General features: G+C 47.2%; 2 protein-coding genes across 2 annotated transcripts; one reads left to right on the top strand and one right to left on the bottom strand.

Annotated features, from left to right (window-relative positions):
- Window positions 1–35,078: 35,078 nt before the first annotated feature.
- HLTF (helicase like transcription factor) lies at window positions 35,079–168,779 on the bottom strand. Its single transcript, XM_040428034.1, has 24 exons — window positions 168,688–168,779; window positions 155,443–155,653; window positions 154,559–154,725; window positions 151,774–151,907; window positions 148,451–148,530; window positions 134,054–134,128; window positions 131,341–131,532; window positions 130,256–130,345; window positions 129,266–129,320; window positions 127,652–127,703; window positions 127,100–127,170; window positions 111,368–111,463; window positions 106,521–106,615; window positions 105,308–105,451; window positions 93,181–93,313; window positions 88,188–88,323; window positions 66,533–66,712; window positions 59,535–59,659; window positions 55,277–55,455; window positions 54,605–54,724; window positions 53,575–53,687; window positions 45,717–45,897; window positions 43,026–43,106; window positions 35,079–35,857 (listed from the first exon to the last, which is right to left on the bottom strand). Exons 1-24 carry the CDS (start codon window positions 168,705–168,707, stop codon window positions 35,705–35,707), a joined length of 2,883 nt encoding a protein of 960 aa, XP_040283968.1. The 5' UTR covers window positions 168,708–168,779; the 3' UTR covers window positions 35,079–35,704.
- Window positions 168,780–187,681: 18,902 nt separating this feature from the next.
- HPS3 (HPS3 biogenesis of lysosomal organelles complex 2 subunit 1) lies at window positions 187,682–267,908 on the top strand. Its single transcript, XM_040428033.1, has 18 exons — window positions 187,682–187,779; window positions 187,860–188,196; window positions 192,108–192,578; window positions 195,564–195,744; window positions 198,217–198,302; window positions 206,544–206,742; window positions 207,918–207,999; window positions 221,391–221,545; window positions 225,624–225,732; window positions 246,325–246,503; window positions 255,186–255,360; window positions 256,854–257,084; window positions 257,569–257,754; window positions 259,973–260,164; window positions 260,264–260,368; window positions 261,759–261,965; window positions 264,161–264,251; window positions 267,415–267,908. Exons 2-18 carry the CDS (start codon window positions 187,980–187,982, stop codon window positions 267,540–267,542), a joined length of 2,994 nt encoding a protein of 997 aa, XP_040283967.1. The 5' UTR covers window positions 187,682–187,779; window positions 187,860–187,979; the 3' UTR covers window positions 267,543–267,908.
- The last annotated feature ends 2,422 nt before the right edge of the window (window positions 267,909–270,330 follow it).

Below are 270,330 nucleotides of genomic sequence, written 5' to 3'. Positions count from 1 at the left end.
CATCTCCCATTGATTTTCAATGGAGTTCATGACTGATCTGTCTTGGCTATGTTACAGATAATATAAACAGATCCGTTTATGATGGATGCATGCAGTTGTGTTCCTTGGAGTAAGCACTGCATGCAGGCATCCCCAGGCTCGCAATGTTCCCGGGTAAGGGGAAATGAAGCGGGATCCTGACCTGTGATGTCACCAGGTGAGATTCTTCTTGGGTAAGAGAATCTCGCATTAATGCGGAGGCTTCCGTGGATAAGGGTGCAACTGCAGAATCCTCCAAATGCAATGAAGCCACCTGAACAAGCTTGTGCTCACAGCCTGCAGTCATGCTTGCCCCGTGGATACTGATGCCACAAGAAAGCCATAGATTCAGAGACTCCAGCCAAGTAGTATTTAGTGCAATTTTGTTTATTTTGCAAACAAAATGGTGGTTGCTACGGCGAAGTGACGTTTCGGCACAGCCGTGCCTTCATCAGACTAGTGCCGCTTGAGGAAGAGGAGATCGCAGTTGTGGACGCAGTGGAAGATAGACATGCGGAAGTGCTGCTGGAGAGAAGAAGCGCCATGGCGCTTCTCTCCAGCGGCACTTTCGCATGTCTCTTTCACTGCGTCCACAACTGCGATCTCTTCAAGCGGCACTAGTCTGAAGGCACGATGTGCCGAAATGTCACTTCGCCGTAGCAACCACCATTTTGTTTGCAAAATAAACAAAATTGCACTAAATACTACTTGGCTGGAGTCTCTGAATCTATTGTTTTATGGGGTGGGAACCCTACTCCAGCAGAATATCCACTGTGTGCTACAAGGGCTCTGCTTGTAACCACAAGAAAGCCTGGAGATCCTGCTGCCTTGGGCCGGTAAGCCTCCTCCCCTGGGGAATTTATTTCTTCTATCCTTTGTCTTTTAGTCTGCACAGCTCCTTGGGTATTATTGGTGGCAGTGAAATTCCACCCTGGTGAAGGTGGTGGCCTTTTTAAATATTCATGGCCCTATTTTTATTTCTTTTTTTTTTTTTATATCTTTGAGCACAGAGCATGGCACCTAAACCAGCCAGTGGAGATTTAGGACGCATAAAGTGCATTATCTGCAGGAAGTCCTTTTCCTCTAAATCTAAAAAAGCTTTGTCGGAAGTTCACCGAAAAAGTGGTTACAGAGGAGACTCCTTGATTCCATGAGAGCTATGATTAAGGAGGAAGTTAATGCAGCATTAGACTTAAGAACTGCACCACAATCCCCATGTCTCAGATCCCATACTTCTGAGGTAGCATTTGATCTGGATGAGGGGGGAATTATCTGATCTCTGCTTCCTCAGATGACTGCTTGTCTAGACCTTTGTTTCTCCTGGAAGAAACAGACTGTCTTCTAAAGACCAATAGAGCCACCATGGATATTGAAGATGTAAAGGAAGCCCACTCCATTCAGGATCAGATGTTCCAGGGTCTGGGAGAAAGAAGGGTCTCCCCCCCCCCCCCCCCCCTTCCATAATAACATCTCTGATATCCAAAGAGTGGAGAAATCCTGAAAGGAGGACTGCTGTAACAAACTCCTTTAAAAGAAAATATCCTTTTGCAGAGTCATCTGTGGGACAAAATGGCTGCATTAAAAAAAACCTCTCCCGTTTTTAGATATGGGGCTCTTATGAGATCCCATGGACAAGAAATTGGAGAGTTTATAAAAAAAAAGCCTGGGAGACAAATACAGCTATGCTGTGCCCTAGTATTGCTTCTACCTGTACAGCCAGAACACTGGCTTAATCAGAGGACCACTTGGCTGCGGGTACCCTGAGGGAAGAAATCTTAGCCTCCTTGCCTTTTTTATATATATATATAGCCGACGCGGTAAGGCTACTTTCACACTAGCGTTCGGGTGTCCGCTCGTGAGCTCCGTTTGAAGGGGCTCACGAGCGGCCCCGAACGCATCTGTCTGGCCCTAATGCATTCTCAGTGGAGGCGGATCCACTGAGAATGCATCCGCCTGCCTCCGCTCCGCTCAGTGAGCGGACACCTGAACGCTGCTTGCAGCGTTCGGGTGTCCGCCTGGCCGTGCGGATCCGTCCAGACTTATAATGGAAGTCTATGGGGACGGATCCGCTTGAAGATGACACCATATGGCTCAATCTTCAAGCGGATCCGTTCCCCATTGACTTTCAATGTAAAGTCTGAACGGATCCGCTCAGGCTACTTTCAGACTTAGAAAATTTTCTAAGTAATAATGCAGACGGATCCGTTCTGAACGGATGCAAACGTCTGCATTATCGGAGCGGATCCGTCTGATGAAACATCAGACGGATCTGCTCCGAACGCTAGTGTGAAAGTAGCCTAAAATTTTCCACCAAGTCACCCGCTCTGTCTAATGTGGCTTGTAGCGTGATCTGGCTTCGGTCATGGTCAGGTGAATCTAGTTCGAAAAGCAGTCTGTGCTCCATCCCCTGTGCAGGAGATGGCTTGTTTTGGCTCAGGGTTAGATTATATCCTAGAAAAGGCCTCTGATAAGAAAAAAGGATTTGCATCAGAGGCGATCCTTTCAGAACCAGAAAAGAACAAGACTGGATCAAGAGAAAGAAAGATCAAGGAAGTGGCAGCCTTCTAGGGGCAGAGGAAGAGGATTCTTATTTAATCCTGAGAGCTCCTCCTGTCCCACCCAATGACTCCAGAGGTCAGGTAGGAGGCAGGGTAACAGGCTTCACCTGAGCATGGGAACAAATAGGAGCCTCCCTGTGGGTATGAACTACCCTAAAAGGAGGTTTAAGACTGGAGTTTTTATCCCCTCCTCCAGATCTATTTATAATAAACAAAAAACTGTCTCAAAAACAAAGACATTCATGTTTTAGAATCAGAAATCTCTTCCCTGGTAGAAAGAGTTCTCCTTCCAGTCCCAGAAGATCAGTGTGGCAAAGGTTTCTATTCTCTGATATTTCTGGTACAAAAGCCAAACTGTTCCTTCTGTTTTAATAATACATTTTAAAATTCTTGAACAAATCAATTGTCTACAAGAAGTTCACAATGGAGATTATAAAATCAACCATCAACTAGCTCCCTCAAAATTGTTACATGGCAACGATGGATCTCCAGGAGGCTTACTATCATGTTCTGATATTTCTGATGAAGTGAATATATTTGAGGATCGCTGTTTTCATAGAACATCTAAGCCATTTACAGTTCAGAGCTCTTCCATTCGGTCTCTCCTCAGCCCCAAGGATATTTTCAAAGATTATGTCGGAGGTTACAAAATATTTACATCTGAAAGATTCTAATTATACCTTATCTGGACTACTTCCTGACCGCATCGCCCTCAGAAAAGATCCTGTGATACCACCTCTCTGGTTCAGAAGTTCTTTACCATCCTGGGGTAGATCATAAACTTCAAGAAGTCAGACCTGTCCCCAAAGAAAGATCTTCCTGGGACTACTCTTAGACTCTTGTCTACTAATGTCCTTTTTACCTATAGAGAAGAGAAACAATCTACTTCAAAAAGTCTTTCTTCTGCAACCATCAGAAATATCATGACTGTTTTAGGCCTTCTGACGGCTGCAATCCTGTCGGTCAGATGGGCTCAGTCACACAAGGGTTCTTCAGGCCTTCCTCTTATCCTCCTGGGACGGAACAAAGTCCGCTCTAGAAAAGTGTATTTACATTCCCAATGCCATAAATAAGTCCCTGATGTGGTGGAGAATGGGGAAGAACTTGCAGACGGGGTTCATTGGCGACAGGGGAGACAAATGATGACCACAGACGCCAGCAGCTCAGGATGGGGGGTGGGGGTCATGCCGTGGGAAAGATACACCAGCGGTCAATTACCTGAAAAGGCAGGGAGGGACAAGAAGCCGCTCTCTGGGGTCAGTGTATTGTGACATTTTTCTTTGGGCAGAAAAAAAAATCTTATCTTTAACTGCTGTACATGTCAAAGTTAAAAACAATATAGTAGCCGACTTCCTCAGCTGCAGAACTTTGAAGGAAGCAGAATGGTCCCTAAATTCTCAAATATTCCAGATCTGCGAAAAAAGGGAATACCAGACTTAGATCTATTTGCCATAAGGGACAACAGACAGACCAGGAGATTTTGCTACCTCTCCTGTCAGGAACAGCCTTTATGGGTAGATGCTCTATCCCAGCCATGGCCGAAGATGCTACTTCATGCGTTCCCTCCCTTCAGTTTGATTCCAAGAACACTGAAGGTAGAGGAGGAAGGGGCTCAAGTAGTTTTCATTGCTCCATTTTGGCCAAGAAGGTCTTGGTTCCCCCTGCTGCTCCGACTGTCTGCGGGAATATTCTGGACCTTGCCTTTGATACCGGATCTTCTCCATCAAGGTCCGATATTTCATCCAAAGATAAGCCAGCTCAACATGGCGGCTGAACACCTCTCCTTGAAGAAAGGGATGTCGGATGATGTCATTGCCACTTTAATGTTGAGCAGCAAGCCTATAACATCCAAAATCTAATTAAGAACCTGGAATGCTTTTTTTTTTATCCTTCTCAAATGGCCTTTATCCAGACATCCCTCAGATTCTTGGTTTCTTGCAGGATTGGATAAAGGTCTTAGGCCCGCTACACTCAAAGTGCTTTTCTAGTGTTAAAGATGTGTGAATTTTATTCTATATTCAGTATCTCTAGGACTGTAATGAGTTAAACTTTTTCTTCTCCAAGTGCCTCCCTCCCACCCCTCTCTTTGTCTCAAGCAGGAGAGGAAGGGGGGGCAAAGTGCTGCGGGCAGTGTCTGATTTCTCATCTTTCTACAGGTGTCCCATAGAGTGGCTTATGCACTCCACCACAATCATATGGCTTGATGATATGTATATATTATTCACTGCCTATAGAGAAGCACCTCTTTGAAGTGTCACATATGACGTATGCAGTATTATTGTTAGAATAGAAGCCATTACAAAATGGCGATGGTAACCAGATGTTTACATTAGTTCACATTCCAAAGTAGGGCCCAGTGCGCAGATGCAGGTGTATTATCTTCTCTCTCTTATCTCTTCTTCCTTTTTGACCAATGAAACAATGTTTTAGCCTCAGAGAGGACTGCCCTCTTCTGAAGATGTATATACGCCATACCCCATGTAATAAAAGTTAGAGATTGCATTGACCATCTATGTGTCAGCGTCTAGTCTCTCAGCCACGCGTGGATATTAACCCCTGGGGGGGGGGGGGGGGGGGGGTACATTGATTTGAAACACCAGAATGTATCTTAAATGCCCTAATTTAGGGCGTCTTTATCAAAATGGCGACCACGAAGGGACTCTGAGCGAATGTAGCATCAAACAGCTGACAAGACGGGCCCCTGAGCTTGACTAACGGCAGAGGGGAGAGGATTGCAACCTCAAAGAAAGGTGAGAAAACTTTTTATCTCATCTGCCTTTCTGCTATTTACTTTGTCATGCTCAGATAGCTCAGTCTGCTGTGGGGTGGTACTGATGTAAGTATAGTAGTCGGCTGTAATGCTGAAAGCTTAGAGTCTATTAAACCAATAGTCTGAAATTATTGTGATAAAGTTCATTATTTTCTGTAATGTACTGATAAACATTAGACTTTCATATATTTTAGATTCATTACACACAACTGAAGTAGTTCAAGCCTTTTCTTGTTTTAATATTGATGATTTTGGCATACAGCTCATGAAAACCCAAAATTCCTATCTCAAAAAATTAGCATATCATGAAAAGGTTCTCTAAACGAGCTATTAACCTAATCATCTGAATCAACTAATTAACTCTAAACACCTGCAAAAGATTCCTGAGGCTTTTAAAAACTTCCAGCCTGGTTCATTACTCAAAACCGCAATCATGGGTAAGACTGCCGACCTGACTGCTGTCCAGAAGGCCATCATTGACACCCTCAAGCAAGAGGGTAAGACACAAAGAAATTTCTGAACGAATAGGCTGTTCCCAGAGTGCTGTATCAAGGCACCTCAGTGGGAAGTCTGTGGGAAGGAAAAAGTGTGGCAGAAAACTTTGCACAACGAGAAGAGGCGACCGGACCCTGAGGAAGATTGTGAAGAAGGACCGATTCCAGACCTTGGGGGACCTGCGGAAGCAGTGGACTGAGTCTGGAGTAGAAACATCCAGAGCCACCGTGTACAGGCGTGTGTAGGAAATGGGCTACAGGTGCCGCATTCTCCAGGTCAAGCCACTTTTCAACCAGAAACAGCGGCAGAAGCGTCTGACCCGGGCTACAGAGAAGCAGCACTGGACTGTTGCTCAGTGGTCCAAAGTACTTTTTTCGGATGAAAGCAAATTTTGCATGTCATTCGGAAATCAAGGTGCCAGAGTCTGGAGGAAGACTGGGGAGAGGGAAATGCCTGAAGTCCAGTGTCAAGTACCCACAGTCAGTGATGGTCTGGGGTGCCATGTCAGCTGCTGGTGTTGGTCCACTGTGTTTTATCAAGGGCAGGGTCAATGCAGCTAGCTATCAGGAGATTTTGGAGCACTTCATGCTTCCATCTGCTGAAAAGCTTTATGGAGATGAAGATTTCATTTTTCAGCACGACCTGGCACCTGCTCACAGTGCCAAAACCACTGGTAAATGGTTTACTGACCATGGTATTACTGTGCTCAATTGGCCTGCCAACTCTCCTGACCTGAACCCCATAGAGAATCTGTGGGATATTGGGAAGAGAAAGTTGAGAGACGCAAGACCCAACACTCTGGATGAGCTTAAGGCCGCTATCGAAGCATCCTGGGCCTCCATAACACCTCAGCAGTGCCGCAGGCTGATTGCCTCCATGCCACGCCGCATTGAAACAGTCATTTCTGCAAAAGGATTCCCGACCAAGTATTGAGTGCATAACTGAAATTAATTATTTGAAGGTTGACTTTTTTTGTATTAAAAACACTTTTCTTTTATTGGTCGGATGAAATATGCAAATTTTTTGAGATAGGAATTTTGGGTTTTCATGAGCTGTATGCCAAAATCATCAATATTAAAACAAGAAAAGGCTTGAACTACTTCAGTTGTGTGTAATGAATCAAAAATATATGAAAGTCTAATGTTTATCAGTACATTACAGAAAATAATGAACTTTTTCACAATATGCTAATTTTATTTAGCAGAACCTGTATATGTTTTGTGTGTGTCTGTGATTTATGTGAGGAGTGAGTTGAGCACAGACGGTAAAACCACAGACAAAGTGAGGGGACAGTAATCTCCTGGTTTGGAAGGGGGCGCTGTAGCGCCGAGGTGTGGGACAAAGTAAACTCCGGCTGACCTGGCAGGGAGACGCGTGGAGCCGTATGACCTTTAGATCCTTGAGCTAAGGGAAGACTGCGGTGATATTCTCCACCTGACCTGACCCCAGGAAGATCCCTGGAGCAGGGGAGGATGTGCGGGGAGTCCCAGCTGATAGTCAGACGTGATAGTCAGATTTGAGCAAACCAGTGGGGAGGGTGAATCCTTTGTCTGTGGAAGAAAGGGCTAAAGGTGCTGATCACTCCTCTGTTTTGTGTGTGTCAGTTTGAAATACTGTTGTTAAGATCGGTCAGTCCCAGTATTATGAAGGAGAAAATACAGCCCCTAGCTAGTAATGAGGAAAGAGGGAGATTATAGGATGTGATATGGAGAATTGAAAGTTAAAATGTAACAAAGAATGTTAGAGAAAGTGTGGCCCCGGACAGAAGGTCACCCGGCTGGCAACAACGATGAAAATCTGTAAGAAACTGTGAAGTTAGAGCTTACAGACTGAGGGCATCAGAACTCCGGTGATGTTGAAAGGGGAGTTTTAACGAGTGAGAAAACAGAGCAGTGTCAGGATGATAATTGATGGCATTAGCAAGAAAGAAAGTGCCCCAGTGTCTGCAATCAGAAAGGCGCTTGTGTTAAATGTTCAGAAATGAACTGGTTAAATAGGGAAGATCCAAAAAAAAGATGGTCAGGAACTGTGAAATAGAGAAATTCATTCCCCCCCCCACCTTCACACAGAAACATTCCTGAGATAAGAGGAGCAGGGAAAGGGGGCAGGGAATCATGCAGAGTAAGTGATGTTATATGTGTAATATTATTATAGAAGACAAAGAATTGTTCAATAATCTTCTTTCTTCTTTCCCAAGCAGTGTACTGTGGGAATCCAGCTTTTAACAAAATGACTGTATGATTATAACATGTATATTGTCTTACAGCGACAGACCATCAGCAATTCTGGGTGTGGTGTGGCTATCTGTTTCCAGGAAAGCTGTGTTTGTCTGTGCTACAAGTTTTCTGGGATGAAAACAGTGTGGCTAGGTTGGAAGACATAAATGATTCAGTGGAATGTGAATGGGTGTGGCTTTGTGACTGATGGATGTTTTTTTAGCAGAGCTGTGAATGCAATTCATATTTTATGTGTAAGGGCGTGGTTATGAGCTGTTAATGAAAATGGGTACATGAAAATGTATATGAATGCGTATGGAGTACGGTATTTGTTTTTTAACCACCTCAGCCCCCAGTGCTTAAACACCCTGAAAGACCAGGCCACTTTTTACACTTCTGACCTACACTACTTTCACCGTTTATTGCTCGGTCATGCAACTTACCACCCAAATGAATTTTACCTCCTTTTCTTCTCACTAATAGAGCTTTCATTTGGTGGTATTTCATTGCTGCTGACATTTTTACTTTTTTTGTTATTAATCGAAATTTAACGATTTTTTTGCAAAAAAATGACATTTTTCACTTTCAGTTGTAAAATTTTGCAAAAAAACCGACATCCATATATAAATTTTGCTCTAAATTTATAGTTCTACATGTCTTTGATAAAAAAAAAAATGTTTGCGTAAAAAAAAAAAATGGTTTGGGTAAAAGTTATAGCGTTTACAAACTATGGTACAAAAATGTGAATTTCCGCTTTTTGAAGCAGCTCTGACTTTCTGAGCACCTGTCATGTTTCCTGAGGTTCTACAATGGCCAGACAGTACAAACACCCCACAAATGACCCCATTTCTGAAAGTAGACACCCTAAGGTATTCACTGATGGGCATAGTGAGTTCATAGAACTTTTTATTTTTTGTCACAAGTTAGCGGAAAATGATGATTTTTTTTTTTCTTACAAAGTCTCATATTCCACTAACTTGTGACAAAAAATAAAAAATTCTATGAACTCACTATGCCCATCAGCGAATACCTTGGGGTCTCTTCTTTCCAAAATGGGGTCACTTGTGGGGTAGTTATACTGCCCTGGCATTCTAGGGGCCCAAATGTGTGGTAAGGAGTTTGAAATCAAATTCTGTAAAAAATGACCTGTGAAATCCGAAAGGTGCTCTTTGGAATATGGGCCCCTTTGCCCACCTAGGCTGCAAAAAAGTGTCACACATCTGGTATCTCCGTACTCAGGAGAAGGTGGGGAATGTGTTTTGGGGTGTCATTTTATATATACCCATGCTGGGTGAGAGAAATATCTTGGCAAAAGACAACTTTTCCCATTTTTTTATACAAAGTTGTCATTTGACCAATATATTTATCTCACCCAGCATGGGTATATGTAAAAAGACACCCCAAAACACATTCCCCAACTTCTCCTGAGTACGAAGATACCAGATGTGTGACACTTTTTTGCAGCCTAGGTGGGCAAAGGGGCCCATATTCCAAAGAGCACCTTTCGGATTTCACAGGTCATTTTTTACAGAATTTGATTTCAAACTCCTTACCACACATTTGGGCCCCTAGAATGCCAGGGCAGTATAACTACCCCACAAGTGACCCCATTTTGGAAAGAAGAGACCCCAAGGTATTCGCTGATGGGCATAGTGAGTTCATGGAAGTTTTTATTTTTTGTCACAAGTTTGTGGAATATGAGACTTTGTATGAAAAAAAAAAAAAAAAAAAAATCATCATTTTCCACTAACTTGTGACAAAAAATAAAAAATTCTAGGAACTCGCCATGCCCCTCACGGAATACCTTGGGGTGTCTTCTTTCCAAAATGGGGTCACTTGTGGGGTAGTTATACTGCCCTGGTATTCTAGGGGCCCAAATGTGTGGTAAGGAGTTTGAAATCAAATTCAGTAAAAAATGACCAGTGAAATCCGAAAGGTGCTCTTTGGAATATGGGCCCCTTTGCCCACCTAGGCTGCAAAAAAGTGTCACACATCTGGTATCCCCGTACTCAGGAGAAGTTGAGGAATGTGTTTTGGGGTGTCTTTTTACATATACCCATGCTGGGTGAGATAAATATCTTGGTCAAATGACAACTTTGTATAAAAAAATGGGAAAAGTTGTCTTTTGCCAAGATATTTCTCTCACCCAGCATGGGTATATATAAAATGACACCCCAAAACACATTCCCCACCTTCTCCTGAGTACGGAGATACCAGATGTGTGACACTTTTTTGCAGCCTAGGTGGGCAAAGGGGCCCATATTCCAAAGAGCACCTTTCGGATTTCACAGGTCATTTTTTACAGAATTTGATTTCAAACTCCTTACCACACATTTGGGCCCCTAGAATGCCAGGGCAGTATAACCACCCCACAAGTGACCCCATTTTGGAAAGAAGACACCCCAAGGTATTCCGTGAGGGGCATGGCGAGTTCCTAGAATTTTTTATTTTTTGTCACAAGTTAGTGGAAAATGATGATTTTTTTTATTTTATTTTTTTTCATACAAAGTCTCATATTCCACAAACTTGTGACAAAAAATAAAAACTTCCATGAACTCACTATGCCCATCAGCGAATACCTTGGGGTCTCTTCTTTCCAAAATGGGGTCACTTGTGGGGTAGTTATACTGCCCTGGCATTCTAGGGGCCCAAATGTGTGGTAAGTAGGTAAATGACCTGTGAAATCCGAAAGGTGCTCTTTGGAATGTGGGCCCCTTTGCCCACCTAGGCTGCAAAAAAGTGTCACACATCTGGTATCTCCGTACTCAGGAGAAGGTGGGGAATGTGTTTTGGGGTGTCATTTTACATATACCCATGCTGGGTGAGAGAAATATCTTGGCAAAAGACAACTTTTCCCATTTTTTTTATACAAAGTTGGCATTTGACCAAGATATTTATCTCACCCAGCATGGGTATATGTAAAATGACACCCCAAAACATATTCCCCAACTTCTGCTGAATACGGAGATACCACATGTGTGACACTTTTTTGCAGCCTAGGTGGGCAAAGGTGCCCAAATTCCTTTTAGGAGGGCATTTTTAGACATTTGGATACCAGACTTCTTCTCACGCTTTGGGGCCCCTAAAATGCCAGGGCAGTATAAATACCCCACATGTGACCCCATTTTGGAAAGAAGACACCCCAAGGTATTCAATGAGGGGCATGGCGAGTTCATTGAAAAAAAAAAATTTTGGCACAAGTTAGCGGAAATTGATTTTTTGGATTTTGTTCTCACAAAGTCTCCCTTTCCGCTAACTTGGGACAAAAATTTCAATCTTTCATGGACTCAATATGCCCCTCAGCGAATACCTTGGGGTGTCTTCTTTCCAAAATGGTGTCATTTGTGGGGTGTTTGTACTGCCCTGGCATTTGAGGGTCTCTGCAATCATTACATGTATGCCCAGCATTAGGAGTTTCTGCTATTCTCCTTATATTGAGCATACGGGTAATGAGATTTTTCTTTTTCCGTTCAGCCTCTGGGCTGAAAGAAAAAAATGAACGGCACAGATTTCTTCATTAGCATCGATCAATGTGAATGAAAAAATCTCTGCCAAAAAAAGAAAAAGGAGGGGAAAGGCGTCTGCCAGGACATAGGAGCTCCGCCCAACATCCATACCCACTTCAGCTCGTATGCCCTGGCAAACCCGATTTCTCCATTCACATCAATCGATGTGGATGAATAAATCATTGCCGGGATTTTTTTTTTTTTATATATACAAAGTGTTTGCCAAAGTATATGAACACCGCCACCTCCTCAGCTCATATGCCTCGGCAAACATATCTTTTACTGCAGAGGAGAAATCTCGTCTTGCAGCGCCGCATACACCGACTTGCGTGTAATCTGACAGCAGCGCAATGCTTCTGTCCGAATGCACATCAGTGCTGCAGCTGGTCGATCGGTTGGTCCACCTGGAAGGTAAAAAAAACAAAACAAAAAAGAAAAAACCAGGCCGCAAAGCAATAACTTTATTAACTTTAGAACAGAACATATTAACTTTTTTAAACTTTTTTAACTTTTTTACTTACCGGTAATTTTTTTTTTGTTTAGTTTTTTTTACCTTTATAGAACAAACCTCTCCTTCCCCATGGGACAATGTGCAAAGCGCAAATCGCCCAAAGATGTGGCGAAGTACGTTATGCACTTTATCCCAGGTGAAAGGAGAGGTTTGCAGCAGCTGAGAGTAAAAGGGCCCTAATAGCCCTGTGTGCCTGTCCTGTGAGATGCAATCCCTATGCTAGGTGTACCTGTGTGTGGTACTTCCAGAAACACTCTCCATAGCATAGGGCAGGGTGGTCCGGACAGTCAGGACAGAAATAGCGGGTGTCACGCCTTATTCCACTCCTGCTACAGACACGACATCTTTTTCGGGGTGACGGTTGGGTTGAGGTACCAGGAACAACACTGGGGAAATGTCGCTCGTGTAGACGGCTAACTACACTGGGGGATGGGGCCACGGAACCTCCTGGGTAAAGGAGGTTCTCGATGATCTCTTCCTGGAATTTGAGGAAAGATCGTGTTCTCCCAGCCTTACTGTAGAGAACAAAACTATTGTAGAGCGCCAATTGAATTAAATATACAGACACCTTCTTATACCAGCGTCTGGTTCTGCGGGAAACTAAATACGGAGACAACATCTGGTCATTGAAGTCCACCCCTCCCATGAGCGCATTATAGTCGTGGACACAGAGGGGCTTTTCAATGACACGGGTTGCTCGCTCAATTTGGATTGTCGTGTCTGCGTGAATGGAGGAGAGCATGTAAACGTCACGCTTGTCTCTCCATTTCACCGCGAGCAGTTCTTCGTTACACAAGGCAGCCCTCTCCCCCCTTGCAAGACGGGTGGTTACAAGCCGTTGGGGGAAGCCCACGCGACTAGTTCGCGCGGTGCCACAGGCGCAAATCCGTTCTAGAAACAAATGCCTAAAGAGGGCCACACTTGTGTAAAAATTGTCCACATAAAGATGGTACCCCTTGCCGAATAAGGGTGACACCAAGTCCCAGACTGTCTTCCCACTGCTCCCCAGGTAGTCAGGGCAACCGACCGGCTCCAGGGTCTGATCTTTTCCCTCATAGATCCGAAATTTGTGGGTATAGCCTGTGGCCCTTTCACAGAGCTTATACAATTTGACCCCATACCGGGCACGCTTGCTTGGGATGTACTGTTTGAAGCCAAGGCGCCCGGTAAAATGTATTAGGGACTCGTCTACGCAGATGTTTTGCTCGGGGGTATACAAATCTGCAAATTTCTGGTTGAAATGGTCTATGAGGGGCCGAATTTTGTGGAGCCGGTCAAAAGCTGGGTGGCCTCTGGGACGGGAGGTGGTGTTGTCGCTAAAATGCAGGAAACGGAGGATGGCCTCAAATCGTGCCCTGGACATAGCAGCAGAGAACATGGGCATGTGATGAATCGGGTGCGTTGACCAATATGACCGCAATTCATGCTTTTTTGTCAGGCCCATGTTGAGGAGAAGGCCCAAAAAAATTTTAATTTCGGAAACTTGGACTGGTTTCCACCGGAAAGGCTGGGCATAAAAGCTTCCCGGGTTGGCGGATATAAATTGTGTGGCATACTGGTTGGTCTCTGCCACGACTAAGTCCAAGAGCTCCGCAGTCAAGAACAGCTCAAAAAATCCCAGGGCCGAACCGATTTGAGCCGTCTCAACCCGAACTCCAGACTGGGCGGTGAAAGGGGGAACTACAGGTGCGGCTGAAGTTGGTGACTGCCAATCAGGGTTTGCCAGCACCTCAGGGATTCTAGGGGCTCTACGGGCCTGTCTGTGCGGTGGCTGCGACGGGGTAACTACTGCACGTGCCACCGTACCAGCTTCAACTGCCCTTCTGGTGCTCGCCACGTCACCATGTTGTACGGCAGTGCTGGTACTAGGTCCAGGGAGGGCTGCGCTGCTGGTGTATGCCTCACCACGTGATCCGGCAGCGACAGCCCCACTCTGCTTCTCTTGAAGCGGATCCTGCATAACCTGTGGTCTAGCGACACGGGGCCGGGTACGCCTGGTGCTGCCAGGGACCTCCACCTCCTCGTCCGAACTTTGGGTCAGAGAGCCACTGCTTTCCACAGGTTCATATTCTGACCCGCTAGATTCATCAGATGAGGGTTCCCACTCCTCATCCGACTGGGTCAGAATCCTGTAGGCCTCTTCAGAAGAATACCCCCTGTTTGACATTTTGGACTACTAAATTTAGGGGTATTCCCTGAGACTACCCAAGAAAAAAAGCAAACCTGTCTTACAAAGGGGAGGCTAGCGAAGTACCAGAGGCCGCTGCGGTTGATAAAAAATATCAAAACTGATTTTTTTATCGCCGCAGTGCGTGTAAAATGAATGTGCAGTGATCAAAAAAAATATATTTTTTGTCACTGCGGTGGGGCGGGCGTGGGTGAACGCACGTGTGGGCGACCGATCAGGCCTGATCGGGCAAACACTGCGTTTTGGGTGGAGGGCGAACTAAAGTGACACTAATACTATTATAGATCTGACCGTGATCAGTTTTGATCACTTACAGATACTATAAAAGTACAAATGCTGATTAGCGATACACTATTCAGCGAATAAAAGTGACTGCGGTGCGGTGGGGTGGGCGCTAACTGACGCTAACTACCTAACCAAGGGGCCTAAACTATCCCTAAAACCTAACAGCCAATACTAGTGAAAAAAAAAAAGTGACAGTTTACACTGATCACTTTTTTTCCCTTTCACTGGTGATTGACAGGGGCGATCAAAGGGGTGATCAAAGGGTTAATTGGGGTGCAGGGGGGTGATCAGGGGCTACAGTGAAGTGTTTGGTGTACTCACAGTGATGTCTGCTTCTCTGCTGGATCCAACCGACGAAAAGGACCAGCAGAGGAGCAGAGAAGCCATATAACAGATCATATTTACTAATCTGATCTGTTATATGGCTTGTGATTGGATTTTTTAAAAATCGCCAGCCTGCCAGCGACGAACTTGTTCTTTAACTTTTGCCGGCCCGCGATGCGCATGCGCGGGCCGGCTTGGAGCGAAATCTCGCGTCTCGCGAGATGACGCGTATATGCGTGACTGTGCGCAGCGCTGCCACCTCCGGAACGCGAATCTGCGTACAGCGGTCCGGAAGTGGTTAAATAATATGCGCATTGAGGATTTTATTTTATTTTTCTTGGAAGTTTTTTTGGTTTTTATTGGTGCCAACAGCATTGATCAAGCTGTACATTTTTTTTTATATCGAAGTCAATGAAAATGTTTTTTATGGGCCCTTTGTGTGTTCATGTCTGTATTGTCAGATCTGTTTGTTTCAATGTTTGAAGTTACGTGTTACATGTTAAGTGTTGTGCTTCACATCAGAGCTCTGTTCTCATGGACAGCTGGCATACTACTGACAGACAAAAGGAGGACCACAGCGTCCGACTGAAGGGGGTGGACTTAGATGACTCAGAGCGGAGGGAGGAGGATAGGGGTGGACGTTACAGACAACGACAGCCCTTGTGCCCATCCCCTAGTTATAAGACACTCCCATGGAAGATGAGAAGTCCTGTTTTGTTTTCCAGTCTACTAATTCCGCGATAGGAAAAGTTAGATACTTCTGTAAGCCAAAATGCAGAGTAACATCAAGCAGCATTGGGTGGTTCAGTGGTGCCAACCATAGGTAGGTAGTGTTCCTTTGGCATCGCTTCAGCCCTGATGTCAAACGCCTCATTGAAGTGAGGAAAAAGTAAGTCTGCCACCCTATGATGGGCCTGCAGAGTCTGTGGGACCCAGATCCCAGAAGAGAGAGTGTTGTGCTGTGTGTGGTATTCCTCGTCCACACCACACGAGAGGATTGTATTCTATGTTGACCATGCCCGGATCACTGTCCGTCCCCACAGACACCCATGTTTTTTTTTGTCATAAGGAGAACACAAAGACAGGTGGGGGGGGGGGGGCGAGTTAGATCAAGATTAGGAAACAGGAAATCCAGTATCGGCTCTACTTTTAAACATTTTTAGCAGATTCAGTCTGGCCCAATGATATCCCTCACTCTGGGTGATAAAGAAGTAGTCCCGTTTTTTATTGATACTGGGGCAGCCAAGACAGTTGTGCACAGCAAACATGGCCTACCCTGATTTACTCCCCAAGGACACCAGTCTTTGGGTAGAAGTGGATGGGAAAGTAGTACGCTCCCTTCTCAACAGAAACCATCCATATTAGATTTGCCCCTAACCAAGATGCGCTTGCCCGTTTCCTGGTCAGTGGTAACGCCCCTTGTTGCCTCCTGGGTGCAGATTTGCTTGCAAAAGAACATGCTGGTATCTCACATCAGGAGGACGGCACTGTGAAGCTTACAGGTGCCCTCAACGACCAGTAACTTTGTTTGTTGGCCATTAGTGACAAAATTCCCTGGTCCATGTTTGTATCAGTACTCCCAGAAGCTGAGAAAAGCAAAACCACTCACCATTGGATGGTACATGACATGAAGCCACAGTTGAATGAAGCCACAGTTTTTAACACCCACATTGTGCCCAATACACACACCTTGTTGGCTCAGGTTCCCATTACCCCTACTCACTCCACTGTGATTGATTTGTCCTTTAGTCCCTACCGCCTCACAGATGAGGTGGTAGATGCTTTTTATGCCTAGAACTGGCAATTTTGTGTTCCCCCACAATGTACTATCAAATTATTACATTTAGATTGTATTGTTATGAAGTGAGTGGCCATGACTCAGCTGTCCTCACCCAACTGCATGGCCAGCAATAACGCCCCGTAGCATATGATTCAGTCAGACTTGATCCCGTGGCCAGAGGTGCCCCTTTCTGCATCAGAGCTGTAGTAGTTGTACTAGCTATGCTTGATGAAAGCTCTGAGATAGTTCTGAACCACAAAGTGATGGTGATATTACATCTATCCTCATGAACGTACAATCCAAATGATTGTTTTGTTGCCCGTTATTTGAGAATGTAGTGTTACATTTTGTTGCCTGACAATGTTGCTCTCCAAAGGTGTAATGCTTTGGACCCAGACACCCTGTTGCCTCTGGACCAAGGGGGGAGGGAAGAGTTAGGGCACCGCACTTTAAACTTTTCTTCCAGATTCAAAGGAAGAGGCTCCTGACTGTTTGCAGATGATGTCACAAGAGGTAGTGGGATTTGGTAAATCAGCCATTAGGTAATCTAGATCATGTGCTCTTTGTGGATGGATCAAGGTATGGCCAGGATGGCAGGTACTACACAGGTTGGGCAGTGGTGATTAAACGTGAACTACCACACATGTCTGCTCAAGAAGTGGAGCTAAAAGACTCTGAAGATGGCTTGCAGATATGCAGATGGAAAAACAGCCAACATTAACACTGATTCCAGGTGTGCTTTTGGGATAGCCCATGACTATGGGCCCATATGGAAAGCCAGAGACTCCTTGATCGCTTCAGGTAAACCCATTGAAAATGGGGAAGCAGTGAGGTCTCTGATGGAAGCCCTCCTGTCACTAACATGAGAGGTGATGATAGCAACGAAAGGCCACTGTAAACAGATGCAGAGGAGGCAAAGGGGAAAGCCACGGCAGATCAGGTGGCAAAAATGGCTGCCAAATTACCTAAGACAGGGGTCTGCTTAAGTGGCCACAGTTCAGGTCCCTGAAATAACTCCTCCTGTCTCCCGAAAGTTCTTAAGACCTTACAGAACCAGATGGGGAAGGAGGAAAGGGACTGGTGGATGGAAAAGGGGGGACTACAAATAAGAAGGGAAAACTTTACCTTCCCAGGTCCCTCTACTTCACGATGGCACAGGCAACCCATGGAGTGACGCACCAGACAAAAACTGCTGGCACAGGCAACCCATGGAGTGACGCACCAGACAAAAACTGCTATGTGTGATTTAGTACGTAGCATATGGTACGCCCCAGGGTTCAGCACTGTAACAGTCAGACATACTCAAGGATAAATGGTTTGTGCCCAGAACAACGTGGGCAAGGTGGTTAAGGTACCCAAGAAACACGTCTTGCTTTTTGTATCTGTTTCAACGTTTATAGACTACCTTCATCTACACAAGGTGGGCATGTATGAGTATGTATTGATATGTGACTTGTTTTCAGGATGGCCAAAACCGTACCCAAAGAAGATTATGGCCGAAGTTGTGTGCAGGTATGGGGTACCTTAGATCATTGAAAGTGACACAGGTGTTCACTTCACAGGTGAAGTGAGGCAGGAGATGATGAAGGTTTTGGGTGTAGGACAGGCCTTACATGCTTCGTACCATCCACAAAGCAGCAGTAGAGTAGGGAAAAGGAACTGAACGGGACACTAAGTTAAAGATTCAAAAAGCCTTAGAGTGCCTGCTGGTAGCCCTCTTTTAGTAAGGTATACGCCTAACTGTGAGACAGGCCTTTGTCCCTATAAGGTCCTTTTTGGGTCAGGCCCTAGGATAGGATTTTATTTTCCACAGCAGCTCCAGATGCAACATGGTTGTCTGACAGATTATGTGATCAGTTTGTACAAGCATTTGACTAAAGTACATTTTCGAGTTTTTGCTTCACTTCCAGGTTTTGATAAAGTACCAGGAACCCACCCACTTGTGTCTGGAGATTGGGTGGTAGGAAAAGACACGTTATAAAAGTCCTAAAACCCTGGTTTGATGGTCCATTCCGAGTGTTGACCACATGCACAGTGAAGCTCAAAGAAAAGGAAAATTGGATTGATTTCAAGGAAGTGATGAGACTGGTTTTCCCTTGTGCGATTGTTGATCATGACTCAAAAGAATATGGAAAAATTGTATTAAAACTTTGATCCAGAAAATCAGGAGCACTGATGACCTCCAGTCCCACCATATAATGTCAACGCCAGTTAGGGAAAGATCATCTGACTTCCCCGTGCTCAAATCCAGTGTCACGGGAGGCTGTTCGCTAGGTATGGCTTGTCGTGGAAGCTGGTGAAGAGGAGGCGGAGCATTGGGACAGATGTTTAGGTTTAGGGAGAGAATGAAATTCAAGGGGGGACTGTTAAAGATGTGTGAATTTTATTCTATATTCAGTATCTCTAGGACTGTAATGAGTTAAACTTTTTCTTCTCCAAGTGCCTCCCTCCCACCCCTCTCTTTGTCTCAAGCAGGAGAGGAAGGGGGGCAAAGTGCTGCGGGCAGTGTCTGATTTCTCATCTTTCTACAGGTGTCCCATAGAGTGTGGTGGAGTGCATAAGCCAATCATATGGCTTGATGATATGTATATATTATTCACTGCCTATAGAGAAGCACCTCTTTGAAGTGTCACATATGACGTATGCAGTATTATTGTTAGAATAGAAGCCATTACAAAATGGCGATGGTAACCAGATGTTTACATTAGTTCACATTCCAAAGTAGGGCCCAGTGCGCAGATGCAGGTGTATTATCTCCTCTCTCTTATCTCTTCTTCCTTTTTGATCAATTAAACAATGTTTTAGCCTCAGAGAGGACTGCCCTCTTCTGAAGATGTATATACGCCATACCCCATGTAATAAAAGTTAGAGATTGAATTGACCATCTATGTGTCAGCGTCTAGTCTCTCAGCCACGCGTGGATAGTAACCCCTGGGGGGGTACATTGATTTGGAACACCAGAATGTATCTAAATGCCGTAATTTAGGGCGTCTTTATCACTAGATAGAAAGTTGTCAGACTCTCCTCTTATTAAACTTTTTTTTAAAGGGGCTATGAGAAGGTTGCCTACTATCTGTTCAGTCATTCCATCCTGGGACCTAAACTTGGTCCTCAGCCTTGATGGACCCTCCATTTGAACCTGTGGATCGTATTCCTTTGAAACTACTTGCCTACAAAACTGTTTTTCTAGTAGCAAGAAGGATTGGAGAAATCCAGGCTTTTTCCTGCAAGCCTCCATATCTTACGGTCCTGGACGATCATATAATTCTCAGCATTGTCCTTCCTTCCTAAGGTTGTCTCCAGGTTTCATTGTGAACAGGAAGTATAATTGCCTTCCTTTTGTCCATTTCAAACTACTGAAAGAGATACAAAATTCCACAACCTGGATGTTAGAAGAAGCGTGTTATCTTATCTGGATGCCACAAATAGTTATACAATCAGATCAGCTCTTCTTCCAATACCAAGATCCTAGCAAGGGAAAGGTGGCCAGCAAGTCATCCATAGCAAGATGATCAGGGATGTTATTTCCTTAGCCTATGTCCAGAAGGATCTCCATCCCCCTGCCGAAAAAAGCTCACTCAACTAGGGCTGTGTCATCCTCCTGGGCAGAGTCTGCTTCAGTTTCTCTAGACCAGTTCTGCAGAACAGCTACGTGGGCAAGCCCTATGACTGACTGACTGACTGACTGACTTATTTCAATTATTGCAAACTAAATAGTCTTAAAAACCAGGACTTGTCTTTTGGTCATAGAATCCTTTCTGCTGTTGTGCCTCCCTACCGTTGTGGAGGCTCTGGGGAAAAGGGTTAATTACTGTTACCGGTGATTGGTTTTTCCAATAGCTTCCAATGGCACTGGGTTTTTACCTTTCATTTTTTGTCAAATGATGTAATTTGATGTTGAATTTTTTGTACATTTTTTGTTCTTGCATCACTTCCGTGTCCTCTCATTGACTGAATAGGTAAGGGGAGGAGGCCTTCTTAAATCATGTGCTCCTGAGTGGTTTCCTGTCCTGGGGGCAGGTACACCCTCCTGTTGTGGAGGCTATTGGAAAAACCAATTACCGGTAACAGTAATTAACCCTTTTTCCCTTCTATAGTGTGTAAGCACAGGTACCAATCCTGGATTAAAGGGCAGCTGTAACCATGGAAATGAAGTGTATAATGTGATGGAAAAATGAGTCTAGCCACCAAAGGAAGCAATATGGTCAATCTCAGTACATTCATCATTCTCTTGCGTACTATTATAATTTCTTCTTTTTTTTTTGGTTGATCAGGCCCAGGAGGAGCACTTGTTCATGAAGTTGGAGGGTTTTAGATCACTGTGGTGGCAGTGATGTCTAATGTGGAACCTGAAAGTGGAGGAGGGTTGGGTGGCAGGAGCCGAAGTACAATTTACAAGATGGAGTAGCCAGCAGCCAAGGGAAGGAGATTGTGGAAGGAAGCACTACAGATTGTGGGCAGTTATCATTTCCTAAATAAGTTGCACTCTAAGCCATGCATAAGGAAGGAAAGGGTTCTCGGCATGCTGACTACCAAGAACAAGCATTTGATATAGCACTGTACTCAAAGTAGGGTAAGGCTACTTTCACACCTGCGTTTAGGTGCAGATCCGCACCTATAATGCAAAAACTTGTATCCGTTCAGAACGGATCTGTTTGCATTACCATAAACAATTTATTTTTATTTTTTTGTTCATGATAATGCAAACTGATCCGTTTTGACTTACATTGAAAGTCAATTGGAGGCGGATCCGTTTTCAATTGCACCATATTGTGTCAGTAAAAACTGATCCGTCCCCATTGACTTACATTGTAAGTCAGGACGGATCCGTTTGGCTCAGTTTCGACAGACTGACATCAAAACGCTGCAAGCAGCGTTTTGGTGTCCGCCTCCAGAGCGGAATGGAGGCTGAACTGAGGCAAACTGATGCATTCTGAATGGATCCTTATCCATTCAGAATGCATTGGGGCAGAACTGATCCGTTTTGGGCCGCTTGTGAGAGCCTTGAAACAGATCTCACAGGCAGACCCAGAAACGGCAGTGTGAAAGTAGAGATTACCCCACCAGCTTGCGGGGGGGGGGGGGAAATATTTTTAAATCAAGGCCCTAAAGCAAGGCATGCGGCAGTTGTAGGATGAAACTGACACCATCTTGTACTATGTTACTTTGCCAGTCATGTTTGGTTAAGGTAGTGGTAAATACTTCCTTATTTCAAAATATTCAGAGCATGGTTGATTAGATCGGAAGGGACATTTGTCTATAGAAGAATGTAAAGTCTATGTGATGGTCCACTACAGAAAATCCTGCCTGTGTCCTAGGAACGGAATCTGTTGACTCTGATTTGAAGGATGGGCAGATTGGCATTCAGATTCTTTTGATATAAGTCGGAAGTCCCTGTTTTAGGTGGGAGATGCTGACCTTCTCATAAAGGTAGTTGGATCTAATATAACATTTTAGGATGTTTTGGTATCTAGGTCTGTTCAGAAGCAGATGTTTGATAGTCTTAGACTCTGTAGAACTAGAGGCTTTCCTGTTCAGGATAATATCCTTGTCTTGATTAAGAGTGAATGGAGCAAGCTGGATAAGATTTATAATGTTATTTTTTTTTATTTCAAGAGGGGTAAAAAGAAAATATTCATTTTGAAGAGGATATTATGTGGCAGACAATTCCCAAGATGGATGCCTTTTGAGGATTTAGGTGCCCTGAGGGATCTAATAGTTGATGTCCACGTAAGGAAGAACTGTGATGCTTCTGCATCAGCCTTTAAAGGGGTTTTCCCACCCACCAAAAATATTCTGCAGTTTTCAAACCAGGATCTGGAGAATTTTGTAATTGTACAGTATGTCATTAAATATTAGTTCAATAAATGTAGATTTAGGCCTCTTTCACACGAGTGAGTTTTCTGCCCGGGTGCAATGAGTGACGTGCGCTCTCCCGCACTAAATCCTGACCCATTCATTTCAATGGATCTATGTACATGAGTGGTGTGTGTTTTTTTTTTTTTTCCTTCAGTTCTGCGTTGCGTGAAAAATGCAGCATGTTCTATATTCTGAGTTTTTCACGGGGCTTCAGTGAGAAACACATTGCACCCGGAAGCAAGTTCGAATGCAATGCATTTTTCACTTATGGTTGCAAAGAGATTTTGTTTGTAAACCTTCAGTTGTTTTTTTTTATCACTCGTGTGAAAAACGCATTGCACCCGCGTGGAAAAAAACTGAACGCAAAAACAGACTAAACTTGCTTGCAAAATGGTGAGTTTCCTTGAACGCACCCTGAGCCAATCCGTATCGTCTGTGTGAAAGAGGCTTTATAGCCCTTTTTTTTTTCTTTCTTTCTTGTCCTCACTGAGATGCTCAATTTCATCCTTCAACTGCCTCTTGAGTCGTGATTGTGAGCATAGACATGCCCCCTAAGCTGCAGCAGAAAAGACACTCCCCTTGAGGTGTCAGCTTGATTATAAATCTAGCAGAGCAATAAATGTTGAGATCTCTAGATCCATGTGAGATACAGGGCTGGTTCTAGCTTTGTTAGAAAGAGATTGTCATGTACAGAATGATGTCTGGATTTCATTTTTTACATTTTAAAGGGTGTCTGTCAGCAGATTTTTACCTATGAAACTGGCTGACCTGTTGCATGTGCACGTGGCAGCTGAAGGCATTTTTGTTGGTCCCATGTTTATGTGCCTGCCTTGCTGATACATTTTGATATATGCAAATGAGCCTCTAGGAGCAATGGGGGCGTTGCTATTACACCTAGAGGCTCCACAGTGAAAACGTTATCACACCTGGCCCTGTCAGTCTAGAGGGTGTGGCAGTTGCCAACTGTGGTTAAACTACAACTCCTGATATGCACACTTGCTTGGCTGTTCTCAAAACTCCATAAAACTGAATGGAGCATGCTGGGAGGTGGGGTTTCACCACAGCTGGAGGTTGGTCATTACTGCTCTAGGTGTAACCAACACCCCTGTTTCTCCTAGAGGCTCATTTGCATATATTTAAATATAATTTTCTCAGCAATGTGGGCACATGGGACCAACACAGATGCCAAGTGCACATGCCACAGGTCAGCCAGTTTCATAGGTACAAATCTTCTGACAGATGCCCTTTAAGCCACACATCACCATGACTCAGATTATGGATAGGTCCCACATTCTAAATAGAATCCCTTGAGATCAACTTCTTAAAACTATCCCTATCGTGTCTAAAGCTATGGACTTTATTTTGCATGCTTCTGCTGATGCTTTAAGACTTTCTGCTAGGGTGACCACCCTGTACAACTTGGTTGGAGGTTGGTTTTACCGTAAGTTCCCGAGTCAGAAGTATTATAAAGCAGGGTGTCCTTAGAGGAAACTATAGTAGAAGATAGACCACGGCACTCAGTTGCTGGTGGATCAAATATACTTTTTTTTTTTTTATTAGTTGATCATTATGGCATTCGTCCAGAAGGGGAATACAAATTTACTGGTCAACACTAGACCTTGGTCACCGCCTTAGTATACACATGGAGAGGCATCTCTGGATGGCCAGAGATACACCACGGCACTCAGTTGCTGGTGTATCTTCTTCTATATGAACGTCAAATTACCACGGAGTACCAACCGCACAAAAAGGTGTGCCGTTCAACTTCTTCTTGCACTTAGAGGAAACTGACCTTTCCCTATGACCTCCTGCATTCTGGCTGTAAAGTGGGCCCTAGAGGCTCACATTCTGGCCTTGTAGGAAAGGTCTCCTTCTTATTCCATGGACAAGAGATTTTGTCTGTCAGATTTAGTCTGCTAATGCCTCAGGTAATGGGTACGCATCCGTTCTGCAATTTTGTGTAACGTGTGTGGACCCCTTTATTTTCAATGGGGCCGCAAAAGATGCAGACAGCACACAGTGTGGTGTCTGCATCCGCACAGCACACCGTGTGCTGTCCGCATCGCATCCGCACTTCTGTTCTGTAGCCCTGCAAAAAAAAAATAGAATATGTCCTATTCTTGTCCACGCACAAGAAAAGGCATTTCTATTATAGTGCCGGACATGTGCGGTCCACAAAATGCGGAACGCACATGGCTGGTGTCTGTTTTGTGGATCTGCAATATGTGGACTACAGGATTAGGGAACCACAAATGTCTGACTTAGTAAATTGGGATCACGCTCCTAAGATGGGGTCATTTTTAGGGTTTTTCTTCTGTCTGGGCATTGTAGAACCTCAGGAAACATGACAGGTGCTCAGAAAGTCAGAGCTGCTTCAAAAAGCGGAAAATCACATTTTTATACCATAGTTTGTAAACGCTATAACTTTTGCCCAAAACATTTTTTTTTTTTTACCCAAACATTTTTTTTTTATCAAAGACATGTAGAACAACAAATTTTTAGAAAAATTTATATAGAAATGTAGTTTTTTTAAAAAAATGTTACAACTGAAAGTGAAAAATGAAATTTTTTTGAAAAAATTTCGGTAAATTACAAAAAAAAGTAAAAATGTCAGCAGCAATGAAATACCACCAAATGAAAGCTCTATTAGTGAGAAGAAAAGGAGGTAAAATTCATTTGGGTGGTAAGTTGCATGACCGAGCAATAAATGGTGAAAGTAGTGTAGTGCAGAAGTGTAAAAAAGGGCCTGGTCACTAGGGGGGTATAAACCTGTGGTCCTTAAGTGGTTAAAGCAGGCATGCTCAACCTGCGGCCCTCCAGCTGTTGCAAAACTACAACTCCCATCCTTCCCTGACAGCCTACAGCTATCATTCTACAGAAGGGCATCGTGGGAGTTTTAGTTTTACAACAACTGGAGGGCCGCATGTTGAGCATGCCTGTCTTAACCCTTTTAAGCCTGGAGTTTTTATTTTATTTGTGTTTTCGTTTTGCGCTCCCTGCCTTCCCAGAGCCATAACTTTATTTGTCTGTTCACATGGCCATATGAGGGCTTTTTTTTTTGCGGGACAAGTTGTACAACGCCACCATTTAATATTGCATATGACGTAGTGGGAAGCAGGAAAAAAAAAAAAGTCAAATGGGGTGAAGTTGCAAAAAAAAAATAAAAAAAAAAGTAATTCCAACACAGTTTTACTGTTAGTTTTATTCTACAGGTCAGTACGAATCCAGCAATATCTTATATGTATAGTTTTTCTTGCATTTTGGTAGTGAAGAAAAAAAAATTAAAAAGTGGGGGGAAAAAAAAATCTGTTTTATTTTTTTGTCGCCATATTTTGACCCCTATAATTTCATTGATACTATTCTGGGTTGATCACTTTTTTTATTTAATATTTTGTAGAAAATGAAGAGACCAAAAACGTTGAATCGGCAATTTGGACGCTTTTTTCCGTTTTGCTGTTTGCCGTATGGGGAATATATATTTATACTATGGGTGTTTTTACACATTGCGACACCCATGATGTGTTATTTTTTTAGTTCTTTTATTTTTATTTTGGGGGGTGATTTGAATTTTAACGTTTTTTTAAAAAAAATTACGCTTTTTTATAGTTCCCATACGAAACTATAACAATCAATCATCTGATTGCGATTATCATAGATTCCAATGCACTTGCATTGGAATCTATGATGATTTTACTAGTTTCCTATGGAGCCCTATTACAGGCAAGGGCTTTATAGGAAATACGGTACTATGCAGCAGCCTCCTGTCATTCATAAAGACAGGGGCTGCTGCATACACGCTCCGGCTCCTCCGATCGTCCCACGAGGGAGCCGGGGCACCACCGTAAGTGCGCTATTCGGTTTCAGCGCGTTCAGATGCCGTGGTCTGGATTGACCATTGCATCTGCGGGGTTAAATGTCTGCGATCGGCATACTGCCGGTTGCGGACATAAGCCGCAGGTGTCTGCTAAAAGAAGCAGGCGGCCACCCGCGGCTATGGCGCCAGCAACGGGCGCCATCTTTAAACACCCGTCAAGCGCCGTAAATGTACGGCGCTGGGCATGAAGGGGTTAAAGCAATTATTAATGCACAAACCAGGTTGTTTAGGGTAGGTTTCATTATGGTAAATTGTATCCCTTCTTATTTTTCTTCTGTGACACATTGTGCACCTTTTGTGTCACCGTCTCTTTTTATTTATTTAACTCCTATATGGGAACGCTAAAATAAAAAAAAAAAAAAAAAGACTTTATTCACATTTGTTGAATTAAAAGCTTGGGAGAAATTGAATATATAATAGCACTTACTAATCAGTGGTGGTAGTGCTACATACGGGTGCTAGAGCGAGATAAGCCCACATAAAGCCGATTAGCAAAAGCGCATAAAGTTGCAAAAGTGCGCTGATCGCCACCACTGATAAAAATGAAACACACTCTGGGGTATAACTCACACCCCTATGTGTTCAAAATCGCCTGTTTTAACCCTATTAAACTGACTATGTACTCAAAACACAGCAGTGTGACACGTACACCACAAAGGCACCACTCTTGCTGTCTCCATACGTGTGGGGGGGTAGCGCGATGCTGCTCTGATCTATACTTAAAAGGGAGTCTGTCACCACTATATGACCATATGCAGCACTTACATGGCGCTGTAGCACACCTATACAGGATTCTAATGGTACCTTTGTTACTTTCTTTAGACGTCCAGAAGCAGGAAAAACGTTTATTTCATATGCAAATGAGCCCTCACAAGTGCCCAGTCTGTAGGTGCCCAGGCTGCTCTTCCTTTTTAAGTTACTCCTCCCCCAGCCTCTTCCTTTGCCTGCCCTCCTATTCCCTAGGTCTGGTCGAGATCCCGCGCCTGCACACCGCTTCGCCGGCTAGGTGAATTGATGCTGTACCCAAAATGGTAATTGCAGTGTGCATGCCCCGGCCTGGTGAAGCAGTGCGCGGGATCTCGGCCGGACTTAGGGATGACACAAGGGAATAGGAGGGCGGGCAAAGGAAGAGGCTGGGGGAGGAGTAACGGTTAAAAAGGCAGAGCAGCCTGGGCACCTACACATGGACAAGCTCTGAACCCGGACAACCCCTTTTAATGAAAGTACTCCGTGCTTCTTTTGTAGGGCTCCTGATGATTGAAACAATACACGCGTTGAGCCAGTACATAGTGAATCAATAGCAGTAGTAGTAACTAAATGTAATGAGTATCTAGCGGCAGGGATAGAGTGTTTAACCCTTCACTGACGCTCAGTGTGCTCCAGCTTAGCCCCAGCTATACAGGGAGTGCAGAATTATTAGGCAAGTTGTATTTTTGAGGATTAATTTTATTATTGAACAACAACCATGTTCTCAATGAACCCAAAAAACTCATTAATATCAAAGCTGAATATTTTTGGAAGTAGTTTTTAGTTTGTTTTTAGTTTTAGCTATTTTAGGGGGATATCTGTGTGTGCAGGTGACTATTACTGTACATAATTATTAGGCAACTTAACAAAAAACAAATATATACCCATTTCAATTATTTATTTTTACCAGTGAAACCAATATAACATCTCAACATTCACAAATATACATTTCTGACATTCAAAAACAAAACAAATCAGTGACCAATATAGCCACCTTTCTTTGCAAGGACACTCAAAAGCCTGCCATCCATGGATTCTGTCAGTGTTTTGATCTGTTCACCATCAACATTGCGTGCAGCAGCAACCACAGCCTCCCAGACACTGTTCAGAGAGGTGTACTGTTTTCCCTCCTTGTAAATCTCACATTTGATGATGGAGCACAGGTTCTCAATGGGGTTCAGATCAGGTGAACAAGGAGGCCATGTCATTAGATTTTCTTCTTTTATACCCTTTCTTGCCAGCCACGCTGTGGAGTACTTGGACGCGTGTGATGGAGCATTGTCCTGCATGAAAATCATGTTTTTCTTGAAGGATGCAGACTTCTTCCTGTACCGCTGCTTGAAGAAGGTGTCTTCCAGAAACTGGCAGTAGGACTGGGAGTTGAGCTTGACTCCATCCTCAACCCGAAAAGGCCCCACAAGCTCATCTTTGATGATACCAGCCCAAACCAGTACTCCACCTCCACCTTGCTGGCGTCTGAGTCGGACTGGAGCTCTCTGCCCTTTACCAATCCAGCCACGGGCCCATCCATCTGGCCCATCAAGACTCACTCTCATTTCATCAGTCCATAAAACCTTAGAAAAATCAGTCTTGAGATATTTCTTGGCTCAGTCTTGACGTTTCAGCTTGTGTGTCTTGTTCAGTGGTGGTCGTCTTTCAGCCTTTCTTACCTTGGCCATGTCTCTGAGTATTGCACACCTTGTGCTTTTGGGCACTCCAGTGATATGGCCAAACTGGTGGCAAGTGGCATCTTGGCAGCTGCACGCTTGACTTTTCTCAGTTCATGGGCAGTTATTTTGCGCCTTGGTTTTTCCACACGCTTCTTGCGACCCTGTTGACTATTTTGAATAAAACGCTTGATTGTTCGATAATCACGCTTCAGAAGCTTTGCAATTTTAAGAGTGCTGCATCCCTCTGCAAGATATCTCACTATTTTTGACTTTTCTGAGCCTGTCAAGTCCTTCTTTTGACCCATTTTGCCAAAGGAAAGGAAGTTGCCTAATAATTATGCACACCTAATATAGGGTGTTGATGTCTTTAGACCACACCCCTTCTCATTACAGAGATGCACATCACCTAATATGCATAATTGGTAGTAGGCTTTCGAGCCTATACGGCTTGGAGTAAGACAACATGCATAAAGAGGATGATGTGGTCAAAATACTCATTTGCCTAATAATTCTGCACTCCCTGTATTATCACACAGCAAGAGTGGTGCCTTTACAAAACAGGCTATTTTGAACACATAGGGGTGTGAGTTATACCCCAGAGTGTGTATCAGTGGTGGCAATCAGTGCACTTTTGCTACTTTATTCGCTTTTGCTAAATCGGCTTTATGTGGGCTTATCTCGCTCTAGCACCTGTATGTAGCACTACCACCACTGATTAGTAAGTGCTATTATATATTCAATTTCTCCCAAGTTTTTAATTCAATAAGTGAATAAAGTCTTTTTTGTTTTCAATTTTAGCGTCCCATATTTAAGAATTAAATACGTAATTAAGGCGCCATTCACACATCCGCAATTCCATTCCGCATTTTGCGGAACAGAATTGCGGCCCCATACATTTCTATGGGGCCGCACGACGTGCGGCCCCGATCGGAATTGCGTACCCGCACTTCCGGGTCCGCAATTCCGATCCTGAAAAAAATAGAACATGTCCTATTCTTGTCCGCAATAGCGGACAAGAATAGGCATATTCTCTTAGTGCCGGCAATGTGCCGTCCGCAAAATGCGGAACGCACATTGCCGCTGTCCGTGTTTTGCGAATCCACAAAACACACACGGATGTGTGAATGGACCCTTAAGGTGACACAAACTTTGCTTGGACTACAATAGCCCTCTGTGACCCTTCTCTTTTTACCTGTGGAGGGGACTTTACTCGGAAAGTGTTGCCTTCTCTGGGCTGTATATCACAGTAACATGGTTTGTAAGGCTGAAAAAAAAAAAAAAAGACATCCATCCAGTTCAGCCTGTTATCCTGCAAAATAGATCCAGGGGTTGTTTAAACAGGGATTTCAGTATTTATCATTTCTCCTGCCACATTTCCTGTGGAAGCAAGGTTTCTGAATAAAGAAATGATCCAAATACAAATGAAAGCCTTTGTTCAGAATTGGGTATTCTAGCACCCAATTTTTGTGGCAGTACCCATGTGGGGCCTTCTAAATTTATGAGCATAACCAAATAGAGGGTGGCAGAGTTTGCACATTTTCACACCATACCTTGTACCCTGTTGCTCGGCAGGTACTGGCGGAAATGCAGCCTCCCTTTAAAGTCCATGAAAGACTCATCCACTGAAATAAATTTAGAAAGGGTATATAGCTGGGCAGATTTTTGATTAAAATTATCAATAAAGGGGCATACGCGCTATCAAAGTTGGGGTGTTCTTGAGGTGGGCATCACAAATTATTGCTGTAATGTAAAAATGTTGGCCTCAAATTGTGCCGTGGTTAAAGGGGTTCTCCGGGCTAAACCTGTTTTTTAGCTAAAAAAATTAATAACCTGTGGAGGAAAGATTATTGATCAAATACTTACCTTCCACAGTGCAGCTATTCTTGAGATCTGCTCCCAGTCACGTGGACCCTCCAGATGGGTTTTCGGTGCTTCCGGGCGAAGTCCGTCTTCTAATCTTCCTGCCTTGAGCAGGAGACTGATCGTCACTAATGACGTCACCGCCTCCTGCAAGTTGAAGTGCCGGCCACCTGTCTTCTTCCTCTAATTACAGTGTGCATGCGCCGGTCTCTCTGCTCCGGCTCCGTACAAATTTACACTGCGCTGGTATCTCGAGTGAGGGAAGTGTCAGAAGCTGCTTCCTACAGTTTCATTTCATTTATGGATTGCAAAGGGGGCACATGAGGGGCAGTGTGGATGGCAAAGGGGCACTGTGAATAACAAAGGGGGCACTGGATGGCACATAGGGGGCACCGTGGATGACACACAAGGGGCACTGTGAATGGCAAAGGGGCACTGTAGATGGCACACGAAGGGCACTGGATGGCACATGAGGATGGCAATGGTGGCACTGGATAGCACAATGGAGGCATTTGATGGCAAAAAGGGAGCACTGTGGTTGTCACTGTTATGGGAGCTCTTTGGAAGTCATTTATGGGAGCGCTGTGGATGTCACTGTTATGGGAGCTCTTTGGAAGTCATTTATGGGAGCGCTGTGGATGTCACTGTTATGGGTGCTCAGTATAAGTGATAGGGCTCATGTACAGAACCATATGCGTTTTGCAAGTCGTGGATCCACTAAATATGGTTACTGTCCGTGTGCAATTTTAATTTTTTTTTTGCAGTCCCACTGAGTTCTATGGGCTTTAGATCTGCATTATAAGGACCAGAATAGGACATGTTCTATCTTTTGCAGAACTGACATACGGATGTGGAAAGCACATGGACGTCATCAGTGTGTTTTCTATATCCATAAGTCAGTTCCAGTAAAGCTAGAACATGTCCTATTCTGGTCCTCAAATTCATAGAGCTCGATGGGACTGCAGGCAGGATCATAGAAGATGGGATTAGATACAGACTTCAGCTGGAAGCATCGCACACAATAGGCTGTATATCAGGCACACATACATGTTAGGATTAGATACAGATGTGTTTGGACGTGCTTGCCGATTCCAGCTGTTTATCACACTCTGGAGATGGTGAGGGAAGGGCCCGCAGACAGTCAGTGATGAGTTTAGCTACACCGCTTAGCAGGCTGTATCCCACAGGATAGGATTAGATACAAAACCCAATATATGCCCCAACCAGGGAATCTTATGCTACTCAAAGAGTAAACCAGCATAAGCCTACGGCAAAACACCATGATACAAACGACTACCAGACCGCTTAAAATTAATGTCATTTTATTACATAACAAATATTACGCAAACATGATTAAAAAGAGCATAGGTGCAGGGAAAAAGCGACATCATCTGGAGGATAAACACAGCGGATACTACGTCCATAAATCAGACCATCTATATATATATGATTGAAGATAAAGTGCAAAAAACATGTTCATTCACAATCAAAAGGACATTGAACGGTTACCCATGCTGTGCCTCCTCCAGGATGGCATCAACCCCGACGCGCGTTTCAGCGAACCTTCGTCTGGGGGTGTTTATCCTCCAGATGATGTCGCTTTTTCCCTGCACCTATGCTCTTTTTAATCATGTTTGCGTAATATTTGTAATTATGTAATAAAATGACATTAATTTATAAGCGGTCTGGCAGTTATTTGTAGGATTAGATACAGATGTGATTGGATACGCTTGCTGCTTCCAGCTGTTTATTACACTCTGGAGATGGTGAGGCAGAGCCTGCAGATGGTCAGTGATCGGATTAGATACACAGCTCAGCAGGCTGTATCACACAGGATAGGATTAGATACACGAGGGCAGAGCCTGTGGACAGTCAGTGATGGGATTTAGACACTGGGTGAGAAGTAGATTCATGTCTGGGTGTAGAAAGATGGACACAGGAGTTGTAGTGGGTGTGGCTGCTGAAGGCAGAGTCGGGGGCGTGGCCAGCCTGTGACTCATCACTGTGCAGTGCAGCCAGGCTTGTGTATCAATAAAGTTATGTATTCAACAAAACAAGGGGAGAAATGAAACCGATCTGCCAGGAGAATGTGATGTCTTCCAGGGAGAAAGGAAAGCTCAGACATGAAAAACAGGTATTGGGGGCACATAAAAAGAATTTGGATTTTGGGATCGGACAATCTCTTTAAGGCCTCATGCACACGACTGTTGTGTGTTTTGCTGTCCGCAAAACATAGATGGCGTCAGTGTGCGTTTCCAATTTGCTGAACGGCGCGGACAGCCATTAATATAACTGCCTATTCTTGTCTGCAAAACAGACAAGAAAAGGACAAGTTATATATTTTTTTGCGGACAACGGAACGGTGCAACGGATGCGGAAAGCACACGGAGTGCTGTCCGCATATTTTGAGGCCCCATTTAAGTGAATAGGTCCGCATTCAAGCCGCAAATACTGCGGCTCGGATGCGGACCAAAACATTGGTCGTGTGCATGAGGCCTAAGGCCATGGGGAACACTGGAGTGTGATATAGGATGTTGTTCCTCCATTAGTCCTGAAGTCTTGGCTTCTTGACTACTCACATATATAATACAGTTCCCCAAAAATTGGCCATTTCCGATCTATCTACAAGGGTCTACCTAAAAGGATTTGGAATTAATCAAAATAAACTGAAAAAAAAAAATAATTATAATGATAATCAGCTTAAAAAAAAATATCAAAATAGTCTGGAGAGGTCAAGTTATATTCTCGAAAGAATTTAGGGAATTGGGGAAGATAAGTCTCAGGTGTTATACATGTGGGATCATTAGGGAAGCTGTGGGGTCAGTCCTGGGATGCCTCCTTGGGGTTTGCTTAAATAGAGCGGTTAGTGGACGACAAGGAGGACATGAAGAATGGTGGGTTATCCTCATTAGTGGACTCTGTATTAGCCACATTAATATCAAAGGCCTCTTCTGTTGTATATATTCTTTTGGACATTTTTGAGTAATGTCAAGTGCTAAAAATTGTGGTGTTGAAATTGAAATCAGATGATGTACAAAAAAAAAAAGAAAGAAGATGCACCAGCTAGGAAATATGATATATGCTAACTAGCCTACTACTATAGATTACTTTTAGGGATGTGCAAATAGACTTCGGCGTCGATTTGCACAAAACTTCGTTGTAATACTGTACGGAGCGGGAGCTCCATACAGTATTAGAATGTAATGGCTCCGATGAGCCAAAGTTATTACTTTGTGAAGTCTTGCGAGACTTCGTGAAATAACTTTGTGAATTATTATTACTGTAAAAAACCTTGGTACCGAACTCGGGTTTGGTTCCAAGGTACCACTAGAAATCGAACCAGAGTTCGGAAAGGACTACTGTAAAAAGCCTTGGTACCAAAGTTATTACACCAAGTCTCACGAGACTTCGCAAAGTAATAACTTCGGCTCATCTGAGCCAATACATTCTAATACTGTACGGAGCTCCTGCTCTGTACTGTATTACAATAAAATTTTATGCAAATCGATGAAGCATCCAAAGTCAATGTACTTATCCCTAATTACTTTATCTATACTTTTAACGTTTTTTTGTTGTTATTTTTTTTGTTTTGTAGAAGAAAAAAAAAAAAAGGAGGTAAAGGGATCACAAGAGATCCCAGAGGCCTAATCAGTCCACACTCCAAGGTTGATCAGGATAATTAGCCCTCACACAGGCTGAATGGGAGCTGCAGAGGGGCTGCACGGGAGAAAATGAGGGCTCGGCTTTGATGGAGAGTTTAGAGTGATGGAGGGGGGTTTGTCAGCTCACACAGACAAGGTGGGGGATGGTTGATATGGATATGGGCTACCACCTCCGGTTGTCTGGAAGTGGGGGAGGATGGAAGAGATTAGAGGACGATCGAGGGACAGATTTTCAATATTTTTTTTTTTTAACCACACTGGCACTTTTTCTGAGCTCATGCTCTAATCGCCTCGCACAGAAATGAGGTGGTTACACCATGGGCACTGAAGAAAATCTGCCTTTTTTTTGTTACATTGCTGCTATTGGTCATTCAGCATGGATCGCTGTGACTGGTCTGCTGTTAATGACATCACCAGTTTGTCATTGTTAATTGTGACAGACTGAAGTCATGATGTAAACGTATGGTGCACTAATCTTTTGCTTGCTGTCGTACATTTACAGCATGGAGCAGGAAGTGGTTTTATGCTGTCCTAGTTGTGTTTTGTATTGCATTTTACTGTGTGTGTCTAGCAGTGGAATTAGGTTTGTTTTGGTATGTCTGTGTGAGGACACTTCTAGCACAGGTAGGAGTCATGTAGAGTACTGCAGCAAGCTTGGAGTACTCTGGGGGCAGCCCTCTGTATGGACAGATGGGACATTCTAAATGCTTTGAGCATTTCAACGTCGTCACTTTATTCAAGATGACCACTATTAATGAGTCTACACATCCTTTGCTAATGTTTTGCTTGAAGTAACCACTTTTACTAAAGTTATTGTAAATGTACAGAAAGCCATATGCCAATATAAAAGATGTGCCGGTATACATGAAGGAAAATACTGATAACACATTGCAGGGCTGCTCATGCTACAAGTCAGGACTCACATCCAGTCTAAAGGCAGCAGGTAATAGAGGTGAGGCTGAGCTCGGTGTAACAATGTATACAGACAGTGGCGATATTGAGTACTGCAGCTCAGAATCACAAGAGCCACGTATTGCAGTTTTAATAGGACACTACAGTGTGACGGCATTACTGGGGTTTCTTTATGGGGCTACATGGTGACATACTGTAGCTCGCAGTGGAGTCTTTTCTATAATGGCATATTCATGTACATCAGATTTGTTGCAAAAATGTCAACAACCAATAAATGTTTCCATTCATCTGAATGGTATTAACTCTGCTGTGAGGACATTTATTTCTCCATTTAAAGCTCCTTTACTGCTCTCGCAGTCCCAGCAGATCACGTCTGTCCACTGACTGCTTGTCTGGACCTATGTGCAAGCGTTTTTCATACAGTAACATCCGGATAAAACACTTCTGTGGTATAATTGTGCAGCAAACTTTATAAATCAACAAGTGTCCTTATTTCTTTAATCCGGGCTTCTTTTATGTCACTTGCGCTTGGCTTCTTTGTTCCAAAGGCTCCTGCAGCAAGCTCTCGCTTTTTGCTCTGGATTTTCAGCATATTTTCTTCAACAGAATCTTTTACAACATACTATGAAGGAATTACAAAAGGCTTCAGTTTACATGTCAGTAACAATTTAGTTGATGCTGGTTAAAAACCAAAAGGTAATTGGTACAAATACATCCACAGCAAGGCACACTAAGATGAAAATTGTGTGGAACATTAATTCAGTGAAAATAGAGCAGATCTTAAGAAATCAGTATATAAATGAGCATATACACTGTAATGTCACTGCGCTTGCGTCACTACTAAGAGCGACAGCACAGGCGCAGAACTGACACGGCCAGGAGAGATGTCTTGCCCTGTTAATTAAGGAGGATGGGGGAGTCTATTGAGCAGCAGGGCCAGCCCCTCCCTGCTAAAGCAGGCTGATTTATGGACAGCTTTGATTTGTACAAGTCTATTTCCTCATCTCTACTAGGGATGAGCGAACCCGAACTGTATAGTTCGGGTTCGTACCGAATTTTGGGGTGTCCGTGACACGGACCCGAACATTTTCGTAAAAGTCCGGGTTCGGTGTTCGGCGCTTTCTTGGTGCTTTTTGAAAGGCTGCAAAGCAGCCAATCAACAAGCGTCATACTACTTGCCCCAAGAGGCCATCACAGCCATGCCTACTATTGGCATGGCTGTGATTGGCCAGTGCACCATGTGACCCAGCCTCTATTTAAGCTGGAGTCACGTAGCGCCGCACGTCACTCTGCTATGATCAGCATAGGGAGAGGTTGCAGCTGCGACGTTAGGGTGAGATTAGGCAGATTAACTCCTCCAAAAGACTTCATTCTGTGATCGATCTGCAGCTGTGGATCATTGAAGTGCTATTATTGACTTGCTCACTTTTTTTAGGCTGCCCAGAGCGTTTTTAGATCACTTTTTTTCTGGGGTGATCGGCGGCCATTTTGTGACTTATGGTGCGCCAGCACGAGCTATCACCAAGTGTATTTAACCATCGATAGTGTGGTTATTTTTTGGCCATATACTACATCAGCTGCAGGCTGAGCCTGTGTCACCCAAGTGCATTTAACCATCGATAGTGTGGTTATTTTGTGCTATATCCTACATCAGCTGCAGGCTGAGCCTGTGTCACCCAAGTGCATTTAACCATCAACAGTGTGGTTATTTTTTGGCCATATATTACATCAGGGGCAAGTTGAGCCTGTCACCCAGCGCCTAAAAAATAGACCTGACATTTCTATTCAACCAAATCTGTACTGTTTTAGCTGGTCAAGTTATTTGTATTGACCGTAAAAGCACACTTTTTTTTTCTGGGTTGAAAAAGCATTCCCAAATTTGCCATTCTCAAAATAACTAGTTTCTGGTATTTGAGGCCTACTTGAAATCTATCCCAAAAAGAAAATCTTACATTGAAGGTGCTGATAGTGTCATTCAGAAAAACCTAAGACACACGCTAGCGTGCTGATAGAAGTGTCATTCTGTGATTAAACCTATAACTGTCACACAGCGCAAAAAAAAACAGGCCTCACATTTCTATTCAACCAAATCTGCACTGTTGTAGCTGGTCAAGTTATTTGTAGTGACCGTAAAAGCAGACTTTTTGTTCTGGGTTGAAAAAGCATTCCCAAATTTGCCATTCTCAAAATAACTAGTTTCTGGTATTTGAGGCCTACTTGAAATCTATCCCAAAAAGAAAATCTTACATTGAAGGTATTGATAGTGTCATTCAGAAAAACCTAAGACACACGCTAGCGTGCTGATAGAAGTGTGATTCTGTGATTAAACCTATACCTGTCACACAGCGAAAAAAAAAACAGGTCTCACATCTCTATTCAACCAAATCTGCACTGTTGTAGCTGGTCAAGTTATTTGTAGTGACCGTAAAAGCAGACTTTTTGTTCTGGGTTGAAAAAGCATTCCCAAATTTGCCATTCTCAAAATTGTGGTGAACGGGAAGAATGAGGAAAACATCTAATAAGGGACGCGGACGTGGACATGGTCGTGGTGGTGTTAGTGGACCCTCTGGTGCTGGGAGAGGACGTGGCCGTTCTGCCACAGCCACACGTCCTAGTGAACCAACTACCTCAGGTCCCAGTAGCCAGCAGAATTTACAGCGATATTTGGTGGGGCCCAATGCCGTTCTAAGGATGGTAAGGCCTGAGCAGGTACAGGCATTAGTCAATTGGGTGTCCGACAGTGGATCCAGCACGTTCACATTATCTCCCACCCAGTCTTCTGCAGAAAGTGCACAGATGGCGCATGAAAACCAAGCCCATCAGTCTGTCACATCACCCCCATGCATATCAGGGAAACTGAGCCTCAAGTTATGCAGCAGTCTCTTATGCTGTTTGAAGACTCTGCTGCCAGGGTTTCCCAAGGGCATCCACCTAGCCCTTCCCCAGGAGTGGAAGAGATAGAATGCACTAACGCACAACCACTTATTTTTCCTGATGATGAGGACATGGGAATAACACCTCAGCACGTCTCTGATGATGACGAAACACAGGTGCCAACTGCTGCGTCTTTCTGCAGTGTGCAGACTGAACAGGAGGTCAGGGATCAAGACTGGGTGGAAGACGATGCAGGGGACGATGAGGTCCTAGACCCCACATGGAATGAAGGTCGTGCCACTGACTTTCACAGTTCGGAGGAAGAGGCAGTGGTGAGACCGAGCCAACAGCGTAGCAAAAGAGGGAGCAGTGGGCAAAATCAGAACACCCGCAGCCAAGAGACTCCGCCTGCTACTGACCACCGCCATCTGGGACCGAGCACCCCAAAGGCAGCTTCAAGGAGTTCCCTGGCATGGCACTTCTTCAAACAATGTGCTGACGACAAGACCCGAGTGGTTTGCACGCTGTGCCATCAGAGCCTGAAGCGAGGCATTAACGTTCTGAACCTTAGCACAACCTGCATGACCAGGCACCTGCATGCAAAGCATGAACTGCAGTGGAGTAAACACCTTAAAAACAAAGAAGTCACTCAGGCTCCCCCTGCTACCTCTTCTGCTGCTGCTGCCTCGGCCTCTTCTGCTGCTGCCGACGCCTCGGCCTCTTCCTCCGCCTCTGGAGGAACGTTGGCACCTGCCGCCCAGCAAACATGGGATGTACCACCAACACCACCACCTGCGTCACCAAGCATCTCAACCATGTCACACGGCAGCGTTCAGCTCTCCATCTCACAAACATTTGAGAGAAAGCGTAAATTACCACCTAGCCACCCTCGATCCCTGGCCCTGAATGCCAGCATTTCTAAACTACTGGCCTATGAAATGCTGTCATTTAGGCTGGTGGACACACACAGCTTCAAACAGCTCATGTCACTTGCTGTCCCACAGTATGTTGTTCCCAGCCGCCACTACTTCTCCAAGAGAGCCGTGCCTTCCCTGCACAAACAAGTGTCCGATAAAATCAAGTGTGCACTGCGCAACGCCATCTGTGGCAAGGTCCACCTAACCACAGATACGTGGACCAGTAAGCACGGCCAGGGACGCTATATCTCCCTAACTGCACACTGGGTAAATGTAGTGGCGGCTGGGCCCCAGGCGGAGAGCTGTTTGGCGCACGTCCTTCCGCCGCCAAGAATCGCAGGGCAACATTCTTTGCCTCCTGTCTCCTCCTACTCAGCTTCCTCCTCCTCTTCCTCCACCTGCTCATCCAGTCAGCCACACACCTTCACCACCAACTTCAGCACAGCACGGGGTAAACGTCAGCAGGCCATTCTGAAACTCATATGTTTGGGGGACAGGCCCCACACCGCACAGGAGTTGTGGCGGGGTATAGAACAGACCGACGAGTGGTTGCTGCCGGTGAGCCTCAAGCCCGGCCTGGTGGTGTGCGATAATGGGCGAAATCTCGTTGCAGCTCTGGGACTAGCCGGTTTGACGCACATCCCTTGCCTGGCGCATGTGCTGAATTTGGTGGTGCAGAAGTTCATTCGCAACTACCCCGACATGTCAGAGCTGCTGCATAAACTGCGGGCCGTCTGTTCGCGCTTCCGGCGTTCACACCCTGCCGCTGCTCGCCTGTCTGCGCTACAGCGTAACTTCGGCCTTCCCGCTCACCGCCTCATATGCGACGTGCCCACCAGGTGGAACTCCACCTTGCATATGCTGGACAGACTGTGTGAGCAGCAGCAGGCCATAGTGGAGTTTCAGCTGCAGCACGCACGGGTCAGTCGCACTGTGGATCAGACCCACTTCACCACCAATGACTGGGCCTCCATGCGAGACCTGTGTGCCCTGTTGCGCTGTTTCGAGTACTCCACCAACATGGCCAGTGGCGATGATGCCGTTATCAGCGTTACAATACCACTTCTATGTCTCCTTGAGAAAACACTTAGGGCGATGATGGAAGAGGAGGTGGCCGAGGAGGAAGAGGGGTCATTTTTAGCACTTTCAGGCCAGTCTCTTCGAAGTGACTCAGAGGGAGGTTTTTTGCAACACCAGAGGCGAGGTACAAATGTGGCCAGACCGGGCCCACTACTGGAGGACGAGGATGAGGAGGAGGTGGAGGAGGATGAGGATGAAGCATGTTCACAGCGGGCTGGCACCCAAAGCAGCTCGGGCCCATCACTGGTGCGTGGCTAGGGGGAAACACAGGACGATGACGATACGCCTCCCACAGAGGACAGCTTGTCCTTACCTCTGGGCAGCCTGGCACACATGAGCGACTACATGCTGCAGTGCCTGCGCAACGACAGCAGAGTTGCCCACATTTTAACGTGTGCGGACTACTGGGTTGCCACCCTGCTGGATCCCCGGTACAAAGACAATGTGCCCACCTTACTTCCTACACTGGAGCGTGATAGGAAGATGCGCGAGTACAAGCGCACGTTGGTAGACGCGCTACTGAGAGCATTCCCAAATGTCACAGGGGAACCAGTGGAAGCCCAAGGCGAAGGCAGAGGAGGAGCAAGAGGTCGCCAACGCAGCTGTGTCACGGCCAGCTCCTCTGAGGGCAGGGTTAGCATGGCAGAGATGTGGAAAAGTTTTGTCACCACGCCACAGCTAACTGCACCACCACCTGATACGGAACGTGTTAGCAGGAGGCAACATTTCACTAACATGGTGGAACAGTACCTGTGCACACCCCTCCACGTACTGACTGATGGTTCGGCCCCATTCAACTTCTGGGTCTCCAAATTGTCCACGTGGCCAGAGCTAGCCTTTTATGCCTTGGAGGTGCTGGCCTGCCCGGCGGCCAGCGTTTTGTCTGAACGTGTATTCAGCACGGCAGGGGGCGTCATTACAGACAAACGCAGCTGCCTGTCTACAGCCAATGTGGACAAGCTGACGTTCATAAAAATGAACCAGGCATGGATCCCACAGGACCTGTCCATCCCTTGTGCAGATTAGATATTAACTACCTCCCCTTAACAATATATTATTCTACTCCAGGGCACTTCCTCATTCAATACTATTTTTAATTTCATTTTACCATTATATTGCGGGGCAACCCAAAGTTGAATGAACCTCTCCTCTGTCTGGGTGCCGGGGCCTAAATGTGTGACAGTGGCCTGTTCCAGTGGTGGGTGACGTGAAGCCTGATTCTCTGCTATGACATGAAGACTTATTCTGTGCTGACATGAAGCCAGATTCTCTGTTACGCGACCTCTCTCCTCTGCCTGGGTGCCTGGGCCTAAATATGTGACAGTGGCCTGTTCCAGTGGTGGGTGACGTGAAGCCTGATTCTCTGCTATGACATGAATACAGATTCTGCGCTGACATAAGGCCAGATTCTCTGTTACGGGACCTCTCTCCTCTGCCTGGGTGCCTGGGCCTAAATGTGTGACAGTGGCCTGTTCCAGTGGTGGGTGACGTGAAGCCTGATTCTCTGCTATGACATGAATACAGATTCTGCGCTGACATAAGGCCAGATTCTCTGTTACGGGACCTCTCTCCTCTGCCTGGGTCTAAATGTGTGACAGTGGCCTGTTCCAGTGGTGGGTGACGTAAAGCCTGATTCTCTGCTATGACATGAAGACAGATTCTGCGCTGACATAAGGCCAGATTCTGTGTTACGGGACCGCTCTCCTCTGTCTGGGTGCCGGGGCCTAAATGTGTGACAGTGGCCTGTTCCAGTGGTGGGTGACGTGAAGCCTGATTCTCTGCTATGACATAAAGACAGATTCTGCGCTGACATAATGCCAGATTCTCTGTTACGGGACCTCTCTCCTTTGCCTGGGTGCCTGGGCCTAAATGTGTGACAGTGGCCTGTTCCAGTGGTGGGTGGCGTGAAGCCTGATTCTCTGCTATGACATGAAGACAGATTCTGCGCTGACATAAGGCCAGATTCTCTGTTACGGGACCGCTCTCCTCTGTCTGGGTGCCGGGGCCTAAATGTGTGACAGTGGCCTGTTCCAGTGGTGGGTGGCGTGAAGCCTGATTCTCTGCTATGACATGAAGACAGATTCTGCGCTGACATAAGGCCAGATTCTCTGTTACGGGACCGCTCTCCTCTGTCTGGGTGCCGGGGCCTAAATGTGTGACAGTGGCCTGTTCCAGTGGTGGGTGACGTGAAGCCTGATTCTCTGCTATGACATGAAGACAGATTCTGCGCTGACATAAGGCCAGATTCTCTGTTACGGGACCTCTCTCCTCTGCCTGGGTCTAAATGTGTGACAGTGGCCTGTTCCAGTGGTGGGTGACGTGAAGCCTGATTCTCTGCTATGACATGAAGACAGATTCTGCGCTGACATAAGGCCAGATTCTCTGTTACGGGACCTCTCTCCTTTGCCTGGGTGCCGGGGCCTAAATGTGTGACAGTGGCCTGTTCCAGTGGTGGGTGACGTGAAGCCTGATTCTCTGCTATGACATGAAGACTGATTCTCTGCTGACATGAAGCCAGATTCTTTGCTATGGCATGAAGAGACTGATTCTCTGCTATGGGACCTCTGTCCAATTGATATTGGTTCATTTTTATTTTTTTTATTTTTATTTTAATTCATTTCCCTATCCACATTTGTTTGCAGGGGATTTACCTACATGTTGCTGCCTTTTGCAGCCCTCTAGCTCTTTCCTGGGCTGTTTTACAGCCTTTTTAGTGCCGAAAAGTTCAAGTCCCCATTGACTTCAATGGGGTTCGGGACGAAGTTCGGATCGGGTTCGGATCCCGAACCCGAACATTTCCGGGAAGTTCGGCCGAACTTCTCGAATCCGAACATCCAGGTGTTCGCTCAACTCTAATCTCTACTCAACAGGACAATGTCAAAAGTTTTAAAGGTTTAGTTACCATCTAACTGGGTTTACCTTGGTAATAATCACGTCCTTCGTCTGTCCAAGACGGTGACAACGATCAAAGCATTGTTCTTCAGCAGCTGGATTCCATGCCTACCAGTGAGTAAGTAAAAAAGGGCACAAAATGGTCACAATAATAAATAACCAGAAACAACAAATTACATTTATATTCAATAATTCATAGTCTTTTTCGTAAGGTACCGTATTTTTCAGACTAAATGAGGGAAAAGTGGAAAGCAGTCTTATAGTCCAAATGCTAATGACCACTTTCATTATGGAAGTGGTCGTCGGCATGTGGGAGGCGAGGGAAGCGCTGCAGGGCTGCACTCACCCTCCCTAGTCCCAACTCTGCATTGTGTCCTGACCGCGTACAGCGCCAGGATGTAGTCCATGTAGGCGAGCACTATGACCTGGCACTGTGCGACATCAGGTCACAGTGCAGTGCAGGCCGGAAAAACAGCAGAGCGGCGCGTGCGTGGCAGAATCTTCTGATCTGAGGCTGATGGAGGTTTGGGGGGGGGGGGGGGGGTTGTCTGATCTGAAGCTGATTGAGGTTGGGGGGAGTGTTGTCTGATCTGAGGCTGATGGAGCTCGGGGGGCTGATTTTAGGGTCTGATCTGAGGTTTGATGAAGAATGGGGTTCTGATGAGGATTGGGAGTCTGCTCTCAGGTCTGATGAAAAATACTTTTTTTCTTATTTTCCTCCTCCAAATCCTAGGTGCGTCAGAGTCCGAAAAGTATGGTACATGTGCAAGGGAAATTCAATGAAGAAGTGTAGCCCAACATCTTTTATCTATTTGAGTCACATCTGAAAAGGAGAACATCCTCAAAACAATGCTTCATAAACCAGCTACATTATTCCATTGTCAGACTAAAGTAAAACTTGCCAGATGTGTTTTTTTTTTTTTCTATGAAGGGATCTTTTAACCCCTTGGGCGCTGTAGGCAATTAAACATTATGTTTTCTCCTCCCTGCCTTCCAAGAATATTAATATTTTTCTGTTCACATAGCCATATCAAGTCTTGTTTTTTGTGGGGCAGGTTGTTTTTTCTAATGGTGTCATTTCACATTACATAGGATGTATTTGAAAGGTGAAAAAATAAATAAAATGTATTAATGGATTACAATAGGAAAAAATGAAATATCTCCATTGATTTATGGGTTTGGATTTTACTACATTCACTGTACGCTGAAACTGGCGTTACTTATGGTCTGCGGGGCAGCACAATTTGTGATGCCAAATAATTTTATGTTTTAATACTTTAAAAAGATAAAGACTTTGAAAAGATTTCTTTGCATGTCCAAATTCTGACACCCGTAACTATTTTATATTTCTATCTACGGAACTCTATAATGGTTCTTTTTTGCTGGGCGAGCCGTTTTTATTGGTGGCATTTTGGAGTTTGTATGACTTTTTATCACTTTGTATTCATTTTTTTGTGAGGACATTTTTTTCCCTATTGCAGCATTCACTGTACACAATTGTTTTTATATTTTAATAGTTTTGGCATTTTCAGATGCGATGATACCAATTAGTTGTTTTCCCCCCATTTTTATTTGTAAATGGGGAAAGGCAATTTGACTTAAAGGGAGTCTTTCACGCAGATTCACCCTATTAACCTAATAACAGTGTTATGTCCACGGCATCCCCCCTATTAAAAGTGCTTACTGTTAGTTCCTTGCGAGGAGGGAGGTTAGAGCAGAGACTAAGGGTGGACAGACGCGGCGGAGGGGGAGTGGCTTTGTATGAAAATGACCCAGGGGACTGGGCACCGGCCGTAGTAACGCCACCCCTGGGCACCTTCACAGCCTCATTTGCATGCGGATTAAAAGTGTTTTTCTGCACAACGATGCTAGCAAGGAACTAACGGTAAGCACAGTTTTAATAGGGGGGATGCCGTGGACATAACACTGTTATTAGGTTAATAGGGTGAATCTGCATGAAAGACTCCCTTTAATTGTCTTGTGTTATTTCCTATTTTTAAAAACTTTCTTTTACTTTTAACCTCATTTTTACCGATACTGCGATAGTTAGATAGACTACAATACTTTACTACTGGAGTCTGTTGCAAACTGCTTTTTTTCTATTCTGCCTTGCTTGAAGAAGTGTTTATTAAGAACTTTACTATGACAGGCCTGGGAGCCTTCACAACGTTCCTGGCTGCCATAGCAATCAAATTGCTCTGACAATCTCATCATGAAGGGGAAGGGTATGCCATTTAAGAATCAGAGGGAGCCTTCCCCCTAAAATGACCGCTCAGATGCCATGGTCGCAACTTACCACAGTATCTAAGGACTTAAGTGTCCATGATCATAGTTCTTTGATCAAGGACACTGCTCGCAGATGTTTGCAATGTAAAAAAGTAGGCACCTGCTACCAATGGGGCCTGACTTAACATACTTACAGTGGCCACGAACAAACCTTTGCAATGTAAAAAATGTAATCTGGCACAACTGATTTCAATGAATGCATTTAGATAAGGTGTACTGAAGTGATGATTGTAGGTCCACCACTACCCTATGGAGGCATCATGACTCCACTCTCTTCTCCTCTTGCACAGTTGTCATAGATGAGATCAGATAGGCCATCAATTTTATAGTACGAGAACCCTTTGTAGAAGATCCAGTCACCAAAATGATAGGTACAGAAATTGTAGAATGCATCTGCAAAAACATTTTTCATATCCCTATTCAGACACTTACAGGATCCATTAAAAACACACGGGAAGCTGCCGTCAAGTTCAGACCTACTCCTCCGGCCTTCAGCGACAGTAAAATAATGGTTGGAGAGTCATCAGCAGTGCTCTGGAAAGACTGAATTGCTTCGGTTCGCTTTTTCTGTGGCATCGAGCCATCCAAGCGTGTAAAGATGAAGCCAGACTCTCTACACACAAAATTAGGACAGTGTACAGTTTCTATGACAACAGACATTACATGGATGAAGAAAATCTGACTTGGCATCGAGCCTGTGTTATGCAAAAAAAAACTAAAAACTAGGTTACATAACTGCTACAGGGAAGAAACAAGAGGGCAAAAGGCTAAACATGGCTGGATGTATAGAGCTCAGATAAATCACAGTAACATACAGTATATACGTAGAGGTAGACAAACAAATAAGCAACCAATGTAACCGTTTACACTGAAATACACAAAATATTCTCAATTGATAAACTGTGCTGGCAGAAATGAGATGGAAAATTTTCTGTAATATCTTAAATTATCTGAACTTAAAGACCTGTGACCTTCCCTGACATGTCCGTTTTACTACTTACACTCCCCTTGTAATAACAATTCTGGAGCGTCTATTCTCATGACTATTATTCCTTCTAGAAGTTATGAATGAATTACTTGCAGTTTGTAATGAGGGTCCATCTGGGTGTTACCAGTTGGGGGGGGGGGGGGGGGGGGTTGTCCCTGCACAGTCTGCCACTATTCAATTAGTCCCATCTTCAGAATGGGCCATTGCTATCTGATCAGCCAGGGTCCGTCATCCTGCCGATCAGCTGTTCTGCAGTAGCTCTGGACCTGAAACTACACTGCTCCATCCGTTGTGCAGTGGACTGAGCCGGTTTCTACAGTAATGCTCCTCATTCACTTCAATGGGAGCAGCGCTGCAGAAACCAGCAATGCTTATTACACAATGAACAGAGATGTGTAGTTGCGATGCCAGCAGGGGCGGATTAGCCATAGACCTTACAGGGAAATTTCCCAGGGGGGAAAGTTTTGGGGGATGTATTTTGTGCTGCTGGCAGTATTTTGTGATGGACTGTGGTATTTCGCTCAGTTGGGGTGGTATAATGTGCCACAATATGGTATTGGTGGCCCTGCGTTCCATCAATTTAGACCTAACTACAAAACCACTTTTAGTATTTTTCCCAGGACCACTTTAAGTTCCCAGTCCGCCCCTGGATGCCAGAGCTACTGCAGAACAGCTGATCCGCAGGATGACGGACTTTGACTGATCAGATAGTGACGGCCTATCCTGAGGATAGGTTATCACCTGTAAAGGGTTGGAGAAACCCTTTAAATCAGGCTTGTTGAGTCCGTAAGCCAAGCTCTGACTCCAACTCTTCTATTTTATCACACTCCGACTCAGTCAAAAATAGCCAGTATTAGTAATAACAAATTTACTGTAGAAAAAAGTGGCAACATCAGGCTTATTCTTACTATGATGTAAGTAATCTGGCTTCTTACATAGAACTAAAACCATATTTCATGGAATACGATTTCTGAACAAATAACTTTTCTAAACTCCTGTAAGTAAACATGCATTGCACTATGCATTTAGTAACTGGAAATGACTGTTATGACTCGTTAAAAAGTGAAAACAAAAAAATGCCGCCAACATCTTAATTGCCAGCCAGTTGTCTGCGGTGTATAAATGTGGAGGTGATAATGCTGTAAAAAAAAGGGAGCACGGAGTCAGATAACTGTATGCAGCTATATATGCATGTCCTGGAAACACAGAACTATCCGCAAGTCAAATGGGAATAAAAGAAACATCTAGAAAGTGTAGCTGCTGTACTTGGGGATTGCCTTAAAGGGAGTCTGTCACCAGATTTTGACCTTATAGACCGCTTACATAGCACTCTAGCATAGCAGTCTATGGTTCTAATGGTACCTTTGATGTTTTCTTGTGAAGTTCCCCCAAGGCAAAAACGGACTTTTATATGTAAATTAGGGCTCGCAAGTGCACAAGGGCGGCGTTCACCTCATTGGTGCCCAGGCTGTTCTGCCTCTTTTCGTCATATCCCCGCCCCAGCCTCTTCCTCTGCCCGCCCCGCTCTTCCTTTGCGTCCTCCTTCACTGCAGCGAGATCCCGCGCCTGCGCTATCCATAGCTTTGCCGGGGCATGTGCACTGGCACCGGTGATGGACCATGTGATTGGAGCATGTGATCTGACTTCACCAAAAGGTCCTTTAGCCCATAGTTTATCTTTTAAAGAACTAAAGACCGGGAGAACTACGCGAACAAGAGGAGAAGGTGAGTTAATTTTTTTTATTATTTTTAACCCTCAATTGACCTTGTACTAAGCATTCTGTTTTCAGAATGCTATTATTTTCCCTTATAACCATGTTATAAGGGAAAATAATAACATCTACACAGCCCCGATCCCAAACCTGAACTTCTGTGAAGAAGTTCGGGTCTGGGTACCACAGTCGGTTTTTTATCACGCGCGTGCAAAACACATTGCACCCGCGCGATAAAAACTGAACATCGGAACGCAATCGCAGTCAAAACTGACTGCAATTGCATTCCTACTCGCGCGGGTTTGCCGCAACACACCGGGACGCATCCAGAACTAATCCGGACACGCTCGTGTGAACCCAGCCTAAGGGATAGTGGAGAACACAGGAGAGGTGAGAACTGATTTTCTATCACTACTAGGACATCCTGCTTATCAGTGTTGGGGCCTTAGATTAAATATATTTAGGATTAACATTTCAAAATTCCTTTGAACGTTAATAAATTAATCATACCATCTTAATAACAGATAATTTTTAAGCTGGAGTACATTTTTACTGACTCTGCTTTAAAGTCAACATTGCACTATTAAGCGTACCGCATACATTCTGCTTGAGTGTTTCTTTAAAAACGAGCATGTTCTGGGTAGGGCATTTTATTCTAGAGGCTTCTCTAGAGGCATTGTGGACTGCCTGAAAGTCAGAAAACGAAATCTACCCCTGCTATGGGAAAGTGTAGAACATGAAGTCCATGCCCACTTTTTCTACTTTTGGCAAGTACAGCATAAAAGGTGAAGTGTTTGCACACACAATGACTTCTGATAATGTTGGCAGTTTGGAGCAAATACATTGATAAATGTGAGCCTATGTCTGCAGGAAATCAGAAATACAAACGGAGCTCTGAATGCTGTAAGAGATATCAATCGGCACAAAACATCTGACCTAAAAATACAAAATGTTAAAAGGTGGGCATTCTTATTTTTTCCATAATAAGGCAAAGCCTACCTGAAGAGAACAGGCAATTAATGAGGCTGATATAAATTGGTAAGTAAAAAAGGAATCTATTAGGCATATGAAATTATTAAGTTGCAAGTATTAAACCCTTAGGCCCCATTTACACGTCCGGAATTTCGCTCCGCATTTTGCGGAACAGAATTGCGGACCTATTCATTTCTATGTGGCCGCACGATGCGCGGCCCGGCTCCGAAAATGCGGACCCGCACTTCCGTTCCTGAAAAAAATAGAACATTTCCTATTCTTGTCCGCAATTGCGGACAAGAATAGGCATATTCTATTAGTGCCGGCGATGTGCGGTCCACAAAAACAAGATTTTTGTATAACTTACCAGTAAAATCTCTTTCTCGCTCTTCCTTGGGGGACACAGGAAACCTTGGGTATAGCTCAGCTCCCTAGGAGGCGTGACACTAAGTGAAAACTGTTAAGCCCCTCCTCCAGCAGCTATACCCTCAGCCTGGAGAGAGAGAGAGACTACCAGTTGCGTGTCCAAGTAGTGAGAAAAGGCAATGACCAACAATGTGGAACCAACCAGCCAACTACCCAACGGGGTAAACCAAGTCTGTAACCGTGTAGAAAAAAACTAATGAATAAGTGGGTGCTTTGTCCCCCAAGGAAGAGCGAGAAAGAGATTTTACTGGTAAGTTAAACAAAAATCTCGTTTTCTCGCCCATTTTCCTTGGGGGACACAGGAGACCTTAGGACGTCCGAGAGCAGTCCAAGAGGGGAGGGACCACAGCTCCAAGGCGAAGCACCCGTAGGCAACAAGGAACTGCCGCCTGCAAAAACCAGGCGGCCCAAGGCAGCATCCGCCGATGCATGAGTATGCACCCTGTAGAATTTGGCAAAGGCATGCAAGAAAGACCAGTGGCCGCCGTGCACAAATGTTCGGCTGAAGCCCGATGTCTCTGGGCCTAAGAGGCACCGACCGCTCTGGTGGAATGAGCGGCAACACCGAAAGGCGGAACCTTGCCCCTGGTGCGGTAACCTCAGCAATAGCCAATTGATGAAGCAGCCGAAAGCCACCTTGGAGGCCAGCAACCCTATGCGCGGACCTTCCGTTACCACAAAAAGAGTCCAAGCGCCCAAAGGAGCCAGTGATCTCCAAGTAAATCTTCAAGGCCCGAACAACGTCCAAGCAGCGCAGTGTCTGTTCTCAGGGATGGGAAGGACGATGGCCTTGTGGAGAAGAAAGGCAGATACCACCGTCAGAAGGAAGGAAGGAACGGGATGGAGAACAGGAGGAACGCAGGAAGTCCGCCTAGGGAAGGGGGATATGCACATGGATACTATCGCATTAAGTGATAGTGTAATAATCCACCTAACACCGTATCCTGTGAGAGTGCAACTACCCCGCCAATGAAGGGGGACATGCACGAGGCCAGCACAGCATGTACAAGGTCAGCCTTGAGTCCAGTGAGTGTGCAAAATTCCGCCTATGGAATGAGGGGCGGTCACGCACATGGCCAGCACCGCATCCAGTGGGAGTGCAAGTCCAGTGAGAGTGCAAGCACCCCGCCGATGGAAGGGCGTCATGCACATGGCCAGCAACGTACCGGCGAGAGAACAACCACAGGCAGTGAGAGCGCATTATGCCGCCTAAGGAAAGGAGGCATGCACATGGCCGGCAGCGAATCCAGTGAGAGTGCATAATTCCGCCTATGGAAGGAGGTTGTGCACATGGCCAGCACCTCCAGTGAGAGTGCAGCATTCCGCCTATGGAAGGAGGTCATGCACATGGCCGGCAGCGGATCCCGTGAGAGTGCCGAATTCCGCCTATGGAAGGAGGTCGTGTACATGGCCAGCACCGTAGCCGGTGAAAATGCAGTATTCCGCCTATGGAAGGGGGTCATGCACATGGCCAGCCCGCAGCCAGTGAGAGTGCAGCATTCCGCCTATGGAAGGAGGTCATGCACATGGCCGGCAGCGGATCCCGTGAGAGTGCCGAATTCCGCCTATGGAAGGAGGTCGTGTACATGGCCAGCACCGTAGCCGGTGAAAATGCAGTATTCCGCCTATGGAAGGGGGTCATGCACATGGCCAGCCCGCAGCCAGTGAGAGTGCAGCATTCCGCCTATGGAAGGAGGTCATGCACATGGCCGGCAGCGGATCCCGTGAGAGTGCCGAATTCCGCCTATGGAAGGAGGTCGTGTACATGGCCAGCACCGTAACCGGTGAGAGTGCGGAATTCCGCCTATAGAAAGGGGACATGCACCCGGTCGACACTGTACTCCGTGGCGGGGTGCAAGATTCCGCCCAGGGAAGGGGGCATGTATTTTAGCCAGCGCCGTGTCCGGGGAGCGCAACATGCAGCCTATGGAAGGGGGGCATGCACATCGCCAGCTCTACCGTGATCAGGCTGCAGCGTCCAGCGCAGCCAACAAGAATTCCTTAGCGTACAAACTTGATACGGATTCCTTAATTTTATTTTTTAAATGACACAGGCTCTGAGAGGTAGGAAGGGGCCACCATACAGGCCCATGAGGAAGGCCCGGATCTCAGAGGGCGTCCTCTATACGGGAGCCGGCCCATGGAGATGGCCTGGGGGTGGCGCAGCGATCCCCTGGGGGAGGAGGAACCTCCAGGCGGGAAGAATTCGCGCCTGGGAGAAGTTCCCTCCCCCAGCAATTAAAGCAGGAATTTGCCTAAATTTGCAGCGCCCGGCTGACCGGGATGTACCGGCGGTCGGCCGGGGCCTGGAGAAACCCGGGGCGGCGCGAAGGCGTCCGCATGTACATGCCGGCCGTGGGTGCACACCCCGCGGGCCGGAAGAGTCAGGGGGGGGGCCCGGAGAAGAAGGGCCGGAAATTGCGGAATAGTAGGCAGCATAACCGGGGCCTAAATTTGTGGCGCCCAGCCGACCGGGAAGTACCGACGGTTGGCCGGGGTCAGTGGGGACCTGGAGCGGCGTGAAGGCGCCCGCATGTACATGCCGGCTGCGAGAGCTCACCCCGCGGCCGGAACAGTCAGGCGACCGGGAGCCCGTGAATCCCCATAGCAGGGGCGGGCAGAGGAGTGTGTGGGGCAGCTTGGCGCGGGCCTCCCGGCCCTGCCGCAGGAAAAGAGGCAGAGCGGCTATACCATGGCTGCCGCGGAGGAGCGGTGAGGTGACTGCCAATGTCCCATGGAGGTAGGGGGCAGGAGGGGAGGGGAGCGGAGCTGGGAGCATGGATTGCAGCCCTTAGACACCCCAGGAGCTAGCCTGCCCGAGTATGCCCCCTGTTATCAGCCATTTCAGGGGAGAGGATGATTGTAGGACAGGAGACACCCCAGGAGCCAGCCTGCCCGAGTATGGGGTTCAGTCACTTGGGAGACCGGGAAGGGGCGTTGGGCTGGAGAAGCCACTCTCTCACCATCAGCCGTCTTCACCCTCGGTCTGTTCCAGCAGGGTCGACCCTTCAGCTACTGGCACCGCAGTGGCAGGACGCTGGAAGAGGGACTTGGCGTGCGGGCGACCCTTACGCTGGCGGGATCCAGGGGAGCTAGGCTGCCCTGGTCCACCTTGCCTTCTGTGGGGAGGCAGCAGTGCGGATGACCGGCACTGGCACAGCTCGACCCCGGGAGAAACAGAGAGGTCTAGTGCATCTCTGTTGTCCCTGAAGAGAAGAAAAAATAAAATAAAAAATTATAAGGAGAGAAAAAAACAGCCCTGCAGAGCAGGGAGTGTATTGCCTCCTTGGACACTAAGCAAAAACTGGTAGTCTCTCTCTCCAGGCTGAGGGTATAGCTGTGGAGGAGGGGCTTAACAGTCTTCACTTAGTGTCACGCCTCCTATGGAGCTGAGCTATACCCAAGGTCTCCTGTGTCCCCCAAGGAAAATGGGCGAGAAATGCGAAATGAACATTGCCGGTGTTCGTGTTTTGCAGATCCACAAAACACGTTACGGACGTGTGAATGGGGCCTCATCCATACATGTACAGTGAATATGCTCAGGGACAAATACGATGCGGACTCATGAGCTGAGCCCGCTCCATATGCAGGGTATGTCGATGTGTGATACACCTGACACCTGCTTGCAGTGACCTGGATTGGAAATAACTCCCATCTCACTCCACAAATGCAGTAGATGCGGCATCTTAGCAATTAAACAGAGGGAGGAGGCTCCCTCTGTCCTCCGATCAAATTCTCCCTGCCCTAACAAAATTGTGGGTGCTGAGTGATTGCCATGCTAGTAAAGGCCCCAGGCCTGACATCATAATACTATTATTCTGCCGCATGTTCAAGTCCCCTAGAGGCACTAAAAAATAAAATAAAAATTTTGAACGTTCCAGCCTTCTTCCAGCGCCATCCATTATACCAGATTTGTATCCAACATTTGACAATCTGATCAGTGGGGTCCCCGAATGGAAGTGCCAAACAGAAGCGGAGCACAGCACTCCGCTATCGTCAGTAGTCCCAAAGAGTGGAATGGAGCAGCATTGTGCCATTCATGCCAGGGATTCCACTAATTATTCTTGTGATTGGTGGGGGTCCCAGCAGTCAGAGCCTGACCGATAAAATTCTTATCCTCTAGCTCGTGGATAGGGGATATGCTCTTATGGTGGCACTACCCCTTTAAGTAAACAAAAATGCTGAAGTCTTACCTAAGAGCTGTTTCTATCAGTGATAAGTATGAAGTGAATTGTGAAACGATGATACTCTTCACACGTGGATCTTTATTTCTCTGCTCTATCAGCGCACACATAAGAGCATCTACCTGAAACATTAAGCAGATACAGTAAAATACCTTTAATTCTGAACAGAGATGACAGGAGCTGAATCAGCATAAAAAGGATAGAACATGTCCTTTTACAATTAGAGTCTTGAGGCAGATAAACTCATGCCTTGATTCCTTTGAACATATTACAAGACGATTTGTAAAATCTGGTTCAATCATGGAACTCTGTTTGAAAAAATATAAATGCTGAAATATCCAAATTTCTGAAATGCCAAATAAAGAAATTTTCTTCAAATTTGAGTTGTTTTTTGAAAGCTAAACAGCAGTTGATTACCCAGAGCAGACCATAAGGAAAATGAAAGAAAGTGTTCTGGTTCCCACCTGCTGACGGAAGGCAACTAGTGTTATATCTTAGTGTAACACAAAACCACACTTATTGGGGGAGATTCATCAAGACTGGGGGACCCCCACACCAGTCTTCATCTCCCTGCATTGGCAGATGCCTCTCAATAAGGGCTCATTCAGACGGCCGTATGCTGTCCGCAAAAATACTGAATGCTATCCGTTTTTTTGCGGATCCGCAAAAAAACGGATCTGCAAAAAAACGGATAGCATTCAGTATTTTTGCGGACCCATAGACTTCAATGGGGCCATGTCCTGATTTTCACGGACAAGTATAGGACATGTTTCATTTTTTTTGCGGATCCGCAAAAAAACGGATAGCATTCAGTATTTTTGCGGACAGCATACGGCCGTCTGAATGAGCCCTAACTGTCACATCTCTGTACTGCTGTGCGCCAGATACAGGCTGACATAGAAGTCATAGTAAATCCAGAAAAATTAAGCTTAAAAAGGTCGCAAATTATGGTGCGCTTATGACGTACACTATAATTTGCAACTTATTTACAACAGTGGCGCATATGCCTTGATAAATGCCCCTTATTAATGTTTCTTACCTTTGAACTTGACATCCACTTCTTATCTTTTTTCTCACCAGAGTCAAATTCTTCCTCAGGACATTCCAGTAGGTGTTCTAGATGTATTTCACTTCTGCAGAGGGGACATTTGGCGTTCGGCTAGGGATGAAGCATAGATGTAATTAGAATTATACTTGAAGGGGGTGTCTCACTTCAGAAAGTGGCATTTATCATGTAGAGAAAGTTAATACAAAGCACTTACTAATGTACTGTGATTGTCCATATTGCCTTCTTTGCTGGCTGGATTCATTTTCCATCACATTATACACTGCTCGTTTTCATGGTTATGACCACCCTCCAATCCATCAGTGGTGGTCGTGCTTGCACAATATAGGAAAAAGCGCCAGCATCTCTGGTGGCCTGGACCATGGGAGCTCACATAGGCTGGTGCTTTTTTCTATAGTGTGCAAGCACGACCACCGCTGCTGGATTGCAGGGTGGTCGTAACCATGGAAACAAGCAGTGCATAATGTGATGGAAATATGAATCCAGCCAGCAAAGGAAGCAAAATGACAATGACAGTACATTAGTAAGTGGCTTGTATTAAGTTTCTCTACATGATAAATGCTATTTGCTGAAGTGAGACAACCCCTTTAAATTACAGAACTGAAATACAGACCTCTCCTGCCCCCTGCAGTTACATCTACGTACTTTTTCACTGTGGATAACCTGACAGATGCAGGGTTTACAAAAGACATGAGCACAACGGGTTATAATGGGAATGTTCAGAGAGTCCAGACAAATAGCACATTCCTCATCCGACCCAGAGTTCAGAACCAACTTTATCTTGTTGATAAGCTTCTCCCGTAACTCTTCTGGGGTTGTTTTTGCTAAAGAAAAGAAAACAGCCACATACTGAAGGAAGGTCTGACTTACACGGCATCAATGGCTTCCCTAATACAGCTTTGTTTGTGAAGCTTCACCTCAAGAAGCATAAACCTTGTTCTACCTACATTTCCAAAATTGCAGAACCACATTAACCATTTATTACCAACTTTTCTGGGTCACCACAGGAATTAGAATCTGCCCCTGCGCAGTAGACAGCCACATGGGTGAATCATGAGACTGTGCGCTATACTGGACATGGCAGTCCGTTTACGTGCGGCATTGATAGTATTGTGTGCTGAGCAGGGGAGGACATTGACAGCAATACATATACATTACACACTCCTTTACCTATTTTTTGCTTTATAAAATGCACTTTTTCCCCCAAAAGTGTGTGGGGGGGGAGAAGAGATTTTGTATAACTTACCAGTAAAATCTCTTTCTCGCTCTTCATTGGGGAACACAGGAACCGTGGGTATAGGTATGTCCTCTAGGAGGCGTTGACACACTAGTAAAAGCTCCTCCCCTGGCAGCTATACCCCCTCCAGCCTGGAGAGAGAGCTTCAATTTGTGAGAAGCAGTAGGAGAAGCAAGCCCACCAAAGAAAAAACATGGAATCAACCATGCCAAAGGACCCAACAGGGTTCAAACCAGCAACAGCTACAACTGTGGTTGAACAACAATACTGGGTGGGTGCTGTGTCCCCCAATGAAGAGCGAGAAAGAGATTTTACTGGTAAGTTATACAAAATCTCCTTTTCTCGCCCATATTCATTGGGGGACACAGGAACCGTGGGACGTCCTAAAGCAGTCCACAGGGAGGGAAAAACCACAGACCCATAGAAGCAAGCGTCCCTGTTGGCATCTAAGAAACTGCCGCCTGCAAAACCACGTGGTCCAAGGCGGCGTCCACCGATGAAAAGTATGCACCTGGTAAAATCTTGTGAATGTGTGTAAGGAGGACAAGTAGCCACCTTACACGATTGTGCAGCCGAAGCGTGATCCCTCCGAGCCCAAGATGCGCCCACCGCCCTGGGGGAGTGAGCCATGACACCTAAGGGCGGAACCCTGCCCCAGGCGCAGTATGCGTCAGCAAACGCAGACCGAATCCAACGTGCGATTTCCACCTTGGAGGCCGCCAATCCCTTGCGAGGACCCTCCGTAAGACAAAAAAGGGAGTCCGTACAGCAGAAGGGACCGGAGGCTGTTAAATAGATCTTCAGAGCTCCGACAACGTCCAAATGGTGTAACTCCTTTTCCTTAGGGTATGAAGGAGATGAACACAATGAGGGAAGGAATTTCCTCATTAATATGGAAGTCAGAGACCACCTTCGGAAGAAAAGAAGGGACCGGCCGGAAAACCATTTGTCCCTATGAATAACCAGGAAGGGTTCTCTGGAAGAGAACGCCACCAACTTGGACACCCATCTAATGGATGTGACAGCAACCAGAAAAAAATACCTTCCAGGACAGGCGTCTGAGTGAACAACCCCCGCAAGGGCTCAGGGGGAAGCCTGGAGCACTGAGAGGACTAATTCATATCCGAAGGCGTTAAAAAGAGGTCGGCACAGGTGCCACTCCCAGAAAGAAAGTTCTTACAGGCCCTAGGGGGCCAGAGGACGCTGGAAAAAGATTGAAAACGCCAACACCTGACCCTGCCAAGAACTAAGGGCCAGACCAAGGTCCAACCCTGATTGAAGGAAGGACAGGACCCTGGGGAGAGAAACAACGGAGTGGGGGAATGTTCCGGTTCCCCAGAAACCAGGAAGACCTCCCGGTCCTGTAATGGATCCCGGACGATGCAGGCTTCCTGGCCTGAATCATAGTGCGGATGACGTCCTCTTAAAAAAAAAAAAAAAAAAAAAAAAAAAAAATCTTCAGGGAGGTCTTGCCTCCTATTGACACTAGAAAAAACTGAAGCTCTCTCTCCAGGCTGGAGGGGGTATAGCTGCCAGGGGAGGAGCTTTTACTAGTGTCAACGCCTCCTAGAGGCCATAGCTATACCCACGGTTCCTGTGTCCCCAATGAATATGGGCGAGAAATCGCAGTGTGTCTTATAAAGCAAATGGTGCACTTTTTAAATGTCTGACATATCGCCGGCCACTATGCTGCACAGCGCGGCCTGCGATGTATCAGCGGGGAGGGAGGAGGGTCTGGAGGCCGGCAACTGCTGTTTCACTCACAGCGGGGCCCAGTGCGGTCACTGTAATCCATTACACCGGGCCCAGCTTACAGCAGTTTTTATATGTAAAGTCCATTCATGTAATCTTCAAGCAGTGGCTCTGTAGTAGAACTCACTATCAAAGCGGCAGGCCAGCAGCATAACCTCACTCACTTATTCACACTCCTGCTTCATTAATGAAGCTGACAGGAGTGTGACTGACTGAGTGAGTTACGTTACGGTGCCGGCCGGACCGCTGCTTTGATAGTGAGTACTGTTACAGAAGAAAGCAGAGCCATTGTTGGAGCATTACATAAAAAGATTTTACATATAAAGATCATCTTATGCTGGTCACAGTATCATATGTGTCACAGTATATTGTTCCTGTGTGAATAGTGACCCCCATTACATAAGATGCTATATGTGTATCATCTACAGATCCCCCATGACAGTGCGTCATCCACAGATCCCCCCCCCATAACAGTGCGTCATCCACAGATCCCCCCCATAACAGTGCGTCATCCACAGGTCCCCCCCATAACAGTGCGTCATCCACAGATCCCCCCCATAACAGTGTGTGTTATCCACAGATTCCCTCCCCCCCCCCATAACAGTGTCATCCACAGACCAGCATTAATTCAAAACCCACCAAAAGCACAGCTTTTGGTTAAAATTTTTTTTCTCTTATTTTCCGCCTCAAAAATCTAGGTGCGTCTTATAAAGCAAAAAATATGGTAAACATTAAGCCTGCATATACACAGTAACCGCATATAAAATACATACCCAGATTTCACATGCATTTACAAATTATGTACACATATACACATTATGCATGCGTGTACACAGTGCACACATATATACACAAAAATATGTACATGACAAACATGTACACACATACAGCGCATACACATTACATATATAATTATTACACATTATGCACACATATACAAGTTATATACATTTACTACACTATATACGCATACATTTATCTTTGGAGCTTTCAGCTCCAATGCAGATTACATCAATTTGCAGAGGCCATTACTGCTCTGTACCATACCAGAAAAAAACTGCAGCCATAGGATGGGGATACATATAGGACTGAGGGTCTCCTGCAAGCTTCTTGATCTGCCGTAGGCCCTGCATTGTTAACAAGCTTACTGCACCAAACACTACAACGGCAGAAGCTCCCGCTGCTGCAAAGGCGGAGCTGCTGTGTACTGTATGCTACAGCCGATACACACAATATATAGAACCAAATGCCTTTTTAAATCAGCTCACTAGGAGGGCCCCTCCCCAGGATGCAAAGTCAGTATGTCTGCCTCTGGTGCTGGGATAAGGGTGGTTTAATCCAGAAGTCCGGCAGAGGAACAGACTACTGGAGTTACTGTATCCAGCATATCCGGACACCACCAGATTCCAGTTTACTATAATGGGATGCGGTAGCTTTCCAGCATAAATGCTGGCTTTCTGCTGGAAAAATAGTGCCTGCAGAATAACGCCGTTTATGCAGGAAACCCGCCAGATCCCATTATTGTGAATGGGAATCCAGAAGTGCTGGGCTATGCCGGATACAGTAACTCTAGGAGTCTGCTTCTCTGCCAGAACAGACTACCGGATTTACCTACTGCCAATATGAAATTGCCATTATTACCATTTTATATGCCATTGCACATCAGCGTAGCAATAAATAGCGGGAGCATGCAATTCCGTAGATAAGGCGTCTCCAAGTTTTATACTCTGAGATCTTGTCTTGCGTTGGGAAAGGTGGTATTTAAGATTTTGTGCTAAACCAATCTTGATGAAGAGATCTAGACAGACGCCAAAGCTTGCCATTTGTGATCATCTTCTCAGTTAGCCATTAAATAGTATTAACTATGGAGGATCTATCTACTGGTTAGCAAGGTACAAATAGATTTTTCCTCACCTGCAAGAGAAGCTGAAGACGAACTGCTTGAAACAAGATGGGGATGACAGCAAAGCTGCCTTAATCGCACCAGCACAGCAAGCACATCGGCGTAGTGTGTCAGGACAGTCCCTTCATTAAAGTATCTAGAGATTTACAATATATGGAAACACAATGTTAAACATAGTATTAGTCACAATTTCCCACATTTACTAATGTGAGCACATCCAGATTTTATTACGTGACACGGAGGCTCCTATTGCTATCTCTTTCTTTACTTCAAATCATAGCAGCAAAGAACAACCATATCAATCAAAATGATAACCATGGTAACAAACCCCTCCCCACGGGCCCAGTATAATAGTCCTGGTCTCAGTAAACTCCCTATTTCTTTGCTGCTCTTCTCACAGATAAGTAGATTGTTTTTTTTTCTTGTTTGCATCTGTGGGATTAATATATATATAGTTGATATAGATTTATATATATTTTATCCTTGTGTGCTTGTTCTCCCCCTTTGCTGGGGAGTATAATTATATTTATATCTTTTGTCCCTTAGTGTTTATGGGATAGTTTTGCTCCGCTTTTATCCTCTTGCACCGTTCATTTGTCCCCTTGGGGTTTTTTCCCTGGCTTATCTCCCTTAGACTTTGCCTCGGAGCCCACCACCTTCTCCTACCTGCGTTTCACTTGCTTCTGGTCCGCATCACGACTTCTTCTGAGGCGGCCGAAGTCTCGTGAGATATCGGCCGCCATTTCCTCCTTCTTCACCTGCTGTGATTTCGCGCTTCTTCACCGCTCTGTGAACGCGGCGAGATCTCGCGGTAATTAGCGAGATCTCGGCCGTCCCCTTCACAGTGCTCCGGAGCTTCTCTACACCTGTTCTGCTTCCTGCCGGTCGGCTGCGGTCTGAGCTAGCCTGTTCGTTTTTTTTACCAGATAGCCCTGCATCTGCCCCATTGTTGTGTCTATCTCCCTGTTTTTTTTTATTCTTTGTCCGGTTTCTAGTTTTACCTTGCTGGCTCATAGAGTAGTTTGGGGGCTATGTTTAAGGATAGTATGCGTGGGAATCTCACTGTCACTGAGGTTATGGAAGAAGTCCCTCATGCCCTGGAGTCAGGTGCCACTTCCAGTGATGCACAATCTCTGGCGATTCAGCGATCTGTAGCTGCAGCGATTCAAGCTGCTATGGGATCCATGTCCTCGGCCATTTCTCATTCCATCTCAGAGGCCCTTATGGCTCGCCCTTCCTCCTCCAAACCTTCTGACTGCCCCATACCATTAAGGCCTCAGGCATCTGAACCAGAGTTGCCAGCCTCCAGAAACAATAGGATTGGTGGGGAAAGTGCCACCCAGGATGGCGCGAATCGATCGCGCAAGAGAGCCTACGCCCCCCCAGGCAGAAAAGGCGAGGCAGTGGAAATGCGCAAGAGCGCAGCATGACAGTGGTTCGGATTCCGAACTCGCTTCTGATGAGGAGGCTCAGTCCCAGTCTTTTGACTTTGCAGATATGGAGGAGGAGGAACCTTTGGATGCTGACCTGCCGAGTCCATCCTCAGTATCAGCTACACCACTTGCCACCTCCATTGAGCTTCCCTTGGAATCCTCGGCGGCAATTTTGGATCCTTCGGGTGAACAACTCTTCGACCCGGATGCACTCCATCATCCGAGGTCAGCGGAGTGGCTCCCGTCCTCCCACGTAGCCAGATACTTAGAGGCCCGTGTTCGTCAAGCTCTTTCAAAAGAGGCGCGAAATAAGCTTAAGGCTGAGTGCCCCAGACCCATCGTTCCCAACAAGGTCTGTGATACGCCCATAGTTGACCCAAAGATGTGTCAATTTTTAGCTAAATCGGGCTGGAATCCTAGGAAAGGCCTTAAAGTCCTGTCAGGACAAATTGTTGGACCTTTTGAGTCAACTCACTAAGATTTTTGAACTGGCAGAGTCGGACAGAACCCAGAATACTCTGGTGGATCCGGAGGAGCTCCGGGGATGGGTACAACGTGCCGTATGCATCACGAGCAACGTGAATACCTCGCTATCTATCGAGAGACGCAAGGCTATCCTCTTCAAAATTGAGCCTAAGCTTTCAAATTTAGCCCTAACAGAGGCAGGTAAAGAGGCCTAGGGGTTACTTTTTGGAGACTCCTTCATAAAGGATCTGTCTCGCTTTGTGGGAGCCTTCACCGCCCTTGATAAGGCCCAGACGTCCATGAGGCGAGTCTTTCAGGGTCCGGTCTCTAACAGGGCCGGCAGCTCTAGGGGCCGCCTGTCCGGCCGATCGTCTTACCAGACCCGTGGATCGGGTCGAGGCTCCTTCTCTTATAGACCATCCAACCAGGAATTCCGGCAGCCTCCCGCCTTTTTTCCCGCCCGCGGTTCTTCATGGCGATCCCGTGGAGCCAGAGGATCTTCTTCCAGACGTCCTTTCGGTAAGTCAGATCCCATCGTCTTCTTGGGTGGAGGGCAGGCTCCGTCTTTTTTCCCATGTCTGGTCAACCATCACTACCGACCCATGGGTCCTCTCTACCGTCCAAGGGTTCTTCATAGAGCTGGATTGTCCTCGGGTCCAGATCCCTGCCCCACACCCTGTGGTTCTCCCCACCCCAAAGCGCCTGTTACACGAGGAGTTGACAGCGCTGTTTCAGAAGGGTGCCAAAGAACGGGCTCCCTCTTCATCCGGGGGAATCATCAGCAGTATGTACCTAGTGGCCAAAAAAGGAGGCCAGATGCGACCCGTGATCAACCTCCGGGCACTAAACGCCTTCGTGCAATATCGGCATTTCAAGATGGAGGGCATTCACCTCCTCAGGGACATGCTCCTCCACGGAGATTGGATGGTCAAGCTAAACCTAAAAGATGCCTACCTGACGGTACCGGTCGCCAAGTCATCCAGGGATCTCCTTAGTTTCCGCTAGAACATGGAGGTGTGGAGGCTCACATGTCTACCCTTCGGGCTCTTCAGCCCCTTGGTGCTTCACCAAGCTTCTGCGCCCAGTCATATCCTGTCTCCGCAGTCGGGGGATTCGCCTGATTATTTATCTAGACGATATCCTTATCATGGCCCAGAGGCCTGCCGTCCTGCTTACTCATCTGCAGTGGTCGATGGATCTGTTGTCTCGGTTGGGGTTCCTCCTCAATCTGGAGAAGTCGTCTCTTACTCCTGCCCAATCCATCGAATTCTTGGGCTTCACTATCAATTCCACTACGGAGACCCTCAGCCTCCTGCTCTCCAAGGTTCGTGCCATCCGCAAGGAGCTTCTCCACACTCTCTCCCTTCCTCAGGTCTCCTTACATCACCTAGCCCGCATCATAGGGCTCCTCTCATCGTCCATCCAGGCGGTCTTTCCAGCACCGCTACACTATCGAGGCATGCAACGCCTCAAGATTGCCCACCATCAGGCGGGGGCATCTTATGCGGATTTGATCACCTTGGACCTCTTCGCATCCCGTTTGAACGCCCAGCTTCCGCGGTTCTAGAGCTGGCGTCCGGATCCGGACGCGGTCGATGCGTTTCTACAGGACTGGTCCGGACACCTCGCTTACGCTTTCCCTCCATTTGCTATGATTCCCCGGGTTTTGGCTCAGGTCCGCCTTCAGGGTGCGGCTCTCGTCCTCATAGTCCCGTTCTGGACCACCCAGTCGTGGTTTCCCCAGCTTCTGGAGTGCCTGATCCAATGCCCTCTACTTCTACCAGTTTTCCCGGACCTCCTATTGGATCCGTCAGGTCTAGGACATCATCTCGTTCTCGAAGACTCCCTACAACTCCTAGCTTGCAAGATTTCGGGGAACCCTGGGACGTCGCTGGAATTTTGGAATCAACTAGACGCCTATTGGACGAGGCATGGGCTCCTGGAACCAGACGGTCTTATCGGGCAGCCTGGAAGTCTTGGGCTAGTTGGTGCCTGGCTAGGCACCTGGATCCCGTTTCAGCTCCTGTAACTGAAATTCTCCAATTTCTGACATCACACTTCGATGAGGGAAAGGCATACCGCACGATCAACCTGTACCGTTCCACCATTTCCGCCTCTCACCGGGTGTTTGAGGGATCCCCGGCGGGTCAACACCCTCTAGTATGCCGTCTTCTCAAAGGTTCCCGCCTTTCTCGTCCTCCTAGACCTCGTTTCTCCTCTACCTGGGATGTCTCCTCTGTACTCTCCTTATTTTCCTCGTGGCCATCTAATGCGGACCTTTCTCTTCGCCAGCTTTCTGCTAAGTTGGTCTCTCTGTTTTGCTTAATCTCTTGCAAGAGAGTCTCAGATGTCCGCGCTCTAGATCATGACGCTCGCTCTTTTACTCCCGACAGGGTCGTGTTTAACATCACGCGTCGCACCAAGACCAACATTCGGTCTGTCTCGTATCCTAGCTTCCCGGATGTTTCGGCTCTCTGCCCGGTAGCCTGTCTCCGAGAATATGAGGTTTGTACAGATCCTTATCGCTCCCCTGCCTGTCCTCAGCTTTTTCTGTCATACCACCGACCCTTTAATCCTGTCACCACGGTCACGCTGGCCCGTTGGGTAAAGTGGATTAGGTCTTTGGCGGGAGTGGATACTTCGGTTTTCACGGCACATTCCGCTAGAGGAGCTTCGGCGACCTCTATGGCCGTGGCAGGGGCGCGTTTGGAGGACATTATGAGACTGGCAGATTGGTCACGCGTTTCTACATTTCGGGAGTTCTAATTCCGGCCTGCAGTTCATGTTTATTCCTCTGTGGTAAGTCAGCTTTAAACTCGCAATAGGAGCCTCCGTGTCATGTAATAAAATTGCATGATTTTCCTAACTTGTGACGTAAAGTCATGATTTTATTAAGGACACGGAGGCGAGTATTGCCCCTTCCCTTATTCTACCCCCCCTAGTTTGGGATTTTGGCTTCAGTTGTTATCTATGTATTTTGTTTTGTGCTAATACATTGTTATTTTACTGTATGCACTGGGCTATGGACTGCTGAATTGTTAACATTCATTCCAAGAACGTTTCCTACCTTTTTTCTTGTTCTCTTTTTACACAGGATGAGCTTGCCGGGTTCCGCCTGCTTTCAGTGGTGATTTGGTTTTATTCTCCAGCATCGTTCTTCTGTTGAGGAGTTATCGTTCCGTTAGAGTTATGCCTCGGATTCTAGGGGTGGAGTGTTGTTGTTCGCACGTTCAGAGTTCCAGAGGAGTGTCATCATCAAAGAAAGAGGAGGAGTTTACTGAGACCAGGACTATTATACTGGGCCCGTGGGGAGGGGTTTGTTACCATGGTTATCATTTTGATTGATATGGTTGTTCTTTGCTGCTATGATTTGAAGTAAAGAAAGGGATAGCAATACTCGCCTCCGTGTCCTTAATAAAATCATGACTTTACGTCACAAGTTAGGAAAATCATGCAATTTTTGTAAATTGCGCACAATTGTGACAGAATTTGGCCCATTCCTGGCACATCAGGTTTTACAAAAATCCACTGCTCCGAGCTCACGAAGGAGTGTGGCTTGAAGAGGACCGGCCACAAGGTTAACTATTTAAAACAGAATTGCATGAATTATTGCTCCTGGTTCCACCACTATCTAGATATGGCCCCCAATGTCTACCATGCGTTATGTAATGTGACTGTGGTAAGCCACGGGGCCAACCACCAGGGCTCTTCCACCAAGGTGGAGTCCTCTTCATATCTTTGAACGAGGACAGTGTTAGAGTGACAAGTTCAGCATGATCTCATGAGGTGTAGCTTATCTCAGCCACTCGAAGCAGAGGGACCCTGCTCAAGGACAGTGTCAGAACGGTGAAGATGACTCCATCTTGGGAGAAGACTCCTGGTGGCTACCCTCTTGGCTAACCAATTATTTACATGCCAGAAACATTTGTTGCCATATCTCAAAGGGGGAGCCCAGGAAGAAAAATAACACATTGGAGTATTCAGGCCAGCAGTGATAATTCAGAAGGGTATTTAACCTGATGACAGATCCTGTTTACCAGAAAACAGGGAGATTCCCAAGATTCAACAATCTGGTCCAAAAATTGTGGAACAATTCTGGCTTAAAATTATGTTTGTCAACAATTTAGACAAAAAAAAAGTGTCCATCATCCAGCACAATCCTCTGAGATAAATCTAGTGAATGTCCTGACAGCCAGTCTAAATTTATACCACCTACAGGATTAGCAAATCTGCCCCAATCATTTCAAAGTAGTAAATAAATCAGTACAGTAAATTCATAAAATCTCCCAATTCTCCCATTTTAGTCAACTGGCTAACTGCTGGGATTTGTCGAGCCCTTATACAAGAAAGTTACAAAATGCTATTTTGTAGTATTTTCCAGTATCAAAAATATCCAGAATCTGATAAAGAACCCACATTGTTAGTTAGGTACAAAATGTAGACAGCCCGATCCCTTTTCTTCACCCCAATACATATTAAATGATCAACTGGTCCCACTACCTGGCAGATTCATCAGACAGACATCTAATGTGTATGAGCAGCTTAACAGGGTACACAATAATCTGGTGACAAAATAAGTGAGGCACAGAATACACCGACATTAGTTTACATAGAGGTCTCAACATGGAAACACAAGCAGCAGATGTGCCCCCTAAACCAGCTTGAACAAATCCTTTCTTAGGCCTAGTTCACACTTCAGTGATTTGATCAGTGATTTCCATCAGTGATTGTGAGCCAAAACCAGGTGCGGCTCTAAACACAGAATAGCAGCAAATGTTTCTATGATGCCTAGTTTCTGTGTAGGCTCCACTGATGGAAAGTGTGGACCAGGCCTTGTATGTGGCCTCTGGTGTTGGAATCCATCACGCTCTTTACCTGACTTCTGACTCCCACTCTCAGGTATAATAGTAATTAGTAACAAGTTACAGTACAGTTCTGCCATCTGACACTCCGCTGTCCTGCGCTTTCAAGTGGCTCTGTGTCGTGGCTAACTGGAGGGAATCACACACTGGGGTCATCTTCCATCACATCCACATGGATGTAGAATAAAGAAATGCAACAAACAGGATGGATCATGAACTGGAACACTTATGAACTGTAAATCACATCACCTTCCAATAATAGCTTTTCCTTCGTTTTGCATAGATTCGTAGATTTTTCGCTCTTCTGTAGACAGTTTGACATACTGGATATAAACTTTGCGCTCTGGTAGTTCCAGGACAGGTTTCCCTTTGACTTTGGAGGTCTTTGTTCTTCGTAGTGTGACGTTTTTAACAAGTGCTTGAAGACGTCTAAAGGAAGTAATACATACACATAAAACGAGATTGAATTACATATGGAAACTACTAGCTCATTACCACTATGTCAATAACCCCCTGCGGAGGTAATCAATATGTTCTAACACCCATAAAAAAAAATTGTTTCCGTCTACGGAGCTGTTTAAGGTTTTTTCCAGGGCGGGCTGTAGTTTTACTACATTTTGGGTTGGAGTTTTAAATATTTGTGTTTTTCATATTTTTAATCCTTAAATTTTTTTGTTCTGATCAGTAAACAGAGGGAGCTCCCTCCTAACTGCTCACATGCTGCAGTCATTGTTGACCAAATAATGTGAAAGGTTGAATGTCCAGGATTGAAGTAACCTCCAATCCCGGTCATTGCAGCCGGGTGCCAGCTGTATTACACAGACAGCACCGGCCACATACGAAGCTCTTCAGCCCACTCCATACTTCCCCTGCATGCAAATGATATACACTTACAGTTAATACATTTGGCTGGATCACAAGACCTCTATGTAACCAGCATGCAAGTTTAACTGCAATCTTCCCTTATTGTTGTTGGTGCTGAGCCCACAGACAGATGACAACCCGTGTACTGGTTAGTAGCTAGCTCAGACAACTTCCAGCAGTCTACAGCACATCACTGCTGCAAACCTGAAGTTCTGCCAAGCAAATACCACAGTGCAGCACAATATACCGCCCCAGCAGAACCAAATACCACAGTGCAGCACAATATACTGCCCCAGCAGAACCAAATACCACAGTGCAGCACAATATACCGCCCCAGCAGAACCAAATACCACAGTGTAGCACAATGTACCGCCCCAGCAGAACCAAATAGCACAGTGCAGCACAATGTACCGCCCCAGCAGAACCAAATACCACAGTGTAGCACAATATACCGCCCCAGCAGAACCAAATATCAGTGCAGCACAATATACTGCCCCAACAAAAAAAAATAAAAAAACGAGATTTTTGTATAACTTACCAGTAAAATCTCTTTCTCGCTCTTTCCTTGGGGGACACAGAAGACCTTGGGTATAGCTCATCTCCCTAGGAGGCGTGACACTAAGTGAAGACTGTTAAGCCCCTCCTCCACAGCTATACCCTCAGCCTGGAGAGAGAGACTGCCAGTTGCGTGTCCAAGTAGTGAGAAAAGGCAAAGTCCAAAAAATTGGAACCAACAAGCCCACTACCCAAAGGGTAAAACAAACTCGGAAACAGTCAGAGAAGAACAACGAATGGGTGGGTGCTGTGTCCCCCAAGGAAAGAGCGAGAAAGAGATTTTACTGGTAAGTTATACAAAAATCTCGTTTTCTCGCCCAATTTCCTTGGGGGACACAGAAGACCTTGGGACGTTCAAAAGCAGTCCAAAGGGGGAGGGACCACAGCACCAAGGCGAAGCACCCGAAGGCATCAAAAAAACCCGCCGCCTGCAGACCAGGCGGCCCAAGGCAGCATACGCCGAAGCCCGAGTATGCACCCTGTAGAACTCGGTAAGGTGTGCAAGGAAGACCAGTGACCGCCTTGCACAAATGGATGGCCGAAGCCTAAAGCCTCCGGCCCAGGAAAAAACCGACGGCCCTGGCCAAATGAATGGTGACACCAAAAGCAGAACCCTGCCCTTGGTGCGGCAACCACAACAAGAGCCACTCTGAGAAAGCGGAAGAAAGCCACCCTGGAGGCCGTCAACCCTTTGCTCGGACCTCCTGGAAACATAAGAGACCGAACGTCGACAAGAGTCGGAGATCTCCAAGTAAAAACTGCAAGGCCCAAACAACGTCCAAATCGGTGAAGTGTCCGTTCCCGGGGGGGGGGGGGAAGGGGAGGACGACTGCCTCAATGAAATGAAGGACAAATACCACCTTCAGAAGGAAGGAAGAGACGGAATGGAGAACAGTCCTGTCCTGGGGGAAGACAGAAGGCTCGGAACAAGAAGGGCCGCCACTCAGGCACCCGTCAGAGACACGATGGCTACAGAAACCCAACCGTACAGGACAGAAGGAGTAGAGAGAACTTCTGTAACGGCTCCAAGGAAAAATTGGAGCGCCAAGAGCCCAGTATGTAGTTCCCAGGACGGTACCGGAGGGCAGTACAAAGGAACCCAAGAGCCGCTCCATGGAAGAAGTTCCTGACAGGCCCAGAGGGACGGGGAACGCTGAAAGAGGAAGGACAGGAATGACACTTGATACTTCAAGCAACAGAGTCCCAGCCCCAGGTCCAGGCCGGACTGGAGAAAGACAGAACCATGGAGAAAGGCAGAGTGGGGGAACGCCCAGCTTCCCACAGAACCCCAGGTAAAGCCCTAAGTCCTACCACAGATCCTGGACGAAAAACTCGGCTAGAAGCGAACACTAGCGAGCCCACTAGAGTCGCCTGGGCAAGCGGGTGAAAACCCAATGATCAGGCGCGGACCAGTAACACGGGTAGAACAGTCGGTAGAACTGGTCCCGTCGGCCCCCGAGCAAGGTTGTCCCGTATCCCCCCAGAGTGGGGAAGCAGAAGGACAAACGGACAGGAACCGAAGGGTCCGCCCAGCAACCGCCAGGACAAGACAGGCTAAAGCCAAAGCCAATGTAGCCACCACAGGAAGACAGACTACAGTTCCGGTGTGGGAGATCAAAAGACAATCCTGACCAAATGGTAGTCCTCCCAAGTTACCGAGAAGGTGAATCCAAAGCCGAAACATTGCCTAGAATGGAAAAAAAACGCAATCTGTACCCAGCGGGAGGACAGAAAGCGGTAGACCCGGTAACTAGGCACACAGCTAGTACAGCCAGTGTGGACAAGGGAGACTGAAAAGGAACACCATAACCATCCAAATGAACAAACATGCTCTCCCCAGAGGGAAGGACAGTGAAGGAACAGCCTCTGAAGCGTGGCCGGAACAGACGCCACATCGGAATGATCTGTACCGAGTGGGAGTCAAACAGAGCCGGCGAGAAAAGGCAGGCGAGACAGAGGCCGGTATAACACCCTCCAACCAAAAAAGGGGGAGTGGGCAACAGAGAGGCCATAGGACAGCTCAAAAGCAGAACACCGCTACACAGAGACGCCCGGTTCACCGCCACGCAGAAGGCGAATACCCTGAAGAACCCAAGGTAGAGGTCCCCCGGACCTGTATAAGCGAGCACCCAAGAGAAGTTGGGTGACCTTCCCAAGAAGAGCGGCCCGAACCTGGTAGCAGATCAGACTGAAGCACCGAGGGCGCCAATCCGGAAAGAATCATACCACACTGCACCAGAATGATCTCCTTAGAGAATAGTGCAAGGCTTGCGGCAATCATCGTATCCCAAGAGAAAAAGAATGTCGCAGGAGGAAGGAGGCTACGTACGAGTAGCCCCGTAAGCAGTGAGAAGGCCAACCCACCTACAGGACGAGAAGGCATACACGGCCCAAACAACGCACAAGAACGTCCGCTCACTGCAAAAATATAACACCGCGAAGAGGGCCAGCCACAGAGTGCCACAGTATCTACGGGAGTGCAAACTGAAAGGAGTTATGCACAAGACTAATATGGAATGCGATGGAACGCAAACTGACCGCCCCGAAAGGGAGGAAATGTACCTGGCAAACTGCAGTGGGCAAGAATGCAAAGGCCTGCCCCAAAAAGGGGGAGATGCCCAAGGCCGTACCTACGTCAGAGAAGTAGGGCATACCATACTTCGCCCAGAAAGGCGCCATGCACATGGCCACACAGTATCCAGCAGAAACGCAGGAGGTCCACCTAGGGAAAAGGGGGACATGCATAGGGCTATCCTAGCATTAAGTGAGTGTGCAACAATTCACCCAACACCGAAATTTCGTGAGAGTGTAACTACTCCGCCAATGAAGGGAAACATGTGCAAGTCCAGTACAGCACATACAAGGACAGCCTTGAATCTTGTGAGCGTGCAAAATTCCACCCATGGAATGAGGGGTGGTCACGCACAAGGCCAGCACCGTATCCAAGGGGAGCGCAAGCGTTCCGCCCATGTTAGAGGCCATGCTCAAGGCCAGCAACGTATCTGGTGAGCGTAGTATGCCGCCCAGAAAAGGAAGGGGGGGGGGGGGGGGGAAATCATGCACAAGGCCAGCATCGCATTCAGGGAGAATGCGAGCAGTCGGTGAGAATGTGTGTATGCCACCTGAAGGAGGCATGCCCATGGCCGGCAGCGAATCCAGTGAGAGTGCGTACACCGCACACGGAAGGGTGGTCCTGATGTGGCCGACGGTGGATCCAGAGAGAGTGCATGTATAGGGGTCATGCACATGGCCAACAATGTACAGGCGAGAGAACAACCACCGACCGAGGGAGTGTATGTATGCCGCCACCCGGGAAGGAGGCATGCCCAAGGCTGGTAGTGAATCCAATGAGAGTACATCATATCGCCTATGGAAGGTGGTCATGCACATGGCTGGCAGTGAATCCAGTGAGAGTGCCGAATGCCGTCCACAGAAGGGAGTCATGCCTATGGCAGGCAGCGAATCCAGAGAGAGTGCAGCGTTCCGCCTAAGGAAGGGGGTCGTGCACATGGCCAGCACCGTATCCGGTGAAGTGCAGTATTCCGCCTAAAAAAGGGGGGTCACGCACATGATCGGCAACGAATCCAGTGAGAGTGTAGCGTTCCGCCTATGGAAGGGGGGCACGCACATGGCCGGCAGCTAATCCAGTGAGAGTGCAGAGTTCCGCCTAAGGAAGGGGGTCGTGCACATGGCCAGCACCGTATCCGGTGAAAGTGCAGTATTCCGCCTAAAAAAGGGGGGTCATGCACATGATCGGCAACGAATCCAGTGAGAGTGTAGCGTTCCGCCTATGGAAGGGGGGCACGCACATGGCCAGCAGCGAATCCAGTGAGAGTGCCGTGTTCCACCTATGTAAGGGGGACGTGCACATGGCCAGCATTGTATCCGGAGAAACTGCAGTAGGCCGCCAAAGAAAGGGGGATCATGCACAAGGCCAACCCGCAGTTAGGGAGAGTGCAGTATCCCGCCCAGGAGGGGGATCCTGCACATGGCAGGCACCATAACTGGAGAGGGTGACGAATGTTGCCTACAGAAAAGGCATGCACCTTGACCAGCGCCGTAGCGCGGAGAGGGCAAAAAAAAACCCAGAAGGGGAAAAAAGAACCTGGCAGCGCCGCAGCCGGGGAGCGCGACACCATGCCGCCTATGGAAGGGGGGCATGTATACAGGCAGCACTCAGAGATGAGGCTGCAGCGTCCTGCGCAGCCCACAAGTCATATATATAATAAATAATTTTTTATTTTTTTTTTAACACACAGCCTCACTGAGGCAGATGCCACCTACAGGGCACAGATCCACCCATACAGGCCCATCCTCTGTGGGCGGGGGAACCTCCAGGCGGGAAAAATTCGCGCCTGGAGAAGTTCCAGCCCCCTCCAACAGAGGCCTGAATTTTTGCGGCCTAGTAGGCCGTGAAGCTGGGGCCTAAATTTTTAGCGGCGCCCGGCGAACCGGGGCCGCACAGTATTTAAAGTAGCGGCCGGGCCTACAGAGCGGCACATACCGGCCGCGGGTGCCCACCCCGCGGGCCGGAAGAGCCGGGGCCTAAATTTTTAGCGGCGCCCGGCTGACCGGGGCCGCAAGTACTTAAAGTACCAGCCGGGCCTACGGAGCGGCACATACCGGCCGCGGGTGCCCACCCCGCGAGCCGGGGACCCGGATAGAGCGGGATCGTCTTGAAGTGGAACACAAGACTTCGGCGCCCGGCCGACCGGAAGGTTCCGACGGTCGGCCGGGGCTGTTGAAGCGCTCCTTTGCAGGCCGCGGTGCCCACCCAGGTGTCCGGAAGTCAGGACCCTGCACCCGGCAGCCATTTTACCCCTGGAGCGGGCCCCTGGCCTAGAACAGCGCTCCATATGATTTCACCCCTGCCGGCAGCTACAACCACCTTTCCCCTGGACCGGTGCCCGTGAGAGCAGGGAGGGTCAGTGGCAGCAAGGCGCGGGCCCTCTGGCCCTGAAGTAGTGGCCGGTAAGAGGGAGGGGGACCCTGAGACCGGGTCTGTGAGGGTGGGACGCCTGCATGACCCCTCCGTCAGGGGCAGCTAGGTGCGGACCTCCGCAGCTCCCTAGGCATTCCTCTTGTAGGAACAAGGGTGCCAATGACCTATGGAGGCCAGGAGAGAGGGAGCAGATGTCGCCCTGCGGCAGCCCAGGGCCAGCCTAGGTCTAGCAGGGACAGAAGGGTCCATAGGCCCAGGTAAGGGTCAGGCACGCAGGAGACCGAGGGGGGGGGTGGGGGACGTAGGGCTGGAGAAGCCAATCTCTCACCACAGCCGTCTTCACCCTCAGTCCGTTCCAGCAGGGTCGCCCCTTCAGCTACTGGCACCGTAGTGGCAGGACGCCGGGGGAGGGACTTGGCGTGCGGGCGACCCTTGCGCTGGCGGGATGCAGGGGAGCTGGGCTGCCCTGGTCCACCTTGCCTTCTGTGGGGGAGGCAGCAGTGCGGGTGACCGGCACTGGCGCAGCTCAACCCCGGGAGAAGCAGAGAGGTCTAGTGCGTCTCTGTTATCCCTGATGATCTGGAACAAAAAGAAAATAAAACAAAGTAAAAATCTAAAATTGAAACAAGGAGAAAGCAGCCCTGCAGAGCAGGGAGTGTCTTGCCTCCTTGGACACTAAGCAAAAACTGGCAGTCTCTCTCTCCAGGCTGAGGGTATAGCTGTGGAGGAGGGGCTTAACAGTCTTCACTTAGTGTCACGCCTCCTAGGGAGATGAGCTATACCCAAGGTCTTCTGTGTCCCCCAAGGAAATTGGGAGAGAAAATCACACTGCAGCACAATATATAACCCCAGCAGAACCAAATACCACAGTGCAGCACAATATACTGCCCCAACAGAACCAAATACCGCAGTGCAGCACAATATACTGCCCCAGCAGAACCAAATACCACAGTGCAGCACAAAATACCGCCCCAGCGCAGCACAATATACTGCCCCAGCAGAACCAAATACCAGTGTAGCACAATATACCGCCCCAGCAGAACAAAATTTCACAGTGCAGCACAATATACTGCCCTAACAGGACAAAAAAAAGAAAATCACTCTGCAGCACAATATATAACCCCAGCAGAACCAAATATCACAGTGCAGCACAATATATAACCCCAGCAGAACCAAATATCACAGTGCAGCACAATATATAACCCCAGCAGAACCAAATACCACAGTGCAGCACAATATACTGCCCAAGCAGAACCAAATGCCGCAGTGCAGCACAATAAACTGCCCCAGCAGAAGCAAATACCACAGTGCAGCACAATATACTGCTCCAGCAGAAGCAAATATCACAGTGCAGCACAATATATTGCTCCAGCAGAAGCAAATACCTTGGCAGAAGCTGCCCCTTCTGTGGCAGTCAGTGCCGGTAGATAAGGCCGAGACACCCAGAATTATAAATCATTATAATGCTGTGAGGTCCGGTCAAAGGAGTAGAGTCCTCTACGGGAATTCATGCTCCTACACAGATGTTTCATACCGTGAGCAGACTAGTCTGAAACCGGCAATAAAACTTCCCTCCAGTAACAGCAATAGTTGCCCAGCAATAATAATGCCCATATACTGCCCCCAGCAATAATAATGTCCCTATACTAGTTACAGCAATAATAATTCACCCTATAATTTCTCCAGTAATAATGCCCTATTGTACTCCCAGCAATAATAGTCCTCCTATTGTGCCCCAGGGACAATGCCCCCAATAAAGCCTCCAGTAATAATAACATCCCCTATTGAACCGCTGGTAATTGCAATGATCAACAGTGCACCCAGTAATGTCCTCTACAATGCCCCCCAGTAAAGTCCCTATAGTGTGCCCCCAATAATGTTCCCCACCACCACCCTCAGTGATGTCCCCAACATCGAGTTGCCAGAGTCCTGCTCTCCGCTAGAGTCTGCGATGCAGGCTGCAGTGCTCTTGCATAGGAGGCGGGTCGTGATGACAGGCAGCGACATCGTTGCTTTGTGACAGACTACGCCTGAGGCCTAAGAAGTTGAACATCAGGGCAGGAAACCCCCCACTCTTCACACAGTATTTAACTGCACAGCTATTCTGAGAAGAACAATACAGTTAAATGCCGGAGGGGGAACTTCTGTCGCCAGACGGGGACATAAGTATTTGGCGCTCCCAGTGTTGCCAGAGTGTTATGTACATGGCTGCCAGCCATAAGGAAGACTCGGAAGGCCCCCTGGGCATTGGTCTACAAATAAGAATAAATATAATTAAAATAAAAAACATTGGTACACATGATTTATGCCAGATTTGGTTTACCATTGCAGCCCATGGTAATATTGCTGTGTTCCTATTAAGCTCTGACACAAGGCTCAAAAAGAATTTTGCTATAGCAGTTCTGGGAAACTTCAGCAACCGAACAGCTCCCAAAATCTCATCAGGGGGACACCGGGTGCATGTGGTCATAATCTGCCACGGCATCTGACAGGATCAGATTTGTCTCCAACTAACGGACACTGCACAGTTGTCTGCTGTATAGGACAGCTGTCATCGTCCGGCTACGGCGCCTGTTCAGCTCCTGAGCAGGCACCATGTGTAAAGACCGACTTTTGCCATTACAGGATGTTGTCAATGAGTTAAATTAAAATGGAACAGAATATTGCAAAAGTCCATGCATATGTGACCCTTGGTCTACAACTGTCTGGGACATGAGTTTCTGCAAGCACGGCCACCGCTAATGGAGTGCAGGGTGGTTGTAACCCCTGGATACGAGCAGTGTATAATATGATGGAAAACTAATCAAGCTAGCACAGGAGACAATATGGACAATCACAATCCATTAGTAAGTGCTTTGTATTAACTTTTTCTATAGGATAAATGCCATTTGTTGATGTAAGACAACCCATTTAACCGCCTCCGGACCGCCTAACGCAGGATTGCGTTCGGGGCGGTCGATTCATTCCTCCTTGACGCGCCGGCGCGTCATCTCGCGAGACGCGAGATTACGCTCACAGCCGGCCCGCGCATGCGCAATGCGGGCCGGCAAGTTAGAGGAGTATTTAGTCACCAGCCTGCCAGCCAATGATCGTCGCTGGCAGGCTGGCGATTTTCAAAAAATCGAATCAGAAGCCATAAATATAATGTGTTGTTAAATGGCTTCTGTGCTCCTCTGCTGGTCCTTTTCGTCGGTTGGTCCCAGCAGAGGAGCACACATCACTGAGTACACACCAACGCTACACTTAGCTCCAGATCACCCATCACCCCAATTAACCCCTTGATCTCCCCTGTCAATCACCTAGTGAAAGGGAAAAAAGTGATCAGTGTAAACTGTCACATTTTTTTTCCACTAGTATTGACGGTTAGGTTTAGGATAGTTTAGGCCCCTTGGTTAGGTAGTTTAGCGCAGTCACTGATTCGCTGATTAGCGTATCACTAATCAGCATTGGCACTTTTATAGTATCTGTAAGTGAGCAGAACTGATCACAGTCAGATCTATAATAGTATTAGTGTCACCTTAGTTCACCCTCCACCCAAAACGGAGTGTTTGCTCGATTAGGCCTGATCGGTCGCCCACACGTGCGTTCACCCACGCCCGCCCTGCCGCAGTGACAAAAAATTTATTATTTTTTTGTTTTTTTGATCACTGCACAATCACTTTACAAGCGCTGCGGTGATAAGGCTTGCTTTTTTTCTTGGGTAGTCTCAGGGAATACCCCCTAAATTTAGTTGACCAAATGGCAAATAAGGGGTATTCTTCTGAAGAGGCCTACAGGATTCTGACCCAGTCGGATGAGGAATGGGAACCCTCATCTGACTAATCCAGCGGGTCAGAATATGAACCTGTAGAAAGCAGTGGCAGTCTGACCCAAAGTTCGGACGAGGAGGTTGAGGTCCCTGATACCACCAAGCGTACCCGGCCCCGTGTTGCTAGACCACAGGTTGCGCAGGATCCGCTTCAAGGGCAGCAGAGTGGGGCTGGCGCTGTCGGATTACGCGGTGAGGCATACACCAGCAGCGCAGCCCATCCTGGACCTAGTACCAGCACTGCCGTACATGGTGAAGTGGCGAGCACCAGAAGGGCAGTTGAAGCTGGTACGGTGGCACATGCATTAGTTCCCCCGTCGCAGCCACTGCTCAGACAGGCCCGTAGAGCCCCTAGAGTCCCTGAGGTGCTGGCAAACCCTGATTGGCAGCCCCCAACTTCAGCCGCACCAGTAGTTCCCCCTTTCACCGCCCAGTCTGGAGTTCGGGTTGAGACAGCTCAGATCGGATCGGCACTGGGGTTTTTTGAGCTGTTCTTGACTGCGGAGCTCTTGGACTTAGTCGTGGCAGAAACAAATCGGTATGCCACTCAATTTATAGCCGCCAACCCGGGAAGCTTTTATGCCCAGTCTTTCCGGTGGAAACCCGTCCAAGTTTCCGAATTTAAAACTTTTCTGGGCCTTCTCCTCAACATGGGCCTAACAAAAAAGCATGAATTGCGGTCATATTGGTCCACGAACCCAATTCATCACATGCCCATGTTCTCTGCTGCCATGTCCAGGACACTATTTGAGACCATCCTGTGTTTCCTGCACTTTAGCGACAACAGCACCTCTCGTCCCAGAGGCCACCCAGCTTTTGACCGGCTCCACAAAATTCGGCCCCTCATAGACCACCTTAAAGAGGACCTTTCACTGGTGTACAAACTAAAAACTAACTATATCAGTGGGCAGAGCGGCGCCCAGGGGTCCCCCTGCACTTACTAGTATGTCTGGGCGCCGCTCCGTTCACCCGGTATAGGCTCCGGTGTCTGCGCTCACTGGACTGATTTTTTGTATGAGGCGTGTCCCTTGCTGCAGCGCTGGCCAATCGCAGCGCACAGCTCATAGCCAGGCTATGAGCTGTGCGGCTGCGATTGGCCAGCGCTGCAGCAAGGGACACTCCTCATACAAAAAATCAGTCCAGTACAACAGAGGGAGCGCAGACACCGGAGCCTATACCGGGCAAACGGAGCGGCGCCCAGACATACTAGTAAGTGCAGGGGGACCCCTGGGCGCCGCTCTGCCCACTGATATAGTTAGTTTTTAGTTTGTACACCAGTGAAAGGTCCTCTTTAACACCAAATTTGCAGATTTGTATACCCCTGAGCAAAACATCTGCATAGACGAGTCCCTTATACATTTTACCGGGCGCCTTGGCTTCAAACAATACATCCCAAGCAAGCGCGCCCGGTATGGGGTCAAATTGTATAAGCTCTGTGAAAGGGCCACAGGCTATACGCCCAAATTTCGAGTCTATGAGGGTAAAGATCAGACCCTGGAGCCGGTCGGTTGCCCTGACTACCTGGGGAGCAGTGGGAAGACAGTCTGGGACTTGGTGTCACCCTTATTTGGCAAGGGGTACCATCTTTATGTGGACAATTTCTACACAAGTGTGCCCCTCTTCAGGCATTTGTTCCTAGAACAGATTGGCTGCTGTGGCACCGAGCGACCTAGTCGCCGGGGCTTCCCCCAACGGCTTGTTACCACCTGTCTTGCAAGGGGGGAGAGGGCTGCCTTGTGTAATGAATAACTGCTCGCGGTGAAATGGAGAGACAAGCGTGACGTTTACATACTCTCCTCCATTCACGCAGACACGACAATACAAATAGAACGGGCAACCAGTGTCATTGAAAAGCCCCTCTCAGTCTATGACTATAATTTGCTCATGGGAGGGGTGGACTTCAATGACCAGATGTTGGCTCCTTATTTAGTTTCCCGATGCACCAGACGCTGGTATAAGAAGGTGTCTGTATATTTGATTCAATTGGCTGCATATAATAGTTTTGTTCTCTACAGTAAGGCTGGGAGAACAGGATCCTTCCTCAAATTTCAGGAAGAGATTGAGAACCTCCTGTATCCAGGAGGTTCCATGGCCCCATACACCAGTGTAGTGAGCCGTCTACACGAGCGACATTTCCCCAGTGTCTTTTCTGGTACCTTAACCCAAGCGCCACCCCGAAAAATATGTTGTCTCTGTAGCAGGAGTGGAATAAGGCGTGACACCCGCTATTTCTGTTCTGACTGCCCTGACCACCCTGCCCTATGCTTAGGGGAGTGTTTCCGGAAGTACCACACACAGGTACACTTAGCATAGGGATTGCGTTACACAGGACAGGCACACAGGGGTCTTAGGGCCCTTTCACTCACAGCTGCTGAAAACCTCTCCTTTCACCTGGGACAAAGTGCATAATGTACTTCGCCACATCTCTGGGCGATTTGCTCTTTGCACATTGTCCCATGGGGAAGGAGAGGTTTGTCCTATAAAGGTAAAAATAAAAAATAAAATCACCGGTAAGCAAAAAAGTTCATGTTCTGTTCCAAAAGTTCAATAAAGTTTATAAAAGTTATGTTCTGTTCAAATGTTAATTAGTTGGATTGGGCGTCACTCTTTATCAGGCAACACAGACAAGCTGGATAGTATATCAGATTTCTTTATATATAACACTAAAAATTATTTATATTCTATACACTGAAAATCCTTAGGGGGGGGAGGGGCTGTTAAGCCGAAATAGACCAAAGGCACTTGTAGTTTTGAATTATACTTGTATCTATGAACTTGCGCCAGTTGTGAAGGACAATGTTCAAAAACAATATAATATTCAAGAGAAAGTCATCATCTACAGATTTAGCAATAATCAATGACTGTTATATTATATTGACTGTAATATAATATTGAATATTATCTTGAATATTCTCTTGAATATGATAAAGACTTTCTCTTGAATATATTGTTTTTGAACATTGTCCTTCACAACTGGCGCAAGTTCATAGATACAAGTATAATTCAAAACTACAAGTGCCTTTGGACTATTTTGGCTTAACAGCCCCCCCCCCCCCCCTAAGGATTTTCAGTGTATAGAATTGTTGTATTTTAGTCTAAGTTTTAATACTGTCCAGTGTATGAATTTTATGCAACATGTTGTAAATCATTTTAAGTGTTATATATAAAGAAATCTGATATACCATCCAGCTTGTCTGTGTTGCCTGATAAAACGAGATTTTTGTGAACTCACCTGTAAAATCTCTTTCTCGCTTTATTCATTGGGGGACACAGGAACGTGGGTATAGCTTGCTGCTGCCACTAGGAGGCGACACTAGGCTGAAAGCTGTTATGCTCTCTCCAGGCTGGAGGGGGTATAGCCTGCAGGGGAGGAGCTATCAGTTTGTGCTTCAGCAGTAGGAGAAACAGTACCGAAACAAAACACAACCAGTAAGGACCACTGCCCAACAAAGAAACCGAACCGGACACCAGCCCAACCGGCAACTCGGACCCACTGGCCTCATAACAATAAGAAAAAATGGGTGGGTGCTGTGTCCCCCAATGAATAAAACGAGAAAGAGATTTTACAGGTGAGTTCACAAAAATCTTGTTTTCTCGCTCATATCATTGGGGGACACAGGACCGTGGGATGTCCTAAAGCAGTCCCCGGGGCGGTAAACAACCACTGGCCCAGAAACAACCAACTCCCTCATGTAAGACACTACACTGCGGCCTGTAAAACTCTGCGGCCAAGAGCAGCATCTGCCGAGGCGAAAGAATGCACTCTGTAAAATTTTGTGAAGGTATGTAAAGAGGATCAAGTCGCTGCCTTACACAATTGAGACGCCGAAGCGTGGTGAAGGCGAGCCCAAGAAGCCCCGACCGCCCTGGTAGAGTGAGCCGTGATACCGGAAGGAGGAACCTTGCCCTTGGAGCGGTAGGCCTCGGCAATGGCCGATCTAATCCACCGAGCAATCGTCACCTTGGAGGCTGCCAAACCTTTACGAGGACCTTCCGAGATTACGAACAGGGAGTCCGTGCGTCTAAAGGGGGCCACCACTGCCAGGTAGATCCGCAAGGCCCGTACCACATCCAGACGGTGGAGAGTCACCTCCCTAGGATGAGAAGGCTCAGGGCAAAAAGAGGGCAGAACAATGTCCTCATTAACATGAAACGCTGACACCACCTTCGGAAGGAAGGACGGCACTGTCCGGAGCACTACCTTGTCTTGATGAAACACCAAGAAGGGCTCTTTGCACGAGAGAGCCGCCAGTTCCGACACCCGCCGGATGGAGGTAATTGCAACCAGAAACGCGACCTTCCATGAAAGCATGCGAAGGGAGACTGTTCGCAGAGGTTCAAATGGCTCGGACTGGAGCGCTACCAGCACCAGATTCAGGTCCCAGGAATGCAACGGTGGCCGATAAGGGACTGCGGTGTGAGCCACTCCCTGTATCAAAGTCTTGACCGGACCCAACACCGCCAGTGTACGCTGGAAAAAAATGGAAGAGCAGAAACCTGATCTTTCAGCGAACTCAGAGCTAGTCCCAGCTCTAAACCCGCCTGAAGGAAGGCCAGCACCGTAGGGAGGGAAAACTGCCTGGGAGGAAGATCCCTGTCCTCACAGAATTTAAGGAAAGACTTTGACGTCCGATAATAGATTTTGGCGGAGGAGGGCTTCCTAGCCCTAATCATCGTGCGAATGACCGCATCAGAGAAACCTCTTTGCTTCAACAGGAAGGTTTCAATAGCCACGCCGTTAAACGCAGCGTATTTAAACCCTGGTGGAAGACTGGGCCCTGTGAGAGCAGGTCGGGCCTGAGTGGAAGGGGCCACGGCACGTCTCCCAGAAGAAGAATGAGCTCTGAGTACCAAGCTCGACGAGGCCAGTCTGGGGCGATCAGAAGCGTCTGAATGCCCTCCATCCTGATTCTGCGTAGGATCCGAGGCAGGAGCGGTAACGGAGGGAACGCGTACAGAAACGTAAAGTTGTCCCACAGAGCCACGAGGGCGTCCACGTCGTGCGCCATCGGATCTCTTGCGCGAGACAGAAAGCACGGGAGTTTGTGATTTAGCCTGGACGCCATCAGATCCACTTCCGGGCGTCCCCAATGGAGACAAAGGTCCTCGAACACCTCCGGATGGAGAGACCACTCCCCCGAGTCCACAGTCGTTCAGCTGAGGAAGTCCGCTGTCCAATTGTGCACACCCGGGATGAATTTTGCCGAGATCACCGGAACGTGGGCTTCCGCCCACTGCAGAATCCTTGCGGCCTCGTTCATCACCGTCCCGCTGCGAGTCCCCCCTTGGTGGTTGATATAGGCAACCGCTGTGGCGTTGTCAGACTGTATCCTGACCGGACGGCCCTGCAAGTAGGGGGTCCAATGACAGAGGGAGAGGTAGATGGCCCGGAGCTCCAGTATATTGATAGGTAGTTTGGACTCCGACGAAGACCAAACGCCTTGGGCTGTCCGGGAACCGAGGACCCCTCCCCAGCCGCGGAGGCTGGCGTCGGTCGTGACCACCGTCCATGACACTGGGAGGAAGGACTTCCCCGAGGACAGGTGGTCCGATACCATCTACCAGCCAAGAGCCGCGCGCACGGGCTGAGACAGTGAGATCCTGAGGTCCAGAGAATCCCGGGACTTGTCCCAGGAGGACAAAATGAGCCGCTGAAAATCCCTGGTGTGGAATTGGGCGAATGGGATCGCCTCGAAGGAGGCCACCATCAGGCCCAGTACTAGCATGCAGCTGCGAATCGACACCCTGCGGCGCTGAATGAGTAGACGCACCGTCTTCTGAATGTCCAGTGGTAGACGCACCACGGCAGCCTCGGAGTCCAGTGTCATGCCCAATAATCTGATCTGAGTGGTGGGAGACAGGCATGACTTCCTCAGATTGATTATCCACCCGAAGCGAGTGAGGGTGCTCATCGTAATCCGAAGACTCTCTTTGCATTGAGCCGCTGTAGGTGCCTTGATCAAGATGTCGTCCAGATACGGGAGAAGAGTAATGCCTCTGGACCGCAGAATCCCCAGAAGAGGGGCAAGAACCTTTGTAAATACTCGCGGAGCCGTCGCCAGACCGAACGGCAGAGCGACAAACTGGTAATGAGCTGCCTGGATGGCAAATCGAAGGAATCGTTGGTGGGCTGTGGCGATGGGGATGTGGAGATATGCATCCTGGATGTCTAAGGACACCATGTGCTCCCCTTTCACCAGTGAAGCAACCACGGAACGGAGGGACTCCATTCTGAACCTTTGAACCCTCAGATAACGGTTCAACAGTTTGAGGTCCAGCACTGGCCTCACATCGCCCTCCTTCTTGGGGACCACAAACAGGTTGGAATAAAAACCTGTAAACCTCTCACGGGGGGTGATTTCCCCTGTTCCCTTGGAGGAGCGAAGTGACTGGACTGCGTGCAAAAGAGCCGCGGCCCGGATGGGATCCCTGGAGGGCTGGGAGAGGAAGAAGCGGTTGGGGGGAAGAGACCTGAACTCTATTTTGTAGCCCGAGGAGACAACCTCGAGCGCCCATGCGTCCGGAATATGGGCGTGCCAAATCTCCTAAAACAGGAGAAGACGCCCCCCCCACCTGTGAGGGTGGGGACAAACCTTCATGCTGAAGGCTGCTTACCTGGGGCTGTGCGAGGCTGCTGAGCCCGCGGACGCCAGGCCTGTTGGGGCTTAAAGGATGGTCCTTTCCGCCTATCCTGATTGGGCGGCCCCGCCGCTGAGGTGGGTGCTGAACGGGTGCCCGAAAAAACGGCGAAAGGACTGGTAGAGAGAAGATGAAGTCCTGGCCTGAAAAGGCCGCTTTGCCCTGGGTTGGGGCAGATGGGTGCTTTTTCCACCCGTAGCCTCAGAAATAATCTCATCTAGTTTGGACCCAAACAGCCTAAAGCCAGAGAACGGAAGCCTCAACAGGGAGCGCTTAGATGAAGAATCAGCTTTCCAGGCCTTGAGCCACAACTCCCTGCGGATTGAAGTGTCGAGAGCCGAGGAACGGGCGACCATAGTCCCAGCATCCAGAGCCGCTTCACAAAGATATTTCCCTGCCTGAGAAATTTGGAGCGCTGACGATTGAAGTTCCGCGGGAGGGAGGTCGGACGCTATGTCCTGGTTCAAACGGAGGGACCACTCCGAAACTGCTTTAGCTACCCAGGCAGAGGCGAAAATCGGCCGCAATGCCGAACCACTCACCGTAAAGATCGACTTCGAGAGCGACTATGCGGCGGTCCACTGGATCCTGGAGGGAAGAACCATCCGCCACCGGTATGGTAGTGAATTTTGCCAAGCGAGCAACCGGTGGGTCCACCTTCGGTGGGAGGACCATTTGTCCACGGACTCGCGTGGAAAAGGGTAGAGTAGGTCTAGGCGTTTTGGAATAACGAAACGCAAACTTGGCTGGTCCCAAGCCTTCGTGACAACGACAGAAAAATCGTCGTGTAACGGGAACGTTTTTGGGGTCTGTCTCGTACGCAGAAATGACACCCCTTGTTGCCTAGTGGAGGGAAGGTCCTCCTGAACCTGGAAGGTGTCCCTTATTGCTGATATCAGGCTATCCACCATGGATGCAATCTGAGAAGAATGCTCCAGATCCATATCTGCATCCGAATCCCCAAGCTCTCCTTCTGACAGTGCGTCGCCTAAAAGGGAGGACGCCTGTGAATGGGAGCCAGGTGCAGGGGGGGATGCTGAGGCGTCAGAGGAGGAACGGGTGCCTGCTCTGGGACGCTTACTAGGAAGTCTGCCTCTGGTTTGTGCGCTATGCGACTGTGCGGATTGCGCCGGTGGTGATTTCTCTACCAAACGACCCAGCAATGAAAGGGTGGAATGGGAGATTTTTGAGAGGTCTTCCACTGCCCGGGACAGGGACCTTGCCCAGTCTGGTTCCCCCTGGACAGGCCGCTCCTGGGCTTCTGTGGGCTGTTGTGCCCTAGGGGGATGACTGTGCAGGTTACTGACATGCAGAGCACAGTGATAGTGACTGACCACGAGGGAATTTTTCTGAACACAAGGAGCAGGCATAGTAAGTGGTCCTACAGGGTGCCTGGTGGGGGTCAGTGACCGGGTCAGACATGGTCAAATCTCCTGCTGGATGGGGGTATCCATTGCCTACCAGTATGGAGGTCCCAGGTCCTGTGTCCTACCCACGCAGCGCCGAGGAAGAAGCAGGAAGTTGAACCAGGGCGGGAGAATAAGCCACGCCCCCCTTCCAGCCCGGGAACGGCAGCCTAATGCTGAAGTGGGGAGGCCACGCCTCCCGCTCTGTGAATGGCCCGGGGAGCGCACGTGACCGCTGATGCTGCGGTCAGAATGTCCTGATGTTCCCCATGTCCCGATCCTGACCGCAGCGGTACCGGAACCGCTGCAGTTGAAAAGTAATGCCCGGCGCCCTAAGTACTTCCGTTCCCCCCTGCGCTTAAACGCGCCCTTGTGCTATGCTGCCGCCTCTAAATAAATCAACCCGATATGCCACGGTGCGGGCCGTGCGGCAAAGGAAGAGTGAGGTCGGAGGTCAGGCTGGCGGGCCGGGGGGGTTCGGATGATGGGGGTGGAAGATGGGGGAGGCTCTCCTGCAGCCAGGGGGATGAAGCGGATATACTTACCTGCCTTCATCTGTGTTCTTCACCCTATGATGTATAACCAGCAGGGCCACCCTATGACCGCTGGCACCAGGCGACAGGGGTCCGGGCAGAGAAGGGCTGAAGAGAGGGTGGCCCTCTTGCTGGGGAGAAGCAGGGGAACGAGGCTGCCCTGGTCCACTTTATCTTCTTGGGGGAGGCAAGGCGGTGAATTAGATACACCGGCCAGCCTCCCGGGGATACAGGGACGCAGGCGACCCTGTGCCCTCTTCCAGTAGTCTGTGAATTAAAATAAAAAAAATAATAAAATCAAAAAGAAAAAATAGAAACGCCACCCTGCAAAGCAGGGAGGTCTGCCTCCTACGACACTAAGCTAAAAACTGATATGCTCTCTCCAGGCTAGAGGGTGTATAGCCTGCAGGGGAGGAGCTAACAGCTTTCAGCCTAGTGTCGCCTCCTAGTGGCAGCAGCAAGCTATACCCACGGTCCTGTGTCCCCCAATGATATGAGCGAGAAAGAGTGACGCCCAATCCAACTAATTATCTCTTTACCTTACCAGCAATAGGGAGTGCTGTTGGGCAGTGCACCTACCCAATAGTGGAACAGAGAGTGAGCCACCAATCCTTTGCAATTTACTTTTTCTATTCAAATGTTATATAAAGTTAATGGTAATAAATTTATTGCGTTGCGGCCTGTTTTTTTTTTTTTTTTACCTTCTAGGTGGACCAACCGATGAACGAGCTGCAGCACTGATGTGCATTCTGACAGAAGCATTGCGCTGCTGTCAGATTACACAAAAGTCGGTGCATGCGGCGCTGCAAGACGAGATTTCTCCTCTGCAGTAAAAAAAGATACGTTTGCCGAGGCTTATGAGCTGAGGGGCGGTGTTCATATGCTTTGGCAAACACTTTGTATATAAAAAAAAAATCCCGGCAATGTTTTATTCATCCACATCGATTGAGGTGAATGGAGAAATCGGGTTTGCCAGGGCATACGGGCTAAGTGGGTTTGGATGTTGGGCGGAGCTCCTATGTCCTGGCAGACGCCTTTCCCCTCATTTTTTTTTTTTTTGGCAGAGATTTTTTCATCCACATTGATCGATGCGAATGAAGAAATCTGTGCTGTTCATTTTTTCTTTCAGCCCAGAGGCTGAACGTAAAAAAAAAAAATCTCATTACCCGTATGCTCAATATAAGGAGAATAGCAGAAACTCCTAATGCTGGCCATACATGTAATGATTGCGGAGACCCTCAAATGCCAGGGCAGTACAAACACCCCACAAATGACCCCATTTTGGAAAGAAGACACCCCAAGGTATTCGCTGAGGGGCATATTGAGTCCATGAAAGATTGAAATTTTTGTCCCAAGTTAGCGGAAAGGGAGACTTTGTGAGAAAAAACAACAAAAAAAAATAAAATCAATTTCTGCTAACTTGTGCCAAAAATAAAAATCTTCTATGAACTCGCCATGCCCCTCATTGAATACCTTGGGGTGTCTTCTTTCCAAAATGGGGTCACATGTGGTGTATTTATACTGCCCTGGCATTTTAGGGGCCCTAAAGCGTGAGAAGAAGTCTGGAATCCAAATGTCTAAAAATGCCCTCCTAAAAGGAATTTGGGCCCCTTTGCCCACCTAGGCTGCAAAAAGTGTCACACATGTGGTATTGCCGTACTCAGGAGAAGTAGGGCAATGTGTTTTGGGGTGTCTTTACATATACCCATGCTGGATGAGAGAAATATCTCTCTAAAAGACAACTTTTCCCATTTTTTTTATACAAAGTTGGCATTTGACAGAGATATTTATCTCACCCAGCATGGGTATATGTAAAAAGACACCCCACAACACATTGCCCTACTTCTCCTGAGTACGGCAATACCACGTGTGACACTTTTTTGCAGCCTAGGTGGGCAAAGGGGCCTAAATTCTAAAGAGCACCTTTAGGATTTCACAGGGCATTTTTTACACATATGGATTTCAAACTACTTCTCACGCATTAGGGCCCCTAAAATGCCAGGGCAGTATAACTACACCACAAGTGACCCCATTTTGGAAAGAAGACACCCCAAGATATTTCGTGATGGGCATAGTGAGTTCATGGAAGTTTTTATTTTTTGTCACAAGTTAGTGGAATATGAGACTTTGTAAGAAAGAAAAAAAAAAATAAATCATTTTTCACTAACTTGTGACAAAAAATAAAAAGTACCATAGTTTGTAAACGCTATAACTTTTGCACAAAACCAATAAATATAACTTATTGCATTTTTTTTTATCAAAGACATGTAGAACAATAAATTTTGAGAAAAATTTATATAGAAATGTAGTTTTATTTGAAATATTTTACAACTGAAAGTGAAAAATGTCATTTTTTTTGCAAAAATTTCGGTAAATTTCCATTAATAACAAAAAAAGTAAAAATGTCAGCAGCAATGAAATACCACCAAATGAAAGCTCTATTAGTGAGAAGAAAAGGAGGTAAAATTCATTTGGGTGGTAAGTTGTATGACCGAGCAATAAACGGTGAAAGTAGTGTAGGTCAGAAGTGTAAAAAGTGGTCTGGTCATTAAGGGTGTTTAAGCTAGGGGGGCTGAGGTGGTTAAGTCAGAAAACTAAACTTACATTTGCTACAAGCAGGCAATGATTTGCACTAAAATATGAACCATGTTCTGGCTTTAGGATTAATAAACCTGTTGGAAATCTATTGGCCACACCTCTGCTGTTAAACCCCTCCGACTTTTTAAAACTGCAGTGTTGGGAGACGAGTTGCACATTTTTGCATAAATATAGAGAGCGTCATGATTTGTGGCTATTTTATACCACTAAACTGGCACAAGATAGGCAGCTTGTATTATATGATACTGTTGGTTATTACGTGATCACTTATAAAAGACATGCTCTAAAATTAATGATTCTCATAGGGGCAGGTTCACAGAAGACCATTCACTACAGGTTGTTTTTTTTTGTGCGTTTATCTTTTTTTTTTTTTTTTTAGCCAGGAGAGAATCCAAAAAGAAGGAAAGTGCAATGAAAAACATTACATGGGTGTTTTCCAAAGAAGTTTCTGAAGGTGGACAGTAATTTATAATGTAATAATATAAAAATGCATATATAAAAGTTTGATGTAAAATGATAAGCTCAGCAGTAACAAAAACAAGAAGCAACACTGTTCTACCTTAATCCTCCTTGATCTCCCATGGTGACTGGTCTCTGAATTGTGCGGTGCCACCAGTCCCTGTCAATGAATGGTTTCAGTTTCAAGAAAGCCAAAATGGACCACAAATCCTTCAGGGAGTTCTGGATAGGCGTACCTGTGTTTTAAATGTGAAAGCATAAAACTTAGTATCAAGGGAAGCTTAAAAAATGTTGATACAAAATCACAGATGATACAATACAAAACGATGCAAAGCGAGTCACTGCTGGCCACTAAAGAGGACCTGTCACCGAAAAATGAAATGCAATCTGAAAGCACCATGCTACAGAGCTGAAGCAGCTGAGCGGATTGATGTATATTTTTGTGAGAAAAGATTCAGTAAAACCTGTAATTTATACATTTTTTAAAGCATTTTATGCTTTTTCTATCTTTTGTGAACAGCTATCGGTACAGGAGAGAGGTGTTAACACCGCACCATTCTTTTCTATGGGACAGATGGAAATAGCCCGGAGATGGGACCCGCACTTATCAGAATATGCCCCTTTTCTCTGTGATGGGAAGACCCCTTTAAGAAAATGTCCTAATATACAAGGATTGAGGGGGCAACAAATTAAATCAGATTTAAAAGGCTATCCCGGACTCCACAGGATAAGTGTCTGAACAGAGACAGAGAGCTCATGGAGAATAGCGGTCCAGTGTGCCCTGTTTAAATGGAGTGATACACACACTGCTGCTCCATTCAAAGTCTATGGAAATGTCAGAGAAACCAGAGCACAGCATTCTGCCATCTCCGGCAGAATTTGAATGGAGCAGCAGTCTGTATGGAAGACATGGAAAAACTAGATTTTTGTGGACTCGTCTGTAAAATCTCTTTCTTGCCGAGTTCATTGGAGGACACAGGACTGTGGGTATAGCTGCTGCTACCACTAGGAGGCAACACTAGGCCAAAAAGTATTAGCTCCTCCTGCCGGCTACACCCCCTCCAGCCTGGAAAGAGCATATCAGTTTGTGCACAAGCAGTATGAGTAGAAGAAATAAGAAATTAAATAACAGAATAATAACCAGCGGGTCCGAAGCCATAACCGAGGACCCCACCAGTCAAACAACCGCCGTCACCTGCGGCAAAATTAGAAAACAAACAAAGGATGGGAGCTGTGTTCCCCAATGAACTCAGCGAGAAAGATATTTTACAGGTGAGTCCACAAAAATCTCATTTTCTCGCCCGTATCATTGGGGTACACAGGACCGTGGGACGTTCCAAAGCAGTGCACGGGGAGGGAAGAAACCACACGCCCATGGAAGTCAGTCGCGAGAGCCTAACAAACCACGTCCAGCTGGTGGAGGGCCTGTTCCCTAGGATGTGAAGGTGAGGAACAAAATGAGGGGAGAACGATGACCTCGTTAACATGGAAGGCAAAGACTACCTTTGGAAGAAAGGAAGGCACGAGGTGAAGCACCGCCTTATCTTGGTGCAGAATAAGAAAGAGCTCCCCTACAGGAGAGCGCCGCTAATTCCGACATGCGTCTGATGGAGGTAACCGCCACCAGAAAGGTCACTTTCCAGGAAAGAAGGCGGCGAGAAACCGTATCAAGAGGCTTGAAGGGAGCCGATTGGAGGGAACCAAGCACAAGATTCAAATCCTAAGAGGGTAAAAGGGGGGCGATAAGGAGGGACAGTGTGAGCCACCCCTTGGAGAAAGGCCTTAAAGGGACACTGACAGGCCAAAACAGCATATATAGTTAGATATATCACATTACAGGTCTTATACAGTCTTTTAAAAGCATATAAGTATCCCCCCTGTCCACCTTATAAAGAGCGAAATATAAAGTTTTATAACCTGCTTCTCCGTTCAGCAATCTGCCCAAGGTGCGGCGTTTCATGTGAAAATGCGCCCAGCCAGCCTTCCCAACTGCCGTTTGAAGCCCCGCCCAGCTCATCAATATTCACTTCGCTGGGCGGGGGCTAGAACTCTCCCCAGTCCCGATCCTGCGCAATTCAATCCTCCGGGCATCGTTCATGCCCAATCTTCTGCACCTGCGCCCCGCCGTGCTGTTAGATCGCGCATGCGTACACACACCAGCCTGCGTCTTCGAGGCAGCTGCAGCACGGCGGGGCGCAGAAGATTGGGCATGAACGATGCCCGGAGGATTGAATTGCGCAGGATCGGGACTGGGGAGAGTTCTAGCCGCCGCCCAGCAAAGTGAATAATGATGAGCTGGGCGGGGCTTAAGAACGGCAGTTGGGAAGGCTGGCTGGGCGCATTTTCACATGAAACGCCGCACCTTGGGCAGATTGCTGAACGGAGAAGCAGGTTATAAAACTTTATATTTCGCTCTTTATAAGGTGGACAGGGGGGATACTTATATGCTTTTAAAAGACTCTATAAGACCTGTAATGTGATATATCTAACTATATATGCTGTTTTGGCCTGTCAGTGTCCCTTTAACTGGAGCCTTTTGCGCCAGAGGTCGCAGGAAAAAGATTGATAGCGCTCACACCTGCCACTTTAGAGAATTAAGACAGAGAGCCAAATCCAGCCCCATTTGCAAAAAGGAGAGAATTGTGGGAAGGGAAAAACGGAGTGAAGGGAGGCGACGGTCTGCAGCGAAGGAAAGATTTCCAAGTCCTATGATATATCTTGGACGACGTTGGCTTCCTGGCCGTAATCATGGTGCGGATGACTTCGTCTGAGAAACCCCGCCGCTTCAGAATGGCGGTCTCAATAGCCACGCCGTCAAGCGTAGCAATTCTAAATGCTGGTGGAAGACGGGTCTCAGAGAGAAGGTCGTCCCTGAGCAGAAGAGAACAAGGAGCGTCTCCAAGAAGAAGGATGAGATCGGTGTACCAGGTTCGGAGCGGCCAATCCAGGGCGATGAGAATTGTCTTGAGAGGAAAAGGGGGGGGGGGGGGGGGGGGAAGACGTACAGGAGTGAAAAGCTGTCCCATGGAGCCACCAGTGCGTCTACTGCACATGCCCGGGATCTCTTGTCCACGAGATGAAGGTGGAAAGCTTGTGGTTGATCCTGGATGCCATCAAATCCACATCTGGACGGCCCCAACGGAGACAGATGGAGTTGAAAACCTCTGGGTGCAGAGACCACTCGCCCGGGTCCACGGTCTCCCAGCTGAGAAAGTCCGCCATCCAATTCTCCACTCCTGGAATGTAGACTGCCGATAGAGCTGGTACATGTTCCTCCGCCCACTTTAGAATCTTGGCCGACTCCGCCATCACAGCCCGACTGTGGGTTCCCCCCTGATGAGCCACCCCCTGAGGGCCGACCGCACCACCGGGGAAGGGTGATGGTACAGTCTAAGGAACCCGGTGTTTTGTCCCAGGATGACATGATCGCCGTAGGATAGGACAGGTGTGAAATTAGGCATAACCGCTTGTCCGGGGGGAGGTGGACTGTCGCCGTGGCAGTGTTGAGGATCATGCAGAGGAAAGTAATCCGCCTGCTGGGATGCAGGGATGACTTCTGGAAGTTCACCAGCCAGCCAAAACGTGCCAAGACGTCCAGGGTGATGTGTAAACTGTCCTCGCTCTGACTCAAGGTCGCAAGACTCCAGGCAGCGATCCACGGGGTCCTGAAGGGAAGCGTCATCGGCCACGGGTTGGCGGTATGCTTTGTGAGACCTGCGACGGGCGGGTCCACTTTGGGTGGGGACGACTATTTGTGACCAGGTCTGGCGGAAAGGGATATAGCAGATCGAGGCGCTTGGAAGCGCTGAAACGACGATCATGCCTTGACAATGACAACCGAAAAATAGTCATGCAAGGGGAAGGCCTTAGGGGCATAGCCAAGCTAAAAACTGATATGCACTCTCTAGGCTGCAGGAGGAGCTAACACTTTTGAGCCTAGAGTCTCTTCCTAGCAGCAGCAGCTATATCCACAGTCCTGTGTCCCCCAATGATACAAGCGAGAAACACATTCTCTTGATAAGTGGGGGTTCCAGTAGTCAGATCTTGTCGACAAGTGACATGCTGTCATTCGGGGTAAACCCCTTTAAAGGGGTTATCCCACTTTGCGTTTTTATACTTACCTGCTGCCACCGCGCGTTCACTTCCTGGATTCTGGCTGGGGGCGGGCTTCATCTTGATTGAAGTCTTCTCCCGGCCGGGCCGCGCGCTGGACTGAACGCGCACGCTGCCGCGCATGGTGACTTATTTCTGGCCAGTATAGTACAGAGCCGGCGTGCGCGTTCGCATCTCTGTACTATTCTGGCCGGGAAGAAGTCACCGTCGCGCATGCGCGGCAGCGTGCGCGTTCAGGACAGCGAGTGAGAAAAGAAGAAGTCTTCTGGGCAAGCGCGACCATCGGGATTTTGCGGAAGAGCGGTGGTCGTAACCAGGGAAGACCGAGTCACAACAATGGAGGTAAGTGGGGATGAATTTTCTCCTAATCGGTGGGAATTTGTTAATAAAGTATATTTACAAAAATGATCACTGTCAAATCATTAACAGATTTAACAGTGATCATTATGATGGGATAACCCCTTTAACTTTAAAAGGGGTTGTCCGGGTTCAGAGCTGAACCCAGACATATGCCCATTTTTTCACCCAGGCAGTCCGCCTGACTTGAGCACCAGAGCAGTTTATGCTCCGATGCTCTCCTTTGCCCTGCGCTGAATCGCACAGGGCAAAGGCATTTTCTGGAGTTCGGGTGACGAACTGGGCTTTCCTTAGGGCTGCCAGGCGGAGGCTTCCGCCCAGCAGTGAGCCCAGTGACATCACCAGTCGTTTTACAGACTAGGGCAGCGCTAAAGCCCGCCCATCAGAGCCGATGTTGTCACCGAACACACTACTGGGCGGAAGTCTCCATGAACTCCTCCAATGCTATCAGGGGGGCTGCCTGGGTGAAATTATGGGTATGTCCAGGTTCAGCTCTGAACCCGGACAAATGCTTTAAAGAGTTTACCTCGAAGGTTATCTTTGATAACAGCTTATTTTACATGATACAAATTTTGCAGCTCATAAAAAATTCCTTTATTTTTAATTGTTCTATGTGTTCTTACCTGTTAGAACCCATCTTCTAACTGCATCCAGACTGTGAACGGCTTTTGTCTGCTGCGCATTCGGGTTCCGGATTGTGTGTCCTTCATCCAACACCACTCTCAACCATTTTATCTTATGAAGTGGGCTGTTATTCTGTAAGAAAAAAATAAATAAATATGAACACTTTAGTCTTTAAAGGGATTCTGCAGTTTGTTTTAACTGATGATCTATCCTCTGGATAGATCATCAGCATCTGACCAGCAGGGGTCCTCCGCCGATCAGCTGTTTGAGAGGCAGTGGCGCTCCAGCAGCGCTGCAGCCTTCTCAGTGTTTACCACTAGCCCAGTGACGTCACGACTAGTATCAACTGGCCTGGGCGGGGCTAAGCTCCATTCAAGTGAACAGAGCTTAGCCCCGCCCAGGCCAGTTGATACTAGTCGTGAGGTCACTGGGCATGCGGTAAACAGTGAGAAGGCCGCGGCGCTGCTGGAACGCTGCTGCCTTCTAAAACAGCTGATCGGCGGGGATCCCGGGTGTCGGACCCCCGCCGGTCAGATGCTGATGATCTATCCAGAGGATAGATCATCAGTTAAAACAAACTGCAGAATCCCTTTAATCCATCCAAGCCCCTACCAGGCTGGTATAGTTCATTGTGGTTTACTCCCAGGTCAGACATCAGGGAGGCGACATCAGCTACTCTCCCTGGGCGTTCCTTCTCCCTGGCTGTAGCGCTGTCCAATCGCAGCGCAGAGCGTCACCTCCAGGGAGGAAACAAAAAAAACTCACCTTCTACCTGGCTGTGATGCTCTGCGCTGAGATTGGACAGCGCTACAGCCAGGGAGAAGGAACGCCCAGGGAGACAAGCTTATGTCGCCTCCCTGGTGTTCCGATGCTAGTGATTAGCATACAGCGCAGGACAAGGTAACGGGGGCCAGAGTAAGTGGCGCCCAGAAATAATAGTACAGTAAGTGCAGGGACTTCCCCCATGTATGCCCTAAATGTCCTGCTACTTAATCAAGTCCGGACCCATGAAAGGTCCTCTTTAACCCTTTCATGACCAAAGGTCATTGATGCCCCAGTGTCCAGGTCAAAATTTACAAATCTGACATGCGTCACTTTAAGTGGTAATAGCTTTGGAACACTTTTACTTATCCACGCCATTCTGAGATTGTTTTCTCGTGACACATTGTACTTCATGACAGTCATAAATTTGAGTCAATATATATCTCCTTTTTTTTTTTTTAAAAATCCCAAATTTACCCAAAAATTTTTAAAAAATTGCAATTTTCTAAATTTCAATTTCTCTGCTTCTAAAACAGAAAGTGATACCTCATAAAATATTTATTACATAACATTCCCCATATGTCTACTTTATGTTGGCATCATTTTGGAAATGTTATTTTATTTTTTTTTAGGATGTTACAAGGCTTAGAAGTTTAGAAGCAATTCTTAAATTATTTAAGAAAATTTCCAAAACCCACTTTTTAAGGACTAGTTCAGGTCTGAAGTCACTTTGTGGGGCCTACATAGTGGATACCCCCATAAATGACCCCAATGTAGAAACTACACCCCTCAAGTTATTTAAAACCAATTTTACAAACATTATTAACCCTTTAGGTGTTCCACAAGAATTAAAGGAAAATGGAGATGAAATTTCTAAATTTCACTTTTTTAGCAGATTTTCAATTTTATTACATTTTTTTCTTTAACACATTAAGGGTTAACAGCCAAACAAAACTCAATATTTATTACTCCGATTCTGCGGTTTACAGAAACACCCCACATGTGGTCGTAAACAGATGTAAGGGCGCACGGCAGGGCGCAGAAGGAAAGGAACGTGTATGATTTTTGGAAAGCAGATTTTGCTGGATTGGTTTTCTGAACGCCATATGTTTTTTATTTTTCTACCGATCGTCTTGTGCAGAGGCTCATTTTTTGCAGAAAGAGTTGAGGTTTTTATTGGTACCATTTTTGGGTACATAGGATTTTTTGATCATTCATTATTACACTTTATGGTACAAGGTGGCCAAAAAATTGGCTGTTTTGGAACAGTTTTTTTTTTTTTTTTTTTTACAGCGTTCATCTGAGGGGTTAGGTCATGTGACAGTTTTATAGAGCAGATCGTTACAGATGTGGCAATACCCAATATGTATACTTTTTCTTATTTAAGTTTTACACAATAATAGCATTTCTGAAACCAAAAAAATGATGTTTTAGTGTCTCCATAGTCTGAGAGCCATAGCTTTTTTATTTTTTGGGCGATTGTCTTAAATATGGGCTCATTTTTTGCGGGATGAGGTAACGGTTTGATTGGTACTATTTTGGGGTATATTCGCCTTTTTTGATCGCTTGGTGTTGCACTTTTTATGATGTAAGGTGACAAAAATGGCTCATTTTTTTTACACCGTTTTTATTTTTTATGGTGTTTATTGGACGGGGTTGATGATGTGATATATTTATAGAGATGGTCGTTACGGACGCGGTGACACCTAATATGTGTGTGTTTTTTTTTTTTTGTTTTTTTTTTTATAGGAAAAGGACATTTATTTTTTACATTTTTATTTATTTATTTTTACTTTTATTATTTTCACTTTTTTTTTTATCAGTTCCCTCTTGGATCTTGAAGATCCAGTGGGGCTGATGGTTGTACTATACTTTGCAATGCTCTTGCATTGCAAAGTATAATACAATCAGATGCCTGTAGGTGGCAGCACTGGACGCCTATACCATGGCAACCGGACGCCTTTGCAAAGCGTCCGGTTGCCATGGCAACCATCGGGCGCTGCGATCGCAGCAGCCCTGATGGTTGAGAGAGAGGGGGCCCCCTCCCTCTATTACCCCCATGGATGCCGCTACTGCGGCATCTATGGGGTTACAGCAGTGTCAGCATAGAGCTGACACGCTGCTGATGGCGGCGGCTCAGGAATGGAGCCGCCGCCATCACACACACAAGGGGGACCGCATCGGGGGCAGGGGACAGGGGGCACCATTTCACTTATAACAGATCGCGGCAGGAGGGGGTGGACCGAATGGGGGGGCAGGATAAGATGATGGACAAGAAGGGGGCACAGATCGGTGCAGGAGGGGGCGGACCGCATCGGGGGCAGGACAAGAACAAGGAGGGGGCACAGATCGGGGGCTTCAGGACACATTACCGATTTCAGGCTCTGATCTGCAGAGCGCAGATCAGAGCCTGAAACCGGCATTTTAACACTGCCGCGATCCGATTGGTTAGTCTGCACAGACTAACCAATCGGATCGATTGCCGGCAAGGGGCCACTCTGATTGGTCCCTTGCCGGCATTACCGCACTGTATGCTGTCCGTGACAGCAGCAGGGCAGGGGCAGAAGCTTAAATCCAAGCGCTTTGCAGCGCTTGGATTAAAGAGCTGCCAGAACGTGTATATACGTGGTAGCTGCACGGGGTATGTGCAGCTATCACGTATATATACAGATTGCAGTCGTGAAAGGGTTAAATATGCAAACTGACACCAAAATAAATTATTAAAATGAGTTCCCTATTTTGTGTCAGATTTTTTGATATATAATATGTATCATTTCACAATAATATGTATCATTTCACATGAATGTGGGATAATGGCGATGGTTTTGGTTGGTATGGTATAGATCACTTGACTTGAAAAAGGTTCTGAGAGAGAACCGAAACGTTGTTACATGACGTGTGAATAAATAGCACATTTTTTGCATCTTTCAAGGAGTGCTGCAGACTTTTATTGGTTAGGGCTGCACGATATGGGAATTTTGTGCGATTGCGATTAGGGCCCTAAAAATTGCGATAACGATATGCGATGCGATATTTTAAGGGAATTGTGCTAGAGGTCTATTTGCTTGGATTTTCCCATATGAGCCGCTGACGCGGCTGGGTATGACATAGTTAGGGGGGGATCTGTGGATGACGCACTGTTATTGGGGGGGGGGGGGGGATCTGTGGATGACGCACTGTTATGGGGGGGGATCTGTGGATGATGCACTGTTATGGGGGGGGATCTGTGGATGACGCACTGTTATGGGGAGATCTGTGCATGACGCACTGTTATGGGGGGGGATCTGTGGATGACGCACTGTTATGGGGGGGAACTGTGCATGACGCACTGTTATGGGGGGGGGATCTGTGGATGACGCACTGTTATGGGGGGGAACTGTGGATGACGCACTGTTATGGGGGGGGATCTGTGGATGACGCACTGTTATGGGGGGATCTATGGATGACGCACTGTTATGGGGGGGATCTGCGGATGACGCACTGTTATGGGGGGGATCTGCGGATGACGCACTGTTATGGGGGGGATCTGTGGATGACGCTGTTATGTGGGGGATCTGTGGATGACGCTGTTATGTGGGGGATCTGTGGATGACGCTGTTATGTGGGGGATCTGTGGATGACGCTGTTATGTGGGGGATCTGTGGATGACGCTGTTATGTGGGGGATCTGTGGATGACGCTGTTATGTGGGGGATCTGTGGATGACGCTGTTATGTGGGGGATCTGTGGATGACGCTGTTATGTGGGGGATCTGTGGATGACGCTGTTATGTGGGGGATCTGTGGATGACGCTGTTATGTGGGGGATCTGTGGAGGACGCTGTTATGTGGGGGATCTGTGGAGGACGCTGTTATGTGGGGGATCTGTGGAGGACGCTGTTATGTGGGGGATCTGTGGAGGACGCTGTTATGTGGGGGATCTGTGGAGGACGCTGTTATGTGGGGGATCTGTGGAGGACGCTGTTATGTGGGGGATCTGTGGAGGACGCTGTTATGTGGGGGATCTGTGGAGGACGCTGTTATGTGGGGGATCTGTGGAGGACGCTGTTATGTGGGGGATCTGTGGAGGACAGTGTTATGGGGGGGATCTGTGGAGGACAGAGTTATGGGGGGGGGGGGTCTGTGGAGGACACTTATGGGGGACCTGTGGATGACGCGGTTATGGGGTGGATCTGTGGATGGCACTGTTGCAGGGGATGTGTGCTATGACACATAGGGCCATGAGGGGGGCCAGCATAAGACACACATATAGCATCTTATGCTGGTCCCCCTCATGGCCCTATGTGTCCCCTCATGTGTCCTAAACTGCACACATAACTGGCTTTGTGTGTAAAGTATTTTACTACTGTCTGAAACAATCTCTCTCCTATTGATAAAATGGCCAGCATCTGTACTCACTTTCACTATGAATGCACGGTAGCGAGCGGGCCGGTCGGCGCGTGACTGACGTCACTTAGTTACGCTCCTCCCACTTAATTCAGGAAGCAAGAGCGTGACTAAGGGACGTCAGTCACGCGCCGGCCGGCCAGCTCGCTGCAGTGCATTCGTAGTGAAAGTGAGTACAGAGGCTGGCCATTTTATCAATAGGAGAGAGCTTGTTTCAGACAGTAGTAAGGAGATTTTTTGTGAAACTCACCTGTAAAATCTTTTTCTAGTCTTTTCCATTGGGGGACACAGACCATGGGTATAGCTTAGAGGTATTAGTAGGAGGGACACTATGCAAATATAAAAGATAGCTCCTCCTCCTCAGGCTATACCCCCAGGCTCCTCCAGGAGGAACTCAGTCGTTGCAAAAGCAGTAGGAGAAGGAGACAAGAAAAATTAACGGAAGCCATCGGACCAGAGCCCATGAGGTCCAACCTCAAACAGAACTGAACTGAAAACCCCTCCTGCAACAGGCAGAATGGGTGGGAGCTGTGTCCCCCCAATGGAAAAGACGAGAAAAAGATTTTACAGGTGAGTTTCACAAAAAATCTCCTTTTCTCGTACTTTTTTCCATTGGGGGACACAGACCATGGGACGTCCCAAAGCAGTCCATGGGGTGGGAGAAATTAGCAGCACCTCCAGGAGGAACGTCTGACGGTCAAACAGGAACCACAGCCTGCAAAACCCTGCGGCCAAAGACAGCATCAGCCGAAGCCAGCGAATGCAACTGATAAAACCTCGTAAAAGTATGTAAGGACGACCACGTGGCCGCCTTACACAGCTGAGACGCAGAGGCACGATTGCGCCTTGCCCAGGAAGCTCCCACTGCCCTAGTGGAGTGAGCGGTAATCCTAGCCGGGGGAACCCTACCACGAGCGCGATAAGCCGTGGAGATAGCCGAACGGATCCATAACGCCACAGTTTTGGAGGCCGCCAGACCCTTACGAGGTCCCTCGGGAATCACAAAGAGGGAGTCTGAACGGCGGACGAAGGCGGTAGCCGTCAGATACACCTTCAGAGCCAGGACGACATCCAGGGAATGGAGAGCCCGTTCCTTGGGGTTTGCCGGAGAAGGACAAAAGGAGGGCAGGACAAGATCCTCGTTAAGGTGGAAGGGAGAGACCACCTTGGGCAAAAAGGAGGGAACCGGACGGAGCACCACCTTATCCTGGTGAAAAACCAGAAAAGGCTCCTGGCAGGAAAGTGCGGCCAGCTCCGATACCCGCCTGATGGAAGTTATGGCTACAAGGAAGACCACCTTCCAGGTGAGAAAGGTCAGGTAGACCTCCCTCAGAGGCTCGAAGGGGGCCGTCTGGAAAGCGCGCAGGACCAAATTGAGATCCCAAGGAGGCAAAGGGGGAACGTACGGAGGTACCGAATGCGCCATCCCCTGAAGAAAGGTCCTCACAGGACCCAGAAGAGCAAGGGACGCCCAGAGCCGAAACTTGACCCTTCAGGGAGCTCAGCGACAGTTCCGGACTGAAGAAACGATAGTCCGGACTGAAGAAACGATAGCACCATAGGGATGGAAAAACGAAAGGGAGGGAAACCAGAGTTCTCACAAAAGGTCAGGGAGGCCTTCCAGGTACGATAGTAAATCCGGGAGGAAGCCGGCTTCCTTGCCCTGATCATGGTTCTAACCACCGAATCCGAGAACCCCTTCTTCAGGATGGCGGTTTCAACAGCCACGCCGTTAAACGAAGAGACTGTAAATTCCGGTGGAAGAGCGGTCCCTCAGACAGCAGATCCTCTCTGTCGGGAAGAGGCCATGGGGCGTCCGTCAACATCCGAGCCACGTCCGAGAACCATGCGCAGTGAGGCCAATCTGGGCCGATGAGAACGGTCGGAATCCCTTCCGCCTCGATCTTGCGTAGAACCCTCGGCAGCAGAGGAAGCGGAGGGAAGACATAGAGGAGGCTGAAGTCCTGCCACAAAGACACCAGTGCGTCCACCCCGTACGCCTTCGGATCCCGGGCGTGAGCAAGGAACACCGGGAGCTTGTTGTTGAGCCTGAACGCCATCAAGTCCACATCCGGACGGCCCCACCTGCGGCAGACATCTTCGAATACATCCAGGTGCAGAGACCACTCGCCTGGATCCACCTTGTTGCGGCTGAGAAAGTCCGCTGTCCAGTTGTCTACTCCCGGAATGTACACCGCTGACAACACCGGAACGTGCGACTCCGCCCACAGCAGAATTCTAGCCACCTCCTGCATCACCACCCGGCTGCGGGTCCCACCCTGATGGTTGATGTAAGCCACAGCCGTGGCATTGTCCGACTGAATCCTCACCGGGCGACCCGCAAGGAGAGGAGTCCTATGGGAGAGGGAGTGGAAAATTGCCCTCAGCTCCAGAATGTTGATCGGGAGGCGAGATTCCGCCGCCGACCAAACCCCCTGAACCGTGCGGGACTGGAGAACGCCGCCCCAACCCAGGAGGCTGGCATCGGTGGTGACGATCGTCCAGGAGAACGGGAGGAAAGATCTTCCCAACCTCAGGTTCATCGGGGACAGCGACCAAAGGAGAGCTGCCCGAACCCGCTGAGACAGGCGGATGCGAGCGTCCAGACCACGAGAGGTCTTGTCCCAGAGGGAGAGGATCTCCCGTTGTAGCGAACGAGTGTGAAACTGGGCATATGGAACGGCCTCGAAAGAGGCTACCATAAGACCCAGGACCCGCATGCACTCCGGGATGGAGAGACACGGGGAGCGCTGCAGGTGTGACACCGACCCCTGGTTCTGGGAGGACTTTGAGTCTGGAAGAAACACTTTGGCGACGGAGGTATCCAAGACCATTCCCAGGAAGGAGAGCTTCTGGGAATGGAGGAGAGAGGATTTTGGGAAGTTGATCAGCCAGCCGAACTGTTCCAGAGTCTGAACAGTGATCCGGACGCTGTCCTCGGCCTGCGGAAGTGAGGGGGCCTTTATCAGGATGTCGTCCAGGTAGGGCAGTAAAGGAATGCCCCTGGTGCAAAGAAGCGCCATGAGCGGCGCTAGAATCTTGGTAAAGACCCGAGGGGCGGTCGCTAACCCGAAAGGAAGGGCGACAAACTGAAAATGCCGGCCACCAATAGTGAAGCGCAGGAATCGTTGGTGAGATTCTGCGATAGGGACATGCAGATAGGCGTCCTGGATGTCTACGGACGCGAGGAACTCCCCGGGAAGAAGAGAAACAATAACGGAGCGGAGGGATTCCATACGAAATCTCTGCACTCGCAGAAACCTGTTGAGCAGCTTCAGATCCAGGATCGGACGCACCGACCCCTCCTTCTTTGGGACCGTGAACAGGTTTGAATAAAAACCTGTGCCCTGTTCCTCTGGGGGAACTGGGGTAATAACCCCCCGGTCCAGAAGGGAATAAACTGCCATCAAGAGATCTGAGGCTCAGGCCGGATCCCCCGAAACGCGAGAAGGGAAAAAACGTTCCGGTGGACAGGACGCAAATTCTATCTTGTAACCCGACGTTACAACTTCTAGAGCCCAGGCGTCCTGAACATGAGCCCTCCAAACCTGCTGATAAGAGAGCAGGTGGCCCCCCCACCACGAGGGGTGGGGGCGACCCTTCATGCGGAAGACTGCTTGGGAGCAGCCGGGCGGGCCGACTGCGCCCTCGGGCTTGAAGGAGGGCTTCTTGCGGGAGTCTACTGCGACCCCCCTGCAGAGGAAGCCGGCGACGTTCTGCTAGAAGAGAAGCGGCGAAAGGACGGGTACCGGAAGACCTAGTCCGAAAGGGGCGCTTAGATCTAGGCTGGGGAAGATGAGTTCTCTTGCCCCCTGTAGCGGCAGAGATGAACTCATCCAGTTGAGCCCCAAAAAGTCTGGAACCCTCAAAGGGAAAGTTAGCAAGGGAACGCTTGGAAGAAGCGTCGGCGTCCCACACCTTCAACCAGATCTCTCTGCACTGAATGACCGAGAGGGCTGAAATGCGGGCAAAGAGGGAACCAATGTCCATGGAAACCTCGCAAAGAAATTTGGAAGCCTGAGACATCTGGAGAACCAAATCCAGTGCGTCAGCAGACGCATCCTGTTCTGCCAGGTCTTGGTGGTGGCGCTGCAACCACACCAAGAGGGCTCTGGCCACCCATGCCGAGGCAAAGGCAGGTCGCAGGGATGTGCCTGCCAGTGAGAAAATGGATTTGGAAAGAGAATCTAGGCGCCTGTCCACAGCGTCCTGCAGAGAGGAGCCGTCTAGAACAGGGAGGGCCGTGTTCTTGGCTAACCTGGCCACCGGGGGATCCACCTTAGGGGGAGAAGACCACTTCTCCACACTGTCAGCCGGAAAAGGCTAAAGCGTATCCATGCGTTTGGTGGCCGAGAACTTTTGATTTGGACGGTCCCAGGCCCTGGATAACACCGCGGAAAATTCCTCATGGACAGGAAATGCGACAGCCTCCGGCTTCTTGGACGGGAAAAAGGGCAAACTCCCGACTAGTAGAGGGCGGAGAGTCCCCTTGGAGATTAAAGGTGTCGCGGACAGCTGCCACCAAGTCAGCCACCATGGTGGAGAGCATAGGCGGGGAGTCCCGTTCCATGACCTCGTCCGAGCCGGACAATTCCCCTTCAGAGCTGCGCTCCCTAGGGGGAAAGAGAGTCGTCTGAACGTGCCTCTAGACAAGGGGGGAAACTGAGTCATCCGAGGATGGATGCTGCCGCCCACGCTGCCTCTTAGCGGTCGAGCGTCCTCTGCGGGAACCACTGTGAGGAGATTGAGTGGTTGGTGCCACAGGATTGGAAACTGCCATATGTTACATAAAGGACATGGCTGCCTTGGCGACTAAGGCCAAATCAGCGGCCTCGCTGGACATGGCAGAAGCCCAAGCGGAAACCGCAGGCTCCGCAGGAACAGGGGGAGGGCTGGGCTGGGAAAACGAAGGAGGAGAAGGATGATCCTGTCCAGGAGCAGGGCAGGAGGCACACCAGAGACCGACAGTGGAAGAAGACACTCCTTACAGGACCCAATTGTGGTCCTAGAAGAGGTCTTGGAAGACTTGAGGGGGGCCCCAGGCTTAGGCATGATGGCAACCAGAACAAATTAAAAGAGTCCTACCACCTAGGCAACAGCACCGACCGGAGGAGCAGGGAGCAGCCACGCGAGTGAGGAGCTTCTCAACAAGCTGTGGCAGACGGAAGAGCGAAGCGCGGAAGCTCCGCCCCCACGATGCGCCACACCGCCCCCATAGAAGCGCGAAAGAAGCGCGCGCTTTATGAAAATAAATGTCCCCTGGCGCCAAACGGCATAGCGGGGGTTAATGAAGGGAGACGCGGCCCCGAAGAAAGCAGGAGGCCCGCTGCCGGCGGATGCTGCTGCGAGTGGTAGGAGGGAGGACGCACCGGCGCCAGGCTGACCGTGCCACCCATAGAAGCCACAGCTGCCCCCAGCAGGGAGAGTCCCAAAAGTCCAGTGTAGTGCCTCCAGATACCCCCCCCCCCCCCCGACAGAAAGACATCCAGTCCCTATTCACCAGGCGGCCCAATAGTATCCCTCCTACTAATACCTCTAAGCTATACCCATGGTCTGTGTCCCCCAATGGAAAAAAGTACGAGAAAAAATACTTTACACACAAAGCCAGTTATGTGCGCGGGGCCCCTTCACATATAATCGCCGCATTTTCAGGTTGGCCAAATCGCCATATCGCATTTGGCAATTCGATTATTTTTTCGATATATCGTGCAGTGTAATTATATATATATATATATATATATATATATATATATATATATATATATATATATATATATATATCACATAACGGGTAGCATTTAGTGTTAGGTTCCCGTCTTACAGAGATCACCTTGACGTGTGGCAGACTGGCCCAAATAATTTAGTACAAAATGTATTTGCCAAAAATCTCAAATTTACAAAATAAGCGTAGCATTCGCACCAAAATATTTTCTATAATTATGGCATTATTGTACTTTATTTGTTTTGCAGTGTGCTATTACATTGCGTTTTTTTTATTGTGACACAGTGAGAGGTTTGGTCTGAGAAAACAGGTATTTTCCTCCCAGCATGTGCTGCTGGGCTGATTTACAGCCAGCTGAGGTCAAATACCGGACCAGATTTTAAGTGCCTCCGGGTTTTGGCAGCACCTGGCTGTCCTTAAATAGGCAGCTGGGCTCAGAAGCGAGGTCTCTGTGTTGGGATCTGAGAGCCTTGTGTCTGGATGAAGGCTTGCTACCTGATTGGTGTGGAAACAGGTTGGTGCTGCTATGGTCAAGGACTAAGGCAGAATTGCTGCATGGTGTGAATTAACACCAACACCACAAGGTGACTTTTTTTTTTTTATTATGACTGCTTGTTTTGTCACTGAACCGCTTTGATCCAAAAGAACTTGTCGTTGCCTCTATACTGCGTCTGCTAATCCTGTCTACCAGAGTGAATATACATACACACACACACCACATAATATGTCTCCCAAGAGGTCATAAAAAGACCATTGGGGACACTGACACTGTTATTTTACAATTTTTCCTTTTTATTACATTTTTTATTTTATTTTTTATATATATTTTGCAGCATATTTGTCCCCCAAAAGGTCACTGAAAGACCTTTGGTTGACACAGACTTTTTTTTTTTTTTTTGTATTTTGCACTATTTCCACTGTAACTGCGGCATCCACAGGAGCCCCAGTTACAGGGGAACCATCCTCCTGTGGGGGCTTGATCAGGGTCTACTTCCTCTGTTTGCTGCATCTGAGGAGAAGGCAGAAGCGCTGATAAACTTCTGTCTTCTCGGTTTCCCAGCTATCACCGACAGCGAGGGACCAACCTGCTCCTGCTAGCGTACAGGAGCAGGAGATGTAATCCAGCGCAGTGCAGCGCTCCGGGAACAAATACAGCTGATCCCACGGGGGCCGAAAAACAGTGGCTGTAAAAACTTGTATGAAAGACATGGATGACAATGTACACATTTTACTAGTTACCTGTATAAGCTGTACCTACCCCATAATCATGGGTCACAGTACTATAGGAGGTCAACACAACATCCTGCTGAGAAAGGGTATTAGGATCTTTGCTCCGCTCAGGTCCATAATATACATAGATCTTTAAATCCACTTCAGCTTGGACGTGCTGCTCAAACTGGTCCTAAAAGCAAGATTTATTCAGTCAATCATTAGCTTGTGTGATATCTGACAGGTTACTAAAGAACGCTTTATTAAAAATAATGATGTGATTAATGGTTGATGCCAAAGACTTACAACATGATTGTCCTGCTGTTAACCATACCTGGAAAGGTGGCCATGTACGGTATATGTGGCTGCATGAATAGAAATGACGTGAACGCCCATCTATTTCAGTTAAAGGTGACAGCATAAGTGGGGCCAAATTTGTATGTTAAATGGCTTTTCAGGAGAAACCCCTCATAGAAACATAGAATGTGTCGGCAGATAAGAACCACTTGGCCCATCTAGTCTGCCCAATATACTGAATACTATGAGTAGCCCCTGGCCCTATCTTATATGAAGGATGGCCTTATGCCTATCCCATGCATGCTTAAACTCCTCCACTGTATTAGCAGCTACCACTTCTGCAGGAAGGCTATTCCATGCATCCACTACTCTCTCAGTAAAGTAATACTTCCTGATATTACTTTTAAACCTTTGCCCCTCTAATTTAAAACTATGTCCTCTTGTAGCAGTTTTTCTTCTTTTAAATATTCTCTCCTCTTTTACCTTGTTGATTCCCTTTATGTATTTAAAAGTTTCTATCATATCCCCTCTGTCTCGTCTTTCTTCCAAGCTGTACATGTTAAGGTCCTTTAATCTTTCCTGATAAGTTTTATCCTGCAATCCATGTACCAGTTTAGTAGCTCTTCTCTGAACTCTCTCCAAAGTATCAATATCCTTCTGGAGATATGGTCTCCAGTACTGAGCACAATACTCCAAATGAGGTCTCACTAGTGCTCTGTAGAGCGGCATGAGCACCTCCCTCTTTCTACTGGTAATTCCTCTCCCTATACACCCAAGCATTCCCTCATAGTAATATATTTAGGTTCTGTTCACCCTCACATCATGGCTTCTGGCAGATGCCAGCTAATCCATAAAGTACTCACTGGCTTTAATTAGGAGCACACTGCAGACCACATCAGGCCCAGCGTGTGCAGATTTCATACATCTGTAGTTCAAAACCAGCCAAATAATTAGAATATACATACAATCCAGTTACTCATCACCGAGAGGGGACAAATGATCAGTGTTGGTCTAGGAAGTTTACGATCACATTTGGAATGACTCTGCACTGTCGTTTTATCTGGGGGGAAAAAAGAAAAATTATACTGCAGACACCATGTTAAATACATAGAAAATGTAGAAATTCTATAAAACAGCCCCAAGATCACACATTTTATCTGCAGGAGCAATGTAAAATACTAACGTTTGTAACATATTTTAACAAGAAAAGTTTGTTACATAATGTCCTGAGAAGTGCCCCTTGGGGTTTGTGTTGCTATTTGCAATGTCAACATGAAGTCTACATTGTAGCTGATCAGGCAGGGGCATTATTCTTTACTCAATGCTACTGCCCGCGAGCCGTGGTACTGTTCGTACTACTGCATAAACAGCAGGAATACCAGTTTACATTTCTGTCTTAATTATTGTTAGTATCACAGTAAAACATGTTTTGCATCTTTAAAGTGGTAGGCATCTTGTGTAAATCTCATGGTGCAAACTCCCAAACAGTAGAATTCCAATTTGCAATGCAACAAAATAGAGAAAACGCCAAAGAAAGGGGGGGGGGGGGTAGTAAATATGTCTGCAAGGCAATATAAATCTACGGGCGTATGCTGAAATCTTTCTGCATCTCTGATTTTACAGAGGGGCACACAGATGTTTTTCTGTTTGATTGCTTAAGAAAATAATTGTGGCATGCATTTAATTCGGAGTGTCGATGGGTCTATGATACGTGGGTGAGTGCACGTGGTATAACACTACAGGTAGCTAAGCTCACACCAGCACCACATACTACATATGTGAACCTCAAACCACTGAAGGACTCCTATTCCTACAGAATAAAAATGGAGTAGGAAGGATTGTAGACTATTAGCAGATTATATATTTGCCTTGGGATACTTTCACACTAGGGTTGGACGATATCAAAAATATTCCCACGATAACGATGGGGGCAGCCACAAGGAGACGTTCCACTGTATGGGGGCAGCCACAAGGAGACGTTCCACTGTATGGGGGCAGCCACAAGGAGACGTTCCACTGTATGGGGGCAGCCACAAGGAGACGTTATACTGTATGGGGGCAGCCACAAGGAGACGTTATACTGTATGGGGGCAGCCACAAGGAGACGTTATACTGTATGGGGGCAGCCCCCCCAGCCTCTGATCAGCCTCTCATGTGCCCCCCAGCCTCTCCCTCTTATCAGCCCCCTCTGGTAACTCAACCCCCCCCCAGTATTAATCATTGGTCCCGCCCATCATTGGTGGCAGTGGGCAGTGCGCCCCCCCTCCCTCCCCAGTTTTAATCATTGGTGGGCAGTGGCCACAGGGTCCCCCTCACCCTCCCATCATTGGTGGCAGTCGGCAGTTCCGATCGGAGTCCTAGCAGTGTAACGCTGGGGCTCTGATCGGTTACCATGGCAGCCAAGACGCTACTGAAGTCCTGGCTGCCATGGTATGTTAGTGAGCAGCATTATACTCACGTGCGCTGTGGCCGCCGGGCGCTCCTTCTTCTGTCTGTGCGGTGCATTGCTAATGATTAATACTGGGGGGGAGGGAGGGGGGGCGCACTGCCCACTGCCACCAATGCAGAGACTGAAGAACATTCCCGGCACCCGACCTCTGACAGGACGCTGTGATCTGCGCAATTAACCCCTCAGGTGCCACACCTGAAGGGTTAATTGCGCGGATCACAGCGTCCTCTCAGAGATCGGGTGCCGGGAATGAGAGTCACAGAATACCTTCCCCCACGCCGAACTGCTAAGAGCGCCACCGCAAGCGGCCAGCAGGTACCGGGGACATTTGCACGAGTACAAGTACTCTGCAAATGTCCAGTATCTGTTCATGTTGGGGCGGACGCAGATTTAGAAGCGGTCAGCGCACATGACCGCTTCTATGACGTCACAAAATACCGCGGTAATTAGGAAACAGCGATATCGCTGTTTTTTTAATACCGCTGTATATCGTGATACCGGTATACCGGTATATCGCCCAACCCCATTTCACACTAGCGTTTCTATTTTCCAGTATTGAGATCCGTCTTAGGGGCTCAATACCGGAAAAGAAACGCTTCAGTTTTGTCCCTATTCATTTCAATGGGGACAACACGGAACTGAACAGAACGGAATGCACCAAAATGCATTCCGTTTGGTTTCGCTCCCATACCGGAGAGCAAACGGCAGCATGCTGTGGTTTTTAGATGGATCAGTTTTCTCTGACACAATAGAAAAAGGATCCGTCCCCCATTGACTTTCAATGGAGCTCATGACGGATCTGTCTTGGCTATGTGAAAGATAATACGACCGGATCCGTTCATAACTGATGCAGATGGTTGAATTATCAGCAACGGAAGCGTTTTTGCTGAACCCGGCCAGATCCACCAAAAATGCTAGTGTGAAAGTGGCCTTACATAACAAGCCATCTCTGTAGTGATCATACATATGTACATGCACCATTAGATGATTTATATACATAAACCTGTTTCAAATTAAATGATATCACAGACCTACAACCCACTTATTTTATTTATACAGGGTGGCCCACGAAAAAGTAGACCGCCACCAAAATCTAAATCAAACTGCCTAATAGTAAATCTGTCTTAGTTGTCCATAGCTACCAATCAGAGCTCAGCTTTCATTTCCTACAGGGCTCCGAAAAAATGAAAGCCGAGCTCTGATTGGTTGCTATGGACAACTAAAACAGATTGACTATTAGGCAGTTCGATTCGGAGATATTGGAGGTGGAGATATTTTTCATGGACAGCCCTGTATAATGCCAACAAATTCTGCGGTCACACTGGTACTGGTCATTACAGCTCACAATCTAAATTCTAACCCTATTTTTGAAACGTGGGAGAAAAGGTGACACCAAGAGGAAAACCGTGCAAACAAAGGTAGAACATACAAACGTTATGCAGATGCTGCCCTTGGTCATATTCAACATATTCACCAGTGAGCCCCTTTACACCAAGAAAGGCACACAATTTTTTTTTCTTGAAAAGGGTTATCCACTAAAATTATATTGATGACCTTTGCTTAGGATAGGATGAGATGATAAAATAAACTCCAGCGAGATTTGCTTAGGTGTTGTTGGTATTTATTGTAATGCGGCAAAGTAACACTTTGTGTGACGTTTCGGCACAATTGCCTTTTTCAAACTGTGTAAGTACAGAAAAATACAGAAAAATTACAATCAGTGATTACATAGAAACATAGAATGTGCCGGCAGATAAGAACCATTTGGCCCATCTAGTCTGCCCAATATATCTGAATCCTATTAATAGTCCCTGGCCCTATCTTATATGAAGGATAGCCTTATGCCTATCCCATACATGCTTAAACTCCTTCACTGTATTTGCAGCTACCACTTCTGCAGGAAGGCTATTCCATGCATCCACTACTCTCTCAGTAAAGTAATACTTCCTGATATTACTTTTAAACCTTTGCCCCTCTAATTTAAAACTGTGTCCTCTTGTGGTAGTTTTTCTTCTTTTAAATATTCTCTCCTCCTTTACCGAGTTGATTCCCTTTATGTATTTAAAAGTTTCTATCATATCCCCTCTGTCTCTTCTTTCTTCCAAGCTATACATGTTAAGGTCCTTTAACCTTTCCTGGTAAGTTTTATTTTGATTACAACAAAATGACCTGATTACAGATCGTGAATGTACATACATATATATTTATATATAAATGAATATAAACGAGGTGAGTATCAAAAAAAGGGGGGAAGTCTCAGGGTCTTGTTAAGAGGTCCAGATGTAGGCTGAAGAACAACTTCTTGAGGAGCATAGTTAAGGAAAACAACATGTCATATACCACAGATATAGCACTTTGAATCATATAATACAACCGGAAATGAAAGACTGATACAGAGGTCCACAAACATATGTATGTACATTCACGATCTGTAATCATGTCATTTTGTTGTAATCACTGATTGTAATTTTTCTGTACTTACACAGTTTGAAAAAGGCAATTGTGCCGAAACGTCACACAAAGTGTTACTTTGCCGCATTACAATAAATACCAACAACACCTAAGCAAATCTCACTGGAGTTTATTTTATCATATACACGGGGTGGGATCCCGACTCCATGCTTCATCACCAAGTGTGCCACACTGGTCTACTACTTCTATGCTTAGGATAGGTCATCAATATCAAATCAAAAGGGGTCACCTGCCGATCAGCTGTCAGGAAAGGCCAGGTGCTCCACGAGCGCCACAGTCTCTTCCTAGACCTGGATTTCACCGTACCTTGGTCACATGGCCAAGTTGCAGATCAGCCCCCAATTAAAAGCACAGCCACTATACTATGTACAGGGCTGTGATTGGTGAGCTGTAAGGAGCTGGTCACACTCACTAGAGTGCAGTGGCTCCGTGGAAAAGCTGATCAGCAGGGGTGCCAGGACTCGAACCACCGCTGATGTGATAGCTCATCATTATTATTTCCTGGATAACCCCTTTAAAACAAACATCGGGTCTAAACTTCTGTAGACATTTCAGTAATGCTTCTTTCCATTAAATGGATTGTCCTTTACAACTTATTCCCTAGCCACAGCATGTGTCTGATCGGAGGGGCTATGACCACTGGGGCCCCACACTGATCACTAGAATGGGGGCCCATGTTCCCCCATTAGAATGAAGCGGCCGATATGCATGCTCTGTGTATGCTATATTTCATAATTCACATACACTTTCAGCTAATATCTTTTTCAAGCCAACAAAAAAAAAAATTACACAAGGCCACTATAATGTCCACCCAGACTTCTTTTTTAGAATCATTCATCATATCATAGGAGACTGATCTTCACATGACGTGCTGCCTCTTACAATACAAACCTATGATTTTCCCCTTAGATTTTTTCTTCCCTCCGGAGGATGCACCAGATAGAGCCATAGCAAACTGATCATCATCAAGACTGCAAGCCGGAGAAGCTAAATAACAAAAACAGTAAATGTTACTTCCTGCAAATGGCTCTACAGCAAACTAAATAAAAATGCAGTTAAAGAGGTTTTCTGCGATTTTTTTTTTAAAGGCGTTGTCCGAATTATATAAATATATGCCCATGTGCCTTATAACCTATCTAATAATACTTTTGTAATGTAGTCTTTTTTTATCAAAAATATCTTGTTTCTGTGGCGCTGATGCGGGTCAAGTGACCCGTGATGTCATCCACCAGGCTCCCTGTGGTGACGTTTTGTGTACAGGCTTTATCCCTGCCTTAGGTAGTGGCACGGCTCTGTACACAAAACGTCAGAGCCTGTGTGCCCGTCCCTCTCTCTCTGATCTGGCTGCCGGCCGGCTCCTGCGAGGGATCACGCATGCACAATCCTTACCAGTGCTGGCAGCCCTGTGTAAACAGCGCCTTGACCCACTGGCGATCGAACTCCAAAGCCACCCCCCACGACCACAAACAAGTAAATCCACGCCCAGTAACGTAGCTATCAGGGAAAGCAGCTGCTTCGGGGCAGAGCTCAGAAGGGGCCCGGGAGCAGTCACTGTACTTCGTCACCCCGGGCCCCTGTCAGAGAGGCTGACTTCTCCTGCACCAGGTCCACAGTCCTGCACTTGCACCTCTGTCACTGACCTGACATCAGTGACATTGCTCCGCCTCTCCCCTCCTCAGTTCTGATGATGGACAGTGACCAGCATCAGCACGGTTCAATGTGGGCGGGGCTATACTAGCCCCTCCCCCTTTGCTACCCGCGATTCCTGCTGCCTGAACCTTCCATGCCCAGCATGCTGAACATCAGTTGGATTGCCACAACTGTGCCAGTGATGCGAGTGGCAGGGGTACTGCGGTTATATTTCCAAGACTGTCCTCATGTCTCTGCACATGTGACCTGCAGTACAGTAGGAAAGCTGGGTGACATTACATCATGAGATGTCATCCAGCTTCCCTGCTATCCTGCATGGCACAAGTGCAGAGGTATTAGAGTATGGGGGAGAGGCACAGCAGGAAAGCTGGGTGTCTATATGTGTGTATTGTATATGTGCGTGTTCATGTATGTGAAGAGTGCGTGTATGAATGCATCCATGTATGTGAAAAGTGCGTGTATGAGTGCGTCCATGTATGTGGAGAGTGTGTGTACGAGTATCCATTTAATTGGAGAGTGCATGTATAAGTGCATCCATGCGTGTGGAGAGTGCGTGTATGACTGCGTCCATGCATGTGGAGATTGCGTGTATGAGTGCATCCATGTATGGGGAGACTGCGTCCATGCATGTGGAGATTGCGTGTATGAGTGCATCCATGTATGGGGAGAGTGCATCCATGTATGGGAAGAGTGCATCCATGTATGGGAAGAGTGCATCCATGTATGGGAAGAGTGCATCCATGTATGGGAAGAGTGCATCCATGTATGGGAAGAGTGCATCCATGTATGGGAAGAGTGCATCCATGTATGGGAAGAGTGCATCCATGTATGGGAAGAGTGCATCCATGTATGGGAAGAGTTCATCCATGTATGGGAAGAGTGCATCCATGTATGGGAAGAGTGCATCCATGTATGGGAAGAGTGCATCCATGTATGGGAAGAGTGCATCCATGTATGGGAAGAGTGCATCCATGTATGGGAAGAGTGCGTGTATGAGTGCGTCCATGTATGTGGAGAGTGTGTGTACGAGTGTCCATTTAATTGGAGAGTGCATGTATAAGTGCATCCATGCGTGCGGAGAGTGCATGTATGACTGCGTCCATGCATGTGGAGATTGCGTGTATGACTGCATCCATGTATGGGGAGAGTGCATCCATGTATGGGGAGAGTGCATCCATGTATGGGGAGAGTGCGTGTATGACTGCATCCATGGCTGTAGTATGAAAGGTACAGGGGCTAAAATACTTGTGGATATGTAGAGGTAAATCAGACATGTCTATTACAATTGCAGCGCAGATTTTAAAGGGGTTGAGTTGAATATAAACTCAGTCAGCAACTGTAAATGTTAAAAATAAAGTCGTGCTAAAAATGACAGGCAAATAAATACAGTAAATAAAAAGTCACAAAATAGCCATTTGCGAGGGGTTTGCACAGGAGGAGGGGGTTTGTAAAGAAGTGTGTAAGTGTGTGTGGGGGCCCCGTACAAAAAATTTGCTGTGGGGCACTGTCAGTAAAGCCGAATGCACACGGCCGTGAGGGGTCCGTGGTAACCCGGCCTGGATTCCTGCTGAGAGCAGGAGCGCACGGCGTCATTGGTTGCTATGACGCCGTGCGCTTCATGCCGCCGCTGCACTACAGTAATACACTCGTATACGCCGTGCGCTTCTGCTCTCAGCAGGAATCCAGGCCAGGTTACCACAGACCGTTCACGGCCGTGTGCATTCGGCTTAATTCAAATACATAATATATCTGCCTACACTTGCTAACATCAGCGTTCGAGGCTGCGTTTGGAGCCTCTGTTGTAGATTCTGTCTAAAGACTGGACAAAAAAGCCTTGTATGCAGCACTTTTTTGGTCTGGTTAAAAGACGGGCTCGTGAATGGAAACTGAACGGACTCATCATAGTAAGCGGGTCTGTTCAGCTTCTTCCCTGTCAGGCCAGGTTCACATCATATTTTTGATATATATTTAAAGGGGTTCTGCAGTTTGTTTAAACTGAGTCTCTATCCTCTGGATAGATCATCAGCATCTAATGGGCGGGGGTCTGACACCCAGGACCCCCGCCCATCACGTGTTTGAGAAGGCAGAGGCGCTCCAGGAGCGTCGCTGCCTTCTCAAACAACTGATCGGCGGGGGTCCCGAGTGTCAGACCCCTGCCGGTCAGATGCAGCTGATTTATCCAGAGGATAGATCCTCAGTTTAAACAAACAAAGCATCAGGGGACACAGCACCATGGTATATGCCCAGCTGACACTAGAAACAAAAAAAAGTGTTGGCTCCACCCAGATGGGCTATATCCCTCTGCCAGAGCTGAGAGAAACTCAAGAAGGGAGGGATCTGTGTCCCCCAATGCCTACTACGAGAAAAGGATTTTACAGCGAGTACAAAAAAATAAAATTTTCTCGTGCATGGCATTGGGGGACACAGCACCATGGGACGTCACAAAGCAGTCCCCGGGGAGGGAAGAAAAAAGGCGTCATGCAAACAATCTAAAGCACAGATGCCTGCAGAACCTTGCGTCCCAGACTGGCGTCAGCAGAGGCCAAGGAATGAATATGGTAGAACTTAGAAAAAGTGTGAACCGATGCCCAGGTGGCGGCCCGGCAGACCTGGGAAGCTGAGGCCTGATGACGCACCGCCCAAGAAGCCCCAACCGCCCTAGTCGAAGGTGCAGTCAACCTGGAATGTGCGGTCAACCTAGGCCTCCTTGACGGCAGACCGAACCCAGCGAGAAATGGTGGCCTTGGAGGCAGGCAAACCTTTACGAGGGCCCGCCGGGACCACAAAAAGAGAGTCCGAACGACGGAAGGGTTCCGTGAGGCGAAGAGCCCGAACCACATCCAGGCAATGGAGGGATTTCTCCCGAGAGTGAGAAGGTTTGGGGCAGAAGGAAGGAAGGACAATCTCCTCATTAATATGAAACGAGGAAACCACCTTCGGGAGAAAGGAGGGAACAGGACGCAATATCACCTTGTCCTGATGAAACACCAGGAAAGGCGAACAGCAAGAAAGCTCCGCAAGTTCGGAAACCCGGCGGATGGAGGTGACAGCCACGAGGAAGGCCACCCTAAACAAGGCAAACGAAAGAGATCTCTGCCAAGGGCTCGAAGGGTGATGACTAAAGGGCGTCCAGGACGAGATTCAGGTCCCACGGCTCCACCGGAAAGCGAAAGGGAGGGGCTCGGCGAGCAAGTCCTAACCTGGGCCCGCGAGGCCACAGGACGCTGGAAAAGGACCGAGAGGGCCGAAATCTGCCCCCGGAGAGAAGCCAGGCGAAGACCTTTATCAAACCCGGCCTGAAGGAAAGCCAGAATGTTAGGGACAGAGAAACGGAGAGGGCGTTCGTCCGGATGACCGAAGTCCGAGATACCACGATGAAGCATCGTCCGGATGACCGAGTCCGAGATACCACGGGACTTCAGGATCGCGGTCTCAACAGCCACGCCGTCAAACGAAGCTGAGGTAAATTCGGGTGGAACAGAGGGCCCTGGGAAAGGAGATCGTGGCGCGGAGGAAGCCGCCACGGGACGTCGGCGAGCAGAAACACCAGATCCGCGTACCACGCCCTGCGGGGCCAATCCGGAGCCACCAGGATCGCCGGGACTCTGGCTGCCTTGAGACGCTTGAGCACTCTTGAGCACTCAGGGAAGGAGAGGAATGGGGGGAAAAAGATACAGAAGGTCGAACTGAGACCAAGGCAGAACCAGGGCGTCGACCGCGAGAGCCTGAGTGTCCCTGGACCGCGCAACATAGCACGGGAGCCTGCGGTTGAGGCGCGACACGAAGAGATCCACGTCCGGAGTTCCCCAACGGTGAAAAAGTTGGAGGAACACTTCCTGGTGGAGAGACCATTCGCCCGGGTCGACCAGCTGTTGACTGAGGAAGTCTGCCACCCAATTGTCGACCCCTGGAATGGAATGTGCACGGCGGAGAGGACGGGGACGTGCTTCTCCGCCCACCGCAGGATACGGGAGGCTTCCTGTAGGGCCATCACACACCTGGAGCCCCCTTGGTGGTTCAGATAGGCCACCGTGGTGGAATTGTCCGTCTGAATCCGGATCGGGAGACCCCGGAGACGGGGAGTCCAGTGAGACAGTGCCAGAAAAATCACCCTGAATTCGAGGACATTGATCTGCAGGGAAGACTCCTGAACAGACCAGAGACCCTGGACAGTGAGGGACTCGAAGACCGCCCCCCAACCCGAGAGGTTGGCATCTGTGGTGATCAACCGCCAACGCGGGGGAAGGAAAGACCGGCCCAGGGACACCGTCCGAGGATTCAGCCACCAGGAGAGATCCTGGCAAAGCTCGGGAGGGAGGCGGGTCCGGCGATTGAGGCCTGCCGGGGACTTGTCCCACCTAGATAGGATGAACAACTGAAGGTCCCGGGAGTGGAATTGGGAATAGGGAATGGCCTTGAAGGAGGCCACCATCCTGCCCAGGACGTGCATACACATCCTGATGGTCAAGGGAGATAGGTCGCAGAGACGAGCCACCCCCGCCTGAAGAGAGGCAATCTTCTCTGGGGGAAGGAACACCCGCCCGAGGAGAGTATCGAAAATCATGCCCAGAAAGGGCATCCTCCGACATGGGACGAGAGAGGACTTGGAGTGGTTGATGAGCCACCCGAATTGGGCAATAGCCGAGAGGGTGATGCGTAGGCTGGACAGGTTGTCCTCCAAGGACTGAGCTCGGATCAGAAGGTCGTCCAGGTAAGGAACTAATGCGACCCCCCTGGCACAGAGAAGTGCCACGAGAGGCGCTAGCACCTTTGTGAAAACCCTCGGGGCAGAGGCCAGGCCGAAGGGTAGGGCGACGAACTGAAAATGAAGAGAACCCACCGGGAAGCGAAGGAACCTTTGATGGGAGAGGGCAATGGGGACGTGGAGATAAGTGTCCTGAATGTCTATGGACGACAGGAACTCGTCCGCCTCCAAGGAGGCGATCACCGACCGGAGGGACTCCATGCGAAAATGACGGACACGGACTAAGTGATTGAGCTCCTTCAGGTCCAGGATTGGGCGGAGCGAACCGTCCTTCTTGGGAACCGTAAACAGGTTCGAGTAGAACCCTTGAAAGCATTCTGATTCCGGAACCGGAACGATGACCCAGAGAGAGTGAAGGGAACGAATGGCCCGAAAAAACTCATCTGCCCTGGCGGGGGACTTGGGGCGCGACGTCAGGAAGAACCGCCCCCGACGCAAGATCGGAAAATTCGATCTTGTATCCGGAGGATACTACCTCCAGAACCCAAGTGTCCTCCATACTTGCTTGCCAGATATCCTAAAAGGCGAGCAAGCGCGCCCTCACCTTGACCAGAGCCGAGTCATGCGGAAGGTGGCTTAGTGGACTGGGGGCGAGCAGGTTTGGGCTTGGCATGCCAGGAGGGCTTGGCCTTAAAGGAAGGCCTGGTGGACTTCTTGTCCGGTCGGGCGGAGGGGGCCCGAAAGGAACGAAAAGTCTGCGCCCGGGAGGACGACCCAGGAAAGCGACGGCGCGAGGCTGGTTCTGGGGGAGAAGAGAACTCTTACCGCCAGTCGCCTCAGAGATGAGCTCCTCCAGACGCTTCCCAAAAAGCTTCCCACCTAGGAAGGGAAGGGAGATTAGAGCCTTTTTGGAGGCGGAATCCGCCGCCCAAGAACGAAGCCAGATGGTGCGGCGTATAGCCACAGAGTTAGCGAGCCGACTCCATAGAGGACAGAGTCTGGGGGTAAGGCTCTGAGGAGCTGTTTGGCCCAGATTGCGCAGGCCTTGGCCACCCAGGAAGCGGCGAAAGCAGGGCGGATGGCGGCACCTGCTGCTACAAAAACGGACTTGGCCAAGGAGTCAACCCGCTTGTCAGCGGGATCAGACAAGGAAGCCGCGTCAGCCAGGGGAAGGGTAGTGGCCTTCGCCAGGCGTGCCACCTGAGGATCTACCTGGGGAGGTACCGTCCAGAGGTTGACGGATTCCTGAGAAAAGGGATAAGGGACATCCGAGGCCTTGGTAAGGTGAAGGCGCCGATCAGGGTGACGCCACTCCTTAGCCAGAAGTGCGTCAAGATCCGCGTGATTAGGGAAAACCACAGCGGAGCGTCTGGAACGGCGGAAGGACACCGACTCCTGGGAAGAGGAAGAAGGGTCGTCCTGCACATGGAGCGCGTCCCGGACAGCTTTAATGAGATCCTGTATGGCCGCAGACATCGCAGAGCACCGCTCTGATTCAGAATCAGAAGCAGAGGAGTCCCCAGGAGCGGCGGAAAACGGCTGAAGAGGAAATCTCGCCCGTCTCAGACTTATCCGGGGAATGATCCGAGGAAGCTGAGGAAGACTGGGACCCGGCCGAGACCCTACGAGGTCGCTTAGGGGACCGAGTGCCAGAGCGAGAACGGACGTCCCCAACGGGAGAGTCCCTGGTAGAGGCGGCCGCAATCTGAGCAGGCAAACGGTCCAGTGACTGCGTCAGGGATTGGGAGAGGCTGGCAAGGTTCCCTATGGCTTGGGACAGGGTAGCAGCCCATTCCGGAAGAACCGATCCGGAGGGGACAGCAGGGGCGGCCTGGGATCAAGGCACTGTGCGCAGAGGGAGTTAGACTGGCAGCATGAAAACTTCTTATTACAAAGAGAACATGCATAATGGGTAGAGATCCCAGCAGGGGGAGTGGGGTCCCGACCAGAGGAAGACATGTGGGCTTAGGATGGAGCCTGCAAGGAAAAAAAGTCAGCCAGATGGCTGCCTACCAGACCCAATGGTGCTGTGTCCCAGAAGAAGAGCAGCTGCAGCGCAAGAGAGGAGCAGCAAGATGGCAACCGGCGTCCTCCACACATGCAGAGAGAGAAAGAAAGTGCCGGCAGCAGGCGAAGATAACGCCCCACAGAAGCCTGCGCTGAAAGAGGATTGGCAGGAGGAGAGAAAACCCCTGCCATGGCTCCCCCCACGGAGGGGAGGGGACAAAGAAACGAGCCCGGGAACCCAGGAGTGGGCGGGAGGGAAAGCTTCGCCCCACGTGACCTGCGGCCTAGTAGGCCGAAAAGCCGGGGCCTGAAGTAGAAAGTGCGGCCGGAACGGACGCTCGCCATCACGGAGGTGTCCGGAAGCAGCCGCGAGACAGGAGGGACACAGCGCCGAGTGAAAAAGACGTCCTGCCAGCAGAAGCGCCCAAAATAAGGAGGATAAAGCCCAGACTTCCAGGGTCAAAGTGCCGGACCCAGAAATAAAGGCACGGGCCTCCCTGCAGGTACGCCGGCATGGGAGAGGGGGGGGGGGGGAATGAGCAGAATTACCGCTGAAGCACATGTGCCTCAGCTACTAGGGGCCCATGAGGGAGAAGCGGGGAGGAGGGAGGGGGGCTACAGGGCCCCCGCATGGATCTGGATCCCTACTCACCTTCTGATGTCTTCAGGCGCAGCAGTGACCACCCCCTCGGCGGACTCAACACAGGAACCGTGGGGCCACCGGAATTCCACTGCGGAAGCAGTTTCAACTGGGGACTGGGTGGCTGCCAGGTACCCGAGTACGCGCCCGCAGGGGGGAGGGGAGGGGGGGGTTGGGGGCAGGGGCAACTAAAGTGGAACACGATGGAGCCACCCCTGCAGCAGGCCGAAACCTGCAGAGGAAAAAGAGAAAAAGAAATAAAGAAATTAGCAGGATGACCTGCAAAAAAAGATAGCAGGTCATGTCTGCCTCCTACGGACACTAGAACAAGACTGGTTTCTCTCGGCTCTGGCAGAGGGGTATAGCCCATCTGGGTGGAGCCAACACTTTTTTTTGTTTCTAGTGGCAGCTGGGCATATACCATGGTGCTGTATCCCCCAATGCCATGCACGAGAAATGAGTCAGAGGTTGGGCTTGCCGACACCACAACCCTACTAAAGTGGATGCGTCATCATACTATCCAGCACTGTGTCAGAACAGGAACAATCGCCTATTACAGGGATCAGCAACCTTCAGCACTCCAGCTGCGACTCCCAGCATGCACACTTCCCAGCATGCGACTCCCAGAATGCACGCTTTCTTGGCTGCTCTTGTAACTCCCATAGAATTGAAAAGGAGACTTTTGTATTACTTACCAGTAAAGTCTCTTTCTCGCTCTTCCTTGGGGGACACAGGAAACCATGGGTATAGCTCTGCTCCCTAGGAGGCGTGACACTAAGTGAAAGCTGTAAGCCCCTCCTCCATCAGCTATACCCTTCAGCCTGGAGAAGAGACTGCCAGTTGCGTGTCCAAGTAGTGAAAGATAACCACCAACCGGAAAAAGAACTGTCGAGCCCCAACGGGGGCAACCAAGCCGGAACCACAACTGTAACCCAAATGAAGGGCGGGTGCTGTGTCCCCCAAGGAAGAGCGAGAAAGAGACTTTACTGGTAAGTAATACAAAAGTCTCCTTTTCTCGCCCATATTCCTTGGGGGACACAGGAAACCATGGGACGTTCCAGAGCAGTCCCAGAAGGGAGGGACCAGAACAAACTCAACCAACACCAGAGGCATCAATCAACTGCCGCCTGCAACACCAGACGGCCTAAAGCAGCGTCAGCCGACGCATGAGTATGCACCCTGTAGAACTTGGTGAAGGTGTGCAAGGAGGACCAAGTGGCCGCCTTGCAAATCTGCTCCGTAGAAGCCCGATTCCTCTGAGCCCAGGAAGCCCCGAGCGCTCTAGTGGAGTGAGCGGTAACACCAAGGGGCGGAACCTTGCCCTTGGCGAGATAAGCCTCAGTAACAGCCATCTTGACAAAACGGGCGATAGCAACTTTGGATGCTGCCATCCCTCTGCGCGACCCCTCCGGGACCACAAAGAGCGAGTCAGTATGCCTGAAAGAGCTGGTTACTTCCAGGTAAATCTTGAGCGCCCTGACAATGTCCAGGCGATGAAGCTTCCTCTCCCGCGGGTGGGAAGGGGAAGGACACAAAGAGGGGAGAACGATGTCCTCGTTCAGATGAAAGGCGGAGACCACCTTAGGAAGGAAGGAAGGGACCGGACGAAGAACCACCTTGTCCTGGTGGAACACTAGGAAAGGTTCCAGACAGGAGAGTGCAGCCAATTCGGACACCCTCCGAAGAGAGGTGACGGCTACAAGGAAAATAACCTTGCAGGACAGAAGTCGCAAGGAAACCGTCCGCAGAGGCTCGAAAGGGGAAGCCTGGAGCGCTGAGAGAACCAGGTTCAGGTCCCAGGGCGGTACCGGAGGGCGGTACGGGGGAACCGCGTGAGCCACGCCCTGAAGGAAGGTCTTGACAGGACCAAGGGGGGCCAGTGGGCGCTGAAACAAAATGGACAGCGCAGACACCTGACCCTTCAAAGAACTAAGGCCCAGACCTTGGGCCAGTCCGCTCTGCAGGAAGGACAAAACGGTGGGGAGAGAAAAGCGGAGCGGAGGAATCCCCAGATCGGCACAGAACCCCAAAAAGGTCCTCCAGGTCCTATAATAGATCCTAGAAGAGGACGGCTTACGGGCGCGGATCATGGTGCGGACGACGTCCGCAGAAAAACCCCTACGTGTCAGGACGGTGGTCTCAACAACCACGCCGTCAAACGTAGGGACCCTAAACGCGGGTGGAAGATCGGTCCCTGAGAGAGAAGATCTTCCCTGGCGGGCAGCGGCCAGGGCGCGTCTGCCAGTAGCAGCATGAGGTCGGCATACCAAGACCGGCGGGGCCAGTCCGGAGCGACCAGAATCACCGAGACGCCTTCCGCCGCGATCTTCCGAAGGACCTTGGGCAGGAGAGGGATGGGAGGGAATATGTATGGGCGCGCGAAGCCTCGCCAAGGAAGAACGAGGGCGTCGGCTCCGCAAGCTCCCGGATCCCTGGCCCTGGACAGATAGGCGGGGACCTTGTGATTGAATTTTGAGGCCATGAGGTCCACGTCCGGTATGCCCCAACGAAGGCAAATGGCCTCGAATACCTCCGGGTGAAGAGACCACTCGCCGGGGTCGACGGTGGTGCGACTGAGGAAGTCCGCCGCCCAATTGTCCACCCCTGGAATAAAAATTGCAGATAGGGCCGGGACGTGGGCTTCCGCCCAACGGAGAATGCTGGTGACCTCCCGCATTGCTGCAGCGCTGCGAGTGCCCCCCTGGTGGTTTATGTACGCCACAGCCGTGGCGTTGTCCGATTGTACACGAACTGGATGACCCTTCAGCAGATGAGTTCAGTGTCGTAGAGACAGAAGGGCCGCTCTCAGCTCCAGGACATTGATCGAGAGTTTGGACTCCGATGGAGACCAAATGCCCTGGACGGATCGGGGAGGAAACACGCCTCCCCAGCCCAAGAGACTGGCATCGGTTGTAACCACCAACCAGTTGAGTGGCAGAAAGGACCTGCCCAGAAGAGGGGACTGTAACCACCAGCGGAGAGATGACCGCACCGGAGGCGATAGATGGAAGGGATGATCCAGAGACTCCGGCGATTTGTCCCAGGAGGAGATGATCGCCCGTTGGAGAGGGCGGGAGTGAAACTGCGCAAATGGGATCGCCTCGAAGCAGGCAACCATCTGCCCCAAGACCCGCATGCAGAAGCGGAAGGACGGTCGACGGTGGAGAAGGAGACCCCGAACCGCCCCACGGAGGATCAGACGTTTTTCCGAGGGAAGACGTACCTCCGCCGCTCCTGTGTCTAAAAGCATTCCCAGGAAGACTAGTTGTCTGGAGGGGGGAAGGGAGGACTTGGGGAAGTTGATGACCCAACCGAACCTCGCCAGAGTCTCTAGAGTGAGATCCACGCTGGCAACCGCTTGAGAAAGGGACGGAGCCTTGATGAGGATATCGTCCAAGTACGGTAGCAGAAAAACACCCCTGGAACGGAGTAAGGCCAAAACCGGGGCCAGGACCTTGGTGAACACCCGGGGGGCTGTTGCCAGCCCAAAGGGAAGGGCGACAAACTGGAAGTGGAGGTCCCCCACGGCGAATCGGAGGAAGCGATGGTGACACCGGGCTACCGGAACATGGAGGTAGGCATCCTGTATATCGATGGAAGACATGAAATCTCCCTGCTCCAGGGAAGCCACCGCGGAACGGAGGGACTCCATCCGAAACCGTCGAAGGAGGAGAAAACGGTTGAGCTTTTTGAGGTCCAAAATGGGCCGCACCGAACCTCCCTTCTTGGGAACTACAAAGAGGTTCGAGTAGAACCCTTGGAACCTTTCCTCTAGAGGAACGGGGGTAATCACCCCCCTGTCCAGTAAGGCTTGAACGGCCGCGGAGAACGCAGCCGCGCTTTTCGGGTCCCGCGGCGGGCGGGAGCGAAAGAACCGATCTGGAGGGAAGGATGCAAATTCGATTTTGTATCCGGAGGACACAATTTCGAGGGCCCAGGCGTCGGAGACGCGAGCCATCCAGACGTCCCTGAAAAGGAGGAGCCGGCCCCCCACCCGGGTGGGTGGGGGCGCGCCTTCAGGCAGAGGACTGCTTTGCTGCGGGTGTGCGGGCAGCCTGCGGCTTGCGCCAGGAGGGCTGCGCCCGAAAAAACGGCTTCCTACGCTTATCCTGGGGAGGAGCCGAAGCGGCAGCTGTGGTGGGAGCCCCAGAGGCCCTGCGGGAGGACCGAAAACGAGACGCACCAGGGCGTCCGCGGGGGGCGCCCCTGGCTTGGGGTTGAGGAAGATGGGTGCTTTTACCACCCGTGGCCTCCGAAATAAGTTCGTCTAGGCGGACCCCGAAAAGGCGGGAACCCGCAAACGGTAGCCCCGCCAAGGAACGTTTGGAGGCAGCGTCCGCTTTCCAAACCTTCAGCCAGAGCTCCCTCCTGACGGAAACTGCCAGGGCGGAGGAGCGTGCAATAAGGGCTCCCGCATCAAGGGAGGCCTCACAAACAAAATTCCCGGCCCGAATAATAAGCTGGGCCAAGGAACGTAGGTCCTGGATGGGGACGTCCGAGTCCAACTCCTGTTCCAGCTGCGCACCCCAAGCAGAGATTGCTTTCCCTGCCCAAGCAGAGGCAAAAACCGGTCTGAGAGCAGAACCGGAGGCAGCAAAAATGCCCTTGGAAAGGGTCTCCATGCGACGGTCCTCCGCTGACTGAAGAGAGGACCCGTCGGGAACAGGGATGGCCGTGTTCTTTGACAGCCGGGCCACAGGGGGGTCCACCTTGGGTGGGGAAGACCATGAGGCCACGACATCGGCTGGAAAAGGATAGCAAATGTCCAGCTTCTTGGGGTTGACAAAACGGGCGTCCGGGCGAGCCCAAGCCTTAGACACCACAGAGGAGAAATCAGAGTGGATTGGAAAGACTTTTGAGGCCTGCCTGGGTCTGATAAAGGAGACGCTAGCTGCGTCAGAGCTAGGGGGGTCATCCTGCACCTTAAAGGTGTCACGAATATCAGAGATGAGTTGACCCATCGCTGAGGCTAGCTTGGACGGCAGGGCCGAGTCCATTTCCAAATCTGAAACCGCCAATTCACCTTCAGAGAGCGAATCCTTTGGAGAGGAGAGGCCCGTCTGGGTGCGCACGCGTGGCGGGGAGAGTGAGGCCTCAGAGGAGGAGGCTCGCTCTACTCTAATACGCTTCTGAGAGTGCCTAGCTCGGGAGGGGTCACTAAGAGAGAGTGAACCCGCTGCAGCGGCAGAAGCAGTGGACCCGGAGGGCGCGACAGTCAGAGAGGCGTCCTGCGGGGTAGGTGGCCTGTCTATTAGGCGGCCCACGACATGAGTGAGGCTTTCCACGGCCTGGGACAGGGATCTAGCCCAGTCAGGCGGGTCAGAGGAAGCAGGGAGCGACACAGCGGGCGACTGAGGCTGCGGTGGAGCTCGGCATGCAGTACAGTGCGGATCAGACTGCCCCCGGGGAAAGGGTTCCCTACAGGCAGTACAGGCATGGTACCAAGGCTTGGCGGCTGCAGAAGGGTCTGACATGGTGGAAAAAAGATGTTGCACTTAAAGTGGGAGACCCCAAAGAAAAGTGGTGGCACGGAGGGGGTTAACAGTCCTACCAGACCCGGATGATGCAAGCGGCAGCGGTAAGGGGAACAGACTGAGGACTGTGGAGGAGAGGCAGCAGCACGGAGATGAATGGCTTCAGGATCGCACGGCAGAGAGGATTCCACGCAGCCCTGAGAAGTGGAGCCCGATGAAACCGGAAGTAGCGGAGCGCATGTAGGAAGCTCCGCCCCCCCCTCTGCCGCGCTGAAGAAGAAGCAGAGCCGCGCGCGCGCGGCAAAATGATTTTAACCCCCAAGGTGATGAAGTGCCGGCCAAGATGAAATGGCGCCGTTCACGCCAAGTAAGCGGCCCCCGCCGCGCCTGGATGTGGCAGACGGCTTGCTTGCCTGCAGCCGTCCCCTGAAGGCAGCGTCCCTGCCAAGGACTTGCCCAGATAAACTCCCCTGCCCGGTAACGGTCCCGATATGCCCGGGGGGGGGGGGCGATCGATGTAGCAGTGGCCATGTAGCAGTGGCCATGGGGGATGTAGCAGCGGCCATGGGGGATGTAGCAGCGGTGGGAGGGAGGAAGGGGAGGCTGGAGCAGCCACTCTCACCATACGCTGTCTTCGCCCTCAGTCCATCCAGCGGGGGTCGCCCCTTCAGCTCCTGGCACCGCAGTGGCAGGAAGCCGGGGGAGGGACTTGGCGTGCGGGCGACCCTGAGCTGGCGGGACGCAGGGGAGCGAGGCTGCCCTGGTCCACCTTGTCTTCTGTGGGGGAGGCGGCAGTGCGGAATTACCGGCACTGGCGCAACTCAACCCCGGGAGAAACAGAGGGGTCTAATGCGCCTCTGTTGTCCCTGTAGGTAGAAAAAAATCGAATTAAAAAACAACAAATAACGCAAAAATAAAAAAAATCATAGGAAAACAACCCTGCATAAGCAGGGGGTGTCTTGCCTCCTTGGACACTAAGCAAAAACTGGCAGTCTCTTCTCCAGGCTGAAGGGTATAGCTGATGGAGGAGGGGCTTACAGCTTTCACTTAGTGTCACGCCTCCTAGGGAGCAGAGCTATACCCATGGTTTCCTGTGTCCCCCAAGGAATATGGGCGAGAAAGGAGGATTTTGGGAGTTGTAGTTTCAGAACAGCTGGAGTGCCGGAGGTTGCTGATCCCTGGGCTATTAGATGAACTGTCACGAAAAATATTCAGACTATTATGTATTGTTTGATAAATGTGTTTTATCCTTAAACCTAACACTTTTGTCTAGAAAAAGCTCCTCCAGTTTTCCTACTCCACCCTCCTACTGGAGAGAGTGCGACTTTTGTTTTTGCGCCTTTTTAAAAAGTCTTAAGCCTCATTCACACGTCAGTGTTTTGGTCAGTAACTTCAGTCAGTGATTGTGAGCCAAAACCAGGATTGGACATAAGTTATAAGGGAAAGATCTGCACCTGTTATATGTTTAGAGCCGCTCACAATCACTGATGTATCACTGCTGCCTCATTCACACATCTAGAGTGAAGCTCATTAACATAACTAACCACACCCACATTTCAAAAGTGAGTGCTGTAAGAATGCAAAAAGTCACAAAATCTTTGTACAAGACCAAAAAGTCGCAAGAGCCCCACTTTGACTTTTTGAAGCAGGAATTCTGGAGTGAAAGCATGATAAATCCCCCCCATAGTATTTGAGGTGATGCTCCCCAAGTCTTCCTCACAGCGATTGATGGGCAGATGTGTATTTAGATTACAAGGCAGCCAACCATCAAATCACTGCTGAGATTTGATGGTTGGCTACGTGTGCAATGTATTTGTTGCTTGCATTAGCCCAAAACACATTGAGGGTTATCTATCAAGGCTGGCGTTCCCATTCACCAGTCTTGATCCCTGTGCGCTGGAGTGAGATGCGCCTATTTTATTAAGTGGCAGATAAATTATGGCATATTTGGCATCTGCTACTGTATAATGTGCAACTATTTTACTCCACTGTTGTGGCGTAAAAACATTAGTAAATGACCCACATTCTTTTTTGTGCTATTTAGGACCTGTCCGCATACTATGCTGCCCCCACATACGGCATCACAGTCTGATGACACATCAACTTTAACACAGTCATCACGTTGGCTATAGCTATGTCATACTCACATTTCGTTTTTCTTGGAAGCCATTCTTCCTCAGAATCATTGAAATCATACTTAACTTTTCTGGCTTTCTGTCTTCAGAAAAAGAAAAAAAAGAAAAAAGGACAGACACGGATTAACTACACGTATTTGATAGGACACTTATCTTGCACCATCTGTTCTGTGCATATTAACAAAACCATACTTGTCAGTCACAGAAATACAAACCTAACACGCTTACTCATTATCTCAATCAGTCTACTTGGCAATATCCTTTGAAAACAGGACTGTAACGTTTGAATAAGAATAGAGAGGGGTCTCAGGTGCACAGCACTGCCTCTGCAGAGACGACATGCCTGACTACCCCGCTAAAGCCAGTAGCTGGCAAAACTGACCATGTGGGGCTGTTGGAGACAATAACGCTGAACCCCCAGAAACAAAGACTGGCAGGGAGCACCAAAGTGGCATCGCTGGAATGGCAGGAAATTCTACAGGTGAGTTTTGTTATTTTAAAACACTGTACGCTTTTACCAATTTTTTGGGGCCTTGGAGAACCCCTTTAACATTCAATACATACCTTTTAGAGACTTTAGCCGAAGCATCTTGGCTGTTCGCAATCTCTCGTGTTTCTTTAGTTCAAAGAAAAAAAGTTTATATAAAAATCAGTCATATGATCTAACCAGAGACAGACAAGACCAATCAGAATGCAGATAACCTCCCCCACTACCCCAGAGCAGTGTGTATCCTCTCACATCCATCTAACCAGAGAAAGACAAGACCAATCAGAATGCAGATAACCTCCCCCACTACCCCAGAGCAGTGTGTATCCTCTCACATCCATCTAACCAGAGACAGACAAGACCAATCAGAATGCAGATAACCTCCCCCACTACCCCAGAGCAGTGTGTATCCTCTCACATCCATCTAACCAGAGACAGACAAGACCAATCAGAATGCAGATAACCTCCCCCACTACCCCAGAGCAGTGTGTATCCTCTCACATCCATCTAACCAGAGACAGACAAGACCAATCAGAAGGCAGAAAACAGCAATTTTTACATTTAGTGGAATTTTTTTACGGCGTTCACTGTAACGTAATTTTATTATGTGGGTCACTACAATTTCTACATTTCTATATATTTTTACTATCTTTCTCTCCTCCTGTCAGCTCTGCACACTGACAAGGAGGGGAAGGGGGGCTTTAGCTGATCATAACTCTGGTTTGGTACCAGCTAGAGATATGGGTTTTGTATTGTTTGGAAACTGACATTCCAAGCTCACCAGAATGACAGCAATATGTTGAATACAGGAGAAGATATCACTGATAGAAATCGGGATGCAGTGAATGCAGCTGAAAGGGAAAGTAAAAGCAGATTTTACCCGCGCTTATTCCCGACTCAATTTCTAACAGTGATTTCTCCTCTGTTGCTTGGACTTTAGCTGTCATTCTGGTTCTTGTATGAAAGGCAGCTTTCAAACAAGACCAGTTGCATGTTTCTAGCTGCTACCATTCAGGAGCATGTAAAGCAGCATCTAAAGCAGCCCTCCCCCCTCCAGTTTCTGCCCGAGCCCAGGCAGTCAGGGCTGTGCTCCTCCTCCCAGTGCTCTCCCGTATCTTGTTTAGATCAAAGAGGGGAGACGGCTGCACATGACAACTCTTTGAGAAGATGTCTGCTCAATGTGAAAGTGACACGCATTTCTGGGTGTTATTATGAGGTGATTATATTTTAAAGCACACCAGCATTTATACAGCAGGGTGTACTATACCATTAGGGTATAAAAATGAAACAGCAGTTACACTTTAATTTTCACATAGGCGAGTGTCTGGGAAAAACTGTCCGTGTGAAAGCCGCACTTCCCAGACCAACCACATACCAACTAACCCGAATTCACTGAATCATAGTGATCTATGATGCATTGAGTTCCAGCCTGACTGAGGGTCTACTGTACTGTAATCAAATAAAGCCTTGAGTACAAGCACAGCAGGCCTGCAGTACCTCTTATCGTTAAACATGAAAATAGCCGCTTAACTGGCCAGTTTGTCTCCCTAAGGACATTGGAGTTAGAATACGATGAGGTATAATGCTGTACTTATAATAAAATGGTAATCCTCTATTATTATAATTATCTAACAAAATACATGATTGGTAAAAAGGACCTTTAAAATGACCTTGATTTGATAAAAACTTACCACTGCACTGTCCTTGTGACTCTGTATTTCTAGATTTGCCAGCTTTATTAGTCTTCTGGATTGGAAACAAAAGAGGGAGATTACTACTCTTACAACAATTATGCTGAGTTTCCACATTATGATTTTTTTGGGGCAGTTTTTGAAGCCAAAGTCAGATATGGATGTTAAACAGAGGACACAAAGACTGAGGCCCAGATTTACTAATCCTAAAGATTGTGTAGCCTAAGGCTGGGTTCACACCTGAGCGTTTTACAGCGCGTTCCTATGCGCTGTAAAACGCTCAACAGGCAAAAACCAATGTTTCCCTATGGGCATGGTTCTCACCTGAGCATTTTACAGCGCGTACGAACGTGCTGTAAAACGCCCTACGCCCCAAGAAGTACAGGAGCTTCTTTGGGGCGTATTGTCGCGCGTATTGTGGCAGTTTTTCATTGGATTAATCACACAAACGCACGTACTACGCGCATTTCCAAAATACAAAAACGCTCCAAAATACGCCCAATAAAAACGCCTTCAAAAAGCGCTTATCGAATATGCTCAGGTGTGAACCCAGCCTTAGACCAAGTGTCTAGACCTGCACCAGATTTATCACAGGGGATCAGGCTGGATGATAAATCTGGTGCAGGGGTAGACACTTTTCACCGACTCTATACCAACTATTAGTTGTCTTACTTTGAAACATATTTTTACACCAACGCTGTGGTGTAATTTTGGTGCAAAATGGCACATCTTAGGCGTTATTCCCTTAAGCCCCCACCCCTTTCTGCTAAACCCACCCCCCATATGAACAGTGTCAGAAAAAGATGCAACAAATTGGCCTCCTTTTTTGACAGATCTTTGGTGCAGACACATAAGTACATTTCTTTTAGGCCTCACAAAGTGCATCACAATAAAAAAAAATAAGAAAAACAAACAAAAAAAAACCACCATGAATGGTCCAAAGAATGCCCAAAGCACCTGCGTGGCAATAAGACGAAACACAAACCTCACCTGTTTTTCTGATTTGAATTTCCCAGTTGGCAAAGGTTGTCCATCATGAAAGTTTGTAAGAATTAATGCAATAACCGACAGGGTTTTCCCCTGCAGAACAGAAAGAATAACAAAAGAAAAACAAATAATGGTAAATCACACTGACATAAAAGATAACCACACTGAAAATGTTACCTCTGGAGTAAATCACAGCTAGCAAGTAGCTTGTTGCATTTCTTTGTAGCAATTGGATGACTCACCAGTCATTACAATGAAAGGGTAGCAGCACCATTCAGAGTCTTGAGCCACCTCATCTCCCTTCAGCTTTAGTCAGACAACATAATTCAGTCCATCCAATAAAGCAGATTTGTAAAATAAGACACTGGGTTGTCCTTTGACATTACCATTCTAAGCTGTTCAGATTGGGCTATTGACTATCATGAGCTGACTTGGTGTCTCATGGGTGGAAAAGAACACCGACATGGAGATCAAAGGTGTACAATGGAAAATTATAGCAACCCCTTATTTTTGTGATGGTGGAGGTGTCACCAGTGATCATAAATTCATAGTATAGCTTTTGAAAGAAAACATAAAAACTGATAAGTATATGCTGATGTCAGCTGCAGAAGTAGGTTTCTTTCCAAGTGGCAATAGTGTCCCTTATTAATAGACTCGATCTTATCAATGGGGGCTGGGCTGAGTATTTAGTGTGCAATAAGGCCTTTAAGCTCCAAGGATGTACAAGCTGGGACTCCAAAGATCCATTGGTATAGAAATTGGTATTAAAAATCCAGTGAATGCAATGTCTCATGAGACTCGCCAGATTGTACAGCTGCAGAAGTAGGGAGAGAGAGATGACGTCAGTATCTTAGCCAAAAGGGAACTGCGGGTAGTAAGTGTGTCTGTATAGCCCTGGGATCACAGCAGCCTCTGCAGTCGAGCTGTGTGTAATAATGTACAGTGGATACCGCTGGAGTGGCAAGAACTTGGGATGTACTCAAAGATGTGGATACTTTTTTATTGTCTTCTTTTTACTTGGTGTTATCTACACTTAAAAAGTAATTATACAATTATGTTTAGTAGTTATAATTAACAGAAATACATACCAAGCCCATGTCATCTGCCAAAAGCCCTCCTCTGACACTTTCAGGTCTTTCTTTTTCTGCAAAGTTTGTAAGTGTGTTGTAGTAAAGGTTGCCCCTCTGTTCCCAAAAAGGAGGCAGCTCTGTGTTGTTCTCACGTGAAACCATCCAAGCCAAAGCCTGCTTCTGATGTGGAAGCAACACTGTCTGTATGCACTGTGAGGACAAGAGGCAAGTGATAGCGTTAGGCACCCACAGCATTTTGTCACCTTTCTGAAGCTCAGTTCTCTGAAGTTTTAAATTGAATGTATTGTAATGTTTCAGCTAATTAGGTTGACAGAGGCCATGTCTACATCTGTGGAGGGCATTCCAGAATTCTGTTCTGGCAGAGAATACCGGAATTGCTGTATCTGGCATAGTCGGGCCTGTCAGGTTTCCCGCACGAATACAGGTTTTCTGCATCTGGTCATTAATATACTAGCACTGCACAACAATTTAAAAAGTGTGGCTAAACTTATAAATAACTTTTATTAAAAAATGATTACTTTATCTTTCTCCCCATAAGACCCAAAGTGTGGAAAAAACGTCACTGCGTCTTATGGGGCAAATACTAATGAGCGCTTCCATTATGGAAGCGCTCATTACTACCGCAGGACCGCAAAGCGATGAAGGCCCTGTACTCACCGCTTCCTGGTCCTCAACTGTCGGCTGTGCTGTGGCTGAGCACAGCATGAGGGCGCACAGCACGTCGGGTCACAGTACAGCCGCAACATGAAGAAGAGAGAGCGCTGGAGGTGAGGAGTGGCGGCGTCCGGAGCAGGAGAGGTAAGTGGATTTTTTATTTTGTGATCTGAAGCTGGGGGCTGATATGAAGCATGGGGGGTCTTCTTTATATTGGGCTCTGATCTGGGGTCTGATTGGGGCTGTGAACTGAGGTCTGAATTACATTGGGGTCTGACTGCTGGTCTGATCTGAGGTCTAATGAAACATATTTTGCACTTTAGGTGCCTATTTCACTAGGAAAACATTAATAAATAATTAAAGCACATTAGAAAAATGAATTTAAATCACATTTACAGTAGGTTTTAATACAGTAATAGGAAAATGAGCGAGCACTCATACACTTGGCAACCAAATTGACATGCAGAAAATATTTATTAAATCCCCATAAAATACAAGTAATAAAATTTATAAGAACAATGTAGCAATAATATACAACATTACAGTCACATATATTGTGGTAGATATGATCGATACTATATTCGATAAAAAAATATTCAATAAAAAAAAATCGATAAATTGAATGGTAGAAAATTCAATGTTGAAATATTCGATAGAATATTCGATACCACTCAATAGTGTCGATAAATTCAATAATATAGATCACACCAAAAAACTTCAAGTATATGCTGTTATTTGGGAAAGAGGGGGTATGAGTGTACGAGTGCTCGCTCATTTTCCAATTACTACATTTGCCTTTAAAGAGAGGGTGGGGTGATTCCCTCTATATGAGCTTGCAGCACCATACCTTAACTACTTGCTAGTGAGCCACCACAACCTACCACTAGGTTTTAATACAGTTTATTTATAAGGTTAGGTATACTTTAAATGTATCTGTCAGACATTTCATCCAACAGCTCATTCAGACTATTATGTGTACACCAGATGTCGGGTCTTTGAAGATGGTGCCCACTCTGAGTGAGTGCCAAAGCTGCTGGGTGCCAGCTGTTTTACACAGCAGACACCCAGTGACAGAGTCTGATCGGCGAGAACACCAATCATGGACTCTTAACTAGTGATAAACGAACTTCAGTTTTGTAAGTTAGAGTATGTTCTGTATTGCATTATGGATTCCGTTACCACAGACCATAACGCAATTCCATGACGGAACAGCATCTGAGAGGTCAAATACCAGGAGCTCTGCACTCCCTGTGGCGAGACAGTGATAGCCATTTGGTTGTTATAGCAGCCTAGGCCTGTAATAGCAAAGTTCCTATCAAGCCTTGCCTGTGGGCATAGTAAATCTACCATAGACTTCAATGGTAAATCACTGCAGTCTATAAGAGAAGCAATCTGAATCACAATTTAGGACTATTAACTGCAGTAATAAATTAGTAGAACTGCAGATAGGGGACCAAGATCACAATTTTTAAATTTTCCCTTAAAATACCCCTAAAATAAGTGTTTTTAAAAAAAGGTTTTTAAAAATATAAAAACTTCAAAAAATTCAAATACAACCCTCCTTTCCTCATTTTAAAAACAAAAATATTTGTAAAAAATAATGATAATTGGCATTTCTGTCTGCGATGCGGATCAGTCACGACTCACAATTCAAGTCAATGGAGACAGATCCGTTTTCTCTGACACAAAAGAAAACTGATCCGTCCCCCATTGACTTAATGGTTTTAGAGACGGATCCGTCATGGTTATTTTAGAGACAATACAACCGGATCCGTTCAAAACGGATGCAGACGGCTATATTATCACGACAGAAGCGTTTTTTGCTGATCCATGACGGATCCAGCAAAAACGCTGGTGTGAAAGTAGCCTCCCTCATATGGCTACGTGAATGGAAAAATAAAAAAGTTATGGCTCCTGGAAGGCAGGCAGTAAAAAAAAATAAAAAATTAATTAAATAGAGAATCACTGTGGCAGGAAGGGGTTAAGCATGCCCATTGAAAAGACCCTGGAAAACAAAGGTTACAAAAAGAATAATAGGTAAATAATAGAAATTTACCTTTGCAGGCTCCATTTCTTGCGTTTTGTCATCTTCTTTTAAATCTTCAAACAATTTATCAAATTCAGACTTTAACTAAAATAGAAATATTCCAATACAATATATATCAGAGCTCATCTCTCATGAACTATCTGATTTACATTCAAGAGTTCTAAGCAGAAGTCTGATACAAGATGGCACTGCTGAATAAGGCAACATTCACAGGATTACTTACCTCCACATGATAGTAATCAGATCCTATTACTGAGGCTTTCCTGCCTCTACTGTCAACTAGATGGTATTACCTGAAACACTGTAAGCGATCAGGGGGCATCACAGTCATTAACTCAATACAGCATTAGGGTACATTCACATGCAGCAGATTTGTTGCATATATTTCTGCGTCCTATATTCATTTGGGTTGTTTCGGTGGCACGCGCATGGATTTCTGGAAACGACTTTCAGTCACAGAAATGTTTACAACACATCTACTGCTTATGAATAGGTGGTGCGTATTCTCATGCGAATCAAGCTTCGGATCATAGATCCAAAGTCGATTCGGTCAAACACTTCAATTTTAATGCTGTCTCCGTACAGCATTAGAATGTATTGGCTCCGTGGAGCCAAACTTCATTTCACTCAAACTCGCGTGAGACTTCAGTTCTGCATCTTTAAAAACATTTTTCAATTAAGAATCCGAAGTTTGGTTTGGTACCGGCTGGTGCCTCGGTACCAAACTCGACTTTGGATTCCTAATTTTAAATGCTTTTAAAAAACAGAAGAGAATACCAATTTCATTCACCGAAGTCTCACGCAACTTCAGGTGAAATTAAGTTTGCCTAAACTTAGACAATACATTTTAACCCCTTCGCTACCAGCACTGTACATGTACAGCACTGGAGTGATGTACAAACATGCCACCGGTTCGCAAAAGCAGCGGGCGTCATGGCCAGCGGGGGTCTCCACTGTTTCATTAAAGCATTGAAGTGAGATTACAGCATCTAAAAGGGTGAAAGACCCGTCCTCTGTGGCCAATGAGGATGCCAGTAATTCATTTTAATGCGCACGGCATTTAAGCTGCAATTCTTATCCAGCAGGTGGCAGGCCAAATGAGCAATTCTGAACAATTAATGAATGTTAAAATCCATGATTGTTTGTATTTTTATTAATTTTTTTATTGGATTTTGTAGGTTCAAATATGATCTTTAAAAATAAATTTTACAAAAATCTTAAAATATATAAAAAAAAATAAAAAAAAGAAGTTTAAATCCCCCCCTCTTTCCATAGAATAAAAAAAAAAATTTAAATACATAAATAACAAAAAAATATAAACATCATGGGTATCACCGGAACCGAAAACGTACAAAATAAAATACTAATAAAAGTATTTTTCCAATACAGCAAATGGCTTAACGGAAAAAAGGGTCAAAATGGCCAATTTGTTTCTTTTACCCAAAAAAAATCTATTAAAATGTGATCAAAAAGTCACACACACTCCAAAATGGTATAAAAGAAAAACGACAGATTGTCCCGCAAAAAATGAGCCCCCACGAAGCTCAGTAGATATAACTATAAAAAAAGTTATGGGGGTCAGAATATGGGGATGAAAAATGTTTTTTCTCAAAGTTTAAATTTATTTTTACACTATTTAGACATAAAAACCTATACATATGTGGTATTGTTGTAATCGTACTTACCCAAAAAAATGAAGGGCACAGGTCAGTTTTACCGAAAACGGAACGCCATGGGAACAAAACCCGTAAAACGGTGGAGAGGAATTACGTTTTTTCCCCCAATTCCACAATTTTTCCGCTTCCCACTACATTATATGCCATATTAAATGGTGGCATTAGAAAGTACAACTTGGTCCGCCAAAAATAAGCCCTCATACAGCTATGTGAACGGAAATATAAAACTAAAAAAGTGAATCAAAGATAGGGAAGAAAAATGAAACCGCAAAAACCTCCAGTATTCTAAGGGTTAATGTTGTACAGAGACAGCATTAAAATTGAAGTGTTTCACAGAAGTGACTTTGGATTGATGATCCGAAGCTCAATTTGCTCCACCCTAGTGGCGAGGATTAAGCAGCTCCCTGTGGAAGATCTGAATGTTTCTCCCATTTTCAGGCAAACAGAATTAGATCTCTTAAAGGGACTGTCCCATTGCTAACACTCTTGTCTCCTATCTACAGAAATGGGGATGTGCGTTATCGACAGGGGTCCAACCCCTGGGGACCTTGACGATCATGAGAATGGGGGCCCCAGGATTCTCCTGTTTGAATGGCGTTGTGATCATGTGCGTCACTGTAGGACTGCTGGAGACAGCTGATAGCTTCTCGCCCGTAGCTCTGGAGACAGTATGCAGCAAGCAGACGTCCCTCCTCTCCAACTGTCCTCCAGCGCCTTACAGGGGTGGATACAGAAACTACATGACAGGCTGTGACTGGACACTTTGTATATTGCAGCTTTCTTGTTCTAGTGGGGGACAACAAATAGAATATCAAAGAACCAGTGCATGGCAGGTAATGAAAGCATTAGAGAAAGCCGATAGGGTTTACACAGCCGGATGATGAAGGGTTTATCACTGGAGGGACAATACGTCTGTAGGATAGAAATAAGGGCCCGTAGTTAATACGGCTTCATTTACGTTTGTGTTGGAAGTTCCATTAAAATTGGTGGACAACACAGTGCAACATGCTGCACCATCGTGGCAAAATGGCAAGCCACATGACAGTCCCTGGGTCCGTCAGGCAGAGTCCATCATGAATTTACCCGGCATTTCCAGTAAAGAAGCAGAACTACAGAAATAGCGCAGATGTGAAGAAGCCCAAGCCTGGCATATATTACACTAGTCTAAGTAAAAGATCTTTAACCCCTTAACACTATATGACGAAAATATTCATTATGGAGCACTGCTACTTAGTGCTCCATGACTAATATATTCGTCATAACATTAAAACTGTCATCATGTCTATGTACATTGTGTGACAGTGCCAAGATGGCGGCTGGTACACACACACACCAAGAGATCTCAGCTAACCGGGACCAATGAGGGCGGTCCCAAGCCAGTGATCACTGATTGGCTAGTCTGTATAGAGAGGATAGTAATGTCCGGGACAGGTTCTGATCCCCACAGTTTGTGACTGTGGGGATCAGAACCTGGTGAAAAGTTTAGATGGCCTCCCCTGCAGCTCCGAGTGTGCCCCCAATCATTCAGGATGGCCGGTGCCCCAGCGCCCCAATCATGTTTAGGACGGCCAACAGATATAACATATTATGTTGCCAATTCAAGCAGTAAAGAGAAATAACTTGCATACCACTATACATTGTATATGCTGAATTAATGCTCCACCTCACTTGTACAGATTTATGAAAAGTGGTGTAAAGTAGAAAACTGGCTTACAGTAGTTGTCCATAGTAGATTCCACCTTTCGTTTTTCAAAGAAGCTCCTAAAAAGGCAAGATGGAATCTGATTGGTTGCTATGGGCAACTACTGTAAGCCAGTTCTCCTTTACACCAGCTCTATTACAGTACAAAGCAGCATTTACAATTATACAGGCTTCTGAGCTGAAAGCATCCAGCATGCAGAGCTCTCTCTGGTGGCTGAAACGGGAATAGATCTCCACATTGCATTATATTAACCAAGCTGTCAGCGGAGAAGAAGTCTGGTCAAGGGCTAAATGCTGCTACAGACTGAATACAGGACTTTACCGAGGATTAGTGCAAGTAATGAAATGTACTTCAAATCTATATATTAAAGTGTCAAATTATAATTAAAGATTAAAGGGGTTGTCTCACTTCAGCAAATAGCATTTATTATGTAGAGAAAGTTAATACAAGGCACTTACTAATGTACTGTGATTGTCTATATTGCCTCCTTCGCTGTCCGGATTCATTTTCCCATCACATTATACACTGCTCGTTTCCAGGGTTACGACCATCCTGAGAGGCCGCCACTTTTTCCTTTAGTGTGCAAGCTTGACCACTCCTCATGGATTACAGGGTGGTCTGTAACCATGGAAACGAGTAGTGTATAATGTAATGGAAAAAGGAGATTTTTGTGAAACTCACCTGTAAAATCTTTTTCTCGTCTTTTCCATTGGGGGACACAGACCATGGGTATAGCTTAGAGATATTACTAGGAGAGACACTATGCAAAAAAAGAAGCTCCTCCTCCTCGGGCTATACCCCCAGGCACCTCCAGGAGAACTTCAGTCGTTGCAAAAGCAGTAGGAGAAGGAGAACGGAAATAAACACAATGGAAACCATCACACCGCACACCATAAGGCGAAAACCATAAAAAAAGGGGCGGGAGCTGTGTCCCCCAATGGAAAAGACGAGAAAAAGATTTTACAGGTGAGTTTCACAAAAATCTCCTTTTCTTGTTCATTCCATTGGGGGACACAGACCATGGGACGTCCCAAAGCAGTCCATGGGGTGGGAAAAAAGAACAAATCCAACACCGCCTGGAGAAAACGTCCAGCAGTCAAACAGGAACCACAGCCTGCAATACCCTGCGCCCAAAAACAGCATCAGCCGAGGCCAGAGAGTGTAACGGATAAAACTTTGTGAAAGTATGTAAGGACGACCAAGTGGCCGCCTTACACAACTGGGAAACGGATGCGCGATTGCGTCTAACCCAGGAAGCTCCCACTGCCCTTGTGGAGTGAGCAGTAATCCGTGACGGCGGAACTTGGCCACGAGCGCGATAGGCCGCAGCAATAGCGGAACGGATCCACCGCGCCACGGTGACCTTGGAAGCCGCCAAGCCCTTACGAGACCCTTCAGGAATCACAAAGAGAGAGTCTGAACGCCGGAAGGAGGCAGTAGCCCCCAGGTACACCTTCAGAGCCCTGACGACGTCCAGAGAGTGGAGAGCGCATTCCTTGGGGTTCGCCGGAGAAGGACAAAAAGAGGGCAGGACCAGATCCTCGTTAAGGTGGAAGGGAGAAACCACCTTGGGCAAAAAAGAAGGCACCGGTCTGAGCACCACCTTATCCTGGTGAAAGACCAGAAAAGGTTCTCGGCAGGAAAGTGCGGCCAGCTCCGAAACTCGCCTGATGGAGGTTATGGCCACCAGAAAAACTACCTTCCAGGTGAGTAAAACCAGAGAGACCTCCCTCAGAGGCTCAAAAGGCGCCGACTGAAGGGCGCGCAGAACCAAGTTGAGATCCCAGGGGGGCAAGGGAGGCACATACGGGGGAACAGAATGCACCACCCCCTGCAGGAAGGTTTTCACAGGTCTCAAAAAGGCAATGGACTTCTGAAAAAAGATAGCCAAAGCAGAAACCTGACCCTTCAAAGAACTGAGCGACAGACCCATGTCGAGGCCGGACTGGAGAAAGGACAGCACCACTGGGACAGAGAAACGTAGGGGCGGGTAGCCCGACTTTTCACAAAAAAACAGGAAGGCCTTCCAGGTGCGATAATAGATCCGTGAAGAAGCCGGCTTCCGAGCCCTGATCATGGTTCTCACCACCGCATCAGAGAAGCCTCTCTTCCTCAGGATGGAGGTCTCAACAGCCACGCCGTTAAACGCAGCTGCCGTGAATTCTGGTGGAAGAGTGGCCCCTGAGACAGGAGATCCTCTCTGTCGGGTAGAGGCCACGGAACGTCCGCCAACATACGAGCGACGCTGGAGAACCAGGCGCGGCGAGGCCAATCCGGGGCGACGAGAATGGTTGGTATCCCCTCCGCCTCTATCTTGCGCAGCACCTTCGGCAACAGAGGAATCGGAGGGAAGACGTAAAGGAGGCTGAACCGCTGCCATGGAGCTACCAGCGCGTCCACCCCGTCCGCCCGCGGGTCTCGAGCGCGGGCTAGATACACCAGCACCTTGTGGTTGAGTCGGGAAGCCATCAAATCTACGTCCGGACGGCCCCATCGGTTGCAGATGTCCTCGAAAACCTCCAGATGGAGAGACCATTCTCCCGGATCCACCCTGGTGCGACTCAGAAAATCCGCCGTCCAATTGTCGACTCCCGGAATATACACTGCCGACAATACTGGAACATGCGACTCCGCCCATAAGAGGATCCTCGCTACTTCCCACATTACTGCCCGACTGCGGGTCCCGCCCTGATGGTTGACATAAGCCACAGCCGTGGCATTGTCCGACTGAACACGCACCGGGCGAGTTGCAAGGAGAGGAGTCCAGTGGGAGAGGGAATGAAAAATCGCCCTTAGTTCCAAGACGTTTATCGGGAGACGGGACTCCTCCGTCGACCAGACACCCTGAACTGTGAGGTTCCGGAGAACACCTCCCCAACCGATGAGGCTGGCGTCGGTGGTGACTACCGTCCAGGAGAACGGCAGGAAGGACCTTCCTGACGATAGGTTCAGGGAAGACTGCCACCAAGGGAGAGACGCTCGAACTTGCCGGGACAGAAGAACAGGAGTGTCTAGACCCCGAGGGCTCTTGTTCCAGAGGGCAAGGATCATTTGTTGTAGCGGACGCGTGTGAAATTGGGCGTACGGAATCGCCTCGAAAGAGGAGACCATAAGGCCCAGCACCCGCATGCACTCCCGAATAGTGGGACGTGGAGAGCGTAGAAGGAGCACCACTGCCAGTCGAATCTGGGAAACCTTGGAATCCGGAAGAAACACCCGAGAAATCGAGGTGTCCAAGATCATCCCCAGGAACGAGAGTCTCTGGGAGGGGTGAAGAGAGGACTTGGGGAGATTGATCAGCCACCCGAACCGTTCCAGGGATTGAACGGTGATTCGGACGCTGTCCTCGGCCTGTGGAAGATGTTGTCTAGGTATGGTAACAAAGAGATGCCCCTGGTGCGAAGAAGCGCCATGAGAGGCGCCAGAATCTTTGTAAAAACCCGAGGGGCGGTCGCCAACCCAAAAGGTAGGTCGACGAACTGGTAATGACGCCCCCCTATGGCAAAGCGCAGAAAACGATGGTGGGACTCTGCAATAGGGACGTGCAAGTAGGCGTCTTGAATGTCCACAGACGCGAGAAATTCTCCTGGACTCAGAGAAGCAATAACGGAGCGAAGGGACTCCATGCGAAACTTCCGCACCCGTAGAAACTTGTTGAGAAGTTTTAGATCCAAGATTGGACGTACTGACCCCTCCTTCTTTGGAACAACGAACAGGTTTGAGTAAAAATCTGTCCCTTGCTCTTCTGGTGGAACGGGGGAAATGACACCACGGTCCAGAAGAGAGGAGACCGCAAAAAAGAGGTCCGAGGCCTTGGCCGGATCCCCCGGAACGCGAGAAGGGAAAAAACGTTCCGGCGGACTGGACGCGAACTCCAACTTGTAACCGGACGTCACCACTTCCAGAGTCCAGGCGTCCAGAACGTGAGCCCTCCAAACCTGTTGAAAGGAGAGCAGACGGCCCTCCACCACGAGGGGTGGGGGCACCCCTTCATGCGGAGGGTTGCTTGGGAGCAGGAGGACGGGCTGACTGCGCCCGAGGCCGCCAAGAGGGCTGGGGCTTGAAGAAAGGCTTCTTGCGGGAGTCCTGGGATCCCCCTGCCGATGAGGACGACGGCGTCCTGGCAGTGGAGAAGCGACGAAAGGACTAGCCCCGGAAACCTGAAGGCCGAGACCGAAAGGGACGCTTGGTCCTGGGCTGAGGTAGAGGAGTGCTCTTGCCCCCAGTTGCGGCCGAAATAAATTCATCTAGTTGAGCTCCAAAGAGCCTGGACCCTTCAAAGGGAAGGTTAGCGAGGGAACGCTTGGATGAGGCATCAGCATCCCACACCTTCAACCAGACCTCTCTGCGCTGAATGACCGAGAGGGCCGAAATATGGGCAAAGAGGGAGCCGATGTCCATTGAAGCCTCACAGAGATATTTAGAAGCTTGAGACATCTGGATGATAAAATCCAGAGTATCTGCAGAGGCGTCCTGCTCTGACAGATCCTGGTGGTGGCGCTGCAACCACGTCGTAAGGGCTCTGGCGACCCAAGCTGACGCGAAGGCCGGTCGCAGGGAAGCTCCCGCCAGGGAGAAGATAGACTTGGAAAGTGAATCCAAACGTCTGTCCACCGCATCCTGCAGAGAGGAACCGTCTAGGACGGGAAGGGCCGTGTTCTTGGCTAACCTGGCCACCGGAGGATCTACCTTAGGGGAAGAAGTCCACTTTTCCACTGTGTCAGCTGGAAAAGGATAAAGCGTATCCATACGCTTGGTGGCCGAAAATCTTTGATTAGGACGATCCCAAGCTTTTGATATGACCGCAGTGAATTCCTCATGAATAGGGAACACAGCGGACTCCTGCTTTTTGGGTGGAAAAAGGGAGAACTCCCGACTAGTGGAGGGAGGAGAATCCCCTTGTATATTAAAAGTGTCACGGACAGCTGCCACCAACTCGGTTACCATGGTGGAAAGCTTAGGCAGGGGTTCCCGCTCCGTGACTTCGTCCGATCCGGACAATTCCCCTTCGGATTTGCGCTCCCTGAGAGGGGGAGAGTCAACCGGGCATGCCTCAAGGCGAGGGGGAGAAGCGGAGTCATCTGAGGAATGCTGCCGCTCACGCTGCCTTTTAGAAGTCAGACGCCCTCTGTGAGAGTCACTGAGAGGAGATGGAGTGGTGGGTGCCACTGGGGTAGTAGCCGCCATGCGCTCCATGAAGGACATTGCTGCCTTGGCAACTAAGGCCAGATCAGCTGCCGCATTAGACATGGCGGAGGCCCAGGCGGGTACCGCTGGTTCCGCAGGGGCAGAGGGAGGATCGGGCTGAGCAAGAGAAGGAGGCTGATCCTGTCTAGGAGCAGGGCATGAGTCACAGGAACCAGTGACAGAAAAAGGCCTAAGGCATATCTTACATGACTCCAGTGGAGCCTGAGAGGAAGCCTTGGAAGGCTTAGGGGCCCCAGGTTTAGGCATGATGGATTCCAATGTAAACAGATTTCCTACCAGTTTGCTGCAATTCCTACCACCCAGGCAACAGTAGAAGTCTCCGGTCACCGAGAACTGAGGAGCTGCACGGCCGCAATCCAGCAGAGTCTCCGGCGTAAGGAGAGACAGAGCGGGACGCCGAAGCTCCGCCCCCTAGAACGCGTCATAGCGGTGCGAAATAAGCGCGCGCGATTCAAACTACACCCCATAGCCTGGTACGGCGCAGCGGGGGTTAAGGAATGAAGGAGCGGACCGGCGGGGAGCTGCAGAGAGCGCAGCGGCCCCAGTCTAAAAGAATAACCATATGCAGAGGCGTCCTGTCTCTGCCGATATCAAGTTGCCGTTTAAGCTGTAGGCAGGTAGGAAAAGATAAGGAATCATCAGCCCTACCCAGAAGGCCCCCTCCCCTAGGAAAAAATGCCCCCAGCAAGTCCTTTTCTAGCTCACCCAGGCGGCCACAGAGCGCCAGACAGACGACATGAAGAGAGGGGGGAGGGGAGAGAGAGGAGGGAGATTGAAGCAGGCAATACTTATCTGCTCAGCATGCTCCCTCGATGTCCAGACCAGCAGGGATTCACCTCTTCAGACATCTGACTCCAAAGGAGGGCAGTGCTCTGGGGAGGGTAGGCAGCAGGTGTCCCAGCAGCTGGTGGGATGCCAGAGCTTACATGTCGAGCCTGGATCCACTTTTCTTCTGTGGGGGAATGGGAGGTAGCCAGGAATTACCTTCAGAAGACCGTGGCAGACACTCCACAGGGGCCAGGAAAGCGCAATGCTGACCTGCGTCCCCATCTGAAAACAGAAAATAACAAACAGGAGAAGAGTAAGAGTCAACCTCCTTGAACGGACACTAAGCAAAGACTGAAGTTCTCCTGGAGGTGCCTGGGGGTATAGCCCGAGGAGGAGGAGCTTCTTTTTTTGCATAGTGTCCCTCCTAGTAATATCTCTAAGCTATACCCATGGTCTGTGTCCCCCAATGGAATGAACGAGAAAATGAATCCAGCCAGCAAAGGAGGAAATATGGACAATCACAATACATTAATAAGTACCTTGCATTAAAGGGCTTCTGTCAGCCCACTAAACCGTTTTTGTTTTTTTTTGTTTAATAATAATCCCTACACTGCGATCTCTGCATACATAAGTAAAATAATAAATTTTCGTTCAGTAGAATTTGATAAAACGCTATTTTTATAATATGTAAATTACCTTGCTACCAGCAATTAGGGCGGCTACTTGCTGGTAGCAGCCGCATCCTCCGACCCTAATGACGCTCCCTCCGCATTGTGATTGACAGGGCCAGCGGACGGGATCGTTCTCTGCTGGCCCTGCCTGTTTTCATTCAATATCTGGCGCCTGCGCCGCGGCTGTACCCATCTTCAATCTGCGCAGGCGCACTGAGAGGCGGCCACTCACTCAGCCGCTCCATCCTCAATGCGCCTGCGCCGATGACGTCACATCTACACCCGGCGCAGGCGCATTGAGGAGCGAGCGGCCGAGTGAGTGGCCGCCTCTCAGTGCGCCTGCGCAGATTGAAGATAGGTACGGCCGCGGCAGGGCCAGCAGAGAAAGATCCCGTCCGCTGGCCCTGTCAATCACAATGCGGAGGGGGTGTCATTAGGGTCGGAGGATGCGGCTGCTACCCGCAAGTAGCCGCCCTACTTGCTGGTAGCAAGGTAATTTACATATTATAAAAATAGCGTTTTATAAAATTCTACTGAACGAAAATTATTATTTTACTTATGTATGCAGAGATCGCAGTGTAGGGATTATTATTAAACAAAAAAAAAAAAAACGGTTTAGTGGGCTGACAGAAGCCCTTTAACCCCTTAAGGACGCAGGGCGTATCGGTACGCCCTATTTCCCGAGTCCTTAAGGACTCAGGGCGTACCGGTACGTCCTAGCTTGAACTCAGTATTCCGGCGCCCGAGGGGTTAAACGGAACGGGATTTCGGCTGAAATCCTTCAGCCGGCATCCTGTGACAACGCCAGGGGGGGGGGTCAATTCAGACCTGCGGTTTGCTGCGCTTTTTGCAGTTTCTGATGCCCGCGGTCCCTGACCGCGGGGATCAGAAACTTTTGAGTGCCTATAATCAATATTTTTCACCCCCCCCTGCACCCCTGCACGATTTTATGCCGGCGGGTGGTGCGGGGGGGGTGTCGCATGCGGTGGGGGCGGTGCGGGAGGCGGGCGGTGCGGCAGGCGGGATCGCGATCCCCCGCCCGCCTCCCCATGAATGATCGTTGGCTTCTAGTGGTTATACCAGGGTGCCAGCACATTGCTGGCACCCTGGTATAAACGGCTGACATCTGTGCAGATGTCAGCCGTTTAACCCTTTCCATACCGCGGTCCGTACGGACCGCTGTATGGAAAAAGTTAACTGTCGTCGGTCAGGGAGCTCCCTCCCTCTCCATCGGGGGGCTGCTGTGCCTTTGCAGCCCCCCGATGGAGAGGGAGAGAGCCCCCAGAGAGCCCCCCTCAGCCCTGTGCTTACCCTTCCCCGTCTGCGAAGTTCTGAGCAGACGGGGAAGGTTCCCATGGCAACAGGACGCCTGCTCAGGCGTCCTGCTGTCCATGGTGCTGAACAGATCTATGCTGAAAGCATAGATCTGTTCAGTGTAAGTAAAATACAGTATAGAACAATATATATTGTACTGTACTGTATTATACAGACATCAGACCCACTGGATCTTCCAGAACCAAGTGGGTCTGGGTCAAAAAAAAAGTTAAAAAAAGTGAAAAAAGTTAAGATAAAAAAAAAAACATTCATCACTGAATAAAAAAAAAAAAAAAAAAAAATACACTACACATATTAGGTATCGCCGCGTCCGTAACGACCTGATCTATAAAACGGTCATGTTACTTTCCCCGCACGGTGAACACCATAAAAATAAAAAAATAAAAACTATGAGAAAATTGAAATTTTGCCCACCTTACTTCCCAAAAAAGGTAATAAAAGTGATCAAAAAAGTCACATGTACGCCAAAATAGTACCAATCAAACCGTCATCTCATCCCGCAAAAATCATACCTTACCCAAGATAATCACCCAAAAACTGAAAAAACTATGGCTCTCAGACTAAAACACTAAAACATGATTTTTTTTGTTTCAAAAATGAAATCATTGTGTAAAACTTACATAAATAAAAATAAAGTATACATATTAGGTATCGCCGCGTCCGTATCGACCGGCTCTATAAGAATATCACATGATCTAACCCCTCAGGTGACCACCGTAAAAAATAAAAAATAAAAACGGTGTAAAAAAAGCCATTTTTTGTCATCTTACGTCACAAAAAGTGTAATAACAAGCGATCAAAAAGTCATATGCACCCCAAAATAGTGTCAATTAAACCGTCATCTCATCCCGCAAAAAATGAGACCCTACTCAAGATAATCGCCCAAAAACTGAAAAAACTATGGCTCTTAGACTATGGAGACACTAAAACTTTTTTTGGTTTTAAAAATGAAGTTATTGTATAAAACTTACATAAATAAAAAAAAGGTATACATATTAGGTATCACCGCGTCCGTGACAACCTGCTCTATAAAATTACCACATGATCTAACCTGTCAGATGAATGTTGTAAATAACAAAAAAAAAAAAAAACGTGCCAAAAAAGCTATTTCTTGTTACCTTGCCGCACAAAAAGTGTAATATAGAGCAACCAAAAATCATATGTACCCTAAACTAGTACCAACAAAGCTGCCACCTTATTCCGTACTTTCTAAAATGGGGTCACTTTTTTGGAGTTTCTACTCTAGGGGTGCATCAGGGGGGCTTCAAATGGGACATGGTGTCAAAAAAACCAGTCCAGCAAAACCTGCCTTCCAAAAACCGTATGGCATTCCTTTCCTTCTGCGCCCTGCCGTGTGCCCGTACAGCGGTTTACGACCACATATGGGGTGTTTCTGTAAACTACAGAATAAGGGCCATAAATAATGAGTTTTGTTTGGCTGTTAACCCTTGCTTTGTTACTGGAAAAAAAATATTAAAATGGAAAATCTGCCAAAAAAGTGAAATTTTGAAATTGTATCTCTATTTTCCATTAAATCTTGTGCAACACCTAAAGGGTTAACAAAGTTTGTAAAATCAGTTTTGAATACCTTGAGGGGTGTAGTTTCTTAGATGGGGTCACTTTTATGGAGTTTCTACTCTAGGGGTGCATCAGGGGGGCTTCAAATGGGACATGGTGTCAAAAAAACAGTCCAGCAAAATCTGGCTTCCAAAAACCATACGGCGCACCTTTCACTCTACGCCCCGCTGTGTGGCCGTACAGTAGTTTACGGCCACATATGGGGTGTTTCTGTAAACGGCAGAGTCAGGGCAATAAAGATACAGTCTTGTTTGGCTGTTAACCCTTGCTTTGTTAGTGGAAAAAATGGGTTAAAATGGAAAATTAGGCAAAAAAATGAAATTCTCAAATTTCATCCCCATTTGCCAATAACTCTTGTGCAACACCTAAAGGGTTAACAAAGTTTGTAAAATCAGTTTTGAATACCTTGAGGGGTGTAGTTTCTTAGATGGGGTCACTTTTATGGAGTTTCTACTCTAGGGGTGCATCAGGGGGCTTCAAATGGGACATGGTGTCAAAAAAACAGTCCAGCAAAATCAGCCCTCCAAAAACCAAACGGCGCACCTTTCACTCTACGCCCTACTGTGTGCCCGTACAGTAGTTTACGGCCACATATGGGGTGTTTCTGTAAACGGCAGAGTCAGGGCAATAAAGATACAGTCTTGTTTAGCTGTTAACCCTTGCTTTGTTAGTGGAAAAAATGGGTTAAAATGGAAAATTAGGCAAAAAAATGAAATTCTCAAATTTCATCCCCATTTGCCAATAACTCTTGTGCAATACCTAAAGGGTTAACAAAGCTTGTAAAATCAGTTTTGAATACCTTGAGGGGTGTAGTTTATAGAATGGGGTCATTTTTGGGCGGTTTCTATTATGTAAGCCTCGCAAAGTGACTTCAGACCTGTAGTGGTCCCTAAAAATTTGGTTTTTGTAAATTTCTGAAAAATTTCAAGATTTGCTTCTAAACTTCTAAGCCTTATAACATCCCCAAAAAATAAAATATCAATCCCAAAATGCTACAAACATGAAGTAGACATATGGGGAATGTAAAGTCATCAAAATTTTTGGGGGTATTACTATGTATTACAGAAGTAGAGAAACTGAAACTTTGAAATTTGCAAATTTTTCAAAATTTTTGGTAAATATGGTATTTTTTTATGCAAAAAAATTAACTTTTTTGACCCAATTTTAGCAGTGTCATGAAGTACAATATGTGACTAAAAAACAATCTCAGAACGGCCTGGATAAGTCAAAGCGTTTTAAAGTTATCAGCACTTGAAGTGACACTGGTCAGATTTGCAAAAAATGGCCAAGTCCTTAAGGTGAAATAGGGCTGAGTCCTTAAGGGGTTAACTGTATCTACATGATAAATGCCATTTGCTGAAGTGAGACAACCCCTTTAATATAAGCTTCAAGTCAGGAAAGTAATCAATTTGTAACATTATACGTAGAATTAATGATAAAAGAAAAAAAAAAACATCCAAACACAGACCTGCTCTAGTGTCAACTGCACAGGAGGAGAGGCACCAGAGCCGGACCCAGCATCTAGTGATGGGAAGCGTTTCCCAGAACCTGAAATGTGAAGCATTGTGAGAAACGCTTTAACATGTAAACTCAAAAATAATATAATTATATATACATGCTATATAGTGTGTGTAGAGACATTGCAGGACAAGTTGTATTTTTAATGTCTCCATTTAGTGTATTGAAAAACAGGAAATTGTGTTATACAGCAGGCACCCATGGCGTAGAGAGCGGCATCAACTGATGACACTGCTCCATACAGCTCTCACACCCCAATAATGTACCATTACATCAAGAGTCGCAAAGATGTTAAAAACTGGATTTTTGTAATTACTGTAAAATCCATTTCTCGTTTGATGCATTAGGGGACACAGGACCATGGATATATGCCCAGCTGCCACTAGAAAAAGAAAAGTGTTGGCTCTGCCCAGATGGGCTATACCCTCTGCACAGACACTGAACTAACCAGTTGGTACAAAAGCAATAGAAGCACCAAAAACCAGAGTGAAGAATGAAAGCCAATATGACCTAAACCAGGAAGAGGACCAACAACCAACAATCACGGTAAACTGAATGAAAAAAGGGTAGGATCTGTGTCCCCCAATGCATCCAAGGAGAAATGGATTTTACGGCAAGTACAAAAATACAGTTTTCTTGTGAATGGCATTGGGGGACACAGCACCATAGGATATCCCAAAGCAGTCCCCGAGGGTGGGAACGAACAGCCATGCGAAAAAACTAAGGCAACGCCGCTTACAGGACCTTGTGACCCAAACTGGCGTCAGCAGAAGCCAAGGAATGGATGTGGTAAAATCCTGGAGAAGGTGTGAACTGAGGCCCAGGTGGCGGCCTTGCAGACCTGGGAAGCAGAAGCCCGATGCCTGACCGCCCAGGATGCCCCCTGAGCGGTCAACCTGAAAAGGGGAACACGAGCCTTAGCCACATAGGCTTCCTTAACAGCCGACCGAATCCAACGGGAGATTGTGGCCTTGGAGGCTTGTAAGCACCCTACGTGAGCCCTCAGGGACGACAAATAGGGAGTCAGAGTGATGGAAGGACTCCGTTAACTTGAGATATAGCTGGAGCGCCCGGACCAGGTCCAGATGATGGAGAGACCGCTCTCTGGGATGAGAGGGGTTGGGACAGAATGAAGGCAGCACAATCTCCTCATAAGGCTCCATTCAGACGTCTGCACTTTGGGTCCGGATCCGTTCCGCAATTATGCAGAACGGGTGCGGACCCATTCATTTTCAATGGGGACGGAAAAGATGCGGACAGCATACTGTGTGCTGTCCGCATCCGAATTTCCAGTCCGCGGCTCTGCAAAAAAATAGAACATGTCCTATTCTTGTCCACAGCTGTGGACAATTATAGGCATTTCTATTGTGGTGCCGGCCCGGTGTTTTGCGGATCTGCAAAACACTGCGGACGTGTGAATGGACCTGGGCGTAGGACAACCTTGTGCTGGTGAAAAACCAAAAAGGGAACCAGCATGAGAGCACCGCCATCTCACAGACTCTGCGAGCAAGCTTAAGAGACAAAGGAAAGGGAGATCTTGCCCGTCTGAGTCCGGACAGGATGACTGCAGAGGAGGGGAGTCCAACAAGTGAGAGCTAAGTAAATGGCCCTGAGCTCTAGGATGTTGATCTGCAGGGAGCTCTCCCGAATCATCCACTTACCCTGGGATGTGAGAGACCCGAAGACTGTCCCCCCCAACCCGCCAGGCTGGCATCGGAGGGGATCACCTGCCAACAGGGGGAAGGAAGGACCTGCCGAGGGAGACGGATCGAGGGTTCAGTCACCAAAGCAGGTCCAGGCGGACTTGAGGAGAAAGGCGGATCAGGAAGTCGAGGCCTGACGTAGACTTGTTCCACCGGGCGAGAATTGAGAGCTGAAGGGATCAGGTGTGGAATTGGGCATAAGGGATTGCCTCGATGGCGGCAACCATCTGGCCCAGGGCGCGCATGCACGTCCTGATGGACAGTGGAAACACCTCGAGAAGGCGAGCCACCCCTGACTGGACAGCCATGACCTTGTCCTGCGGGAGGAGCACCCGTCCGAGGAGAGTGTCGAGGACCATGCCCAGGAATTCCATCCTCTGGCTGGGGACAAGAGAGGACTTAGGCTACATTCACACGTCCGTGGTGTGTTGCGGATCCGCAAATAGCGGGTCTGCAACACACCAGTCCGTCACCCCCATAAAAATGCCTATTCTTGTCCGCAAGCTGCGGACAAGAATAGGACATGCTCTATCTTTTTGCGGAGCTGCGGACCCAAAATCGGGGCCGCGCTCCGCAATTGCGGCTGCAGACAGCACACTGTGTGCTGTCCGCATCCATTCCGTCCCCATAGAGAATGAATGGGTCCGCACCCAATCCGCAAAATTGCGGAAAGGATGCGGACCCATTTTGCGGACATGTGAATGGAGCCCTAGAGCGATTCACTAGCCATCCGAACTTGGATAGCACGGTCAGGGTGATGTGGAGGCTGGACAGGTTGTCCTCCCGGGACGGAGCCTTCACCAGAAGATTGTCCAGGTAGGGTATCAACGCAACCCCCCCAGGTACGGACGAGTTCAATGAGGGGAACCATCACCTTCGTAAAGAGATAACACAAAAAGATCACTGTTCTTTCGCCGTTTCCTCCACTCTGCTCCTTTTACTTCCTCCTTCGTCACTCCAGAGTCTCTGAACCAACGGGCAATAGTGGATATACTTCTCACACCTTCAAAATGAGGTAACCCGTACTGCAGAGGAAGGGTAATGCGGCGTACATCAGGAACCTACTGCCCAACGAGGATTCTCACTGCCAGGACACGCGACGCGTCGATCCCCTCTACCATAGGTAGGAACAGCCTGGGTTGCCCAACGCGGGACTTACACCAAGGAACAGAGAAGGAGAGCAATGCTCCACCCGAAACCTCTGTCCCCTGCTCAGCCCTCCCAAGGAGAAGTATCCTAGGCTGAGCGTCAAATCTTCAGCCAGCGCACTGGCAAAGCTTCCACCTGTCCTGAAAGACAGGAAACAACAACTGGAGTATGTAGAAGGAGGTGTCTTTTTATTTGGGAAAGAAGCACTATGGGGGAGATTTAACAAAACTGGTGTAAAGGAAAACTGGCTTAGTTGCAAATAGAAAGCAATCAGATTTCACCTTTCAGAGCTCCTTTCTATGAAGTTATAATCTAGTTCGAGACATGCATCATATTATTTATGCACAGAGCTCATATTTAGGACACATTTACACGGTGATGTGTTTTCTGTAATACATAATAAACAGTGCCTATTACTCACTTTTGGGAACTGAATCAAGTTTATAACCATGTGCCTTCATGTGATCTAATACACCCTTCTTGTCGCTGTCTTTTCCCCAAAAACTCAGGTTTACTGGCATAGTGAATACATTCTGTGCACCGTATGGAACGACACTGTTTAGAGAGAAGGAAAAGTCATCAGCTATAGGAACAAAAAATAAATTATATAAAATGAAAGACACAAAGATAGACCAAACTATCAGCACCAGAACATAAGACCCACCAACCGTCAGAGGAATAAAAATAGGTAGCTTTTTTACTGTACAGATCATCAGACTACCAGCCAGTGTCCTATCAATATGCCAACCACAATACCAGTGTTTTATATTGCCAGCCACAAAGTCCAATCAATATGCCAACCACAAAACCCGCTCACTTTTATAGCCAGTGTTTTATATTGCCAGCCACTGTTCCCTTATTAAAAGCCACAGCCGTAAAAACACCACCTAATGAGAAGCAAAAAAATTTTTTTTTAAAAAGTTAAAAAAAGTATTTATATACAGTCAGGTCCACAAATATTGGGACACCAACACAATTCTAACATTTTTGGCTCTATGCACCACCACAATGGATTTGAAATGAAACAAACAAGATGTGCTTTAACTGCAGACTGTCAGCTTTAATTTGAGGGTATTTACATCCAAATCAGGTGAACGGTGTAGGAATTACAGCAGTTTGCATATCTGCCTCCCACTTGTTAAGGGACCAAAAGTAATGGGACAATTGGCTTCTCCGCTGTTCCTTGGCCAGGTGTGTGTAATTCCCTCATTATCCCAATTACAATGAGCAGATAAAAGGTCCAGAGTTAATTTCAAGTGTGCTATTTGCATTTGGAATCTGTTGCTGTCAACTCTCAAGATGATATCCAAAGAGCTGTCACTATCAGTGAAGCAAGCCATCATTAGGCTGAAAAAACAAAACAAACCCATCAGAGAGATAGCAAAAACATTAGGCGTGGCCAAAACAACTGTTTGGAACATTCTTAAAAAGAAGGAACGCACCGGTGAGCTCAGCAACACCAAAAGACCCGGAAGACCATGGAAAACAACTATGGTGGATGACCGAAGAATTCTTTCCCTGGTGAAGAAAACACCCTTCACAACAGTTGTCCAGATCAAGAACACTCTCCAGGAGGTAGGTGTATGTGTGTCAAAGTCAACAATCAAGAGAAGACTTTACCAGAGTGAATACAGAGGGTTCACCACAAGATGTAAACCATTGGTGAGCCTGAAAAACAGGAAGGCCAGATTAGAGTTTGCCAAACGACATCTAAAAAAGTCTTCACAGTTCTGGAACAACATCCTATGGACAGATGAGACCAAGATCAACTTGTACCAGTGATGGGAAGAGAAGAGTATGGAGAAGGAAAGGAACTGCTCATGATCCTAAGCATACCACCTCATCAGTGAAGCATGGTGGTGGTAGTGTCATGGCGTGGGCATGTATGGCTGCCAATGGAACTGGTTCTCTTTTATTTATTGATGATGTGACTGCTGATGAATTCTGAAGTGTTTTGGGCAATATTATCTGCTCATATTCAGCCAAATGCTTCAGAACTCATTGGACGGCGCTTCACAGTGCAGATGGACAATGACCCAAAGCATACTGCAAAAGCAACCAAAGAGTTTTTTAAGGGAAAGAAGTGGAATGTTATGCAATGGCCAAGTCAATCACCTGACCTGAATCCGATTGAGCATGCATTTCACTTGCTGAAGACAAAACTGAAGGGAAAATGCACCAAGAACAAGCAGGAACTGAAGACAGTTGCAGTAGAGGCCTGGCAGAGCATCACCAGGGATGAAACCCAGCGTCTGGTGATGTCTATGCCTTCCAGACTTCAGGCTGTAATTGACTGCAAAGGATTTGCAACCAAGTATTAAAAAGTGAAAGTTTGATTTATGATTATTATTATTCTGTCCCATTACTTTTGGTCCCTTAACAAGTGGGAGGCACATATGCAAACTGTTGTAATTCCTACACCGTTCACCTGATTTGGATGTAAATACCCTCAAATTAAAGCTGACAGTCTGCAGTTAAAGCACATCTTGTTTGTTTCATTTCCAATCCATTGTGGTGGTGTATAGAGCCAAAAATGTTATAATTGTGTTGATGTCCCAATATTTAGGGACCTGACGGTTTATATATAATTTTTTATGCTTGCTGTATTCTTCTATAGACTAATCGCACACAGAGGGAAAGATCAGTGTAAATCAGGTTGGCTTTAGGGCAATATATTGATGGACATCAAATCAGCAGATGAGATTGAGGGATAAATGTAAAAGTTCAGGCATCTCTGCTATAATGACCCATCAGGAACCTAATGCCCAACGAGGATTCCCACTGCAAGGACGCGCGAGGCGTCGATCCCCTCTACCATAGGTAGGAACAACCTGGGATGCCCAACGCCGGACTTACACCAAGGGTCACCGGTTGGAGAATACTTAACTATACCTGCTTTTAGCGTCACACATAGGTGAATACTTCATCTGCTTACATTTCTCTTTTTAGGACATTAATGCATGCTGACAATATACAGAATAACAGAAAACCCAGCAATCAGCAGATGTCATTTTAACCAGTTAGTCCCAAAGACTTCCTATATTGTTTTCAAACACTTGCTCATGGGATGGAACTACTGGATTCACATATTACACAATGCATTCGCTTTTTTTTTTTTACAAAGTTACAGCATACAGAACAATAAAAAGAGCTGGAGCCCCGTGATTCCAGAAAAAGACTTTGTCTCCTGTAAAACTCCAGCTTACCCTTCAATTCTAACTAACTTCTGGTCCATAATCGGTGTCAGGGCTGCAGCAAGTTCTTTCCTGATATGACCAACTTGTTCCCCGTTGACATTATTCACTTTTACCGCGTTCCTGTCATACGGATTGCTGGGCTCTCGCTGTAGCGCCACCATCTCATTATTGTTCACCTGCAGAAAGCGACGTGAAGCATTATTTTAGAAACACGGCAGTTCAGCGTTCTTAACATCTGCAAGACATGATACCAATAAATGCTGCAGCAATGTGAGAAAGACCTTACAAGGGCTGCATGCCAAGCAGCCCATGTGCAGCGCCAACTGTCACTGCTAGGTCTAGTTACACCCAGCAGCAGCCTCCTGGTGATCATCACAATCACTGGGACATACAGAGGCAGCAGTCATTGTGATGAGAGAGAAACCAGCTTTCTTCTTCACTCCGCAAGGCCTGGAAATCTTTCACTGCAGGGGGCCCCATCATTCAGCTGCTCAATAGTTTGGGCAGCTGGCTAAAGTCTACGCTGTATATATAATATAGCATGGGCTTTACAGGCCTTAAACTTGTGGAACAACCCCTTTAAGCCCTGCCAAAGGCAGGGCACATCAGGCAGTTAAAAATGGATGGCAGGCTTGAGAGCTTCCACAAGGCCCTGGCTGCCATAGCTAATGATCAGGACACTACAATTTTGCCTTGGGAGGTCCAATCAGGGAACAGTGTGGACTCACTGTATAATTGCTCAGATACTGCGGCATCTGAGGGGTTAAATGATCAGGATCTGAGTTCTCTCTAACATCAGTCATTGCAGGTGGGTGTCAGCTGTATTATACAGCCCATATGACGTGGGCGCCATTTTGCATTAAGGGGTTAAATAAACTGCATATAATACATACCACCCCTGCATAGTAACGTAGTCCGACCACATTCCCTCTCATCATTCCAAAGAAAACAAGAGAATCCAGATCTTCCTCTCCGGATGCAGAATCATCCAATGAAGACACATTGTCCTGTACTTCATCGAAAAATATGTTCGGAGGAGCGTACGTCCCACGGCTGCCACTCCGGTTATACTGTGGAGACTGCAAGAACTTCCAAGAAGAGCCCCTGGTGAGATAACAAGAAGAGAGGTAAAGGGGTCGTCCTGCCCTAAGTGATAGCATAGGCCATAACTAGCCTAACCATGTGTGTCCGACACCATGCACCCCAGTCTACAGCTTTTCGGGTGGAGCTCATTCGCCAGAACTACTCATGTAGTGGAGGTCATTACTGCAGCAATGTGGTGGGAGCCGTGCTGCAGTAACACACTCCGTCAACTACAAGGGTAAAGGAGCTGTGTAGTTCTGGCGCCGACTTCCAAAGACCGAGCTACACCAAAAAAGCTGATCGAGTGGATCGCTGAGTATTGGACCCCCACCAATCAGCTAAATGATGGCCTATCCTTAAAGACTGGACAACCCCTTTAAAGGGGTTATCCAACCCCTATAATGACCCCCCCAATGCCTTGGCCCCTCGTATACATCATACTTACCTGCTCCCTGACACCCACATCGCTCCGGATCCCTGCACGGCCACCGCTGCATTGCGAGCGACACTAGGGAGGATCGCCCCGTAACGGTTTGCTATTGGCTGCTTTCCCCGTTGCTAGATGTTTTCTTCCGAGTGACAAGGAGATGCAGCGCTGGCCGTGCACAGGTCCGGAGCAACGTGGGTGCCAGTACGTATAATGTATACAAGGGGTCCGGGCATTGGGTGGATTCGATAACCCCTTTAACATTTTGACCAATATTTATTGGGTTTTAGTCAGACTTTTCCAGACCTTGATGTTGATCATTAGAACTCACCAGGACTATCAGATCTGTGGATATCCATCCCCAAAGATCGGCTGATCGAAGGGGCCACGGAGCTCTAAAGCTACATTTAAGAGAAGTCTTTTAAAAACTGCAAAACAGTCCGTTTTCAATGGAGGCTTTTTTCACTGATGCCTTTCTGAGAAACAGATGTTAAAAACGGCCCCCTCCAAATTTACGGGGCCTGTCGGTCAGTGGCATCTATGTGAATAATCCCATAGATCACCATTGTTCTTAAAATGGTCTTGTGAGGACTGTTAAAAAAAAAAATAATGCGATGCATCACTCAGAGCGTCATGGATGGATATGCCAGGAGCAGTAACCAGCCTGATATTCTGGGGATAAGCCAATAATATCGAAGTCCCAGAAACTTTAACCCCTTCACGACCTTTGACGTACTGTTACGTCATGGGAACCACTGAGTTCCCGCAATTTGACGTAATAGTAAGTCATAGTGATCGCGCGGGCACCGTAGCGGTGCGCGCGCGATCACTACAGGGGCCCGGCAGTACGTGGTAGCCGGGCCCCTGCTGTATCCGCCGGCATCGCTGTAAAAGCCGATGCTGGTGGATTAACCCCTTCTATGCCGCGGTCCGCGCTGACCGCAACATAAAAGAGGTTTGTGTCGGGTGAGGGAGAGCATCGAGTCCTCGCGCTGCTGTGGCAGGAACCCGATGCGACAAGGCAGCCCGACGCTGTGCAGAGGCTGCCCAATGCCTTGAACGGCATCGGGAACTGCCTTCTAAGGGAGCCGAGGAGATCCAGCCTCAGGCTGGGTCTCCTAGGCAACCTGTTAGTGTATGACACTGAGTCATACACTAACAGGCAATGCATTACAATAGAAACATACATAGAAACATAGAATGTGTCGGCAGATAAGAACCATTTGGCCCATCTAGTCTGCCCAATATACTGAATACTATTAATAGTCCCTGGCCCTATCTTATATGAAGGATGGCCTTATGTCTATCCCATGCATGCTTAAACCCCTTCACTGTATTTGCAGCTACCACTTCTGCAGGAAGGCTATTCCATGCATCCACTATTCTCTCAGTAAAGTAATACTTCCTTATATTACTTTTAAACCTATGCCCCTCTAATTTAAAACTGTGTCCTCTTGTGGTAGTTTTTCTTCTTTTAAATATGCTCTCCTCCTTTACCGAGTTGATTCCCTTTATGTATTTAAAAGTTTCTATCATATCCCCTCTGTCTCTTCTTTCTTCCAAGCTATACATATTAAGGTCCTTTAACCTTTCCTGGTAAGTTTTATCCTGCAATCCATGTACTAGTTTAGTAGCTCTTCTCTGAACTCTCTCTAGAGTATCTATATCCTTCTGGAGATATGGCCTCCAGTACTGCGCACAATACTCCAAGTGAGGTCTCACCAGTGTTCTGTACAGCGGCATAAGCACTTCACTCTTTCTACTGCTTATACCTCTCCCTATACATCCAAGCATTCTGCTGGCATTTCGTGCTGCCCTATTACATTGTCCTCCCACCTTTAAGTCTTCTGAAATAATTACTCCTAAATCCCTTTCCTCAGATACTGAGTCAAATATTCTATATTCTGCCCTTGGGTTTTTACGCCCCAGGTGCATTATCTTGCACTTATCCACATTAAATTTCAGTTGCCAGAGTTCTGACCATTCTTCTAGTTTTCCTAAATCCTTTTCCATTTGGCGTTTCCCTCCAGGAACATCAACCCTGTTACATATCTTTGTGTCATCAGCAAAAAGACAAACCTTACCATCGAGGCCTTTTGCAATATCACTTATGAAGATATTAAACAAAATTGGTCCCAGTACAGATCCCTGTGGAACCCCACTGGTAACATGACCTTGTTTTGAATGTTCTCCATTGACTACAACCCTCTGCTGTCTGTCACTCAGCCACTGCCTAATCCACTCAACAATATGGGAGTCCATGCTCAATGACTGCAGTTTATTGATAAGTCTTCTATGTGGGACAGTGTCAAAAGCCTTACTAAAATCTAGATATGCGATGTCTACTGCACCTCCACCGTCTATTATTTTAGTCACCCAGTCAAAAAAATCTATAAGATTTGTTTGACATGATCTCCCTGAAGTAAACCCATGTTGTTTTTCATCTTGCAATCCATGGGATTTTATATGTTCCACAATCCTATCCTTTAATAGGGTTTCCATTAATTTGCCTGCTATTGATGTCAGACTCACTGGTCTATAGTTGCTCGATTCCTCCCTACTACCTTTCTTGTGAATGGGCACGACATTTGCCAATTTCCAATCTTCCGGGACGACTCCTGTTACTAATGATTGGTTAAATAAATCTGTTAACGGTTTTGCCAGCTCACCACTAAGCTCTTTTAATAATTTTGGGCGTATCTCATCAGGCCCCTGTGACTTATTTGTCTTGACTTTAGACAGCAAACTTAGAACATCTTCCTCTGTAAAGATACATGCATCAAACGATTTATTAGTCATCCTTTCTAGTGGAGGTCCTTCTCCTTTTTCTTTTGTAAAAACTGAACAGAAGTATTCATTAAGGCAGTCGGCTAGCCCTTTATTCTCTTCTACATACCTTCCGTCCTTTGTTTTTAATTTAGTTATTCCCTGTTTTAATTTCCTTTTTTCATTTATATATCTGAAGAATGTCTTATCCCCTTTTTTCATAGACTGAGCTAGTTTTTCTTCTGCCTGCGCTTTAGAAGTTCTTATAACTTGCTTGGCCTCTCTCTGCCTAATCTTGTAGATTTCCTTATCTTCATTGCTCTGGGTTTTTTTATAATTACAAAATGCTAGCTTTTTATTTTTAATGATTTGGGCCACTTCTGCTGAGTACCACAGTGGTCTCTTCCTTTTTTTGCTTTTACTGACAAGTCTAATGCAATTTTCTGTTGCCTTCAATAATGCACCTTTTAAGTAGTCCCATTTCTCCTGGACTCCATGTAATCCGTTCCAGTCTGATAAGGACTCATTTATGACTAATTTCATTTTTGAAAAGTCTGTTTTTCTAAAATCTAAAACTTTTGTTTTTGTGTGGTGGGACTCTTTCACAGTTCTTATATTAAACCACACTGACTGGTGATCACTAGATCCCAAGGTTTCGCCTACAATGACATCATATACCGAATCCCCATTTGTGAATACCAAATCCAAAATGGCCTCCCTCCGGGTTGGCTCCTCAACCACTTGTTGTAGAGATAACCCCAGTAGGGAATTTAGAATATCTGTACTCCTGGTAGAACTTGCTATTTTGGTTTTCCAGTTTATATCTGGAAGATTGAAATCTCCCATAATGATAACTTCTCCTTTTATTGTCATTTTAGCTATTTCTTCAACTAGTAGATCATCTAGTTCTTTAACTTGACCAGGTGGTCTATATATCACACCTACACGAGTTACTGCATGGTTAGCAAACTGCAACGTAACCCAAACTGACTCCATGTTGGCCTCACCAACTTGTATTAGGTTAGATTTAATGCTATCTTTCACATACATGGCCACTCCTCCTCCTTTCTTGCCTTCTCTGTCTCTTCTGTATAAAGAGTACCCTGGTATGGTTATGTCCCAGTCATTTCTTTCATTAAACCATGTCTCCGTAACAGCCACTAAATCTACATTCTCAGATGCCATTATTGACCCAAGTTCATTGATTTTTTTACCTAAACTGCGAGCATTTGTAGACAGGACTCTGAGCTTATCATTTCTTAACCTCTGTGCTTCTGACCTGTACTGGCATTGTTTCGGGGGGCAATTGGACTCTTATTTTCACTCTTTTGCCCCCCCTTCCTAGTTTAAATACTCTTCCGCAAATTCTTGGAGTTGTTCACTAAGTCAGGGCTTGACAAATTTCCTTGAAATCTAGGAGCCAGCTAAAAAAGTTAGGAGCCAGGCAGAGCCGCGTCATAAAGCCCCTAGTAGGTGCCCCCATAGTGCCCCCCCCCCCACTTCTCCATAGAGCCCCCCCCCAATAATGCTGTATACCATGTTACATATACCGCCGCTCCGTCCCCGGACCCTATTGACTATAATGGGGACGGGGGTGGAGCTCCGGCGCAGCACGGCAGTTCGCGGTGAGAGGCCGCCGGACTAAAAAGTTGGACATGCAGTACTTTTAGTCCGGCGGCCTTTCACCATGCACTGCCGTGCTGCGCCAGAGCTCTGCCCCCATTATAGTCAATGGGGACGGAGCGGTGGTCCGGCGATACAGCGGAAGGACGGATCCGACAGGGTGAACAGCCTGCCTGATCCGTCCTGCCGCAAGTGTGAAAGCACCCTTAGTTCTATAGCTACTGAATGAGACAGAAGAAGGGATGCCTTTAACATATAGATCTCCTTGAGAAGCCAATTTGATCCTAAAGGGTTAATTCAAACTGTAATCTAAACTGTGTCATCTGTCACTTCTCTTATCTCTCTGCTCCTGTCCCTTAATCTTATCACTGCTGCAAAAGCATCAGCGACAGCCTCAGTGTAACCTGTTCTAGAGTCTGACTGTTCTTTTAACTCATATAATCGAATGAGTCTCTAACTAATCGGATCTTTAGATTCTTAACCTGAGACTCATTCGATTCATTTCTATTCTAACTCCCTGCACTACTCAGACGGCTCAGAGCTGCTAGTCCTTGCCTCAGCTCTGATTGGTTGGTGGGCGGGGAGGGGCTGGCAGAAGCAGCTTCCACTCTAGGATCAGATTACACTCCTCCCCAGCCCCTCCCCTCCCTGCTGCCAGCGTCTCTTCTATTGTGTGCTGTGACGGAGCTGACTCACACGGTGCTGCCTCCGGACAGAACGGCAGCTCCGCACCCATCGCCCGGGCACCTTTGAAAACGGGCTGACAAATACCCAAGCGCCAGGACTAAATTCCCGGTCGCCATGGCGACCTGGCGCCTGGGATTTGTCGAGCCCTGCACTAAGTACATTTGTTCCTTTGAGAGAAAGATGCAAACCATCTTTTTTGTACAGTTCCTTTCTATTCCAAGTAGAGCTATCATGAGAAACAAAGACAAATCCTTGCTCTTGACACCATTTACCAAGCCATATGTTGAACTCCTTTATGCGCCTCTGCCTATCATTCTGAACATTATGCACAGGCAGAACTTCAGAAAATGAAATGGTGGATGCAAAATCCTGTACGTCATTACCAAGTGTGATAAAAGATTTTTTCACCTCTGACACTTCATTGCAAGCCAGGTCATTTGTCCCTAGATGGACAAGAACATCCACGTCCCCTTCCTGCTTTGCTTGCTTAACAATATTAATAATACGTCTTCTATCTCTTCTAGCAGTAGCCCCAGGGAGACATCTCACAAAACCATTTTCTTTAAGCTCCACACTTCTTATGATTGAATCACCCAGCAACAGCTGCTTCCTTTGAGACTTCACTTTATCTTTTTTGTCCTTGGCTGCAGTCTTGCATACATTAGACATAGGAGTCGATGGTTTCTCACCCTCTGTGCTTGAGTCCATATCCATGTTGTCCTTACATTCTGAGAGTGCTGCAAATGAATTATGGAGAACCACCGACTGTGGGACATGTCTTCTATCCACCACTCTAAGTCTTTCAGAACCTACAGTAACCCATCTGCCATTTCTGGGAGTCCTCTGTGGCAGTGGCATTGCAGCAGTCCTAGCTGGAGTTTGTTTAACAGATAATTTAAATATCTCAGATTTCAAAAATGCAATTCCCTGCTGCAGTAAGGAGAACTGTCTACAGATCTGACAGCATCCGAATCTCCAAAGAGTGGAACATGAAATAAATGCACAACAATTCCTGCACTGAACCAAGTCTGCCATTTTAAAGAGGAGAAAAAAAAATATGTAAATTTAAATCAAACAAATCTTACCTTTTTTTTGTATTGTTTCCACCTTCCAGCCTACCTCCTGACTATCTCCTGCAATATCTCTACACTGTACTTAATGTAGTATTTGAAGGTAGTACTTGCAGCTAATGTATTGTAATGCATTGCAGAGGGGATCAGACCCCCAAAAGTGAATGTCATAAAGTAAAGTAAAAAAATAAGTGTTTTTAATAAAATGAATAAAGTAATAAAATGAATAAAGTAAAAAAAAAAAAAAAAAAAGCCCCTTTCCCCTTATTTTATAATAAAAAACAGAAAAAAAACAAAAAAAAAACACATTACCGTAGGTATCGCCGCGTCCGTAATAACTCTATAAATATATCCCATGATCCACCCTGTCCGATAAACACCATAAAAAAATAAAAACTGTGTAAAAAAAGCCATTTTTGTCACCTTACATCACAAAAAGTGCAACACCAAGCGATCAAAAAAGCGTATGCCCCCCAAAATGGTATCAATAAAACCGTCACCTCATCTCGCAAAAAATTAGCCCCTACCTAAGACAATGGCCCAAACAATAAAAAAAACTATAGCTCTCAGAACATGGAGACACTAAAACATCATTTTTTTGTTTCAAAACTGCTATTATTGTGCTAAAGTGAAATACATAAGAAAATATATACATATTAGGCATCGCCACGTCCGTAACAAACAGCTGTATAAAAATATCACATGACCTAACCCCTCAGGTGAACACCGTAAAAAAAAAAATATATATAAATATATATATATATATATATATATATATAAAAAGCCATTTTTGGCAATTACATCACAAAAATTGCAACAGCAAGTGATCAAAAAGGCATATGCCCCCCAAAATAGTACCAGACAGTCACCTAATCCCGCAAAACATGAGACCCTACCTGAGAGAATCAGTCAAAAAATAAAAAAGCTATGGCTCTCAGACTATGAGACACTAAAATATCATTATTTCGGTTTCAAAAATGCTATTATTGTGTAAAACTTAAATAAATAAGAAAAAGTAGACATATTAGGTATTGCCACGTGCGTAACGATCTGCTCTATAAAAAAGTCACATGACCTAATCCCTCAGGTAAACGCTGTAAAAATAAAAACTGTGCCAAAACATCCTTTTTTTTGTTACCTTGCCTCACAAAAAACGTAATATAGAGCAATAAAAAAAAATCATATGTACCCCAAAATAGTACCAATAAAACTGGCACCTTATCCCGTAGTTTCCAAAATGTGGTCACTTTTTTGAGTTTCTACTGTAGGGGTGCATCAGGGGGGCTTCAAATGGGACATGGCATCTAAAAACCAGTTCAGCTAAATTTGCCTTCCAAAAACCATATGGCGTTCCTTTCCTTCTGCGCCCTGCCATGTGCCCGTACAGCAGTTTACGACCACATGTGGGGTGTTTCTGTAAACCGCAGAATCAGGGTAATAAATATGGAGTTTTATTTGGCTGTTAACCCTTGCTTTGCTTCTGGAAAAAAATGATTAAAATGTAAAATTCTGAAATTTCATCTCCATTTTCCATCAATTCTTGTGGAACACCTAAAGGGTTAACAAAGTTTGTAAAATCAGTTTTCTATACCTTGAGGGGTGTAGTTTCTAAAATGGGGTAATTTTTGGGTGGTTTCTATTATGTAAGCCTCACAAAGTGACTTTAGACCTGAACTGGTCCTTCAAAAGTGGGTTTTGGAAATTTTCCGAAAAATTTCAAGATTTGCTTCCAAACTTCTAAGCCTACTCACGTCCCCAAAAAATAAAATGTCATTTTCAAAATGATCCAAACATGAAGTAGACATATGGGGAATGTAAAGTAATTACTATCTATTATAAAAGTAGAGAAATTGAAATTTGCTAATTTTTCAATTTTTTTTACCACTTTCATGAAGTACAATATGTGACGAGAAAACACTCTCAGAATTGCCTGTATAAGTAAAAGCGTTTTAAAGTTTTACCACATAAAGTGACACACCACAAAAAATGGCCTGGGCAGGAAGGTCAAAACAGGCCCAGGGTTGAAGGGGTTAAAGGGAATTGGTCACCATGATCTTGGACTGTTGTCTGCAGAAGCACATGAGTAGTACTGCAGGATCGCTATTTCTTTTTTTTTCATACTGCCCCCCGTTTCCCGCTGTCAGCATACAAGCTGCGCTAAAATACATTGTCAGAACTGCTGCGCATGCAGACAGGAGTCCTCTCTATTGTGTTAGCGCACCTTTGAGCGGGAGAACAGGGAGCCATTCATGAGATAGATGTGGGTAACAGAGGAGGTCCTGAACCTGCTGGACATTTAGAGCATATCCTGTAAACTTCATGATGGTTGTGGCCCCAGTGATCAGACGTTCATCTACTGCACTAGTGATAAGTGGCCATTATCCTCTAAAGAGAACCTGTCACTTCTGCCATGTCTGTTGTAGTAACTACTTGCATTCCCCCATGTAATTCTTACGACTCTAGGTTATGCAATTCCTCTATTATTCCTGCTATAAGCTAACAAATGAATTTCCGGCAGTCTGCAATAAAGGTCCAGATGGGTGTTACCAGTTGGGGGTTTGTCCCTGCACAGTCTGACACTGACAGCGCTGACTGTATGCAGTGTTTCCCAATCAGTGTGCTTCCAGCTGTGGCAAAACTACAACTCCCAGCATGCCCGGACAGCCTTTGGCTGTGCGGGCATGCTGGGAGGTTTGTTTTGCAACAGCTGGAGGCACACTGGTTGGGAAACACTGGTATAGTGCCAGACTATGCAGGGACACACCCCCAACTGGTAACACCCATCTGGACCTTTAAACAAGACTGCTGGTAAGTCATTCATAAGCCTCTAGACGGGATAACACAGAATAGAGCCATAAGAATTAGGGTTGTAGCTGGTATCGAATTATCAACACTTTTGTACCGGTATCGATTTGGGATACCGGGATTTGACATTTACTGATACTAATCTGTGCTACTACACACCCTAGTATCAGAGAACATGGTGCTCGCCATGTTCTCCTTAGCAGCACAGGGGAGAAGGAGTCCCCCCCCGTGCCGCCGCCAATAAGAAGAGAGGGGGATGGAGGGGCTACTGTGCCAATGATAACTCACCCATTAATACAAATACAGGAGGCAGGTGCCAGCCGAAGAATCACATAGCTGGCACCCAACCTCTATGACAGGGAGCTGCGATCCGTGGCAGTTGAGGGGTTAACTGCGCACATCGCAGTGCCCTGTCGTGGAGTTCGGGTGCCAGCTATGTGGTTCTGCGGCCGGCACCCGCCTCCTGTATTTGTATTAAAAGGTTACTTATCTTAATTGGTGGCTCAGTGCGCCCTCCCCAGTATTAACCACCTCAGCCCCCATAGCTTAAACACCCTTAATGACCAGACCACTTTTTACACTTCTGCACTACACTACTTTCACCGTTTATTGCTCGGTCCTACAACTTACCACCCAAATGAATTTTACCTCCTTTTCTTCTCACTAATAGAGCTTTCATTTGGTGGTATTTCATTGCTGCTAACATTTTTACTTTTTTTGTTATTAATCGAAATGTAACGATTTTTCTGCAAAAAAATGTAATTTTTCACTTTCAGTTGTAAAATTTTGCAAAAAAAACGACATCTATATATAAATTTTTCTCTAAATTTATTGTTCTACATGTCTTTGATAAAAAAAAAAATGTTTGGGTAAAAAAAAAAAAAATGGTTTGGGTAAAAGTTATAGCGTTTACAAACTATGGTATAAAAATGTGAATTTCCGCTTTTTGAAGCAGCTCTGACTTTCTGAGCACCTGTCATGTTTCCTGAGGTTCTACAATGCCCAGAAAGTACAAACACCCCACAAATGACCCCATTTCGGAAAGTAGACACCCTAAGGTATTCGCTGATGGGCATAGTGAGTTCATAAAACTTTTTATTTTTTGTCACAAGTTAGCAGAAAATGATTATTTATATTTTTTTTTTCTTACAAAGTCTCATATTCCACTAACTTCTGACAAAAAATAAAAACTTCCATGAACTCACTATGCCCATCACGAAATACCTGGGGGTGTCTTCTTTCCAAAATGGGGTCACTTGTGGGGTTGTTATACTGCCCTGGCATTTTAGGGGCCCAAATGCGTGCGAAGTAGTTTGAAATCAAAATCTGTAAAAAATGGCCGATGAAATCCGAAAGGTGCTCTTTGGAATGTGGGCCCCTTTGCCCACCTAGGCTGCAAAAAAGGGTCACACATCTGGTATCTGCGTACTCAGGAGAAGTTGGGCAATGTGTTTTGGGGTTTCTTTTTACATATACTCATGCTGGGTGAGAGAAATATCTCGGCAAAAGACAACTTTTCCCATTTTTTATTCAAAGTTGGCATTTGACCAAGATATTTATCTCACCCAGCATGGGTATATGTAAAATGACACCCCAAAACACATTGCCCAACTTCTCCTGAGTACGGCGATACCAGATGTGTGACACTTTTTTGCAGCCTAGATGCGCAAAGGGGCCCACATTCCTTTTATGAGGGCATTTTTAGACATTTGGATCCCAGACTTCTTCTCACGCTTTAGGGCCCCTAAAATGCCAGGGCAGTATAAATACCCCACATGTGACCCCATTTTGGAAAGAAGACACCCCAAGGTATTCAATAAGGTGCATGGCGAGTTCAGAGAAATTTTTTTTTTTTTGGCACAAGTTAGCGGAAATTGTTTTTTGTTTTTTTTTCTCACAAAGTCTCCCATTCCGCTAACTTGGGACAAAAATTTCAATCTTTCATGGACTCAATATGCCCCTCACGGAATACCTTGGGGTGTCTTCTTTCTGAAATGGGGTCACATGTGGGGTATTTATACTGCCCTGGCATTCTAGGGGCCCTAAAGCGTGAGAAGAAGTCTGGAATATAAATGTCTAAAAAAAATTACGCATTTGGATTACGTGAGGGGTATGGGGAGTTCATGTGAGATTAAATTTTTTGACACAAGTTAGTGGAATATGAGACTTTGTAAGAAAAAAAAATAATAATTTCCGCTAACTTGGGCCAAAAAAATGTCTGAATGGAGCCTTACAGGGGGGTGATCAGGGAGTTTATATGGGGTGATCACCCCCCTGTCATTGATCACCCCCCTATAAGGCTCCATTCAGATGTCCGTATGTGTTTTGCAGATCCGATCCATGTATCTGTGGATCCGTAAAAAAACATACGGACATCTGAATGGAGCCTTACAGGGGAGTGATCAATGACAGGGGGGTGATCAGGGAGTCTATATGGGGTGATCAGGGGTTAATAAGTGACAGGGGGGGGGGGGTGAAGTGTAGTGCTACTTATTACTGAGCTACCTGTGTCCTCTGGTGGTCGATCCAAGCAAGGGGGACCACCAGAGGACCAGGTAGCAGGTATATTAGACGCTGTTATCAAAACAGCGTCTAATATACCTGTTAGGGGTTAAAAAAAAAATCGCATCTCCAGCCTGCCAGCGAACGATCGCCGCTGGCAGGCTGGAGATCCACTCGCTTACCTTCCGAGCCTGTGTGCGCGCGTTCACAGGAAATCTCGCGTCTCACGAGATGACGCATATATGCGTGACTGTGCGCAGGGCTGCTGCCTCCGGAACGCGATCCTGCGTTAGGCGGTCCGGAGGCGGTTAAAGTCATTGGTGGCATTGGCCACAGGTTCCCCTCCCCCCCTCTTCATTGTTGGCGCAGTGTGCACCCCCCCCCCCTTTCCCCAGTACTAAAAAAAAACATTGGTGGCGCATTGTGCCCCTCCCCCAACCCCCCCAGTATTAAAGTCATTGGTGGCAGTGGCCACAGGGTCCCCTCCTCCTCATTGGTGGCAGTGGCCGTTTATGATCAGAGCCCCAGCAGTGTAATCCTGGGGCTCCGATCGGTTACCATGGCAGCCAGGACGCTACTGAAGCCCTCCATGGTGAGCCCCCTGTTGCTGTGTGCACAAAGCACAGGGCAGCATGGACAGTGTGATGTCCTAGTCACCCTGATAGAGCTCAATAAAAACCCTGCAAATCGCCATTTTTTAGTCACCTTGTCCCCCAAAAAATAGGATCGGACTGTTCGATTATGGGACGGCCGTTCCATAAAATGCGTAATGCACGTGGCTTATTTGGGGTTTTATTTTTATTTTTGTGTGGTATCGAGTATCACAACACTTTATGTTCTGAAATCAAATCAAAATTTTGGTATCGCACCAACCCTAATAAGAATAGCTGCTCCAAAGCTGTCACTGCAGCGGACAGTAATGTAAGCGGTTGTCCGGGACTTCGAGAATCGGTATACTCACCTGTTGTGTCCCCATCGCTGATGACATCACGTACATCAGTCACATGATCTGCATGTACACAGGTAGGTGATGTCATAGGTTGTCACCAGAAGAGGAATGCCATTGTTTACTTTATAAGCATACTTATGGCCACACAGAACGGCCTGTCGTGCGGTCCAGGGCTACTAACGGTACCTACCTATAAGGCCTGTAACCACACAGAGCACCACATTACCTCATGAACCTCCACGACATAGTGCCACTGTGCCAGAGCCGGGTAATAACAGCGCGGCCCAGAATCTCACACTGCTTTCCCGCCCTCCATACAGCAACTGTAGTCTAACCCCTCCGTGCGCCGTAAGGACCGTCTGACATCACAGGGTCATGTGACATTGGAAGACGCAATCCCAAAAGTAACCAAGGCCTCACCGATAACACCTCCCATAGAGTTAGCTTTTATTATTTTTACATTTCTAATCTTTATTACCACAGGGCATGGGATGTAGAGATCTCCCTGCTGGTGCATCCCGCGCCCGCCTCTAACCCGCAGGTGTTAGCAGCAGGTCAACTCTCTCACATGACAAGGTCCTTACGGCGCATGGCGTTTACACCCCCACATTAGGTACTTCCTGTTCCTCGCCTCGATACTAGCCAATCAACGCTCAGCGTGTCATGTTATCCAATAAGGAGCGCGCAGAGACGGGATAGACGCTGCGGTCCAGTGTTTACAAGCAGAGCTGTCACGTTTCACAGCCACGTGTGCGTCCACAGCGTCCACAGTGCCTCACTAGTATGATAGGATCAGCAGAAACTCATTCTAGAGCCAGTCCTCCTGTACAGTGACAGTTATAGCCAATCAGACTGCTGCTTTTATTTTCCAGAAATGAAAAGTGATATATGATTGGTTTTTATGGATGACCACTTAGCAGTTGGTGCCTCCGAAACTGGTTCCTCCGGGTACTCCAAAGACGTACTGATAGGGACCTAAGATTGTGAGCTCCATTGGGGACAGCTTGATGATAATGGCCGTAAAGCGCTGCAGAATATAGCAGCGTTATATAAATGTGTAAAATAAATGGCGGCCTACGCTATAAAAGTGGTGTGCTGGGCAGTAATGCCACCCAGAACTAAAATAAATGGTTTCCTCATTAAAGTGGAGATTTCTGATAGCTGGGAAATGAAGGAATGATGAAGGTGAACATGCACCGCGAGATTACAGCGATCTGACCTCGTGAGCGAGGAGGAGATTCCTGGTTACAGGCGGTGCTGGGCTCCATCACAGGGGGCGTGGCTGGGCTCCAGAACGGTTAGTGCAGCCCCTTAGGCTCCTTACCAGGCTGATTTACATTTATATACAATAATTTTTTACACTCAATAAAACCACTCAGAGATATGGGAAGGTATATTGCGGACATGCTAGCGGCGATCTAGCCGTGCACGTCCGCATCTCTATAGGGTAAAAGGAGGTGACAGAATCCCCTTAACCGCCTCTGGACCGCCTAACGCAGGATCGCGTTCCGGAGGCGGCAGCTGCAGGCAGAGTCACGCATATACGCGTCATCTCGCGAGACGCAAAATTTCCTGTGAACGGGATACATGGATCGGATCCGCAAAACACATACGGACGTCTGAATGGAGCCTTACAGGGGGGTGATCAATGACAGGGGGGTGATCACCCCATATAGACTCCCTGATCACCCCCTGTCATTGATCACCTCCCTGTCATTGATCACCCCCTGTAAGGCTCCATTCAGACGTCCGTATGTTTTTTACAGATACATGGATCGGATCCGCAAAACACATACGGACATCTGAATGGAGCCTTACAGGGGGGTGATCAATGACAGGGGGGTGATCACCCCATATAGACTCCCTGATCACCCCCCTGTCATTGATTACCCCCCTGTAAGGCTCCATTCAGACGTCCGTATGTTTTTTACAGATCCACGGATACATGGATCAGATCCGCAAAACACATACGGACATCTGAATGGAGCCTTACAGGGAGGTGATCAATGACAGGGGGGTGATCACCCCATATAGACTCCCTGATCACCACCCTGTCATTGATCACCCCCCTGTAAGGCTCCATTCAGACGTCCGTATGTTTTTTACGGATACATGGATCGGATTCGCAAAACACATACGGACATCTGAATAGAGCCTTACAGGGGGGTGATCAATGACAGGGGGGTGATCACCCCATATAGACTCCCTGATCACCCCCCTGTCATTGATTACCCCCCTGTAAGGCTCCATTCAGACGTCCGTATGTTTTTTACAGATCCACGGATACATGGATCAGATCCGCAAAACACATACGGACATCTGAATGGAGCCTTACAGGGAGGTGATCAATGACAGGGGGGTGATCACCCCATATAGACTCCCTGATCACCCCCTGTCATTGATCACCTCCCTGTCATTGATCACCCCCTGTAAGGCTCCATTCAGACGTCCGTATGTTTTTTACAGATACATGGATCGGATCCGCAAAACACATACGGACATCTGAATGGAGCCTTACAGGGGGGTGATCAATGACAGGGGGGTGATCACCCCATATAGACTCCCTGATCACCCCCCTGTCATTGATTACCCCCCTGTAAGGCTCCATTCAGACGTCCGTATGTTTTTTACAGATCCACGGATACATGGATCAGATCCGCAAAACACATACGGACATCTGAATGGAGCCTTACAGGGAGGTGATCAATGACAGGGGGGTGATCACCCCATATAGACTCCCTGATCACCCCCCTGTCATTGATCACCCCCCTGTAAGGCTCCATTCAGACGTCCGTATGTTTTTTACGGATACATGGATCGGATCCGCAAAACACATACGGACGTCTGAATGGAGCCTTACAGGGGGGTGATCAATGACAGGGGGGTGATCACCCCATATAGACTCCCTGATCACCCCCCTGTCATTGATCACCCCCCTGTCATTGATCACCCCCCTGTAAGGCTCCATTCAGACGTCCGTATGTGTTTTGTGGATCCGCAAAACATGGACACAGCGGATCCGCAAAACACATACGGACATCTGAATGGAGCCTTATAGGGGGGGTGATCAATGACAGGGGGGTGATAACCCCATATACACTCCCTGATCACCCCCCTGTCATTGATCACCCCCCTGTAAGGCTCCATTCAGACATTTTTTTTGGCCCAAGTTAGCGGAAATTATTATAATTATAATTTTTTCTTACAAAGTCTCATATTCCACTAACTTGTGTCAAAAAATAAAATCTCACATGAACTCACCATACCCCTCACAGAATCCAAATGCGTAACATTTTTTAGACATTTATATTCCAGACTTCTTCTCACACTTTAGGGCCCCTAAAATGCCAGGGCAGTATAAATACCCCACATGTGACCCCATTTCAGAAAGAAGACACCCCAAGGTATTCCGTGAGGGGCATATTCAGTCCATGAAAGATTGAAATTTTTGTCCCAAGTTAGCGGAAAGGGAGACTTTGTGAGAAAAAAACAAAAAAATATCAATTTCCGCTAACTTGTGCCAAAAAAATAAAAATTCTATGAACTCGCCATGCCCCTCATTGAATACCTTGGGGTGTCTTCTTTCCAAAATGGGGTCACATGTGGGGTATTTATACTGCCCTGGCATTTTAGGGGCCCTAAAGCGTGAGAAGAAGTCTGGGATCCAAATGTCTAAAAATGCCCTCATAAAAAGGAATTTGGGCCCCTTTGCGCATCTAGGCTGCAAAAAAGTGTCACACATCTGGTATCGCCGTACTCAGGAGAAGTTGGGCAATGTCTTTTGGGGTGTCATTTTACATATACCCATGCTGGGTGAGATAAATATCTTGGTCAAATGCCAACTTTGTATAAATAAATGGGAAAAGTTGTCTTCTGCCGAGATATTTCTCTCGCCCAGCATGGGTATATATAAAAAGACACCCCAAAACACATTGCCCTACTTCTGAGTACGGCGATACCAGATGTGTGACACTTTTTTGCAGCCTAGGTGGGCAAAGGGGCCCACATTCCAAAGAGCACCTTTCGGATTTCACAGGGCATTTTTTACAGATTTTGATTTCAAACTACTTCTTACGCATTAGGGCCCCTAAAATGCCAGGGCAGTATAACTACCCCACAAGTGACCCCATTTTGGAAAGAAGACACCCCAAGGTATTCCGTGAGGGGCATGGCGAGTTCCTAGAATTTTTATTTTTTGTCACAAGTTAGCGGAAAATGATGATTTTTTTTTTATTACAAAGTCTCATATTCCACTAATTTGTGACAAAAAATAAAAACTTCCATGAACTCACTATGCCCATCACGAAATACCTTGGGGTGTCTTCTTTCCAAAATGGGGTCACTTGTGGGGTAGTTATACTGCCCTGGCATTCTAGGGGCCCTAATGTGTGGTAAGTAGTTTGAAATCAAAATGTGTAAAAAATGACCTGTGAAATCCGAAAGGTGCTCTTTGGAATGTGGGCCCCTTTGCCCACCTAGACTGCAAAAAAGTGTCACACATCTGGTATCGCCCTACTCACGAGAAGTTGGGCAATGTGTTTTGGGGTGTCATTTTACATATACCCATGCTGGGTGAGATAAATATCTTGGCAAAAGACAACTTTTCCCATTTTTCCCAGTTGGCATTTGACCGAGATATTTCTCTCACCCAGCATGGGTATATGTAAAATGACACCCCAAAACACATTGCCCAACTTCTCCTGAGTACGGCGATACCAGATGTGTGACACTTTTTTGCAGCCTAGGTGGGCAAAGGGGCCCACATTCCAAAGAGCACCTTTAGGATTTCACAGGTCATTTTTTACACATTTTGATTTCAAAATACTTCCCACACATCAGGGCCCCTAAATTGCCAGGGCAGTATAACTACCCCACAAGTGACCCCATTTTGTAAAGAAGACACCCCAAGGTATTTCGTGATGGGCATAGTGAGTTCATGGAAGTTTTTATTTTTTGTCACAAGTTAGTGGAATATGAGACTTTGTAAGAAAAAATAAAAAAAATCATAATTTTCCGATAACTTGTGACAAAAAATAAAAAATTCTAGGAACTCGCCATGCCCCTCACGGAATACCTTGGGGTGTCTTCTTTCCAAAATGGGGTCACTAGTGGGGTAGTTATACTGCCCAGACAATTTAGGGGCCCTAATGTGTGGGAAGTATATTGAAATCAAAATGTGTAAAAAATGACCTGTGAAATCCTAAAGGTCATTTTACATATACCCATGCTGGGTGAGAGAAATATCTCGGTCAAATGCCAACTATGTATAAAAAAATTGGAAAAGTTGTCTTTTGCCGAGATATTTATCTCACCCAGCATGGGTATATGTAAAATGACACCCCAAAACACATTGCCCAACTTCTCCTGAGTACGGCGATACCAGATGTGTGATACTTTTTTGCAGCCTAGGTGGGCAAAGGGGCCCACATTCCAAAGAGCACCTTTAGGATTTCACAGGTCATTTTTTACACATTTTGATTTCAAACTACTTACCACACATTAGGGCCCCTAGAATGCCAGGGCAGTATAACTACCCCACAAGTGACCCCATTTTGGAAAGAAGACACCCCAAGGTATTTCGTGATGGGCATAGTGAGTTCATGGAAGTTTTTATTTTTTGTCACAAGTTAGTGGAATTTGAGACTTTGTAAGAAAAAAAAAATATAAAATCATCATTTTCCGCTAACTTGTGACAAAAAATAAAAAGTTCTATGAACTCACTATGCCCATCAGCGAATACCTTAGGGTGTCTCCTTTCCGAAATGGGGTCATTTGTGGGGTGTTTGTACTGTCTGGTCATTGTAGAACCTCAGGAAACATAACAGGTGCTCAGAAAGTCAGAGCTGCTTCAAAATGCGGAAATTCACAAAGTTTGTAAATACTATAACTTTTACACAAACCAATAAATATACACTTATTGCATTTTTTTTAATCAAAGACATGTAGAACAATAAATTTAGAGAAAATGTATATAGAAATGTAGTTTTTTTTTAAACATTTTACAACTGTCAATTACGAATAATAACAAAAAAAGTAAAAATGTCAGCAGCAATGAAATACCACCAAATGAAAGCTCTATTAGTGAGAAGAAAAGGAGGTAAAATTCATTTGGGTGGTAAGTTGCATGACCGAGCAATAAATGGTGAAAGTAGTGTAGTGCAGAAGTGTAAAAAGTGGCCTGGTCATTAAGGGTGTTTAAGCTAGGGGGGCTGAGGTGGTTAAAGGGAACCTGTCAACGGGATTTTGGGTATAGAGCTGAGGACATGGATTGCTAGACGGCCGCTAGCACATCCGCAATACCCAGTTCCCATAGCTCTGTGTGCTTTTATTGTGTAAAAAAAACGATTTTGTCCTATGGTGGTCCCTTTTACTTGGATCAACCACCAGAGGACATAGGCAGCTCTGTAAAGTAGCACCAAACACCACTACACTACACCCCCCTGTCGCTTATTAACCCCTGATCACCCCATATTAGACTCCCTGATCACCCCCCTGTCATTGATCACCCCCCTGTCATTGATCACCCCCCTGTAAGGCTCCATTCAGACGTCCGTATGTGTTTTGCAGATCCGCGGATCCGCAAAACACATACAGACGTCAGAATGGAGCCTTACAGGGGGGTGATCACCCCATATAGACTCCCTGATCACCCCCCTGTCATTGATCACCCCCCTGTAAGGCTCCATTCAGACGTCCGTATGTGTTTTGCAGATCCGCGGATCCGCAAAACACATACAGACGTCAGAATGGAGCCTTACAGGGGGGTGATCACCCATATAGACTCCCTGATCACCCCCCTGTCATTGATCACCCCCCTGTAAGGCTCCATTCAGATGTCCGTATGTGTTTTGCGGATCCACTGAGATATTTCTCTCAGCCAGCATGGGTATATGTAAAAAGACACCCCAAAACACATTGCCCTATTTCTTCTGAGTACGGTGATACCACATATGTGACACTTTTTTGCAGCCTAGGTGCCCAAAGGGGCCCAAATTCTAAAGAGCACCTTTAGGATTTCACAGGGCATTTTTTAGGCATTTGGATTCCGGACTTCTTCTCACGCTTTAGGTCCCCTAAAATGCCAGGGCAGTATAAATACCCCACAACTGACCCCATTTTGGAAAGAAGACACCCTAAGGTATTTCGTGATGGGCATAGTGAGTTCATGGAAGTTTTTATTTTTTGTCACAAGTTAGTGGAATATGTGACTTTGTAAGAAAAGGAAAAATAAAGAAAAAATCATCATTTTCCGCTAACTTGTGACAAAAAATAAAAACTTCTATGAACTCACTATGCCCATCATCGAATACCTTAGGGCGTCTACTTTCCGAAATGGGGTCATTTGTGGGGTGTTTCTACTGTCTGGGCATTGTAGAACCTCAGGAAACATGACAGGTGCTCAGAAAGTCAGAGCTGCTTCAAAATGCGGAAATTCACATAGTTTGTAAATGCTATAACTTTTACACAAACCAATAAATATACACTTATTGCATTTTTTTTTATCAAAGACATGTAGAACAATAAATTTAGAGAAAATGTATATAGAAATGTCGTTTTTTTTGAAAAATTTTACAACTGTCAATTTCGATTAATAACAAAAAAAGTAAAAATGTCAGCAGCAATGAAATACCACCAAATGAAAGCTCTATTAGTGAGAAGAAAAGGAGGTAAAATTAATTTGGGTGTTAAGTTGTAGGACCGCGCAATAAACGGTGAAAATAGTGTAGTGCAGAAGTGTAAAAAGTGGTCTGGTCATTAAAGGGGTTGTCCGAGTTATTTTTTTGTTCTTTCTATGTTCCTAACTAGGCAAATGTAACAGCTTTTCAATGAACTCACTTTATCTCCAGTGGCTGGTTTCTCAGATCTCACTAAGGGTCACATGACCTGTGATGTCAGCTTCTCTCCCTGCTCTGATAAAGGTCGTTTACAAGCCTGTAAACTAGATGTCACTGTGCTGGCCACGCCCCCTTCACTGTCGGCTGTGTGCTCTATCCTAGGAATCTTAACCCCTTCAGCTGCACAGACTCAGGGCTGAAGTGTTTACTGTGTAGCTGCAGGCAGTGAGGAGACAAATACTGGGCATAGGAGCTGAAAGAGAAGTTCTGCAAAGCATTACAGGTAGGGGGAAGATCCTGTGTGTATTAGCAGTGTCATTATATAAGTGGAACTTGTAGTTCTACACTTACAAGTTGCTGTTTTCTCCCAGCACTCAGGGCAGTTCTTGTATCCACTCCCTTAGCAGTGTCATTATACAGCTGGGACTTGTAGTCCTACACATACAACAAGCTGCAGTCTCCCAGCAGGCAGACATGTCACTCAGGGCAGCTCTTGTAGCCACTCCCTTAGCAGAGCAGGGGGAGGGCCAGAGATTGTTTTTATTGCATGTAAACAAAGGGCCAGAAAAAAACCAGGGAAATGAGGAAATATTATTTATTTTTTTTGCAGAAAACTTGCTTAGCTCAGTTATATATCAGATATTCAGTGCTATATTATTTTTTTTCATAACTCGGACAACCCCTTTAAGGGTGTTTAAGCTAGGGGAGCTGAGGTGGTTAAAGGGACACTGAGCATATTTAGATCTTTGTATGCCCTCCTAGGTCTTGTAATAAGTTTCCAATTCATCTAAGTATTATCCCTGTGCGCATTGTAAAACGTGAAAAATAATCTTTATAATCTCCTGTCAATCAACTGTCCTTTGTGCCTAAGGGGTGTTCTTTGCGCCGCATTTGTGCCCAGCTGCGCCCCAACTGCCGGATCCTTAGAGACGCCCATCTCGTTAGAATTCACTTCGCTGGGCGGTATTTTCCTGTTTCCAACATTCAGAGATCCCGCGCATGACCAATACGAAGTTACGGTCATCGGCCTCAATAGCATCATCTGCGCATGCGCCCGGCACCCTCACATCGCGCCTGCGTCCCCTATGTTTCTATGAGGCAGATGATGCTATTGAGGCCGATGACCGTAACTTCGTATTGGGCATGCGCGGGATCTCCGAATGTCGGGGACAGGTAAATACTGCCCAGCGAAGTGAATTCTAATGAGATGGGCGTCTGGGCACGGCTGGGCACAAATGCGGCGCAAAAAGAACGCCACTTGGGCACAAAGGACAGTTGATTGACAGGTGATTATAAAGATTATTTTTCACGTTTTACAATACGCACAGGGATAATACTTATATGAATTGGAAACTTATTACAAGACCTAGGAGGGCATATAAAGATCTAATTATGCTCAGAAGGCCTGACAGTGTCCCTTTAAAAGGACTTTGGGGTCTTTGAAAAGCTTTCTCAGAATAATAACTGAGAATTTCGCTCCCTACACTGCCTTTCCCTTCCTACGCTCTGCTCTCCCTGACTATGACTGATCCGAGCACGTGTCATCTGATGCTATATAGCCAACATGGCTACTGGCATTACAGTGATGGCAGTACTTACCTGCACCTTTATTGGCTGCATAGCAGCCGTGAAACGTGCGGGCAGGAGACTCGAGCATGGCGCTCGAGCACATGCGGTACTCGGCCGAACATGCTCGCTCATCACTAGTGTATATGTAATGACAGATCATGTGACACTTAGATTGCACACAGGTGACATAATTTCACTAATTGTGACTTCTGAAGGTAACTGGCTGCACCAGAGCTTTTTATGGGCTTCCTAACAAAGGGGGTGAATACATACGCACATGACAATTTTCTGTTTTCTATTTCTAAACAATAGTTTTATTTAGATATTTTTCTCATTTCACTTCACCGACTTAGACTATTGTGTTCTGATCCATCACATAAAATTCAGATTAACAAACACTACTGTGTGTGTTTGACAGCAGCAAGATATTTTTCTTTAATATCTATTAGTGACATATACTGTACATCATCCGCAGACTGTGTCTTTTTGCGTAAATTCAAATAATCAGCACCACATTTATTGTCTATAGTGTGCGTTTAATACACATCCGTGACATATATAGTACTCCATCCAAAAACTGTTTCTTTAGCGTAAATTTTAATAATCTTGGCCTAATCTAGTGTCCATAGTGTGTTGTTTTCCGTGACATATACAGTACACCATCCGAAAACTGTTTGTTTAGGGCAAATTCCAATAATCTGGGCCTAATATAGTGTCCATATTCTGTGGGTTTCTGTGACATATACAGTACGCCATCCGAAAACTGAGTTTGTATTGCAAATTCCAATAATCTGGGACTAATCTACGGTCCATAGTGTGTGGCTTTCTGTGACATATACAGTATGCCATCCGAAAACTGTTTCTTTAGGGCAAATTCCAATAATCTGGGCCTAATACAGTGTCCATATTCTGTGGGTTTCTTTGACATATGCTGTCCTGCATCCGAAAACGGTGTCTTTAGCGGACAGTAAAACAATCTGCGCCACATCTACAGGGAGTGCAGAATTATTAGGCAAATGAGTATTTTGACCACATCATCCTCTTTATGCATGTTGTCTTACTCCAAGCTGTATAGGCTCGAAAGCCTACTACCAATTAAGCATATTAGGTGATGTGCATCTCTGTAATGAGAAGGGGTGTGGTCTAATGACATCAACACCCTATATTAGGTGTGCATAATTATTAGGCAACTTCCTTTCCTTTGGCAAAATGGGTCAAAAGAAGGACTTGACAGGCTCAGAAAAGTCAAAAATAGTGAGATATCTTGCAGAGGGATGCAGCACTCTTAAAATTGCAAAGCTTCTGAAGCGTGATCATCGAACAATCAAGCGTTTCATTCAAAATAGTCAACAGGGTCGCAAGAAGCGTGTGGAAAAACCAAGGCGCAAAATAACTGCCCATGAACTGAGAAAAGTCAAGCGTGCAGCTGCCAAGATGCCACTTGCCACCAGTTTGGCCATATTTCAGAGCTGCAACATCACTGGAGTGCCCAAAAGCACAAGGTGTGCAATACTCAGAGACATGGCCAAGGTAAGAAAGGCTGAAAGACGACCACCACTGAACAAGACACACAAGCTGAAACGTCAAGACTGGGCCAAGAAATATCTCAAGACTGATTTTTCTAAGGTTTTATGGACTGATGAAATGAGAGTGAGTCTTGATGGGCCAGATGGATGGGCCCGTGGCTGGATTGGTAAAGGGCAGAGAGCTCCAGTCCGACTCAGACGCCAGCAAGGTGGAGGTGGAGTACTGGTTTGGGCTGGTATCATCAAAGATGAGCTTGTGGGGCCTTTTCGGGTTGAGGATGGAGTCAAGCTCAAATCCCAGTCCTACTGCCAGTTTCTGGAAGACACCTTCTTCAAGCAGTGGTACAGGAAGAAGTCTGCATCCTTCAAGAGAAACATGATTTTCATGCAGGACAATGCTCCAACACACGCGTCCAAGTACTCCACAGCGTGGCTGGCAAGAAAGGGTATAAAAGAAGAAAATCTAATGACATGGCCTCCTTGTTCACCTGATCTGAACCCCATTGAGAACCTGTGGTCCATCATCAAATGTGAGATTTACAAGGAGGGAAAACAGTACACCTCTCTGAACAGTGTCTGGGAGGCTGTGGTTGCTGCTGCACGCAATGTTGATGGTGAACATATCAAAACACTGACAGAATCCATGGATGGCAGGCTTTTGAGTGTCCTTGCAAAGAAAGGTGGCTATATTGGTCACTGATTTGTTTTTGTTTTGTTTTTGAATGTCAGAAATGTATATTTGTGAATGTTGAGATGTTATATTGGTTTCACTGGTAAAAATAAATAATTGAAATGGGTATATATTTGTTTTTTGTTAAGTTGCCTAATAATTATGCACAGTAATAGTCACCTGCACACACAGATATCCCCCTAAAATAGCTAAAACTAAAAACAAACTAAAAACTACTTCCAAAAATATTCAGCTTTGATATTAATGAGTTTTTTGGGTTCATTGAGAACATGGTTGTTGTTCAATAATAAAATTAATCCTCAAAAATACAACTTGCCTAATAATTCTGCACTCCCTGTAGTGTTAAAACCATTAATATGAAGAAGGCGAGCACTAAGGGACGGGGAAGTGGGCTGATGGTGCACTCAGAGGCCGTGGCCCTGGGCGCAATGAAACTGTGCCTGCTGCCAGTGCACCAGAAAAAAAAAAACATCCACCGTACCCAGTTTCATGTCCAACTTAGCTAGGCAGCACAGGACAACACTGTCCAAGTCGGACCAGTGCGAACAGTTGGTCGGTTGGATTGCTGAAGATAATGCTTCCAGTTGGTTAAGCACCACCCTTTCTTCCACCAAGTCCAGTTTCTGTAGCCAAGAGTCTGGTCAACCGAATCCTCACCCTGATCATCCTTCCTCCCACCATGGAGAGGCTTGCCAAACGAGTGATCCCACACTCGGATATTCCGAGGAGCTCTTTCCAGCACCACTATTACATTTGGCCCTTGCGCCCAGCACGCTTGAAGAGGGACCTGAGATATTGTGCCCTGATTCCCAACCTCTTAAGCCTTCACAGTGTCAAGAAGATGACGGTGGTGAACGGCAATCATTCGTTCACGAGGTGGATGATGATGAGACACAGTTGTCAATCACTGAGGTTGTGGTTAGGTCAAGTCAGGAGCATGGGCAGAGTGAGGAAGTGGAAGAGGATGTGGTTGACGATGAGATCACTGACCCAACATGGGAAGGTAAAAAGCCAAGCGAGGACAGCAGTACAGAGGGGGAAGGATCCGCAGCACCGCAACAGGCTGGAAGAGGCAGTGGTGTTGCAAAAGGGAGAAGTCGGCCCACACCAAACAGGCCCGCAACCGTTACACCGAGCACCCCCATGCGTAAATCTACCTTGCCAAGGGGTAGGTGTTCCGCAGTATGGCGCTTTTTCGAGGAAAGGGCAGACGACAAAAGAGTGGTAGTTTGCAACCTGTGTCGTAACAAAATGAGCCGGGAAGTGAACACTAGCAACCTCACCACCACCAGCATGATCCGTCACATGGCATCCAAGCACCCTAATAAGTGGGTCGAACGCCTGGGTCCACAATCTGGGTCTGCGGGTCACACCACTGCCTCCTCTTTCCCTGTGATACGCACTGCTGGCCAATCCCCTGTCGAAGGCGCAGGCCCGGATGCCCCTCGCCCTGCACCTGGATCTTCGCATGAACCATCAGCAACAACATCCACTTCCCTGTTCCAGCGCAGCGTCCAAATGTCCATAACACAATTATTTGAATGCAAGCGCAAATACCCACCAACAGGTCATAGCACTAAATGCGCAACTTTAGAAATTACTGTCCCTGGAAATGTTGCCATTTAGACTTGTGGACACTGAGGCCTTCCACAGCCTGATGTCGTCGGCCGTCCCTCAGTACGCGGTCCCCAGCCGCCACTATTTTTCACGGTGTGCCGTGCCCGCCTTACACCAGCATGTGTCCCAGAATATCACCAGTGCCCTGACCAACGCAGTTACTGGGAAGGTCCACTTAACCACGGACACATAGACAAGTGCCAGGACCAGGGACGCTACATTTCCCTGACCGCACACTGGGTGAATGTTGTGGTCGGGAGTGAGTTGTACCCTGGGATGGCACAGGTGCTACCCACGCCCAGGATTGCGGGCCCTACGTCCATCAGGGTCTCCGCCAGCAGCTATGTTACTGGCTCCAACCCCCACTTCTCCTCCTCTGCTGCCTCCTCCTCTACTTCCACCTCCAGCAGCAGTCAGCCATCAGTCGCTAGCTGGAAGCAGTGTAGCACTGCTGTAGGTAAGCCTCAACAGGCCGTGCTGAAGTTGATCTGCTTAGGGGACAAACAGCACACCGCCGCAGAGCTGTGGCAGGGTATAAGGGACCAGACCAAGCTGTGGCTCTCGCCACTCAACCTACAACCAGGCATGGTTGTGTCTGACAATGGCCTTAACTTGGTGCCAGCTTTGGAGCTCAGCAACCTGACACACATCCCATGCCTAGCCCACGTCTTAAACTTAGTGGTTCAGCGGTTTATCAAAACCTACCCCAATTTGCCAGAGCTACTAGTGAAGGCTACTAGTGTGTGCCCATTTCCGCAAGTTGTCCACAGCTTCAGACGGTCTGTCAACGCTGCAGCAGCGCTTGCGGCTTCTACATGTTGGCCAGGCTTTGTGAGCAGCACAAGGCAGTTGTGGAATACCAGCTGCAACATGGTCGCCGCGTTTCGAGTCAACTGCCACTATTTACAAGCGAGGAGTGGACCTTGATGTCAGACCTCTGTGAGGTTTTAAAAAACTTTGATGAATCCATACAGATGGTTAGTGGCAATAAAGCTATTATCAGCGTAACCATCCCACTGCTGTGTCTACTCAAATGATCGCTGCTCACAATTAAGGACGACGCTCTGAATGTGGCAGACGAGGAAATGGGGGAGGACATTACACAGGGTGATAGCCAGACCACCCACAGTTTGTCTTCTCAGCACGAATTGGACAATGAAGAGGAGGAGGAGGAGGAGCTTGAGACAGTTGCCTCTGCTACAGAGGGTAGTACTCATGGAACTTTAATTCCATCTGTTCATCGTGGATGGGCAGAAGAGGAGGAGGAGGATGAGAAGATGGAGAGTCATCCTGATGTCGACATCGACGTCTTGCCTGTTGGTACTCTGGCACACATGGCTGACTTCATGTTAGGCTGCCTTTCCAGCTACCCTCGCGTTATGCGCATTTTAGATAACACGGATTACTGGGAGTTCACCCTTCTCAACCCCTGCTGCAAATAACTTCTCATCTCTCATTGCTGTGGTGGAGAGGACGAGTAAAACGGTGCAATACCAGATTCTTGTTAAAAGATTGCTCCAAAATTTTCCATCTGACAATGCTGGCGGCAGAGTCCGTACTTCCTTAGGCAACCGAGGAAAGGAGACGAGAGGAACACACAGCAGTTCCAACAAAGGCAGGGCAACACTCTCCAAGGCATAGGACACTTTCATGACACCCCGCAAGCAACCTCACCCTGAAGCACGGCCTAGTGGTACAAGGAGGGAAAAGTTTTGGAAGATGGTGAAGGAATACATAGCTGACCGTGTCAGCGTCCTCAATGATCCCTCAGTGCCTTACAACTACTGGGTGTTCAAGCTGGACACGTGGCATGAACTTGCGCTCTACGCTTTGGAGGTGCTGGCCTGCCCTGCCGCCAGCGTTTTGTCTGAGACGGTATTTAGTGCTGCTGGTGGCATTATAACAGATAAGCGTATCCGCTTGTCCACTGGCCTTAACTTGGTGCCAGCTTTGGAGCTCAGCAACCTGACACACATCCCATGCCTAGCCCACGTCTTAAACTTAGTGGTTCAGCGGTTTATCAAAACCTACCCCAATTTGCCAGAGCTACTAGTGAAGGTAACAGGTTGACTCTATAAAAGAACTAGGCCTGGATTGCCCCTGACTACTCAACTCCACCAGAGGAGAGCTGAGCTGAGGATGAAAATAAAGGCAATTTCAATCTATCATTTATAATGTACTCAATCTACTGTAGTGTATTCCCATGCACCTTTTCCACCACAAAAAAAGAGTATATGGTTGAATCTTGTTTTCTCCTCCTCCTCATCCAGATTGTATATATTACCTCCACTCAAATTTTTTTAATAGGGTCTGCTCAACTGCAGGCCCTCAACTCAAATTTTTTTTATAGGGTCAGCTCAACTGCAAGCCCTCAACTCAAATTTTTTTTATAGGGTCAGCTGAACTCGCATATAATGTTTTAGAGTGTCAGCTCACCAGCAGGCACTCGCATATAATGTTTTAGAGCGTCAGCTCACCAGCAGGCCCTCGCATATATTATTTTACAGGGTCAGCTCCACTGCAGGCCCTCGCATATAATGTTTTACAGGGTCAGCTTACCTGCAGGCCCTCGCATACATTGTTTTACAGGGTCAGCTCAACTGCAGGCCCTCGAATATAATGTTTTACAGGGTTAGCTCACCTGCAGGCCCTCACCTACAATCTTTTACAGGGTCAGCTCACCTTCTGATGACGACAGCGAAGTCTTGCCTGTTGGTACTCTGGCACACATGGCTGACTTCATGTTAGGCTGCCATTCCCACGACCCGCTCGTTATACTCATTTTAGACAACAGGATAGGTCATCAATATCAGATCGGCTGGTATCCGACACCCGGCACCCCCGCCAATCAGCTGTTTGAAGAGAAGGCGTGCACCATGCCAGCGCCACCTCCTCTTCACTGTTTACCTTCTCGCCGTTGCATCTGCAGCGGTGAGCAGGTATAATTACACCCAAGCCGTCCCATTCATTTCAATCGTACGGATCACTGCATTCATTTCTATGGGAGTTCGAGATAGCCGAGCTGTCAGCGCTCACCTATCTCTGGAATTCCCATATAAATGGAGTGACCATGTGGATGCCCAACCAGCCGCTCCAGTCATTGTAGGGGGTACCAAGTCCCCCATTCTTTTGATTGGTGGGGGTCCCATCAGTAGGACCCCCACCAAACCAATAGTTATCCCCTATCCTGTGGATAGGAAATAACTTAATGTAATCGGAATACCCCTTTAAAGCTGTGGCTGAGAAGAACATGCCCCCTCTTGGCGCAGCCATAAGCCGTTGCTCCGTGATCCTCATCGCTGCCTCCCATTGAGATGTATTGGAGGCAGAAAGGGCACAGCACTGGTGGGTTCTTGGGTGTGGCTGTTGGCGCCACAATTACACTGCAAGACTACTGTGTAAACGGGCATTAGATCTGGCAGAGAACAGCCTGCTGAAGCTCTCTGGCAGCTCCTTCTGGCAGTGTGAAACAGGTTTTAAAAGGATCCCATGGCAGGACATGGCTGTGCTGGGTCTCGGCAATCAGATGTCCTCTGGAGGTCAGTTTCCCTGCAGGAAATATTCAGCATTACATATCGATCTTTTTTGTATGAGGAGCCTGAACAAGTGGCCCCCTCCACGAACAGAATTCTCTGGGCTTCGTTCACACCTTCATTTGGAGAATCGGCAGGCCGGTCCGGCACAGAGCAGCCTGCCCGATCCTCTACTTACCGGTGTGCACAGTGCCCTACATTGTATAGTGGCTGTGCTTGGTATTGCAGCCCAGGATTGGTCACTTGAATGGGACTGAGGCCATGAGACCAATGAAGGTGATGTCACTGGCCTAGGATTGGGCAGCAGAGTTCCCCAGAGTGCCTCTGCCTTTATATATGAGTCCCGGACAAGCCCTTTACCTGTCACCAGGGTTATGTTGTCCTGAGGGCGGTATATGGTAATGTCAGACACCTCGGATATGGCGGTGTGTAATACAGTCCTGATCAAAAGTTTAAGACCAAAAAATCATATTTAGCATGGCTGGATCTTAGCAAGGTTCCAAGTAGAGCTTCAACATGCAACAAGAAGAAATGGGTGTGAAACAAAACATTTTTTGAGCATTTAATTTAATGAAAACAACGAATAAACTGAAACAGGCTGTTTTTCAGCTGATCAAAAGTTTAGGACCACACCTCCAAAAAAAAACTAAACCCCCCCCAAAACAGAATTCCAACTTCCAAACATGAACTCAGTAATGAGTAGCTCCGCCATTATTGCTGATCACTTCAAAAATTCGTTTCGACATGTTTGATGCAAGCGTTTCCATGAGGTGAGTGGGAACATTTCTCCAAGTGGTGAAGACGGCCGCACGAAGGCCATCTACTGTCTGGAACTGTTGTCCATTTTTGTAAACTTCCCTTGCCATCCATCCCCAAAGGTTCTCAATTGGATTTAGATCAGGGGAACATGCAGGATGGGCCAAAAGAGTGATGTTATTCTCCTGGAAGAAGTCCCTTGTCCTGCGGGCATTGTGTACTGTAGCATTGTCCTGTTGAAAAACCCAGTCGTTACCACACAGACGAGGGCCCTCAGTCATGAGGAATGCTCTCTGCAACATCTGGACATAGCCAGCGGCCATTTGACGCCCCTGCGCTTCCTAAAGCTCCATTGTTCCACTGAAGGAAAAAGCACCACAGACCATTATGGCGCCCCCTCCACTGTGGCGCGTAGAAAACATCTCAGGTGGGATCTGCTTGTCATGCCAGTAACGTTGGAAACCATCAGGACCATCAAGGTTAAATTTTTGCTCATCAGAGAATAAAACTTTCTTCCACCTTTGAATGTCCCATGTTTGGTGCTCTCTTGCAAAGTCCAAACGAGCAGTTCTGTGGCGTTCAAGGAGACGAGGTCTTTTTTTGAAGCCCTTCAGTCTCAGATGCCGTCTGATGGTTATGGGGCTGCAGTCAGCACCGGCAAGGGCCTTAATTTGGGTCGAGGGTCGTCCAGTGTCTTGACGGACAGCCAATTGGATCCTCCGGCTCAGTGCTGATGAAATTTTTTGGGGTCTTCTACTTGACTTTTTTGTTCCATAACCCTCAGGATCATTTAAGAAATTCCAAATGACTGTCTTCCTGCGAACCCACCTCAGCAGCGATGGCGTGCTGTGAGAGACCCTGCTTATGCAGTTCAACAACCCGACCACGTTCAAAAAGGGAGAGTTTTTTTGCCTTTGCCATCACAACGTGTGACTATCTGACAGAAAATGACAATGAATCCACATCTTTGCACAGATTTGGCCTTTTAAAGGCATGTGGTCCTAAACTTTTGATCAGCTGAAAAACAGCCTGTTTCAGTTTATTCGTTGTTTTCATTAAATTGAATTCTCAAAAAATGTTTTGTCTTACTCCCATTTCTTCTTGTTGCATGTTGAAGCTCTACTTGGAACCTTGTTAAGATCCAGCCATGCTAAATATGATTTTTTTGCCATTTTTCAAGTGGTCTTAAACTTTTGAACAGGACTGTAGTTTATAGAAAAGCACACTTTATTAGGTGCAGGGTGCAGCGGCGGACAGCCGTCCCATGTACTGTGCCTAGGGAGAAGGCGGTCACCCAGGTAATGCCCCTCAGGTGCCCACACATCTAGCAGTATGGCTTGTACAGTGACTGCAGTAACTTTGGATTCTTGTCATGTGGTAAGTACATATGTGTGCAGACACCATTACTTCACATGACAATGTAGAAATCATTCAGTCTGTACGTCTATGGTCATCTTGTCACCTCATCAGCACACTGGCCGCCATATTGTGTATATAGTGACCTGTTTGTCCTCACAGTTCCCCTATAACACATCGTTCACTGAGGCCTTTTGTAACGTTTTCTATTGGCTTTTCTTCAGGACAGTTAGCACTATTGGGCAGCAAGCGTCACACACCCCTCTTCTCCCTCTCACAATGGACTCGCCCAGTCCCCGAAGCATGTGATCTGGTAATGGGCGTCACATGCTGGGCAGGGAGAGGGGGGAGGAAGTGTCGGGCAGCAGCCGTGTAATGTTATTATAGCGGCGGATATACTGAGGGACTGGCATTAGGATGAGGAGGGGGGCACAGGTAAGACTCCTGATACTGGCACCTTATGCCGGGAGAGGGCACTGTCAGGAGTAATAGTGTGTTCCTATGTTTATGTGCAGGGCAGCGGAGGACTACTCTTCTCATCATCCATATGGATCTCAGCAGCTTCATTCTCCAGTGTGGCACAGCTGAGGACTGTGATGTCCAGTAGGGGTGGCTCCAGCCTGTAGTCAGTGACCATGGTGCAGCTGTACAACTGCCACCCCTTTGGGTCCCAGAGGATTGTCCCCACCAAGCAGGCGCCGGAGGTGTTTTGTTGTGGCCGGGACAGCGTGTTTGTGACCTGTGCTGGTGGCTGCAAAGTGGAGGTGTTCAACGTGGGACAGGAGCTATGTCACCCCCTCTGCAGCTTCAACACGCTGGGCAAAGTAGTGCACATGAGCTACAGTGATGTCGGTAAGACCCTGCGCCAGTCAGCTGCTGGTAAAGGTGGCAGCATGTTTGTATTGGTTGTGGCGGTGCTTCCAGACCCTAAAACAACTCTGAGCCCTCCGATGAAACTTCTCGAGGTGACAAGTTGTTCGACCTTTGTTCTCCGCCGCTTCTTTGTAATACGGGCAGCTTAGAATTTTTAGCCACTTTCTAAAAAAAATTCAATTTGACTTTCTATATTTACAGGGGAAATATACATTTCCAAGGGAAGTAGGGATCAGCACCCTCCGGCACTCCAGCTGTTCTGAGACTACAATTCCCAGTATCCTCCCTTCACTTCAGTGGGAATTACAAGAACAGCCAAACAACTGTGCATGCTGGGAGTTGTAGTTTGTCAGCAGCTTGTGGATCTGTCAGGGATATTTCATGAAAACCTGGTTATGATTAAAGGATGTCTCCAGGATTTAACAGTTGGTGACCTGTCCTGAGAATGGGTCATCAGTATCGGATCAGTGGGGTCCAGACACCCCAACTCCTGCTCATCAGGTGGTCGGTGTTGGAAATAAGCACCATGAATAGGATCAGCGCCGCACTAATCGGCTTCTTTCCATTAGACACAATGGCGGACTTGTTTCTCTTATAGTCGTAAAAAGAGTTGCAAGTGCCTTTTGTAACTATCCATGTGGCAGTGTTTAGTTGCACGGCCAGTTTGACAGCGTCGTTGGCGATAGGGCAGAGCGGGGGCATGTCAGGGGCCCCAGCAAACACTTGCGCCAGGCGTAAATGTTGGTGAAAAACGACTCCATCCAGGGCCTGGGGTACTTTTATGCCAAGTGCATCGACTGCCATAGATTCATCTAATTTATGACGAGGCGCATTGCGTAGGGGAGAATCCGTAAAAAGCCTGCCTTAATAAATGGCCCCCAGTGGCTGTGCAGTTTCATTGCTATTTCCAGCACCAGAGCTACTCCCAAACACCTGATTGGCGTGATGGTGGACCCCCGCTGAACTGATAGGTCATCAAGTGTTAAATCCTGGAGAACCCCTTTAAGGGTAGAGCTTCATTGTGAAGCAACTTTACAGTTTTAGGCTATATGCACACGAACGTTGTTTGTTTCCGTGTCCATTCAGTTTTTTTTGCGGATAGGATGCAGACCCATTCATTTCAATGGGTCCGCAAAAAATGTGGACAGCACACCGTGTGCTGTCGGCATCCGTATGTCCGTTCCATAGTCCTGCAAAAAAAATATAGAATATGTCCTATTCTAGTCTGTTTTAGGCATTGTTACAATGGATCTGCAAAAAAACCCAAAAAAAAACGGATTGCATAAGGATGTCATCCATTTTTTTTTGCGGACCGCAAAACACATATGGTCGTGTGCATGTAGCCTTAAAGGGTCACTAACTTTTCACAAAACTTTTGATATTTCATAGAGACATATCACAAGATTTGATTGCTGAGGGTCTGAGCACTGAGACCACCACTGATCCTTAGAACGAGGGAGACAAGCCTGTGCATATCGCGTTCTCTCTCCTCGTTGCTGAGGACGGAATCAAGACGGGTCCATAGACTTCTATGATGCCTGTCTCCTGCAGTGAGGAGAGAGAGAGAGTGCTATGTGCTGTCGGCGCTCAGACCCTTATCAATCCAGGGCTCCAGATGGCGACCAAAACGGTCGCCAATGCGCCTTAAAATTTGCAGATGGCGACAAGACTTTTTAGTCTTGTCGCCATTTGCGACTGGACCGCCGCGCTGCTGCGCAGCCTAGTATCAGTTAAAGATACTAGCACAGTGGAGAAGGAAGGAGTCCCTCCCTCCCAACTGTGACACGGTCGCCACTGCCACCAATGGGGAGATAGCGGGGAGGAGCTGTGGCCACTGCGCCACCAATGAATGTAAAACATATTAATGCAAGTATAGGCAGCGTTATCACAGACCCGGCCTCAATAACAGGGCATGCGATACGCGGCAATTAACCCCTCAGGTGCCACAGCTGTCAAATCGCAGAGCAGAGCTCAGAGCCAGGGAGTAAAAAATCCTCCCTGGCTCTGCGCTGCGATTGGACAGTGCTGCTGTCAGGGAGAAGGAGAGACACTGGCGTCTCCTCCTCCTTGTTTTGAATGTTGAAAATACCGGGAGCCACAGCGGACGAACGGAGCGGCCCCCAGGAATAATAGTAAGTGCACTTAGATCCCTGGGCGCCGCTCTATGTAGCCTGCTACTTAGTCCATATTCTTTAGACCCATGAAAGGTCCTCTTTAATTACATTCATTGGTGGCGCATTGCGCCCCCCCCTTAGTATTAGTATAATTGGTGGTGCAATGCGCCCTCCTAAAGCCCTCCCGCCCCCCTCCCCCATTATTAGTATCATTGGTAGCGCCGTGGCCACAGGCCCCCCCCCCCTCCTCATTGTTATATGGTGGCCACAGGGTCTCCTCCCCTCCATTGGTGGCAGTGGCAGATTACACTGCTGGGGCTCCGATCGGTTACCATGGCAGCCAGGACGCTACTGAAGCCCTGGCTGCCATGGTAATCTCCCTGCTGTTGTGTGTACTATGCACAGGGCAGCAGGGAGATGTGAAGTCCTAGTCACCCTAATAGAGCTCTATCGGGGTGAATAGGACAAGGGATAAAAAGATCCAGGTTCTAGTCCCTAAGGGGGGAAATGGTTATTAAATAAAAAGTTAAAAAAGTTACAAACAATAAAAAATACACATATTACATATCGCCACATCCGAAAAAGTGTGAGCTATCAATATATAAAAAAATATTTCCGCTCGGTGAAGGCCGTAGCAGAAAAAAAATCTAAACCGTGCAATTCGCCATTTTTAGTCACCTTGTCCCCCAAAAGATGTCACTGGATGTGAGAGGTATGTGGTGCTGTATTCTCCTATATGTAGTGCCGGCTCACTACTGTGACCTCGTCTCATCTTCTCCGTCAAGTCCTTTTTTTAATTATATGCATTTTAAAGGGGTTCTGCCGATCAGCTGTTTGAGAAGGCAGCGGTGCTGGCAGTAGTGCCGCGGCCTTCTCGCTGTTTACCGCAGGTCCAGTGATGTCACTGGCCTGGGCGGGGCTAAGCTCCATTCAAGTGAACAGTGAACCAGCCGTCAGCAACCTCCAGCTGTTTTGAAACTACAACTCCCAGAATTCTCAATTCTCTTTTGTGAGAGTAAGGGTCCATTGACACGTCCGCAGAATGGGTCCGCATCCGTTCCGCAATTATGCAGAGCGGGTGCGGACCCATTCATTCTCTATAGGGCTGGAAGAGATGTGGACAGCACACAGTGTGCTATCCGCAGCTCCGTAGAAAAATAGAGCATGTCCTATTGCGGACAAGAATAGGCAGTTCTATGGGGATGCCGGCCGGGTGTATTGCGGATCCGCAATACACTACGGACGTGTGAATGGAGCCTTACAAGAAGAGCCAAGCAAATGTGCATGTTGGGAGTTGTAGTTTCGCAGCAGCTGGCGTGCCAAAGGAAGGTTGCTGACCTCTGCCATTGATAATACAAATATTGGGGGGAGTTTATCATTCTTATGCTTTTCTGGCATAAAAAAGTTGCAAATCCCGTGTCACTTTGCCAAAATGTTGTCACAATTGGCGTTTCTATGCCTCCCTCAACACTTTCTGAAAAGGTGTCTGGGAGGATGCAGGCCTGGCACCTAAAGACAGACATCTGTAGATGGCGCACGGCCTGCCGGAGAATGCACCATATCTATGATGAGGCTGGCCCCTTGGCATAAATTAGGGCGCTTCCTTGATAAATAATAATATAAAACCTTTAATTATGGATTAACCATACTCTGCAAGGGATCCCCATAGTGTGCCGTCATATGGTGGTCTCTAGGACCTCCGACTGATCCAAGGCCCCAGCGTTTCTTGGAGTGATGTGCGGTAACGGTAACCCCTGCTCTTGTCTTCTTTCCTAGGAGACTATTTGGTCACAATTGAAGAGAAGAATAACATTTCCTCCCTGCGGGTGTACGTGAACTGGAGATGTCAGACTGCGGGGAGCTCCCGGGTCAGCGTGCGGATGGTCGGCCTCCAGTTGGAATCTCTCCAAAGTGGAATCTCAAAGGACCAGATGGAGATCATAGAGATGCCGCTCTCTGATAACCCGCTGTGCCTCTGCTGCTGTCCTGTCCGAGGAGACCTTCTGGTCGGCTGCAGAAGTACGCTTGTGATCTTCCATCTGAAGTACATTGCCGTCCATGAGACAGCAATGCTGGACTTTGACAGATTCTTGGTTTTACACATCAGTGGCATGGTGCCCAGCCAGCTGTGCTTCTGCTCCGGGCACATTGGTGTCCTAAATGATCTGGAGGTTTTGGTCTTTAGACTGAGCTCAGAGCCGCCAAAAGGAACCAAGACCACAGAGGCCGAAACATTGTCAGAAAAAGGTAGGAACTGAGAATTCTTGTGATTATAGGGCAATACTACATTTGTAGAACTGTAGATGATGCGCGGCAGAGGTCTGCCCGTGTGGCATCTTCCCTCAGTATCTTCATTGCTGTAAACCCTAGAGTGCAGTGTAAAGTTTGATGGACGCTAAGGCCTCATGCACATGAATGTATTTTCTTTCCATGTCTGTTCCGTTTACGGACCGAATACGGAACCATTCATTTCAATGGATCCGCAAAAAAAACAGAAGGTACTCGGTGTGCATTCCGTTTCTGTATGTCCGTAGTTTCGTTCCACCAAAAAAAATAGAACATGTCCTATTATTGTCCTCATTACGGACAAGGATAGGACTGTTCTATTAGGGGCCAGCTGTTCCATTCCGCAAAATACAGAATGCACACGGACGTCATCCGTATTTTTTGCGGACAGCAAAATACGTACAGTCGTGTTCAAGAGGCCTAAGGGTAACTTCTACTTCTAAAGAGGAATGTCTCCTGACATGTCTGTTTTAGAAAAATCTTGTATTCCAAATTAAGAAACAAATCTGTAGTTCCTTAAACAATGCAATGTGCGGTTCCTCTGTTATTCCTTCTGAAGTTGACAGCTGGGTGTTACCATTCAATAGGATGTGTCCCTACTTATGCGGACGCTCTCAGCAGTGATTGGACAATGTCAGACAGTGTAGGACAAAGGGAATGGTAATACCCTTTCATGCACACTTGCTTGTCTCTTCTTGGAACTCCCATAGACGTGAATGGAGCATGCTGGGAGTTGTAGTCCCACAATATCTGGAGTGCCAGAGGTGAACCCTGCCCTAAACATTTTGTTTGTGGCCCTCCAATAAGACATCGCAATGACCAACCCCACAAGTTAGGGTGGGTTCACATCACGTTTTTCCCGACCGTTTAACATATACAAAAAAAAGTATACGTTAAACGGATGCCTCAGACTGGTGCCATACAGTGGCCTCCGTTCACCATAGAGTTACAAGTTTACCATTGTAATACACTGAACAAAAATATAAATGCATCACTTTTGGTTTTGATCCCATTTTGCATGAGCTGATCTCAAAGATCTGAAACATTTTCTACATACACAAAAGACCCATTACTCTGAAATATTGTTCACAAATGTGTCTAAATCTGTGTCAGTGAGCACTTCTCCGATGACGAGATAATCCATCCCACCTCACAGGTGTGGCATATCAAGGTGCTGATTAGACAGCATGAATATTGCACAGGTGTGCCTTAGACTGCCCACAATAAAAGGCCACTCTGAAATGTGTCTAAATCTGTTAGTGAGCACTGCTCTTTAGCAGAGATAATCCATCCCATCTCCCAGGTGTGGCATATCAAGGTGCTGATTAGCCAGCATGAATGTTGCACAGGTGTGCCTTAGACTGCCCACAATAAAAGTCCACTCTGAAATGTGCACAGTTTTGCCTTACTAGGGGGTGGGGGGTCAGAAAACCAGTCAGTATCTGGTGTGGCCACCATTTGCCTCACACAGTGCAACACACCTCCGTCGCATAGAGTTGATCAGGTTGTTGATTGTGGCCTGTGGAATGTTGGTCCACTCCTCTTCAATAGCTGTGCGAATTTGCAGAATATTGTCAGGAACTGGAACATGCTGTCATATACGCCGATCCAGAACATGCTCAATGGGTGACATGTCCGGTGAGTATGCTGGCCCTGCAAGAACTGTGAGGTTTCAGCTTCCAGGAATTGTGTACAGATCCTTGCAATATGGGGCCGTGCATTATCATGCTGCAACATGAGGTGATGGTCGTGGATGAATGGCACAACAATGGGCCTTAGGATCTCATCACGGTATCTCTGTGCACTCGAAATGCCATCAATAAAATGCACCTGTGTTCGTTGTCAATAACATACGCCTGCCCATACCATAACCCCACCGCCAACATGGGCCACTCAATCCACAATGTTGACGTCGGCAAACCGCTCACCCACATGACGCCACATACGCTGTCTGCCATCTGCCCTGAACAGTGAAAACCGGGACTCATCCATGAACAAAACGCCTCTCCAACGTGCCAGACTCCATCGAATATGAGAATTTGCCCACTCAAGTCGGTTATGACGACAAACTACAGTCAGGTCCAGACCCCGATGAGGACGACAAGCATGCAGATGAGCTTCCCGGAGACGGTTTCTGACAGTTTGTGCAGAAATTCTTTGGTTATGAAAACCGATTGTTGCTGCAGCTGTCCAGGTGGCTGGTCTCAGACGATCATGGAGGTGAACATGCTGGATGTGGAGGTCCTGGGATGGTGTGGTTACACGTGGTCTGCGGTTGTGAGGCCGGTTGGATGTACTGCCAAATTCTCTGAAACCCCTTTGGAAACGGCTTATGGTAGAGAAATGAACATTCATTGCACGGGCAACAGCTCTGTTAGACATTCCTGCAGTCAGCATGCCAATTGCACGCTCCCTCAAACATTGCGACATCTGTGGCATTGTGCTGTGTGATCAAACTGCACATTTCAGAGTGGCTTTTATTGTGGGAAGTTTAAGGCACACCTGTGCAATATTTATGCTGTCTAATCAGCACCTTGATATACCACACCTGTGAGGTGGGATGGATTATCTCAGCAAAGGAGCAGTGCTCACTGACACAGATTTAGACAGATTTGTGAACAATATTTGAGAGTAATGGGTCTTTTGTGTATGTAGAAAATGTTTCAGATCTTTGAGTTCAGCTCATGCAAAATGGGAGCAAAACCGAAAGTGTTTATATTTTTGTTCAGTGTAAATACATATCCTTTTTTTTTTTGTTTACCAGACTCTGCAGGATACATGAATGTCGTGTGCTGCTTCTTTCTATTATTTTTTTCTAGCGTATACGTCAAACGGAGGCATAAAACGTGATGTGAACCCACCCATAGCCCCTATATCTAGCTGCTAGTTGTCTGCCCAGCTCCTGACATTTGCCATCCTGGTGGTAACTTTGCTTTCTTTTCCCAGGCGGTAAGCATGGACTTGTGGTGGCGGCGTCCCATCCCTTAGAGTGTGACGACTTTGTCATGTGTCAGAGGCCTGTGGAGCTTGTTGGAGAGGACTGCGAGTCTTGCAGCATAGTAGTGACCCCAGAGTCAACAGGACTGTCCATGGATGCACAGAGCCACGTGAATTATATGTTGTACAGGTAACACAGCCGACCTTACCCCTTTTATCACTGAGCTTTCAATCCGGATTATCGGCCACAGCAAAATTTCACCTTTTAGAATGATAAATAATGACACATAGCGGTTTGAAGTCTGGTTCAGTAGTGTGTGTCATAAACGTATAAAAAAAATTGCCCCGTGCTTACTGTATGTTGCAGCGTCCCCGTCCCCCCCTCCTTAGAAGCAGCGAATTAACCATTCTGTAGGGCAGTCTTGTCCGATATATAGCATACAGAGTGATAGGACATGTACATCTTATTCTAGACATAATGGAGTTCAACTGCAAACCCTGCGCTGGTAGTATTGGGACTGATGAGTATTTTTGCTGAACATTAATTTTTAAAGGGGTTGTGCCATAAACTACTTTTCACTCTAAAGTGCATTTCCATCAACTACTGTAGCTCCCATTTCTCCTTGATTAGTTTATTTTTTTCATATTTTCCTCATTTGCAGTTTTCTCTTATCCCCCCCATGCTTGAATCCCACTTCCTGGTTATCGTGTGTCTGCTGTCCCATCATGCCGCAGGTCAGTGGGATGTGTCCTGACATCAGCAGGTCATGTGACACTAACCACTCCCCTTGTTCTTACCAGTGACCCTTCCTATTTCCTCCATTACAATGCTCCAATGCAGGACGTAACCTACGGCAACTGAAATCAAAACAGATTTGTTTGGGGGAAGTGATGCAACGGCAATATCTGTTGGGGGCACAACCCCTTTAATTGTGCAGATTTTTTTTTGGGCTGTAGGAATTCTTTATAAATGAATGGTGACCACACGGTGCAGATTTACTAATCCTAAAGATGGCGTCAACCTAGTCGGGCTGCCTAGACCTGCACTACGTTTATCACAGGGGCTCAGGCTGGAGGATAAATCTGGTGCAGGGGTAGACACTATAGTTCAACTCTATTCCAGTTATTTGCGACCAAATATTACGACAGACTTGTCAAGCAATTTTGCTGCAAAATCTTAGGTCAAGCCCTCTTTCCCATTACGCCACACTCCTCCTCGAGTAATGGAATTGTCCAGCCGTTAATATTGGTGACCTGTCGTCAGGATTGGTCATCAATATCTGATCGGTGGGGGTCCGATTAGCTGTGAGATGAGGAGGCGGTGCTCCATGTGAGCGCCGCTTCCTGGTCTTCACACTGCGCCTCATCTCCTGTGGATTGGCAGCGCAGTGTAATACAAGTACTCGCTCCATTTATGTGAGTGGAGCGAGTACTTGTATTACACGCCACTTCCGAGACCAAGTACAATGTAATGAAGAGTGTCGGACCCACACTGATCAGATATTGACGACCTATCCTGACGATAGGTCATCAATATTAACAGCTGGACAACCCCTTTAAGTCACCCGCCTCAGCAAGCTAGGTGCAATAATACATTCTTCTGTAAAACTAGATGCAGAACACATGAGCCCAAAACTGCATTGGGTGTATACGGTTACAGTCATTTCACATGCAATGGTCTTTCCTGGGCTATTGAAAAGCAATTGGCAGGAAGATCCAACTAATCATTATGAGCATTTCACTGGTAAAACAACAGCGTTACTGAGGTGCCTGCACTGATTGGCCGTCTAGTAGCGCCTCCATACAGTACGGTGCAGTACTGCATGTCCTTTACTGCTCTTTACTTGTGCCAGGATGAGCCGCTCCTCTGGAAACCATGTGAAGACGGCTCCATATATATATTGTTTCTGGTACATTTAGTGACAGTTTGCAGGCAATTTGCTTGCTTTTTCATCAGAATGATTCTTGACGTCCTCCTCTGACCCCTTACGTCCACGGGATCCCCTTTTGCTGGATGTTTTTCCTCATTCACACCATTCTCTGCGTACTCCTGACACCACTGCAAGAGAAAACCTCAGAAGGTTGTCAGTTTTTGAGATACTGGCCACAGCTAGTCTAGCATCGATGACTATGCCTTGTTCAAAGTCTCTCAGAACATAGGGGGTCATTTACTATCAGATATATACGCCAGTTGCGGTTCAAAGATTATTTGCGCCACAATCTATGACTTTTCTCCGCTTATGCCAGGTCTAAAAAAGGTGTTGTGGCTTGGGTGGGGAAGGGGACGGAGCTGCAGGCCTGTCTTATTTATCGTTTTCTACGCCTGTTTTAGACCTAGAAAGTGGTCTAAATGTAGGACAGCAAGGGAGCTGGCTTACATCTAGACGGGCGGTGGATGCGCCGAAGTTATACATAACTTCGGCAGATCCGACGCAAGGGGTTATTTAGACCAGCGTCTAAAACGCTGGTCGTAATAGATGACCCCCCCCCCACATAATTTTCCCCACGTTGAAACTGGTTCATGGAAAAATTGCTCATTTGATTTTATGCTTCAGTACAGGGTCACGGTGTCTGATAAGTGGCCATTCAGTGTATGTGTACAGATCATTTTACCATAAAATTTTTGCCATTTATTTTAAACTTTTTTTTTTTTTTTTTCTAGGAGGTTTTCGCCAGACTTTACTGATGGATTCAGTGTGGAAAGCACAAGGTTACATTCTCTGCAGCTGCTACCTATGTATAAGACAGGTATAGAAAAATGAAATGCTTCAGTAAAAATACTCTGCTATAAAATACGTCATATATCAACTAAAGGAGGATCAGTACTATATAATATCCATTAAAATAGTTTTTTATTTTTATTAAATGACATAAAATACATATACATAAAAAACATTTACAAAAACATGAATGCAGAGACCATACAGAGTACCATAAAGGACAGCCCTCATTAACATCACTAGAAATTTCTGCTAAATAATAAGTTTTCTCGCCCAGTTTCCTTGGGGGACACAGAAGACCTTGGGTATAGCTCATCTCCATAGGAGGCGTGACACTAAGTGAAAGCTGTTAAGCCCCTCCTCCACAGCTATACCCTCAGCCTGGAGAGAGAGACTGCCAGTTTTTGCTTAGTGTCCAAGGAGGCAAGACACTCCCTGCTCTGCAGGGCTGTTTTCTCCTTGTTTAAATTTTTGATTTTTACTTTTTTCTTTTCTTTTTGTTCCAGATCATCAGGGACAACAGAGACGCACTAGACCTCTCTGTTTCTCCCGGGGTTGAGCTGCGCCAGTGCCGGTCACCCGCACTGCTGCCTCCCCCACAGAAGGCAAGGTGGATCAGGGCAGCCTAGCTCCCCTACATCCCGCCAGCGCAAGGGTCGCCCGCACGCCAAGTCCCTCTTCCAGCGTCCTGCCACTACGGTGCCAGTAGCTGAAGGGGCGACCCTGCTGGAATGGACCGAGGGTGAAGACGGCTATGGTGAGAGATTGGCTTCTCCAGCCCTACGTCCCCCACCTCCCCACCCTGGTCTCCTGCGTGCCTGACCCCCATACTGGGCCTCTGGTCCCCTGCCGGATCTACGCTGGCCCCTGGGGTGCCGCAGAGCGGCAATCTGCTTCTGCCTCCCCCCCCCTGCCTGGCTCCATAGGACATGCAGCCAGTGGCTGTCTCCCCTCAGCACAGGCACCTGGTCTCTGGGTCCATCCCCCCCCCAACCCAAGGCCTGAGGTCCGCTCCTGACGGGGGGGGGGGACTCTATGGAGTAAGGCCTCACCTCCGGCCGGCATTGGTATTCCGGTGCGGCCGGGCGCCGCAAAAATTCCGGGTCCCTGACTCTTCCGGCGGCGGGGTGGGCTCCCGCGGCCGGCAAGCCGCCATTCCGGGCCCCTGACTCTCCGGTCGGCTTTGGGGTTGACTTATATGCCCCAGCAGGCCCCGGCCGACCGTCGGTGCCGGTCGGTGGGGCTCCGCAAATTTTGGCCCAGGCTTCGGCCTGCTGGGCCGCAATTCCGACCGGCCCGCGGGGTGGGCACCCGCGGCCGGTTTGATGCGCCACTCCGCCACAGGTCCCGGCGGTACATGCCGGGCGCCGCAAATTTAGTCCCCGGCTTCACGGCCTGCTAGGCCGCAAAATTCCGGCCTCTGGTGGAGGGGGAGGGAACTTCTCCAGGCGCAAATTCTTCCCGCCGGGAGGTTCCTCCGCCCCCAGGGGATCGCAGCGCCGCCCTCAAGGCCGGATCCCTGTTAACCCTTTGGGTACAGGCCGGCTCCCAATGGACCTGTATGGTTGGCCCCCCTTTTTCCTGATAATCTGTGCCCCTATATGGTGGCCCGCTTTAGCCGCCTCAGAGAGGCTGTGTTTTTAAAAAATAAAAAAAATAAAATGATGTGTGTGTGTGTGTATATATATATATATATATATATATATATATATTAACAGTTTTCTTGTGGGCTGCGCAGGACGCTGCAGCCTCAGGTGCTGCATGTCTGCATACCCTCTTTCCACACGCGGCATGGTGTTGCGCTCCCAGCCTGCGTCGCTGTTAGGGCATTTCCCCCTTTTAGGCGGGTTTCTTGCCCTCTTCCAGGATACGGCGCTAGCCAAGTGCATGCGACCCTTCCGTAGGCTGCATTCATCATCTCTCCAGTTATGGTGCCTGCCATGTGCATCCCCCCCCCTAGGCGGGATACTGCACTCTCCCTGGCTGACGGCTGGCCATGTGCATGGTCCCCTTTTAGGCGGAATACTGCACCTTCACCGGATACGGTGCTGGCCATGTGCATGACCCCCTTCCTTAGGCGGAACGCTGCACTCTCTCTGGATTTGCTGCCGGCCATGTGCGTGACCCCCTTCCATGGGCGGAAAGCAGCACTCTCACTGGATTCACTGCCGGCCATGTGCGTGACCCCCTTTCTCTAGGCGGAACGCTGCGCTCTCACTGGATTCACTGCCGGCCATGTGCGTGACCCCCTTCTCTAGGCGGAACGCTGCGCTCTCACTGGATTCACTGCCGGCCATGTGCGTGACCCCCTTCCATGGGCGGAACGCAGCGCTCTCACTGGATTCGCTGTCGGCCATGTGCGTGACTCCCTTCGCTAGGCGGAACGCTACACTCTCACTGGATCTGTTGCCGATCATGTGCATGACCCCCCCTTTTTAGGCGGAATACTGCACTCTCACCGGATACGGTACTGGCTATGTGCACGACCCCCTTCCATAGGCGGAATGCTGCATTCTCACTGATGTACTATGATGTACTTATGTGCTATGTTACTATGCTGCACTCTCACTGGTTTCGCTGCCGGCCATAGGCATGACCCCCTTCCATAGGCGGTATGCTGCACTCTCATTGGATTCGCTGCCGGCCTTGAGTATGCCTCCTTCCCTCAGGCAGCATACATACATCCCTCTGTCTGTGGTTATTTTTTCGCAGGTACGTTGCTGGCCATGTGTATGTATCCCATACATGGCAGGGTGCTTGCACTCTCGCTGGACCTGCTGTCGGCCATATGCATGACCCCTCTTCCGTGGGCGGTGTACGCACTCTCGCTGGATTCGCTGCCAGCCAGGGGCATGCCTTCCTTCCTCAGGCGACATACACACATTCTCACTGACTGTGTTTGTCTCTCACCAGTACGTTGCTGGCCATGTGTATGACTCCCATACATGGCGGGGTGCTCGCACTCTCCCTGGATGAGATGCTGGCCATGTGCATTACCCTCCCTTTTTTCTGGGCGGCATGCTACACTCTCACCGGATACGTTGCTGGCCATGAGCATGACCCTCTAACATGGGTGGAACGCTTGCACTCCCATTGGATACGGTGCTGGCCTTGTGCGTGACCACCCCTCATTCCATGGGCAGATTTTGGCACGCTCATGAGATCACGACTGTCCTTGTATGGCTGTGCTGAACTTGTACATGTCCCCCTTCATTGGCAGAGTACTTGCACTCTCGCTAAGTTCAGTGTTGGGTGTATTATTGCACACTCGCTTAATGCTAGGATAACCCTGTGCATGTTCCCCTTTCACTAGGTGGACCTCCTGCGTTCATGCTGAATTATAGGGTATGTCCTGCTTCTCTGAAGTAGGTACGGCCCTAGGCATCACTCCCTTTTGGGACGGGCCTTTGCACTCTTGCCGACTGCAGTTTGCCAGGTACAATTCCCCCTTTCGGGGCGGACTGCTTGCGTTCCATCGCATGCTATACTAGGTTTGTGCATAACTCCCTTTCAGGTTGCACTTTGCAATTCCGTACATGCTGTGGCACTCTGTGGCGAGCCCCCTTCTTTCGCTGAAGTAACCTTTTTGCAGTGAGCGGACGTTCTTGTGCGTTGTTTGGGCTGTGTATGCCTTCTCCTCCTGTAGGTGGGTTGGCCTTCTCACTCCTTACGGGGCTGCTCGTACGTATGCCTCACCTGCTTCCTGCGGCATACTTTTGTTTTCTTGGGATACGATGCTTGCCGCAAGCCTTGCACTCGTCTCTAAGGAGTTCATTCTGTCCACCTGACCCGGACGGGCTCTACTTGCTCTCTGCTGCACGGAGCTGGGTGGTACTCATTCATTTAGTTGGCCCTTCATCCCAGGGAGTGTTCGTGGTTCCTAGATGCGTGCCCATTCGCCCTTCCGCGGTATTGCTTCCCTGCACTAGTGGTCACATGGTCGAGAGTGCTGTTGTCTGCAGCGCCCCTCGAATTCTTCGTTGGCTCTGGCAGGACTGCGGTTCCCTTGCCTGCTGCAATTTCCTCCTCTTCGGATGCAGTGTGGTATGAGTCCTTCCTCTTGGCGCCTGTACGCTTCAGTCTGATCTGCTACCAGGTGCGGGCCGCTTTTCTCGGGAAGGTCACCCAAATTCTCTTGGGTGCTCGATTACCCAGGTCCGGAGGACTTCCACCTTGGGTTCTTCAGGGTATTCGCCTTCTGCGAGGCGGTGAACCGGGCATCTCACAGTGTAGCAGGGTTCTGCTTTTGAGCTGTCCTATGACTTCCTGTTGCCCACTCCCCCTTTCGGTTGGAGGGTGTTATGCCGGCCTCTGTCTCGACTACCATTATCTCGCCGGCTCTGTTTGGCTCCCGCTCGGTACAGATCACTCCGATGTGGCTTCTGCCCCGCCAGACTTCAGAGGCTGTTCCTTCACTGTCCTCCCCTTCTGGGGAGAGCATGGTTGTTCATGTGGATGGTTCCGGTATTCCTTTTGGCCTCGTACTGTCTCCCTTGTTCACACTGGCTGTATTAGCTGTGCCTATTTACCGAGTCTACCGCGTTTCTGTCCTCCCGCTGAGAGCAGATTGCGTGGTCCATTCTAAGTCAATGGTCCTACTGTAGACTTACCTTCTCGGTAACTTGGGGGGACTACCTTTCGGTCCAGATTGTCCTTTGATCTCCCACACCGGGACTGTAGAACATGGCTACATCAGCATGGACTTTAGCCTGTCTTGTCCTGGCGGATGCTGGGCGGACCCTTTGGTTCCTTTCCGTCTGTCCTTCTGCTCCCCCACTCTGGTGAATAGGGACAACGTTGCTCGGGGGCCGACGGGACCAGTTTTGTCGACCCTTCTGCCCGTGTTACTGGTCTGCGCCTGATCACATTGGGTTTTCGCCCGCTTGCCAGGCGACTCCAGCGGGTTCGCTACTGTCCGCTCCTGGCTGTGTTTCGTCCAGGATCTGTCGTAAGATTTATGTTTTTTTTGTCTGGGGTTCTGTGGGAAGCTGTGCATTCCCCACTCTGACTTTTCTCTCCCCATGATTCTGTCTTTTTTTCCAGTCCGGCCTGGGACTGGGACTCCTTTACTTGAGGTGTCAAGTGTCGGCGCTGTTCTTCCTCTTCCAGCGTTCCCCGGCCCTCTGGGCCTGTCAAGACCTTCTTACTCGAAGTGGCTCTTTGGTTCCTCTGTACTGTCCTTCGGTACCGCCCTGGGAACTACATACTGAGCTCTCGGCGCTCCAATCTTGTCCTTGGAGCCGTTACAGAAGTTCTCTCTACCCCGGCTGTCCTGTACGGTTGTGTTTCCGTATCAGTCGTGTCTCTGATGGGTGCCTGAATGGCCCTCTTTTTTTGTTCCGAGCCTTCTGTCTTTCCCAGGACAGGGCTGTTCTACATCCCGTTTCTTCCTTCCTTCTGAAGGTGGTGTTTGCCTTTCGCTTCAACACGTCACCGATTTGGACGTTGTTTGGGCCTGGCCGTTTTTACTTGGAGATCTCCGACTCTTGTCGACGTTCGGTCTCTTGGGTTTCCTGGAGGCCCGCGCTTAGGGTTAACGGACTCCAGGGTGGTTTTCCTCCGCGTTATCAGATTGGCTATTGCTGAGGTTACCGCACCGAGGGCAGGATTCTGCCTTGCTGTCACCGAGAGCGATCGGTGCCTCCTGGGCCGGAGGCATTGGGCTTCGGCCATGCATTTGGGCAAGGCGGCCACAGGTCTTCCTTGCACGCCTTACCGAGTTCTACAGGGTGCATACTCTGGCTTTGGCAGATGCTGCCTTGGCCCGCCTGGGTCTGCAGGCGGCGGTTCCTTGATGCCTTCGGGTGCTTCGCCTTGGAGCTGTGGTCCCTCCCCTTTTGGACTGCTTTTGAACGTCCCAAGGTCTTCTGTGTCCCCCAAGGAAACTGGGCGAGAAAACGAGATTTTTGTATAACTTACCAGTAAAATCTCTTTCTCGCTCTTTCCTTGGGGGACACAGCACCCACCCATTCATTGTTTTTCTCTACACGGTTTCCGAGTTTTTTGTTACCCGTTGGGTAGTTGGCTTGTTGGTTCCTTGTTGGACTTTGCCTTTTCTCACTACTTGGACACGCAACTGGCAGTCTCTCTCTCCAGGCTGAGGGTATAGCTGTGGAGGAGGGGCTTAACAGTTTTCACTTAGTGTCACGCCTCCTATGGAGATGAGCTATACCCAAGGTCTTCTGTGTCCCCCAAGGAAAGAGCGAGAAAGAGATTTTACTGGTAAGTTATACAAAAATCTCGTTATCTTGCTAAATGAAAGCTGTGTAAAGACGCCCAGGTCAGCATACAATTATAGAAGCTGGCTCTGGATGTGCTTGCGGCTATCAAAGCTTAAAGTGCATCTAGCATAAATAAATTACAGGTATAAATGACATTAAAATACTGCGGCCGACATTAAATAACTTATAAGGTGCATCAACAGGTGCTACCATATCTATGCAAGCAAGCCGGTCAAAGTCTCTTTTTTCTTACCCTGTATTCGATAGTGTGTAAATGTGGATTGGCTCTGTTTGGCGTGCTCCTCGACGCACGTTTCGCTTTATTGCTTCATCAGGAGTTGAATCATATAAAATACGTCAGTATTATGTGCAGTAGATGTAGGGTTTTTGGGCTCCAAAATTGTCAAGCACCAGAGCCCAGAAGAAGAGGGGACGCACGTGATCAGCAGTAATAATTATCTCTCCTCTGTTTTAGAGGCAACATAATGATTGTGTCCAGCAGGGGGCAGCCTCACACAGTACTGCTGTCTGGACCTGGAGAGCAGCAGTAGAGGAGGAAGGGAGGTCTGCAACCAGAAGAAGTGGCGGCACTAGTGAAGTCATCCTCTATGGCGCTGCACAGTTTCAGCAGTTTATTTTCCGCTGGAGGAACAAGGGGCTTAGAATGGGCATCCTGTTCCGTAGCATACGGTGAAGATAGGGGTGTTACATTATATCATTAAGGGGTTTTCTAGTCCAGGTGAATAAAGGGGTTGCAGAATAGGTGAAAATAACAAAGCGGATATTACTATTAACTAAGCCTACCTTCACATCTGCGTTGTGAAATCTCGCAGGGTATACCGGCAGACGAACAGCCTGCTGGCGTTCACCGTTTCCAGCATAGCCAGACAATGCCGCACACCGCCAGATCCCCATTGACTACAATGGGATCTGTCCACTTTCCGCCATAATGCCAGTCGTGCATTCATTTTGTGTCTGGCTGAAAGCCGGCATTTATGCCCAGATTCCTGTTGGATTCCATTGTAGTCAGTAGGGATCCGGTGCTGCGCGGCATTATCAGGCTATGCCTGTCGGATTTCACAACGCAGATCGTAGTCAGTGGGGATCTGGTGGGCGGCATTATCCGTTTAAAAAAAATAAAGTTTTTAAAAGTATAAGGAAAATATATAATAAAGATTACCCTCTTTTCCCCATTTTACAATTATAAACAAACAATAAATAGGATCAATATAAACTGGTATTGCCAGGTCTGAAAATACCCCAACTACTACATAGATTGTGAGCCCCATTGGGGGACAGCGTGATGATAATGTCTGTTAAGCGCTGTGGAATATGTCCGTGCTATATAAGTGAGCTAAGTAAATAATACATTCTCTATGGTGAAGCGGGTAAGGAAAAAGAAAATCAAAATAGCCAAATCAATGTTTTTTAGTTGCTTCACCTCCCAAAAAATGAATAAAAAGTGATCAAAAAGTCCTACATACCCCAAAATGATATCAATAACTGCCCTTACACAGCTCCGTAGACAAATATAAAACTGTTATGGTGGTCAGGTATTTTCTACGTTTTTAAAAGTATTCAAACGTAACAAAACGCTATATAAATGTGGTATCATTGTAATTGTAATGACCCACAGAATAAAGGTAATGTGTCATTTTTATCACTGTGAATGCGGTACAAACAAAACCCATAAACCATGGTGGGATTGCTTTTTTTTCCCCAATTCCAGCCCATTTAGAATTTTTATGGATTTTTAAATGGTGCCATTAAGACCACAACTTGTCCCGTAAAAAATACAGCCTTCATACAGCTATGTGAGCGAAAAAACAAAAAGGTTATGGATCTGGGAATGCAGAGAATAAAGAGCAAAAACACGGAAAATGACTGCGGCGGGCGCGGGTTAACTGCTGGAATGCCAGTATGTTATTAATGGTTGGTTTAGTAACTTTACTGCGGAACCATTGTTTGTATAACATGTTATTAACCCATCATATTCCTGGGGTCTAGTGACTAGAACTTGGCTGCCCTAATTATCTTCCTCCTTTTAGGAAATCACTTTCTCGCTACAGACGCCAAACTCAAAACTTCTCAGAAGGAAGTTTCGAGCCTGTTTTGTTTCTTCTCGATGCCGCACGCTGGCTTCTTGTACACTCTGGTCAATGCTGTGGAGCTGATATCGGTCTACCAGTATCCGGAAAGGTCACAGCAGGCAGTTCTGACTCCTCAGTTCCTCCATGTCATTACCAGGTACAGTACCATGTTAAAGCACTTACCTCCTTTCCAGTTTCTGATGAAGGTACCCATACACCTTCAGTAGCTGTCAGCCGAGTGTGTGTGTATTCAGTGGGCAACTGCTGGCACCCCCCCCCCCGATCAGCTGCCTGAAGAGACCGCAGTGCTGGTATGAGCGCTGCGATGTCTTCACTGTGGTGAGCAGTGTATTTACAACTCCGCCATTCACTCCAATGGGGAGGAGCAGTTGTATTTACACTATATGGGGATGGTGTCCTCTTCCATCACATTTCCATTGCCTCTTGACGGCAACAACAGTGTACCATACTGTTTTATTCTAGCTGGTAAAAAAGAAAAAAATCAGACCACCGTTGCATTCATGCCAAAAGGATCCATTAGAATCCATTACAGAGCATATGTGTGAGCATTTCTAAGCCATAATTAAAGGTCATCTGTCTTGGTCCCAAGTTCATATGTGCCCGCATTACTGATAAAAATGATGTTTTAATATATACAATTGAGTCTTTAAGAGCAATGGGGGTGTTGCCGTTACACCTAGAGGCTCAGCTCTCTCTGCAACTGAATGACGTTTAAACTGGCCTGGTACTGTCAATCAAACTGCAGAGAGCAGAGCCTCCAGGTGTAACGGCAACACCTTCTCCTAGAGGCTCATTTACTTATATTAAAATATAATTTTTCCCAGCAATGCGGGCACATATGAACATGGGACCAACACAAATGCCTTCAGCTGCCAAATGCACATCTAACAGGTCAGCCAGTTTCAAAAAGCTATGTACACCTTTGAGGGCAATTTTTTTTGATTAGTATATTGTACTCATTTTGATCTAAAAATCATTTTTTCAATTGGTCTTTATTAAAAATATGGAGTGCTTTTTTCTGTAAAAAAGGGGAGATGCTATACTAGCAGGATCTGAATTCTCTCTCTGCTCTGGCTCCTTATCTCTGATCTCTGACCTTATAGTTTACAGATAAGGGTTATTAGATGACACAAAGTGACAGACAGCTAGATAGGCAGTTAATCCTTTGTGACAGAACAGCTCAATATTTTTAATGAAGACCAATTGAAAAAAATGCTCAAAATCTAAAGATGTGTTATTTTCCTGTATTCTTATGTCCCCACCTCCCAGTCACTAATGAAGAATATTCATTTCTAACCTCCCTTTTTACAGTAACAACCTGCAATGTTTCACTGTGAGATGCAGTGCAGCCGCAGCTCGGGAAGAGGATCCCTATATAGACACAACTATGAAGGTATATGTCCACATTAAATGAGAGACTTCTAAGTGTCTACAAAGTATTTTTGCTTGAAATCCAAAATTTTCATGACTATGATATTTAATATATAACTGGAATCATAATGTTCATTTCTTATTAGATGAGTTTAGTGTGAATGTGGGTGAAGGGAAAGGGTGTGAGAAACCAGGATTCTACACTTCTACAACAGTTCTTATGGTGAAGAAGGCTGGATGATGCTGGAGACTTAACTTCTTCTCCAGACAAAGGCAGTGCCCCTTGTCTTTTGAGGGGATTTTACATGGAACAGTCTTTCCCCTTATTTTTTTCTTCATGCCATTTATATGTTTATATAAGCTTATCATGTCTCTCCTTTAGAGGCCTCTTCTCAAGACTAAATAAATGTAACTCTTTACTTCTTTTAATCCATCTCTCCGTGCCCATTTTTAGTTTGGTTGCTCTTTTTTGTACTTTTACCAGCTCCAGGGCATCCTTTCTAGGAACTGGTGCTCAGACCTGTATATTCCAGATGAGGCCGCACCAAAGCTTTGTAATACATCCTTGTCCCGCGAGTCCAGGCCCATATTTAGATATGAAAACATTTATTTAGCGCCAACTAGTTGTGCAGCTCTTTATAGAGATTATCTTCAGTTGCATTATCATCCCTAGTGGGGCTCCCAAACTCAATTGCCTATCAATATGTCATTGGAGGGGGGAGGGGGGGGGTGGAACACATGCAAACACGGGGAAAACATACAGGAGATTTGTCAAAACTTGTGTAAAGTAGAACTGGCTTAGTTGCCCATTGCAACCATTCAGATTCCACCTTTCATTTTGCAAAGGAGCTCTGGAAAACAAAAGTTGGAATCTGGTTGCTATGGTCAACTAAGCCAGTTTTCCTTTTCACCAGTTTTGATAAATCTCCCTCACAGACTCCATGCAGATGTTCCCTTGGTTGGAATTAAACCTAGTACCCCAGCGCTGCACAGCATCAGTGCTATCCACTGACCCAGAGGTATTCGTCTCACGGTGAGAAGAAGCGTTAAAAGAATATACTTTTATTAGGTTCAAAAATAAAACAAAAAAAGGGGGAAAGTGTAATAAAATCCCTCAAACAAGGTATAACAAATACATGAACAAATTCTTGATGGCTAATGGCGACAAAGGTAAGACAGAGGACTATAACCATATAAGTCGTGTGTTATTTAATGACCCTAAGAAGCCTTTCTATAACAATAAAGCCAATCAAGTATCCTATAAAGAAAATATTTGGGGGTGGTGGGATGTCCAGACCCTCGACACATATCTAAGAAATAAGATTGTGCCGAGAGGACTCAGGATCCCACTATTCCTCGCGGCACGGTTGAGATCTGAATTTATTAAGAAATGGGAGACCGAATCTATTGAGTCTTCCCTTTGCCTTATGGGTTTATTGTTAGAGGAGGATAAATCCCTCTTTGATAAGAGTACAACTGCCCTTCGGAAGCAAATTGAAGCCATACAGAAATTCTCTATCCAGGAAGAGTTTGTTCGTAAAGAACAGGCATTAGAGCAGGCAATTCAAAAGTATACTGCACAGTTGAAAGAAAGAAAGAAAGCATTCACAGTCTCTTAGAGACATCACTGACTTCAGGGAGGGTCGCCTCTTTGATTACAAAGCCAAACCTGCAAAAGGATTAGAGGCAGACACTGAACCTTCTTCTTTGGAAGGAGAAACTGGCACTGAGCCTATATGTGCTACCCAGCACCCTAGACTACCATCTTCTAGGGGTCACCAACAAAGGGTAAATCAAGAAGGGGAAGAGGAACACCCTCCAGGGGAGGTTTTTTAGGCCAGGAGTCCCCCATTTCCACATACCTTCTAAAGGGGAAAGGAAGGATCCCCAATAATGTGTCCCATAGCACCCTTATCAACTGGTGGGTCATGTGATGACCTCCAAATTGTGAATCTGTCTGACAGGGTGCTTTCTGACGCTGAGTTAAGTGTCCTTAAAAAGGGTCTTTCATTTGTTCCCACTCACTCCTTTGACTTGTTTGGGTGGGTGAAGGACCTCAACCTTTTTGTTAGAAACTTAAAGTGGAAGAAGCTTTTCATAAATAATAATAGGTGTCAATGTGCGGAACTGGGCATAGATGTTGTTAATATGGGAGATGTGAGGAACTTAGTTGATCTTTTGCGTGAGAATGAAAGAGCCCCTGCGGAAGGACATTTTACGTCCATAAAAAATCACTCACGTTTGAACCCTTCAGTCAATGACACCACCCGATGGATGTTTTTCTTAAATTGGTGGTGGATGAATTATAACAACTAGAAGGGTTCAAAGGTTACAATAACATAACAGAGGAGGAAGTAGAGGACCTTTTATCACTGGAGAGGGATACATCCATAGTGATTAAGGCAGCAGACAAAGGCGGTAATATTGTGGTGATTGGATATGAACAGTATCTCAAAATGTGTCTAGAGATTCTGAAAATGTTATGCGGTGCTTTCGGGTAATCCTACTGATCAGTATCTGATGGAGCTGAAAAACCTTCTCACCCCTGCACTGACACTTAATCTCATCACCAAGTTAGAATATCTACTACCTACCAGTCCTCGATTAGCCTGTTTCTATAGTCTGCCTAAAATTCAGAGGGGCTACACCCCCTCAAGGGCAGGCCTATTGTTTTGGTACCCATAGTCTGACCCATCAAATTAGCGCCTATGTCAGTTATTCTCAGACCATTTGTTCTGTCCCTGCCCTCCTACGTGAGGGACTCAATGGAGATTGTCAACAAAATGGATGGCCTCTACGTCGAGGAGAACACACTACTGGCCGCCTTGACGTGAAGGCCCTCTATAGCTCCATCTGTCACAAGGAGTGCTTGAGAGCAGTAAATTACTTTCTGCAGAAACGTGGCAGGGAGTTTGTACCCCATAATGATTTGTCATCAGTCTCCTAAGATTTATTTTACATCATAATGTATTTCTCTTCAATCGCCGCTTCTACCACCAGCTCAGGGGCGTGGCCATAGGGAGTCCATGCGCGCCAAAGTGGTGTTTGGAGATGATCTTGCGGCATGGTCTTCCAACATCTCGATGTGGCTCAGATACATCGATGATGTTTTGATTTTTTTGGACAGGTACGGTGGATGAATTTTATGAATTTGTGAAGGCCCTTAATATCAATAACTGTGGCCTTTCTCGTGCATGGCATTGGGGGACACAGCACCATGGACACAGCACCATGGGTATATGTCCAACTACCACTAGGAGGCACTAGACACAAAAAGTGTTGGCTCCTCCCCGTTGGGCTATACCCTCTCCACAGGCACAAGGCTATTCAGTTTTTGTCTAGTGTCCGTAGGAGGCAGACCTGTCCTGCTTTTTTTGCAGGTCCTGCTGTTTATTTTTTTTATTTTATTTTTTCTCTCTTCTGCAGGTCTAGGTGATCTCCACCGTTATACCTGCTGCAGGCTGGGGCTCCATCGTGTTCCACTTTAGTTGCCCCCCCTGCGGGCGCGTACTTCTGTACCATCGCCGGTCACTGAGTCCCCACAGACTGCATCTGCAGTGGCTTGCCGGCATTCCCACGGTTCCCGTGTTGAGTCTGCCGAAGGGGTGACCCTGCGGCGCCCGAAGACATCAGATGGTGAGTAGCCCTGTCCCTACCTGCCCCAGGGTTAGGTTCCCTCCTGTGGCCAGGGGGGTGGGATCCACCTTAGCTGGGGGTCCTGGGAAGCTTCCATCTTCCTCCACCTTTCTCTTCCCCCTTGGTTGGTTTTTTTTCTCTCCTCCCTGGCCACACAGTCTTCTCCTGGGCCTTCCCCGCTACTTTAGTCCCCGGCTTTTGCAGGGACTAGGCCTCATCTTCCATGGCCCGTTCCCGGCTCCCAAGTGCTCTGTTTGCCCTGTTCCGCCCACCCCCAGGCGTCGCTCCCCCCCTCCTACCCTCCTCACCTAGTTTTGTGGGTCCGGAAGGCCCCTCGGTCGGCCGCGATTCGCCCCGCCCCCCTTGCTCCATTCCCGGCCGCCTCATAAATCGAGGCCCCGGCTTTTGGGCCTGCTAGGCCGCGATCTTCCCGGCCCCTCCTCCTTGCTTCCCGGGCTTTTCTGACCCCGCCCGGCCCTCGGGAGGGGCTATCTCCTCCACCCTTTACTGGTCTCTTGTGGGTTATCTATCCAGTGGATAGATCCTCAGTTTTAAAGGAACTGCAGACCCCCTAATTGTCCTATGTACTGTGTGAAGGCAGCTAAAGCTGTACATAGGGATCACTCAAGTCGTTCCCCCCCCCCACCCCTCCTCAATTGCTTCATTTCTCCTGCAGCCTCTATAGCTGCTGCAGCACCTCTTTGGGGAACATGGCATCCGGGTCCAGAATGACAGCCTCTGCTGGCTGCTCTATGAGGGTCTCCTCGGATCGCCACGTGTTGTCACGTGCGTCCGCTGTCTACGAAGGCTGCCATACGGTCGGCCTCTCCCTGCTTGTGTGCAGTACCTCTTCCCAGACCCCTTTGTGTCCCCTGACCAAATCCTTTTGTGTAGGTCCCTTCTGAATGGTCTCCCTCTTTGTCAACATGGGAACCTTGTCCGACTCTCCCAATCTCTGGCGGAGTCGCTGGACCGCTACCTATCCAATTGCGGCCACCTATGCCCTCCCAGGGTCCTCCCTGCAGATGAGGAATGCTCAGATACCGGGTCCGGCAAGGGGTAGCTCACAGTACAACCTCGGGTGGTCTCAACAGGATTCCACCCCTCCTCGGCATCCTCGGGTCCTCCCCAGGACAGGCCTGAGGCTGGTGACGAATCCTTTCCTGTCACCCCATCCGTTGCCTCTGGGGACACCTCTGCACCGATTCCCTCGGAACAGAGCATCAGGCGGTCTTCCTCCATACAGAAGCCCTCTGGGAGGTCAAGACTAACGTGCACGGAGGAACCTCTCCTACCCAGGGTTGGTATCCCCTCTAGTGGATTTTCGGATGGCGCTCCCCTGACTGCACAGGTATTCAACCGCACAGGTAAGGCAGCCGTCCCCGTGTTTAGCATAATGAGTCACCTACTTGGTGTCTCTGGTACGTACGCCTTCTCCTTAACAGGGGGGTACCTGCACCACTGCCATAGGCTGTACCTGACAAGCCTTCCTGGTTCCCCTATACCAGGGGCTATGCTCTACACATTTGAGTGTGTTTCCACCGGGTCCCCATCCTGGTGCTGGTGTTCGCCACTCTACCTCATAACAGGGAGTCCCTGTTCTAGGCAAGCGCCTCCTGTAGGTTGGTAAGGAAAAGCAATTACATCTGGCTGTTTCCATCCGCCTTGCTCCTTTTCATAGGTAGAGTACCTACACCTACTCCAGATGCTGAAGCCATTACTCCTGGCTGGCTCTATGGTGTTCCATGCGGCACTATTTCTCCCTTCCGGGCGAGATACACAGGCCGCCTTCAATTGCCGTGGCGATTGCACCTGTCTGTTCCCAGCCACTGTGCTCCTTTCATAGGTAGAGTACCTACACCATCTCCTGATGCTGTAGCCGATACATCTGGCTGGCGCTATGGTGTTCCATGCGGCACTATTTCTCCCTTCTGGGCGGGATATACAGGCCTCCTTCAATTGCCGTAGCAATTGCTCCTGTCTGTTCCCAGACTTTTTTGCTCCTTTTCATGGTGAGTACCTACACCATCTCCGATGCTGTAGCCAATACCCCTGGCGGGCTCTATTGTGTTCCATGCGGCAACATTTCTCCCTACGGGCGAGATATAGAGGCCACTTTCTATTGCCGTAGAATTGCCTCTGTCTGGTTCTAGTCGGCACCAAGCTGCCACCTTGGTCCCTTCATGGGTAGAGTACCTGCACCATCTCCTGATGCTGTTGCTCCTGTCTGGCTTTATGGTGTACCATGTGGCATTTTGTCTCCCTTACTGGACGAGATATTGAGGCCTCCTCCAATTGCCGTGGTCATTGCACCTACCTCATCATAGTGTGCACCAAACAGCCATCTTACTCCCTTCATAGGTAGAGTTCCTGCACCGCCTCTGATGCTGCAGCCGTTACACCTGTCCGGCTCTATGGTGTACTATGCGGCCCTGTTTCCCTTTTTTTTTTTTTTTCAGGCGAAATAGAGGGCCTCCTTCAGTTGCCATTTCACCTACCTGATTGTAGTGTGCACCTGTCTTGTTCTTTGTGGTACCGTGCGGCCCTATTTTCCGCTTCCCGGGCGGAATATAGGTACCATTGCTAACGCGGTAGCTGTTGCACCTCCCTGGTTCTAGGGTGCACCATGTGGCCACATTGCTCCGATCTTAAAGGTAGTACCTCTACCATCTCAGATGCTGTAACCATTACACCTTTCTGGTCATATCTGCACTACGCAGCCATATTTCTACTTTACAGGTTGAGTACCTGTACCCTCCAAATGCTGTTGCATTCCCAGATTCTGTGGCTATGTTTCCACTCTCCTTAGACATGCAGCCACTTTCCCTATATTTTAGGCGTGTGGTTGTATTACTCAAAGTGCTGGGCCCTATGGTGCAATCTGTGGCCCATACAGTTTCTGTATTACTGGGTGTTTTCTGCCCCAGGTTCTGATCTGTGCTGCGGATGTTGGTTTCACCCTTTTGGTTCTTCCATACATCTCCACTCCGTTATCTGTCGTGCTCAATGGTCTCCTTGTACTTCTCAGGGCACTGTCTACAACAGGCCATCCTGGTTCTGCATATGCATGGTTACCATATCTGGCAGGGGTGGGCCAGCCCAACCCCCACCTTGTCGGTCTAGTGCCACTTATTGTAGCTCCAGTATATGGCTGATCTGTTCTGATCTGCATGGTGGTCCACATACAACCATGCTCCCTACACCATGGCCATGTGGTTGTTGGCATTTGTGCTCTTGCCATCTCTATAGGGTACTACGGTATGCTGCGCTTCGCGTTACCCCATGTTATAGAGGAGTACTCGCGTTGTTTCCTATTACAGAGTGGCCCATTCCTGGTGGAGTACAGGGATCTCCACTGGATCTTCTACCTTGTTGGGGCACGTCGCTGGTGAGCATCGGCTGCTGCAGCAGTTTTTCGGTCATCGCTGGATGTCCTCCGCCACATGGAATCCTTCCGGGGTCATCGGCATTTTTCGTCGCTGGACGTCCTCCCTGACGGGTCAGGGACAGGACCACTGAGCGCCACACACCTGCCTGGCAGGTAACTTTTCAGCTGATTGCTCTGGCATCGGACAGGGTCCCGTAGTTCCTTCTGGGTCCAGGTGTTCTCGGTATTCCCTTATATTCTCTGCTTAGTTGTACTACATGTCAGAGGGGCAGTCCCCTTGGACCTTGCCGTCGTTTGCACCTGTCAGGTACTTTCTCCCCCCTGGGAGTTTTCAGTATGCCGGTCGCAGCTGGTTTCTACATTTCTGTGTAGTCTCTCCCGGCTTTTTCATGGCGACTTCTGCATTCCTTATGCATATGGATGTCTGTCAATTTAGTGGTACATCCCGAGCTGCTGTACTTGCCCTCTCCATGGCCAATGTCCCTTCCCCTATGGAAGTTTCATTTCGCCTTTCCTGGATATTCTGGCTTGTGTTGTCTTCTGGTGGTTCAGCTCCTGGTTCCTTGTGAGCCCATTCCGGGTACTCCTTTCTGGAGTCCCTGTCCCCGTTCATTTGACCACTCAGGTTCTGCATGACAATCGTTTTTTTTTTTTTGGAGGGGTCGGGGCCTGGGTTGATTGTTCCCTTTTTGGGTCCCAATAGCCTTGTGGTCTTCTTGGGATTCGTGTCTCTTTTCCCATCCTCCCACGTCAAGTACCTGGTATTGAGTGGTTTAGCGCTACGGTTTGCAATTCCGCCGTATAGTCTCCTTCGGGAGGGACCTCCGCCTGTTGTAGAACCTTTCCTCCTTAGGCTGTTGGGAGTACTCTCCTTCTAGTTCCATGTCTTTCAGTCCAGTGTGTCCTGCTGAGATTTCCTGGGCCTGTATCTGGTTCCTTTTTTCCCTGATGCGTCACATGCCCAGAGTTTCCTCTGGTCTTACGCTTCACAGTGATATCTTGTTTTCAGAGGCTCGTGCCTCGTCTCCTGTTTTTGGAACGCAGGTCTTACTCTTTTTTCCTGGCTTTTTACCTACAACCCCCTCCTTCTCCAAGGGTTGGCGGTTTGCCTTTTTAATAGGGCACTTAACTTCATCACCTGCCTTGCGGTGAGGGGAGACCTGCTCCCTTCACATGTGAGCCTTGCTATGGCTTCACTCACTCATTTGGCTTCCAGTACTTCCTTGTTAGCTTTCTCCCCTGGCCTATCAGGGGTTGGCCACAGGTTTTTTTCGCTCTTTGGGTCTGAGACAATTTAGAGCGTTAGGTAGTCCCAACACGCGGTGCTGTCCTAATTTTTTCTCCAGCCCTTGGCTGAGCTCGGTGTTCCCTTTTGCCGCCTTCTTGCATTTGGGATTTTCTTCCAGGCTTTTCTCCTGGGGTGCTGACAGTCTTCACTGACTCTTCCTTGAGGTTTCTTCCTTGTTATGGAACCTCTTGCCCATTCCGTGTTTTCTCCTGTTGGGTCACGTGGTTCTCTTGCACCTGTTTACCCAACCGGTGGCATGGCTGTTCTTTTCCCACCCTCGGGGACTGCTTTGGGACGTCCCATGGTGCTGTGTCCCCCAATGCCATGCACGAGAAAATTGGATTTTTTGTACTCACCGTAAAATCCTTTTCTCGTAGTAGGCATTGGGGGACACAGATCCCACCCTATGTTTTTACTTCCGATTTTCCGGGCTGGTTTCTTGATCTTTCCCGGTACGGGAGTTGTTGGTTCCTTGCTTTTTTTCTCTCTCCTACTGCTTTTGGTACAAACTGAATAGCCTTGTGCCTGTGGAGAGGGTATAGCCCAACGGGGAGGAGCCAACACTTTTTGTGTCTAGTGCCTCCTAGTGGTAGTTGGACATATACCCATGGTGCTGTGTCCATGGTGCTGTGTCCCCCAATGCCTACTACGAGAAAAGGATTTTACGGTGAGTACAAAAAATCCAATTTTTCTTCACATTCAAGATTAATCCGGCGCAAATAACTTTTCTTGATCTTACCATCACGAAGGCGGATGACAGCAAGATTCTTACGAGTCTTTTCCGTAAGCAGACTGCTACCAACAGTTTTCTGCACTGGGAGAGCTGTCACCCTCTCCCTCTGAAGAGGCCAACAAGCTGGTATACAACATCCTTTGTAAACATTGGGATGTTTTAAAAATGGATTCACATATTGAGCATCTGGTGGGTGATCGTCCAGCCATTACTTATCGCAGGGGTCGTAATCTGAAGGATCGCCTGGTCCACAGTTTTTTTTTGACCCCACGTACAAGCACCTGGCTGGATAATTCCTCACTAGGGACTTTCCGCTGCAGTGGCTGTGTGGCATGTGATTCCATAAAGCCTGGGTATACTTTTACCAGCACAACCACCTCTAAGTCCTATACCATCAGATGTTTTGTCAACTGTAGGTCGTCTGGCCTAGTTTATCTAGGCACATGTATTTGTTGCCTACAGTACGTCGGTAAAACCATACTCGAATTCCGTCGTAGAATTGGCGAGCATCTGAATGATATTAGGAAAAATGCAGACACCCCTATTGCACGCCACATCAATATGCATCATTCTGGGGAAGTTCGTTCCATTGTTTCTCAGGGTATTGAGATAGTACGACCATCGCCAAGGGGAGGGGATTTTGATCAACGGGCTCTCCAAAAAGAGGCCCAGTGGACTTTTAGGTTAAGCACGGTCCGCCCCCTTGGACTAAATGATCATATCTCTTATGCCTGTTTTATTGATTGAATTATGTTTGGTCTATATGCAGTTCAAACCTCCTCTTTCCACATTGTGCCGCCCTGCCTGATACAGCTGGGTATTAATTACCTTATCCTGATATTGTGTGTTGATATTTAGCCCTATTTATATATGTACAGTGTATAGTTTTCCTCTAAAGGGATGTGATTGCAACACTGTGTCTTATTTGTGACACAACGCTGCTTTATGTAATATACACCTCTGGTTGTTATTTTCATTTCATCTTATGTGAATCTTATCGCTGTTTTCTATGACTGAGACTTAGCTGTGATCGCGTTCCCTAGTTTTTGATCCTCTTCCGTTTTTCACCTTTTGCCTTAGTTAACCCTCCTTAATCCGTTTGTTTAGAGGGAGGGCGAGCGACTTATCATGTCAGACTAGTATTAGCCGGGGAGCTGAGAGCGGCTGGTTCTGCCTCCCCGTGCTCACATTGGTTAGGTGTTGGTCTCGCCTCCCAGGGGGCTTGTTCTTTCCCTATTTATACCGGCACTTCGAGCGGACGCTTCACGGCCACCCTAGCGCCAGACTCACTGCCACACACCATCAGTTTGCTATAATTCTCCACGAGCATGTGCTCCTGATGATTCCTGTATGAAACGCGTCGAGCCTGACCAATGATACTATGTGTGGAAGTTCTAGCTAGTTAAGGTTAGACAGTCAGGGTTGGGGTTGTATATTTTCCTAGTCAGTTACAGCCTTGAATCGGCTGTCAATCCGGGATTAGACTATTTAATGAATGATGGTGCCCTTGCAGTTGGACTTACCTGAGCCTAAGTGGGTCACTTGTTTTCCCCATACCCTCATATATGGCCTACTATTGTTATTTATTGTAGGTCCGCACGGTTCATTTCCTGGATCAGGTGACACTTATGTAGCCACCAACAGGATAAGACATCAACTAATATAACCGTGCGGCTCATACGATACTTGATTGGCTTTATTGTTATAGAAAGGCTTCTTAGGGTCATTAAATAAGACAGGACTTTTATGGTTATAGTCCTCTGTCTTACCTTTGGCGCCATCAAGCGTTTGTTCATGTATTTGTTTATACCTTGTTTGAGGGTTTTTATTACACTTTCCCCCTTTTTTTGTTTTATTATTGAACCTAATAAAAGTATATTCTTTTAACGTCTCTTCTCACCGTGAGACTATTAGCCATATAAGAGATGTATATCGCCTTGATCATTTAGTACAGTGAATCAATTAAAGAGGTATTCTATTTAGATTGTTATCCTCTATCCACAGGATAGGGGATAAGTATTAGATCGGTGGAGGTCCTACTGCTGGGACCCTCAACAATCATGAGAACGGGGGCCCTGTACCCCCTACAGCCCCCTTGAAATGATTGGAGCAGCTGGTCAGGCATGTGTGTAGCCACTCCATTCATTTCTTTGAGAATACCCGAGTTAGTCGAGCGCTGTACTCGGCTATGTATGGAGCTCCCATAGAAATAAATGGAGCAGCTATGCGCGTGTGTGACCAGCCACTTCATTTCAGGGGGGTGCAGGGGGTACTGGGCCCCCGTTCTCATGATCAGTGGGGGTCCCAGCAGTAGGACCGCCACCGATCGAATAGTTACCCCCTATTCTGTGCATAGGGGATAACTTAATCTAACTGGAATACCCCTTTAAGGAACTGTCTGAGACAGAAGGGTTGTGTCTGGTATTGCAGCTCAAGTGAATTGGCCTGAACTGCAGTGTGAGACTCAACACATGGACAGCAGTGGCGCTGTTTCTGGAGAAAACAAAGTTGACCCCTTTTAAAGGGGTTGTCCGGGTTCAGAGCTGAACCCAGACATCCCTCCATTTTCACCCTGGCAGCCCCCTTGAATTGAGCATTGGAGCAGTTCATGCTCCGATGCTCTCCTTTGCCCTGCGCTAAATCGCCCAGCAATTTTAGATCCGGTGACGTACCGGGGCTCTCCATGGGGCTGCCAGGAAGCCCGGTGACATCACTGGCACTGATGAGCGGGATTTAGCGCTGCCCTAGCCAGTAAAACGACTAGGGTAGCGCTAAAGCCCGCCCATCAGATCCGGTGACGTCACCGAACACACTGCCGGGTGGAAGTTTCCGCCCGGCAGTGTGTTATTGAAAACAAAAGGGACCTTGCCCTGCGTAAACTAGCTTCGATGCTAGCCTCAGGGGGGCTGCCTGGGTGAAAATAAGGCTATTTCCAGGTTCAGCTCTGAACCCGGACAACCCCTTTAAGCCATACATTATAAGCATGTCAAATTATACTTCAAATGCCACTTTAATAGTGAAAAGCATAAATGGTTGACATATGTGGAACTGGACGTACCAATGCGTTTTACTTAATATGTGTATGTCTTTGACTGAAGACATTACTTTGCGAACATGCACAGAGAGAGCTGCAACAGCATCTTATCAAAATGGTGCAGTATATTAAGGAGAAGTTTTATTGAGTGCTGCTGCCAAAAATCACATCCTCCCTGCTGTACTGTCTATACAGAAAATGCAGGAAGGATATGGGTGCTTCCCTTCCATTTGGCAGCTCTAGAAAAGTTTTTAAATATATATTTACAACATTTAGAAATTATTTCACCTGAAATCCTGTATACAGACCTAAGCAGGCCATACATCTTCAAAAGCATCCTACAAATTCTCATTCATTCTTCCTGCCTGCGCCCCCCCCCCCCCCCAAATACACATGCACACTCGGCTCAGTATGGCGAGAGGGGAGTAAGCCTTTGCACAACACCTGGTAGTGGCTCATCTGCCTTCATGTTGGATTTTAATGGCAGCTGTCTATTCCACTTACCTAGAGTGTTTTAAGTATGCACCCTAGACGTTTCGGAACATGCGTGGGAAATCCAACTCATCTAGCACTAGTATGAACAGAACCCTACAGATGTGTCCACTCCATTTGTTTCTCTGTATACATGGAGGAAGACACATTGGCCACATGGTCTGTCTGCTGTGGAATATTCTAAATTTAGTAATGTTGAATACTGTTGGATAAGAAAGATTCTTGTACTGTTTTCTCACTTATTGTGGTTCTCTGGTTTCATAATGAAATTGTATTTTATCTGCCCAAAGTACCCCAAACACTGTATATTTGTGCCCTATATACCTGTTTGTCATGTTGGCACTTTCCTTTTTCACAGCATCACTGCATCCTGGCAGGATGTTTACATGCAGAGCTTCCTGTTTTCTTCATCTTCCTGCTTTGTTTTCTAACCAATCCCAGTATGCTTTGCTCCTCCAGCCGTGCTGTTCCTTCTTCAGTATTTACGCCCGCTACACCTTCCCTTTCAATGTTAACTAGGCACAGCAAGTCCTGTAAAACATTTCAGAGCAAAGCATGCTAGTTTGGTTAGCAAACCCAGCGGGAAGCTAAGGAAAACAGGAAGTTCTGCATGTAAACATCCTGCCAGGATGCAGTGATTCTGAGAAAAGGGGATGGAAAGTGATATAAAAAAACAAGTATATGGTGCAAAAATATGCAGTGTTTAGGGTACTCTAAGCAGATAAAAAATGTCATTATGAAACTGGAGAACCCCTTTAATCATATTAAATGTTTACCATATCACGTATGCTATTTTGATTATTGCTCTCTGTTCAGTGACATTTTCCCTTTTTCTTTTCCAGACTTGTCCACCGGTATCGCTTGATGTCTGTACATTACGCATGCAGCTGTTTATTGGATTAAAAGCCATTCAGCACTTTAATAACTACATAATCATCTTGACTAAAGCAGATGTTGAGGACATGGCAAATAAGACAAGAAATACTAAAAGCTCAGCGTACGTTTGTAAAGCATGCACTGTAGGGCTGAAACGATTACTCAATTGAATCGAGTAATTCAACAAAAAAATCCTCAATGCAAATTATTTGCATCGAGGATTTGTTTGTGTCATGTGCACGTAAGCGTGCACTATGACCCGACGCTTTGTGACGTCAGGATCCAGTGCAGCACGCGGAGAAGAAGAGGAAGGAGCTGTGGAGCGGCGCCCCTACAGGAAAGGTAAGTATTTTTCACTGGCTCTGGGGACATGGCACTGAAGGGGGACAGCCGGCAATGGATGGCATGGAGGGACAGATGGCAGTGGGGGACATGGAGGGGCTGATTTGATGGGAGTGGGGGACATGGAGGGACTGATATGATGGCACTGAAGGAGTGGGGGACATGGAGGGGCTGATATGATGGCACTGGGGGACATGGAGGGGCTTATATGGCACTGGGGGACATGGAGGGGCTGATCTGATGGCACTGGTGGACATGGAGGGGCTGATCTGATGGCACTGGGGGACATGGAGGGGCTGATCTGATGGCACTGGGGGACATGGAGGGGCTGATCTGATGGCACTGGGGGACATGGAGGGGCTGATCTGATGGCACTGGGGGACATGGAGGGGCTGATTGATGGCACTGGGGGACATGGAGGGGCTGATCTGATGGCACTGGGGGACATGGAGGGGCTGATCTGATGGCACTGGGGGACATGGAGGGGCTGATCTGATGGCACTGGGGGACATGGAGTGGCTGATCTGATGGCACTGGGGGACATGGAGGGGCTGATCTGATGGCACTGGGGGACATGGAGGGGCTGATCTGATGGCACTGGGGGACATGGAGGGGCTGATCGGATGGCACTGGGGGACATGGAGGGGCTGATCTGATGGCACTGGGGGACATGGAGGGGCTGATCTGATGGCACTGGGGGACATGGAGGGGCTGATCTGATGGCACTGGGGGACATGGAGGGGCTGATCTGATGGCACTGGGGGACATGGAGGGGCTGATCTGATGGCACTGGGGGAGTGGGGGACATGGAGGGGCTGATCTGATGGCACTGGGGGAGTGGGGGACATGGAGGGGCTGATCTGATGGCACTGGGGGATAGTGGAGCTGATGGCACTGGGGTAATTGATGTACTTGGGCTGATCGCACGGGGGTGGGGGGGGGGGCGAAGGTTGTTGGGGACTGATGGCAGGGGGTCTGATGAGTTTTTATAAAGGAAAACAGTCTAATAATTCATTTTTTCTTATTAGATTACTCGATTAATCGTAAAAAATAATCGATAGACTACTCGATTACTGAAATAATCGTTCACTGCAGCCCTAATGCACTGTACTATAAAAGTGATCATGAATAATAATGTACTTATATTTTCCATGTATTGTTTCCATATGTTTAGTGTAATCTATCAATTTATTTCACATATTCATTTTTATAATATTTTATCCATAAAAAACATATTTATTATTGGTTTTATTCATTTTTTTCCCCACAGTATAGAGAGTTTTCATAGTGTAGTTTTAAATGTTAGTACTTTCTTACTACATATGTAGAAACATACTTGTTTTGGTAGCCACCTCGAATGGGAAGTGAATAGGGAGGACTTATATTAAATATTAAACAGCCTCTGATAGGTTCTACAGCAGGTTATCAGTGACTCTTTCAGTGTACATTTGAGTGAGGTTGCACCTTCCTCTCTTACCTAAGTTTCCTACATTAAAGCGTTTGTCCCTGGTTGGACCAGACGGAGCCATTGTACTGTGAGCACAGTACAATACACCCATGATCAGATAGGAAATCAGTATGATACAGTCAGTTCAGGTCAGGGGATAATAAAAAATTAGGTTAATAAGAAAATTTAGCACTTTAGCAGCCAAACAACTCACATGCATAATAAAAAGCAATCACTGTGACCTGTGAACACTAGCTTTTTGTTAAATTCACAAAAATGTATACCTTTTGCCCCCCCCCCCCACCTCAGGATTTCCAGTGTGCAGAACGCATGTCCCTGAGCAGCTTTCACAGGACAATAGGGGTCTTGTATATGCTGACTAACTAAGCTAATTAACTAGGTTCACTACATTAGAAGGCTAATAATTAAATGCTAAGTAAAGGAAAAGAGCCAATAAAAGTAACTTAAACAAGAAACCTTTTAACAGCCATAGGGAGACAGATTAAGTGGATGGTGCCGCGGTTTCACTTATGGACCATGTCAGGGACATGTAATGGGAATTGATGTGCAAATTAGCTCTCTTTCCAAAAGAGAAGGAAGCTGAGCCTCTAGTGCCACCAGATATAAGGTAACTAATGTTCAGCCTTGAGTCATAACTTGGATAACAACTAAGCCAGTACCCCATCTGCAGACTGTTACACAGTGATTGCCCCACAGTGGTGCAGTGCAGAGAGAACTGGCTTAAGGAGTTGAGAGACCTTTGTAAGGATACTGGGGGTACTATGTCTCCTTGTGGAGAGTGCCTAGTAGGTGTAAAGAGTCTTTTAGACCATGCAATGCTTTTCTGCAAAAAAAAGGTATGCAAATAAGCTCCCTTTCTAAATTGAAAGCTGAGCTTCTAATACCACCAGATGTAAGGTAATTATTATATAAGTCAATGTTTGACCCTTTAAACGGCCCTTGAGGCACAACTAAGGATTATAGCTAAGTCAAAACCCCATCTGCAGATACCTGTTTCAGGATGATTACCCCTCATCAGTGAGAATTGATCTCACTGGACAATAATGTAATATATAGTCACAGCAAATCCTTTGGTTTCTGCAGTAGCAGTCTGCAATGGCTAATAAAGGAGTAGTAGACTCCATCCCCCCTTCCTCCATAATATCCATATTTTTAGAGCTTTACATACAGAAACATACTATACCTGTGTAAGTACAGCTGCTTCAGCACACTGGATATTGTGCAACTGTCTCAAAGCAGAAGAATTGTCCCATCATTTCACCAGCCGGTTTGTTTTCAGTAAGGCCCCTTTCACACGGGCGAGAATTCCATGCGGGTGCAATGCGTGAGGTGAACGCATTGCACCCGCACTGAATCCGGACCCATTCACTTCAATGTGGCTGTGCAGATGAGCAGTGATTTTCAATCATCACTTGTGCGTTGCGTGAAAATCGCAGCATGTTCTATATTCTGCGTTTTTCACGCAACGCAGGCCCCACAGAAATGAATGGGTCTGCGGATGCGGTGCGATTTTCACGCATGGTTGCTAGGAGACTATCGGGATGAGCAACCCCGGACCCCATTAAAGTAAATTCACTGTATTATTTCCCCTTATAACATGGTTATAAGGGAAAATAATAGCATTCTTAATACAGAATGCTTACTAAAATGTGCCTTGAGGGGTTAAAGAAAAATAAAAAATTACTCACCTTATCCAATTGATCGCACAGCCGATATCGTTTTCTTGCTTCTTCTTTCAGGACCTGCAAAAGGACCTTTGATGATGTAATTGCGCTCACCACGTGGGGAGCACGGTGACGTCAGCGCAGGTCCTGCTGAATGAAGATAGAAGATTTCTATCTTTGTTCAGAAGGACCTGCGCTGACATTACCACACTCACCTTATGTCATCAAAGGTCCTTTTGCAGGTCCTGAAATAAGAAGCAGGAAGAAGATGCCGGCTGCGCGATCAAGTGGATGAAGTGAGTTAAATTAATTTTTATTTTTTAACCCCTCAATCCACATTTTTAGTAAGCATTCTGTATTAAGAATGCTATTATTTTCCCTTATAACCATGTTATAAGGGAAAATAATAAAATGAACAGAACACCTAACCCAAACCCGAAGTTCGGGTCTGGGTACCACATTCAGTTTTTTTCTCACGCACGTGCAAAACTCATTGCACTCACGCTGAAAAAACTGAAGATCGAAATGCAATCGCAGTCAAAACTGACTGAAATTGCGTGCCTACTCGCGCGGTTTTAACGCAATGAACACGCGACGCATCCGGAGCAAATCCGGGACGCCCGTGTGAAAGAGGCGTAAGTGTTTTTTTAGATGGCCCTTCTGGTCTGGGAATATAAACGGCTTGTGTATGCCATTTACTAATACTAGCTTGTATTTCATTGTAGCTCAAGAAAAGCAAGCAGTGTGAAGAACAAGCCCTCCGGTGAGTCCGAACATGGCTGGAATCTCTATGTTGTCAGCACAACCGCTACCCTCCAGCTCTACAAAGAAATGGTATTCATTTTTATTATATACTTGAAAGTACATGAGTATGTATGAGTATGTGTATACTTGTACGAGTATATGGCTGCCCTTCCCCCCCACACTGTCCGCCATACACTCGTGCCCAATAAACTGGTTACCGCCACAAGAAGCACCCCCCATGCACCAATCACACCCAGATCACCCCCCCCCCACAGAGTAATCACATTTTGACTCACCATCCTCACCCCCCCCCAATGTTGTCCGAGAGTATATTCCCCATCCTAAAGCAATCATTTTCAAGCTCATCTCCCCCCCCCCCCCCCCCCCCCAAGTAGTCAGGAAGTTGGTGCCTTATCATCTCACCAGCAATTACATGCAGACTCACCATCCTCCCCCCATCCCCAATCTGGTTACAGTGCTCTTTTCCCAAGCTCACCATCCTTCTCCCACCCCAGACTAGTCACAGTGCTCATGCCCCCATCTTCTCAAGCTCACCATCCTTCATCCACCCCCAATCTGGACACAGTGCTCGTTCCCCCATCCTCCCAAGCTTACCGTCATCCTCCTCCCAACCCCCAGTCCATTCACATACCTTTCTTATCTGTGGCAGTCCGGAGGAGGAGCAGTGCCGTGGCAGCGAGGTAGCAGGCAGCCAGTAGCATAGCAAAGTCCGACTCTCTGGTATCACTCCTTTTTGGCGGCTGGGTCGAGAAGCATCAAAGGCGGGTCTAGCAAGCGCATTGTGCATGACGCGTCTGAAGGCTTTTTTTCCTTAATAGGTACAGCCTGCTGGCGGGTCAACTAACAAATGGTGACAAGAACGAAAAAAGTTTTGCTGTCATTTGGCGACAGCAGGGGGGCCAGCAGAAACTGGTCTCTGTGCTACCTCTGGCCAACGTGCCACAGGTTTTCGACCTTCTGTAGTGCATAACAAAGAACTTATTCATCTTAAAGGGGATCTGTCCCTCCATAAGTTGCTAGCACTGCTGTATAGGTAATGCTTAAACATTCCTATGTTGCCGATATCAGTGGGACACAACTCCGGAAATTACGTTTGATTATGTCACGTGCTGTCATTTAGAAGTTGTGTGCTGGCATCTTGGCTGTATACCCTCCCCAACCCCTCCTAGAGAGGACTGCTAGAGCCTCCACTTGAGCAAAGAGAAGGAGTTAAGGTGGTGTACAGCCGAGAGCCCAGGACACATATCTGTGCAGAAATGTATGACATATGCAGTTGTGTTCAAAATAATAGCAGTGTGTTTAAAAAAGTGAATAAAGCTCAAAATCCTTCTAATAGCTTTTATTTCCATACACACAAATGCATTAGGAACACTACACATTCTATTCCAAAACATGAAGAAAAATATATCAAATTTGTGTTGTTCCTCTAAAAAGATTGAAGAAAAGTGAATATTAGACTGTTAAAAAAAAAACTGTGTTTGTATTCTTCTTTACAAACTCAAGCATTCACTATATAAACTGAAGAATGTTTGAAGATTTTGCTTTCTTTTGAATCATTTACCTAATATTTAGTTGTATAACCACTGTTTCTGAGAACTGCTGTACATCTGGGTTGCATGGAGTCAACCAACTTCTGTCACCTGTAAACAGGTATTCCAGCCCAGGATGATTGGACTACATTTCACAGTTCTTCTCCATTTCTTGGTTTTGCCTCAGAAACTGCATTTTCTCGCTGGTATCATTGGGGGACACAGGACCGTGGGTATAGCTTGCTGCTGCCACTAGGAGGCGACACTAGGCTGAAAAGTGATAACTCCTCCCCTGCAGGCTATACCCCCTCCAGCCTGGAGAGAGCATATCAGTTTTTAGCTTAGTGTCGTAGGAGGCAGACCTCCCTGCTTTTGCAGGGCGGCTTACTTTTATTATTTTATCTTTTTCCTTTTTAGGTTTGGGGAAACAGAGTCGCCTAGCCACTTTGTCTACCCCGGGAGCAAGGCCGGTGTCGGAATCCCTCACCGCTCGCCCTCCCCAAGAAACAAATATATTGCAGTATACAGCCCTTCCTGACCTCCTCTCCATATGAGGTTAGGTCCTCACCAAAAAAAAAAAAAAAAAAAATGCGCATACAGATCCTGCCCTCCTCAGCCCACAAAATCCTTGCTCCAACTGCGCAAATCCAGTGGAGTACATCTGAGGGATTCCCATTCCGCCCCCTGGGCCGTTTGGTTGATTATGCTCCAACTGCGCAAATCCAGTGGAGTACATCTGAGGGATTCCCATTCCGCCCTCTGGGCCGTTTGGTTGATTATGCTCCAACTGCGTGAATCCAGTGGGGTACATCTGGAGAATCCCAATCCGCCCTCTGAGGCCGTTTGGTTGATTATGCTCCAACTGCGCAAATCCAGTGGAGTACATCTGAGGGATTCCCATTCCGCCCTCTGGGCCGTTGGGTTGATAATTCTCCAACTGCGTAAATCCAGTGGAGTATATCCGAAGAGTCCCCAATCCGCCCTCCGGGCCGTTTGGTTGATAATGCTCCAACTGCAAAGTCCAGTGGGGTACATCTGGAGGATCCCAATCCGCCCTCTGAGGCCGGTTGGTTAATAATACTACAACTGTGCAAATCCAGTTGAGGACAACTGTAACTTCCTATCCACCCTCCGGGGGCGTCTGTTTGAGTTTCTCCTCCTGCGCAACTCAGCGGAGGACCTCTGGAAGTTCCCAACCCACCCTCCTGGGTCGTTTGGTTAATAGAGCACCGTCTGCGCAATTGGTAAGCAGACCTTTAGTTCCATTCCACCTCCGGGTAGTTTGGTTCTTATGTCAACACCGCCACAGCCTGCAACAGCCATGGGCTAGAGGCTGAGAGGTGGAACTGCGCACGAGCGGGCCGAAGCAGGACAGTTATTCGGACTCTGACATGAATCCGGATTATTTTTCCTAGATTACGTCCGTGCTAACCGGTTCTGGTGTATGTATTAACCCCTTCCTTAGGCACTATTTACACTTCTACTAGATACAGTGCTTAATTTGGGTATTACCTCCTTCCTGAGGTGGACTGACCTCACTAGCATTGGCCTCAATGCCAGCCATAGGTGCCCTTGTTCTGTGAGTGGCAGAATTGAAGTTCCACTGGGCTCAGTATCGTCAGCATACATTAACCTTTTGTATAGGTGGCATTATGGCATTCTCACTGCTGTCGCAGTGTTTACGTACGCATTACACCCTTTCTGGGGTGGGATGATGGTACTTCCCACAGAGTACAGAACTCGTCATATGCAAGTTCCTGCTAGGTGCGTTACCCCCTTCGATGGGTGATGTATTTGCACTACCTCGGGTTACAGTACTTACTGGATATGTTACTCCCGATCATAGGTAAAGCGTTTGCACTGCCACTGGGGGCAGTGCTTGCCGTAGATTTTTCCCCCTCCATTGAGTGGGTAATTACACTTCCGTAGATTGCAGTTCTGACTATCGCGCTACCCCCTCCCTAGCCGGGGGATTGCGCTTCCGTTGGTTACTATTCCATCTCCCATTTGCCATCACATACTTCCTATGGCATTACCCTCTACAAACGATCCAGTAGCGGGGGGATCACTATGCATCTTTGCATGCTGTATTTCAGCTACGCCACGACTCTAGAGGCCTTGGTTTCCTTCACAGGTGGTCCGTGGCAACAGTCGGTACCGCTGGTGCCTGATATTCTCATCTAGTGGCATATGGATACTGCCACTGGATACTATGGATACTCCCATATTGTATCCCTCTTTTCTTCATGCACTTATTGGAGACACAAAAATGTCGGCCTTTGTGCTCTCAGGGGTGTCACCCAGCCTTAGGTGTCCTAGAGACTCTCCATCCCCATGAGCCTCCACCGTTCAGGTCAGTCACACTGCACAGAGTGCTGTGATCAAGATCCAGCAAGCAGAATATTCCACCGACTCCGGATGCTTCGTCCACCACTCATCCTTATCTAGGTGAGGGCGTTATGCTGGCAATCTGCAGTGGCTACTACAACGGCTTCTCCTTCGCAGGGTAGTCTTCACGCTAGGGCTAGATGCTCCTAATCGCTGTAGCGAGACAGCCCCCCTCAGGTAGGGGTTCTACCCTGGTACTAATTCGGCAGTTGCTCCTGTTCAGCGCCCTTGTCAGGTGGAGGGTTTAAGGTTAGCTCTACTAACTGGGCCAGCTTGATACCAGAACTTCTACTGGATGTCCTCAGGCCTTCCCCTCATGTCCACGCTGGCGGAGCATGCAGTAACCTCTACCGCACGAGGGGTGTTTGAGTCACCATTACATGCTAAGGTTCCTTCTGCACAGTTCTTTCGTCAGGCAACGGATTCCTCTAACACGAGAATCAGTGACCTCTACGGGTGGCGTACTCCTCGGCTGGAGTATGGCGTGAGCATTACTCTTGGGACTTCCCTTGTAGGGCCTCCCCTTCAGGCGGAGTATCGCATCACCACTAGACGCTGTAGAGCTCCAGTCTCACATGGGAATGGGCTTTAGTTCTGGCCTCTTTCTGGTTTACTACCAATAAGGGTCTGTGGCTCTGACAACTGTTGTCCTTCTGCCACATCTAATCCATATCCATATGTTTGAGAAAGGCTCTTGATGTGAGCCGAAACGCGTCAGAGTATTGTTTGTGACCAATAAAGACATCATCTTTTGTTGAAGACTACAGTGAGTGCCGGTCTTTCTTCATTATTATTATTAACTGTTGTCCTTCTGTCGTCGGCTCGGGTGTGGCGATGGTGTAGTTACCATGGCTGATCAGCACCTACCTTTTGAGTGCGTTCTACTGGGTAGATCAGTCCCTACGGCACTCGTCAACACTAGATTGCCGTTCTAAGCGGGACCTGGATTCTAGTACACATACCATAACGCCATTGGTGCTACCTCTCTTCAGATGTCAGTGATATCTACGTCACCTCAAGCCAATGGTGGCTGTTCTTTCACTGCTCATTCCGGGGGTGGACTGAGAGCCTTCCCAAGATGGGTGGAGCGTAGTCTAACTTCACCCGGCAAGAGTTTTTCTCTCATCTTTGTTCCACTCATCTGCCCTTCCAGGCAGCGTTGCCGCTTTGTTGAAATATAGTCACTGACGGGGCTTCCCATCACTAGCGGTGCTCACATTGGCTTTACTTTACCTTTCCCGTGTGGTATTGATACTTTGGCCTGCAGTGGGGCACGCCTGGCTCAGGCGTTTGTTTCTTAGTGATTCTCAGGCAGCTTCTCTCACTAGAAATCTCACCACCAGCCTCTATGGCTATAAGGGCGTTGGTCTACCAATATTCCGCTCCCTAGGGGGCGTTCTCTGGACCAGAGGTGAATCCTACGGGCTTGGCCTTTTAGTTCTACTTCCACAGCTGCGGCCAGGAGCCAGCTGTTTGGTGGCGTTATTTTTTTTATTTATTTTTTCCTCTGAGTTGATACGCCTTTCTTGTACGTATTTTTTTCTTTAAGTATGAACATAGGGCAGTGTTCCGTCCAGGATCCTCTTTTTTCGCAGAAGGTGGTCGCCTTTCCACACCTCACAGACATGGGTTTCTCTTCTTTCTCCCTCGTAGTACACGGACCGAGCTCTCCATCAGCCATGTGATTTGGCCTCTGAGCTTGCTTGTCCTTGTCTAGCACTTACAGCCCTACGGACTTCTACCAATTCTTATCCTGGGGTCCTTGTCAAGGCTGACGGCCTCCAAAGGCTGTTTTCCAGATAGATCCGTTCAACAGTTGCTCGGGCATTCGCCCTCGGGTAGGCAACGCCCAGCTGAGTCTTGGCCCACCCGACCAGCGGTCGGCGCTTCTCGGGTCCATCTCCTTCATGCAGTAGCTTCCAGTGTGGAAGGCAGTATCTTGGTCTTCCGGGCACACGTTCATCAAGTCTTACCGGATGCCTTCCTAGGCACCGGCGGATACTGTTCCAGGCAGCAAATTCTTGCAGGCGGCAGTGAGTTACGCATCCTCGAGGACGTTTTTTCTCCATGGGCATGTGCTTTGTTCCCTCCCCGTGGACTGCTTTAGGACGTCCCACGGTCCTGTGTCCCCCAATGATACCAGCGAGAAAACGAGATTTTTGTGAAACTCACCTGTAAAATCTCTTTCTCGCGGGGTTCATTGGGGGACACAGCTCCCACCCAGTAATTTCTGTTTGCTGTGATTGTTGGCGGTTGTGGAGCCAGTATGGCCCCAGTTCTGGTTTGATCTGACTGGCGTTGGTCAGTTGTTGGTTGTTTACCGTATGTTATTTTCTCCTACTCCTATGGCTTGGGCACAAACTGATATGCTCTCTCCAGGCTGGAGGGGGTATAGCCTGCAGGGGAGGAGTTATCACTTTTCAGCCTAGTGTCGCCTCCTAGTGGCAGCAGCAAGCTATACCCACGGTCCTGTGTCCCCCAATGAACCCCGCGAGAAAGAGATTTTACAGGTGAGTTTCACAAAAATCTCGTTTTTGATGTCACCCCACAAGTTTTCTATTGGATTAAGATCCGGGGATTGGGCTGACCACTCCATAACGTCATTCTTGTTGGTCTGGAACCAAGATGTTGCACGTTTACTGGTGTGTTTGGGGTCGTTGTCTTGTTGGAACACCCATTTCAAGGGTATTTCCTCTTCAGCATAAGGCAGCATGCCCTCTTCAAGTATTCTGATGTATTCAAACTGATCCATGATCCCTGGTATGCGATAAATAGGCCCAACACCGTAGTAATAGAAACATCCCCATATCATGATGCTTGCCCCACCATGCTTCACTGTCTTCACAGTATACTGTGGCTTGAATTCAGTGTTTGGGGGTCGTCTGACAAACTGTCTCCGGCCACTAGACCCAAAAAGAACAATCTTCAGTCCACAAAATGTCTCTTTAGGCCAGTCAACGTGCTCTTTGGCAAATTGTAACCTCTTCAGCACGTCTTTTTCAACAGTGGGACTTTGCAGGGGCTTCTTGCAGATAGCTTGGCTTTACATAGGCGTCTTCTAAATGTAACAGTACTCACAGGTAACTTTAGACCTTCTTTGATCTTCCTGGAGCTGATTGTTGGCTGAGTCCTTGCCATTTTGGTTATTCTTCTATCCATTTGAATGGTAGTTTTTCGCTTACTTCCATGTCTTTTAGCTTTTGGTTGCCATTTTAAAGCATTTGCGATCATTTTAGCTGAGCAGCCTATAATTTTCTGCACTTCTTTATATGTTTTCTCCTCTCCAATCAACTTTTCAATCAATGAATTAAATGTACACTGTTCTTCTGAACAATGTCTGGAACGACCCATTTTCCTCAGAATGTCAGAGAGAAATGCACTGTAACCAGCATGTACAACATTCGCTGCCTTCCTTCAATAAGGGCAATAATTGCCACCTGTTTTTCAAAAAATGAATGACCTCACTAATTGAACTCCACACTGCTATTATTTTGAACATGCCCCTTTTAATAAGTGATTGGATTACAGAGAATCAGCAGCATGCATGTCATGACTGTTGGGTCTGTTGGATTTCTATTACTCTACTACACCTGCTAGTAAATTATTTGCCATGTAGAAATATCATTTCTACCAAAAACAGTGATTGATCAGGTTAGTGATGTCTGACTGCTATTATTCTAAACAACTGTACATGCCAGAACCTACACCAGCTAATAGATGGTGTCATTTTAATTTTTTGGTAACAAACTGCAAAATGATGGGCCATATTTATTGAGGCCTGCATCTCTTTGTAAATTATTTGGTGCATATCAGAGGCAACACACATGGATGGTATATAGCCAGCAGGAACTCGATGCATCTCACTCCAGCACACATTGTTTGAGGAGCCAAAACAAAGAGGTGAGGTGGCCGCTGTCCTTTATATTTTCTCTCCCTTATGATCCACTCCTGGTTTTGGCTTCAAAAGCTGCATCAGGAGTTAGGAACGTGGAGTCTTATCCTCAGTGTGTATTTAGGAGGAATGTGGGTATAGAAATAGCTGGGTAAATAGCACATTCAACAGCCTCCTGCGAACATTAGAGAACAAGTCCAGAAACAAGATCCTTGGTGGTCAGAAGACTGAGGTGACTGCACTGGAGCAAAACTGTCTCTTGGTGTGTTCTCTGCAGAGTACGAAGCCCTGACTAGCCGGTGAAAATGGCTTATGGGGCAATGTAGTCTTGTTCTATAAAGTGTCAGTTTTATGAAATGCTGTGAATAAGCTGATGAAATAGTGCAAATAGTGCTAGTGACATTTCCAGTTACTGAAGTATAGTGTTGTCCGCACTTTGCCCTGTCTGGGGTAGACCTATAACCTATGGCACTGTTTATCCTGATCAATTTGCTTGATAAATGGCCTTTGTAAATGCTGTCAGTGGTTATCACATGTGAACAGTCTGCTATGTGGCATATAGCTGGGGGTTGTGTTTGATATAGATGTGAACAGGACAAACCGCTTTAGACCTCATGCACACAACTATAGTTTTGGTCCATGCTCTATTCACATCTTTTGCAGATCACACACAGACCCATTCATTTCTATGGGTCCACAAAAAATGCGGACAGCACACGGATGTCATCTTTCGCATCCTTGTGGCCGTTCCGCACGTTATAGAGCATGGCCTATTCTTGTCCGTATTGCATACAAGAATAGGCATTTCTACTGATGGGAGTCAGAAATCAGCAGAAGGCACATGACTGGTAGGCATATTTTGCAGATCCATGGTTTTGAGATTGCAAAATGGATACAGTTGTGTGCATGAGGCCTTAAGGAGAACCTGTCATCACAAAGTGAAGTGCAATCTGCCCGCAGCATGTTCTAGAGCAGGAGGAGCTGAGTGGATTTATATATATATATAAAGATAGATAGATAGATATAAAAAATGAGGCAGCACAAAGGGTTCAGTCAGTAGAAGGGTGCACGGCCCAAAGGATAAGCAGTCCTTGTATACAAAATATCAAAAAAAAGGCAGCACTCCAAGGATTAAATGAAAAAACAATCACCTTTTATTCACCCATGTGGGCAGCGCAACGTTTCGGCTCAGCACTAGAGCCTTTCTCAAGCAAAAGTGAGGACATAATGCAACATACTTTATAGTCCAGATAATTATACCAATTCAATAAACAATTAATACATAAACCTTCACAAATACTAAATACATCTTTCACAAAATCATGATATAAAAAGATCCAAATAGCTTGGGGATAGTGATAAGTGATATACAGCACTTGACATAATTATATTCATAATATGCAGTGTTAAATATACAAAATTCATAAACTATTAATGATTATCAATTAGATTTCATGTGTGTAAAGTGCATAGTGCAATTAGTAATTCATCATACTTGGATACATACTGCTGGGGAAGAAGGAGGAGGGGAGAGGCAATACACTAACTCATGAATCCAGGGTCATGGCGTCCGGCAAATTCCACATGTCGGGCTCAGCGTGTCTAGGGTCAAAGTGCGCATGTCCATTATGACGTACGTACCCACATCGGCAGCACAGAAGGAGACGTCACTGCTGACATGTGCATAACAAACCTGAGGCAGCATCCGCCATGTTTATAAAGGGAAAAGAACCTTGCAGCCCTATTTACTCTATTTAAAAGAGTGTCAAATACAGATAACAGACATATTTATTATTTATGCAATGAACGCCGTAAAAGAAAAAACGCGCGATCCGCCATTTTTTTGTCACCTTGCCCACCCCAAAAAAATAGGATCGGACTGGGCCGGACGTTCCATAAACTGCAGAATGCATGCTGCTTTTTTGGTGTTTTATTTTTTTTGCGTGGTATAGAGTATCGCAATACTTTTTTATGGTATTGAAATCTAATCAAAATTTTTGTATCTCAACAACTCTACTTAGCTTATGTACATATTGCTGACCATCAGATATGCAGTGCTTTTATATAATTTATTTTTATATAACTCGGACAACCCCTTTTAGTCCGCCCCTGTGGACAACAATCAGAGACTGACAGCTTTATCTGTATACATAATTAAGAAGCAGTCATATGTGCTTGGGTCAGCGGGCAATTATTGAGAAGGGACTGTTCCTTACCAGTAACTGCTGCATGTAGATGAAGCTCTTTCCTCCTCTAACTAACACATTATGGGGACGAACAGTGTCTACTGTCTACAGATTCATCGTTTCTGGGCACAGATCACTGTTTACACAGAACAATCTGCTGCTCAGAAATGATGATTGCGGTGTCCACTTAAACATCCGATGAACAAGTGTTTTTGTTCGTTCACTGGGTGATCTGCGGCACCTTTACACGGGTCTATTATCAGGAATGAAGATTCTTTCCCAATAATCATCCCGCAGTTTGCCTGTGTAAAGAATGGTATCAGTCAGTGATAACTCCTCCCCATGTACAGCTGAAGTAAAAAAACGAAATGTATAAAATACTTGTTTTAATGAATCTTATTCCCCAAACAGTCTGCTCTGTAACCTGCTGCCTGCACATTGGACTACATTTTGAGATGACATGTCCTATTTAACCCCTTCAGGGCTGGGCCATTTTTTTTTCTTTTTTTCATTTTTACTCCCAGCCTTCCCAGAGCCATAACTTTTAGGCCCCTTTCACACGAGCGAGTTCCACGCATTGGACTCGCAGCATGTGTCAGCGAGAGCTGCCAGCACTAAGTGAGTTGCATAGTATTATATTGATTTATGATGCTATGTAACCCTGTAACCCTTACAGGTCTGGAATGTACTGGATAACACTGACATAATACTAACATAATAACATAGTTTATAAGGCTATCCATCCAGTTCAGCCTATTATCCTGCAAGTTTATCCAGAGCAAGGCAAAAAAAAACTGTGAGGTAGAAGCCAATATTCCCCACTTTAGGGGAAATAAATTCTTTCCCGACTCCAATCAGGCAATCAGAATAAGGGTACTTTCACACTAGCGTTTTTCTCTTCCGGCATAGAGTTCTGTCCTAGGGGCTCTATACCGGAGAAGAACTGATCAGTTTTATCCAAACGCATTCTGAATGGAGAGCAATCCGTTCAGGATGCATCAGGATGTCTTCAGTTCAGTCTTTTTGACTGATCAGGAAGGAGATAATACCACAGCATGCTACAGTTTTATCTCCGGCCAAAAATCCGGAACACTTGCTGGAATGCATTTTTTTTACATACGAATGTATTAGTGCCGGAAAGCAGGAACCTACTTTCCGGAACTGCCTGCTGTATTCCTCTGCCGGAAGTGTGAAAGTACCCTAACTCCCTGGATCAACGACCCCTCTCTAGTAGCTATAGCCTGTAATATTATTACGCTCCAGAAACACATCCAGGCCCCTCTTGAATTCCTTTATTGTACTCACCATCACCACCTCCTCAGGCAGAGAGTTCCATAGTCTCACTGCTCTTACCGTAAAGAATCCTCTTCTATGTTTGTGTACAAACCTTCTTTCCTCCAGACGCAGAGGATGTCCCCTCGTCACAGTCCTGGGGATAAATAGATGATGGGATAGATCTCTGTACTGACCCCTGATATATTTATACATATTAATTAGATCTCCCCTCAGTCATCTTTTTTCTAAAATGAATAACCCTAATTTTGATAATCTTTCAGGGTACTGTAGTCAACCCATTGTGGTTATTACTTTAGTTGCCCTCCTCTGGACCCTCTCCAGCTCTGCTATGTCTGCCTTGTTCACCGGAGCCCAGAACTGTACACAGTACTCCATGTGTGGTCTGACTAGTGATTTGTAAAGTGGTAGGACTATGTTCTTATCACGGGCATCTATGCCCCTTTTGATGCAACCCATTATCTTATTGGCCTTGGCAGCAGCTGCCTGACACTGGTTTTTGCAGCTTAGTTTGCTGTTCACTTAAATTCCTAGCTCCTTTCCCATGTCAGTGTTACCGAGTGTTTAACCATTAAGTATGTACGGGTGACTTGCATTATTCCTTCCTATGTGCATAACCTTACATTTGTCAGTGTTAAACCTCATCTGCCACTTATCTGCCCAAGCCTCCAATCTATCCAGATCCCTCTGTAGTAGTATACTGTCCTCTTCAGTGTTAATTACTTTACACAGTTTAGTGTCATCTGCAAAAAATTATATTTTACTGTGCAAGCCTTCTACAAGATCATTAATAAATATATTAAAGAGAATAGGGCCCAATACTGACCCCTGAGGTACCCCACTAGTGACAGTGACCCAATCTGAGTGTGTACCATTAATAACCACCCTCTGTTTTCTATCACTGAGCCAGTTACTTACCCACATACAGACGTTTTCCCCCAGTCCAAGCATTCTCATTTTATATACAGTGTCAAATGCTTTGGAGAAGTCCAGATATACGACATCCATTGATTCGTCGCTGTCAAGTCTAAAACTTACCTCATCATAGAAACTGATTAAATAGTTTGACATGACCGATCCCTCACGAAGCCATGCTGATATGGCGTTTTTTGCTTATTTTCATTGAGGTATTCCAAGATAGCATCTCTTAGACAACCTTCAGTTTACCCACCACAGATGTTGAACTTACCGGCCTATAGTTTCCTGGCTCTGTTTTTGGACCCTTTTTGATTATTGGCACCACATGCGCCAATCCTGTGGAACACTCCCTGTCATTTTAGAGTCCTTAACCCCTTTGGGACACAGCCTTATTTCACCTTAAGGACTTGGCCATTTTTTGCAAATCTGACCAGTGTCACTTCAAGTGCTGATAACTTTAAAACGCTTTGACTTATCCAGGCCATTCTGAGATTGTTTTTTCATCACACATTGTACTTCATGACACTGGTAAAATGAAGTAAAAAAAAAAAAAAATTTACCCCAATTTTTTAAAAAATTGCAAATTTCCAAGTTTCAATTTCTCTACTTCTATAATACATAGTAATACCTCCAAAAATAGTTATTACTTTACATTCCCTATATGTCTTCTTCATGTTTGGATAAATTTGGGAATGATATTTTATTTTTTGGGGATGTTACAAGGCTTAGAAGTTTAGAAGCAAAATTTAAATTTTTTCCGAAATTTTCAAAAACCCAATTTTTAGGGACCAGTTCAGGTCTGAAGTCACTTTGCGAGGCTTACATAATAGAAACCACCCAAAAATGACCCCATTCTAGAAACTACACCCCTCAATGTATTAAAAACAGATTTTACAAACTTTGTTAACCCTTTAGGTGTTCCACAAGAATTAATGGAAAATAGAGATACAATTTCAAAATTTCACTTTTTTGGCAGATTTTCCATTTTATTAATTTTTTTTCCAGTTACAAAGCAAGGGTAAACAGCCAAACCAAACTCAATATTTATGGCTCTGATTCTGTAGTTTACAGAAACACCCCATATGTGGTCGTAAACCGCTGTACAGGCACACGGCAGGGCGCAGAAGGAAAGGAATGCCATACGGTTTTTGGAAGGTAGGTTTTGCTGGACAGTTTTTTTTTGAAACCATGTCCCATTTGAAGCCCCCCTGATACACCCCTAGAGTAGAAACTCCATAAAAGTGACCCCATCCAAGAAACTACACCCCTCAAGGATTTTACAAACTTTGTTAACTCTAGGTGTTCCACAAAAAATTCATGGAAAATAGATTTTCCATTTTAATATTTTTTTTACTTTTACAAAGCAAGGGTTAACAACCAAACAAAACTAGGGCTGCAGCTAACGATTATTTGAATAATCGATTAGTTGTCGATAATTTCATCGATTAATCGGGAAAAAACACCAAAATGACAAAAAAAAGGGGTTTATATGATTTTACTTGAAAAATTATGTTCAAAGGCCATATTAAAACAAATTGTGAATGGCACTGTTATGGAGGGGTTCTGTGGATGGCACTGTTATGGAGGGGTTCTGTGGATGGCACTGTTATGGAGGGTATCTGTGGATGGCACTGTTATGGAGGGTATCTGTGGATGGCACTGTTATGGAGGGGATCTGTGGATGGCACTTATGGAGGGGATCTGTGGATGGCACTTATGGAAGGGATCTGTGGATGGCACTGTTATGGAGGGGATCGGTGGATGGCACTTATGGAGGGGATCTGTGGATGGCACTTATGGAGAGGATCTGTGGATGGCACTGTTATGGAGGGGATCTGTGGATGGCACTGTTATGGAGGGGATCTGTGGATGGCACTTATGGAGGGGATCTGTGGATGGCACTTATGGAGAGGATCTGTGGATGGCACTTATGGAGAGGATCTGTGGATGGCACTTATGGAGGGGATCTGTGGATGGCACTTATGGAAGGGATCTGTGGATGGCACTGTTATGGAGGGGATCGGTGGATGGCACTTATGGAGGGGATCTGTGGATGGCACTTATGGAGAGGATCTGTGGATGGCACTGTTATGGAGGGGATCTGTGGATGGCACTTATGGAGGGGATCTGTGGATGGCACTTATGGAGGGGATCTGTGGATGGCACTTATGGAGGGGATCTGTGGATGGCACTTATGGAGGGGATCTGTGGATGGCACTTATGGAGGGGATCTGTGGATGGCACTTATGGAGGGGATCTGTGGATGGCACTTATGGAGGGGATCTGTGGATGGCACTTATGGAGGGGATCTGTGGATGGCACTTATGGAGGGGATCTGTGGATGGCACTTATGGAGGGGATCTGTGGATGGCACTTATGGAGGGGTTCTGTGGATGGCACTGTTATGGAGGGGTTCTGTGGATGGCACTATTATGGGGGGGATCTGTGGATGGCACTATTATGGGGGGGATCTGTGGATAGCACTGTTGTGGGGTTAGGGATCTGTGGATGGCACTGTTGTGGGGTTAGGGATCTGTGGATGGCACTGTTGTGGGGGGAGGGATCTGTGGATGGCACTGTTATGGGGAGGGGGACCTGTGGATGACTATGCTATGGGGGGATCTATGGATGACACTATATAGCATCTTCAGATCTCCCCCATAGCAGTGTCCTCCACAGATCCCCCTCCCATAACAGTGCCATACACAGATCCCCTCCATAACAGTGCCATACACAGATCCCCCTCCCCATAACAGCCCTGGCCCCGCCGCTCACAGCAGTATTCCTTAACCGGCAGTAACTTTTACTTTAAATCACCGCATCTTCTTTTACCTTACAATGAAGCTCCAGTAACAGGCAGAGCGGGCGGCGGTGTAACGTTACTTACTCACGTGACGCGCCTGCTCCATCTACTTTATGAATGAAGCAGGCGGAGCGTGCGAGTCACGTGAGTAAGTGACGTTACGCCGCCGCCCGCTCTGCCTGTTACTGGAGCTTCATTGTAAGGTAATAAAGATGCGGTGATCTAAAGTTCAAGGACCCGCAGGCATAGCGTCTGACCGCCCGCCCGCTCGCTCCCGCCCGCATAGCAACGAATCGGCCGATTATTCAATAACGGGATTCGTTGACAACGAATCCAGTTATCGAATATTATCGATAACGTTGATTAATCGCTGCAGCACTAAACAAAACTCAATATTCATGGCCCTGATTCTGTAGTTTACAGAAACACCCCATATGTGGTCGTAAACTACTATACGGGCACACGGCAGGGCGCAGAAGGAAAGGAATGCCATACGGTTTTTGGAAGGCAGATTTAGCTGGACTGTTTTTTTTTACACCATGTCCCATTTGAAGCCCCCCTGATGCAACCCTAGAGTAGAAACTCCATAAAAGTGACCCCATCTAAGAAACTATACCCCTCAAGGTATTCAAAACAAATTTTACAAACGTCGTTAACCCTTTAGGTGTTCCACAAGAGTTATTGGCAAATGGAGATGAAATTTCAGAATTTTCTATTTTTTGGCAAATTTTCCATTTTAATCCATTTTTCCCAGTAACAAAGCAAGGGTTAACAGCCAAACAAAACTCAATATTTATTGTCCGGATTCTGTAGTTTACAGAAACACCTCATATGTGGTCGTAAACTGCTGTACGGGCACACGGTAGGGCGCAGAAGGAAAATGCCATACAGTTTTTGGAAGGCAGATTCTGCTGCACTGTTTTTTTTGACACCATGTCCCATTTGAAGCCCCCCTGATGCACCCCTAGAGTAGAAACTCCAAAAAAGTGACCTCATTTTAGAAACTACGGGATAGGGTGGCAGTATTGTTGGTATTAGTTTAGGGTACATATGATTTTTGGTTGCTCTATATTACACTTTTTGTGAGGCAAGGTAACAAGAAATAGCTGTTTTGGCACCGTTTTTATTTTTTGTTATTTACAACATTCATCTGACAGGTTAGATCATGTGATATTTTTATAGACCAGGTTGTCACGGATGCGGCGATACCTAATGTGTATACTTTTTTTTTTATTTATGTAAGTTTTACACAATGATTTCTTTTTTGAAACAAAAAAAATCATGTTTTAGTGTTTCCATAGTCTGAGAGCCATAATTTTTTCAGTTTTTGGGCAATTACCTTGGGTAGGGTATGATTTTTGCGGGATGAGATGACTGTTTTATTGGCACTATTTTGGGGTGAGTGTGACTTTTTGATCGCTTGCTATTAATCTTTTTGTGATGTAAGGTGACAAAAAATTGCTTTTTTTACACCGTTTTTATTTTTTTACGGTATTCACCTGAGGGGTTAGGTCATGTGATATTTTTATAGAGCAAGTTATTACAGACGCTGCGATACCTAATATGTATACTTTTTTTTATTTATGTAAGTTTTACACAATAATATCATTTTTGAAACAAAAAAAAAATCATGTTTTAGTGTCTCCACATTCTGAGAGCCATAGTTTTTTCAGTTTTTGGGCGATTATCTTAGTAGGGTCTCATTTTTTGTGGGATGAGATGACGGTTTGATTGGCACTATTTTGGGGTGCATATGGCTTTTTGATCGCTTGCTATTACACTTTTTGTGATGTAAGGTGACAAAAAATGGTTTATTTAGCACAGTTTTTATTTGCTACGGTGTTCATCTGAGAGGTTAGGTCATGAGATATTTTTATAGAGCCGGTCGATACGGACGCGGCGATACCTAATATGTATACTTTTTTTATTTATGTAAGTTTTACACAATAACAGCTTTTTTACTCGTCACCGGAAGGCAGTGCGCTGCCTTCCTTAAGCATCGCGCTGCCTTCCATGCCATCGGGTCCCCCCTACAGCCGCAGGGGGACCCGATGGCACCGCCCGCCGCAACCGCAGGTAAAAGCCGCAAACCGCAGGTCTGAATTGACCTGCGGTTTGCGGCGATCGTCGACACGAGGGGGTCACGCGCATTTATCCAAGGTGCCTGCTCAATGATTTGAGCAGGCACCTTTTTCCAATCACCGCCCGCCGGGCGTTGGTGATCGGAAATACACATGACGTACCGGTACGTCATGTGTCCTTAAGTACCAGGACAACATGCCGTACCGGTACGTCATGTGTCCTGAAGAGGTTAAATATCAGAAATAAGGGTCTTGCTATGACATTACTTAATTCTCTTAGGATACAAGGGTGTATGCCATCTGGGCCCGGCGATTTGTTTCTCCCTGAAGAAACACTCTTTTGAATGACAATTGGAAGGTTATTACTTTATGGTCACTATTTCCCAGGTGTCCCCCAACCTGCACATCTGTTGTTCTGTCAGGTCTATTGGTTAATACTAAGTCCAGTATGGCCGTCCCTCTAGTCGGGTCCTGAACCAGTTGGGAAAGGTAATTGTCTTTGGTTATTGCCAATAACCTGTTTCCTTTATGAGATGTACAGCTTTCAGTTTCCCAGTCTATATCTGGGTAGTTGAAGTCCCCCATAATGACGACCTCATTATGATTGGCTGCCTCATCTATTTAGTTTAGAATTAGATTTTCTGTGGATTCTGGTATATTAGATGGCTAATAATAAACTTCTATTAGTATTTTATTATTGTTTTTGCCTCCATGTATTTCTACCCACAGTGACTCCTCATGTTCATGTCCCTCACTTATATCTTCCCGGAGTGTGGGCTTTAGACAGGACTTTACATAAAAGCGGACCCCTCCCCCTCTCCGATTTTGGTGATCCTTTCTAAACAGACTGTAACCTTGTACGTTAACTCCCCAGTCATAGCTATCGTCCAGCCATGTCTCAGTTATTCCCACTATGTCATAGTCCTCCTCACACATCACTAATTCCAGTTCCCCAGTTTTATTAGTCAGGCTTCTGGCATTAGTATACATACAATTAAGAGGTTTATGTATATTTTTTACCCTACACCTTTCCTTCTGAACTGTTCTAGTCCCTCCTTCCATTCCTCCCCCAGTCCCATTAACTTGCCCCCGGTCTCTATCTGCACTATCTTCCCCTCCTATAACGTAATTACCCTCCCCAGTCCCTAGTTTAAACACTCCTCCAACCTTCTAGCTATCTTCTCCCCCAACACAGCTGCCCCTTCCCCATTGAGGTGCAGCCCATCCCTACGATATAGCCTGTAGCCGACAGAGAAGTCAGCCCAGTTCTCAGGGAACCCAAAACCCTCCTTCCTACACCAGTTTTTGAGCCACTTGTTAACCTCCCTAATCTCCCGCTGTCTTTTTTGTGTGACTTGCGGTCCTTTTGAGGTCCTTGCCCTAAGCTTGTGACCTAAATCTCTAAAATCATTTTTAAGGACGCTCCACCTACCTCTAACTTTGTCATTGGTTCCGATATGGACCATGACCACTGGATCTTCTCCAGCCCCTGCCAGTAATCTGTCAACCCGATACGCGATGTGTCAAACTTTAGCGCCAGTAAGACAACACATCGCTCGACGATCCCGGTCTTTGTGACAGATCACCCTATCTATACTCCTATTAATTGAGTCTCCCACTACCAGCACCTGTCTGGCCTGCCCTGCTCTCCTGGTTCCCTGCTTACCGGAGCTGACATTAACCTGACTGGCAGAGGAAGTGTCCGGCTGCAGCAGTGCTCTCCATGAACTGACATCCCCCTCATCTACCAACCGTGCAAACTTGTTGGGGTGTGTCAGATCAGGGCTAGCCTCCCTGGCACTCTTCCCTCTACCCCGCTTTCTAACTGTTACCCAGCTAGCTACCTCACTTTCCTGAGCCTCCTCGCTACCACCCTCCCCCACATCTACCCGTTCCAAATTAAAAACCGCTTCTCAGTGTTGAAACTCGCCCTTTTAGATACACAATGTGCGATTCCAAACTGGTAATTTGCTCACATTTTGAAGAAACATATGCACCCTCAAACGGCTGTTCTAGGACTGCATACATTAGACAAGATGTGCACTGGACTGCGCTGTCAATAATGGAACACATACTAAATGGGGATTACGCAAGAAAAGAGAAATAATACAATACAGTGCAGTGATAAGAATCTAACTTACTCTAGTCCCCTCCTAAAGTCCCTGAATCTGAAGTCACGTAATCCAAAGTCACACACTTGAAATCATACTGTCAGTGTTATACAATACATTCCAGAACTGTAAAGGTTATAGCATTGATATGCCGACTGGTCAGTGCTGGGCGGTCAGGACGGGTGCTCTCGCCGACACATGCTGCGAGTCCAATGCGTGGAACTCACTTGTGTGAAAGTGGCCTTATATTTTTCCATTTACATAGCTGTATGTGGACTTGTTTTTTGCAAGCCAAGTTGTACTTTCTAATGGCACGATTTACAGTTGCATACAATGTATTGGGAAGTGGGGAAAAAATTTCAAATGGGGTGGAATTATAAAAAAGAATTACAAAAGCCACAGTTTTATGGCTTTTGTTTTTACAGCGTTTCCTATGTTACTTTCATTCTCCGGGTCAGTACAATTACAGCAACACCACATACAGTATGTTAGTTTTTCTTGTGTTTTAATACATAAAAATAAAAACTTTGGAGAAAGTAATTTTTTCTTTGCATCACCATAACTTTTATTTTATGTGTACAGAGCTGTGTGGGGGCTAATGTTTTGCGGGCGGTCTTCACTTTCTTTAATCTGGGGTGTTTATATCCTTTGATGTTTTTTTCCGTTGCCGTATGTGATAAATATTTAATATTTTAGTAGTAGGCATTTTCGCACACAGCAATGCCTATAATGTTGATTTTTTTAATTGTTTATGTATTTTTATTTTACTTTTGGGAAATGTTTCTATTTTTTTATTTAATAATTTTTTTTTTAAATAGCTCTCCAATGCATTAGCAGACTTGGTCTCCATAGGAACCTATGTGTGGCAGCCTCGGATCATTCAGGAGGACCGAGGCTGCTTCACACACCATCCGGCTCCACCGATCCTAGCTAGAGTGAGCGTGATCCTTGCGCAGCCGAAAGCGCGTGCTCCCGTTTTTTTTTTGTTTTTTTTTAGCTCACAGATACCATGGTCACGTTTGACTATGGCATCTAAGGGGGTTAAATGTGTACGATTGACGTTATCGTCGATTACATACATTAGCCCCGGATGTCTTCTATTTAAAACAGCACCCGGCGCATCTTTAAATACTCAACCGCCGATGTATGTTTCTATTAGGCAGTTGGGAAGGGGTTAAAGAGGTTATCCCATGAACAGCATTGATCTCCTACCACAGGAATCTAACCGGAGTCTCAGAGTCCCCTGTAGGAATGGAGTAGTAGTGCACATGTCAGTCCGCCACTCAATGGAAGTAATGGAAATGGTTTTCAGTCCTTCATCTTTGTTTGGTTAAAAGTCCTTATTGATGATAAAAACTAGCAAAGAAGGAATACTCTGAGAAAATATATATTTTCAGGGCAGGATTTTGATGGTATTCTGAATTGTCATGTTCATCCTTTCTATCTTCTGTCTGCACCAGGTAGAGTACAGCAAGAGATATGAGACTGTGAAGACCTATGGCAGTATTCACCTCCTCAGTGAGGCTCACCTGTTGCTGAGAGCGGCATTAATTAACCCAGACTTGGTGTCTGAAGAGAAGGAGGAACTAATGGCGTCATTCAGGGAGAGCTGTGCTGATTTGGGTGACTGCTTCAGCAGGTGAGCATTGGCAACATTTATAGTTAAAGGGAAACCAAAGATAAGGGCCCTTTTAGGATGTGGCTATTATCAAGAGTGAATGCACCAATAATTGTCCCATTTAAATGTGCCACCAGTCACCCTACAAACGAGCAAACACTCATATGCTGAATGACCGCATCATTCATGCAGCACCAAAAATCCTCCGTTTTTGGCAGCACATCACACTGTGTAAAGGGGAATGTGCTGCCGATAAACAGTCACAACTGTTTTGAATAGGTAGAAGGGAGCAAGCCACTGCCAGACCATCTCTGCTCCTCAGAGCAAAATGCAACATGCTCGACACCTCTTCCCCTCGATATCTGCTTGCGGAGAAGAGTCGGGACAACCCCCATAAACATGAGATGGGTCAGCTAGTTTTGTTGAAATTGGCAGTTTTGGCTGACATTCATCTGGCCATCATCTCCGGCCTCATGGCTTCCATTTCATAACTGACGCCATGAGGGCTCATGCACACAGCCGTAAGTGTTTTGCGGTCCACAGATCTGATACCAGCTGAGTACATGCCACCATTTTTTTTTACTGCTGCAGAAATGTCCTATCCTTGTCCGCAAAACGGACAAGAATAGGTCATCTTCTATTTTTGTTGTTGTGGGCCTGCGGAATGGATTTGTGGATATGGACAGCACATCTTTTGTGGTTTCATTGAGATGAATGGATCCGCAAAAAACGCAGATCAGATGCGGACTGAAACTACGCATGTGTGCGTGAGCCCTGAGAGTGTAATTGATTTATCATACAACGAATCCACAAGAAAAAGGTTAGCGCTTTCATACTGTGGTATTCCTTATGTAAAAGTGGTGGCACTCCGGACTACCCACAGCAGTGACATGCAACTGCACTTTCTCGCCCATATTCCTTGGGGACACAGGAAACCATGGGTATAGCTCTGCTCCCTAGGAGGCGTGACACTAAGTGAAAGCTGTAAGCCCCTCCTCCATCAGCTATACCCTTCAGCCTGGAGAAGAGACTGCCAGTTTTTGCTTAGTGTCCAAGGAGGGTTGTTTTCCTATAATTTTTATTTTTGCGTTTTTTGTTGTTTTAATTCGATTTTTTTCTACTTACAGGGACAACAGAGGCGCATTAGACCCCTCTGTTTCTCCCGGGGTTGAGTTGCGCCAGTGCCGGTAATTCCGCACTGCCGCCTTCCCCACAGAAGACAAGGTGGACCAGGGCAGCCTCGCTCCCCTGCGTCCCGCCAGCTCAAGGGTCGCCCGCACGCCAAGTCCCTCCCCCGGCTTCCTGCCACTGCGGTGCCAGCAGCTGAAGGGGCGACCCTGCTGGATGGATTGAGGGGGAAGGCAGCGTATGGTGAGAGTGGCTGCTCCAGCCTCCCCTTCCTTCCTCCCACCGCTGCTACATCCCCCCCGCCCCCCTCCCCCCCCCCCTCCCATGGGCATATCGGATCGGCAACCTTACCGGGTATCATTTGGGGGGGACTTTATCTGGACAAATCCTTTATTTAGCGGCAGGGCACGGACTCTGCCTTCAGGGGACGGCTGTAGGCAGGAACATCCAGGCGCGGCGGGGGCCGCTTACTTGGCGCGAACGGCGCCATTTCATCTTGGCTGGCACTTCATCCAACTCGGGCGTTAAAATCATTTTGCCGCGCGCGCGCGCGGCTCTGCTTCTCCTTCAGCGCGGCAGGGGGGGGCGGAGCTTCCTACATGCGCTCCGCTACTTCCGGTTTCGTCGGGCTCCACATCTCATAGTGCTGCGTGGAATCCTCTCTGCCGTCCGATCCTGAAGCTATTCATCTCCGTGCCTGCTGCCTCTCCTCCACAGCCTCCTTCAGTCTGCTCCCCTTTCCGCTGCCGCTTGCATCATCCGGGTCTGGTAGGACTGTTAACCCCCTCAGTGCCACCAGTACTGTTGCTTGGGTGTAATCCCCGTTCCGCTTTTGCCCTGGGGTCTCCCACTTTAAGTGCAACATTTTTTCCACCATGTCAGACCCTTCTGCAGCCGCCAAGCCTTGGTACCATGCCTGTACTGCTTGTAGGGAACCCTTTCCCCGGGGGCAGTCTGATCCGCACTGTCCTGCATGCTGAGCTCCACCGCAGCCCGCTGTGTCGCTCCCTGCTTCCTCTGACCCGCCTGACTGGGCTAGATCCCTGTCCCAGGCCGTGGAAAGCCTCACTCATGTCGTGGGCCGCCTAATAGACAGGCCGCCTACCCCGCAGGACGCCACTCTTACTGTCGCGCCCTCCGGGTCCACCGCTTCTGCCGCTGCAGCGGGTTCACCCTTTCTTAGTGACCCCTCCCGAGCTAGGCACTCTCAGAAGCGTCTTAGAGTAGAGCGAGCCTCCTCCTTGGATGCCTCCCTCTCCCTGCCACGCGTGCGCACTCAGACGGGCCTCTCCTCTCCAAAGGATTCGCTCTCTGAAGGTGAATTGGCGGTTTCAGATTTGGAAATGGACTCGGCCCTGCCGTCCAAGCTAGCCTCAGCGATGGGTCAACTCATCTCTGATATTCGTGACACCTTTAAGGTGCAAGATGACCCCCCTAGCTCTGACGCAGCTAGCGTCTCCTTTATCAGACCCAGGCAGGCCTCAAAAGTCTTTCCAATCCACTCTGATTTCTCCTCCGTGGTGTCTAAGGCTTGGGCTCGCCCGGACGCCCGTTTTGTCAATCCCAAGAAGCTGGACATTTGCTATCCTTTTCCAGCCGATGTCGTGGCCACCTGGTCGTCCCCACCCAAGGTGGACCCCCCTGTGGCCCGTCTGTCAAAAAACACGGCCATCCCTGTTCCCGACGGGTCCTCTCTTCAGTCAGCGGAGGACCGTCGCATGGAGACCCTTTCCAAGGGCATTTTTGCTGCCTCCGGGTCTGCTCTCAGACCGGTTTTTGCCTCTGCTTGGGCAGGTAAAGCAATCTCTGCTTGGGGTGCGCAGCTGGAACAGGAGTTGGACTCGGACGTCCCCATCCAGGACCTACGTTCCTTGGCCCAGCTTATTATTCGGGCCGGGAATTTTGTTTGTGAGGCCTCTCTTGATGCGGGAGCCCTTATTGCACGCTCCTCCGCCCTGGCAGTTTCCGTCAGGAGGGAGCTCTGGCTGAAGGTTTGGAAAGCGGACGCTGCATCCAAACGTTCCTTGGCGGGGCTACCGTTTGCGGGTTCCCGCCTTTTCGGGGTCCGCCTAGACGAGCTTATTTCGGAGGCCACGGGTGGTAAAAGCACCCATCTTCCTCAACCCCAAGCCAGGGGCGCCCCCCGCGGACGCCCTGGTGCGTCTCGTTTTCGGTCCTCCCGCAGACTTCAGGGGCTCCCCCCGCAGCTGCCGCTTCGGCCCCTCCCCAGGATAAGCGGTAGGTAAGCCGTTTTTCGGGCGCAGCCCTCCTGGCGCAGGCCGCAGGCTGCCCGCACACCTGCAGCAAAGCAGTCCTCTGCCTGAAGGCGCGCCGCCACCCACCCGGGGTGGGGGGCCGGCTCCTCCTTTTCAGGGACATCTGGATGGCTCACGTCTCCGACGCCTGGGCTCTCGAAATTGTGTCCTCCGGATACAAAATCGAATTTGCGTCCTTCCCTCCAGATCGGTTTCTTTCGCTCCCGCCCCCCGCGGGACCCGAAAAGCGCGGCTGCGTTCTCCGCGGCTGTTCAAGCTTACTGGACAGGGGGGTGATTACCCCCGTTCCTCTAGAGGAAAGGTTCCAAGGGTTCTATTCGAACCTCTTTGTAGTTCCCAAGAAGGGAGGTTCGGTGCGGCCCATTTTGGACCTCAAAAAGCTCAACCGTTTTCTCCTCCTTCGACGGTTTCGGATGGAGTCCCTCCGTTCCGCGGTGGCCTCCCTGGAGCAGGGAGATTTCATGTCTTCCATCGATATACAGGATGCCTACCTCCATGTTCCGGTAGCCCGGTGTCACCATCGCTTCCTCCGATTCGCCGTGGGGGACCTCCCACTTCCAGTTTGTCGCCCTTCCCTTTGGCTGGCAACAGCCCCCCGGGTGTTCACCAAGGTCCTGGCCCCCGGTTTTGGCCTTACTCCGTTCCAGGGGTGTTTTTCTGCTACCGTACTTGGACGATATCCTCATCAAGGCTCCGTCCCTTTCTCAAGCGGTTGCCAGCGTGGATCTCACTCTAGAGACTCTGGCGAGATTCGGTTGGGTCATCAACTTCCCCAAGTCCTCCCTTCCTCCCTTCAGACAACTGGTCTTCCTGGGAATGCTTTTAGACATGGGAGCGGCGGAGGTACGTCTTCCCTCGGAAAAACGACTGATCCTCCGTCGGGCGATTCGGGGTCTCCTTCTCCACCGTCGACCGTCCTTCCGCTTCTGCATGCGGGTCTTGGGGCAGATGGTTGCCTGCTTCGAGGCGATCCCATTTGCGCAGTTTCACTCCCGCCCTCTCCAACGGGCGATCCTCTCCTCCTGGGACAAATCGCCGGAGTCTCTGGATCATCCCTTCCATCTTTCGCCTCCGGTGCGGTCATCTCTCCGCTGGTGGTTGCAGTCCCCTCTTCTGGGCAGGTCCTTCTGCCGCTCAACTGGTTGGTGGTTACAACCGATGCCAGTCTCTTGGGCTGGGGAGGCGTGTTTCCTCCCCGATCCGTCCAGGGCATTTGGTCTCCATCGGAGTCCAAACTCTCGATCAATGTCCTCGAGCTGAGAGCGGCCCTTCTGTCTCTGCGACACTGGACTCATCTGCTGAAGGGTCATCCAGTTCGTGTGCAATCGGACAACGCCACGGCCGTGGCGTACATAAACCACCAGGGGGGCACTCGCAGCGCTGCAGCAATGCGGGAGGTCACCAGCATTCTCCGTTGGGCGGAAGCCCACGTCCCGGCCCTATCTGCAATTTTTATTCCAGGGGTGGACAATTGGGCGGCGGACTTCCTCAGTCGCACCACCGTCGACCCCGGCGAGTGGTCTCTTCACCCGGAGGTGTTCGAGGCCATTTGCCTGCGTTGGGGCATACCGGACGTGGACCTCATGGCCTCCAAATTTAATCACAAGGTCCCCGCCTATCTGTCCAGGGCCAGGGATCCGGGAGCCTGCGGAGCCGACGCCCTCGTTCTTCCTTGGCGAGGCTTCGCGCGTCCATACATATTCCCTCCCATCCCACTCCTGCCCAAGGTCCTTCGGAAGATCGCGGCGGAAGGCGTCTCGGTGATTCTGGTCGCTCCGGACTAGCCCCGCCGGTCTTGGTATGCCGACCTCATGCTGCTCCTGGCAGACGCGCCCTGGCCGCTGCCCGCCAGGGAAGATCTTCTCTCTCAGGGACCAATCTTCCACCCGCGTTTAAGGTCCCTACGTTTGACGGCGTGGGGTTGAGACCACCGTCCTGACACGTAGGGGTTTTTCTGCGGACGTCGTCCGCACCATGATCCGCGCCCGTAAGCCGTCCTCTTCTAGGATCTATTATAGGACCTGGAGGACCTATTTGGGGTTCTGTGCCGATCTGGGGATTCCTCCGCTCCGCTTTTCTCTCCCCACCGTTTTGTCCTTCCTGCAGAGCGGACTTGCCCAAGGTCTGGGCCTTAGTTCTTTGAAGGGTCAGGTGTCTGCGCTGTCCATTTTGTTTCAGCGCCCACTTGCCCCCCTTGGTCCTGTCAAGACCTTCCTTCAGGGCGTGGCTCACGCGGTTCCCCCGTACCGCCCTCCGGTACCGCCCTGGGACCTGAATCTGGTTCTCTCAGCGCTCCAGGCTTCTCCTTTCGAGCCTCTGCGGACGGTTTCCTTGCGACTTCTGTCCTGCAAGGTTATTTTCCTTGTAGCCGTCACCTCTCTTCGGAGGGTGTCCGAATTGGCTGCACTCTCCTATCTGGAACCTTTCCTAGTGTTCCACCAGGACAAGGTGGTTCTTCGTCCGGTCCCTTCCTTCCTTCCTAAGGTGGTCTCCGCCTTTCATCTGAACGAGGACATCGTTCTCCCCTCTTTGTGTCCTTCCCCTTCCCACCCGCGGGAGAGGAAGCTTCATCGCCTGGACGTTGTCAGGGCGCTCAAGGTTTACCTGGAGGTAACCAGCTCTTTCAGGCGTACTGACTCGCTCTTTGTGGTTCCGGAGGGGTCGCGCAGAGGGATGGCGGCATCCAAAGTTGCTATCGCCCGTTTTGTCAAGATGGCTGTTACTGAGGCTTATCTCGCCAAGGGCAAGGTTCCGCCCCTCGGTGTTACCGCTCACTCCACTAGAGCGGTCGGGGCTTCCTGGGCTCAGAGGAATTGGGCTTCTACGGAGCAGATTTGCAAGGCAGCCACTTGGTCCTCCTTGCACACCTTCACCAAGTTCTACAGGGTGCATACTCATGCGTCGGCTGACGCTGCTTTAGGCCGTCTGGTGTTGCAGGCGGCAGTTGATTGATGCCTCCGGTGTTGGTCTAGTTTGTTCTGGTCCCTCCCTTCTGGGACTGCTCTGGAACGTCCCATGGTTTCCTGTGTCCCCCAAGGAATATGGGCGAGAAAAGGAGACTTTTGTATTACTTACCAGTAAAGTCTCTTTCTCGCTCTTCCTTGGGGGACACAGCACCCGCCCTTCATTTAGGTTACAGTTGTGGTTCCGGCTTGGTTGCCCCCGTTGGGGCTCGACAGTTCTTTTTTCCGGTTGGTGGTTATCTTTCACTACTTGGACACGCAACTGGCAGTCTCTTCTCCAGGCTGAAGGGTATAGCTGATGGAGGAGGGGCTTACAGCTTTCACTTAGTGTCACGCCTCGTAGGGAGCAGAGCTATACCCATGGTTTCCTGTGTCCCCCAAGGAAGAGCGAGAAAGAGACTTTACTGGTAAGTAATACAAAAGTCTCCTTTTTCCAGACTATAAAAATATTATAAAGAAAGTTTGTGCAAAAGTAACCTATTTTCTACAACATAGGAAACCAATTTAGGGTACTTTCACACTAGCGTTTTTACTGGATCCAGCAGGGTTCAGCAAAAACGCTTCTGTTAATACAACCATCTGCATCCATTATGAACAGATCCGGTCGTACTATCTTTAACATACCCAAGACTGATCCGTCATGAACTTCATTGAAAGTCAATGGGGGACGGATCTGTTTTCTATTGAGTCAGATCCATCTTGCTCCGCATCCCAGGACGGAAAGCAAACCGCAGCATGCGGTATGAGAACAGAACGGAATGCATTGACAATGAGTGGGGACAAAACGGAAGCGTTTTTTCCGGTATTGAGACCCTATGATGGATCTCAAAACCGCAAGATATTAACGCTAGTGTGAAAGTAGCCTTAAGGAGGGCCCGTCACCTCTGCTGACCTGTCTGCTTTAGTAATTGCTTGCATAGTACTACATGTAATTCTGGACCATCTCTTGTTATGACCATATGTTGTGCCATTCTTACTATTATTTCCACTAGAAGCTTATGAACAAATTGCCAACCGTAGGAACAATAAGAGGATAGAGATATAAGAAGTTGTGATCCACAATTGTTGTTTAATGGGGAATGCAAGTAATCTGTAAAACAGACCTGTCCGGAGAGATGGCAGCTTCTCTTCAAATCGCCACGTTTGATGGCACTTTACTGGGATAGGAGCCATGTTTCCGTGTAGGAAGCTGCAGCATAGTCCTATTCAGCTGCATTTTTCTGAGCGGTAACTGAATAGGAGTGGTGCTGAGTAGGGAAACATTTTGAAGGGGCTGCTTCTCTTAAAGGGAACCTGTAACATTTTACATGCAGTCTAATCTGCAGATTTATATATAGTTTATTCAGTATACATCTGGGCTGTAGAGTCCAGTGGGCGGCCCCTCTCAGTCACAGACAGATGTCTCGTGTGCCTGCTCATACAGAAAGCTTTCATTCATTGTAAGATCTCCCACTGGACTCCTATGCCCTAAATTAGCAGAGATTTATATGAACAAAATGCAAATTATTCTGAATTTCTTCCAATCAAGCTTCCCCCACAGGTTCCCTTTAACAAGCCCTGCAGCCTCATCATGCTGAGACCTTGTAGTGGTTATGGCAGTCAGAACCCAATGATTAAGAAGTGATGGCATATGCCAGTGGTGGCAAACCTATGGTACTCTCTGTGCGCACCCGCACCCTGTAAAAAAATCTATGGTGTACCAATATGCCTTAGACTTTTCCTGCCATTCATCAGCGCAGGGCACGCCATCAACAGCACGAGCGGGGCACTGAATGTAAGCAGGCTATTATAGCTAAGTGATAAGGTACATGGAAGATATACTATACCGGACTGTAGTATTCAGGTTAAATAGCTGTGTTGGCACTTTGCGGTAAATAAGTGGGTATGGGTTGCAGTTTGGGCACTCGGTCTGTGAAAGGTTCGCCATCACTGCCATATGCCATCACTTCTGCTGGTGGAAAGACGCCGCCATGAAAAGGGTTTCCCAAGATTTAAATATATCGTTATCTGATCGGTGGGGGTCCGACACCTGGGACCCCCGCTGATCAGCTGTTTGAGAAAGCACCCTCTCCGTGCTCACCAAGCACAGCTCCGTACATTGTATAGCGCTGTGCTTGGTATCGCGCTCAGCCCCATTCACTTCTACGTATTTAAGTCTTGGAAAACCCCTTTATGTCAAAAATAGTGAAGATGCATTTGAAGGACCAATGCCATTATTTAATTCTATTTTTTATTTTTGTTAGACTATTAGATTTTTGGGATATATATGGTTGTGTTACACGGTAGTAGATTATATCACTGAACATATTGTTTTTATGTTCTTTCATGGTCTTTAGGTTGGACACAAAGAATTCCCATCTTGCGCTCCCTTACTACAAAATGTCCTGCTTGTCAGTGTCCGATGTAATAGAGCGAGTACTGTCAAAGGACTTGCAGGATGACTACGGAAAAGGCTTCATGTTTTACCTCAAGCATTCACTTTATGAAGAACTGGATGAACAGCTTAGTGAAGTATAAGAGGCTTCATTTGTTTTTTAATCATTCAGATTCACTAGTTGTGCAGCTTCAGGGTACTTTCACACTTGTGTTGTTTGATTCCGACAGGCAGTTCAGTTGCCTGAACTGCCTGCCTGATCAGGAAAACTGTATGCAAACGCATGTCATTTGCAGACTGATCAGTCTGCCAAATGCATTGCAATTCCGGATCCGTTTTTACGGTGTCATCCAGAAAAACGGATCCGGTATTTAGACCTGGAAACCAGATCCGACATTAATACATTTCAACGGATCCGGCATTCAGGCAAGTGTTCAGGAATTTTGGCCGGAGAAAATACCTCGGCATGCTGCGGTATTTTCTCCATCCAAATACCGTAAAACTGACTGAACTGAAGACATCCTAAAGTATACTGAACGGTTTGCTCTCCATTCAGAATGCATTGGAACAAAACTGATCAGTTTTCTTCCGGTATTGAGCCCCTAGGACGGAACTCCATACCGGAAAACTTTAACGCTAGTGTGAAAGTACCCTTAATATTAAGAAAAAAAATTCAAAATTGCCCATTTTATATTGAACTGACTATTTTATTTATGGGAATTATCAAGCCAATTATAGTACTGCTATAGTTTGGGTAGAGAACTTTAGCAAATGTCTTTGAAAATGGAATTTTTTTAAATTCCCGAGTTGGTAACGGTAGATGGTAGAAGGTGCACAATGGACATGATCTCTGCCTTCCCTGCCTTTCCTTCTTTGGTAACATTGATCTTGTTAAGTTAACCTGAATTTGTATAGTTACATAGTTAGTACAGTTGAAAAAATACATGAGTCCATCAAGTTCAACCAAGGAAGTAAATTATTTCTTACTGTCCACTGTTCCTGTTGTGACCACGTCCTGAGGAAGTCTATTCCACAGCTTCACAGTGAAGAAGCCGCGGACACTTCTGGAGACTGAACTTTCTCTTCTCTAGATGGAGACAGTGCCCCCTTGTCTTTTTAGGGGATGTTACATGGAACAGTTTTTCATCATAGTTTTTGTACAGCCAGTTTATATATTTGTATAGGTTAATCATTTCTCTCTTTAGATGTCTCTTCTTAAGATTAAATAAGTGTAATTCTTTCTTTAATCAATAAATTTAATTAAAGCAGTCTTCCTTAAATCTTTCTAAAAAACTGCCCAGAATGGCATAAAAGAAGTAATAGTCACCTCTTGGATCCGCAGCTCGCTGGTCCCCCTCCGGTCAGTGTGATTACTGCTCTCTTTCGATACGGACATGTGGCCGCTACATCCACGCCCTTAACTAGTTACCCATAAAACTTACCCTAATGGAAGTATATGCACACTGCTGTCCATTATTCTCTATTGTAAAATTCCCAAAGAATGTTATAGTAGCGGCCATCTGCAATGTGACTCGCTGATAGAACTAGATGTTCATGCTCTGTTGCTCTCAATGTGAATTGTGGAATTGCTGGTCATTTTTCTCTCATCATTGTTTTATTTTTTTCGTAGATGATGGCGCTGAAGGTTTTGCAGATTTTTAATGCAGTTGAACCCAGCCAGCTGCCTCATGCTTTATGCAGTCCTTGTATGACTAATGCTTGTCCCAAGAAAGCCATGAGCTTTTTGAAAACATTGGAAGTGTCAGGACCTTCAGCCCTTATTTATCTTACAAAGGCAGCCATGGCACTGAAAATGGAAGATCTCCAGGCTTATGAAGCAGAGATGCAGCGTTATTCAGAGGTATGGGGCTATTATATAGGAAAATAATATCCTCTACTCTTTGAGTTGATTGTATTTGAATTGGGCAAGTTAATGTGACTGGTGTTTTTTGCAGCATATGCTGGTAATTGGTTATCTTCCATGCTTTAAAGAGAGTAGGTGATGTATAAGGTATGGTCTAGAGCAGGGATGCACAACCCGCGGGCCGGATGCGGCCCCCAGAGCCAGAATTTGAGGCCCCCATCCTCCTGGACAGAAGCACAGATGATCGTGTGATCAGCTGTGTTTCTGCCATGAGCGCCGCACGACAGAGCATTACAACTCCTCCTTCCGCACTGTAGCAGGAGCAGGACGGGTAGGAGTGTTCACTGTCCCCCAACAGGCTTTTTACGATCCCTTGGGGGACATATTATGTGGCAAAAATATATTTAGAAAAAAATTTAAAATTTGCGTGCTTTGCCCAGGAGATGTTTGACTGATCAGGTTACAATTATTGTATTTTCAGATGCAGCTGTTGTACGGATTCCTGGAGGAACCAAGGCTTATCTTCACTCGTAGAGACAGAGAGATTATACCCACGAAGATGGCGTTTCACTTCCGGGACACACTTCCTGGACTACTTGTAGCCGTTCTGGTGACTTTTCATGAAAACAGTAAAATTAATCTGAAGGAAGCGGAGTCATTCTTTAAGGTTCTGTTCTTGATTATGTTAATGATACTGCATGATAAAACATAGGGGGAGATTTAATTTGGGCTTCTTCATAAATTAGGCGCCTTCGGCGATGCAGAAAGCTCCCCCTTAGTTCTCTGTTATCAGCAATTCCAAGCTGAACAAGGGAGAGGCTTTCTGTGACTGTTTCCAGTGGAATTACTGCCACTTGTCCTGTTCTGTGACTGTTACTATATGATAAATATCTCTGGTTATGAATATGTGTTGAGCAAAGTATTCAAAAATTCAATTCGGCTGCTTCTCCGAATTTTACAAAAACAATTAGCTTTGTGACGAAGCGCATTTCTTTGTAAGTGGGTGGGTACACTGCTCCCCCGTCATTGAAGATCTGGCGCGAAATCTCGTGCGGCCCGTGGTGATGTCATACATACATAATGTATTACATACATAATTTCGTGCGAGATTTTCAATCAATATGGCGATAATCCACCCGATTCTCAGGCCGTGTAAATGCACATTTAGACTGTCTAGACCTGCTGCATGTTTATCACAGGGGGCTCAGGATGGATAAATGTGGTGCAGGAAAAGCCACTTTTCTTTGACTCTATACTTACTATTGATTTTGAGACCAAATTTTATGGCTGAACTGTGATTTGTCGCAAAATAGTGCATTTTTGGCCCACACCCCTTTAATTCATTGAAAGCTTCACCCCTTCCAATTAGCGACACCCTTTTGAGAATACGAGAAAGAAGCATAGAAACCCTAGTTGTGCAAAACTGCAGCAGTTTGCACCGCTTTTTAGACAGATTTTAGGTGCGAACACAGTAGCTCTGGGCCACAGTATCTCTGAGCCTTCACTATGCGAAATGTCACCAGTTTACAGGGACTGTCCGTACTGCTCGATCTGAGTATGGAGAGACACTGCTGCACGATGGGCACTACAGGTGCTGAGGCAGCCATTCATTACTTCCAGGTGGACGCACTGATGCAGTTATCGGAGCTGTGTCTTCTAAGCATTGATACACAAAGTCAGGACATTTTACTCCCTGAAAAAAGTCTAAGGTGTACCAATACGCCTTACACATTTTCTGCCATTCATCAGAGCAGTAAGCGATGCTGCCTGTGCCTGAAATAACCAATAACAAAGCTCCTTACTGCAAGGAGCTTTGTTATTGGTCTGATTGGGTGAGACGCCGGACCATCCGATTTTCACCGGGAGGTGCCCGCCAGGGTAAGCATCCTTGCTGGGCAGTGGACTTTAGTGTCCCTATGTGTCACAAAAATGTAGTTACTTTATAATGTTTGTCTGGGGGTTCTAAGCCCCTGGGGTGGTATGGAGTGAATGCATGCAGGTTATTACAGCCAAGATACACTATATTGGACTGTACTTTATCACTTGGCTGTAATAGCCTGTGGTTCATTCAAGCCAAACCCGCCAGGAGCTTATTAAAGGGGTATTCCAGTTAGTAAATGTTACTAATAGGGAATATCTATTAGATCGTGGAGGCCCTACTGCAGGGACCCCCACCGATCACGAAAACAGGGGCCCTGTACCCTCTGTAGCTCCCTTGAAATGACTGGAGCAGCTGGTCGCACATGCAGAGTACAGCGCTCTCCTATCTCTGGAACTCCCATAGAAATAAATGGATAGGGGATAACTTTTACCAACTGGAATACCCTTTTAACCCTATACAGAAGGGAGGGGAGCAATGTAATTTACGTGGGACTGTATGTTGGTGAAGCTGACGGGAGGGGGTGGTTATTTACATGGGACTGTATATTGGAGAAGCTGACAGGAGGGCACGTTCACACCACCGCTATGTATTTCTGTTCTTCTGCTCCATTAGATGAGCAGAACAACGAAAATAACGGATCGTCCGTTCAGTTTCCATTTGGGATGCTGTCTTTTTACCAGACAAAAAGTCCTACATACAAGGCTTTTTTGTCCTGTCTTTTTGACAGAATCTGCAACAGATGCCACAAACGGAGCCTCCAACGCAGATGTGAACAAGTGTAGGTCTACGTATTATGTATTTGAATTACTGCAACTTGTTTACTCCGCCTCAGCTAAAAATACTCCTCAAAAATGTTAACAGGAGTATTTTTACTTTTCTGGAAAAAACGTAGTGCGACCTCTGCACAAAGTATATTGTGACATTTGCAGGATATCCTGGAATATGCCACAGACCTTGAGGTTGGAAAACCTCTGTAAGTAAACGGGTTGTCATTTCCCCATAGGCTTCATGTAACAAGACTGGCGAAGATGATAATCCACAAATGCTTGTAGATTTTTGGGAAGCTCGTCTCTCCTCATATCCTCCAGAATCTATCCTACAAGACATACTGTTCAAGCTTACGTCTCACTATGTGCGCAGAATATGCAAACCACAACATGCATGTGTCCAATCTCTCAAGAGCCCTGAGGATCTGGTAGGTGTCTCTACCTATGTGCGTGATGTTCCACCACCTGGATGCTATCACATCGCTGTTTTATGGCTAAGCTATCTTAATAAATGACCTCTTTTTTAGAGGAACTCCTGCAGCCACTTTGGAGTGATCAGTCCTTGGATAACAAAGATGGTGTCTTCAGAGCCCGTGTCATGTGCAGCCTGTGGAGACTTGATGAAGTTACAGGTATGGCTTGTGACAGAAGGACTCCCTAGTCCTCATCCACATTTACTGTTACTATAACAATAGACCAGTATGGATGATCCCGGGAGTGTATTGATGCGGTCTTAGAGGGTCATTTATTAAGACAGGCGTTTTAGTTGCTGGTCTTAATAAGCCCTTTAGCTGGCAGTGGATCCGCCGAAGTTTTGCAGAGCACCTGCCTCTACATAACTTTGGCGTATCCACTGCTGGTCTAACTGTAAGCCAGCCTCCATGCTGGCTTAAATTTAGACCATTTTCTACTCCTAAGGCCGTATGCATTTTGCGGTCCGCAAACAATACGGATGACGTCCGTGTGCATTCCGTATTTTGCGGAACGGACCAGCTGGCCCCTAATAGAACAGTACTATCCTTGTCCGTAATGCGGACAATAATAGGACATGTTCTATTTTTTTTGCGGAATGAAAATATGGACATACGAAAACGGAATGCACACGGAGTAACTTCTGTTTTTTTTTTTTTGTTCGTTTTTTGCGGACCTATTGAAATGAATGGTTTTCCGTATACGGTCCACCAAAAAAAACGGAACGGACACGGAAAGAAAATATGCGTTTGTGTGCATGAGGCCTAAAGCAGACGTAGAAAACGTCCCTTCAATGCCACGCCCACTTTTTTAGACCTGGCATCAGCGAGGAAAAGTCGCAAATTATGGCGCAAATAACCTTTGTGCCGCAAGCTATGATAGAAATACACTTAATATAGGTGTATTTCTGATAGTAAATGACCCCCTTACTTTGTATATTTTTTTTTCCTTGCATCTTGCTCCTACTTTATAAAAAGTGTAAAAGAGTCCAAAGCAGAACCAGAATGATCACTTACTACTTTGTTGTGAAGCAACTGCTGCACTGCCTTTGCTGACGTGTTCCACAGTAAGGGGCTGTTCACACATTTTGTTAGAGGGTGAAAATACGATGCATTTTCCCAACAAAATAAGCATCAGATACACCTGCAAATGTTGTTTCAATTTTGTATGTGCATTTTGACACATTTTTGACTCGCATTGACTTTTCGTTTTTTTTCATTTTCATATAATGGGGATGTCAAATTAGCAGTATGAAAATATATGCTGCTGATTTCCCATTGTAATCAATGACAAATTGCTGGTATATTTCACCCTTTGGTGTGAGATACAAGTGTATTTCAGGCTAACATCTGCAAGCAATAATTGATGCTATTGGCAGTGCTTCAGACTCCTTTGCACATCTACCCAGACTGTTTTCTCCTACTAATGATGCTGCTATTGCTGCATCTCATATTTGCCATTTAGACTTGTAGGATAAGGAAGGGCTACATCCAAAATTAGGGATACTGTGATTCATGACCAATGGTGTTCTTGTCTCCTGTCTGCATTTAGTCTCTCCTCTGTGGACCGTCACTGGATATCGTTTCATTTCTTCCATTTCTGGACTCCATACCAGACAGTAATAATTCATATTTGAGCATTCACATCATTTGTGCAACACGACTCCTGAATTACGAGGGCTCCATAGAGAGACTGCTAGATCGGTGTCCCGAGGCTGTCACATTGTATGCAAAACATGAAATAAAAGATGGAAGCCAGGTAAGACTGATCATTGCTTGAATGTATTTTCTTTATCAATCGCCATTACAACCACTATACATGTAGCATGTAACACAATTCACAGGTTAGTCTGGGCTCATGAACTCTCTGAGCTGAATCTTTTATATGATTCTGTAACAAGCATCTGAGATGTGAAATGGAAGTCAGAGCCCTTTCCATCAATATCGGTGTCTCTGACAACAGAAGGCGCCATATTGATACACTTACACTTACATACACTTGATGGCTAGATAGCTCAATGCCACGACTTGATGTTTTTTTTTTCTTTTAATAAGGGGCACAGTAAATTGTACATTCTGTTATGTGGCATTTTAAAAATAAGTTTGTAATATATATCATCAGAGAAAAAAAATGTCTCTTTCTCCCTCCACCAGCTCACACCTCTTCTCTCTATAAACTTCTATAGGCAGTTGCAGTCTGATCCTTCATTGAGCAGACAGTCCATCTGGTCTCTCAAACCGGATTTAGCAGAGAGTTGATAAATGGATAAAGGGCATTTTTCTAATATTATTTGTAATGTTACAAAGTTTCTTATATTCACCAGTACTATTTGTTTATACAAAGTTTTAAAATTGGTACAAAAATAATTAATTATGTATTAGAAAATTACTGAACATTGTTACTTAAAGGGATTTTGATACTGATGACCTATCAGTATCTGATTGAGGGGGTCTGATCCTCAGGACCCCCGTCGATCAACTGTTTTGAGAAGGCACCGGCACTCCTGTGAGCGCCGCAGCCTTTTCCGTGCTTACCAAGTACAGCGCCGTACATTGTATAGCGGATGTGCTTGGTATCACACTCAGCCCCATAGAAGAGAATGAGACTGAGCTACGATACCAAGCAGAGCTGCTATACAATGTACAGCACTGTACTTGTTAAGCACGAAGAAGGCTGTGCCCCTAAAACAGCTGATCGGCGGGGGTCCTGAGGTCCTGTTTTTCAAGTTCGGGTTTTATTACAATTCTGATATGGATTCGGTTACCACGGGCCATAGCAGAATTCTATGACGGAATGCACCACCGAAGCATTTAGGAGACATTACGTTTTGCATTCCGTCATAATAGAAGTCTATGGGCCACATAACGAATCCATCTGGTTTCCGTTCTGCAGGAGAGGACTCCTGGGATCCTAGGTTTTAGTTTCACTAGAGGCAACATCTGAGTGAAATTTGTATGGGCCACCCTCCGAAAACGTACTGAAAGTGTCCCTTGTGTCTGGTAAAGGGAATGTCTTTGTATAGACATTGGTGGCATATCACTTTTATATGCCACTATTGTCCTGTAAGCTGGGCCACCATGCTGTGACCCCTGACAATTACTGGCTTGAAGTAGCATTGGCTCGCCATTTTTCCTCCTGTTCCCTTGTGGGTTTTTTTTGGTTTGTTTTTTAGCAGAGCTCACAGCAGAAGACAAGAGTGGCCCTTAGCTTTCCTAACAGCATTGTCACTTTGTCAGGGTTTAAACTAACCATACCCTCCAACACTAGTGCTGTACCATTGTAAATACCAGCTCCTTTAAATTGGCTTACCAATGACACCATTAAATATTATTATAATATAATTCGGCAGGAAAAACTAGTTACTTTTGTAATTTACTTTGTTACAAAATTTTTCCACTTGTGAGATATTCCCTTTTTAATTCATTATTATGGTGCCCCCTGGTGTTTAATCTGTATAATAATGTGCACATCCATCTACTGAGGAGATCGCACATGCTGATTTCCATTCTTCAACTGCCATGAGCCCTATCTACTGTTAGAAGCTGTGACCGTTACAGCAAAAGGACACGTCCCTGAGCTGTGATGGGGATAGAGCTGCAGCAGAAAGGGGACACCTGCTGAGAAAGAACACGTCCCCTGCGTCTGAAGATAATCTAGCTGAGCAATGAGTGGGGAGATCTCTGGATTTCATGATGTACAGGGGTGGTTTTAGCTTTGTAAGAATGGGATTGTCATGATTATGTCTGATTTTCATTGTTTACATCAATCATAACCCCTTTAAGTAAATTAGAATGGGATTCCCTTGGGTACAGGAACTGATCTGAGTGAACAATTTGCGTACAAAGCTAAAAAAAAAAAGGAAATATTTTCAAAGCGGCTTTATAATACGATATTCAATGCAGCATTATAAAACCTAAGTGTGTTACAATGTTAGTTATTTTTTTTATTTTTAGGCCCTGTGGTGGAACAAGTTATTACCTGAACTCTGTAATAAGGTTCGAGGCGGTGAAAACACTGATGAAGTATTTATTTCTTCTTTAAAAGGTAAAGATTTGCATTGTTAAAGAGGACCTTTTATGCGATTTTATTAAGGGAGGTATATACCTGTACCTTCCTGGCTGTGACGCTCTGCACTGCGATTGGACAGAGCTACAGCCAGGGAGAAGGTGACGCTCATTGGGAAACCCTGGCGTCTCCTCCTCCCTGTTCCAATGCTCAGTATTAGGCTCTATTCACACATCCGCAAGTGTGGTCCGCATCTGTTTCGCAATTGTGAGGAACGGGTGCGGACCAATTCATTCTCTATGGGGTCGGAATGGATGCGGACAGCACACTATGTGCTCTCCGCATCCGCATTTACGGAGCGCGGCCCCGAACTTCCGGTCCAAAGCTCCGCAAGAAAATAGAGCATGTCCTATTCTTGTCCGCAGCTGCGCGGACAAGAATAGGACTTCTATATTTACTGCCGTCCATGTGCGGCCCAGTGTATTGCGGATCCGCAATACACCACGGACGTGTGAATGGACCCTTAGCATACTGAGTGGGAGAAATACGGCGGGGCATAAAAAATCAAGCAGAGTGGCAGCATCAGCGGGGGGTACCCCACAAGTACAGGTATATATCTCCCTTAATAAAATCGCATGAAAGGTCCTCTTTAAATCTACTCTTGACACTGGGGAACTGAGCTAGAATTATGGTTCCAACCTTTTAAAGGGTTTGTACAGCTTTCTTGCCCTTTTTTCAGACCCCCCAGCATGGCCATACCCACAGTGGTGTGCATACTTACCTGACTCTTGCCACTGGGTTCCGGCTCAGTTGGTTCCCCTCATACGCTGTTGGTACCTGCATCAACATCCTGGTTGATGAGGGTCATGTGACTGCTGCAGCCAGTGACTGACCCATGTGTCATGTGACAAATGGGTGACACGTCACCACCGCAGTCATTGGCTACAGCAGTCATGTGACCCATGACCCGCGTCGGGTCCCCATCATGTGACGTTGGTTCAACAGAATGTTGAAGCGGTTACCTATGGGACCAGTGGCACACAATGGTGGGCACTGGAGCAGGAACCCAGCAGTGGGGATCAGTTTAGTACGCTTACTACTTTGGGTCCAATCACATTAGCAGGGGTCTGAAAAGAAAGGGGCAAGAAGGTGTACAAGGCCTTCAAGAATTTATTAAAGTAACCTAAATGCCTCTGAAGCTCAAATTTGACAAGGGTTTCTTTATAATTTAGCACCATGTGCTTTTTCAGTCTTGAACTAAAGTAGTTTGAAGCCAAAAGTCATAAATCTAATTGTTTGGTTTGAACTAGTAGTTTGGACAGGATTGGCATTTACAGATGCTAACTGCCAAATAAAACAATAACTAAACTTTGAGGTGACCAATAGGGGTGTGAAAAGTTGCATGCCACATATACCCGTGCCCTCTGGTGGCCCCCTTGATGGACTTTTTAATGAGTGTAGTGGGACATTATACAGATTTACTGAACTAAAGCCAGCCTGTCCTGGTGATGGCTTCTCTTTAATGCCACTGCTATTATTATGGTGGGGATCTGAAATGGCTTTAAAGCATATTTTATTATCCAATATTTTACATAAAACTTTACCATAACCTGGAAAATGTAAAAAAAATGTACTTGGTAATTGTCCGTCATGTGCCACAGATCTGCAGTTTCCCTGTGCCTTCTGCTTTCTTCTAAGATGGCCACGAGCTTTCAGACTACCCTATATGTGTCCTGTGTCTGAGACACTTCACTCGGCTGTCAGATGCAGCAGTTCTGATTTTATCAGCATGATGGACATCCTGTCTATGTCAACCCTTGTTGGTCCCGTGACCAGTGTCATCAGCAGAGGGGATTGTCTTAGATTACTGCTGTGGACTATGTACTGGGTAGTTATCTAAGCTGGTGGCCAACTTAGATGAAAGCAGATGGGGCCATCAATCATGGATTCACGGAACAATGATCCAGTTTCTAGATATTAATAACCTATGCTCAGGATAGATCATCAATATCAGATCAGTAGTGGTCCAACTTCTGGCTCCGTCACTAATCAGCTGTTTTTGTCACCTGGAGGACAAAACCAGAAGCAGAAGACTCCATCTACTGTGGTGACCATACTAGCATACTGCATCTTAGCTCCTGTTTCTGCTGAGTTGAAGTTCAGTGGCTCAGCCACTACCTTCTGCTTTTGGCTCCGTCCACTGGTTTGTTTCCAGCACTGATGGCTACTAAAAACAGCTGATCAGTTGAGGTGCAGGGAGTTATACCCCCTACCGATCTAATATTGATGACCATTTCTGAGAAACTGAAGAACCTATTTAAATTTTTATGTAAAATGCCCAGTTTTAGGTGATGACCTCTACTGCAGTGGTCCCCAACCTTTCTTGCGCTGAGAGCCACATTCAGTGCCGAGAGATGATCGCGAGCCACATTCAACACAAAGATATCGTAGAAACCATATAGGAAACAGCGGGAAATAGTTACAAACAGCTAAGTGACGGCTACACGTGACAGATTCTTTGTAGCAGAATCGCATATGTAGCATTTTACAGTAGCAGTGAAGTGGATAAGATTTCATAGAAAACCTGCAGCATAAATTGACTTGCTCTTCAGGTTATAAATCCACAGCATGTCAATTTATTCAGATTTTACTCACTGATTTGAGACATTGGGCTATGTTCACACGTAGAGAGTCCACTGCAGAAATTCCACATCGTAGCCTAAAACAAAAGCAAGGCTCTTCACAAAACCTATTACTTGTCCTCCTCCGTCTGCTTGTGACCTGCTCTCTTTGCCTCACTGGAGGAGATCATGGAGGAGGGCAGGTTTGGAAAAACAAGGAGACCCATTTCTGTCCCAGCCACAAACTATGGACTTGCCCTACAGCAGGGAGCCTGGTGGGCAAAAGGGACATCCTCACGGACATACGGCCTCATAGATGACTGGGGCTGCAGTGATGTGCAGTGAGGAAGCAGCTGCTGCACCACTATAGCCTTTAATATCCTCCACTCCATCAGGCAACCTAACCCTGCACTACAGAAAAATATAAAGCTTCTAGAGCCGCCGCAAGTAGGTTGGGGACCCCTGCTTTTTTGGCATCAGAGAATACAGTCCGTGTTGATGGATTACATGAAATGTGTCACTGAGTAACATTTTAACAGATCTGAGAATCATGCACGATTTCTTTGTTTGTCTCATTTTAGACACTTTAGATGTGATCGCCATGGAACTTGACCTTCAAGACTTCCTGAACCTGCTGCCTGATGATGGAAATGCTGAATTTTTCTTGCCTTACCTTGTAATCCAAAGCAAAAGAAAACTTGTGGCTTAAGCTCCAAACTCTTTTTGCATTTTGGTGGATCAGCACACACAGCCTTCCAAAACCTGCTGTGTCCAATAAATGATGCAATAACATGAAATGGCTATATGACGTTTTATCTGTATATGAAGAACAGGTTGACCTACCTTTCATGATGCAGTGATTAGGGAGTTGTATATGCCGAATGCATTTGGCATTAGGATAAGCGAATTGATTCTACCGGTTCGGAATTCATATGGAATTTCCCAAAAAGTTTGGATTGTAATAAGATTTACGATAAGATATTTTATCTTTATCTTTATTTAGCTTGCATCCCCACATAATGCTTCTCTGGGAAAGAGACATGCAAGCTAGTCTTCTTTCCAAAAAGGAAGGAAAACTGAGTGTCTCATTCTAGGTACCTAGCTCTTTCTGGGTAACTACTCGTTAGTAGAACTGAGCAAAGAGACCTTGGTTGGGGTGCTATTTCTCCTTAGGGAGGGTCAACGCTCCTCTGGGTTTCTGTGAAAATATATATGAAAATTAGTGCATCTTACATTTGCTAGTATCAGATATGCTTAGGAAAGCTAATTTGAATATTTTTCTCAGAAACCTAGAGGGCTTTGCCTGGTCCACAATACTAGGCACTCTCCGTAATGAGAATGAGTAACCCCCTCAGAGAACGCATATACAGTTGCAAGAAAAGTATGTGAACCCTTTGGAATGATATGGATTTCTCCACAAATTGGTCATCAAATGTGATCTGATCTTCATCTAAGTCACAACAATAGACAATCACAGTCTGCTTAAACTAATAACACACAAAGAATTAAATGTTACCATGTTTTTATTGAACACACCATGTAAACATTCACAGTGCAGGTGGAAAAAGTATGTGAACCCTTGGATTTAATAACTGGTTGAACCTCCATTGGCAGCAATAACTTCAACCAAACGTTTCCTGTAGTTGCAGATCAGACGTGCACAACGGTCAGGAGTAATTCTTGACCATTCCTCTTTACAGAACTGTTTCAGTTCAGCAATATTCTTGGGATGTCTGGTGTGAATCGCTTTCTTGAGGTCATGCCACAGCATCTCAATCGGGTTGAGGTCAGGACTCTGACTGGGCCACTCCAGAAGGCGTATTTTCTTCTGTTTAAAGAGGACCATTCACCAGAATAAAGTATCTAAACTGACTATACAGACGTGTAGAGCGGCGCCCAGGGATCCCCCTGCACTTACTGTTATCCCCAGGCGCCGCTCCGTTCTCCGGTTATAGCCTCCGGTATGTTCATAGTTAGGCTCCACCCAGTTGAGCCTGCCGCGGTCTCCTTCTCCTATGCTGTAGCGCTGGCCAATCGCAGCGCTCAGCTCATAGCAGCAAAGCAGCCCCAAACCATGATGCCCCCAGCACCATACTTCACAGTTGGGATGAGGTTTTGATGTTGGTGTGCTCTGCCTCTTTCTCCACACATAGTGCTGTGTGTTTCTTCCAAACAACTCAACTTTGGTTTCATCTGACCACAGAATATTTTGCCAGTACTGCTGTGGAACATCCAGGTGCTCTTGTGCAAACTGTAAACGTGCAGCAATGTTTTTTTTGGACAGCAGTGGCTTCCTCTGTGGTATCCTCCCATGAAATACATTCTTGTTAAGTGTTTTACGTATCGTAGATTCACTAACAGGGATGTTAGCATATGCCAGAGACTTTTGTAAGTCTTTAGCTGACACTCTAGGATTCTTCTTCACCTCATTGAGCAGTATGCGCTGTTCTCTTGCAGTCATCTTTACAGGACGGCCACTCCTAGGGAGAGTAGCAGCAGTGCTGAACTTTCTCCATTTATAGACAATTTGTCTTACCGTGGACTGATGAACAGCAAGGCTTTTGGAGATACTTTTATAACCCTTTCCAGCTTTATGCAAGTCAACAATTTTTAATCGTAGCTCTTCTGAGAGCTCTTTTGTGCGAGGCATCATTCACATCAGGCAATGCTTCTTGTGAAAAGCAAACCCAGAACTGGTGTGTGTTTTTTATAGGGCAGGGCAGCTGTAACCAACACCTCCAATCTCATCTCATTGATTGGACTCCAGTTGGCTGACACCTCACTCCAATTAGCTCTTGGAGATGTCATTAGTCTAGGGGTTCACATAGTTTTATCGCCCATATTCATTGGGGGACACAGAGACCATGGGTATAGCTATGTCCTCTAGGAGGCGTTGACACTAGATAAAGCTGTTAGCTCCTTCCCTGGCAGCTATACCCCCTCCAGCCTGTAGAGAGAGCTTCAGTTTTTTCTAGTGTCAATAGGAGGCAAGACCTCCCTGCTCTGCAGGGATCTCCTGAAGATTTTTTATTTTAGTTACCGTATTTTTCGCTTTATAAGACGCACCTGATTATAAGACGCACCTAGGTTTTTGAGGAGGAAAATAAGAAAAAAAATATTTTGAACCAAAAGGTGTGCTTTTGGTGGATTTTGAACTAATGGTCTGGGGATGACACTGTTATGGGGCTCTGTGGATGACGCACTGTTATGGGGGATCTGTGGATGACACACTGTTATGGGGGGGGATCTATGGATGATGCACTGTTATGGGGGGGGGGAATCTGTGGATGATGCACTGTTATGGGGGGGATCTATGGATGATGCACTGTTATGGGGGATGTGTGCTGTGAAACATAGGGCCATGAGGGGGGCCAGCATAAGATGCTATATGTGTGGGTGACACCACATATAGTATCTTATGCTGGTCCCCCTCATGGCCCTATGTTTCACAGCATTACAGTATTTTATTCTTTGTATGTAAAATATTTATTTAATCT

This window comes from Bufo bufo, chromosome 4 (genome assembly GCF_905171765.1).
Source record: "Bufo bufo chromosome 4, aBufBuf1.1, whole genome shotgun sequence".
Lineage (NCBI taxonomy): Eukaryota > Metazoa > Chordata > Amphibia > Anura > Bufonidae > Bufo > Bufo bufo.
This window is presented reverse-complemented; position numbering and strand designations above follow the sequence as displayed.

Excerpts from the sequence above, each read along its gene's own strand:
- HLTF (XM_040428034.1), bottom strand. The coding sequence starts at position 168,707 with ATGTCGTGGAGGTTCATGAG. Across the intron at positions 130,346-131,340 it reads TGGCAGATGACATGGGCTTG|GGGAAAACCCTGTCGGTTAT; the intron begins GTATGTATTTCT and ends TCTGTTCTGCAG. Across the intron at positions 127,704-129,265 it reads GTCACAAGGACAGTGCAGTG|AAACACGAGAGATTGCGAAC; the intron begins GTAAGTTTTTAT and ends TTTGAACTAAAG.
- HPS3 (XM_040428033.1), top strand. The coding sequence starts at position 187,980 with ATGGTGCAGCTGTACAACTGCCACCCCTTTGGGTCCCAGAGGATTGTC. Across the intron at positions 221,546-225,623 it reads AGAAATACTAAAAGCTCAGC|CTCAAGAAAAGCAAGCAGTG; the intron begins GTACGTTTGTAA and ends ATTTCATTGTAG. Across the intron at positions 260,369-261,758 it reads GAGACTTGATGAAGTTACAG|TCTCTCCTCTGTGGACCGTC; the intron begins GTATGGCTTGTG and ends GTCTGCATTTAG.